Source organism: Mustelus asterias, chromosome 8 (assembly GCF_964213995.1).
Source record: "Mustelus asterias chromosome 8, sMusAst1.hap1.1, whole genome shotgun sequence".
Lineage (NCBI taxonomy): Eukaryota > Metazoa > Chordata > Chondrichthyes > Carcharhiniformes > Triakidae > Mustelus > Mustelus asterias.
In genome coordinates this window covers 63695758-63984115 of record NC_135808.1, presented here as the reverse complement: position 1 = coordinate 63984115, position 288358 = coordinate 63695758, and the positions used below count along the sequence as shown (strand labels likewise).

General features: G+C 43.4%; 2 protein-coding genes across 4 annotated transcripts; one reads left to right on the top strand and one right to left on the bottom strand.

Annotated features, from left to right (window-relative positions):
* Positions 1 to 56842: 56842 nt before the first annotated feature.
* Positions 56843 to 255936, bottom strand: LOC144497189 (ral guanine nucleotide dissociation stimulator-like 1). Of its 3 annotated transcripts, none has more exons than XM_078218062.1 (29): positions 255582 to 255936; positions 128362 to 128475; positions 116812 to 117020; positions 115193 to 115270; positions 113891 to 113968; positions 112737 to 112811; positions 112307 to 112384; positions 107838 to 107912; positions 107406 to 107483; positions 104643 to 104717; positions 104208 to 104285; positions 101529 to 101606; positions 100537 to 100614; positions 98458 to 98541; positions 97777 to 97854; positions 93339 to 93532; positions 89966 to 90099; positions 87171 to 87386; positions 81578 to 81681; positions 80496 to 80580; positions 76299 to 76388; positions 74891 to 74977; positions 73967 to 73999; positions 72540 to 72661; positions 70177 to 70266; positions 64614 to 64803; positions 62541 to 62798; positions 59235 to 59349; positions 56843 to 58524 (listed from the first exon to the last, which is right to left on the bottom strand). In XM_078218062.1, exons 1-29 carry the CDS (start codon positions 255600 to 255602, stop codon positions 58340 to 58342), a joined length of 3180 nt encoding a protein of 1059 aa, XP_078074188.1. In that variant the 5' UTR covers positions 255603 to 255936; the 3' UTR covers positions 56843 to 58339. The 3 variants fall into 3 exon arrangements, with proteins under 3 accessions (XP_078074188.1, XP_078074186.1, XP_078074187.1); XM_078218060.1 differs by lacking the exon at positions 255582 to 255936 and adding an exon at positions 170176 to 170493; XM_078218061.1 differs by lacking the exon at positions 255582 to 255936 and adding an exon at positions 129442 to 129855.
* A 19606-nt stretch (positions 255937 to 275542) lies between these two features.
* LOC144497736 (putative C->U-editing enzyme APOBEC-4) lies at positions 275543 to 276664 on the top strand. The gene has a single exon (XM_078219175.1). The coding sequence runs from the start codon at positions 275543 to 275545 to the stop codon at positions 276662 to 276664; it is 1122 nt and encodes a 373-aa protein (XP_078075301.1).
* The last annotated feature ends 11694 nt before the right edge of the window (positions 276665 to 288358 follow it).

Below are 288358 nucleotides of genomic sequence, written 5' to 3'. Positions count from 1 at the left end.
TGGATTTGTCCACAGCGTGCATCGCGGCCTTCGCGATGTCCGCTTTGATGTCGTCGAAGGCCCAACGGGCCTCCTCCGCCAGGGAAAAAGAGGTCGATTTTAGAAGCGGACGGGCTTTATCCGCGTAACGGGGAACCCACTGGGCATAGTAGGAGAAGAAGCCCAGGCATCTCCTCAGTGCTTTGAGGGTAGTAGGGAGGGGAAGCTGCATAAGGGGACGCATACGGGCTGGGTCGGGGCCAAGGACACCATTTTCTATCATGTACCCAAGGATGGCGAGGCGGCGTGTCCGGAAAACACACTTCGCCTCATTATATGTGAGGTTCAGGAGAGTGGCTGTATGAAGGAATTTTTGTAGGTTGGCATCATGATCCTGCAGATCATGGCCGCAGATGGTGACATTATCCAGATACGGGAAAGTGGCCATGGATCAAATGGTCTACCATTTGATCCATGGCCCGCTGGAAGACTGAGACCCCATTGGTGACACCAAAGGGGACTCGGAGGAACTGGTAGAGGCGGCCACCTGCCTCAAACGCAGTATATGGGCGATCCTCCGAGCGGATAGGGAGCTGGTGGTAAGCTGATTTCAAATCGATCATCGAGAAAACCCTATAGTGCGCGATGCGGTTGACTATGTCCGCGATACGGGGAAGAGGATACGCATCTAGTTGGGTATACCTGTTTATGGTCTGGCTGTAGTCAATCACCATGCGGTGTTTCTCCCCCGATTTAACTACGACTACTTGCGCCCTCCAGGGGCTGGTGCTGGCAGGGATAATCCCTTCTCGGAGCAGACATTGTACCTCGGACCGAATGAAGGCCCGGTCATCCGCACTATAGCGCCTACTCTTGGTGGCTATAGGCCTACAATCCGGGATGAGGTTATCAAATAAGTGGGGGGGGGGGTGATCTTGAGGGTCGAGAGACTGCAGGTGGTGCGCGAGGGGCGCTGCAGTGACGGCGCCTTGCAGACTGAGAGCGGGGGATAAGGGCCATCATACTGCAGGGTGACGCTCCTATGATGGCTGAGGAAATCTAACCCCAGCAGTACAGCTGCGCAGAGTCGCGGCAGCACTAGGAGCCAAAAACGCTCGTAGACTGTGCCCTGTACCGTCAGCGTCACCAAACAGCACCCGAGGACCTCCACTGAGTGGGAATTCGAGGCCATGGAGATGGTCTGGCTCCAGGGTCATGCAGGAAGGGCATATTGACCCACTGTGCGAGGGTGTATAAAACTTTCTGTGTTCCCACAGTCGAACAGGCAGTTTTCTCCATGACCATTTACCTTGATCTCCATTATTGACTTGGAGAGTTGATGAGGCTGCGACTGGTTCAGGCAAATCGATGCCACCATCGAATCCAAGAAGAATCCGTCTTCGTCCCCGTCTGATGACGTCACGGATAAAGCTTCCTGCTCAGCGCGTCTTGATGCCAGTCTCAAAGATGGCGATTCCCGCGTTTCCGGTGACCGCATCAAAGATGGCGATTCCCGCACTTCCGGTGACCGCATTAAAGATGGCGATTCGCGCGCAGCCGCCGCCTGCCTTAAGATGGCTGCGCCCGCGGACCACACGTGGCGCCACGAGGCTTCAGAAGCGGCTTTGCCCGGCAGACTTTAGCGAAGTGGCCTAGCTTACCGCATCCGGAGCAAATCGCGTCTTTCGCTGGGCAGCGATGCCAAGGGTGCTTGGGTAGGCCGCAAAAGTAACATTTGGGCCCCGCCGGAACAGCCGTCGCGGTGGAGCCGTCAATAGAATGGGATGCAGGGTAAGACCCGAGATTGTGAGAGGCCGCTTCTAGCGTTTCAGCCATCGTGGCTGTTCTTTGGAGGTCTAGGTCATCTTGTTCCAGCAGGCACTGCTGGATGTATGTAGACTCAATGCCCGCAACATAGGCGTCGCGGATCAGGTCCTCCGTGTTCTGAGCTGCTGTAACAGCCTTACAGTCACAAGCTCGAGCTAGGACCCGCAGGGCATGCAGAAATTGGGCGCACGATTCTCCTGGCTGCTGCTTGCGGGTAGTTAGAAGATGTCTGGTGTAAACCACGTTAGGGCTCTTTCGGAACTGCCCTTTTAGGAGTTCGATAGCGTCCGTGTATGTAGCAGCGTCCCGGAAGATTCCATAGACAGCTTCGCTTACCCGGGCGCAGAGCACGTGGAGTTTAGCAGCGTCGGTGTCGATGGCCGTAGCGGTGTCGACGAATGCTTCGAAGCAGTCCAGCCAATGATCGAATTTATCAGAGGCTCCAACCTCTTGAGGGTCTAATGCTAACTTGTCGGGTTTTAGAAACTGCTCCATGCTGGTCAACTGTTGTGAATAAAATTTATGCGCTATCAATAAGGCGAAAGACTACCGGTGTGCCAATACAAGTGTAGGCTTTTATTCACAACAGAATCAGGAGCAGATCCCAACAATTAACCGACCTGGACTGAACAAGGGGGAGGAGACAGCCACCTTTATACTAGGTGCCTAGGGGAGGAACCAAACTGGAAGGGGATGTGTCCAGGTATGACAAACACACACAACGGTGGTCCATATAGGACAAAGGCACAACTGAGGTCCACCACACTAAGTATCAGTAACGACCTTTGATAGGTGGTTGATGGGTCAGGCGCAGACACGTTTGTGTATTGTACAATTGGCCTGCCTGAGGTTTGACTGTGTTTGATTTTAATATGCCCAATTCTTTAATTTAGGATATCCAATTTTATCAGCCTTAAAACTAGGCCCTGTTTATATCACCACAGAAGTTAAGCATGACTTGCTGACCCAGGTAGAGTTTTCAACAATGGGAAATCAATGATATGTCCATTATTCTCCTTGTGAAGTTTCTTCATTCGTTTTGCGTTTCTAGCAAGGACTGAGTATAAATGCCATTTGTTTAATAACTAAACAAATTCCCTGCCACACCACTTCACAATGAAATGAATGCACATTGTTTTGCTTCTCAAGTCAAGTGGAGCAAAGAAACAAATACATTCCCACAGCCAAATAATAAATAGCACTGTCACTGATAAGCTACAGGATTTGTATAAGTTGCATCACTGCAGTGAGCAGCCAGTGGTGTGTGAGCATGGCTTAGCTATACTTCCAGTTATAATTCTGGGCAGACTGCACTAGCCAGTAACTGCTAACATTCTACAGTAACAGTTTAAAACTCAGAATGGAATGAGGCCCAGTTCCACTTATAATGTTTCTGCAGGCACTTGGAGAGAGTTGCCTCTGTCCGTCAGATGCCATTTGTATGATGGTCTTCCCTGCTTTGGAACTTCAAGGTGGTGATCTTCTTGCGTGACTGAGATACCTCAGCTTAGACAGTCTCCAAGCAACAAATTCAAAGTCCCAAGAAAAGAGATGGCACAAGGTTGAATCACAATCTGGTTCAGGCCACGAAGACTAACAACTCACCTTTCTGCTCAGTGAGACATTTGGAACTGTGACCCTGCCTGCTCACGGAAATCATAGCAAAGTGGAATGAGAGAAGTATGAGTCACAGCTCAGTGGATAAGAAACATAAAAACAGAAAATAGGAGGAAGAGAAAGCCATTCAGCCCTTTGAGCCTACTCCGCCATTCATTTTGATCATGACTAATTATCCACCTCAATAGCCTGATTCTGCCTTCCCCATATCTGATGATCCCCTTCACCCCAAGAGCTATATCTAACTACTTCTTGAAAACATGCAATGTTTTGGCCTTAAATACTTCCTGTTGTAATGAATTCCATAGACTGACCACTTTCTGGGAGAATAAATTTCTCCTCATCTCTGCCCTAAATGGCCCACTCTGTATCCTCAGACTGAGCCCTGGTTCTGGACACCCCCCACCATCAGGAACATCCTTCTTGCATCTACCCTGACTAGTCCTGTTAGAAATTTATAGGTTTCTATGAGATCCCTCCTCATTCTTTTAAACTCCCGCAAATATAATCCTCACTGACTTCATCTCTCCTTGTATGTCAGTCCCACCATCCCAGGAATCAGTCTGGTAAACCTTCTCTGCACTCCCTCTAGAGCAAGAACATCATTCCTCAAAAAAAAAAAGAGACCAAAACAGCACACAAGACTCTTACTTTTAGTCAGAAAGTTGTGGTTTAAATCTCTACTCAGAGACCTAAATATGAAACCTAGGCTGGCACTCCAGTACTGTACTGAGGGGATGCTGTACTGTTAGAAGTGCCATCTTTCAGGTAAGACTACGTTCCTGGTTTCCCACAGGTGGATCCCACGGTACTATTTGAAAGCAGAGCAGAGGAGCTCTGCCTATTGTCCTAGTCAACCCTTATCCCTTAACCAACACTTAAAATAAGTGATCGGGTTATTTAATGAATTGCTATTTGTGGGAGGTTGCTGTGTGGAATTTGGCTGCATACATTCCCACATTAAAACTTTGACTACTTTAAAAGTAGGTTCAAAAGTATGTAATTGGCTTTGAACCACTCTTGGACACCCTGAAGTGCATTAAAAAAGTGCAACTGCTTTCTTTTTCTTTTAAAAGAAACAACCTGACAGTAATATTAACTTTTCTTAATAGAATGACTTGCCAATGGTGATTGAGCTGTCTCATCCAAAGGACAGGAAGGAAGATCCATACTTCTTTCATTCTTGGGATGTGGGCATCGCTTGCCCATTTATTGCCCATTCCTGAGGGCAGTTAAGAGTCAACCGAATTGCTGTGGCTCTGGAGTCACATGTAGGCCAGACCAGGTAAGGACGGTAGATTTCCTTCCCTAAAAGGACATTAGTGAACCAGATGGATTTTTACGACAATTGACAATGGTTTCAGGGTCATCATTAGACATTTAATTCCAGATTTTTATTGAATTCAAGTTTCACCATCTGCCGTGGAAGGATTTGAACCCGGTTCCCCAGATCATTAATTTGGGTCTTCTGGATTAGTTGCCCAGTGACAATATTACTACACCACTGCCTCCCCTATATCTATGTCAACCTGGTTACTTTATAATTTTTATTTTAAATGGACAAAGGCCTGGCTAGCCATGATTCATACCTGAGGAATTTCTAACCTTCAGAAATCAGCATCAATCTCGTTATATTTAAAGAGGCACTAATGCACTACCACAGAAAGTAGCTGAACCCAAAATACTGTGTGATTGCAAGAAGAAATTAGATGTAGCTCTTGGGGCTAAAGGGATCAAGGGATTTGGGGGAAGACAGGACCAGGTACCAGCCATGATCAAAATGAACATTGGAACAGGCTCGAAGTGCCAATGGTCTACCCCTGCTTCTAGTTTCTATGTCATGCCTCCTGTGATTGCAGAAAATCAAATTCCAAAGGGATGTACCAACACCACTTACATTTCTAAAGCAGAGCTCTGGCCAAAGGAAATAATTTATCTGCATGGCCAAACCTTCCAAGATTTCAAACATGGAAGAATATATCCCGTATCCAAAACGCAGGAGAAGTGGTGGGAGGTATGTCACATGACCTCCCCCAAGCTGCTAGAATCTGTACTATTGCCATGTGGAACTGAACCCAGGCAGTCTATCATTTTACCACCTAACAGGTAGCTGCAGAAGGATCTCTGTCTGGGAAAAGTGCCTGAAGCTCATCTACACTGTGTATGACTGGAACATTGGAACTCCTGCATCGGTGTCTATTAGGCTAATTCACCTCCACGTGCCTTTTTCCACCATGGAAGTCCTCACATCTGGAAAGAAGGATCGCTCTGCAACAGTTTCAGCCTGTTAACCTCTGAAGGAATACGTCATTGATTCAGAGATCTGGACTCACATGAAACCATAACTTTTATTTTTATTATGGTCTTGGCCTGTGCCCTTTCTTTCCCTTATCCCTCTTTTATTGTAAGTACAAAAAGGGACAGAAGTTATAAAATTCCTTTTCATGTTTTGTGTGTGTGTGTGTGTGTGTATAAAATAAACCCTCTTATTTTACCTCATCTTTATTTATTAGTGTCACAAGTAGGCTTACATTAACACCGCAATTAAGTTACTGTGAAAATCTGGAGTTTGCTGTGGGGTTTTTAATAGAGGATTGGACCGTCCAAACTGAGGGGTTGGGGAAAATATGGCACCATTTATAAAGGGGGAAATCAAGAATCAGAAACATCTTTCTGTTTCTGGATGGGTAGCGAAGGAAGAAATCAGGGCTGTTTAAAATGAAACCCCCTTCGGTCTGTAACATTGCCAATGACCGAACGCAATAAGGAGCTGTTATCCCTGGCTGAGATACTCAGAGAATTGAGGTAATGAGAAGTGAACTTTGATCACTGTGGTGTGAGAAGTGCATTTTTATGAGTGAAGAAAAGCAGGAGGTGGAGTCCCTCTGCTCAATAAAACAGTTATTGTTGGCTGACTATCGGTATTAGTCATAAATACCAATCCTCTAAAACTCAAGCTGTAGGAATTATTTTCCAGCAGCGGATCTTCCAGTCCTGTCGATGTCAACGGGATTATGTGTACCCTGCATCCTCGTCCACCAGGGAACGGGCTGCGGTTGGTTGCCATCGGCAGGGCTGGAAGACCCCAATCGTGGGAAGGGCTGGAAATCTTTTGGCCTTAATCTTTGACTCTTGTATTAACAGGCCTCTTGGTTTCTTTCTCCAGAGATGCTGCCTGATTTGCTGATGCTTGTAGCACTCGCTGCTTTTATTCTATGGTCATATTGAAAGCTGGGCTATCGCACAGAATCACAACTCCGTATGCATTAGTTCTAATTATTATCTGATCATGCAGTTGCTCACCTGATAGTAATTAACACTGAATGGTATGCTGAAAGTATGGGTTTATCCACGGTGGCACAGCGGTTAGCATTGCTGATTCACAGCACCAGGGACCCGGGTTCGATTCCTGGTTTGGGTCACTGTGTGTGCGTAGTTTGCACATTCTCCCTGTGTCTGTGTGGGTTTCCTCCAGGTGCTCCAGTTTCCTCCCTCAGTCTAAAGATGTGCAGGTTAAGTGGATTGGCCATGCTAAATTGCCCCTTAGTGTCATGGGGACCAGCCAGGGTAAATGTATGGGGTTATGGGGATAGGACCTGGGTAAGATTGTGGTCGGTGCAGACTTGATGGGCCGAATGCCCTCCTTTTGCACTGTAAGGATTCTATGATCCTGTGTAAGTTAACAATCACGATCAGGAATGAAAAAAATTACTCACTCTGCCATCATGGTTGCTTTCAAATTTCTGACCATTTCCATTTGTTGTCATTGCACATGCTGGAATAGAACTTGCACAGTCAACAGGGATACAGGGATAGTGTCTAAAAACATTGTTCAGACAAGCAAAAAAAAAGCAACAAATTAATTTGTGCAGCATTTGTGTAAAGAGTATAATACAGAACAATAGCTGAACAATAACATAGATCAAATTGGTTGAAATCCCATTTGTGCAAAGCCTGTCTCTCTGCAATAACATTGGAGAAGGATGAATTACAGTCAAAGACAGGCATACTGTAAGATTAGGCACATATAGATTATTAAATAAATAAGCTAGATGGATACTATGGCACTAAAGCGTTGTTAGGAGTAAACCACTTAAATGTGGGTTCTTCATCAAAGCATGGGTAAGGTAAGACAAGAGATAACTGCAATATAATAAGGTAATGTGGTTTGGGGAATACAATGTAGGAAGTAACAGTCTTATGTGAAAAGATATGAAACCCCTTCATCACTGGCAATTTGCTCAAAAAGACTGGAAGGGCAGGTCATAAAACACAGCAGGAACTTTGCTTTGCTGGTCTTGACTACAGGGTTGGATAAGTTTTCTTGCAATTTCTTCCAAAAAGTTTCCTGCATGGATGGTTTTAGCTATACATGTGCACAGTTCTGCATGAAACGTTAAATGATAAATGTTTCGGTTGCCAGAATAAATGAAGCTAATTCTCAGATGTTTGCTATCTTTAGCTTTGCAAATCTGTTAAAAGGATAAGGAAGAAATTATCCTGACAATTTGTATTTGACAAAAATGAACCGTTAAATAAAACCAAAGATCAACAATTCTTTGTTGGTTCGGGTGGGCACGGTGGTTAGCACTGCTGCCTCACAGCATCAGGAACCCAACTTCAATTCCAGCCCTGGGTCATTGCCTGTGTGATGTTTGCACCTTCTCCCCGTGTCTGCGTGGGTTTCCTCCGGGTGCTCCGGTTTCCTCCCACAGTCCAAAGATGTGCGGGTTAGGATTGGTCACGCTAAAATGTCCCTTAATGTTAGGGGGATTAGCAGTGTAAATACGTGGGATTATGGAGATAGGGTCTGAGTGGGATTGTTGTTGGTGCAGGCTCGATGGGCCAAATGGCCTCCTTCTACACTGTAGGGATTCTATTCTATAATAATTCTACAATCATGCAGTTACTCTCAGAACCACAATGTACGTAATCACCATAGATAACTGTTCTTGCCCTTTACTGATCACAGGTGAAGGGTACCATGAACGTTGGAAGAAATTACACTATGAACTTTCTGGGAGGACATGTGCTGAACAAATATTATTCTGGCCCTATACTTGGTCCAAGGCCTAGAACTTAACAGCTGACTGAAACAGAACACTGGCACATTGTGTTGCCTTTTGACTCAGCAACAGGTAAACAGAACAAAGTATAACAATATTAAACCTTTCATTGCAAAAATGACAGTCATTAAAAGGAAAAGAAGTGGGGTGGGATATTCATCACTTCGTAACATTTGTCAAAGCTGGATCTTTGGAGGTTAATTTTGTCCTGACTCCACCTCCCCCACCACCCCAATTCCAATTCCTCTCATGTCGTACTGCTGTTGTGCCAGAAGTGGAAATGAAACTGCTACATTCATTCATATTGTGCGAAGCAGCATTTTATATCCTGTGGTCACGGAAATGAATTGACAGCTTTTCAAGACAGGAACAAAGGCTTTAGGGGAATGCTTTACCCCCGCCCAACTCCCAATAACTGAGAGATGGGAGATGAGGGTAGACGGTGAGACATGACTCCAATTCGCCACATAATTGTCTGCCGCCATTTTTACAGCAGTGGAGTTCATTGTGTCTGTGACTCTCCAGGATAGTTAAATCAGACTCCCAAAGTGCAACTGGGAGTCGGATTAAAATTTAAAGCTGGCTGGTTAGGTTTTCCTTGTCTTGGGAAAACCCAGCAACTAAAAGGTGACGGGAGCAGCACCTAAATGCTTTTCGTAGCACTGCTTATGGCCCAAGAGGAACTGGCCTTCTGTAATGATTGGCCGTCCACTTCATCTCCAAACCCTTGATATTACACATTGTGGCCTAAATCTTTCTTGATTGCCGGGCACTGTCCTTAGGTGCCCCTGACAGTGGCCTTCTACTGTAGGTTTGACTGCCCAGCCACCTGTCAAATCTGGCCGCCAGCCAAGCAGGAAATGAAATTAAAAGCTGAGAATGCAGACTGCATTAAACTCAGCAAGAGGTCTGTGTTCCTGCCTCACCTCCCATAAATGTGGGAGCCTTAAAGAATGATTTGGGGGACATCAGAAACTTGGCTCAAAGTGTTTGTGTCACTCACAATCACTGCCTCATCTCAGTGCTCTGCCCAAAGGCAGGTGCTTGGCTCAATGTCTGCTGATGCTTCACCCTGAGCCCCTCTTTTGGCAGTTTTTGTCAGTGACTGTTTGTCATTGCCTCCCATGCTCAGAGGCAGGACAGAGAGGCAGGTCCCACCAGTTATTTCAGCTGAAATGGGAGTCAAACCCACGTGGCTGGCATTATTCTGAATCACAGAGCAGCCAGGAGGTGATAACCTCACAGAATCATAGAATCCCTACAGTGCAGAAGGAGGCCATTTGGGCCATCGAGTCTGCACCGAACACAATCCCACCCAGGCCCTACCCCCATAACCCTGTACATTTACTCTAGCTAGTCCCCCTGACACTAAGGGGCAATTTAGCATGGCCATTCCACCTAACCGCACATCTTTCGACTGTGGGAGGAAACCAGAGCACCCGGAGGAAACTCTCACAGGCACGAGGAGAATGTGCAAACTCCACACAGACAGTGACCCAAGCCGGGAATCGAACACGGTCCCTGGCGCTATGAGGCAGCAGTGCTGACCACTATGCCAATGTGCCACTCCAAAGGACATTAGTGAACCAGATGGGTTTTTACGACAACTGACAATGGTTTCATGGTCATCAGTAGATTCTTAATTCCAGATTTTTATTGGATTCAAGTTCCACCATCCGCCGTGGCGGGATTCAAACCCAGGTCCCCAGAACATTCCCCAGGGTCTCTGGACAGTGACAATAACACTGCGTCACTGCCTCACCTTTAAAAGAATTTATTAGTCACCAGTAAGGCTTACATCAACACTGCAATGAAGTTACTGTGAAATTCCCCTAGTCGTCACACTCGGGCGCCTGTTCGGGTCAATGCACCTAACCAGCACGCCTTTCGGACTGTGGGAGGAAACGGGAGCACCCAGAGGGAACCCGCGTAGACACGGGGAGAACGTGCAGACTCCACACAGACAGTGACCCAAGCCGGGAATCGAACCTGGGACCCTGGCGCTGTGAGGCAGCAGTGCTAACCACTGTGCCGCCCCTTTAAACCTTGCCTAGTGGTACTGTCGCTAGAACCAGGGGTTCGAATCCCGACACAGTGGATGGCGGAATTTGAATTCAATAAAAAATATCTGGAATTAAGAATCTACTGATAACCATAAAACCATGTTGATTGTTGGAAAAAACCATCTGGTTCACTAATGTCTTTTAGGGAAGGGAATCTGCCATCCTTACCTGGTCTGGCCTACATGTGACTCCAGAGCCACAGCAATGTAATTGACTCTCAACTCCCCAAAGGCAACTAGAGATGGGCAATAGATGCTGGCCAGCCAGCGACGCCCATGTCCTATGATTGAATAAAAAAGACAAAAAACTGAGCCTACAGGTCCCATCGTTGGATAGCAACCTTTAAACAAGGGGCTTGATTTTCAGTTTTAGCTGGCTAGTCGACTGCCTGATGTGGCATCCCTAATTTCAAGGCCCTCGGACCACTTACATCCGAGTTGCAGGGTGTCAAACAGGCAGTTTACTGATCAGGACTTATTTGTCCACCAGATGTTTGATGCATCTTCACGAGATCTCTGGTTAAACAAAGAACAAAGAAAATTACAGCACAGGAACAGGCCCCTCCAAGCCTGCACCAACCATGCTGCACGACTGAACTAAAATCCATTACCCTTCCGGGGACCATATCCCCCTATTCTTATTAACTGGTGACCTATTTAATCCCCCACTCGCGCAAGAAAATTAACGAAATAGCAGCCTCCTCGTAGGGTAGTCTGTGTTTGTTGTTTTCAATTTAAAAAATTTTACTAATAGAACATAGAACATAGAACATTACAGCGCAGAACAGGCCCTTCGGCCCACGATGTTGCACCGACCAGTTAAAAAAAAAAACTGTGACCCTCCAACCTAAACCAATTTCTTTTCGTCCATGAACCTATCTACGGATCTCTTAAACGCCCCCAAACTAGGCGCATTTACTACTGATGCTGGCAGGGCATTCCAATCCCTCACCACCCTCTGGGTAAAGAACCTACCCCTGACATCGGTTCTATAACTACCCCCCCTCAATTTAAAGCCATGCCCCCTCGTGCTGGATTTCTCCATCAGAGGAAAAAGGCTATCACTATCCACCCTATCTAAACCTCTAATCATCTTATATGTTTCAATAAGATCCCCTCTTAGCCGCCGCCTTTCCAGCGAAAACAATCCCAAATCCCTCAGCCTCTCCTCATAGGATCTCCCCTCCATACCAGGCAACATCCTGGTAAACCTCCTCTGCACCCTCTCCAAAGCCTCCACATCCTTCCTGTAATGTGGGGACCAGAACTGCACACAGTACTCCAAGTGCGGCCGCACCAGAGTTGTGTACAGTTGCAACATAACGCTACGACTCCTAAATTCAATCCCCCTACCAATAAACGCCAAGACACCATATGCCTTCTTAACAACCTTATCTACTTGATTCCCAACTTTCAGGGATCTATGCACACATACACCTAGATCCCTCTGCTCCTCCACACTATTCAAAGTCCTCCCGTTAGCCCTATACTCAACACATCTGTTATTCCTACCAAAGTGAATTACCTCACACTTCTCCGCATTAAACTCCATCCGCCACCTCTCGGCCCAACTTTGCAACCTGTCTAAGTCTTCCTGCAAACTACGACACCCTTCCTCACTGTCTACCACACCACCGACTTTGGTGTCATCAGCAAATTTGCTAATCCACCCAACTATACCCTCATCCAGATCATTAATAAATATTACAAACAGCAGTGGCCCCAAAACAGATCCCTGAGGTACACCACTTGTAACCGCACTTGTAATGCGTGACATCTGTTGAAATATTTTACCATAAACTGCAGCTAATGTGAGAATTATAGAAACCAAGGGAAGCATAGGAATTTTCACCATGTGATACATCAATAAATTCCATTCAGTTCAATAATGGCTGTACAAGAGAACTTTTAAACATCTTGGTGCTTCCACGGACTTTAATCGGTTCATTGGAGACTTTGTAAAATTTTAGAAAATGAAAAAGAAAAATCACCAGAGATAAAATTGCCCAAAGTATTGTGGGCTTTCATTTGGAAATAAATACAGCACCAGCCTTTTCTTATTGCTCAATCAGGGGGACCATATTTCATTCAGCCAGAAAGCCTGATGTTATTTTGCATTTAAATTGCAGATTGCACAATAAACATGCATGCCATTATATTTCACTCAAATTCCCCCCGGTCCCCAGTTTATTGAATCAATACGAGAGAATGTAGAGGGTACTGGAGGTCACCAGTTTCTGTGATTCAGCATGTAACCTCAGTGAATTGCACTGATCTGCAGATTGAAAGAAAAGTGCTTGATTGGCATTGGCACAAAACGAACAGGACTTTGCCCCCACTCTGTTAAAAGAAATTAACTTTAATTACCATGTTTACTTACCGGTGAGCTCGTGACAGAGAGACACTCAGCAGCTCAAACATATTACAAAATATTCCCATCTTTCAGGGTCCTATTTCATCCATTTTTTGAGCATCAACACAGCAAGTCGACACTGATAACTCTCTTGGACGGCTCTCTGGAATGGCTATCAAGATAAACAGATCAAGTGAGAAAAGAACAAATCGGATTTTGTATACTTTTCATTCCGCATATTTTCACGGGTGAACCACGCTTGAAGTGCAGTTGGCAAAAGTGACAGGCAATTTGCCCACAGCAGTGAGCAGCTCTGTTGATGTTAGTTAGAGGATGAATATTTCCTCATTTTATATAAACAATAGCAATATCAGGTATAGCAATACCTGATACACACCCGACCACACCAGGGACCAATACAGAGCCCACAACAGCAGGGAACCAATGCACAGCCCATAATAGCAGGAACCCAACACAGAGCCCACAACAATAGGGAACCAATGCACAGCCCATAACACCAGAGACCCAAAACAGGGACCACAACAGCAGGGAACCTATGCATAGCCCATAACACCAGGGACCCAACCCAGAGCCCACAACAGGAGGGAACCAATGCACAGCCAATAACACCAAGAGTGCAACACAGAGTCCACAACAGCACGTATTCTATACACATCAGCATATAACATCAGGGCTCTAATATAAGGTATCCAACACCAGGGACCTGTAAAGCACCCGAGAACACCAGATACTCTTTCCGCTAACAAAAATATCTTGATGTGATGTGTTACGTGGATTGGCGGTGCTAAATTGGCCTTAAGTGCCCCAAGAGGTGTAAATTAGGGGGATTAGCGGAGTAAATATTGAGCGGCACGGTGGCACAATGGTGGTACACTTCTGCCTCACAGCGCCAGGGTCAATTCCGGCCTCGGGCCACTGTCTGTGTGGAGTTTGCACATTCTCCCCTTGTCTGCGTGAGTTTCCTCCGGGTGCTCTGGTTTCCTCCCACAGTCCAAAGATGTGCGGGTTAGGTTGATTGGCCAGGTTAAAAATGGACCCTTAGAGTCCTGAGATGCGTAGGTTAGAGGGATTAGCGGGTAAATATGTGGGGGTAGGTTATGGGGCGGCACGGTAGCACAGTGGTTAGCACTGCTGCTTCACAGCTCCAGGGTCCCGGGTTCAATTCCCGGCTCGGGTCACTGTCTGTGTGGAGTTTGCACATTCTCCTTGTGTCTGCGTGGGTTTCCTCCGGGTGCTCTGGTTTCCTCCCACAGTCCAAAGATGTGCGGGTTAGGTTGATTGGCCAGGTTAAAAACGGACCCTTAGAGTCCTGAGATGCGTAGGTTAGAGGGATTAGCGGGTAAATATGTGGGGGTAGGGCCTGGGTGGAACTGTGGTCGGTGCAGACTCGATGGGCTGAATGGCCTCCTTCTGCACTGTAGGGATTCTATGATTCTATGCTCTGGTTTCCTCTCACTGTCCAAAAATGTGCAGGTTAGGTTGATTGGCCATGCTAAATTGATCCTAGTGTCTGGTAAATGCGTGGGGTTGCGGGAATAGGGCCTGGGTGGGATTATGGTCGGTGCAGACTTGTTGGGCCGAATGGCCTCCTTCTGTACTGTAGGGATTCTATGATTAAATACGTGGGGTTACGGAGGTAGGGCCTGCTCTGTCAGAGAATCGGTGCAGACTCGATGAGCCTCATTGTCTCTTTCTGCACTGTAGGGATTCTATGGTTCTATTATTTGAAGTAATGATTTCTTTCCTTTAGTACATTGCAACTCCCATTCTCCCTCACCTATCCTCTGCCCAGTAGATTATACAAAAACAAATACTCAGACCCACGTCTACTAATTTCCCTGCTAGGGGTATATACCCTATTCCTCCACCATCCCCCCCCCCCCGCCCAGCCTCCACTCCTCCAGCATCCTCCCCACCCAGTCAACCATCTTCAAGAACCTGCTATGCCCCCAAAAGATGACGTGATAATGAGTGCAATATATTGAAAAGCAAAATGCCACCCACTCCTGTATTTACTGTTGTTACATTTACTTGCTGTAGAAATCAGTAGCTCACAGATATGCATAATGCAGCATCCTTACACAGGTGCACATTTTCCACTTGACATTTAGTCGTCGCTCTTATCCCAGTTGATGGCAATTTACTAACAAGTGCATAAGAAAGGTCAAGGACAAGTAAAGGCCATTCAACCCATCAAAGCTCATCCCTACGCTGCCTCAAGTCTCCCATTCCAGCACCAGCTCCATTTGGAAAGTCCCTAATTTAAAAAAAAAATCAGTTCCACCCAAGTGGCTGCTTTTTCCAAGCATTTATCATAATTTTACAGAGTTAAGCATTTTTGCAGCAGCCTAATACAATTATTCCCACTAATAAACAGTGCCATCTTATTTGTTGCTGCTTTCAAACGCTTTCTTTTCTCTGCAGTCAAAGAAAAAGCAAACTCGTGTTTACCAAAACACTGAGACATAATTACAGCATACCACAATGCATGTCCATGAGACAACATCAAAACACCTCTCTGCTGCTCTGTTCCGCCTCCTCAAACATAGCTGTTTAATTGGGCATGGCGCACTGGTCATGAGCCTAAAATCTATAACGTTAAACATTTGTGCAGGGCACGGGTTACAGAATCCACTATGTTGATCAGTTCGAGATTGCAACATTGTCTAGTGATAGTCGTATTTCTTTCTCCATCGACATTCCCCTGCATGACAGGGTGCTAAATGTACCATATATCTTACTAATGCCCTTCCCCGAAGCCCCGGCACAATCTATCGGAGGATTTTAAAGAATGGCTCGAGATTGTCTGACTTTCCAAGTCAATTCTGATATCAATAGAATTGTGCAACTGTGCAAATCCCACGCAAAAGTAAATTAAAGTCTTCTTGCAATTTCAAGGTGTCTGTTTATGAAATAATTTGTTCATCCCACTGCCCTCACAGGACAAAATAACTACAGCATGACTCACACTTAATGCACATGAAAGATGGAAGAGCATTTACTTGAAGCCAGAGTGAGTAGTTTATCTCAAATTCTTTTGAGTGGGAAATGGTTCTCAAAGGTATTGAATCCACACGTGTTCTTTTTTATCTAGCAAGCTTGGTTTATAATAAATATCACTGACATTTATTACATTTATTGTATATTTGAAAATATCTGTTCACTTTATCCCAGTTGTCCAGATTTAATTTAATTATTATCTAGGGTATAAATGCAAAATATTTAGTTGATATAACACTCACTTTTGCGGTTTTGAAAGGTTACGTTTAAACCCTCAATCAGTTTAAAATAATTAAAGATTCGACTACTATTTTTGCTTTATGTACAATGGCAGCTTGTTCCACAGCTGTTAATGAGATTCACACTGGGGACATACTCATGTAGGGGAGATAGGATGGAACACTCAAAAATGTCCCAAAAAGTGGCTAGATGATTTGACTAAAATAGCCACAGAGGGACTGAAGAAAGTAGTCAGAATCAAATATATTTTTTGAATTTTTTGTTGTTGTCTGCCAACACATACCTGATATAACGAGGGTGTTGAAGGCTCGAGGGTCTGGTGAAGTCTCCCTTTTCGTCTGATTTGCTGTAGTCAAACTTGTCAATTTGGGCTTCATAACATCGTCAGAAGAATTCAGCCAACTTTGTGTAAATGAGCATTATGATGTTGTAAATGTTTGGTCCAAACGTTGCTACTTGCAAGTGAAGTCACACAGTTTGCCAGTTAAAGGTCATAGCAGCCATTATGTAATGGTGGTTATTACAGCTCAACACACACTCTTCAGGTACCATGGCCTCAGAGGGCATTAGAGACGTGCGTCAGTCCATGGTTACGCCTGGCAAGGTACTGAAATGACTTGCCATTACCTTCTGCAAGTTCTGGCTGATCAGGAAACTCTCCCGTTCCTACCTCTTGCCATAGGTGTATCAGATGGATTTACAGATTGACACTCAGCTGCTTGGCCACGCCACAAAAGCATCTTCCACGTCATCAAGTTCTGGGGTGGGACTCAAACCCAGAGGTTTTGCCTTGGAGGTAGAGGCACTTACCCATTGAGCCACATGATCTCCAGAGCACAACTACTAATGGATCATTTTCCTTGGGAGCTAGTCAGCCTATCTGCCCAATTGGATGTAGTAGTCTTCTGAATTTCTAACTGCTATGGACATTTGGTTAGTTGGCTTTCTTGAAATGTTGCAGTTCTGGAGGTGTGGGTATGCCAGCAGTGATGTTAGGTAAGGAGCTTCAGGATTTTGACCTAGGATTGGAGAAGGAATGATAAGTCGAAGTCAGGATGGGGGTGGGGGAGGGGGGGGGGGGCGGAATCCCTCTACACATCAGAGCCTTTCCACAGCCCTTCCTTCTGTGACGTCTGCCCTCCAAAACTCTGCCTCCAACCCTCCCTGCCCTAAAGCCCAGAACGCACCTCTCTAGGGCAGCCATCCATCCTCTGGATGCTCCACTTGCAGCACCCGCAGTGCCCACTATGGATCTCTGGTGCTGTTGAGACTTCTGGAGATGCCAATCAGATTGCCTGGCAGCTCCCTACGGCGAAACTTCCTCACTGAGGGGTGGAAGTCTTAACCACTTTAGCCTGCCCACAGCATGCTTCAGGGGTGGCAAACAGTCAGCACGCTGCTCCCCACCCCCTTGTAAAATACAACCTATTGAGCGGACCATGATGGTGTTATGCATTTGTTACCTGGATCAATCATGGTCGTAGATGTTGTGGGTTTGAGAGGTGCTGCAGACAAAGCTTCGGTAAGCTGCTGCAGTGCATCCAGTAGATAGTACCTGCTGCAATGCGGGGAGTGAAGGCTCAATGTGCGATTGAAGCAGGCTGCTTTTCCCTGAATGGTGTTAAGCCCCTTGAGTATTGTTACAGCTGCAAACAGCTGGGCAAGTAGAGTGTATTCTATAACACCCCTGACTTGTGTGTTGTATTTGTTGAAGCTTAAAAACAGTGGCAGTGTTTCTTCGACACGCCAACGGTTAGCTCTATCACGTGTCATATGGCTGCAAGGCTCTCATTGTGTGCATATTACCTGCATGCACGAGTTGTGAATCAAAGTCATTTATACCCGGTTTCTGTTCTTTGGTTTTGCTACTAGCATCGTAGACTGTCACAGAATGAAGGCATCATTACTGTTGCCAGGATATTGGGCATCAACTTGTGTCATATTGCTGCACTCCAACTGGACACTGAGCGAGTGGAATTCTTTACAGGCTGCAACGATGTGAGGTGCCCCCAAAGTGATGGGTGTTCAGCTAATGGCATCCTGCATCATGGGGATGCCTCCAATCTGAGTAAAACTGTATGCTGATTCCATCTGGTTGACTCTGGCAAGATACAAAATGAATAAGGAGCATCAGTGACCTCTGCATTGCACCACTGGACTGCAACCTGCGAGATGTTGCAAATACCTTCAGTCTGGAAGGAGCCAGACACAAAAATAGTTAATCACCAGAGTCATCTTCACAGCCACAGGTAATGCTGTCCTTCCCCTGCTCTAAGGTTGCAGCTCTGCCTGGAGCAGGTGGCAGATTTCTGTATGGACATTGTGGCTGACTTGTGCACAGTCGGGGAGGCGATGGCCTAGTGGTATTATCGCTAGACAATTAACCCAGAAACTCAGCTAATGTTCTGGGGACCCGGGTTCGAATCTCGCCATGGCAGATGGTGGAATTTGGATTCAGTTTAAAAAAAAAATCCAGAATTAAGAATCTACTGATGGCCATGAAACCATTTCAGGAAAAACCCATCTGGTTCACTAACGTCCATTGGGAAAGAAATCTGCCATCCTTACCTGGTCTGGCCTACATGTAACTCCAGCGTCACAGCAAAGCGGTTGCTTCTCAATTGCCCTCCTAGGGCAACTAAGGATGGACAATAAATGCTGGCCAGCCATCGAATGAATTAAAAAAAGAGTAATCTCCCACATTGTTTCTTGCTGAGATTCAGGTAGGACAATTCATAGAAACTCTACAGTGCAGAAAGAGGCCATTTGGCCCATCGAGTCTGCAACGACCACAATCCCACCCAGGGCCTACCCCCATATCCCTACATATTTTACCCACTAATCTCTCTAATCTCCACATCTCAGGATACTAAGGGGCAATTTTAGCATGGCGAATCAACCTAACCCGCACATCTTTGGACTGTGGGAGGAAACCGGAGCACCCGGAGAAAACCCACGCAGACACGAGGAGAATGTGCAAACGCCACACATACAGTGTCGCCCTAACCACTGTGCTACCGTGCACAGTGCACGGTAGCTCCCTGCACACTCAGATATGGCCTCTTGCTGAAAATCCTTAACTTTTTTCTTCCCTCTTTAGCAGCATTGAGAGTTCTGCAATGCGTGACCTCTCACTTTCATGCTGTATTCCAAGGGGAATATCCTCCAGACCCCCCATGTCTGGGAACAATTGGTTTTATGCAGAGCACTGAAATCAACAAAAGGTCCATTAGTACCTGACTTCAGTGACTTGAAACAACAAATATTGAGAGCATCAACACTTGTAGGGCTGGAGCAACAACCAGTAGAAATTAATAAGCAGCTAACCTGTGAGTAGTTGATGGTTTTTTAAATAACACTGACGGGGGATCCTTCCTGCTGCTGAGTGCATATTCAGCTGTGTGAGGTTGAGAGAGGACATTAGCTGGAGCACTGAGCTCCAAAACGCACTGGTGAGCATTGTGGCCTGCCTGCTCTGCATACTTCCTACAGTTACTCACCACACATGTCCTAAGGTCAATATGAAGTCCAACACGACTTATCCCACTGGATGCTATTACTCAGCTCTCAAGGCATTTGTAGCACCCCAATAATTGGTGATCAAGTCCAATTTCTTTTATTTGAACACAGTGGATTTCCAGCATGATCCGTTTTCCCCTTGCTCTTGTATGTATTGAATCAGTACAACTGTCAGATGAATAAACTCAAGAGCAATCATTGCCCTCCTACCTATTTTCTATCTTTAACTGAAATATAAATGAGGCCATTCTCTCTCTGTCACTTTCCATTACTTGCATTCAACAACTCATTAATTCCCTTGCCTCCAGCAGCATCAAGCCAGCACTTAAACTGCAGCACACAACAAGAAGACTTGTGTTCACAGCAGATGGAACTTTATCATTTTTCTGACAGATACTGGAGGCACAATATTTTGTGCAGTATTGAACACAAACAGTGTAGAGGTGTACTCCAGAGGTCGGTGTTGGACGACTGCTTTTTGTGATATATATATATATATTAATGATATGGCTGGACTTGGGTATATGGGGTATCAGTTAAAAGTTTACAAATGAAATAAAAGTCTTTAAAAATGGCAGAATGACCCAAGAAGACTGTTAAAAAGCAATACATGATCTTTGGCTTTATAAAGAGAGGCATAGAGTATAAACTTTCGCTCCTCACAGATAATACCAGATCTGGTGAACTGTTTTAGCTTTTTTTTTAAAGTTAAGATTTCCAAATTAGGAGCAGGAGTAGGCCATTCGCCCCCTCCAGCCTGCTCCGCCACTCAATAATTTTGTGACTCTTTTGCTTGCAACTTCAACCCCACATTCCTGCCTAAAGCCAATAACCTTTCACCCCCTTGTTAATCAAGAATCTATCTAGCTCTACCTTAAAAATATTCATAGACTCTGCCTCCACTGCCTTTGGAGGAAGAGAATTCCAGAGACTTGACCCTTTGAGAGAAAAAAAGTTCTCCTCAGCTCTGTCTTAAATGAGCGACCCCTTATTTTTAAACATTGACCCCCTAGTTATAGATTCTCCGATATCAGAAACATCCTCTCCACCCCTTGGGATCTTAAAGTGTTCAATCGAGTTGCCTCTTAGTCTTCTAAGCATCCTTTTGCAACAGAAAGGAAGATATGCTAAACCTTCATAAAATACAGATGAGGCTACAGCTGGATAATAGTGGAAAATTCCAGGTTCTACATTCTATGAAAGAAATAAAGACCAACACAGAATGCAGCCAAGATTTGAGAACATAGGAGCTGGAGTAGGTCATAACACCTCACGAGCCATTCAATGCAATTATGACAGACCTTCTGTCTCAACTCCATTTTCTTGCAAGCTACCCCCATACACTCCGATTCCTTAAGAGATCACCAATCTCTCTATCCTAGCCTCGAATATATTCAATAATGGAGAATCTACAACCCTCTGGGGTAGAGAATTTACAATATCTCCCCATCTCAATCCTAAATGATTGCCCCCTTATTCTGAGACTCGTGCCCCATATTCTAGATTTCCTAGCCAGGGGAAATGACCTCTAGGTATGGTCTCTGTCAAGTTCCTTCCGAATCTTGTATGCTTCAGCTCTCTTTCTTGTGAACATCAGAGTATAGGCACTATTTATTCAGCCCCTCATAATTGAGCAACCTTCTCATTCCATTGGTCTCCCAATCCAGTGAACATTTGCTGTACGGCCTCCAAGGCAAATATTCTTTTTAAGTATCGAGTTTAGATCAGTTTGCATCAGTTGGCTGGACAGCCGTTTCATGCTGCAGAATGACACCAGCAGCGTGGGTTCAACTCTCGTACTGACAGATTAGATTCATTACTCTCAGTGTCTTCATCTAAGTCATTAATACCTGCCTCGGGACCAGAACTTCCCATCTAAAGTCAATGGATCTTTTGCTAGTAGGTTACATTTTCAATTCCGCCCAAGACAATTCCCATGGTAGGTGAAGAAGGGAAAGGGTTAATGTATTTTGTACCTAAAAGGTTGAACTTTGTACTTAGAATGTATCACAAACATAACCCTTCATTGTGGCTAAACTTCCCCTGTTTATACTACTCCTGACATTAATACAAGTTATTCATTCTTTAAACTCTTATTCTTATAACGATAGACAGTCAATGTGAACGTTAATTGTAAAGTCTTACCTTTTCTACAAGCGTGTGTGGGGTTTGAGTAAAGAAAGCAATTACATGATGTGGAGTGCGATACGGCCGTTTGACAGGAAGACTCCCTGCTGGGACAGCTGCAATTATAAGAAACATAAGAACATAAGAAATAGGAGCAGGAGTAGGCCATCTAGCCCCTCGAGCCTGCCCCGCCATTCAATAAGATCATGGCTGATCTGACGTGGATCAGTACCACTTACCCGCCTGATCCCCATAACCCTTAATTCCCTTACCGATCAGGAATCCATCCATCCGCGCTTTAAACATATTCAGCGAGGTAGCCTCCACCACCTCAGTGGGCAGAGAATTCCAGAGATTCACCACCCTCTGGGAGAAGAAGTTCCTCCTCAACTCTGTCTTAAACCGACCCCCCTTTATTTTGAGGCTGTGTCCTCTAGTTTTAACTTCCTTACTAAGTGGAAAGAATCTCTCCGCCTCCACCCTATCCAGCCCCCGCATTATCTTATAAGTCTCCATAAGATCCCCCCTCATCCTTCTAAACTCCAACGAGTACAAACCCAATCTCCTCAGCCTCTCCTCATAATCCAAACCCTTCATCTCCGGTATCAACCTGGTGAACCTTCTCTGCACTCCTCCAATGCCAATATATCCTTCCTCATATAAGGGGACCAATACTGCACACAGTATTCCAGCTGCGGCCTCACCAATGCCCTGTACAGGTGCATCAAGACATCCCTGCTTTTATATTCTATCCCCCTCGCAATATAGGCCAACATCCCATTTGCCTTCTTGATCACCTGTTGTACCTGCAGACTGGGCTTTTGCGTCTCATGCACAAGGACCCCCAGGTCCCTTTGCACGGTAGCATGTTTTAATTTGTTTCCATTGAGATAGTAATCCCATTTGTTATTATTTCCTCCAAAGTGTATAACCTCGCATTTCTCAACGTTATACTCCATTTGCCATATCCTCGCCCACTCACTCAGCCTGTCCAAATCTCTCTGCAGATCTTCTCCGTCCTCCACACGATTCACTTTTCCACTTATCTTTGTGTCGTCTGCAAACTTCGTTACCCTACACTCCGTCCCCTCCTCCAGATCATCTATATAAATGGTAAATAGTTGCGGCCCGAGTACCGATCCCTGCGGCACGCCACTAGTTACCTTCCTCCAACCGGAAAAACACCCATTTATTCCGACTCTTTGCTTCCTGTCGGATAGCCAGTCCCCAATCCACTTTAACACACTACCCCCAACTCCGTGTGCCCTAATCTTCTTCATGATGTGGAGATGCCGGCGTTGGACTGGGGTAAACACAGTAAGAAGTTTAACAACACCAGGTTAAAGTCCAACAGGTTTATTTGGTAGCAAAAGCCACACAAGCTTTCGAGGCTCTAAGCCCCTTCTTCAGGTGAGTGGGAATTCTGTTCACAAACAGAACTTATAAAGACGCAGACTCAATTTACATGAATAATGGTTGGAATGCGAATACCTGCGGATGAATGAACACCGCTCGACAATCACCAGGCAAGACTGTTCTCTTCCTGTTGGGGAGCACTTCAGCGGTCACGGGCATTCGGCCTCTGATATTCGGGTAAGCGTTCTCCAAGGCGGCCTTCGCGACACACGACAGCGCAGAGTCGCTGAGCAGAAACTGACAGCCAAGTTCCGCACACACGAGGACGGCCTCAACCGGGATATTGGGTTCACGTCACACTATTTGTAACTCCCACAGTTGCGTGGACCTGCAGAGTTTCACTGGCTGTCTTGTCTGGAGACAATACACATCTTTTTAGCCTGTCTTGATGCTCTCTCCACTCCCATTGTTTTGTTTCTTAAAGACTGGATTAGTTGTAAGTATTCGCATTCCAACCATTATAAACTTCTTACTAATCTTCTTCAGCAGCCTTTTATGGGGCACCTTATCAAACGCCTTTTGGAAATCCAAAAACACCGCATCCACCGGTTCTCCTCCATCAACCGCCCTAGTCACATCTTCATAAAAATCCAACATGTTCGTCAAGCACGACTTTCCCCTCATGAATCCATGCTGCGTCTGATTGATCGAACCATTTCTATCCAGATGCCCTGCTATCTCCTCTTTAATAATGGATTCCAGCATTTTCCCTACTACAGACGTTAAGCTGACCGGCCTATAGTTACCCGCCTTTTGTCTCCTTCCTTTTTTAAACAGCGGCGTAACATTAGCCGTTTTCCAATCAACCGGCACTACCCCAGAATGCAACGAGTTTTGATAAATACTCACTAACGCATCCACTATTACCTCTGACATTTCTTTCAATACCCTGGGATGCATTCCATCCGGACCCGGGGACTTGTCCACCTTCAGTCCCATTAGTCTACCCAGCACTGCCTCTCTGGTAACATTAATTGTATTAAGTATTTCTCCTGCTGCCAACCCTCTATCGTTAATATTTGGCAAACTATTTGTGTCCTCCACCGTGAAGACCGACACTAAAAACTTATTTAAAGACTCAGCCATATTCTCATTTCCCACTATTAGGGCGGCATGGTAGCACAGTGGCTAGCACTGCTGCTTCACAGCTCCAGGGTCCCGGGTTCGATTCTCAGCTCGGGTCACTGTCTGTGTGGAGTTTGCACATTCTCCTCGTGTCTGCGTGGGTTTCCTCCGGGTGCTCCGGTTTCCTCCCACAGTCCAAAGATGTGCGGGTTAGGTTGATTGGCCAGGTTTAAAAAATTGCCCCTTAGAGTCCTGGGATGCGTAGGTTAGAGGGATTAGTGGGTAAAATATGTGGGGGTAGGGCCTGGGTGGGATTGTGGTCGGTGCAGACTCGATGGGCCGAATGGCCTCCTTCTGCACTGTAGGGTTTTTATGTTTCTATTTCTATGTTTCTATATTAACTCCCCCCTCTCGTCCTCCAAGGGTCCAACATTCACTCTAGCCACTCTATTCCTTTTTATATATTTATAAAAACTTTTACTATCATTTTTTATATTAATTGCTAGCCTAGCTTCATAGTCTATCCTTCCTTTCTTTATCGCTTTCTTAGTCTCTCTTTGTTGTTTCTTAAATTTTTCCCAATCACTTGTTTCTCCACTATTTTTGGCCACTCTGTACGCAGCTGTTTTTATTTTAATACTCTCCTTTATTTCCTTCGTTATCCACGGCTGGTTCTCCCCTTTCTTACAATCCTTGTTTTTTGCTGGAATATATTTTTGCTGAGAACTGAAAAGGATCTCCTTAAAAATCCTCCACTGTTCCTCAGCTATCCTACCTGCCAGCCTGCTCTCCCAGTCTACCTTAGCCAATTCATCCCTCATCCTATCATATTTCCCTCTGTTCAAACAGAGGACACTGGTTTGGGACCAAACTTTCTCCTCTTCCATCGGAATCAGAAATTCGACCATATTGTGGCCACTAGACCCAAGAGGGTCCTTCACAATAAGATCCTTAATTCTACCTACCTCGTTACACAATACCAGATCCAAAATAGCTCGTTCCCTCGTCGGTTCCGTAACATGCTGTTCAAGGAAACTATCCCGACAGCATTCTAAGAACTCTTCCTCCATTCCACCCTTACCGACTTGAGTCTGCCAGTCAATGTGCATGTTGAATTGCGCCGGTAACTTCAAAGGGGAAACCGCGGAAGAGCAGGAAGCCGGTGTTTACTTCGTGACCAGAAGCTAGACATTGTAGTTTTGATTTGTAACTGGTCTGGAGTTTGCTTCGTGACCAGAGGCTGTAAATGTATTTTTGAGTCGTGACTGATCTGGTGTTTGAGTCGTGACTGGTATTAGAAGCTATGCTGTATAAATATCCCCACTTTTCCGTGTTCAGGGAGAACTTTGACTTCCGCTTTCAGGGGTCAGGTTCTCCCGCAAGCTTGTGAGAATAAAGCCTTAATGTATTTTGACTCAGATTGATTTCAGAGGTATTTTTTTTACCTACAACAGTAGGTGGGACCAAAAAACTTAGACCTAAATTGCTGAGGCCCCAACATCGATTTATGTGGTACCGCATTCATTATGGCCTTCCAACTTGAAAATGCTCCTTTTATCCGTACTGTTTCCTGGCCATTAACCAGTCCTCCATTCATGTTAATACATAATCCCAAACTCCATGGGCCATTACCTCATGCATTAATCTTCTATGCGATACCTTACTGAATCCTACTTGGAAATCCAAGTAAAATACACCTGTCAATTCCCTTTTATCCCTACTCCTCAAAACGGCTTATTAAATTTGTCAAATATCATTTCCCTTCTGTAAAAGGATGTTGACTCTGTCGGATGATACTATGATTTTCTAAGTGCATTGTTAAGACTTCCTTAATAATAGATTCCAGCACTTCCCAGATGACTGATGTCAGACTAATTGGCCTGAAGTTTCTCTCTCCCTCCTTTCTTGAACAACAGTTGCACTCACTAGAATGGTGTGATGGATGGAAGACTTGGAGATGAGAAAAACTGAAGTTTCTCTCCTTCGGACAGTGATGTCAAAGGGAGATTTGATAAAGATGTTCAAATTCATAAAGATGGATGAGAGAGTAAAGAAGGGGCGGGTGGGCGGGGGATGTTTCCATTGGGAGAAGTGTTGATAACCAGAAGTCTTAGATTTAAGATAACTGACAAAAGAACCTGGGGCAACATCAGGAAAAAGACACTTATGCAATGAGTTATGAGCTGAAAGGATGGTGGAAACAGATTCACTCATAGCTTTCAAAAGAAAATTGGATAAATGATTGAAGAGGAAGAATTTGCAAAGAACTTAAGGAATTTTGGAGTTTGGAGCAGGAGCTTGGGGCGCCATTGTGCAGACACCCCGATCTCCCAGTGAACTGGGAAACTTTTTGCTCTTCCCTGCTACCCCATCATCAGTGGCAGCATAAGCCCCTCCCCATGGCAACACAGGTAACCGCATCAGGACCTTCCCAATGAGTCCCCCATCGTGACCCCCTTCGCAACCCAGCTTGCATGTACCCACGTGGCCAGTCTCTTCACCCTCACCGTCAATCACCCCCCCTTGCATAGCCATCCCTGCCGATCACCCCCCCGCACATATCAACCCCCCTTGCATACCCACCCCTGCCAATCAACCCCCCCCGCCCGCCCGCCGCATGCCCCTGTTGATTACACCCCCCTGATCACCACCTTTGCATAACTCCTGCTGATCACCCTCCCCCCCCCCCCCCCCAAAAACAAAGAGCTCCCCCTTCCCCACTTGCCTCACCCCCTGCAGAGCTCCCTGGCACAGCCCAACCCCCCACTCAGATCCCACCCCTTTGGCACTGCCCCAGTTACGATGCTTGGTGGACAGTGCCAGGGTGCCACATTGGCAGGTTAGCTCTGCCCCATGGGCACTGCCCAGCCATGACACCAACCACCAGAGCTTCAATCGCCTACAATCTCCCAGCGAGGCCATCATGTCTGGTCTCCGCTAGTAGAAACCAGCTGTGGTTAAGCATGTCATTAATATGCAAATAGGCTTTGTGCCTTTTTTGGGGCGTGATGCCAATTCCCATCTGCAAAACAGTGCCAGTAACTGAGAGAGGCAAGAAACGGGACGCGAACCCGAATTTTCATTCCGCTTGCAATCTTACTGGCTCACGCGCCGATCGACCGGCATTTGATGTTCTGAAATTCGTGCTATGGACTCATGCTGGTGAGGAACTAAAGGAATCACTCGATTTAGTGCATAAGGGACCTGCACAATGATGTCTTAACTTGCTGTGTGTTTAAAGCAACCATCTAATTTGAGAAATAAAATGCAGAGCTGTCAGTTTAGATGGAACAAGTTGCACCACAAGGCTATGCAAACTCAGCAAAATGTAAAACAAACTGGACAAGCAGCAGCCATTTAGTTGCTTAGCAAAAGGCCTTAAGTGAGGAACACTCCCTCCTGACATTTTCTTTGGCTGTTACACCTATATTGAACAGAGAGGGTACGAGTTCAAAAATAATAATCTCATCCGGCGTTAAAGTTCTGAGGTTCTGGTTGTAATTATTTGTGTCAAATGATTTGCTGATTTCCTTTAACGGATTTGAGTTCTGTCTCTACTGCCAGTGTAGAATTACCCTGGGCCTCAGGAGCTGTGTAGGGAGAAAGGTCACGGTAAAGAAATAACTTAAAGACAAAACAGAAAGAACTTGCTTTTCAACAGCACCTTCAACATCCTCAAAACAAAGTGCTTTACAGCCAATTAATTACTTCTGAAATGTCGTCGCTGTTTAATAAGGCAACTTGCCATAAGAATACAGAATGAACTGCCATGTTAGTTTAGAAAGTTAATGTAACTGGCAAATGTAGTTCCCTGGCAAACAAAAGCTAGGGAACTACAGACCAGCGAGTCTGTGGTTGGGAAACTACTGGAGAAGATTCTGAAGGAGAGAATCTATCTCCATTTGGAGAAGCAAGGTTTGATCAGGGATAGTCAGCATGGTTTTGTCAGAGGGAGGTTATGCCTAACAAATTTGATTGAATTTATTTGAGCATGTAACCAAGTGTGTGGATGAGAGTAGTGTGGTTGATGTAGTTTTCCTTGATTTCAGAAAAGCCTTTGACAAAGTCCCACATGGGAGACTGATTAAGAAGGCAAATGCACATGGATCCAGGGTAATTGGATAAGGTGGATTCATAATTGGTTTGGTAGGAGACAGAGGGTGGTGACAGATGGCTGCTTTAGTGACTGGAGGCCAGTGGCGTACCACAGAGATCCATGCTGGGCCCCCTATTGTTCCTCATTTATATAAATGACATAGATGACTATGTGTGGGGTAGGATCAGTAAGTTTGCCGATGACACAAAGATTGGCCGGGTGGTCAGTGAGGCCGAGTGTCTTAGGTTACAGGAAGATATAGACTAGACGGTCAAATGTGCAGAAAAGTGGCAGATGGAATTTAACCCTGAAAAGTTAGAGGTGATAAACTTTGGAAGGAGTAATTTGACAAGGAAGTATACTATGAAAGATCTGACACTGGGAAGTTCCAAAGAAGAAAGGGACTTTGGCGTGTTTGTCCATAGATCTCTGAAAGTGGAAAAGCAGGTTAATAGGGTGATGAAAAAGGCATTTGACACATTTGCCTTTATCAATTGGGGTATAGATTACAAAAGCAGAGTGGTCATGACAGAGTTGTGTAGAAATTTGGTGAGGCCACAGCTGGAATACTGTGTGCAGTTCTGGTCACCACATTATAGGAAGGATGTGAACATACTGGAAGGGATGCAGAGGAGATTCACCAGGATGCTGCCTGGGATGGAACATTTAAGTTATGAAGAGAGGTCGGATAGGCTTGGGTTGTTTTCTCTGGAGCAGAGAAAATTGAGGGGCGACCTGATAGATTGAAATTTAGGATTAAAATATCACAGGAAGGGCAAAGTGGTAAACTTGACCAGTCCATCTTCCAAGACAACAGGAGACACTCAAATTCCTTGATGACATTAATGAAAAGAAAGGTGCATTACATTCCATTTCCACTGAATAATCATTGGGTAACTGTCAACCTTTAAGGTTTTTGTGTTGAAATCTAGAACACTGTAAAAATCTGCAACCACTGTTTCTGCAAACCCTCTCCAGCTATGTAACTTATTAGAAAAAAGATCCACCTATTAAATATAATGAATGAAACTTCTTTAATATGAGTACTATTCTTTCAAACATCTGATGTACTTTATTCAAATATCATGTTGGAGTCAGCTGACAGCTGCAATCAGCCATTTGGAATGACCTCTAACATCAACTTGAGGTTTTAATATTAAATATTGCTGAAAAAGTAGAATTTGGAGCTGTTGCATTTCCCATCTTGAAACAACTTTATACCTTTCTGCAGCCAAAAAATTACTTCATAATGACTATTTATTTTGGCCTCTGACTGGAACAGTTTAAAGAAATCAACAAATCAGTGAACTTAGGCGCACCCCACCCCCACAAACAACACTCGTGTGGATTGCACTTCTGTCCAAAAAAGTGACGGTGCCATAAGCTTGCATCTTCAAACTCGCCCAAAAAAAGTCTGAAACTCTTCCGTTTTCTCACTCGTTCGACACTTAGAATGTTTTTGTAACATCATGGCCAATGTTACTTCTTTCTCTCTCCCTTTATTATCCAGGATCAAACCATTCTCCTTATGGCCTAAGAATCACTGCCCAATCTAAATTATCAATTTCGTAAACCAGCCAACATTATGCTCTCTCAATTTAGCATCCAGCAAAATTACAGGCAGCTGTTAACCCCATGTCTAATAGTATGAAGGAGGCTGACTGTAAACTTGAATTTAGGATCTGGACAGCTTTCAGAAAGAGATCATCTAGCGTGAAACTCAGCTCCTAAATTGTCCTTTCTGTTTCCTGATCAGACAATGTTTCTTACATTAACTGTTGGATGACAAATCATCTTGTGGTGGGGTGTTTCTTTTCTTTGGCAGGGGGCAAAATTGATACAGCCAAGCACCAGTTATCACTCAGTGATAACATCCTTGCCCCCAAGTCAGAAGCTGATGGATTCAAACCCTGCTCCAATTCGAGAGCATGTAATCTAGGCTGACAGTGTAGAATTTGAGGGAGTGCAATGTTGTTTGTGTCATCTTTTAGATAAGCTATCAAACTGAAACTTCATCTGGCTGTTTGTATATCAAAGTAAAAGAGCTCGTGGCATGCATTTGAAAAATGTGCAGGGAATTCTCCCAACGTCCTACTCAACATCCCGGAATCAAAAACATTAACTAGTCATTTATTTTATTGCTGTTTTCGGCAACTTCTTGTAATCTGATTGCTGCGTTACTTTCCTTAACAGCCGTGACTACGCTTCAAGAGTATTTATTGGTGTACCTGAGAATGTGAAAATCTTTAAGAATGAAAGTTCTTTCATTATTTGACCCCATTCAACCCTGAGCTGACCTTCCGACTCGGTTTTCCCTCTGTCACCAACATCAACTTCTGACTCCATAACGTCGTCCATTTCTAACCCTCAGTTTACCCACGGCAGTAACCCTCATCCATGTCCTGGTTACCTCTCGACTGGATTATTTCAAAGCTCTTTTGGCTGCTTTCCACCTCCCCCCCCCCCTCCCTCATTAAAGTCGAGCTCATTGAAAATGCCTAACTGAATCCTAACTTACACCATGTCTAATTAATCCAATTGCTGCTGTGCTTCCTGATCTCTATTTATACCTGTGGTGAACCATCATTGGTTCCCACTGGATAGTACTGAGCCAGGGTCTGGCCAGTACTAAAAGGATGTACATATGTTACTGTTGGGTTGTGCTACTTGTTGCTGTTGGGGTTAGGGTGGGGTTGTTACACCTTTGTACTGTAGTGTTGTGGTACATCCCACTCGGGCTCCGCCTCCTGGGAGAGGTATAAAGGTCCCTGCTCTGGCTGGGACCCCTCAGTCTGGGATCGTGTATATAATTATTGGCTGCTTCATTACAGTAAATAAAAGCCTTTATTTCCCGAGCATCTAGCCTCGTGTTTGATAACGCGCATCAATACCCCAACTTGCAATGCCTCCGTTTTTCAAATCTCCCCATGTCTTTGTCCTTCCCTATATCTGTAAACTCCTTCAGCCCCCCCAACCCTCCAAGACAGCTGTACTCCTGGTTCTGGCCTCTTGCACATCCCTGACTTTGACTGCTTCATTAATGGTTGCCATTCCATCAGTTGCCTGGTCCCTAAACTCTGGAATCCCTCCATTCATCTCTCTATTTCTCTATCAGAGTCTCCTCCTCTAAGATGCCCCGGAAAACATATCCCTTTGCCTCTGATTTTTACATCTTCCAATATCTCGAGTGGTTCGGTGTTGACTATTGTTTGATTATGTTGCCTGAGTTACCCTGGGACATTTTATCCCTTTGGGTCGGTTCTGTAAATTCACGTTGCTGTTTATTGGGTTCCTATGCAAACTTTTTGCTTTGCTCAGGAACTGGTGGTTTTCATGAGCAGTAGTTCGCAGAGTTTTTGAGAAAAAGAAACGGATGGACAACGTTCAGGAAATGCAATTTCAGCCGATCAGCAGAAGTTTCACAAAGGACTGACTCACCCAGCCAAAGCAATAATTTCCATTCTGATTTCCTAATTATTCAAAGCTAGCTAAGAAAATATTAAAACATTCTCTGTTGTTGGTTAGTATTGTCATTTCATGTCACGGCGAGAAATTAATACAATATTGACTCTTGACAAACATTTTGCATCTATTTTTGACAATCAAAAGCAAAATTATGAAATGCAATGCTTTTTTGAGTTTCTCTCTCCAATATCTTCCTGCAGCTATCGGCAGGGTCAGTCATGATGGAGTCAGGTGCCAACCAATGCTGACAGTTCGAGTAAAACAATTAATCATAACATTGTTATAGACAATCATTAAGAATAAAAGAATTGCACACAATCAGGAACATGCAAGCTACCAAAGATTGCAGGAGGTCGATTGGCCACGCAAAATTGCCTCGGTGTCAGGGGGATTTAGCAGGGTAAATACGTGGGCCTGGGTGAGATTGTTGTCAGGGCATGCTTGATAGACTGAAAGGCTTCCTTCTGCACTGTAGGGGTTCTATAATAATTCTATGAATCTAAATTACAGTACATTGCAAAATGCACGTCTCCTACATAAAAAATGAATGGTCCACTGCACTGTTGTGTTAAAATTCTATTGAGCATCTTTTTAGGTTGACTTAAATATGATAATGATTGAGAATTTAATTATGAAATTTGTGAAATCACAGAATTGTTACAGTGCAGAAGGAGGCCATTCAGCCCATCGCGTCTGCAATAGCTCTCCAAATCAGCAGCATGACTTAGTGTCATTCCTCCGCCCACTCCACCCCCCCCCCCCCCCCAATAGCTCTGCATTTTATATCTTAAATGTAGAATGGTGCGTTTTCTCCTTAATTTTATGGCACATTCACTTTTGTATTGTGTGGCATGGGATAACGACAATGGGAGGTGGGATTCACAAATTTTCTAGCAAAGTCGACACAGAGCTTTTTCTGCCCGTCAGCAAGGGAAGACATGTCCCAATGTTTGACTGTAACAAATAGTTTTTGGTATAATTTACAAGGGGCAGTTTCAATGCTCGTTTATTACGTAGTGCCATCAGAGAGAAAACCCCTTTAGCTCAAGCAAGACTGAACATGAAGTTTCAAAATGACCAAGTCTCACACTAGTCCCTTCTAACGGTCATTGACCTTTGAGGATTTACCATTGGACAAGTTCAGAAACGATACGCGATGATTTAATTTCCTTCACTGCAAAGTAAAAGCGCTAGCCAGCTAAATTTGCACCCTAACTTCTGCATTTTCTTACTTAGCGATTCCAGAGAGGTGCATGCAGACAAACCACAACAGGCTGAACGAAACCATATGCTCTACAAAATTACATTTCAAAATGAGACAAACGTGGTGTGCGGACAGCCAGATGTGGGTATTGCCAAACAAATTTCAAAAACAACAGCAATATCTTCCTGGTTCCGCTACTCGGCCAGCCAAAATCTTCCACAAAAACCACGGCACGACTTTGATTTATTTGTCAGTTCTTTTAATAGATTGCCTTCAGAAATGGAAACTATTATCCCATAATGGGAGTTTTGAATGAAAAAAAGTGTCAGAAAATAGTTTAGTTTTTGTTTTTAAGGGGTTGTTGCCCCTCAGCGAGGCTTTCCAAGCCAAATAAAATCTGATTCTCTTCCAAAGCCAAATTGTGTTGAAGGACGAAAACCCACGGGACATTAGCAAGACTGAAAAAAAGAGTTAAACAAAGTACTTCAAGTGACAATCACATTTCAGTTTGAAAAGACTCAAGATTGAAAAGAGATGGACTAATGGAGATGAGGAGTTGTAAAGTTTTAAGATCATGAGTAATAAGATTAAATAAGAGAAAAGAAAAATAACGTGCAGGATTTTTCTCCCACTTCCCAAGGTGTTTCAAGGCGACGGGAGGCGGTACGCACTCTCTGGAGTTAGGATCTCATACTCCCAAAGGGCTATTGCTCAAAAGGACTTACTTCCCCTGGCCAATTGCCCTGCACTGGGAACCATCTGACAAAGCGATTTAAATCACTAACTTCTGATGGTTCTGCCAGTTTTACACCAATAGTTACTCAAGAGTTAGAAGAAATAAAAGCACTTCTAACTTCAATGCAATTATTTTAAATATCCAGACCAGGACCTGCACAAAACCACCCCCCCCCCGCCCCCACACACACGGGACTCCTATAATTACCCCCACCAGGGTATTCGCAACCCCTTTCTATACCATCCCCATGGGAATCTCCCTATCCCAACCACAAGGGACATCCCCATTCCCCTCTCCAACCCACAAGCCTGAATCTAACCGTCCCCCCTCCCACATCTGCCACACCCCAGCTTTAACACCCTCACCCCAACACTTCATCACCCAGGCAGACCTGAGCCCCCCGCCCTGCCCCCACCCAATCTGGTACTCTGACACACCCTCCCCCACCTCCCTTAATCCCCAACAACCAGAACACTTCCCACCCCGCATCCCGAAACCTATTCTGCCACCTCCAATCCAAATTGATCTGACCCTCTTCCCCCAACCTCCTGAAACCCTATCCTGACTCCATTCCCCCAACCCAACACCTTGACCGTGACCCACTAACCTGACCCAACCTCTCCCTCCCACCCCCTCACCGTCACAACTGTCCCAACTAGCCAAATCCCACTTACTTACCTTCCCCTGGCCTGTCAATTTCACTGGGCCCTTTGAACCTACCTACTTTATGGCTGCCAGTGCAGTAAAAGCTTGACGTTGCACTGCGCTTTGGCCTTTGAGGACTCTATGGCTGCAGGCTGGAAGTAGCTCCAGCCAGCAGAGGTTTGAATAAAGTTTTTCAGAGCAGGTCAGTGCACTTTAAACTCCTGTCATTCCATTGCCCATCACTTTCCAACAATAGTAGGAAATTATGTTCCAACGGTTTAGATGTGGGGACCAAATGTAATACTTCCAAGTCTATGGATGATACAACAGAGACCACTCCATCTGACGAAGGAGCATTGCTCCGAAAGCTTATGGTATTTGCTACCAAATAAACCTGTTGGACTTTAACCTGGTGTTGTGAGACTTCTTACGATACAAAGCTAGGCAGGAATGCGTGTTGGGAGGAAAATATAAAGCAGCTACAGGAGGATTTTGACAAACTTTGAGTGGGCAAGAATCAGCAGAGGGAATATATTGTAGAAAAGTGTGACGTACTCCACTTTGATGGAAGGCATTGATTTGCAGAGTATTTTTTAAATGGCAAGAGATTAGAAAGTGTAGCTGTACCAAGGGACCTGGGTGTTCTCATCAACAAATCACTGAAGGCTAACATGCAGGTACAGCAAGCTATTAGGAAGGTTAATTGAATGTTAGTCTTTATTTATTGCAAGAGGATTTGAGTACAGGAGTAACAAAATCTAGCTTCCGTTGTCTAGAAGCTTGGTTAGACCGCACCTGGAGCACTGTGTGCAGTTTTACTCTCCTCGCCTTAGGAAGGCTATGATTGCCAAAGGAGGAGTGAAACAAAAGTTCACCAGATTTGTTCCTGGGATGGTGGAACTGTCTTCAAGAGAGATTGGGGAAACTGGGCCTGTATTCTCTAGAGTGTCAAAGCATGAGATGCGATCTTATTGAAACCTACACAATATTTAAAGGGATAGATAGAGTTGATGCAGGCAAGATGTTTACCCTAGTTGGGGAATCTAGAACCAGGGAACTCAATTTCAAAATGAGAAATCTTGTGAATATTTGGAATTCTCTGTCCCAGAGAGCTGTGGAATCTCAGTCACTGAGTATTTTTAAAGCAGACATTGACATTTCTAAATACCAATGATATAAAGCGATATTGGGATAATGTGGGAAAAAAACATTGAAGTAGATGATCAGTCAAGGTCATATTGAATGGTGGGGCAGACTCAATGGCCTGAATGGCCTACTCCTGATTCTTTAGCAGTGGCAATGATATTGTTGCTGGACTAGCATTCCAGAGACCCAGGGTATTACCTTGGAGACACGGGTTCGAACCCCACCATGTCAGATGATGAAATTTGAATTCAACAAAAACCTGGAATTAAAAGTAGAATAATGACCATGAAAACATTGTTGATTGTTGTTTTTAAAAAAACAATCTTACTCACTAATATCCTTTAGGGGAGGAAATCTGCTGTCCATACCTGGTCTGACCTACATGTGACTGCAGAGCCACAGCAATGTGGTTGACTATTGAATGCCCTCTGAAATGACGTTGAAAACCACTCCGTTCATTGCCAATTAGGGATGGGCAATAAAATGTTGACCCAGCCAGCAACACCCACATACCATGAACAAATATTTTAAAAAGTTCCAAACTGTAACAATATCAGAAAGTTCGATAATACTGAACACAGTTGTAATGGAAAAACATATGATGGCGTGTCTTACATTAAAAAAGCTAGCGTCCAATCCAGTCAAAGATTTGGAGGTGTCCAAGACAATGAAAATGATTTACTGAAGTATTCAATAGCAGAGTTTCAGTTAGGCCACCTACAGTTAGACACTGTACCCCAACCACACAAGCTCACTTCAGAGGACCCACATGAACAATGACCAAGCTCACCATATTGAGGGAGGGAGGGAGATATACACTGCACCCCGCAGACATAACCATTAGGGTATGTCAAGTCACAACTGCATGAACAACAACAGTAACTGTTTAAGTCTGTGTCAAATGACCATGGTAAAAGCATACAGAGGCAGAGAGCCATTTTGGGATAAGGGTTGCATTATGCTACTGCTGAGGGGCAGTATGCAATTTTCATACAAGATACAGAACATTCATTTATTTGAAAATACTTAAAACATCATTGTAAAAATTACACCTATTGAAAACCCACCTGATTTTAATCCCCTTAATTTCAACAGGAAGAGAGCCAGGCATTGAGAGCCCTACATTGGGCTTCATCAGGTTAACAGCTAGGTTTGGAGTTCCATCAAAACTATCAGCTTGGATTCCTCAAGTGATTTTTGCACACAAAATTTCCAAAAACAAACAGGTACTTTTGTCAATTTCTATGTCTGTAAATCCTAACTTTAGCAAAATTATTCTTTCAAAACACATTGCTAATGTGAAGTTAATACCATAGATTGGAAAATGAAAGTAGGTTGTTTCAGTTTCCTCTACAAACCCCATTGTCAGTGTTTCCCTTTTGTGCTTTCTGAAATCTTATATTCCTGTAAGTGAAGACCAATCACTATTAATACCGGGAAGTTTGTAATGTCAAAGGCCAGAAATGCAATTCCCCTCCCTGTCCCAACACAATACCAACAGTACCTCTGATGCCCACTCCTATATTAAACAGATTAGCAATAGGCCAATTGCCATTAGCCTGATAGAATGCATTGACTGCCCAATATATAAAATGCCTTGCTTTCATTCTGTTTAAATCAAAGAGATTAAAATCAGGTGGTTTTACAATAAGTTGGTGCCCAGTCTCCCCTCTTCCCCGCCAACTTTGTGCCAGCGATACGAGCCATGAACTTGCTTGGGTCAGCTGACCCAAGTAGACTGAGCACTGGAGTAGAAACCGAATTCCCACCTTTGTTCCCCCCTCAACAATAAAAACAAAACGGACTGAGCAGGACTTTGTCTCTCCCAATAATTACCAATTTAGAAATAACCTGCTTGTGCCTCCAGCTGCAGATGTCGTCTGCTTGGGGGGGGGGGGGGGGGGCATGAATTTAAGGGGTTCCATGGAAGGGAAAACAGGCAGACAGCTGGAGTGACTGGGCAAATAGCAGCCAGCTAAAATAGCTTTAAGGCACCAATCAATGCCTTGATAAACTTAGAATGGATTTCTTTCGAATGTAGGTTTGATATTTATATACAAGGCTGAACACGACTTTTGTGAAATGGCATTGCTCAGAATATTGAATGACAAGGCAGTTCTTGTTGAAGGACAGGTTTCCTGTTACTGACAGTGATTGTAAGGGGTTGCCAAAAGCAATAGAAACTGCCAGAGAGCATCCTGGTTCCGATTTAAACAGGCTGCTGTATCAGACACTTCCGGCATGGAGTGCAATCAAAGCTGACAAGAAGATTCCCAGAACAACTGCTATTTTCAACGATAAATTCCTGTGATCATTTTGATCATAAGAAGCCGGAATGGTTTAGTGTAATTTCCCAATTTCAGCAGCACTGAAACAAAGATATGTGAAATCAAGAGACATATCACCCTTTTGGTCAAACCTCTTCATAAGTGTGTTTGCAACACATGCACTGGTGTAAGTTTAACAGGGCAATCAATGCTGCTCAGTAAAGAAATCTTGCAAAATCTTTGACATGGGGGCGAAAAGAAATGTGTACACTACATGTGATTATAACACTACATTACCCTAGCTTTTGCCCTCTGCCAGAAAGAAACAGCAATCACTGTTCTTCTGGCTGATAGCTGCCCAGGGAGCTCTCAGGTTTTGGGGGTGAAACTGCTCCCAACAAATGGAGGGTCCTAGCAAATCAGGTGTTTCACTGCTTTCAGTTTTTATTTTCCATCGACTTGGAAAATATTGCTAAGGTTTACAATTTCAAACCAATAAAAGCAATAGCGGAGTAAGAACCGAGTTTCCAAAGAAGCGTTTGAACTATTCACTTGTGAATGTGGAGTGGGGTAGTAGAAACAATTGGACATTAAACATTAATAGCTCTGAAGTAGTCAAATGTAGTCATGAGCATCAACAGTTTTAAAATAAGTTATTCGAGGCCTTTCTCAGCCACCTGGTGTGGGAAAGTAACAATCACAAATTGAATGACATTCACAGGATGGTTAAGTAAGAGTATGATAAGAAGCACAGACTTCAGCCTTCAGTTAGTTAAATTACAGCTGCAACCAGTATAATGCTGCTTATTGGGATTTTATCATGCACGTGAGATAACTAAAATATATAAATATATTACACAGTCTTTGTATAAGTGGACACCCTGTAGGAGCAGGTTGTGTCTCCCAAGCATGTTTGTGAATAAAGTCTCTGTTACTGCAATTTACAGACTTGAGTTTCCATCTTTCAATGTCATTAGAATAGACAGCAGGCACGTGAACAACTGGCTGCTGATTCCCCACAAACTTGTTTTTTTTTTTTACTGCTGGCGTATTCCAATTCCACTCCTTTATGGTCACCGGGTATCTTTGCCAGTGCAGTGCCAAGGGGAAAGTGGCAAATTGCTTATTGGGCTTAAGCTTTCAGAAAATAAAAAGGAAGTTGTCAATCCAGCTCATCTCATCCTGACAAGCTGCAGACAATAGTCATAGGATCCTGGCAAAGTCATTAGTGACAATGCACATTAGTGTTGCACAATGGTAACGTGGTACTTGTCTTACTAAGCTTACGATCAAAAGGTCTGAATCCCTGTCATTCCTTTTGGGAAGTAACTTATTGTCCTTACCCAGTCAGGTCTCTATACAACTCCAGGCCCATTCCAAAGTCTTAGCTGCCCTGTGAAATAATTGATCAATTGTACCTAATTCAGAGCAACTAGAGATGAGCAATAAATGCCAGAATTGCCAATGATGTTCACATTCCAAGAATATATATACATTTTTAAAAAGTCTACATTTATCCATATCAAGATCTGTCTGCCAATTTCTTAGCTCTGTTCCTTACCTTGTCTAGATTGTTTTGAATATTGGATATATTTAACCCCTATAGCTTGGATTGTGACCAGGTGTTTAAACAAGCATTCACAGGATATCGTCTGAGACGCCTGCTGTCCACACAACTCCAAACTATCATTTCGGAGGGTAACAGAGGCATTGTGAAATGTTCATGACCGTTCTCTATATCAGCAGAAATTAAAACTAGCTGTATTCTGACTTTCCCTCTCCAGGTTCACAAGAAATTTATCTAGCCAGTAATGTTTCCCTCAAGCAATTCCACCCCACCAAAAACATATTCCACTCTGTCTCGTTGGGGCCTTGGTGCAAACCATCAAAAGTTCTTGCCACATGACAGCAGTGATTATTGCACTCCGTAAGTAATTAATTAGCTGTAAAATGCTGTGGAACATCCCAAGGAGGTGAAAGGTATTCGTTAAATACAATTTTCTTTATCTTTCTTTCAATCAACTATTTTCAAGGTTATGACATAGCTGTGTTCCCTCCTGCCAATCCCACTGAATTGCTGGCTGTAACTGTGCGAGTGCGCTGCAATCCATTACATCTACCTGTGAAATTCAGTAACATGGTCTGACAGACTATAAAGTAATCCTTGAGGCTTTACTGACTAGACTTCTCGATCAGGGGAAACAATGGATATATTTGCCAGTGAAAATAATAATCACAGCAGCCGAGAAAACAATGGTGCACATCCCATCGCCCTTACTGTATTTGTAGAAAATCTCAACTTTTGGATTGAGAGCTTTAATACAGCTTGAGTACCGAGAATTATTAGCCACAGCACTTTAGGTAAATTTGTCTTCACTTGCTGTATATCTTTCTGATTGAATCATAGAATGAGACAACACAGATGGGGCCCATTCAACCTATTGTGGCTATGTCCGCCCTTTGAAGAGTTGTTCCAATTTATCCCATTCCAATACTCTTTCCCATAGCCCTGTAATTTTATATCTTCCAATTACCTTCGAAAGTTACTATTGAATCTGCTTCCACCAGTGTTTCAGGCAGTGAATTTCAGAACAAGGCAAATATGCAAAGATATTTCTCTTCATCTGATTGTTCAGCCAATTTCACTTTACTCCTGGGTTCTCTTGTTCCTGTCTCTCCTGCCTACTTCCCCTTATTTACTCTATCATAGTCGAACAATTGTAAGCCAACTAATAAAATTCAGAATACAGCCAGTGATCCTTGGGTTAGGCATAGATTAGCAATACGTACTTTTTGCTACAGTGTTAATTTGAATCAAATCCATGTGATACATTGCTTAACATTTTCTAATTTCAACATCTTGACAGGCTGCTCGAGTTGAAGTGAACACTATAGATCCTTTACAACATGGCAAAGGGTATTTCATAGTGTGCAGCACATTCAGATATTTTAAACATGATTGTGGGGTCTAAAAGGGGAAGTACTCTGCCTTTGGTAGTATTCTAGGATGACAAAGGAATCTCCTGTGTTCCGGCCAACATTATGTCCTCAACTTAAAATTTAGTGACATTGGGAATAAGCATTTTTATAATTTCAGCATGGAGGACATCAATACATCAACATGTCGTATAAACAAAATTGCAATAATATGGCATTAAAGTGTTAGCCTCAATTATATGCATAAGTCTTGACAATGGGACTTGAACCCACAACTCTCTGATTCAAGTTAACTGAATATAGGCTACGGCATGGTTACAAGGCTACAGTCACTATAGTGCGCCCTACGTGACATTACTTATGCTTAGACACAAAGCAGAGAATGACTCTTTTGTGGAAGCCCTTGCAGTAACATTCTGATTATTCCTTTAAACACATCTGTGGCTAGCTACGAGGTCTAAGATTTACAGTGGCTTTATAATAAAGCTTATATTTAGTCAATTTTGGTACTAAATCAACAGCCAGATTTCAGAATCCTTGTATTAAAAAAATGAATAAATATAGCCGAACATCACATTTAAATATTTAGTAAAATGCCTTCCACCCCCCCCATTGGTAATTTTCTCATTTCAGTTTCCATTGCTTTATAAATTGCCAAAAGTTCTCCTCCTATGAATGCAGGCCAGGAAGTGGATCCAGTTAATTGACAATGTTGGAATACTTATGGCCAGAACTTAGTTTGAATGGTTTGGCAATTTTGAAACTCATGCACTGGACTAGATCTGGCATATCACCTTAAGCCAATTTGCGAGGATTAAATCACATCACTAATGCAAAACCATTAGAAACTGGCACTTTTACAAACTCACATGCAATCCAAAAGGTGTCAAAATTCTTCAAATGTAAAGCAAATTCCTTTCAAAATTGAGACTTCAGCTATAGAAGCTGAAATTTGCTTTGTCAATGAGATAGCAAGATTACCACTCTTACCACAAGCACAGTGATATTCAAACTAGTTTTTGTTCAGAGCTTCCCCCCTGCCCCCTCAACAAATTGACTTTTAGTGACTGCCTGCTCCATTTTTCAGAGACTGTGGGGGCAATCTTACCAAAAAATTCTAAGTCCCAAACGAGGATGAAAACAGGAGTTTCTCAGATCTGTTTTTTCCAGCAAGGCCACAAGCCTGATCTTATCTTCAAACTGACCATGGTAAGTTTGCTCATTTCGTCCACAAAGGAAGCAAGAATCTCAAATCTGTTGGACAGTGACAAGGAGTGAGGCTCTTGCAGTGCTCTCCCTCTTTGATCCCTCCACCTGCCTCACTCGCAATCACACCATCGTCTCTGACAACTGACAGAATTTAAGGTTGTTAATCTAAGGGGGGTGACTGTCACCTGAAACACAGCATCCAGGTTCCTCTCCCCCTCCCTGATGTGTCACAATGTCTGTAGCTCAGACTCCAGCTGATTAACTCAGACGAAGTTCCTCTGACATTTGCTGAAGAGACGTGGTCGCTATGAATCACAATGGGGTCCACCAGCTCCCATATGTTGCAGCTACAACACATTGCCTGGCTCTGCATCCTTATTTTATTGTATTAGAACTTATTTAATTTAGAATGTCAATTTGATTAACTTATACCACTAATCTTGACTTTCTGCAATTTCTGCTTCCCTATCAATCTTCACTTCCAAAGTCAGAAAGGTAGGAGAGAGAAAGACTCACCTACTAGTCACTTACCTGTGATCACACAGATGTGTTCAGTCCTCCTTCCTTGGCCTGCAACTGCTCCCACTAACCTGGGACACAATAAAAGAAAAGCGTGACACAAATACCCGCACCCCCACCTTCACACCCAAGCTCAGAGCAAAATGGCACTCCCTGCAAAAGCACTGGCAAGCTTGTTTTTATAGTCTGTGCTTCCCCTGTTTAAAAAGAAATGCAATCTGAACTGGTTTACTAACTGCCCTAAATTAATCCTCTGCTAGTCCCCCAAAGGGATTTTGTTTTTACCTTCTTTAGGTCTGAAGGGTTTTCAAATTTCCACCTGCAATTTGTATATTGAAAATTTACCAGCAACTTGTGTTAGAATTTAAAAAAGTTTAATTCTCTTTAAATTTTCCTAATCTCCCAGTTATTTTAACTCCCAAGCACTCAGAGCAAAATTACACTCCCACTCTGCAGCCCATTTCCATGTTACTCCCACTCCCCGCATCACTCCACTGTCTGCATTCACTCTGATCTGGAAATTTGAGTTGTGTGTTGTTTCTAGGTCATCGAATCAGAGGCTGTTTTTTTCATAAGCCAGACTCTGATTGGAGAAGCAGCTTCATAACATTTTTTGAATTTTATATACAAATGTGGAACAGAGTTCAGGAAACCCTGCTTTAGAGAATACAGGCACAGTTTCCTTAATCTCTCCTCCTAAAACATTCCTGCTACCCCAGGGATTAGTCTGGCGAACATCCATTGTATTCCCTCTGGAGGCCAAAACTGCATACCATACTCCAAGTGCAGTCTCACTAAGACGCTTTACAACAGCTGCAAGATATTTATTTTTGTACTCCAATCCCTTGGTGATAAAGGCCAATGTACCTTCCTTATTGTTATGCCAGCATGCTAGCTTTTAGTGGCTTATGGACACCCTGGTCGCTTTGGACACAACTAGAAGCATTTGGCCCTTCAATTTCAATTCACTTTGATCATCGAATTCAATATTCTGATCCCATGTTTCACTTGAAGCCTCTTTGAATCCTCCTCACATTCTCACTTAGTTTTGTATTTGCAGCAAACTTGGAAATATGACATTTAGTCCCACATCCAAATCATTTATATAGATTGTGAACAGTTATGGCCCTGATACTAATCCTGGAGGTACCCCACTGGTAACAGCCTTTCATCCTGAGAATGATCTGTTTCCTCCCACTCTGTTTTCTGTGTTAACCAAATCTTAATCCATACAAATATATTTCCCCCAGTCCCACGTGCTCTAATTTTGTTACAAACCCCCTGGGTGGGATCTTGTTAAAAGTCTTGTGAAAATCCAAATACACCACATCCACTGGTTCTCCTTTATCCAAGCTATAGGTAACATCCTCAAAAAACTCCCAATGGGTTTGTCACAGGTTATGTCCTTTCATAACATGGACATGTTGCCTTTGTTCAGTTGTATCATTACTTTCTAAATATTTAATCATCACATCCTTTATCACAGAGTCAACATGTCCATGTTATGAAAGGGTATTGTGACAAACCCATTGGGAGGTTTTTTTTGAGGATGTTACCTGTAGCTTAGATTGAGAACCAGTGGATGTGATTTTCATGAGACTTAACAGGATCCTGCCCAGATCAAACTGGCATCCAAAGTCACCATCACAGTCACCAGATTGGCCTTCTTGAATGTTAACCCACCAAAAGTGACTGGCCCAGATGGGGCACTCGGAGGAGCATTCAGATCCTGCATGGACCAGCTGGTGGGGGTATTTGCAGATATCTTTAACCACTTCTTACATTGACTGAGGTCCCTATCTGCTTCAAGATGCCGACCATCATCCCGGTACCAAAGAAAAACCAGGCAGCATGCCTTAATGACTACCACCTGGTGGCTCTGACACCATGAAGTGCTTCAAAAGGTTAGCTATGTGTGGTGAACCATTGTTGGTTCCCACCAGGTAGTGCTGAGCCATGGTCTGGCCAGTACTATGAGTCTGTAGATATGTTACTGTTGGGGTTAGGGTTGGACTGTTCTACCTGTTAATATAGTCCTATGGTACACCCCAGTTGGCTCCGCCTCTTGAGAGAGGTATAAAGGTCACTGCTCTGCCTGGTGACCCTTTAGTCTGGGATCGTATACTGTATATAGTAGCTCTGTTATTGTTGGCAATAAAAGCCTTTATTTCCCGAGTACATCCTGCCTCTCGTGTGTTATATCGCGCATCACTATGGCACACCAACTCTGGCCTCCCAGATTGACTGGATCCACTACAATTGACCTATCGCCGCAACAGGTATATAACAGATGCCGTTTCCCTGGCCCTGCACTCAATCCTAGAATACCTGGACAACAAGGAGACTTATGTCAGATTCCTTTTAACTGACTATAGCTCAGCGGTCAACACCATCTCAGCAAAACTCATCTTCAAACTTTGTGGCCTAGGGCTCAGCTCCTTCCTCTGACTGGATCCTCCATTTCCTAACCCACAGACCACAATCAGTAAGGATAGGCAACAATACCACCTCCACAATCATCCTCAATGCTGTTGCCCCACAAGGCTGTGTCCTCAGCCCCTTGCTATACTCCTATGACTGTGGGGCCAAATTTCACTCCAACTCCATTTTCAAGTTTGCTGATGACATCACCGTAGTGGGTCAGATCTCAAACAATGAGGAGGAGTACAGGAAGGAGACAGAGAATCTAGTGAAATAGTGCTATGACAATAATCCCTCCTTCAACTGTCAGTAAAAACAAGGTAGTTATTGACTTCAGGAAGCGTAGTGGAGAACATGCCTCTGTCTACATCAATGGGGACAAAGCAGAAATGGTCAAGAATTTCAAGTTTTTCAGTGTTCAGATCACCAACAACCTGTCCTGGTCTCTCCACACCAACACTATAGTTAAGACAGACCACCAACACCTCTACTTTCTCAGAAGGAGGAGAAGGATATTCAGCACGTCAGCTACGACTCTGGCCAATTTTTACAGATGCACCATAAAAAACATCTTTTCCGGATGTATCAGTGTGGTATAGCTCCTGCTCTGATCAAGACCACTAAAAACTACAAAGGGTTGTGAACGTAGCCCAGACCATCACGCAAACCAGCCTCCCATCCATTGAATCCCCCTACACTTCCCACTGCCTTGGAAAAGCAGCCAGCATAATTAAGGACCCCACACACCCTGGAAATACACTCTTCCACCTTCTTCCGTCAGGGAAAAGATACAAAAGCCCGAAAACATGTACTAACCAACTCAAGAACATCTTCTCTGCTGCCATCAGACTTTTGCATGGACCAATCATATTAAGCTGATCTCTTTCACCCCTATCTAACTGCAACACCATATTTTGCACCCTCTCCTTTCCTTCTCCCCTATGTACTCTATGAACAATATATTTTAATCTGTGTAGCGTGCAAGAAACAATATTTTTCACTGTATCTTCTTGCGTGAAACCCAATATTTAGTTCCTCCGCCATTTCCCTCTTCTCCATTATAAAGTCTCTTGTTTCTAGGTGTAATGGCTCCACATTTGTCTCAACTCATCTTTTCCTTTTCACATACATCAAGACTGAATAAGAGGAAAAAGGAAAGTGTCCTTTGGGCCAGCATTTATTGCCCATCCTTAATTGTCCTTGAATGGAGTGGCTTGTTAGGCCATTTCAGAGACATTTAAGAGTCAGCCATATTGCTGTGGGTCTGGAGTCACATGTAGGCCAGACCAGGCAAGGATGGCAGATTTTTTTTTTGCTAAAGGACATTACTGAACTAGATTTTTTAAAAAAATGACAATTGTCAATGGTTTTTTGGTCATTATATCTTTAATTCTAGATTTTTATTGGATTTAAAAAATAAGCCTTAGTTTCTCAATTGGATTGCATTTACATTTGCTTCACCCCCTTCCATTAATCCATTTTCAAGGCACTGTAGTGCAGAGTTAGCACGTGGCCCTTTCATGTGCTTCCAAGGGTCTGATGTGGGGTGACTTTGGGATGTCTTAACCTGGCACTCATTCCTGTGAAACAATATGATTATTTCAGAGTTCAGCCAGAGGCCGCATTGGATGGCTGTTGGGGGAAGTTGAAAGGTCACAATTTGGGAGTTCAGAGATTAAGGCAACATGACAACATAGCACAAACTTCACACGGAATTCATTTAATACCCAATCGTTAGTTGCAACTGTGTTTCCCGAATTGGAAAACATTTCATTGATCACCACAGACTTTCCACATGATGAGCATAAGGAACAGACTAACATTCAACAGCAAGTATCTAGAAATGGCCTAAAGGCCTCAAAATGATTCTGGTTTACTTTTGCTCTGCCTGGATTCTCAAACACATGATTAATTTGCAACAGTGTGTTCAGCACTCAAAACACTTCTGAACTCCAGTTACTTCAAGGCCAGAGAGATGGATTTTCTGGTTCACAAGCCTGCTGACAGCACAACAATCCTCACATGACCAGTTTATAAATCTCAAGCAGGTGACGAACTTCAGGAGGCCATCCAGGACAGGAAATTTATCAGAACACACTGCTGAGTGGACTATTAGTCTTTACCACGCAGTGACAAGCAACCGTGGATTGGACAGATGCAAACCACATGGAAGCTGCCATAGGGTGCAGTGTGACTAATTTATATTTCAATACTTAATACTTGTGTTGCTCTCTGCTCCAGCTGTATTAGCCACCGTTCTGTAAAATGAACAATTGTATTTAATCTTCTTTCAGGCTATTTCTTGTCTTTAATTTTTCATTGTTTCACTGCACCTAAATGCTTCAGGCCAATTCACCGCTTTATGAATAGGTCACCCTGTGGTGAACCATCGTTGGTTCCCACTGGATAGTGCTGAGCCAGGGGCTGGCCAGGACTACAAGGATATACATATGTTACTGTTGGATTGTTCTATTGTTGCTGTTGGGTTAGGGTGGGGGTGTTACACCTGTGTATGATACTGTTGTGGCACATCCCAGTCGGGCTCCGCCTCCTGGGAGAGGTATAAGAGTCCCTGCTCTGGCCGGGACCCCTTCAGTCTGGGATAGTGTACATAAGTTCTGATAGCTTCATTAATAGTAAATAAAAGCCTTCATTTACTGAAGCCTCGAGCCTCGTGTCTAAATTGATGTGCATCAATTTTATTTACTATTATTAGAGTCTCAACGGAAAAAAAGAGAATGGAGCAAATTCTCAAGCCAGAACGTCTGACGCTAGATCCACGTGCGGTGGGCGCTTCTAACACCTTCGACCACTGGCTGAAGTGTTTCGAAGATTACCTAGCAGCCTCCGCAGCGGTCACTACAGATGATGACAGACTCTGGGCCCTCCATGCGAGGGTAAGCAACACAGTCTACCTTGCGATCCGTGCGGCCACTAATTACCCTAAGGCCCTCGTTACCTCCTAGCCACTCGACGACGGCAGTCTGGCGAAACGATGGAGGACTATGCCAATGAGCTCTTACAACTAGCCAGGGGCTGTGACTGCAAAGCTGTGTCGGCTGAGCAGAGCATGTACGACCTCGCCCGAGATGCGTTTGTGGCCGGGGTCGGATCGTCGTACATCCGTCTCAAACTGTTAGAAAAGGGTAACCTTAATCTTACCCAGGCCATCGAGTTAGCAGAAATGCTCGAGTCGGCTTCAAAGAGCTTAGTCTTATATCCAGAGGACCACGTGGAGACAACATGGCAGGAGCAGTCGCAAATCCCTCTTCGCCCCTCGGGTTCGAAATGCTGTGTAATGGCGTGCTCCCATTCGGGCCAGACGATGGCTGCAGCCCCGTGCGGCCCGCGGTGCTATTTCTGTGGAGGAGCAAAACATACCCGACAAAAGTGTCCCGCTAAAGCGGTATTGTGCACTGCATGTGGTAAAAAAGGGCATTATGCAAAGGTGTGCCGATCGAAACCCAGGAACGGCAGTGCGGCCTGCGATTCTTCGGAGCTTGGATCATCATCGTCGAAGTCATCGCAAGTCCACGTGCAAGTCCAGGACGACGCAATTACGGTCGACGGAGTCGGAGGAGTATGACCACCAGGGGTCGCTGAGTTTGGCGCCCTCACCCACGTGCGATTCATGGGGGCAGCCATGTTGGTCGACACTGACCACGAACGACCAGCAGGGGTCCTCCGCATCGATTTCAGCTGCCTGCAGTGGCGTTCATGAACCAACGGTGGCGTCGATCATCCTGGACCAGGCCAAGCCTCATAGACTCGATCGTTCAATGATAGATATCCAGGTAAACAATCATGTGCTTTATTGTCTGTTTGACAGCGGGAGCACTGAGAGCTTTATCCACCCAGACACTGAAGAGGTGTGGACTCCAGATTCAACGTGCCAAACAGAATCTCTATGGCATCAAGGTCCCGGTCTGTTGCCGTGCTAGGAAGTTGCGTGGTAACCTTGAAAGTACAAGGCACAGTTTACGAGCACTTCAAGCTCCTCGTGTTGCCGTATCTTTGCGCGCCAATACTTCTCGGACTAAACTTCATGGTCCACTTGAGGAGTGTAATCCTACAGTACGGTGGGCCACTCCCTTCACTGGCAGTGGGAAAACAGCAGCAGCCTCCAAATTGCCCAACGCCCAATTGCCTGCAACCTCTCGACGTTAAAGATCACCACACCCTCCTTATTTCAGAATCTGGTACCAGGCTGCAAGCCCATCGCTACTAAAAGTAGGCGTTACAGCACTGAGGATTGGATCTTCATTAGATCGGAGGTTCAGCGGCTCCTCAAAGAAGGGATCATACAACCCAGTGTTAGTCCGTGGAGAGCACAGGTTGTGGTGGTCAAGAGCGGGAACAAACCCCGGATGGTCATTGACTTCAGTCAGACCATTAACCGATATACGCAGCTGGATGCGTATCCTCTCCCACGCATATCTGATATGGTCAATCGGATTGCGCAGTACCGGGTGTTCTCCACCATAGACCTCAAGTCCGCCTACCACCAACTCCCCATTCGCCCAGAGGACCGACAATACACGACTTTTGAGGCGGATGGTCGCTTGTATCATTTTCTCAGGGTTCCCTTTGGTGTCACCAATGGGGTCTCGGTCTTCCAGCGTGCTATGGACCGAATGGTGGACCAGAACGGGCTACGGGCTACCTTCCCGTACCTGGATAATGTCACCATCTGCGGCCATGACCAGCAGGACCATGACACAAACCTCCTGAACTTCTTACGCACTACATCTCGCCTGAACTTGACCTACAACAGGGAGAAGTGTGTGTTCCGTACGCGCCGTTTAGCCATCCTAGGATACGTGGTGGAAAACGGGGTCATTGGTCCTGATCCAGACCGTATGCGCCCCCTTGCTGAACTTCCCTTGCCTGCTCGTGCAAAAGCACTGAGAAGATGCTTAGGCTTCTTCTCATATTATGCGCAGTGGGTTCCCAACTACGCGGACAAAGCCCGTCCGCTTATTAAGTCCACGACTTTTCCCCTAATGCCAGAGGCCCAATTGGCCTTCAAGAAATTGAAAGACGACATCGCGAAAGCCACGATGCACGCGGTAGACGAGTCCATCCCCTTTCAGGTGGAAAGCGATGCATCTGATTTCGCCCTGGCCGCCACACTTAACCAGGCGGGCAGGCCCGTCGCATTTTTTTCCCGCACCCTCCAAGGCCCCGAAATTTGGCATTCAGCGGTGGAAAAGGAGGTCCAGGCCATTGTGGAGGCCGTCAGACACTGGCGCCATTACTTGGTGGGAAAACGGTTCACCCTGATCCCGGACCAGCGGTCCGTGGCGTTCATGTTTAACAACACGCAGAGGGGCAAGATCAAGAATGACAAGATCTTGCGGTGGAGAATTGAACTCTCCACCTATAACTATGATATCATGTATCGTCCAGGGAAACTCAATGAGCCCTCGGATGCCCTCTCGCGTGGAACATGCGCTAGTATTCAGGAGGATCGTTTGAACGCCCTCCATAATGATCTGTGCCATCCTGGGGTCACTCGGCTCTACCACTTTGTAAAAGCCCGCAACCTGCCTTACTCGGTGGAGGACGTCAGGTCGGTAACAAGGAGCTGTCGGATTTGCGCGGAATGCAAACCGCACTTTTACTGACCTGACCGGGCACATTTGGTCAAGGCCACTCATCCCTTCGAGAGACTGAGTGTTGATTTTAAGGGCCCCCTTCCCTCAACAGATCGGAACGTGTACTTTCTAAACATCGATGAGTACTCCCGGTTCCCTTTTGTTGTTCCCTGCTCGGATACATCTGCTGCCACGGTGATCAAGGCATTCCGTGATCTTTTTACCCTGTTCGGGTACCCCAGCTATATCCATAGCGACAGGGGCTCGTCGTTCATGAGCGATGACTTGAGGCAATTCCTGCCCTCATACGGGATTGCCTCTAGTAGGACCACGAGTTACAACCCTAGGGGTAATGGACAGGTGGAACGAGAGAATGCTACAGTCTGGAAGGCTGTCTTACTGGCGTTGAAATCCAAAGGTCTTCCAGTCTCCCGTTGGCAAGAGGTCCTCCCTGATGCGCTTCACTCTATTCGCTCCCTCCTGTGTACGGCAACCAATGCTACTCCCCACGAGAGGATGTTCTCATTCCCTCGGAAGTCTTCCTCGGGGATTTCTTTACCGTCTTGGTTGACGTACTCAGGACCTGTCCTCCTGCGGCGACATTTAAGGGCCCGCAAGTCCGACCCCTTGGTCGAACAGGTCCATCTCCTCCACGCCAACCCTCAGTATGCCTATGTGGCATACCCTGACGGGCGAGAGGACACAGTTTCGATCCGAGATCTGGCGCCAGCAGGGGACGTAGCAACCCGTTGCTCCCATACCCCCAGTAACAAATCCATTATCTCTCATTTCTTCCCCGGACACGGCGCGGGCAGCATCGGGACCATTGCTTAACAATTTTACTCCCATGTACAGCTTGCCTGAGCCCAGAAGATGGTCACCACCGCAGGGCGTGTCAGGATCCCCTGCACTACCGTCACCTCAGGGTCAACCGGCCTGTGAGTCCGTGGAAGAACAGCTGGACGCCGTTTTGGGGAGAACGCCACCGCAAGTGCCTACTCCGGTGTCACCGCCGGTATTGAGGAGGTCACAACGACGGTGCGGTCCCCCTGACCGTCTGAACTTATAGACTGCTGACATTTTATTCTGGTTTTTTTGTACCCCGCTGGCCTTTGTTTTCAAAGGAGGGGTGAATGTGGTGAACCATCGTTGGTTCCCACTGGATAGTGCTGAGCCAGGGGCTGGCCAGGACTACAAGGATGTACATATGTTACTGTTGGATTGTTCTATTGTTGCTGTTGGGTTAGGGTGGGGTTGTTACACCTGTGTATGATACTGTTGTGGCACATCCCAGTCGGGCTCCGCCTCCTGGGAGAGGTATAAGAGTCCCTGCTCTGGCCGGGACCCCTTCAGTCTGGGATAGTGTACATAAGTTCTGATAGCTTCATTAATAGTAAATAAAAGCCTTCATTTACTGAAGCCTCGAGCCTCGTGTCCAAATTGATGTGCATCACACCCTCATTGCAATTGCATGCATTTTAACAAAATATTAAGGGCGTGATATCCAAGAGAATGGCTGTTTCAATAATTCTTCTTCTTCGGCAGTCCCTCAAATGACTTGCCTCCACACTAAAAACAAGAGTTCTTAAGTGACTGAGGAGTCTAAGACATGACCTACAGTCTGTCACAGGTGGGCAGAAAGTGGTTGGAGGAACGGGTGAGGTAATGAATGGCCTGCTGTTGAAAGGCAGATGTTTTCCAAGCCACTCAATCACCATGGTTTCAGAGAGAGGGCATTTCCAATTTTCATTGAGTCCTCAAGTCTTTTGCATGTCAACACATCAATTGCAATAAAAACAACAGTGCAGATTTTGGTAAACTTGAACTTAAAGTGCTAGGAATATTCAACAGGTCTGGAAGCATCCAGGAAGAGAGAAACAGAGTTAATGCTTTCGTTAGTCCAATATGACAGTTCTAAGAACTTCAAATTTCAACATAATTGGCTCAATATTTAATTCTATTTGTGAACTACTATTTGTCAAAATTTAAAATAATTTCTAGAAGACCAATTTCCAACACAATAGATTGGACAATATTAATACTTGAGAAATATACTGTACTTTAATTTGCAATCACCAAGTTCCACTGCAGAACAAGTTGTGTACGTTGTTCATCACTAATATACTTGAACACAGATTCAATAATACACAAAAAGGTAAAAAAACTGCAGATGCTGGAAATCAGACAAAAACTGAAAATGCTGGAAATACTCAGCAGATCAGGCAGCAGCAGCTGTGGAGAGAGAAAAACATTCACTGATTCAGGTTGTGACCTTTCGCCTTGCCTTGTCCTGGATATGTTCAAATAAAAGAATGCAATCACTTCAGAGCTAGCCATTTTTGAATAGCTAGGAATAGGCTGGTCAGGTTCCTTTCACGAGTAAAATTTAAACTGATGGATATGAATCATTTTAGCTTCTTTGATAAATATAATAGATCAAAACATCAAGTTCAAGGGTTTAGCCAATCCCCTAAATTATGTTCAAGTAGCACATGGAAGTTATATCAAGCGGAATCGTACTACTAACTTTTCTGAATACTTTATACTTTGCACAAAATATTGTTTCAGGCTACATAGATGCTGAGACATTCAGTAATAAGCAGGAACTAATGAGAAAACACAAAAGATAGCATTGACCATGAACGTATTGTGATAAACTCACTTGATGAATGCCCCAGTTCATCTCAAGGTGTCTGCCACTTGTACAAAAGAGCAAAGAAAAGTACAGCACAGGAATAGGCCCTTCGGCCTTCCAAGCCTGTGCCGATCGATGCCGTAAAAAAACCTTCTTCCCTTACTTGGTCCGTATCCCTTTATTTCCTCCCTATTTATGTTTTGAAACTCAATATTGATGACTGCTGTGCATATGTCAAGGGCATCACACTGGCAGCAGTTAAGAATAGACATGTTGGAAATGTCTAGAATGCACCTACATCAGTTGTCATGTATCACCTTCACAACTTAAATGAATTGTCTCATTTCTCTATAGAACAGGATGGGTTACATGAAGTGCCACTGCTGAGGATGGCAAGAGTTCAGATTTCTGCAAATATTTATTGTGCCATGAGAAACAAACATTGCCAAAAATGTTTGTTTTAGAATTGTAGAGTTTTCTGCTCATTCCAAACCTGAAGGACAGTGACCCAAGGTACTTAAGATTTGTAACTATACAATAGCCAGGGCAACAAACATCTTGCATTTAGTGTTGGCTGTTTTGAGATAATAGATCACAGATTAGGTTGCCTTTATGCAGATTGCCACTGATGGTAGGATCTTTGTCTCAGTTATAACGTGGGCTGACTGAGATAGTCCCAAAGCATTCCAGATGACCGTTGTGGGAGTACTCCATCATTGGAAGTGCTGTCTTTTGGTTAAGACAAGTAGATGCAAAGAGATTTCATGGTTCTAGGTGGAGAATGGCAGAGAATAAGATCCTGGCTAACATTTCACCATCAACAAATAGCTCCATCAACCAACACCATTAAAAATTGCTTTACCGTATGGTAGAATCTGTATGCAAATAGGCTGCCACATCTGCTTATAGTTCTGAAAGCAATCAATCCGTTATCATGTTGCAAGACAGACTTGATTTGTACATTCAGATTCAACTAACACAACAGATTTTTATTGAAGAGCACAGCATCAGAATACAAAATTGAAAGTTAAGCAGCAGCCTGAGTGCACATCCTAATGACATTACCATCAAATCATGCGATTGGTTCTGAAAGCAACCTTGCAATCCAACAAAAGTTATCTTGGCGATGCTGTGAAGTAAAATAAACCAATAATATAATTTTGTTCCTCATCATAAAACATAAAATCAGTTCCTTGAACTGTTGGGTACGACTACATACCATGGCAGGAACTCCACCACAGAAATTCATTATTACAGCACGTGAAAGGTTCCTGTTATGGTACCTGTGGGGATCCTTAAAGCAAATAAACCAAATTTACCAAACAACCCCAAATGAAAATAACTTATCAAGCACAATTTTACTCTAACTTTTAATAAAAATCAGAATCAATGCAAATTAAACTAACAGACAAATCAGTCGTACAAATTATACATGGAGTAGCAGATACGCAGGTCTATTTCCTCCAGCTATTCCCTTTCCTTTGTTATGTTGTCTGCCACATGGCCTGCTTATTTTAACTTTATTTCTGTTGGCACTATTTCCAGGTCAAGGGACCAGTATTTTGTATCCAAAGATTAAAATCAATCCCTGTACAATTGATACAAACTCTTCAAGGTTCCTTTCAAACAATTAATTCCCAAAACATCTGAAAGCAATTACAAATTTTTCTTACCTTGACTGCTTCAGGATCAAAGGCCATCACACATTGTAAATGCAGAGAAATCTAGACCAAAAGCACACAAATGTAAAGCTGAGAGATGGGCAGTATGCTGGCATAGTGGTTAGCACTGCTGCCTCACAGCGCCAGGGAGCCAGATTCAATTCCGGCCTTGGGTGACTGGTGGAGTTTGCACGGTCTGTGTGGGTTTCCTCTGGGTGCTCCGGTTTCCTGCCACATTCCAAAGATGGATTGGCCATGATATATGGGAATCGGGCCTGGGTAAGAGAGTTGGTGCAGACTTGATGGTTGAATGGCCTCTTTCTGCCCTGCTTTGGTCCAATGAGATACAAGTTAATGGCTGAAAATGCAAAGGAGGAGAATACAACGTCACCATAGATGGAAAGATGTCAATAGCAATGTAAAATGGAGACACAGCTAATCAAATTCCTTGGGAATGGAATAGCTTAGAGACCAAACCTTGGCAGACACATTCAGCCACAAGTGTCAAATACAAAAAGTGATCATGTCATGTGGGTTGCTTTTGGTGTTAACACCAGTTGCCAAGCCACTGCTCATCATGGTGGTACACACTGATGCATAGATGATGCTGGCATTTTCCTGTCATTTAGTGTTGCCTAGGTGTGAAAAAAACCCCAAACTTCAGATTTGCTTTGGGTGTCCTACTGGTTTTCTGATTTTGGATACCCTGCATGGGCACCCGACCGTCTTCCATCCTTTAAATGTACCCAAGCCAAAGTCACCACCGCCTGATGGGAAATTTGTCCTTCTGCATTTGTCATTTTGTCTTTCCATGAGCTGCCCAAAATCTGCCACAAATAGCAAAGATGAAAGTTATTGGGATCCTTTCATGATAACTGCAAGTTGCCCACTTTTCACTCATGTACAAGATCCAGAGAACACAGGCCTCAAACCAGCATCCAGGTTTCAAGTCAGATTGATGTTATTTCATGCACATTTCCTGAGTCAGCCAAAGGTAGCAACTGTTTTTCCAATGCAGGTCAGATTCTACATCGAGATAGATTTTCTATCATGGACACAACGTAGAAGAATTTACTCAACTTCCTGCAAGGTGTTATTTAGTATCATTGAGATGTAACATTCTGACCCAGAACCATCATTTCCTTGAGCTTGCTGTTGGTTTTAGCCCGGTGTTCTCAGCACTTTGTATGGCTTACAATAATGGAGAACAGATTATAGACATGGGAGACAACCCACACATATTTCTAGCTGAGTTTCCACATGGATGATTAGCACAGCATCCTCCACTTAGAATTCTTCAATTAAGACATGCTGTATTGTCTTCCCTTTCAGTCTATATTGATTGCAGAGCTTGCTATCTTACCTAGTATGTAGATAAACTCCTTCCACACAAGTCCAAGTAAACACTCAGCATAATCAACTTATCCACTTACTAATTATGCAAGTTTCTAAACACTTTCTTTCCAACATTTGGATAAAGATCACGCATGTGGATTAGTGGAAAGATTGCTTTAATCTTAAAAGAAACTATGTAGACCTTAAAGATTTGAATCATGGCAACCCACTTTGAATCTGAACTACCTAGCAGTGATAAGATGGAGCTGGGAAGGAGAGGTTGAGAATATACCAAAGGCAACAACAAAACAGCGAAAGATTTCAGCATGGGATGGGGCAAGATATTAGAAAAATGGGAAATGCCGAAGCTGGTTACTCAAAATGTTCACGCCACAACTTGTACATGAATAATGCAAAAGGTTAGCCATTTTGCTTTTCAAATCAACCACTGGATCATTGAAGAGCACATGGCTTTGTTATATTATTTGATCAGCTGTTGCAAAAACATGAGAACACTGCAGTTATCAGTCATTGGCCTTGGTTTCTAGAATAGGACTGTCCATAATGCCAGATGGCATGGTTTACATTAAGGTGAACTCTCAACTAAAGTAGACACATCATAACATATATGGTCATATCAGGTCCTGCCTTCCATTTCAAAAGAATGAAGCATGAATGTGTCGAAATTTTAGTAACATTTTATTTAAAACAAATTATATAATATACAAGGAATATGGAAAATATTTACAAAAGTGTACACTTAGAAAAGAAAATATACAAATAACTCAGATGATTTCCTCTAATACCTGTGCCCAAGTGTTGCTGGCATAGCCCAGATGTTGAACCTTTTTAGTGACGAGTGGTCTTGTGTAATTGTGCCCGATTAGTGAATCCTATTTCAGGGCACCAAGTGATTGATGGGAGGCAGCAAGAAAAATACATGGACCTCCCAAAATCAAGTGGCGAGCTCCCTAAAGCCCCTCCTCACCACAACTCATAAGCACATCAATTCATGTTGGGGGAAGGACACGAACAGAGTGTGTGGAAGACGCTAGAAATGTTAAAGTGCTTCAGCACTTGCTGTTTCTGGTGGTTAATTTATACATAGTGCAAATCTGAATTTGATAGAGACCCAAATACTGTTAAGACATTCTTGGCATTTGTTGCTACTTTAAAGGGATTTTTTTTTTTGGATAAATCTAATGAGTGAACATACATAGTTAGAGTGCTGTCCTACACCTGAGAAGTGATTGCATTAAAATGAAGAGGTCAATGAATTAGTGTCTGATTTACGCTCTTGGCTACTAAGATCTGTACTTTCACACAGAAAGGGTATTGCTTATTCTTTTAGTATTGTAGGCTAGCCCACGAAATAATGGCAGTTCTAAGTAATTGAACACAAGATAAATGAGGGACAAAAAAACAAGTATTAAAGTATTCATATCTCAGGTGATCTGGTCCCCTCTGCAGCTTTTAAAGATTTTTTTTCCAAAAAGGTTTACATTTACAAATATATATACAAAATAACAATTCAATATAAATTTAGTATAAAGCTGAACATCAATTCAAAACAAGTGCAACATCATTGGCAATAATAAACTATTCCATAATTTCTTGCAGTTGTCCTTCGTTGAAGGCAAGTTGATGCTGTATAATCCAGAAGGTGGTTAAACCGCTGGAAAAATAAAGAGGGAAGGCAGGAAAGGTGTGCTGAAGAGCTCAAGGGCCAATCCAAATACTTTCGTTGAAGTATTCATCATCCGGCCAGTTAACTAGATGGCAGCTGGTTCACTGGTTACAAAGCGATTGTGGAGGAACCCCAGGCCAGCTCATTTGCAAATAGTCACACAATTCACATATAACAAAATCATTTTCCTCTTCCACTGATTCCGACAAGCAAATGATCTTCATCAAGTCTGTAGCTCGCCAGCAGACTCTGGTGACAGGATCCAATCTGACAGCCTTCTTTCAAAAGGGCTGATGTGCAAAATGTTTCAACAGCAGACAAGCATTGCACTCAAGTTAAGTGTTCGGACAATGCTATCCATGGTGTCCAATAATTTAAGTAGAATACTGTCAAGGTGATTTATTCACATATATTGCAGGGCTTTTCAATACTGAGTGGTGTTTTGTTTAAGCTTCGACAGGTATAGCTGCATGAAAAGTGACACTCCTTACAGCGTAACCTTGCTTAGTCTGTGCGCTGATGTTCCTTTTTTGGCTGCTCTGGGTAGCGTCAAGCATGACCGGCTTCGTAGCTTAACCTGTTTGCTAGAGTTCCGCTTTCTCAGAATAAAGTCAAAATTCGCAGAAGTGTTCATAGCATAAAACACATTGGCATTGTCTGGAATCACAAACTCTGAAAAGCAAAGGAAATGTACAAGGTTATTTACACATGCATTTTGATAGTGCTGATTGGCTCAGTAGAAAACTAGCAGAGACCTCATTCAATTTTCTGGTTTCATTGCCAGATGGCCAAGAAAAGGCAGGTAAAAAGATTTTCAATTTCAAAATAATGATTCTTGCATCTTTTTTCCCCCCCAGAATACCCAGCTTGAATTAGAATAAAGAAACCAGAATAATGTTAACTATTTGCAACCAACTCCAGCTGTGCATCCTTCAACACAACATCGCTTTGGAAGAATTTGTTGATATTAGTTGCTTTCATTAGGTCCAGACAATAGTTACTTATTGAGGAATGTAAAGTCAAATTCCTCCAAGTTGGATAGAAAGCAAAATACTGCAGATGCTGCAAATCTGAAATAGAAAATGCTGGAAAAACTCAGCAGGTTCAACAGAATCTGTGGAGAAAGAAAAAGAGTTAACGTCAAGTCTGTATCACTTTAACGTTAACTCGTTTTTCTCTCTCTACAGATGCTGCCAGACCTGCTGAGTTTTTCAAGCACTATTATTATTTCTCCAAGTTGGATCCAGCTGAGTGCAACTGGATATGTTCAATAATAGGAATATGGATTTTCCAAGCTTTTTGGTGAAATATGAAGAAAACACCAATCTGCTGCCAGAAGATGACGACTTATCATAAATTGAGATACAATTCCCATCTCTCACCTCTATCTTCTGAGATGACCTGTACGAGCTGATAATCCTCTGCATGCTCCGTTTCAAGGTTGTGCTTGGACATGGCTCTCTGGATAACCACGGGTGCCTTATCTTGATTTGTCAGCTAAATAGAAAAAATATTTACTTTTCTTTAGGAATAATGAAAAAAGTGCAAGACCTTTCCAAAGGGCTTAAAAATGACTGTTTTCGCTCAGTAGATATATATATATATATATAGTGGCATTGTATTGAATGCTGTACAAATTACATCAGAGAAATAATATCCATCTATATAACTGTAATGTCCTAGGACTGGCATTGCAAAAACTTGCCTTCAATGCACCGAAATCCATTTGCTGTGAGCAGTGAGGGAACATGCTTAACTATCTGAGAGAAACAGAGCCCAGTGTTTCATCACAAGGATTCCTGAGCAACCTTACCTATATTTGTAGTTTAAAGCAAATAAATTTGTCCAAAACAAAATCAATTTAAATGCTCCATTTCCTTTCCCCTATACTATTTGCTTACTTCTGACATTTATTGTTCATAGAGCTAAAAGCTCAATTCTCAGGTGTAACATATCCTAATATTAGTTCATGTTTATATAAAAAGTGATTCATAAAAATGATCACGGCATTAAGCAACATTTAGTCCCTGAATGGAGTTGAGAAACTTAATATTCACCTCAAATTTTGAAACACTGGACTTGTGTAGGTAAACAGGATATTGAAGTGACCAAAATGTACTGCAGTGTTATTTTTTTAAAAAAAAACAACCTCCTTTTGGTTTTTGTTCAGTCCTGTTACATCTGGAGCTCATTTCTCCCAGCTCAAGTTTGAGCAGTCCAGCAAATGGCTAATCCCATGAGATGAAGCGCACTGGCAGATCTGGGTATTTGTTTGAGAGAATTGGGGAGTTTTCCCAGTTCAGAGACTGTGCATGCTTTTCTTCTTTTAAGCTGCAGTCCATGGTTTACGAATTCAGTTTTTCCAGCCACTCAGAAACAAAGCTCTTCGTAAATATACTGAAGAGTGACAATGTTATAGTACGAGATCCCATCAATTTGCAATTATCAATACCGAGGTTGATTTATCTGAGAATTACAACCTTTTGCATCTTGTATGGGCATATTCAGTGGAATCATATTTTGGACACGTTAAAGATCCTGCCATTCTAGGATGAATTGCAAGACATTCAAGATACTGTAAATCAACAAACATGCCACCTGATTAATGATAATATCCTCCAGCATAAGAAAGGGATGGTCTATTGTTCATAAGAATGAATTTTATGCTGTCATTTGGTAGCAGAACTCTTGGGGATGGTCAGTTGCCCAAGGACAACTCCAGTTACTGGGGGTGCAGACTTTGTTTGCAGTGATCTCACACACCACACTGATTAACCTGTCAGGATGCATGTCACCAGCGAAGATGTGCTTGGTCTCCTGAGTTTGCTCCACATTATGTAGAATGTACCTTAGCTCCACCCCCATGACAGGCTATCAATTTGAGCAGTCTGATTGTAAAGAGTTTACTTGTGCCAATTTCAAACATGGCAATGTTATGCTATGAATTCACAAGCTGGATCTCTGCCAGTTGGCATCACATTCACAGCATAGTCACCAGAATGTAATCTGGTGAAGACAGATAGTAAGAAGTTTAACAACACCAGGTTAAAGTCCAACAGGTTTATTTGGTAGCAAAAGCCAAATAACCTACCAAATTTATTTGCTACCAAATAAACCTGTTGGACTTTAACCTGGTGTTGTTAAACTTCTTACTGTGTTTACCCCAGTCCAACGCCGGCATCTCCACATCATGAAGACAGATAGAACAGAGAAACATACGTTTCATACATTCCATGTTTCCTGTTATTCTTGGTGAGATTGGTACCTTATGATACAAAAGTTTCTGCATACATCTTTGGCATCAGAAAAGCTGTCCCCCATTATGAAAGACTATCACGATATATTCCGAATGCTTGTGTAGAAAATGATTAAACTTGCGTGGATCTTTCTTAAAGGAAGTAGATTTTAACTAACCCAGTCTCTGCACATTGATGGCAATACTGATTACTTTACAAGTGCAACTCCAATCTATTAAACAATTCCTTTCAGCATTCATGAAGCATGCTACATTGAATAAAGTCAACAAATTAAAATATTGTTTTAAACTGAAAATTTGCAATCAAGTGAAAAATAATTTCTACAATATCTTAACCAAACTGGGTCAGGAAGACTGTCCTGAACAACAGCAGAATTTAAAAAGTTTCAACTTCTAATGGTAGTCTCGTCTCAGGTGCAATATCAGACACAAGGTACACCCACAACCAATATGTATAATTAATTGGTCGTACACACTCAAATGTCTCCGTCCAAATGGAGACGATAGGCTAAATTCCTCCAATCAGATCTGGAGATTGCAGATCTGTTTGATATAGTTAATCGCCATCTTGATTGTTCAGGGAAAAATGTGTCGAATGACAGCTGCATGAATCTGTTCGACTAACTTTACTGAATTATTTGATTGAGTGACTAGAGGATTAGTATAAAGATAGGTGAAGTACTTATGAATTTTCAAAAATATGTTTGATAAAGAACTGCTGAGTATAAGCAACATTGAAGCCAGTGGGATGAAAGGAACAGTGGCAACATGGATACAGAATTGGTTACGAGATAAAAGCAGTGTAATTAAACAATTACCATTGGTACTTAAACTGTACCCTTTCACCACCTCCATTTTTGATTTGCTCTCTTCTATTCTCTATCCTTTTAAATTCCATGCAAGCCCCAAGGAATGCCTGGCAAAAATTAGTCAATTAGCCAACAGAAGGACCAGGGCTGCCCATGGTTAGTCATGTGGTAATCAAGTGACTTAGATTCCAATTTGTAACTCTTAACTGCATTGTTGCATAAGGGGTGAGGAAATAGTACAAATTAATAAATAACAGCTCACCCCTTAAATAAGCATATTAAAAGTGCTACACTTTGTTGTGCTCTGTACAGTTAATGAGTAAGGACATTAAAAAAAAAGGCTCCAAACTCGAAGTGCTACAACATTCTATGAGAAAGTTGAAACGGTCAGATCACTCAGGAAACAGAAGACATCAAACGCTTCGGCGACATGGAAAGTAGACAGTGAAGTAGCACTGGTCACACAAGTCATCTAGAGTATGACTGCGTGATAACAAATGGTTCAGAGGCCAGTTTTTTCCCCTCAAAAATAAATGTCCTCTTGCATTTATGTCTATACTGGCAGAAATGAGCAACCTTTATACAACATGAATATGGATAAAGAAAACAATCCACGTACTTACCAAAATACTTTTGTACAGATTTCCATTGTCATCCTCTAGGCTGACCCGGATGATACAGCTATCTTCATTCTGGTGGTTGTACACAGGAAGTGCCGATGCTGCATTGCAGGAAGTGGCTGAGGCAGAACGCTTGTGAACCTTGGTATGGTGGGATAATGATGGCGATGATGACACAGCGCTGAACAAGGATGAAACTCCCGAGGAGGAGGTGGTGTCCACAGAGTGCATGGATGAAGACGAAGACAAGGATTCGGATGACTGCAGAATTATTTTAGAAAAAAAATTGCCAGTGATTATATTTCAGATAGGTCCTTCTTCCCAGTTACATTTATTTTGACAAACTCTCTGCCATTCCCTCAGAAGTGGAGCCATTGCGGACACAACAGTTTGGCCTCGAGGAATGCACAATTTCAAGATAGTTATACTGAAATCTTTACCTTGTGATTCTTCCCAGCCAAACATCAATGCTGATGAAATGATGCCATCTAATGTCTACTAGTCACCAAGCCAACATTGGCAGTTATCATTTAGCACATATGCATAAGTGCACAGTGGGCCATTACATTCAAATATTTAAGCTATGCTTAAATCGTCAAATAATCCCTTTGGGATTTTAGTTTACACGCTAAACGCTGTTGAACACTCCCATACTCATAGGAATGTTACCTGCCTGCCTCACCTGGTTACTCACTTGCAGCACCCACTGACACTGATTGAAATTAAATACATCCAGTGGTGATGCTTTGTGCAGGTGAGGCAAAGCACCAGAAAAGGAGACAAGAACAAGACACAGATAGAAGGAAATTAAGAGTCAAATCACTCTAATGCAGATCTTGAGATGCAGAGTATTGGCAATGCAGTATTATTGGAGAGATGGAATAAAAGGACTGAAAGAGGAGAATCTATAAAGAGGGAGGATAGTTTAAAACATCTGAATCACTGAAATTTCCAAGGAACAGGTCCTCAACATATTCTACTAAAAGCAACGATCCAAGTCATTGATAATCTCCCAAGAAACAACACCCGCCTTTGGAGAATATGCTGAACAACAACTAAAGGTCAAGTGTAGAAAAAAAACAAAGCAGAGAGTCAAGAGGGACTCTAATGAACAAGCAGAGGTGCATTGCTTTGTTGCTATTGGTGGAGTAGTTTGTTAGATTTTGATCCAAAATGCTGTTTTTGTGGACTATACACTTGAAGCTGCTATGGTCACAACAGCCCGTGTGTTGAATTTACCATAAAAAGCAGCCTGCACTATCAAAGATGTTTCAAATTTAAGATTCAAGATATTGGCTATTACTGTGACAATCACGTGAAGCTGCCTCTGTAAATATTTAATAAAATCTATACAAAACAAGCTCGTATTTCATATAAACAAATTCAGTTTGCGTTCCATGCAGTTAATTAGAACATAGAACAGTACAGCACAGAACAGGCCCTTCGGCCCACGATGTTGTGCCGACCTTTATCTGAAACCAAGATCAAGCTATCCCACTCCCTATCATCTTGGTGTGCTCCATGTGCCTATCCAATAACCGCTTAAATGTTCCTAAAGTGTCTGACTCCACTATCACTGCAGGCAGTCCATTCCACACCCCAACCACTCTCTGCATAAAGAACCTACCTCTGATATCCTTCCTATATCTCCCACCATGAACCCTATAGTTATAAATTTTCTGGCATCTGATGGCTTTGTAAGCAACATGGGTTGAATTTTGTTGAGACAGAAGTCTCACCTGCAGATCTGAAAACATGAGGCCACCCCCCCACTTTGACCAGTGGTGTAATCTGGGGTTGCATATTGCAGGCAGAAGCCAATTATGGGGCTGTCGCCTTTAATACATTCAAATTAAGGACGATAGCTTGTTTCCAAGAGGTGTGTCACTCCAATCAGATATTAAGTGGCCTTGAAGAAAGGCACAATGCATTTGGGCAGGCAGTACCAGTGATCAGGTTAGGTGTTGGTGAGCACCCTTGTAGCCCATTGACGGTCAAAGTACAGTGGTGGGTATGGGGGTGACAGGACTTGCTTTGAACTTCCACAATATGTTTTGTGACAAATGCCTCTGTCACCTTTTTCTGGGGTCCTTCTTGAGCGTAAGTGTGCGAAGTGCAGGGCTCTTCGATTTCCGAACTGCTGGAATCTGATGAAACGCTGACCGAGTCGATGCTCTCTGCTGAACTCCCACTCTCGGGGGATTTAGGCTGGTCAGAGCTCTTAGTCGGAGTGCTGTTCGCGTTAACATCTGCCCCTAGAAATAGGCTGCATGAGGGAAAGGGATTGGTCAGCAAAAATACTAAAAGACTATTAAAAGTCATTGCATTCTACAGAAAGTGTTTACTTTACAGTTGATTAAAGTGGCACTTGGTTACCCAACAATGGCCCGATACATGGACAAATCTTGAAGTAGTGGTACATACTCTATCCCACCCATAGTTGATTATGCAACTTATTGAAATAAAAACAAGAGTGGCATGTTGCAGTGGTCGCTGCTGCCTCAGCACTGTTGGCAGGGCATACATCAGAGAATTCTGGCCTTAGTTGTCCTTTGAAACCTGGAAAAATTCTTCCAAACAGGGTCGACTTGTACAGTGAAGGCAAAAGTGAACAGTGTGACCTCAGCAGTCGCCTTTGTCGTTAACTACATGGGGTCTACTACATCATAAACCCGCATAAATCTTCACAATACAGTCCATATTGCCTGTCTGATTTCTTGTGCAGCATTATATGTATCGGAGGAAAAAAATGCATTTGTTAGGTGAAACATTGAGGCCACTAATACAAGCATAGCATGACAGGACTGAAAGTACAAGCACTATGAAAAAAAACCATGACTTTTTGAAGCCAGAAAATAGGGTTGTCTTATATGCAACGTACAGCAAAGGGCTTGTTATGTCATATTTAAACAATAGATTTTGTATGGACAGCAAGACAGAATCCAGCCACTGAAGCCGACAATTTGCAGTGGAGAATACCCAGGAATTGCCCGTCACCCTACGTTCTCCATAGGTTCTGCAAGATTGCAATGTTATCCATATGCAAATTAGTGAACTACATACTATTAGTCTCTGCAAAAACTCTTGAAAAGCTTATTTGTTTAATGAGTTTTTATTTGAAATGACAATCTCAATAATTACTGCTAAATATCCTCAGACCCCAAAAAGCTAGTGATTTTTTGCAGAAGGTCTGGTTACGGGTGGGGGAAGAGACGAGTTTGCAGGGTGGATCTGATGCATAATTAATTCCGCACCGAGGTGGAGGTAGGAGAATTGCTCCCTGAAGACCCTGGGCAGTAATTGCTTCCTGCGGAGATCTTCCCCCTTTTGCTGGAAAAATCCATGAGGCTTTTTCTTTTGGGTGTTCAGATGACACGGGAGCCTAGACATTTCAGTGTATTATTCCAACCCTGCCATTAATCCCTTATAAATGTGAAAATCTGGTATTAAATATTTAGTGCACAAAATTTCCCGGTGTACTTAATAAAATTCAGCTTTCAGAAAAATTAAGGGCAAAACACTTATTTGATAGGAAACCGCACTCAAAAAAAAACTTTACAAGGATGTACACAGGAACTTGCATTTACGTCCCATCTTTATGATGATTAAATGTTTCAAAGCACTTCATTGTAGTCGAGCAGATGGCAGATAAGATTCCCGAAGGCTCATGGTGGGCACACATGGAACAATTTAGGATGAAGGATCTAACATGCCGAGGAGTCTTTTGCCAATTGTCATGTGGAGGGGAGGATGGAATTCAAAGATGATCAGAATCAAATCAGCAGAATCTCTGTACAGGCCCCCTAGGGCTGGAGAAAATTACAGAGTTAGGTATGGGCAAAGGCACAGAAGGATTCCAGGAAGTAGGATAGGGAATCAATGGAGGTTGATGAGGGTATGATTCAAAGGGAATCAGAAAACAAGCAACAGATTTTGAATGAGATAAAGTTCAGGGATAACATAGTACAAGGGGTTAGGGCATCTGAAAAAGTGACAAAAGCATGAATGAGGACTTCAGTGGTAGTGGAGGCACACTACATGTGATGTTGGTGAGGGTTGTAGTGATACACAAAATGTGGAAACATAAAACTTGGAACAGACTCAAGCCAAATGGTCTCCTTCTGTACCATAAGCGACTAACTCAAAATGAGCCTTAATATGATGCCTGGTGTCCTCATATTTGCAAATATTATAAAAAACAGGGCTATATTTCCTGGTATTTAGACAATCAAATGATTTGATCAAAGTTTAAGATATTAAGGGGAACTGATAGGTAGACAAAAGTAGTATTTTTGTTGGCTGAAGTTCAGACTGCCTAAAAATTAGAGTCAAATCTGTCAGGAGTGAAATTAGGAAACACTTCCATAGGGAAAGGATGACAAAATTTGGAAATCTCATTCAAACAGAAACATAGAAGATAGGAGCAGGAAGAGGCCATTTGGCCCTTCGTGCCTGCTCTGCCATTCACCACAATCATGGCTGATCGTCAAACTCAACCTAATCCTACTTTCCCCCCATAACCTTTGACCCCATTCATCTCAAAATGAGAGTTGATGCTGGATCAACTGTTAATTCTAAATCTGAGATTGATAAATTAAGGTTTATATGCCAAAGGTGAGGGGGGTGGGGGAGAAAAGAGTTTGACCACAAATCAGAAATGACCTTACTAAACAGCAGAACTCAGGCTCAAGTGGTTAATTGCTTCATCGTAGCTGATCCTATAGTTTAATGCCTAGAATAAGCCGAAACTGGGTTCTGTGGTATTGTGGACCTGAGTTCAACCCGAATTAGCAGTGGATCAGCATGATGGGAGTCACAGTTGAAGTGCAGGAGCTAAACAGTCGGATGTAGTCAAGCTTTAAGAGGCTCTCTCTCATCTGCGAACTAATGTCAAATAAGCAATTAGACTGTACAGCCACTGTCACACTGTAGAAAACATGACAGTGTACAGGATCCCAAGAACAGCAATTAAATGTAATTTATGTTGGAAGAAGGATATACGTTGATGAAAAATCCTCAGCACCATTAGATCCTTCACATTTGAGAGAGAGTAGATGGGGACCTCCTGTGTAAAAGTCTCATCTGAAACTGCAGTTCCGACAAAGCAGCACCTCGTCGAGCATTGCACTGAGAAAAATCAGCCTAGATTATATGCGTAAATCTTTTGAGTGAAATTTGAATTTAGTTTTCTGACTTGGATGAGTTAAGGCTAACAAATAGGCTACGTAACTGCGATTAATTTTAATAGGAATCAATGCCATCTGCCATTAGACAATCCGAGAAATAAAATTGTCACTATAAATAGCATGTTCTAACTAGAGCCAGATGAAGCTGAACAAAAATGAGATCCGTTCCCAAAAGGTTTCAAATGCAATATTGTGAAAAGCTCAACCACAACAGTTATGGCAATGTTCTGGCATGATAGGACCAAATAGGCAAAACATCTGACAGTTAATGCTGTTGCACAAAACTGTTGGCAAATGCAGTGGGCCATGTTCAGTATGTCATTAGTTACAGAAAGCAACAGCCAAAAATAGTTCAGAACTTCTGAACAGGCACTTACAGCATTAGCCAATGATTTGCTTCAAGGATCTGCAACAGTGGGAATAACTGATTATGCCCACTGGCTGCTCCAATTTTTCATTCCCTGCAGCTTGGTCCATGGAAATAAGCATAAATAGCAAAGCAGTTGTGTGGCACGGATGGCTGGATGCAAACAAAAATGATTTAGCACTAAAGGTCCCTGGTGTTGACATATTAGGCATTAAATGTTACAGGGGAAGCAAGAACAGACAGTTTACAACCTGTGACATCAAATAGAGTATTCATTGTGGTTCTTGGAGCGTGACAACAACTAAGCTACAGTAACTGACATAATACAGGCATCGAAGGCTCTATAGCCAAATTTGAAGATGACACAAAAATAGGTGGGACAGTAAGTTGCAATGAGGAAGTAAGAACCTTAAATGGCTATAGATAGGTTAGGGGAGTGGGCTAAAATGTGGCACATGGAGTTGAATGTGCACAAGTGTGAGGTCATGCATTTTGGTCAGAAAAACAGGAAGGCGACTTATTACCTAAATGGGGAGACACTTCGGGGTGCTCTGGTGCAGAAGGATCTGGGGTGTCCCTGTTCATGAGTCACAGAAAACTAGCATGCAGGTACAGCAGATAATAAAGAAAGCGAATGGAATGTTGCCATTTATAGCTAAAGGAATAGAATAAAGATAAGGAAGCGCTGTTGCAACTATACAAGGCATTGGAGAGACTGCACCTGGAGTATTGTGCACTGTTTTGGTCTCCTTATTGGGGAAAAGATGTAGTGGCATTGGAGGCAGTTCAGAGGTGGTTCACCAGATTGATTGCAGAGATGAGGGGCTTGTCGAATGGAGAGAGATTAAACAGTTTAGGCCTATACTCTCTGGAATTTAGAAGAATGAGGGGAGATCAAGAGGTATCCAAGATGATAAAAGGTTTGGATAAAGTAGACGTGGAAGAGATGCTCCCTCTCGTGGGGCATTCTGGGATGAGAGGTCATAGTCTTGGGATAAGAGGTAGCAAATTTAAAAGAGAGTTGAGGAGAAACTACTTCTCACAAAGGGTTGTGAATCTGTGGAATTCACTACCCCAAAGTGCAGTGAATGCTGGGACAGAGTAAATTTGAGGAGTTACAGATTTCTAATTGGCAATGGGTTGAAGGGTGATTGAATGGGGGAGCAGACTCAAATGGGCCAAAGAGTCTAATTCTGCTCCTATATCTTATGAACTTATAATATGCAACTAAAGCCAACCCAGTTATATAGAAAGATGATATACCAGGCAATGAATAAGTGTTTCTCTGCCTCGAGTTCAATATTCTATATGACCAAAACAATCACAATTTGCAACACAGACTACTGCAAGGTACAATACAGCAGTACCCTCTGAACCCCCACATTGTTTTGTCCTTGTCCATGTGGAAATAAATGAAAGATGGTGCTTTACTGCTACAAGAAAAATCTGAAAACAAAATGACTTTGTAGTCTTGATGCACACACACTTGCATGTTAATTTGTACATTTGATCTTCAAACATGAATCACCAGTGATAGAGTTATAGATAGATTTGTTTTGCTGTTCGCTGATCCACATGATAACAGAGTAAACTTGAGAAAATGGAATGTAGATTGGATTTGCATTCAAATAATCAACTCCATTCAGTTTTTATTATGTAGGCACACAACTATGCTCAAAGCCCTTTCATTTTAATCCATTTTTGAGATTCCTCCTCTTCTCAGTGCAAATTTGAAAAGGTCTAGCCATTTATACACTAGCTATCAGTTGATGCATAGGAACTGCTGGACAAGACTATCTGATCCAGTCAAATGATAATTGAGTCATTGATTAGTCATTAGCAATCAACCTCTATCAATTAGTCAACAACAGATATAGGCTCGAGGTGAGAACAACCCCAGTGGTTATCACGTAGTCTCAACCGACTCAATTTTATCAACCACCGAATCTTCACACTCCAGTAAAACAATTGGCCACAAATTAAAATGTGCATTCATGGTGGAACTGATGCACATCATGTCTGTCTATTGGTACTTATTACAAAGAAAGCAACCAGATGAGATACCTCCTCTGCTTATGATACTTACAGGCTCAGGCGTTTCACCACACTTTTTCTGGGTTTCGGTGATGTGGGACTAATATCAGGAGCTGCCTCTAGCTCACAGGACACATGATAGCTGCAGGATGGCAGATAAACATATTTCAGACAAGGTTCATTTAAAAATAAACAGATGTCTTTGCTTAATATTCCTGGCATTTTGAAGAACTCATTTGTACAAACAAAGAATTTGCATGAATGATTAATTTGCTTCCAAAAGGCACTTATTTACAGGCAGGAGAACACTGCGCTTTGATTAATGATTAACTGCTGGTCCTCACTACTGGAACTGCAATCTTTTGTACCGCATGAAATGCGGATGGAGATGATTCTAACTTCATGCATCAGACATTCTTAGAAGACAGCCACCATTACCATCGCAGCCTTGTAGTGGGACACACTGAAGGGAACAAAATCGTCCAACCTGAACATCAGGTACAGGAAAATAAAGCAGTAGTAAGTGCACTGGTTAGCATTAGGCTGCAAATTCACCAGTACTTCCTGGCCTTATCTGTATTTTTATATGAAGGTAAAGTCGACATAGTCCCAGATGACCAAAGACTACTCTCCCCTTGGATGGAGAGTACTGACTGGTGGTGATTTAACCAGAGGATCACCACACCTCAGGCAAGGGGCAAGATTGAGAAGGCAGGGACTTCATTACTGACCTCAGCTAATATTGGAATTGGACCTGATCTGTTGGCGTTGCTCTGCATCACTAATCAGCCATCTAGCCAACTGAGCTAAACTGACCCATGAGTGCACACAGCTGATGGTGGGCAGCTACTCATAACGAAAGAAAGGAGTAGGTGCATCATTCACTGAGTGACCAACACTCAATGTGCTAGGAGTACAGATACCAAAATGAGGGAGCAGATCCTGTTGACTGGCAATGAAGGGAGCAGACAAAACATTAAGGGCAAGAGTTTGTGCTGCCAATGTTTTCAGTACCATCTTCCCAAAATCAACCAAGCCAGTCCAAAAAAAAGGAAAATAATAAAGGCTTCCCCGACCCACAAAATGGCCATACTCCCAGCTCAAATGAATCATTCCAGGTACCGGCTCAACATGTCTGTCTGCAGCCTGTGGTGGTGTAAAAGGTGCAAGAATACTTAACAAGCTCATTTTTTTCATTTACTAAGAAGCCAACTGTTGCAATTCAATGCAACTATATAAAAGCTTTCTACAAGTCCATTTTAATTATTTCAAATCCCAGGTGGTGGACGAGATATTGATTAAACTTTGGGGTTTTTGAGATAATTAATAAAACAGCAGTACATCAAGGAATACGTTTTGAGGCAAACACTTTATATAAAATTTTTTAAAAATCACTTTCTAAAATGTTGACCAATTGTGTGCGTTAAAGGTCAGTGGTGTACAAACATGTTTGAGCAGAAACTTCAAAAAGTAGCACAATTTACATCTGGATCAGCAGATGTGTTCAAAGTAGAAACTCAAAACATGGTTTCTGAATCAGGGTCTCATTTTTTCCTATAACTATTGGCTCATTAGTTTGGTGCATGTTACTATGTACTAATATAAAGACATGTATATGATGGCAGTGTTTGTGCATCCACCCAAAATGATTTGGTTGAGCGAGTGGAAAAAGTGTCAAATGGAATTCAACCTGAAGTGCAAGTTGATGCAAGGGAATAGGAAATAAATGGGAGGGGTAGATGAAATGCAATACCTTGGAGCCCATTCCACGGGTCACTGAAGGTGGCAATACAGGTGGTTATGATACAGAAGGCATATGGAATGTTTCCGTTATTGGGCAAGATATAGATTGCAAAAGCAGGGATGTAATGCTGGAACCATATAAAACTCTATAGTTAGGCCACAACAGGAATTGTGTACCATTCTGGCCACCATGTTACAGGAACATAAGTCCTCTGGAGTGGAGGAGATTTACAAGAATGTTGTCAGAGCTTGAAAATTGAGGCTGAGGAAAGACCAGCTTCCCCTAGTGGAGAGGTCAATTACCAGGGGGCACAGATTTAAGGTGATTGGTAGATGGACTTCTCCACCCAGAGCATGGTGAGTGTCTGAATTCTTGTTGGTAGAGGCAGATAACTTCAGGTTATAATCCAGGTACCTTTTAAATTAGTTGAAGTGTTATAACTTGCAAGGCTACGGACCAGTTGCTAAAGTGTGGGATTAGAATAGGCGGCTAGTTTTAAAAAAAATCTTTGAGCAGGCGCAGACAAGATGGGCTGAATGAACTTTTTCCTGTGCTGTATGGTTCCCATCACAAAAAATATTTATAAGCAGGGAACTGTCAAGCTCACTAATGGTGGAAGATTACACAGCCCTTGATGGTTTGATCAGCACATGCTTGCAATATCCACTTACCTTTCTTCGTCAGTCAAGTATTGTTGACCATGAAACCATTTTAGAAACTTCTGGACTGGATTGATGCTGTAATTGTTGCAAGCAGACTGTAACAGTTTAATTTGCGCTATTACCTCAAATTCCTAAAAAGAACATGGAAAGAAAAGTTGGAAGTTAAGAGATTCAAAGCTGCTATAGTTGCTGCTGCTTTACCCGAGTCATTGATTTTTGAATAGTGCCAAAACTATTTTAAAACATTTTGTTTGCTAGATTTGATGCATAGTGACTCATGCCTCAAAATCTTTCATTGGGAATCAATGGCTCATGCGGTGTTTCAGCAATGAATTTCCATATAGATTATTCAACAATGATTTGTGGATAATGAGTAGCTAGAATATTCTGGAACCTAACCGCTGCAGAGTTTTCTTCTCATTGGCTGTGGCCGCTCTGTTTTATCTTGCATTCAGTGACAGTTTGACAGGTAAAAGGGGAAGACTTTATCCGAGTGAAAATTTGACAAAAGTATGGCACTGTTGGGTTGTAAAGTGCAAGACTGGTCAATTGATAAGAGTATAGCCCTATCCACCTAGCTGGGGATGTATGGATTTGGGACAGATGCCCATTTTGCATCCCACCTGATTTCATGAATCACTGGAATCAAACCAGGCAGGGTGCAAAGTGGATCAGATAGGAACCCATCTCATTCCTGGGTTAGACTAAAAAAAAAGGAGATCAGGTTGCAGTTTTAGGAATGAAGTGTCACTGCTTTCCACATGGTCAGGTTTCTATTGTGTTAGCATTTGCAGGTTCTCTGTGGCATAAAATGAAAATAGCACAAACATGCTCAACTGTAACCATAGCAATAAAGCATGTTTGAAAAGTTGATAGTAGCAAAGTCAGAAATAGGGAGTTAAAAACCCATCGCTGGTGATAAAACCAGGAGCTGCAATCCTGCTTCAATTTACTGACATGCCAGGATTGCTGCAGATGTTTCTCTTCTGGAAGAAAATGCTATCTGAATAGAGGAATTATTCAACCAGTCTCAGGGATTAAGGCAATACCTTGAGTCTTGCCAAAACACTAAATTATAAATTCATTCATGTAACACCACTAGGTACATGCTTTACCTAGCAGTGACTGCTGGTAGGCAAACTGCATCAAATTAACAGCACAGACACAGGCTATTTGGCCCAACTGGTTGTGCGCTGGTGTTTATACCTCTCCTGTCTTCATCAGACTCCAAATATTCTCATTCCTTTTTCATGCATCGAGCTTTCTCGGAAAGACAACCATGCCAAGTTTCTCCTTCATCCAATTTTTAGTGACTTTTACATTTCAGACCTGGAGTTTTGAATTCCCGCTTCCAAAGCCCAATAACAGAGGCATGCTCCCCAGCCCCCCCAAATACAACTGCCGAAGTTTTACTAGGTACAATAATTTATACTAACCCTCCGTCTCTTCTCAAAGTTGATCAAACCACTCTATAGGAGACAAACAAGAACAGCAAAAATTAATTTGACTTGTCGAAAGGTCAGATCACACTACAAGATTGTGAACTTGAAAGGGTAGGAGTGAAATCCAAGTCCCGGAAACCTGGTTCCAAATTAGAATGTAGCCAAAACTCAGTCATGTGTACAACACAAATAAATGCATTGCACTGACAGGTCATTATTTTGCAAAATTATACAGAGTCCTCTGCTGCAGTCAAATCTGTGAACACCAAGTTTATTATACAAGCAGGCAGCTAGGGGAGACAGTGGCAAGCACTGCTGTCTCACAGCACCAGGGATCCGGGTTTAATTCCCGGCTTGGGTCACCGTCTGTGGGGAGTCAGCACGTTCTCCCCCTGTCTGCATGCGTCTCCTCCAGGTGCTCTGGTTTTCTCCCACAGTCTGAAAGACATGCTGGTTAGGTGCTTTGGTCATGTTAAATTCTCCCTCTGTAACTGAACAGGCGCCAGAGTGTGGCGATTGGGGGATTTTCACAGTAACTTCATTGGTGTTCACGTAAGCCTACTTGTGACATTAATAAACTTAAAGTTTAGAATGCAATGGAAAAAGATGTCCAATTAACAGAATCTTACCCGTGCAAATACAAAGTGCGCAATTTACATAACATTTTCAGGCTACAAAAATAAATAGGGTTACACTCAACCGGCTGCTTTGTGAATAAGCTGCATGCAAATCACCAAGTGTTTGATCCATAGTACAAAACACCAAATCAAAGCCGTGCATGTACTCTCTTTAATGCGCTTCATTTATTAGTCTCATTAATTCTATTGTCACTTTGATTCCCATCTCCAAACTTGCACTACCACTGTAATCATAGCAATCAGCAAAGAAGAAATCTCAACATGTCGTAAATAGACTTACATCAACATAATCCGGAAGAGCAGTGTCCAACATAGTTAGATCAGTTAAAAAAGTCCCCAGGTAGGGCACAGTTCCCTGCATCACACCCTATAAAGGAGGAGCAAAATTGTTTAACCCATTTTAAATGCACTGTCACATTTCCTAAACATACTATCCATATTTAAACCCGCTCCCTTTAGTATGCGACTAAATCAATTTGCAGAACACTAGAGTCCATTTACATACAGATTATACCATGGGATAGAAAGCTGGAGCTAGATCTCCCATGTTGAGTTGATTATATCAATCACTTGAAGGTTGCGAATTCTCCCACACATCAGGGGTTATAAATAGATTACCCATTCTTGCTAATGGTGAACACTCAAGGTGATAACTAATTATGTACAAAACAATAATAAACGTAAACAGCATTGGTCAAATACAGCATTTGCCTCTACTAACCCCAACTACAGGCAGTTCACTTAATTGTAAGTGCAGGCAAAACATTATCCTCCATCACTTTATTTTCTTTTTCTCCTTTGTTACCAGAAATTCATGACTGGAACTTGTCTTCATATGGTGACCTAGAGGATGACCATTGGTACTTTATTCTATCAAAGGGCACTACAGCCGAGATCATTTGAGTTCTTAAATAATGATCAGATATGCAGCTTTCCAGCAGGAGCTAATGGTCAGCTATCAGGAGTGCCAACTAGTTGTGTTATTGTATAGCGCAGGAGGAGATTCAAAAGAACGAGTAACAACTGGAGTAGACCCTACTGCCCCCAGAAGACTTCCACCATTCAATAAGTTAATAAGTGACCTCTGTCTTCAACTCCACTTTTTGGCTCGATTCTCATCTCCCTTGATTTCCTGAGTTCAAAATCTATTGATCTTCAACCAAGTGTCCACAGCTCTTCAGTGTACAGATTTCCTGCCAAATCCTCAACCTTGCATTTCACTGAGATTCCATCTCATTCTTCAAATCCAGTGCATTGACCTGCACGATCTTTCATAGGATTATACACCCATCCCCAGAACGAATCCATTCAGCCTAACGCACTTGAGCTGGCTCTAATTACCTATTTCTGTATGGATTTTAGTTCTTCCTTCTCTATACTAAAATAAGTGACCAAACGTGAGCCCCAATTTCTGCCTAGCTTTGGATCATCTTAAATGTGGAACAATTTAGATCCAAAATGATACATTGATTGTCAATACATGATTACATTTATAAACATTAGCACAGTGCCAATATAATTATAGCTTTTTAAATGCAACCAGTCAAACAGCAACACTGGCATCCTTATTGGAAATAGAGAGAACTGGTTAATAGCTTAATTTAGAACAAAGCTAAAGCATTATATAAAGATGAATCACTATTTGAATTTTGAGAATTGTTAAGTCTTGGAATGGATGGATGACATACCATGTCCTTCTGCATCTGTAGCCGTTTCTGAGCCCGCTTTTGGTTTTCCTTCACGCAGCTGTCAAGGTTTGCAAACTTTGAAGTTCCTTCCTGAACATTTAGGAAGAAAATCAATTATTAACTCATGGTTAACTAGATCACCCATGACACCAAGTGAGATCTTAACCCCCAAAGCCTCATGTTTTTATAAATTACATAACAAATCTGAAGCCTTGGGCCAACATGTTGGGCAAATTTCAATTTCAACCTGTGATATTTTGAAGTGAAACCTCAATTTAACCCACATTGAGAACCAAAAGCTGATATTAATGCCAGTCTCAGATTAAAATACAATTAAGGACCTACACTTCCTGGGTGACACACTTGAGACTGGATCGCCTGTTGGCAGCAGAATTAATTGCTCTTGTAGTTTGCGGCGTGATGTAATTGAGGGCACTTGAATCTCATTCGGTTTGTGATCTTGTTAGAAAGATCTGTTTGTGGTCTGCTTCTGATTGCCCTCGAGGTGATGGCGAGCCATTCTCTTGACAACTGCTAGGCCATTTCAGAGGGCAGTTGAGTTAACTACATCGCTGTGGATCTGGAGTCACATGTAGGGCAGCAGACAAGGCAAGGGTAACCAATTTTCTACCCTCAAGGACATTTGTGAATAAGATGGGTTTTCACAACAATCTGGTAGTTTCGTGCTTATTGATTTGAATTTAAATCCCTAGTTTCTGTGGTAGGATTTGAACTCATTTATTATAATGCAGTAGGTGCCACAGGCAGAGAGTTGGAGGGAAAGAAAAGCCACACCCTCTTTTACAGTTCTAGCTGTCATAAAGCAGGCAAGTTTAAAAGGTCCAGCCACTTTGGGAAAACCAGGGAGAAGGTAAGTTTGTACGGCAAGTGGGTAGAATTGGGGAGCAGCAGGAAGGGGTTGGGTTGTCAATGGTGGAGGGGCTCAGAGTGAATATTGTACTTTACAGTTATCCAGAAGTTAGAAGTGGTTTTAATTCTGACCTCTTCTGGGTAACGATTATAAGACAGTTGGAATCAGTCAAAGTTTGCTATTTATATTGTACTTTTGGATGGTTCCCATTGCAGGGCAATTGTGGTTTGAAATTTTTATCTAGGGTTTCTGGGCAGGGGAGGGTTCCCCAGCAGACCGTTATGAATCTGTGGCATTCCCTGACAAGTGAAGCAGTTGGGGCTACCTTGTTGAATGTTTAAGGCAAGCATAGATAGATTTTTGAACAGTAAAGAAATAAGGATTATGGAGAGGTGGAGCTGAGCCCACAAAAACATCAACCATGATTTTATTGAATGGCAGCTCAGGCTCAAGGGGCAAAATGACCTACTGCTGCTCCTTCTCTAATGTGCTTATAAGGCCAGGGTGTCTGACAGACTAGGCCTAACAAAAATACTGCACAGTCCTCTTCGAATACAGAAGAATAATTATTTGACTACCTCCAAAATTGATTAGGAATTAAACAACATCCCATGCTTTGATTATTTTCTGCTCTGTACACAATGGTTTTCCTTGATATTTATAATGAACCAACATCGCAATTAACTAGTCACTTTATAAGTTGGAGAAATTAAGCAGATAAAAATGAATGGACCATGAGCACAAATGTTTTGAGAGTTCGCTGAAATTTTGGTTGAAAATAAGGCTTTTCAGAATATTCCTCAAGTTAGAGAGAAGGAGGGAGTAACAAGTCAAGGATGAGGTACAAAGTTTGTCTTAAGGCTAGTCAACAGGAGGGTGTTGGAAGCATCCCAACAATGTAAAGATTAAAGGTTGCAAGGACACTGGGACTAAGTTGGTGTGGGGCACAAGATGCTGAAAAGGCACAAGTGGTCTTGGTGATGGAGTGCATGTAGGATATAGGTCTAGATAAAACAGAAAGCCAAAGTTTTTCCACTGTCCAGTTCAGTCTGAGCAAAAGGAGGTAACTTATGGCAGTAGCGAGAAACAATGGCTTCTTGATACCCAAGTGATGATAAATATGCCAGATGTTCTATTGTATGTACAAGACGACATTGGAGTGCCTTTATATTTCCTAAAACAGCATAAGACAGACTGAACACTTGCTGCAACCCACAAATTATGAATTTTGGGATTGTACCTCATTCTTGACTACTGTGTTGACCATTCAGCCCAATTATTCAACTGAAAATATGCAGGAAAATTCCACTACAGGAGAAGCAAAATCAAATTTAGGCCTCCTGCATGTTGTTTACTAGGCCAATCAGCTTAATCAAGTAATAAAACAACTTTGGAAGCACTTCAAGATAAAATCTATATATAATTTGGGGGGGGGGGGGGGGGGGGGTACGGTCCCCCAGACATGGGCAAATGCTTTAGGAGATCACCATTTTCTTCAAAACACAAGTATCAGTGTTGATTGTTACAATATTAGCATAGATTTGCTGCCTCCCATCCTATTGGATACTAATTCAAATCAAAGATGATATGTTTGAAAGGGGGTGCCTGAAGGTGGGGAAATAAAAATGCTCCTCATGGAGCCAAGCACTAAAAACAGGCACGGTGGTGAAAAGGGTAGAAGCAGGAGAAGAATGTAGCTGCAATTCCTAGAAGTGCAATAACTTGCGCTCGAGCTGAATCATGTTCTTTTAGAAAAGGCAAAAAACAATTCAGATGAACTGAATTATTGTCATACTGCCAAAACCTAGCAAGTCAATAAATAGTCACATCAACTTTGTACAACCACAGCAGGACATTGCAAAATCATGTCAAACACATACTAAAACAGGCAATCCTTTCAAACCCCTCAATTTGATTGATTGCATTTTGGTCCTTCTCAGATACCGAGAGTTAGGTGTTGCAAGCCCTATCCAAAACACAGTGAGCGCACATTCCTAGTTGGGCTTGTTTTTTTTGGTGTAGGACTCTGGTATACTTGGCTGTCTTCCAGAACTTTCAAAAATATCCTGATAAAACCATCAACAATCATCCAATATTCTTGATAAGCACATTAGAGAAAAGGAGTTGTTATTCAACTGGTCTTAGCTCTCAGTGGGAGGCAGGCAAGGAAGAGATACCTAAAGTTTAGGTCAAAGATGTTCCCTCACAAAAAAAGTGGACTAACAAATCCAGAGCCCCTGGATGTCAAGAGGCTTAAGAAAAAAAAGGAAGCTTATGACAGATACCAAAGGCTCAGTGCTATGAAGAACCTATGAGTAAAAAAAAGTGTAGAGGTGACATTAAAAAGAAATTAGGAAAGCAAAGAGAGGGCATCAAGATACTGGCAAGTAAAATCAAAGAAACCCAAAGACTTTTTCAGAATACATTAAGAACTAGTGCGGAACCAAATAAAGAGCAGGGTTTACTAGGAACCACAAGGGTGTGGAATGGTGGGGGTGGATATTCCTATGGTTCTTAATAAGAGTGGCAGGGTTTGGGAACTCACTGGTAGTGACAAGAGATCCTCTAACTACTTGGATGTACACCTATCAAAATTACGGATCAAGAGCTGGAAAGTGGGATTAGGCTGACGACTACTAAACAGCCAGTATGGACACAATGGGCCAAGTGGCCCCTTCATCACTGTAAACTTCTATGTCATAATATTTCAGTAATTCAGTATTCCTGGAGTTTGTGGCTCTCTTAAAACAAAAAAAACAATGTTTCCAGATGCTGTGATTGGTGTCTGTTTTGGTACAAACTATATGAAATTAGATTGTTGCAGTCTGAAATATTCAACAAATAAAGTAATTGGATTATAAATATGTCCCAGTTCTCATGCAACAACTAATCCTTATTATAGAGGACAAACAAGAAAAAACAGGTGATAATTTAACAAATAAACACTTATGGGAACCAATCAAATCTGTAACTCTTCCACTTGGGGTTTTAATTACATGCCCTCAGTGCACAAAGCAAAAAATCATTGGCACAAGTCCCACTTTATACTTTGAGTTCAAATTTCTAAGATATACTAACTCAGGTTGTATTCTTGGCAGCATACCCACATTAGATGTTTATTCAAAAAGTTGGCATCCGACAGGCTTTGAATGCTTAAGCCAAGCCAGACCACCTAGTACACATTTTCCCTTATTGCTTTATTGGTTGACAACATTCACATGCAGTCAGCCACCAGTTTAACTCATTATAGATACTATTTATCGCTTATTTTAAAACATTGAACAGCTCACTAATATAGATCCATTGGGCCACGTGCAACATCTTACCCTCATTAGCAGCTCTCTACTTGTCAGATAGTTATTTTGATTGGAGAATATATCCGAAAGCTCTTGAAACATTGAAGTACTGTCCCTAGTCAAGAGAATGAGACAAATTACGCATGAGGGAATAGAAGATTAACTAATGGCTGCCAAGGATTCCGACATCTACAAGCAGGTAGCAAAGACAATGGAGGACGATGAGCATTTTGGGAGCTTTACAGAATTTAACGTTAATGAATCAGATTAGCGACCCTTTGGCAAATATCATTGGCAGCAAGAGGAACTTACAAGAAACCCAAAAATGCAAACAGGATCAAATTGTCTGCAGCACACAGATAAAATTACAGGTGTATGCACTCAAAGGCTTATTGCACTTCCTCAGGAGATAAAAGACTGTCTTTGCTGTACTTCCAGCATCCTACATGAAACAAAAAAAGGGAAAATGCTGGAAAATCTCAGGTCTGGCAGCATCTGTAAGAGGAGAAAAGAGCTGACGTTTTGAGTCCAGATGACCCTTTGAAATGTCAGCTCTTTTCAGATTCCAGCATCCACAGTAATTTGCTTTTATTCACCATCTTATATGACTGGCACAGCATAATTTTGGGAGAACTGTGGCAGGTTATATCCAAGAGCAGATCAGTTTGGGAGCACAATAATTTAAAGTTCAGGCTGAACAGCTTTATTAAGAATCAGAATCCCGACAGTGCAGGAGACCATTCAGCCCATCCAACCTGCACCAATAACAATCCAATCCAGGCCCGAACCCCATGGATTTACCCTGCGAGTCCCACCGACACCAAGGGGAAAAACCATGCAGACACAGATAGAACGTGCAAACTCCACAGTCACCCAAGGCCTAAATTGAACCTGGGTCCCTGGAGCTGTGAAGCAGCGCACTGCTCAAAAAGAAAATTACCTCTGCAACTCCTCATTCTCGAGCCAAAGGAAGAACGATTCTGACAATTAGCCAATTGTTAGGAGTGCACAGCAAGTGCGTCTGGTAGTCTTATCGACACACGGAGAACTTGCTATCCAGTACTGCATGCTTATCAGAAATATTTCACAGCTACCGTGGAAAAGGAACTTACTTTGATACGGACGCCCAAGTCTTCTTCAACTTGTATATTGGGATTGACTGCATTGCAGACACAATCGCACGCAGAGATGAAAAATTCTTCAAGATCCTACATTCCTGTTGGAAAACAAAGGAGTTCTGTGTAAGTAACAGTAGCTCCCATTTGCTGATAAGACAGAACCTGAGGTATCAACAGAAGTTCAGCTGTGAAAATAACAGCAACAAAAACAGATTATGGAGAAATGTTGTCAGACTTCACACTCGTTATTCCCTTATTTTTCCTTGACCACAATCTCTTCAGGTATGGTCAGCTGGTGTGTTTGGGAGAAGTGGGGGGGGGGGGGAACGAGATGAGGGGGGGGGAACGAGATGAGGGGGGGGGAACGAGATGAGGGGGGGGGAACGAGATGAGGGGGGGGGAACGAGATGAGGGGGGGGGAACGAGATGAGGGGGGGGGAACGAGATGAGGGGGGGGAACGAGATGAGGGGGGGGGAACGAGATGAGGGGGGGGGAACGAGATGAGGGGGGGGGAACGAGATGAGGGGGGGGGAACGAGATGAGGGGGGGGGAACGAGATGAGGGGGGGGGAACGAGATGAGGGGGGGGGAACGAGATGAGGGGGGGGAACGAGATGAGGGGGGGGGAACGAGATGAGGGGGGGGGAACGAGATGAGGGGGGGGGAACGAGATGAGGGGGGGGGAACGAGATGAGGGGGGGGGAACGAGATGAGGGGGGGGGAACGAGATGAGGGGGGGGGAACGAGATGAGGGGGGGGGAACGAGATGAGGGGGGGGGAACGAGATGAGGGGGGGGGAACGAGATGAGGGGGGGGGAACGAGATGAGGGGGGGGGAACGAGATGAGGGGGGGGGAACGAGATGAGGGGGGGGGAACGAGATGAGGGGGGGGGAACGAGATGAGGGGGGGGGAACGAGATGAGGGGGGGGGAACGAGATGAGGGGGGGGGAACGAGATGAGGGGGGGGGAACGAGATGAGGGGGGGGGAACGAGATGAGGGGGGGGGAACGAGATGAGGGGGGGGGAACGAGATGAGGGGGGGGGAACGAGATGAGGGGGGGGGAACGAGATGAGGGGGGGGGAACGAGATGAGGGGGGGGGAACGAGATGAGGGGGGGGGAACGAGATGAGGGGGGGGGAACGAGATGAGGGGGGGGGAACGAGATGAGGGGGGGGGAACGAGATGAGGGGGGGGGAACGAGATGAGGGGGGGGGGAACGAGATGAGGGGGGGGGAACGAGATGAGGGGGGGGGGAACGAGATGAGGGGGGGGGAACGAGATGAGGGGGGGGGAACGAGATGAGGGGGGGGGAACGAGATGAGGGGGGGGGAACGAGATGAGGGGGGGGGAACGAGATGAGGGGGGGGGAACGAGATGAGGGGGGGGGAACGAGATGAGGGGGGGGGAACGAGATGAGGGGGGGGGAACGAGATGAGGGGGGGGGAACGAGATGAGGGGGGGGGAACGAGATGAGGGGGGGGGAACGAGATGAGGGGGGGGGAACGAGATGAGGGGGGGGGAACGAGATGAGGGGGAGGGAACGAGATGAGGGGGGGGGAACGAGATGAGGGGGGGGGAACGAGATGAGGGGGGGGGAACGAGATGAGGGGGGGGGAACGAGATGAGGGGGGGGGAACGAGATGAGGGGGGGGGAACGAGATGAGGGGGGGGGAACGAGATGAGGGGGGGGGAACGAGATGAGGGGGGGGGAACGAGATGAGGGGGGGGGAACGAGATGAGGGGGGGGGAACGAGATGAGGGGGGGGGAACGAGATGAGGGGGGGGGAACGAGATGAGGGGGGGGGAACGAGATGAGGGGGGGGGAACGAGATGAGGGGGGGGGAACGAGATGAGGGGGGGGGAACGAGATGAGGGGGGGGGAACGAGATGAGGGGGGGGGAACGAGATGAGGGGGGGGGAACGAGATGAGGGGGGGGGAACGAGATGAGGGGGGGGGAACGAGATGAGGGGGGGGGAACGAGATGAGGGGGGGGGAACGAGATGAGGGGGGGGGAACGAGATGAGGGGGGGGGAACGAGATGAGGGGGGGGGAACGAGATGAGGGGGGGGGAACGAGATGAGGGGGGGGGAACGAGATGAGGGGGGGGGAACGAGATGAGGGGGGGGGAACGAGATGAGGGGGGGGGAACGAGATGAGGGGGGGGGAACGAGATGAGGGGGGGGGAACGAGATGAGGGGGGGGGAACGAGATGAGGGGGGGGGAACGAGATGAGGGGGGGGGAACGAGATGAGGGGGGGGGAACGAGATGAGGGGGGGGGAACGAGATGAGGGGGGGGGAACGAGATGAGGGGGGGGGAACGAGATGAGGGGGGGGGAACGAGATGAGGGGGGGGGAACGAGATGAGGGGGGGGGAACGAGATGAGGGGGGGGGAACGAGATGAGGGGGGGGGAACGAGATGAGGGGGGGGGAACGAGATGAGGGGGGGGGAACGAGATGAGGGGGGGGGAACGAGATGAGGGGGGGGGAACGAGATGAGGGGGGGGGAACGAGATGAGGGGGGGGAACGAGATGAGGGGGGGGGAACGAGATGAGGGGGGGGGAACGAGATGAGGGGGGGGGAACGAGATGAGGGGGGGGGAACGAGATGAGGGGGGGGGAACGAGATGAGGGGGGGGGAACGAGATGAGGGGGGGGGAACGAGATGAGGGGGGGGGAACGAGATGAGGGGGGGGGAACGAGATGAGGGGGGGGGAACGAGATGAGGGGGGGGGAACGAGATGAGGGGGGGGGAACGAGATGAGGGGGGGGGAACGAGATGAGGGGGGGGGAACGAGATGAGGGGGGGGGAACGAGATGAGGGGGGGGGAACGAGATGAGGGGGGGGGAACGAGATGAGGGGGGGGGAACGAGATGAGGGGGGGGGGAACGAGATGAGGGGGGGGGGAACGAGATGAGGGGGGGGGGAACGAGATGAGGGGGGGGGGAACGAGATGAGGGGGGGGGAACGAGATGAGGGGGGGGGAACGAGATGAGGGGGGGGGAACGAGATGAGGGGGGGGGAACGAGATGAGGGGGGGGGAACGAGATGAGGGGGGGGGAACGAGATGAGGGGGGGGGAACGAGATGAGGGGGGGGGAACGAGATGAGGGGGGGGGAACGAGATGAGGGGGGGGGAACGAGATGAGGGGGGGGGGAACGAGATGAGGGGGGGGGAACGAGATGAGGGGGGGGGAACGAGATGAGGGGGGGGGAACGAGATGAGGGGGGGGGAACGAGATGAGGGGGGGGAACGAGATGAGGGGGGGGAACGAGATGAGGGGGGGGGAACGAGATGAGGGGGGGGGAACGAGATGAGGGGGGGGGAACGAGATGAGGGGGGGGGAACGAGATGAGGGGGGGGGAACGAGATGAGGGGGGGGGAACGAGATGAGGGGGGGGGAACGAGATGAGGGGGGGGGAACGAGATGAGGGGGGGGGCGCGGAAATGAGGGGGGGGGCGCGGAAATGAGGGAATGAGAGGGGAAGCCTCTGCCCATTGTATTCGGCTGATGGATTGGTAACAAATAGTAACGTCTGTCAAAGAGCAAAAGGGTCATGCTAGCAGCTGAAGATAATCTTCTAAAGCACATAAATCAGAAAATTGAGTACATTTTTATTGGCTGCATTTTGACCTAAAATAAAAAACTGTTGATATCCAAGTTAGCTGATCTCAACTAGGATAGCAGCAGCAATGCCCACCATACACTTGGCCCTACGAAGGAAGCAGGAGAAATTAAAATCAGTCATAATTCCCACTCCCGAGGGCAGGAAACAGGATCTGGGACTGTTGCCAGGTTCCAAAACCACCCTGGTTGAGAGGCTGGGTGGGGGTGTGTTTGTAAAAAAAGTCACTCGTGCGATTTTTATGGAAGCACCCACTTGGAAAAGGCATGGAGACAGGATCCCAGGCAGGCTCTCAAACCTAGAGGGTTATCAGCCTTCCAGCCTGAGGGGAACAGCCAGCTGTTGCCAAGGATAAGTAATAGAGGGTGTTTCAAAATGAAAAACAAACTCAAAAAAATCTGATTTCATTCTCGATAAAGCAGCGAAGGCCACCAACAGGATGGGAGTGCCTCTGCAGGGTGGCCTTTGGTTGTGCCGGTACCTAGTTAGGCAGGGAGGACCTGTCAGCCTACCTGGAGTTCTGACACATGCGAGACTGCCACTAGGTGTCTGCCAGGCTGCAGCCAATTGAACTGCACCTGTCATGTTGTGAAACTGGAGACCAAGTGGAAAATCTCATTCAGCCTCTTGCCAATGCTCTTGAGCTCTTGACCCCCCCTCCTCTCTCAAAGAGCATAACCAAGGTGGGCACCCTTGCTGAGCCTCAAATCCACCTTCCCCAAAATGAGCAGGAAAACAGAACACCAAACCGGCACTGATAACTTTGGGCCCAGTCTGCCTCTATTGCTGACCTAAAAGAGAACCTGCCCCCAATCTCTCTCAATCACACCAATCCCCCCGTCCCCTGCCTTTGCATGTGATGAACAGCCAATGTGGCAAGATGCTGGAGGGAAGTCACTTGGGCATGGGATCGTTCACCAGCAAGAATTGACAGGAAGGAAGAATAAAATATAAACATTAATTAATGTACAGCAAAGTACAAAATGTAATACCCAACTTCATTGCAGAAATGCAATTAACAACCTGAAATCAGTTTGCATTGTTCCTCCACATGACTTGTTAATATTCAAATGCAAGCATTAGCAGAGGCATGACCTGTTAGCTACGTAACACCAACCTCTTCCTCTTCAGACATCCTGCAGCTTTATTAACTATTTGATTTCCTCGAGGAAAAATAAAGTCCAGGTTGAAGACTGAGCAGAGGTCTTGACCCAGGGCTCAACCAACAGTGGCTTTCGATCTTTAAAAACGCAGGGCATTCACTGAAGCACTGCAGTTAAAAACCAGTCACATGGCCGCCACACATTTCATATAATTAAATGATGCCAGACTGTGATATGACTACGGGATCTCTAATGCACAGGAGCTGGCAAAACAGCTTCTGTAATAGGCACTGCAAATTAAGAAGGGGCTACTTATTCAGCTTGCTCTGTTATTTGCGGCCAAAGGATACAATGTTTAGCACATACTGGGTTTTTGTTTACAAAAGCAAATTGTACTGATTTCAGCTTCCAAACTCACTGTGGAAATGATGATGATGTGGAGATGCCGGCGTTGGACTGGGGTAAACACAGTAAGAAGTTTAACAACACCAGGTTAAAGTCCAACAGGTTTATTTGGTAGCAAAAGCCACACAAGCTTTCGAGGCTCTGAGCCCCCACTCACCTGAAGAAGGGGCTCAGAGCCTCGAAAGCTTGTGTGGCTTTTGCTACCAAATAAACCTGTTGGACTTTAACCTGGTGTTGTTAAACTTCTTATTGAAATGATGATTGCCATGATTCAACATTCTACAGAAGCAATCAACTTTTCCTCCTCAGAAACCTACCTCACTGCTCCTCCCTCACCCACTATGAGGTTTTCTGTACTTGTTAACACCCAACCCAAGTTGCTTGCATGCTGCCTTCCACATCCTTATGGGATTTTGCCTTTCGCATAGAGATCAATAAACAATGTCATACCTGAGCAATGTCGATCCACTTCTCAATTATTTTAGCCCTCTGCTGTGGTTTCAACAGGAGATCCTTTAATATGGTACTGATGACACACTTCGTGACGAGATTGAATTGGGCGATGGTAGCCCGGATTGTAGGTGCTAGATGTTTGTTTTCCTTCTTGTCCCGTCGGGACCAGATGCATCCCAGGCAATGATGGGGGACCACCTTTTTGAACAGGTGCTGTTTAAATATAAAAATGAATACTAAAGATGTTTTCACTACCATGGACCTTTTGAACACTAAAGTACAAACAAAACTTGCCCAGGTAAGGGTCAACCAGCTTCACTGCTTTGTACATTTAAAACTAAAATACAAGGTTAGTCAGTGACAGTGTATAATTCTCAGATATAGGAGTACATTAGTGGAGTGAAACGTGCAGTATCTGTTCAGCTGTCTGCCAACATGGATGCTGTATATATAATGAGTGGCCAATCCAATACCACACGATTTGCACAACCACCTGAGACAAATTTCTACCCCATAAGTGAGTGACAGATTATTTTTGACCAGATCATCTACTTTACAAGAGCCTCTCATACACCAATTAAAATATTTGATAACACTTAACGAGAGCTTCAAATTAAAAAAGGAGAGTGAACCACAACAGCTACAACTGTATTACTTAATCATATGGAGATGGGATTCAAGACATAGCCAGAAACAAGGGTCAATAGTAGGAAGGTTGACCAAAATCTTAGTCAAAGATGCAGGTTTTAAGAAGGGCCATAGGAGGGAGGCGCAGAAAAGATTTGGGGAGGAAACTCAAGCATGGAATGTAGGCAGAAAATACCAGGGTTGGAGAAATGGTGAATTTGTGCCGATAGGATACAGCGTTAAGAGTTTTGGAGGAGCTCCTGAAGACTAAGCAGGAGAGTTTTGTAAGAATTGGATATGGAAATGAAAGGCATGAACAGTGGCTTCAGTGGAAGATTGGTTGTATTATGATCAAAAGCAGGCAGTATGAGAATTGAAGTGAATTCTTTTTGCAATGGGGTTAAAAGTGACACTTGTGCATGCTGTAGACAGTTTGGTTTTACCAGAGATGGCGATTGGGAAGGCATGCAGTTTCTAGTGCCAGCTGAAGATGGACTGTGCCTTCTTTCTCCTCCATGATCAATGCTGGGAAATTTATGGCTTGTTCATGCACAACTGAATGAACTACCAGTCTAACAATGCAAATGACAAGGCAAAGGTCAAGAAAAATGGCAGAGAGGTAGAGCTAGGCATCAAAGTACCTGGAGAAGCTAACTCCCATGTCTGCAGATCATATTGCCAAGGGGCAGCATGTAGTTGAGGTAGGTGAGTGGGTTCAGGGTGCTAAAGCAGCATGTACTTTATTACCTGGATCCAGTGATGTTTGGAGAGGAGGATAGCTGATCTGGGCTAAAGGAAGTCAATTTATAGAATGTTTTAATGTTAAAAAGCTGCCCTCTCCCAATATTCTAAAAAAAAATGTCCTGCATAGACTAGGCGTTTCAATTACACAGATTTCTAAAACATTTTATTTTGAGACAACCATAGGTTGCAATTTTAACTTAACTTGTCCAGATGGGATTGGGCGAAGGACTAATTTAACAGCCTATTTGTACCCTCCATTAGCATATGTTAAATTGGTCTCATCATAATGATAACATTGAATACAGGAGTTGGGATGTCATGAAGTTGTACAAGACATTGGTAAGGCCACACTTGGAATACTGTGTACAGTTCTGGTCACCCTATTATAGAAAGGATATTATTGAACTAGAAAAAGTGTGCAGAAAAGATTGACTAGGATGGTACTGGGACAATGTTTAAGTTACAAGGAGAGGCTGGAACTTTGTTTACCTGGAACATAGGAGGCTTAGGGTGATCTTAGAGGTCTATAAAATAGGGGGGCACAGATAAGGTAGATAGTCAACATCTTTTCCCAAAGTTGGGAAGTCTAAAACTAGAGGGCATAGGTTCAAGGTGAGAAGGGAGAGATACAAAAGGGTCTAGAGGGGCAATTTCCACCCTTCCACACACCCCCCACCACACAGGGTGGTGGGCATCTGGAACGAGCTGCCAGAGGTGGTAGTAGAGGCAGGTACAATTGTCTTGTTAAAAACATTTAGACAGTTACATGGGTAAGACTGGGAGAGGGGGATATGGGCCAAACATGGGCAATTGGGACTAGCTTAATTGTTAAAAACTGGGTGGCATGAACAAATTGGGCCAAAGGGCTTGTTTCCATGCTGTAACCCTCTACGACACTCAAGTGGACTGGTTGCACTTTGACTGCTATACACCATGAAAAGTTTGCCAAGCTCTTTCCATGCAAGCTAGACTTGCATCAGTCTTTATCTGAAAACTAAAAGGAAACTGCACTGGCCTGCTCATATTTATTACCATTTTTATGCCAGCTGTGAACATTGCAGCTTTAATCCTGCAATACTATTACACAATGTGCAGAAGCCTAACAGTAGATGTTAACAATAAAGGGGTTTTCAGTCACCCCCAAGGCTACTTGTTTCACATGACATTCACCTTCAGAGAAACAAAGGCAGCTGTTGAAGTTTTCATTGAAAGACATTCCAATCTTGTTACTGAAGTCACATGTCAAACATGTTCTGGTGTCTTAGAACACTGCATTGTGAAGTGAACTCAGTTATAGTGACTGCTAATGGCACTAATGATGTGAAGAGAGATTGGATCACTGACTGCAGACCGAAACATCATACGTAGAGTAATTGGGCAACTGGTCCCGACAGAACGGCCCCAAGTTCATGTTTACTCACAGCATCCATGTACGTCAGCTGCTCTGCAACAACGTCTGACGGGAAGGAGGGGATGTCCTGTTTTTCGTCAACTCCCTCTATCTCTACATCCCCTTCCTCTCCCAGTTGGAAAGTGATGTTTCCGTAGTTACTATCTGTACAATTGAAAGGAGACATTTATTTTGTGCCCAAAGTTCATGGCACTTAGCTAAAATTTCTAAAAACAACATACTTCTCAAATGTGTACAATTAGAAATCTAGCACTGGTCTAAAATGTTCTTACAGCTGTATTTTTTAAATCTAGATTCAGTGAAATTAATCTTGTACAACGTTACAGTCAAAGTCTCTTAATGGAGAGCATTCGAGTAGCAAGAAAACAATATTTATTGATGTGTTCCCATTAAACAAACCTGATAGATGGGAAGCTAATCTGTGTCTGGGCAAATCTTCCACCACACTTGGTATGTTCTTATTTCATAACTTTGTCATAGAGCAAGTCACAGAATGTAAAAGATACCATTGATAGCAACAGCTAGAAGAAATTGCCAATAGGTCACAATAAATGCTGCCAGGCAAAATCAGATTATAATGCGACCTTAAGAGGAAGATACACTATGTATATCTTGCACTTGTGTATTCTGTAATCATAACACCTCGAATTGGTAGTGCAAGGAGGGGGCAGGAAAAGATTGGGGTTAGAGAAGGAAAGGGAAACATTTCACAAGTCCTTTCCAGAAACACTGACAAAGTTCTGGAAAAGTCTTTCCAATACTTTGACAGATATAGGCTTTACAAAAGATCAAGACTGAAATGGAAAATAAGTATCTGGCACCACAACAAAAAAAAAGACCCTCTTCCAATCAACGCCAGCACAACACTCAACTCTGATTCATTTTTAAACAAGCTCAGTTGAATTATAAATTCATAATTCAGAAGCAATTTTTTAAAAAATGCGAAAGGAAACCCAAATGAACTTCAAAACCACTGGGCATAACTCTGCATGAACCTGTGGTCTGTGGATGTTCTGAATTAGTTTACTCAAGAATGCCAGTAAAATGAAAAACTTCACACAATACACATAAATAAACTAATTCACAACACACCATTCGGAAAGGATTCTTCCAACCTGGCAGAATACTCAATTTGAGTATATGTGGTTAAAATGGTGTTGCTGTAGCAACATGTATTGCATGTTGGTGATTACAATTTGTCAATAGTGTTTTTTTTTAAAAAAAGATCTCTGGTAATCTTTAAAATATCATTGTACCAATTTCATTAATTCCATTACAATCCATTGCATAATTAAACCATTTTATCTTTCATTGAGACTCAAAACCTTTATCTTTTGAGTTACCATTGAGCTGAGAGAGTTTAACTGGCAGTTGTCAAAATGTGTTTATGAAGATGTTTCAAAGTGAAACACAGGTCAACCATTCGGCCAAAGGTGACAATGCTGGTTCCAACTCTCAAATGGATCCATCTGCTGCAATCTCATTTCTCGGCACTTCTCCACCCACCAAATTGAAGTAATCCATGCACCAATGGTTTTCTAACTTCTCCAGTGTTTAAACGTTGCACAAAAAGCTGACTGGAGGATTTCCAATACAGCAAATAAAATTGATTCTGTTGAATGGAGGTTCGAAGTGAAACTGGCTCTGGCGCCAATGTTAAAAAACAAATGCTAGAAATGCTCAGCAGGACTGGCAGTGTGGGGAGAGAGACTGCTTCAGGTCAATGACTTATCATCGGAATTAAGATTTTTATGGTATTCAAAGGGAGAACTAAAAGGAAAGGGTGGAGAGGAGAAATAAACAAAAGATTTTGATGCAATAGCTAGAGTGGTAACGTGTACAGTAAAGAAACAATAGCTGTGTCCAAGTGAGGGACGAATGATATAGCAGCCATCCGAACGCAACACGATAAACAAAAACAATTCAGCAAAACAAAAAGAGTCACAGGTTATTATCCAAGTTGTGTGCTGAGTCTAGAGTGCTGTAAAGTGTGGAGATGAAAGATCAGGTGTTGTTCCTCAACCTGCATCAATGTTCATTGAAAGACCACAGCAGGCCATGGACAGAAAGGTGGGAGCAAGGTAGTGAATTGACAGGAAACTCGGGGTCATGTTTCTGCAAAGTTAGCACCCAGTTTGGCTCTCTCTAGTGAGCAGTAAACAGTATACTAAATCCAGAGTAAAAGTAAAAATCGCTCTTTCACCTGGGAGGAATGGCTGGGGCCTTGGATGTAGAGAAAGGAAAAGGTGAAAGTACAGGTGCTGCATCTCCTGTGAATACACAAAGGTGCTGGACAGGCATTAGTGGTGACCGGAATACTGAAAGGGGAGGGCAGGGGAAGATGTGCTTGGTGGTGGTATCAAGCTGGAGCTGGCAAAAAAAAATACGAGGATGATCTGGTGAAAGGCAAGGGACAAGGTGACCCTATCAGTATTCTGGGAGGAGGGGAAGGGGTGAGAACAAAAAAGTGTGAAGTAGACTGGGCACAGTGGAGTGGTCCATCAACCACTCTGGATGGCAATCCTGATTTATGTCAGAAGCACTGATGTGGAAGGTTGCATCATCAGAACAGATGTGACAGAGCCAATGAAACTGGGAGAATGGAATGAGTTCTTACAGAAAGTAATGCAAGAAGTGGTCAAGGTAGTTGTGGCAAATATTAATTGACAGGCTGAATCCAGAAACTGAGAAAAATCAAGGGAGGGAAGAATCAGAGATGGGCCTGGTGCAGGTGAGGGAAGGGTGGAATTCAAAAACAAGGTCAATTAAATTTCCCAGATCATGGCGAGAGCAGTCATCAAGGTATTGGAAAAAATGAGATGAGGGAGGGGCCCCACGTAGGACTGGAAAAATGAATGTTCCACTTGGACCTGCAAAAAAAATGCAGGCATAGTAATTATATGTAATCCACGCAGGTAATTATTTGGAGAAAGTGAATGGAGTTGAAGGAGAAGTTGCTCAGAATGAGGACAGGCTCGCTCAGGTATGGTAAGGTGGTGGATGGGTCTCCATTCAAGGAAGGAGCAGACAGCTCAGATACTGTTCTGATTTTGGGACAGCGGGAAGGAAGGAAGGAAAAAAGGGTTGTAGAGGGATTGGAGGTCCATAATTTTGATGTTATTCCATGTGCGTGGCATAAATAAGCTTTGAAAGATGAAATTAAAATAAGCTTCAGAGTAGTATTTGCAAACACGATTAAAAAAAAAAGCCCACCATCCACCACCGCCCCCACCCACCCACCATCCACCAGAATTTTCTGGCCTCACTGAAGCAAATGGACTTTTGAACAGTTCGTCCTATTTTCTGGTCCCCAAAATGCCACTCCACCTCCCTTGCTTTGACAAGCAGTTTTTAGCTTTGCAATGCAAGAATTAATATCTTACTGTCAAGCTCCTGTTCTCCTAATTCTTCCTTCTGAAGCTGATCAAGGAGGTTCTGTGCCCGTTGCTCAGGGTCAGATCCTGGCATCGTCTGCCTCAAGTAGGCAAGAACCTTCCGGAGGCATGTGTAATTTGGAACTTGGCGGAAGTCTTCTGAGCACTGGTCTAGCCAGGCTCGTAGAATTGAGGCTATAGCACTGGAAATAATTATACAAGTGAAGGGTTAGTAACTGTCCATCAAGCAAAAAAAAGAGTTAGTAATCTGCAACTTTAAATTCTGTCACTTTAAAGATCAAGGCTGTTTATTTTGAATGTATTCTTCAGATATGGGTCACATCAGCATTTCTTTGTACTTCCCTCGTTAGCTGAGAGCAAGTGGTGGTGAGCCACCTTCTTGAACTGCTGCTGTGTGCCTGCTGATGGTACTCCCACTGTATCATCAGGCAGCAAGCTGCTGAATTTTAACCCAGTGACACTCCAGGATTGAAGATACATCAGGATGTGGCATGTCTTTGAACGGAACTGTGAGGGTCGTGGTGTTCAAGGTATTTCTTCTTTGGGGAATTTCGCTGATGTGCCTCAGGAGGTTGAATCAAACAAAGCCAGACAAACCAAAGGAGGAGACAATTTTTCCATGGGCTTCTTAAAAAGAGAAAGATGGAGATGTTTAAAGGGGAAGGATTTATACAGCGGAGATACACAACAGACCAGACTTAGTGGAACATGGAGCTCCAGGAGAATTTTTGGGATTCACAGGGATGAGAGACAGGAGGTCATGGCGGAATCAGAATTATTCAAAAAAATCAAGTTCAGGCATCGGTGAACCAGGAAACATTTCGATCAGCAAATAGAGATGGACTGAATTCCAGATGAGATTAAGTTTAAGGAGGTGAGTTTAAAGGAGGAATTGTTTTTTTGTAAAGACTAAATTGAAACATTCTTAAAATAGCATACAATTTGTACTGAAGTAGTCAGGTTTTTCATCAGGAAACTCTTCTACAAATCTGCACTGCTTACTACATCTGACTGGAGGTTGGTTTAGCTCAGTTAGCTGGACAGCTGCTTCATGATGCAGAGCAATGCCAACAGCATGGGTTCAATTCCCATACTGGCTGAGATTATGCACGAAAGCTCCGTCTTCTCAACCTTGTCCCTTGCCTTGGGATCCTCAGGTTAAGTGTTTGCGAGGGAGAGCAGCCTATAGTCATTTGGGACTATGACGACTTTACTTTTGCTACATTTAAGTGGAACAGAACATGCCTTTAAAAGTTGCACACATCTGCTCTCAGTAATTCCATATTGTGGGGATTACACACATGCACAGACTCTACTGAGACTAACCAATTTCATTCCTATTAAAATGGGGGTGGATGGGGGAGGTGGCAGTAGTTTGCTGTGTCACATGCAGTAATAGTCTTATGCTGTTCGATAATGAGATGCCTCATTCTTGAGATATTTTGCACTGCAGGAACGATTTTTACTTCATCAGCATCCAGTATGCCAGCGTTCAGGTCACAGATTAAATCAGTTCCAAAACCGGTGGCCTACATGTTTAAGGATACTGAATCAATTTAAAATGAAGTACTGGAATTTTTGGAAATATCAGTAGATTACGTGTCAGTGAAGTCAGCTGCATTACCTGAAGCTTGGTAAATGACAGTTTTTAAACAATTGCATGGGAATTCCAGAATTTAGGGTCAAAACAGCTGAAAGCACAGCTGTCAATGGCAAGACAAAGGAAATCCAAGATGCACAAGAGGATCAGAAATCTCAGTATTAGGTCCAAGAAAAATAGCAGAGATAGAGAGGGGGAAAAAAGCCATGGAAATGTTACATATATTTCAGGTAGTTTGCTTCGCTAGAGGAAACAGTGGCTCTACAACTGAAATAAGACTACAGGAAGAAACCAGGGTGATTTGTTGCACCAAGAAATCCTTGCTTGGTACTACTCAAATCATAGAGTGTAGGCATTAAAAACACCCAACCAGTAATACTCAAAAAAAAAGATATAAAGAAAGAAACTCAAAAGATTACAACCACAAAATTTTATTCCATCAACAACATGCCCAGTTGGGAATAAGTTATTGAGCTAAAGAGGCTCTACCCTGCTGACTCACTATGATAGAATTTAATCAGTACCTGCAGCCGAGAAAATTTGGCCCAAAGCACTAATCTGTGATCCCACTGGAATAAAACCCCTGTTCCCAACACATAATTAACGAGTGAGTGTATCGCCACTGAGTTATCTGAAACTTCCGTTAGATTTAATTATTCAACAGCATTCCTTTTAGTCCCCAGAATGGTCACTTCCGAAAGCTAACATTGAAAATACTTAAGACTGTGGTGACACTGGAGAAAAATGCAAGGACATGATAGGACTGGAAAAAATTGTAATCTCAGGTAATATTCCAAATAATTATACACAATCACAGAACCCTGCATATTTTTCTATTCAAGAAATCATCCAATGCCCTCTTGAATGCCTAGATTGAATCTGCCTCCACCACACTGCCAGGCAATGCATCCCAGACCCAAATCACTGAAGGTGTTTTCTTCCTCACATCACATGCTTCACTTGCAAATCAAAGTCTGTGGACTTTGTGCACTTTCCTCCAGTTGTGCGCCTTGAGGCATCGGAGTTTTATTGCACCTTCAATGTCAACTCCATCATAAACCTCTCTGCCCCTCCCTCCTCCCAAAAGACCTTCCTTAAAACACCTGTTTTCAACCATGCTTTTGGCCATTTTCGCAACTTTGTTCAATAGTGTTCCTATGAAGCATCTTGGATGTTTCATCACATTAATGACATTTAAAAACAAATTGTTCTTGGCATTTCCTTAACTAAACACAATGCTGACAGTTCAAAAATGATACTGTGGAAAAAACAACAAGAGTTTCATACTGCCCTCGCTCTACCCAAAAAGAGTTGTGGAGATCAACTTGCTAAGTAACTGGCCAATGAGCACATTATCTTAATGTGAATTATGCTTTCCTCAATGAGGAATCAGCAACATTTTGGCCCCTTCGTGTTTCATTACTGTATGTACACATCCTGGTACAATAAATAGGAACCACGTAACATTCATTCATAACAGATGTAGTCTCCTGTATTAGTTTCCCCAATCTAAAATGAGTCAGTTAGGGGGTTGGAGGATTTCTCCCCCACTCACGGCTCAAGTTTTGATAAACTTTTTTTTGCTTATTCCAAGAGGTCACAGATCTCTGGGAGGGTTGGCATGGTAAGTACTGCAACAGTTGGATTGAGCAGAGGGTTTTCTCGTGCGTGCCATTTTCAAGCAAGTTCAGAGATTGTTGAGTGGTTTCTTTTGTATCAATGCATTCCTGTTGGAATTGCTTGCTATTTCATCGCAAGAGAAAGCATTCCCAGAAAACTGCCTTTCCTCCAAACTGACCATTTCTCTTTACAATACAACACAAACATGCCTTCCAATTTGATCACAAACAGATTTGTTTTTTTGCTCTTTGGTCTTTCAGGTCATTCTCTCACTAACCAAGGTGACAAAAGACAATATCTCTGCTCAAAAAAAAAAACAAATTAGTGAGCAAACCACAAACAAAAAGGAGAAAAAGAACCACTGCCCAAGTGCAGAAACCAAACTCCAAGTCCAACACTCCATCTTTTTTGATGCCTTTTCTTTCTTTCCTGTTAAATAGCTCAGTTTAATTGAAAAGTTGTATTGACCAGAAGACTCTTGGGTTTAATCCCAGGTCTCAACTCAGTTAACAGACGACTTGGTCCACGGCCATAAAATGGCCTCAGCAAAATCAGTATAGGTCAAAAATTTAACAGGGTTCCCACCAATCGCCAATGTATTCTGCAGCAAATTGTATGTGATGCTGCCTACAGTCAAATACCCTTGGCGGCACTCAACTAACATGATTCAAACAATTGGGAAAAGTACTTGACAGCATTAATTTAGAAACCAGCTGGACAAATGAGAACTTAGTGAGAAGTCTACCAAGGTCAGGATACCAGGAACAAGTCACAGTTCAGATGAATGATTTCACCAGATGGACGATTTATTTTCTATTCGAACATTCACAGGAAGCTTGAAGGATATTGTAGAGAAGCCAAGGTGAAAAAGGAGGGAAACCAACTTAATTATATCCTTAATGCAAGGTCCAGAAATGTCAACCCGAGATAAAGTAACTCAAGACCTTGATATTGTCAGCCAATCAACCCAACTTGAGAGTTTCAGATATTTTGTGCTGATGCATATATATTTTAAACTCTCTCCACCAGTTTCGCTAATGTGATTGCTATGGTGTGGAATGGTGCTCACTTCACTGCAATGGGATGTCCACATGGGAGAAGTTTCCACATAATCTTACAGAAACTGCTGGCTCTCCAGTAATTTCACTTCACATCATCGCACTCTGAATGAGGCATTTGGTGCTTCCACGTTAGATCAAAACTTACTTTTTGATCACTGCTTTCGTTTCTGGAGAACTTGTCTGGCCGTTTTTCTCACAGTTTGAAGCGCCAAAGTTTCCGCATCTGCAATTGGTCACAAAAATCAATCTTTAAAACATTGCACGCATCTACAATGGTGGTCAGTTGTTCAAAGCAACCCAAACACTCGGAATTAGGCATTTTGGGACTTGGATCAGCTCATTCTGTTGACCAGGTTGCACTGCAGATGTATGGCTGCAATGGATGGTGATTTCTTTTCTCCCCTTCAACCTTTCACAGGAAGTTGAGAGAGCACTGCCACAAGGTTGGAGGGCCAAGGCAGTTGGGAGAGGGGATGGGTGCAGTGGGGAGAGAGGGGGAGAGAAGCGGGGGGGGGGGGGGGGGGGGGGGTCAATTTCTCCAATATTTCATCCTTGCTGCATAGTCCATGAAATGTTAAACTGAGGCAAACTCAAGACTTTGGTAATTAAAATTGCTTGCTATTTAATAAACACGTTTTGCACTGATAGTTTTCTCACATCTCTCGGAATGGTGCAAGTATTATGTGATTACTGTTGTCAGTTAATACACTGCAATGGAATGTCTTCGAGGAAATTCCTACATTGTCTTACAGGAATCGTCAGCAATTCCCCTTCACATTACATTCCGGATGAAGTAGAATTGAGTCACACATCAAATCCAACTTACTTCCTGATTATTTTGCTCATTCCTGGTGGACTTAGATTTCCATCTTCCTCACAGTTCGGACTGTCATAGTTTCCGTAGCTGCAACTGGTTTTAAAGCACAAAATGAACAAGCACTTTCATTCACAATTAAATCCAAAACTGAAGATTCAGTATTTCAAGCTTGGCTCAGTGGACTTTAAATAGGTCACACTCCAAATGTATAATTAAACTAAAATGGTGATAAAATCTTAATTGTTCAAAATTAAACCACATTTCTCTAAGTGACTGTTACTTTTAGCCCAGAATATATCATTTCCAAGTGCTTTCCCACTAACTAGGTTTATCTTCACACCTAACAAGGTTGTAACTTCTGCAATTCTCAAGTGCTCTGGCATTACTGCTGTAATTAGGATTGGACTGTTATGGACAGTCCCATTGCAGCTTCCACTTGCACTTTAAGTATCCTTGGATGTGTGGTAAATCATGAAGACCAGATCAATGTTAAATAGTCAGTCTTTCTAATACTTCTACCAAACTCAGTCCACTTAGTGCCTCAATTACCTCCTCTTTCATTTGGACAGCATCTTCTTTGGTATAGACTAATGCAAAGTGCTCATTTAACTGCCGTGTCCTTTGCCTCCATGTATAGATTCCCCATTTGATCCCTAAACCACCCTTTTACTATTCACATGCCTGTCAAGGACCGAGTCCTCTATGTTTGTCACCAATTTCTCATACTCTCTCATTTGCTTTAATCAAAGAAAACTGAGAGAACGAGACAACGTCCCATTCTCTCAACTCTAACAAAAAAAAACTCAAGCGCTTAACGAACCATTCCCAATTCAACCCTCAAACATATGCTTCCAACTCAAAGTTTGACCTAGAGCTTCAGTGTATATAGTATTGCCCATGATGCACACTGCTCACATTCAAAGCTTAATTCCACATTATTGCTTATGGGCCGTTTTGAAGCTTTTGCTAATAAACTTTGTTTTCTGCTGTATCATGAGTTTAGAGCTTAGGTAAAGAGCTACATAGATCAGAATAATCCTGGGTTTAGGTCTCCAATGAGTTAATTGACCTGATCCAGGGAATTTAAATGACCCCAGCAATCTTGAAAGGGAAAAAAATAGGTACCTACGGTTTTTATTAATCTATGAATTATTCATAATTGCATGAGGGATACAATCTGTAAATAAATGATGACATTTGAAAATGTTTTTTCTTAATTCAAAGAAGAATCAGTTTGGACCATTAAGGCTTCCCTACCTGCAATTTGCCATAAAGCCCAAATCAAGTCATTTTAAGCATCTGTGCACCATTGGCTGCTCACCATGAAAACAAAACTGAAGGTTCACTATTTAAAATTTTGATCAGTTGGCTTCGTTAAAGGCCACTCTCCAGGTGCATGACTGCATTAGATGGCGGTTTTTGAAACTTTCACTAGTGTGGCCGGGGAAGGGGGTTAGAAATAGTTGAGGTAAACAGAATTCTGGATATTTTATGTTGATGCAATTTTATTGTGCACACATCATTGAACATCTTCATTGTTGGACTGTTCTCCTTGGTGAGGCGGTGGCTAAGGGGAGATCGGATAGTTATGTCCAAAATCATGAGGTTGCTGGATAGATTAGATAAGAAACTGTTTGTTCATAAAGGGATCAAGAATGAGGGGGCAAGAATTTAAAAGTGATTTGCAAAAGAAACAAATATGATGCGAGAAGAAATACCACACAATGGGTGGTTTGGGTCTGGAATTGTGATGGAGGCAGGTTCAAACAAGGCATTCAATGATTACTTTAATATAAACAATGTTCAGGGGTATAGGGAAAAGGCAAAGACAATGGCACCAAGTCATAATGTTCATTTGGAGGGTCAGTGCAGTCACAATGGGCTTCTGCTGCAATAACAATTTTGAGGCAATCCAGCAGTTTCTTAACATGATTGATATGGTCTGGAATGGCGTTTGCTGCACTGCTATGGGAGGTCCCCATGAGAAAGTTTCTATACAATATTTTTTTGTAAAATACAGGGATGGCAACATTTCACAATCTTGTATTCCAAATGAAGCAGAATTTAATCACATCAAATTAAACTTACTCTCTGATTAGTGCACTTGGTTCTGGTAACCTTAGATTCCCGTCTTCCTCACAGTGTGGTCCATCAAATTTTCCATAGCTACAATTGATTATAAAGCACATGTTAAGTCATTTCAAACAAAGAATTTGCAGCCACATCAAATGATTTGAAACAAAAAGATGCAAAGTTCAATATTTCCTTGGTTAGGTAGTTTCATAAACAAGACATACAACTGAACTAGATATTCTTCCTGACCCAACAATTTCCACAGGCTGGACACTGTACTGAGGCCAAGGTGGGGAGTGCCTGCATAGAGAAAGGATCCTCAAATCTTTCAATATTAAACTCGTGCTGTATTGTCCAGAAATGTCACAGGCAACTCAAACATCGATATTGAACACGGCTGAGGAAATAGTGCAAGAGGGAGGGTGTCAGCTTCTGGGGATTGGTTCTGGGGGCGAAGGAACTGGTACAGGGATGATTTATTGCATCTGAGCAGAGACAGAATCCAGAGTTTGGCTACACAATTTGCTCATACTATGGGAGGGGTTTAAGATAACTTAGCTGATGGAGAGATAAGCAAGGTGCACAAAGGGTTGAGAGAGACCAATAGCACTACAGCAGGTAGCAGTATGGTATTAGTTGGGGTCAAGAGGAAGACAGAACAAAGTAAGTTTGTGCAGAGGGTGGTAAATAAGATTTGCGAGCTCCCTGGATAATGACAATGATGGAGAGCAAGATAAAGCTGATAAAGCATGCATATGGCAGATGTCAGGTGGATAATACAATATAGAAAGTTCAGAGGGGCAGTGAAAACAGAAATGAGAAAGAAAAAGAGACTGGTAGCTTCTTTAATGTGATTGCTTTTGGTCAAGAATGGTGTTCATTGATCTACTACATGCCTTCATAAAGGAAGCTCATACATAAATTTTATAGAAACTGCCAACACTCCAGTAATTCCCATTCCAAATCCAAAAGAAACATAATTCAGTCACATGTCAGATGAAACTTACTTGCCGATTACTGCACTCGTTTCTGACAAACTTAGATTTCCATCTACCTCAGGGTATGGAATGTTAAAGTTTTCATAGCTGCAATTGGTCAGAAAGCACAAAATTAATTTTAAACAAGCAAATGCATCCACAAGTGGATTACAGACTAAAGAATCGCTGAAGACGCTGGATTATTTCAAGACTGGATCAACTGGTTTTGTAAAACATGTCATGCTCCAGATGCATGGCTGCATCTTTGAGGGGAGGAGGGGGGGGGGGGGGGGGTTGTGGATAAACCAACTCACAACCTAACAGGAATCAATTTTTCCATTGAAGTATTTTGGTTACAACCACAGCTTGCCTCCTGGACTTGCGGGCTATCCTGTCTGGAGACAATACACATCTCTTTAACCTGTGCTTAATGCTCCCTCCACCCATATTGTCTGTATCTTTAAGATCTGGTTGGCTATAGGGATTCGCATTCTAATCAGTATTCTGTAACTTGATTTTGTGTCTCTGTGCCCTGTTTGAGAGCACATTTCCACTCCATCTGACGAAGGAGCAGCGCTCCGAAAGCTAATGGCATTTGCTACCAAATAAACCGGTTGGACTTTAACCTGGTGTTGTTAAAACTCTTGCTGTGTTTACCCCAGTCCAACGCCAGCATCTCCACATCACAAAAAGCAGCCCAGCAAATCACTGTCCCATCAGTTTACTTCCAATGACGTGGTGCAAGGGGTCATCAACAGTGCTATCACACAGCATAACCTGCGCACAAGTGTTTAGTTTGGATTCAGTCAGGGTCACTTAGCTCCTGGCCACATCACAACTTTAGTTCAAACAGGCACAAAGAGTTGAAATCAAGAGGCAAGGTCAGAGTGACTGCCATCGACATCAAGGAACCCAGGCAATACTGGAGTCAATGGGAAATCAGGGGGAAAACGCTCCACTGGCTGGACTTGTACCTAGCAGAAAGGAAGATGGTGGTGCTTGTTAGGAGGTCTGTCAATTCAGTCCCAGGACATCACTGCGTGAGTTCCTCAGGAGTGTCTCCTCGGCCCAGCCATCTTCAACTGCTTCATTCAATGACCTTCCCTCCATAAGGTCAGAAGTGGGCATGTTAGCTGATGACTGTACAGCACCATTCGTGACTTGATTCCAGCCATCTCCCCATGAAATTCAATTGCATTATCATTGCTGATTCCCCAACTACCTCTACACTGGAGGTTACAATTCATCAGAAACTAAACTGGACCAGCCTTATAGATATTGCAGCTACAAGAGCAGGTCAGAGACTGGGAATGCTGCAGCAGGTAACTTGCCTCCTAACTCTCCAAAACCTGTTCAGTATCTACAAGTCACAAATCAGGAGTGGTATGGAATACTCTTCTCCCCTTTGATGATTGCAGTTCCAACAACACAAGAAGCTCGACACCATCCAAGACAAAACAGCCTGCTTGATTGGTACCATATCTATCACCTTCAATATTCACTTCCTCCATCAGTGACAGCAGTGTACATCAGCTGCAAGATGCACTGCAGGAACTCACCAAGGCCCACTTCAACAATATTAGCCCATGACCTCTACCACCTAGAAGGGCAAAGAGCAAACACATGGAACAGCACCACCTCCCAAGTTTCCTCCAGGTCATTCACCATCCTGACTTGGAAATATATCACCATTCCTTCACTGTTGCTGGGTCAAAGTCCTGGAATTCCCTCCCTAACAACACCATTGATGTACCTACACTTCAGGGACAATAGCAATTCAAGAAGGCAGCTCACCACCATCTTGGAGGGCAAATAGGGACGGGCAATAAATGCTGGCCTAGCCAGTGGCATCCACATCCCATGTATGGATTAAAAAGTAGCTCATTACTTGCTACTTCCACAGGCATTTTGCCCATGCCAACCATGCCCACCACTTGGGGAAAATCACCAGGTAAATCCTGGCCTATTCTGGGGGCAACCTCAGCAATGGCCACCAGTAGCACTGAAGAGGTGGTTATCGAGGTGACATCCTGGTGATTGGACAGGCAGCTCTGGAGACCAGGCAACACCATTTATTGGGTCAGGTCCATTGCAGTAGGCCACCACCAGCAACACGCTGCCCTGGGTCCAACGCCACTTCAGAACCAGCAGCAGGGCTTTGCTATCATTCAAAACCTCCCCCTCTTCTCTCGTTCCTCCTCCCACCCCCCCCCCCCACCGCCAAACACCCACAAAAAGTTAACTACCTCTAGGAGTAATGCAAATATTAGACAAAAATAAATATTAGTCACAAGTAAAGCTTACATCAACACTGCAATTAAGTTAGTATGAAGTTCCCCTAGTCACCATAGTCCGTTACCTGTTCGGGTCAATGCACCTAACCAGTACATCTTTCAGAATGTGGGAGGAAACCCACGCAGACACAGGGAGAAGGTGCAAACTCCACACAGACAGTTACCCATGCCAGGAATCAAACCAGGTCCCTGGCACTGTGAAGCAGCGGTGCTAACCAGCGTGCTACCGTGCCAGGACCCGAGTCAGTTCCTTTCATGTGATTGCTGTGGTCTAGATGCTGTTTGCTGCACTATTACATGCCTTTATGAGCAAGTTCCTACATTATCTACAGGAGCTGCTAGCTCCTCAGCCATTCACATTTACATTGTGTTCTGAATGAAATGGAATTGTTGTCACACATCAGATTAAACTTACTTTCTGATTACTGCAATGGTTCCTGGAGAAACACGATTTCCATTTTCCTCACCATTTGGTCTGCCGCAGTTTCTGCAGCTGCAATTGGTCACAAAGAAAAGTGATTATAAACAAACGCTTGCATCCACAAGTGGCCATCATTTAAAAAACAGGAGACTCTGGGATTCAATATTTCAACCTTTGATCAGCTGGTTTGCATTAATGCATCATCTTTTGTTCTGTACTAATGTATTTTTCATTTAGAAATGTCGAGGAATAAGGCAAATGCAGAGAGGCGCAGTAATGTGATTGTTGTTGTCTGGAATGGTTTTCACTGCACTATTAGATGGAGCTGTTCCTACATGATTCTTACAGGAAGCGCCAGCACCCCAGCAATTCCCTTTTACACTGATTCTGAATGAAGCAGAGTTTAGTCAGACATTGGATCAAACTTACTTCTTGACTGAGTTGGTTTCTGAAGAACATGGCTTACTATCTTCCTTGCAGTTTGGACTGTCAAAGTTTTCATAGCTGTGGTCATAAAGCATATCATTTTAAGCAAGTATTTGCATTCAAAATTAAACCCATTAAATGCACCCCCCACCCTTAAACTGAAGATGCAGTATTTCAAGCCTTGATCACCTGGGTTTGTCGAACACCCTTCATGGTCTGGCAAATTCCTCACTATTATAATCAAGCTGGGGAATCAACCCTAGTTGAATGATGTGTACAAGAGGACAAGCCAGGAGGAACACCAGACTGACCTAAAAATGTGGCGTGAGCCTGGTGAAACTGCAACACAGGGCTATTTGCTGCCGAACAGTATAAACAGCAAGTGATAGACTGTGGATCAGAGCCAAGCTCTGCAGTCCTGCCACATCTAATCGTGAATGGTAGTGGACAATTGAACAGGTGGAGGTGGGTCCACAATTCTCCCCACTCCCAGTACATCTGTGCAAAGCTGAAGAAGCATTTGCAATAACCTTTGCCCAGAAGTGCCGAGTGGATGATCCATTTTGGTCTCCCCGGTGACCCAAACATCATCGATGCCAGTCTTCAGCAAATTTGATTCACTTCATGTAATAAAGAAACATCTGAAGTCACTGGATACCTCAAAAGGCAAGGACCCCAACAACATTACACCAATAATACAGAGGATTTGTGCTCGAGAATTTGCTGTGCCCCTACCCAAGCTGTTCCAGTCCAACTACAACACTGGAATCCACCCAACAATGTGGAAATATTGGGTAGATTTCAACACAAGCAGCAGCCCAGCAAATCACACAGCATAACCTGCACACAAGTGTTCAGTTTGGATTCAGTCATGATCACTTAACTCCTGGCCTCATTACAGCGTTAGTTCAAACAGGCACAAAAAGAATTGAAATCAAGAGGCAAGGTCAGAGTGACTGCCATCGACATCAAGGAACGCAGGCAATACTGGAGTCAATGGGAAATCAGGGGGAAAACTCTCCTCTGGCTGGAGTTGTACCCAGCAGAAAGGAAGATGGTTGTGCTTGTTAGAGGTCAATTCAGTGTCAGGACATCACTACACAAGTTCCTCAGGAGAGTGTGTGTGTCTTCGACCCAGCCATCTTCAACTGCTTCATTCAACGACCTTCCCTCCATAAGGTCAGAAGTGGGCATGTTAGCTGATGACCGTACATGATTCAGCACCATTCGTAACTTGAATTCAACCATCGTCCCTTGAAATTCAATTGCATCATCATTGCTGATTCCCAACTATCTCCACCCTGGGGGTTACGAGTCATCAGAAACTAAACTGGACCAGCCTTATAGATATTGCAGCTACAACAGCAGGTCGGAGGCTGGGAATTCCGCAGCAGGTAACTTGCCTCCTGACTCTCCAAAACCTGTTCAGTATCTACAAATCACAAGTCAGGTGTGGTATGGAATACTCTTCTCCCCATTGATGACTGCAGTTCCAACAACACAAGAAGCTCGACACCATCCAAGACCAAGCAGCCCGCTTGATTGGCACCATATCCATCACCTTCAATATTCACTTCCTCCATCAGTGACAGCAGTGTACATCAGCTGCAAGATGCACTGCAGGAACTCACCAAGGCCCACTTCAACAATATTAGCCCATGACCTCTACCACCGAGAAGGACAAAGAGCAAACACATGGAACACCACGACCTCCCAAGTTTCCTCCAGGTCATTCACCATCTTGACTTGGAAATATATCACCATTCCTTCACTGTTGCTGGGTCAAAGTCCTGGAATTCCCTCTCTAACAGCACCAATGATGTACCAACACTTCAGGGACAATAGCAATTCAAGGCGACAGCTCACCACCATCTTAGAGGGAAAATAGGGATGGGCAATAAATGTTGGCCTAGCCAGTGACACCCACATCACATGTATGGATAAAAAAGTAGCCCATTACTCGCTACCTCCACAGGCATTTTGCCCATGCCAAACACTTGGGGAAATCACCGGGTAAATCCTGGCCTATTCTGGAAGCAACCTCAGCAATGGCCACTAATAGCACTGTAGATGTAGTTACCAAGGTGACATGGATTGGACAGACAGCTCTGGAGACCAGGGAACACCATTTATTGGATCAGGTTCATGGCAGCAGGCCACCCCCAGCAACACGCTGCCCTGGGTCCAATGCCACTTCAGAACCAGCAACAGGGCTTTGCCATCACCCACAAAACCTCCCCCTCTTTCTCTGTCTCCTCCTATCTTTTTCTGCCCCCCCACCCTCCAAAAACAAAAGACACATACAAAGTTAAAAACTACCTCTAGGAATAATGCAAATATTAGACAAAAAAATTATTAGTCACAAGCTTACATTAACACTGCAATTAAGTTACTGCGAAGTTCCCCTCGTCACCATAGTCCGGTACCTATTCGGGTCAATGCACCTAACCAGTACATCTTTCAGAATGTGGGAGGAAACCCATGCAGAGACAAGGAGAACGTACAAACTCCACAGAGTTACCCAAGCCAGGAATTGAACCGAGTCCCTGGCACTGTGAAGCAGCAGTGCTAACCAGCGTGCTACCATGCCAGGACCTCAGTCAGTTCCTTTCATGTGATTGCTGTGGTCTAGATGCTGCTGCACTATTACATGCCTTTATGAGCAAGTTCCTACATTATCTACAGGAGCTGCTAGCTCCTCAGCCATTCACATTGACTGTGTTCTGAATGAAATGGAATTGTTGTCACACATCAGATTAAACTTACTTTCTGATTACTGCAATGGTTCCTGGAGAAACACGATTTCCATTTTCCTCACCGTTTGGACTGTCACAGTTTCTGCAGCTGCAATTGGTCACAAAGAAAAGTGATTTTAAACAAATGCTTGCATCCACAAGTGGCCATCATTTAAAAAACAGGAGACTCTGGGATTCAATATTCCAACCTTTGATCAGCTGGTTTGCACTAGCGCATCATCTTTTATTCTGTACTAATGTATTTTTCATTTAGAAATGTCGAGGAATAAGGCAAATGCAGAGAGGCGCAGTAATGTGATTGTTGTCTGGAATGGTTTTCACTGCACTATTATTTGAAGCTGTTCCTACATGATTCTTACAGGAAGCGCCAGCACCCCAGCAATTCCCTTTTACACTGATTCTGAATGAAGCAGAGTTTAGTCAGACATTGGATCAAACTTACTTCTTGACCGAGTTGGTTTCTGAAGAATATGGCTTTCTATCTTCCTCGCAGTTTGGACCGTCAAGGTTTTCATAGCTGTGGTCATAAAGCATATTTTAAGCAAGTATTTGCATTCATAATTAAACCCATTAAACACACCCCCCCACTTCCTCCGAAAACTGAAGATGCAGTATTTCAAACCTTGATCAACTGGGTTTGTCGAACAGGTGGTACCCTTCATGGCCTGGCAAATTCTTCGCTATTATAATCAAGCTGGGGGGATCAACCCTAGCTGAGTGAAGTATGTATGAGGACAAGCCAGGACCAACACCAGGTTTACTTAAAAATGTGGCATCAACCTGGTGAAACTACAACCCAGGGCTATTTGCTGCCCAACAGTATAAATAGCACGTGTTACACGGTGGATCAGAGCCAAGCTCGGCAGTCTTGCCATATCTAAATAGTGAATGGTGGACAATTAAATAACTCACTGGAGGAGGTGGGTCCACAATTCTCCCCACTCCCAGTACATCTGTGCAAAAGACAAAGCTGAAGCAGGATTTGCAATAACCTTTGCCCAGAAATGCCACGTGTATGATCCATTTTGGCCTCCCCGGTGACCCAAGCATCATCGATGCCAGTCTTCAGCAAATTTGATTCACTTCATGTAATAAAGAAACATCTGAAATCACTGGATACCTCAAAAGGCAAGGACCCCAACAACATTACACCAATAATACTGAAGATTTGTGCTCGAGGATTTGCTATGCCCCTACCCAAGTGTTCCAGTCCAACTACAACACTGGAATCTACCCAACAATGTGGAGATGTGCCCAGGTAGGTTCTGCATACAAAAAGCAGCCCAGCAAATCACTGCCCCGCCAGTTTACTTCCAATGAAGTGGTGCAAGGGGTCATCAACAGTGTTATCACACAGCATAACCTGTGCACAAGTGTTCAGTTTGGATTCAGTCAGGGTCACTTAGCTCCTGGCCACATTACAACTTTAGTTCAAACAGGCACAAAGAGTTGAAATCAAGAGGCAATTTCAGAGTGACTGCCATCTACATCAAGGAACCCAGGCAATACTGGAGTCAATGGGAAATCAGGGGGAAAACTCTCCTCTGGCTGGGCTTGTACCTAGCAGAAAGGAAGATGGTTGTGCTTGTTAGACATCTGTCAATTCAGTCCCAGGACATCACTGCATCAGTTCCTCAGGAGTGTGTGTCCTCGGCCCAGCCATCTTCAACTGCTTCATTCAGTGACCTTCCCTCCAACCCAACCATCTCCCCTTGAAATTCAATTGCATCATCATTGCTGATTCCCAACTCTCTCTACCCTGGGGGGTTACGATTCATCAGAAACTAAATTGGACCAGTCTTATAGACATTGCATCTATAAGAGCAGGTCAGAGACTGGAAATTCTGACTCTCCAAAACCTGTTCAGTATCTACAAGTCATAAATCAGGAGTGGTATGGAATACTCTTCTCCCCATTGATGACTGCAGTTCCAACAACACAAGAAGCTCGACACCATCCAAGACAAAACAGCCTGCTTGATTGGTACCATATCCATCACCTTCAATATTCACTTCCTCCATCAGTGACAGCAGTGTACATCAGCTGCAAGATGCACTGCAGGAACTCACCAAGGCCCACTTCAACAATATTAGCCCATGACCTCTACCACCTAGAAGGGCAAAGAGTAAACACATGGAACACCACCACCTCCCAGGTTTCCTCCAGGTCATTCACCATCCTGACTTGGAAATATATCACCATTCCTTCAGTGTTGCTGGGTCAAAATCCTGGAATTCTCTCCCTAACAGCACCATGGACGTACCTATGCAGCGACAATAGCAATTCACGGTGGCAGCTCACCACCATTTTCTCAAGGGTAATTAGGGACGGGCAATAAATGCTGGCCTAGCCAGTGACACCCACATCCCATGTATGGATAAAAAAGTAGCCCATTACTTACTACCTCCGCAGACATTTTGCCCATGCCAACCACTTGGGGAAATCACCAGGTAAATCCTGGGGGCAACTTCAGCAATGGCCACCAGTAGTGCTGAAGAGGTGGTTACCGAGGTGACATCCCAGTGGTTGGACAGGCACTTCTGGAGGCTAGGCAACACCATTTATTGGATCAGGTTCATGGCAGCAGGCCACCACCAGCAACATGCTGCCCTGGGTCCAATGCCACTTCAAAACCAGCAGCAGGGCTTTGCCATCACCCATAAAACCTCCCGCCCCCGCAACATCCACAAAAAGTAAAAACTACCTCTAGGAATAATGCAAACATTAAACAAAAAAAGTCACAAGTAAAGCTTACATTAACACTGCAATTAAGTTACTGTGAAGGATAAGAAATGTAGGATTCGACTGCCGTGGATAACCAGTTAAATTGTGGGTCTAATCAAAAAGAAAAAAGAGGCATACATGAGGTCCAGGCAGCTAAAAACAGATGGAGGACTGGAGGAATACAGAAAGTAGAAAAGAACTCAAACAGGGACTTAGAAGGGCAAAAAGAGGTCACGAAATGTCCTTGGCAGACAGGATTAAGGAGAATCCCAAGGCATTTTATACATAGGTTAGGAACAAGAGGGTTGTTAGGGAAAGAATCGGAACGCTCAGGGACAAAGGAGGGGAATTATGCTTGGAACCAAAGGAAGTAGGTGAGATCCTAAATGAATACTTTGCATCAGTATTCACAAAGGAGGGGGACATGTTGACTGGTATTGTCTCAGAGGGGTGTGTTGACCCGTTAGAAAAGAATCTCAATTACAAGGGAGGAAGTGTTAGGTTTTTTAGGAAACATTAAGACAGACAAATCCCCAGGGCCGGATGGCATCTATCCTGGACTCCTCAGGGAGGCGAGAGATGCAATTGCTGGGCCTCTAACAGAAATCTTTGTCTCTTCACTGGACACAGGTGAGGTCCCAGAGGATTGGAGGAGAGCAAATGTGGTCCCGTTATTTAAGAAGGATAGCAAGGATAACCCGGGTAATTATAGGCCGGTGAGCTTGACGCCCGTGGTAGGGAAGTTGTTGGAGAAGATTCTTAGAGAGATAGGATATATGCGCATTTAGAACGGAATAATCTCATTAGCGATAGACAGCATGGTTTTGTATAAGGGCGGTCATGCCTCAAATTTGGTTGAGTTTTTTGAGGTGACGACAAAAATGATTGACGAGGGAAGGGTTGTGGATGTCATCTATATGGATTTTAGTAAAGCGTTTGACAAGGTCCCTCATGGCAGGCTGGTGCAAAAGGTTAAATCTCACGGGATAAATGGTGAGCTAGCAAGATGGGTGGAGAAATGGCAGATGGAATTTAATCCAGATAAATGCGAAGTGATGCATTTAGATCCAATGTAAGGGGGAACTATAAAATAAATGGCAGAACCATCAGGAGTATAGACACACAGAGGGACCTGGGTGTACAAGTCCACAGATCCTTAAAGGTGGCAGCACAGGTGGAGAGGGTGGTGAAGACAGCATATGGCATGCTTGCCTTTATTGGACAGGGCATAGAATATAAAAGTTGGCATATGATGTTGCAGCTGTATAGAACGATGGTTAGGCCACATTTGGAATACTGCGTCCAGTTCTGGTCGCCACATTACCAGAAGGACGTGGAGGCTTTGGAGAGAGTATAGACAAGGTTTACCAGGATGTTGCCTGGTATGGAGGGTCTTAGCTATGAGGAGAGATTGGGTAAACTGGGGTTGTTCTCCCTGGAAAGATGGAGGATGAGGGGCAACCTAATAGAGGTGGTGCATAAAATTATGAAGAGCATAGATAGGGTGAACAGTGGGAAGCTTTTTCCCAGGTTGGAGGTGACGAACACAAGGGGTCACGCATTCAAGGTGAGGGGGGCAAGGTTCAACACAGATGTCAGGGGGATGTATTTTACACGGAGGGTTGCGAGGGCCTGGAATGCACTGCCAAGCAAGGTGATTGAGGCGGACACGTTGGGATCGTTTAAGACTTATCTAGATAGCCACATGAACAGACTGGGAATAGAGGGATACAAAAGAATGGTCTAGTGGGCACATGAGCGACGCAGGCTTGGAGGGCCGAAGGGCCTGTTCCTGTGCTGTATTGTTCTTTGAAATTCCCCTAGCCACCATAGTCTGGCACCTGTTCGGGTCAATGCACCTAAACAGCACATCTTTCAGACTGTGGGAGGAAACCTATGCAGAGACAAGGAGAACGTACAGACTCCACACAGTGACCCAAGCTGGGAATCAAACCAGGTCCCTGGCACTGTGAAGCAGCAGTGCTAACCAGCGTGCTACCGTGCCAGGACCCGAGTCAGTTCCTTTCATGTGATTGCTGTGGTCTAGATGCTGTTTGCTGCACTATTACATGCCTTTATGAGCAAGTTCCTACATTATCTACAGGAGCTGCTAGCTCCTCAGCCATTCACATTTACATTGTGTTCTGAATGAAATGGAATTGTAGTCACACATCAGATTAAACTTACTTTCTGATTACTGCAATGGTTCCTGGAGAAACACGATTTCCATTTTCCTCACCGTTTGGACTGTCACAGTTTCTGCAGCTGCAATTGGTCACAAAGAAAAGTGATTATAAACAAACGCTTGCATCCACAAGTGGCCATCATTTAAAAAACAGGAGACTCTGGGATTCAATATTTCAACCTTTGATCAGCTGGAGTGCACTAGCGCATCATCTTTTGTTCTGTACTAATGTATTTTTCATTTAGAAATGCCGAGGAATAAGACAAATGCAGAGAGGCAGTAATGTGATTGTTGTGGTCTGGAATGGTTTTTAACTACATTATATGAAGATGTTCCTACAGAATCTTACAGGAACTGCCAGCACCCCAGCAATTCCCTTTTACACCGATTCTGAATGAAGCAGAGTTTAGTCAGACATTGGATCAAACTTACTTCTTGACTGAGTTGGTTTCTGAAGAACATGGCTTACTATCTTCCTTGCAGTTTGGACTGTCAAAGTTTTCATAGCTGTGGTCATAAAGCATATCATTTTAAGCAAGTATTTGCATTCAAAATTAAACCCATTAAAACACCTCTTCTCCCCTCCACATGCCCCTTTAAACTGAAGATGCAGTATTTCAAATCTTGATCAGCTGGGTTTGATAAAACAGATCACACTCAAGATACTCATCATTGCATGAGATGGTGATTTTGTTTTTTTTAAATCTTCAAAATTTCAATGGAAGTTTGTGGGACAACCAGAGGCTGGAAGTGAACAATGCCTGAAGGGCAAGTCATTTTCCAATTACTCATTGAAGAGTTTTGATGCTGTGTCGATACAGGGTTGCACTTTCCTGGACAATTGGTGGTGGGCCAGGTTGTATAAATTTTGGCAAAAAAGCAGGGAGTAATCAGGAGGCTAGCCTAATCCTTGCCCACTGCCATGCCATATTTGCCAAAAGTGCGGAACTTGGACAGCTTGGCAAAACCACTGGGCAGCCAATTACCATACCAACTGTGGACCACTTCCCACCTTGAGGGGCTGTTGGCACCAGTTTCTGTTGTCATGTAAATAGTGCCACCAGTGTTCCGCGCAGCCTCCAAACCCCACCAATCTCTCAAGTTGCTGGCACCACCCGACCCATCATTGAGATGCCCTATCCTCAGCAGCCACTGGAGGAGAGGCTGTTGATCTGCCATCCATCTGGTTGGACCAGAAGGTCTTGGGACTAGGCTGCATCCTAAATTGGATAGTGGCCCCAGCAGCAGTCTCTTAACTGGTCACCACTGGCAGCATGCAGCCTTGGGTCCCACTGCCTGCTGAAGGAAGATCAGCTCCCACTTAACAGTCTCCATAAGACTTGACCAGATGTTCATAAAATTTCAATCACAAATTACAGATTTTTTTCCTGTTTACAAAAAACACTAATCTCTAGGAACAATGCAAATAGGGGGTGTCAAGCAGTCTCTAATTCGATTGCTATGGTTCAGAATGGCACTCCCATGAGATGCATTCAGAAAGTTGCTGCCACATAATCCTACAAGAATTTCTGTCTCTCCAGCAAGTCTGATTCGCATTGTTTGGGATGAAGCAGAATTTAACTTACTTTCTGATCACTGCAATTGTTCCTGGAGAACTAAGATTTCCATCTGCAATACAGTTGGGGCTGTGGAGGTTTCCATACCTGCAATTCATCAAAATGCACAAATTAAATCATTTCCAACAAGCATTTGCATCTGGCCATTTAAAATAAACCCTTGCAGACTGAGGATTTGGTATTTAAATCCTTGATAAGCTTAGCTGTCACACTCCAGATGGATAACTGCACCTGGGAAGTGGCAGGGTGTGCAGAGGAGATGTGGAAGGTGGCGGCAAACCCATTTCTTTAATATTTTAATAATTTCTGAATGCGGTTACACACTGGATTGAACTTGCCTTCTGATTACTGCAAGTACTCCCAGAAAACGATTTCGATTTTCCTCTCAGTTTGAACTGTCAAAGTTTCTGCACCAGCAATTGGTCAGGAAAATTAAAACAGTTGCATCTACATTTGGCTGTTATTAAAAAAAAGTGTCAGAGTAAACACATGGGGGCTACAGGGATAGTTCTTAGTGCAGGCCTGATGGGCCAAATGGCCTCCTTCTGCACTGCAGGGATTCTATGATTGTAAGTCACTCTAGATGTATGACTGCAATGAATGATTTCCTTCAAAACCTTCATAGGAAGTTTACAGGACACTAAAAATGAGGCTGGAGTGGGTGCAGCAGAGATGATCCATTTCTTGAATATATTTACCCTCGTTTCATTGTCCAACAGTATCAGATCAACCTCAACTCCAAGACCTAAATAATAGTTCCATTGACAACATTGTGACGATGCAATTTTTAAAATAGAAGCTTTCAAATCTCTAGAAATGATACAAATATTAAAGGCAGCTAACAGCTTTAATGTGACTGCTATGGTCAGGAAAAGTGTCCGCTTTTGATGATTTAAAACACATTTTTAAAAATTCATTTTACAGGATGTGAGCATTGCTGGGCCAGTATTTATTGCCCAGACCCAACTGCCCTCCATTTCAGAGGCCATTTGAGAGTCAACCACAATCGCTATGGATCTGGAGTCATGTAGGGCATATCATGTAAAGACAGAAGATTTCCTTCCCTAAAGGACATTGATGACCATGAAACCACTGTTGTAAAACCCACCTGGTTCACTCGAGCATTAATTCCAGATTTTTACTGAATTCAAATTTCACCATCTGCTGTGGTGGGATTTAAACCGGGATCCCCAGATTTTGCTCTGGCTCTCTGGATTACTAACCAGTGATATCCACTGTGCCACTAACTCTCAAATGATCTGCCACTTCCCCTGCATTCTGATTGAAGCAGACTTGTTAAATTGAACTTACTCTCCATTTACTGCATTCGTTTCTGAAGAATTTAGAATTCCATTTGCCTCACAGTTTGAAGTGTCAAAGTTTCCGTATCTGCAATTGGTTACAAAGCATAAATCAAGTCATTTTAAACAAGCACTTGCATCTAGGATCGTCTTCCAACCATTGAAAAACCCTGAAGACTCAGGATTCAAAGATTCAAACCTTGATCTAGCTCATTGAAGCTCTTTCCATTAATTCCTATTTAACATTTTATAGCTTAGTGTTGAAATATTATCTTTGCTCAATATTCACATGATATATGCCTTCACTGCATTCACCTGTTTAACAGTGCATAAATATTCATGAAAACATGTTTGGGGAAACTGAGGGAAGAGATGCGAAATGTCACCATTTTTAGTATGGTGACATTTTCTATCTTAAAATCATAGACTCCACAGGTTAAGGACATTCAGGCCACTATAGACCTGTGCAAGCTCTTGAAACCGCTATACGTTAGCCCCACTCCTTCTACATGGCCATGCAATACTTTCCTTTTCAAGCATATTGCTATTGAATACTTCAAACACCCCTACAGGCAGTGCAAACTGGATCACAAGCTCGTAGCTTTCAAGAAAAATCACATCTTTTGTGGCTGTTTTGCCAATTTTAAGCTTTTCCCAATCATAGCACATTTGGTAAACTCTTCTTCCCTGAATGCAGTTTGTCCCTCTAAAGCCAGAACACAAAGGTCATCAACTCAGTCAGGGCACACCGGTTAGCACCACTGCTGAGTTGTGCAGTGACCCCAATTAACCACTTGTGAAGCACAGTAAGTGTGGGGAACAGGACAAGGAGAAACCAAAGTCTTATCTCTGATGGCATTTAAAAAGTATTTTATGTGCCATTGCTGCAGAATGATTGTGCTATCTTGCAAGTTTCAGTAATAAACAGATTTATTTGACCAACATCTCAGACTTTCTAAACAGGCTTAGTTTTAAACATTCAATTTAGAAACTTTGATTGTTGTTGCACCCAATTTAAGGTTTTAGTTTTAAAAATCCTCCAACCCCTCCAGACATTTACACATTCAGAATATTACCTGTTGCAGGTAGCTATAACCTACAAACAACAAGTCTCAGCAATGGTAATAAACTTTTAATACAGGTGCCTGGTCATCATGGCAAACCGCTGACTGCACTTTCAAACTTTGTACGAATTGTACTTGATTGGCTCGAGAGCAAGATGGCTGTGGATGTGTGTTTTGTGGCTATGCTTTATTCAGTTCTATACCAAACCTCTAGATGCGGTGCCTCATTATGCTGAACGTGGTGCATCTATGAAATCCGTTGCCACAGAAGACCATGAAGGCCAGGTCATGAGTGTATTTAAAGTGGAGAATGATAGGTTCTGGATTGGTAAGGAGATCAAAGGAGAAACGTGGTTGAGAAAAATATATGCCATGATTGAAATGTGGGGCAGATTCGATGGACTGAATGGTCTAATTCTGCTCCCATATCTCATGGTCAGGATGATCAGTCCATGACCAGTGACTGTTGGTATTTCCGGAAGATGAGCTTCAGATTAACAACCTGACCAAAAAAATCCTTTCTGCCACTGCCATTAAACAAGAGATGCCACTTATTTGTTCTCACCTGTCCAGCAAGAGATCCAACACACGATCAGGAGAAGCAAAAGCTCTGTATGTTGAGAGGAATATGCTGATATAGGTGAAATCATTGTCACCAAAAGCTGTTAATAAATTTTCTACAAGCTTCTCTAAGGTCCCAGCCTTAATTGTACGGATTTTGCACGTTTCAAACTGACTGATGGTGAGACCTGGAGGCACCTCGTCTCCTTCCACCTGCAGGGTGCAAAGATAAAAAGCTCAGTGCAATGCAAAGATACAGCAACAAGAACATTCATTTCCATAGCATTTTACATGGTAGAGACATTCCAAGATGCCTCACAGAAGCATTATTAAATGAAATTGAGACCAAGTTGACAGATCCAAAAATTTGATCAGAAATATGCATTTTTAAAAGGAGTCTTTTAGCAATAGAGGCAAGGAAAACAGGAGTTTTAGGGAGGAATTCCAGAGTTTAAGGATTAGGCATTTGAAGGCATGGCCAATCACAGAATGAAACAAAAATCAGGGATAAACAATAGGAGTGCATGCATTGCAAGATTGGAGGTGGTTACAATGAAAGGGAGGCTGATTATGTTCAATCTTATTTGACGTTAACTGGTCATTTCATGTACTATGAAAACCATTTCATAAAAACATAGTTAAAGCCGAAACATTATGTACACATGACTAGTTCACTGATGACTGGAAGAGTTAGTGTACTGGAGCATGAAGAAATGCAGAGGGTAACCCCCAGAAGATGACAAAAGAGAAAGCTCCCCAATGGAGCCAAACAAGAATGTTCCAGGTTCCAATGCTGCCCAGTTGGAGCAGGACCAGGGGGTACCACAATTAAACTCGAGTCGGGAGGAGAAGAAAAAAGCCTCTGTTGGGCAAGTACATGATTGGACCTGCTGCGATGCCCCTGCACCCCCACCTAGTAAAATGGCCTGCTGGAACTCTATTTAAGCTCACACTTGTATGAGCTACCCATAGATATCTGGCTTGCTGTACCACATCCAGGAAGGGGAAATTTAAATTAAAACAAACTTTGCCATGATTTACAATCTCCAGAATCCTTTTAACTTATTACGTTTTCTTCATAAACCTCAAGGAAATTAGTTTGGAGGGGTGTGATTGAAGTGATGAGATGGAATGGAACAACAGGTCATCCAACTAACTAGCCACCTGGAAGTTTCAACATTAAATGTTCTTGGTTAGTTCAGCTCTCCATTGTCTATCAACTCTTCCTGGCTAGTTCTCAATTCAGCAATTAACAAAAATAGAACAATTCTAAATTTGAGATTTATTCTATATTTACTGTGCAGTCCAAGAGGAGCTAGTACTGAAAGCCCTTTGCGGTTGTTGTACATGCAGCGAGCAGTACTGCTAACTTTCCTCATGGTCAAAACCAACTTTAGCCAGAATTGCACCAATTTCTTCAATTAATAAATACTTTGCACCACCAGGTTAACCACAGACCAATTAGCCAATAGTCAGCACATGTTCATTTCTGTAATGTGCACTATTCTGTTGTAAATCAGTCTTGTACTTCATGGTGGACCTGCAATCAGTCACCGTCTCACCACTTGGGCCCCTCAGAAATGCAGGATCATACAACTTTTATTCCAATGAGCCACTTAGCTCCCAGCTGGTATTTATCCCACAAATGGATGTCAACTTGGAATGTCCTAATCCATCCTTCTTTAGCAAATGTGAATTCCCAGTGTCTGGTGAGTGCGCTGACAGCAATGGGCTTCCCAGACCTTTCTCCCGCCACTAAACGTGTTTATGCAGCTGCATACCTGGTTGAAATGGAGTTTCGACCCAGAACAGAAAATGCTGCAAACAGAGGACAATCAACATCTGTTAAGATGATGAATCCATACCCCAAGATATGACCATTCTTTCCCTGGGTGCTCCCAAGCCTGCTTGGGTCTATTACTGGCATTTGTTGTTTCCTGCACAGTCCAGAATCCTGACTGACAGAACACACCAGAGGGTAATATCGTAAAAACTGTACATGCTATTAGTATTTTGCTGCAAATGGAGCTGAAATAGGAAGCACTGGAAAAACTCAGCGGGTCTGGCAGCGTCTGAGAAGAGGGAGAAACACGTTTCTGAAGAGTCATATTGAGCTCAAACTTGTTTCCCTTTCCAAAGACACTGCCAGACATGCTGAGTTCTTTCGGCATTTTCTGTTAATATTAGCACAGCTATCAGATCAGTCGGTGAAAAAAATTCACGCGTGTGGGAAGTATAAATGATAAGTTCAAACAAAAAGGTAATGAAAGCTAAATTAATACTAAAGCACAAATTTGAAACTTGAAGTTATTTTTGGATACAGGGCAACATTATCAAGCCATAATCCTAAATAAACAAAAAACTTTCAGTATTAAATTCATTATCTGCCCACCCACTGGTTTACAATTTCTACTTCAATCCAGTCACCAGAAAAAAAAAACGACCAGCAAGGTCTTTGGCAGAAAACAGCTTCTAAAGCAGTCCAGCGAGTTTCCACAGGCATTGTGGAATTATATGTTCTACAGCCCCGGGCCACAGCACGCAACAGGAAGCGAGTCAGTCTGGCTTCAATCATGTCTGAATCCTCCACTACATTATCATAGGCCTCACATTTCCCAACAATATTGTTTTTAGAAAATCTAATTACTCTTGAAAGCAAGCTTGCCTTGGCTGGAAGCAAGGTTGAAATGCAAAACGTTTGCTGAGCTGACAGGAAATGTAAAAAAAAAGAGGGAGGGTGGATAAAAAAAGCAGCAAAGCTCCGATTTTACTTTATGCAAGGTCTCTTCCACATGCTGCCTAAGTGATTATTCAGTCAGGCCGTGTAGTGTGCAGAGATCAAGGACTGAACACAAAGGGCTTCAGGATCCCATAGCTATAATGGCAACAAGCATCCTGGTATTAAATTTGGTCTCCTTCACAGCAACAAGTGCCCAGCTGGAATAGGAATCATCTTTGATAATGGGGGTGGGGGGGGGGGGGGGGGGTGGTGGAATTTTACCTCTTTGGGCAGCCTGGTTTGAACTTTGATGTAAAGTTTGAACCTCTGAACTTTGCTAGCCAAGCTGTGTGTCTGCTTCTCAACTGTGCCAGAGTCATGAATCGCCTATAACCACAGGAAATGTATTTTCCAAGACTTGTTCCAAATCAACAGAAAACAAAGTTTACAAAGCATATTTCAATTAAATTTAGAGCACTGTTTAATCTTTGAACCATTCCAGTACAAATGAAGAGTCGAAAAGACAAATATTGCACCACTACACCACGGCTATTACTGTACAATTCTAGTCTACTTTTAAAATCGATCTTGAAAAACAGAATTCTAAGAGTGAGAGCTAACAGGAGAAAGCCACAGCTGGATTATGGAAAACAGATCAAGTGTCATGTCCAATCAATCAACTTTTCTCAATCTCCCCTGACCTTGGCAGGGGATGCATTTCACTCCAAGGAAGACAGGGTCTCCCATGTGTTGATCAAGTTTCAAAATTGACAGCTGGATCCAACTGCAGCTAACACACCAGTTTATTGCACTTTCCTGCCAACACAAAAAACAGCATTCTGCCACCAACATGTTGAAACCCAGCCAATTTGGAGGCTTCCTTTGTTGCAACTTCTAAAAAGCAACAGTGACAATGGTTTCAACAAAAGGCACAGCTAAAGTAGAAATCCCTGCCTTGCTGGGGAAGTTTGCTTGGTGCTTTGAGGGAATGAATAGTAAGCAGGATAAATATTAAGCTGTAAATTACATGACAAAACCAAAGACCAAGCTATGAGAAGCACTGTGCTATTGTGAGAAGAGTTTGCATGTTACCTCTCAATTATAGCTTATGCATTTCAGCTGGATAGTGCAAGTCTGTATGGGTGATTGCTGCTGCAGGCACATTTTTACTCCTTAAAACTTGCACATCTGTTTTACATTTCACGAATTGGATACGCAACAAATAATTCAGTGTGGCGGGAAGGGAGCGGTGAAAGAGAAGCGAAGTTATGGACTATTATACACGATTTCCAACAACAATTAGAACTCAGCCTTCCTAATAATGAGCGAATGCAAAGCATACATTCAAGAATTGCATTCTACAGTTGTATGCAGACTTTGAACTAGCATAAACCCAATATTTGTTATTCTGTCCCCGCAATGCATACCAGAGGGACATGGTTGGAAAATTCATCAAGTGCTGAACACAATTTTGCATCCTGCCCAAGTCACAGGCTATAATCTGAACTATTTAAAAGACAAATGCTCGACTTAAAGCACTTAGAAGCATTAATTCAAATCTAATGGAGAACTCACTTCATTTAACATATCTTTTCCTTCTGCTGATTGCTACCTTGTAAAACAAGTGACTACCTGCAGCATTGGGCTCCTGTTATCAATGCCCCTCCCCCTTAAGAAATTCTTCAAAAAGCTGTGGATGCACGAACAATTGCAGCTTCCAAGACAGATCAATTTTGTTAGGCAAGAGCATCAAGGGAATGAGATGGGAATCGAGATGCAGATCAGCCATGATTTAACTGAATTGCAGAGCAGGCAGGACAGAGACAGATGGGCTGAATGACAAGTCCGAGGTAAAAACTATTTCCTGTGGAATGGGACAAGTGCTTCCAGTAGAATTGTGATTGTGGTGGAAGAGAATGAGAATGGAGGGGGGAAAATAATTAATAAAAGCAAAATAACATTGAATCAAACATAACTTCAGTTGAGATATTTGAAGCTAAATCAACAACTTTATCCTCATTTCCAAACACAAAAATGGGACACAGGTTTTTCCATGTTTAGCTGATTTAGAGTTTTTAAAATCAGATAACGATCTAATGGTATAGATAAAGAGTAATTATTTTCTCTGGTGAGGGATTCTAAAATAAAATGAACTCACACAGGAATCAAGCGCAGAGAGATGATTCCTACATAAGGTAGCAGCAACCTGGAACACTCTACCCAAAACGTGGAACTGAAAATTTCCAAGACAGGAATTCCTGCCCATATTCTCATCATATGCAACCAGAGCAGTTTCCCCATCTGTCAAAATTAGGCAAAGGCATCAAGGGATAGGGAGCAATGGCTGGTGCAAAAGAATGATAACAACTGGCTGACAAAACTAGAGAACTTGTAGAGCCTGTCCCCGTTTGTTTTCCTACAAGGCATCTCTAAGCTCTTAGCCATTTCATCCAGGGAGTAGCTGAACCCTAAAGGCTAAAACAGCACCAAGTCTATTTGGACTAAGGGTAGGGCCGCAGCCATTGGCTTCTGTGCTTCGCAGATCAGAAGGAAGAGTGGGACTGTTTGCTATCCAGAACCCCTGGAAGGTCCATAGGTATGGAGGCTTTACCGCTCTGGGCAGACTGGCTTAAGCCATCACGATACAAAACAGCAACTATTAGCTTCACAAACTCATCCTGTGATAATGCTTAGTGAACCAGAGTCGAGAAGTGTGTTAACATCCAAATGTCGGAAGGCAAAAATCACGTGACTATAAACTTTAGAATTGGGTCATCCTTGGCTGAAATCACCCTTTACAGTCTCACCCTTGAGGGCTCACTCAAATCAAATGAGTACTCGAATAAACCTTTGATACCCATCCATCTGTGGAATCATATCCCAACAAGTGGCTTGGATGCAAGGAAAGAAACTGGTAAGCAGGAAAAAAAGGATAATCATGGCCAAGATTGTCCAGGCAGTTTAAAGTGGGGAAGGGGTGCAGGCTCTACTGACCTGTGCCAGAACAGGTCATTACTTAAATAATTGTTCTAGTATCGAGCAATTGGCCCAAGTTTCTGACACCAAGGTCAGTGTCAGAGCATTTTCAGAGAAGCGCAGGTAGTGCAGAAGTGCCCACTGGAAATTTAACTTCCCAGGCAAATACCACGCATATAGTCAGGCCAGGATTTTAGCAAGGTCCCAACGCACAATAACAGCTAACATCTCAACACTCACTGCTGCCGACATGGAAAATCTGGGTCAATACTTTTGTTCCATCCAATTTCAATTGCTGAGGTGCAACTTGATTAGCCCAGCAAACAAATTAATACCCAGCTGAGCTATTACACCGGGTTTTGGGATCGTCCGGATGAAGGAAAGCAGATGCAATGTGTCAGATCCTCAAGTCACAGGCTTGTCTACCAGAGTACTTATTGTTGCCACACAAAAGCAAGAGGTAAAATAAATGACTGTGTATTCAGATAAAGCAAAGGACCTGAAAAACAATTAAATTCAGGCGATTGGTATCTAAACCACTTCATAGATGATCCTTAGCTCCTCTCATGGGAGCAGACTTATCTTTCAGACACTGTCCAAAATGCTGCTGTCCCACTCCATCATGTGTTTTCCATTTCTCAAGCAGAAATACCAAGTGGTCTCATTTTAGAGTTTACCAAAGTAGAGAAAAAGGATGACAATAACAGCAGAAAAAAAGCCTCTATGATCCCATGGTGCTCGTGGAATAAAAGCAGTGTACAACTCTTTACTTTGGTTTTCAAAGTTGCCTGTATTACTACTTTGTTCAGATCTACATGTCAGAAGCATAAACACGTGTTCAACATTAAAACAGAAAAGCACACATTCAGGCAGCACAAGATAAAAATTCTGCAATAACAGTGGAAAAACACCCCAAGTGGGATTGACGTCACTGAGGATTGCAGCTGTAAAAGCAGAGGCCTCCACTGAAATAAGCAAAAAGTCACTGACTTGAGTCAAAATTTAGATATCATACTCCAGGGCCAGTTATTTCTTATTGGCTGCTGAGAGAACTGGGGTACAACTGGTCACGAGGGTCCCCGATGGTTCTGTCAAACAGATGACATTATTAAAATGTTTAAGGGGACATGATCAAGCTCAACTGTAATGCTGACTATGGTCAGACAGCTTATTGACAGTGACTGGCTAGGTTGCAACATGGTCCTGTAAACTATTGGACCTGATGGAGCCTGTGGAACAGACACTATCTTCCCACAAATTATACCAGCTAAGTGTGAGACTTTTATAGTGAGACCTTATTGCATTTCTTAAGAGGCAAACAAGACCAGCAACCAAGTTAACACTTGTACAAACAGCACAATTTAAGGCACAAATCGACTGGATGAGAGTGGCCTTCTGGACACTTTTACAATACAAGCCTGGTCTGTGGCCCTGGCTGGATTTCACCCCTGGTTGTTACAATACAAGCCATCTCCTCTCCAAGCTGTGAACAAATGTTCATTTGAATCTGTTAACATGCAACTAAATATCACTCCTTTTCCTCAAGTCTGCCACACTTAAAGGACACCAACCAAATGAAATAACTTTTGCAGGAGTGATCGTTAGGACACTACAATTAAAACAATTAGTGAGGAGTTAGCTGGAGGTGATGAATGTGTATGCTTTTCAGCCAAGCGTATCCCTAACTCCAAGTGTTCTTTAAAAAGTTAACTATTTGATTCATTTCTCAGATAAAACCAATCTAACCCAAGGTTCATTGGAGGGGCCTCCTCACTTCCACTATCAACCTGCTGGACATAGAATCTTATTTTCAATGGTGTTCATGTATATTCATCCTTCAACTGCCATTCTCCTGCATTAAATGCATTACTTCTGACCAATTTTAGGCTCAATTCATTGCAGAGACAGCAATTCAGTAAAATACTCAACATCCTTTCCGAACAGCAAATTTTGCCACAGGAAGACAGTTTGATGAATAGTGATTACCAAGATAACCCACAAATTAATAGTAAAATCAAAAAAAGAGAGGGACGATTGCTCAGTTAGCAAGTGTGACCTATAAAGGAGTAAATCCTAATCACAGCACTGCCTCGGGTTAGCCCATTATGGACTGAACCGACCAATTGTCATCTTGCTTATCCCAAGAATCATTGTGTAAAAGGATAGCTGCAATGTGGTTCAAAGTCAAGGTATTGCGCTCTCCCCAGCTATTTAAACAGGAGTCATTTGTGGCAACAGTCACAAACCAAGTTATCAACCACAGATCCTAACAAGGGGTTGTTTACAAATAACATGCACTACTGAATTTTTAATCAAAATGACAACCATGGTGATTACATGGCTATTCTCTTGTAAACTTAAGCAAATTATGAAAATAAGGGGGCCATAATTAATTTACATACACAGAATCAACAGCATAGACAAGCCATTTGGTCCAAATGGTCTACGCTGGTGTTAACACTCAAAGTCAGCTTCTTCCTACCTTACTGCATTTCATCCCATCAGTACATCTTTCCATCCCTTTCTCCCTGATGCACACTTAGCTTTCTTTTAAATATTTATGTAAACATTTGGCATATTTAAGAGGAACTGCTACACCTCGGAGTTAAACTTTCCAGCTATGAATTACTGTACCATTATATGACAGCTTGACACACAAGTATGTTTCAAGAACAGAAAAAACAGATTGCCTTTACAGGCTCGAGACCTTAGACACTGTTGTCACATTTTATGTTCAGCAAAAATGCAAAGAAAGAAATGCAAAGAAAATACATTAAGGGAAACAGTTGTTACTATTTTGCCATTACATGCAATTGGAAATGAGCTATGCTACTGGCTACCATCGCCTAATTACAACCCAAAGAAACAGAGTCCAAGGTCAGGAATTGTCACTTCTTTACTAAGTAGGGAATAAATAAATGGACTGACTATGCAAGAGTGACACATGGGGAAGGCCCAAATGGTGCACATGGTATATTTGAAGGAAAGGAAAAATAGCTTATATCCCTTGTACCCTGCTGGAGGCCTCAGCTGCCAGCTCCTAGCTAATGGGAGCCGTGTTGCTTCTTTTTAGGAAGGGCAGCTACATCTGGTTTCATTCAGGAACTTGACAGGCCAGTTGCCACTCTTTGCCCTGGGACTAAGGACCTTGGGAGTAGAAGAAGTCCCATTCAGAGAAGTGTTGTCCAGAACAGCAGCCTCACAGGACAGGCAGTGGATGCTGCTGGTAGGATATCCTCCCAAAGTCCAGTTCTGCTGATGGATCACATCGTCTGAACTTTCTCCTTTGAGTACAAAGGACCGGAAAATATTACAGGAAACGAGTGAGATTGTTGCATGTATGTATTTATTTACAAAATCCATTGCTATTCCCCCTTGCAACAACACAATATTGATTATGTTTAGACCTGGAAGCAAAATCATACATTGTTCAGAGATGGCAAGGAACAACTTGCTGCCTAGCATCCCGCATAGCTTTGTTCCCACTTGCCTGAGCTACTGATTCTGCTCCTTACACGCACACAATGAGAATTTGACAGTGAAGCTACCAACACATTTGCTGTCAACGACTTGGCAAATTTCCTATTGCTGAATCCTTGACAATTTTAAACAAGAGATTACCTATACCTGTTCTATCCCTTTATTGCAATTTGTACTGCTATTTCAGCAAATAATGAAACAGAGCCGTGTCGCTCAGCATTCTGGGCTAGGCAAGGATATTCAAAGTTATAGAATCAAGGTAGATAGAGGTTAGATAGATGAACTATGAGCTGTCTAAAAAGAGCCTACTCCTGTTGCTATTCAATTCCTATTTCACATTAGCTAGTGACAACAAGCATCACACACCCTGCTATTAAATCACTTTCAAAAGTAAAATCAAAATCAATACACCACTTCTCAAAGAAGCACTAATAAGCAGCATCTCCTTACATATCTATCCAGAGCAACTTGGTGTTCTCAGACTTTGGCTCAAAATCGACCAGAATAAAAAAAGTTTTAGGTAAGGGGGCTCTTGAAACCAAAAGGGTGGTCAGTGGAATAACAGAGGGATTTGGGAGAAGACATTAGAGTGAAACCTAGACAGTGGTGTGCTTGCCAATAGTCAACAAGGGGACAAAAGAGGATAGTGTCAGAGAAAACGCATGTGCTGGAAGTGTTCAAGACCATGGCAAAAAGTTTAAAATGTGACATCTACTGTGTAAATCATTGATAATGCAGAGATAGGTGAGTGGGACTTGGTGAGACAGCATTCAAGTATCAAAGTTTGAGGAGGATGGGAGAACTGAAGATTTTTGACTGGTTAAGTCTGGAGGAGAAAACAACATGGGTTAGGTAGGCAATTATGATGCCAAGTATGGAATTAAATGGAACTCCAAGATTGTCAATGATTAAGACAAAGTCACTACCCCAAAGAAGTTCAGAGTTGGGGATAAAGTGACAAGACCTGGTGACTGTGGATTCAGTCTTCTCAATGTTAAGCTGGGATATATTACACGACCTGGAGGACTACACATCAGGCAAGCAGTCAGACAGAACTCAGTGGAGGACTAGAGACAATGGTGATTAACAGTCTAACATGGAAAAAGAAACTGTAATTGAAGAGGACGTTCCGGTCAACGGTGTCAAAGGGTTAAAGATGGGTCAAGAAACAAACTGTGGCAGGGAGAACGAGTGCAATGTCACAGCAGTGTAGAAGCATCACCCATTTTAAGTACATTCTAACACATGCATTTGAGTGAGTCAAATTAGAGGATGTTCCCCAATTGCGCAGCTATTTTCATTTTAACAGGCATTCAGAGTTTATTGCTAGGCATCTCCCTTTGTGACTGTCCTGCTTGCCACCTCCCATCCTGACTTTCCCCATGTGCCTTGACACTTGCAGCTCATTTTGCTCCCTTGCTTTCGCCATCCAGGTCCCAAGCCCTAGCTCACAGCAGCAGAGGGAAGCATTGAACAGGAGAATCAGGAGTGGCAGTGAGCCGAATGTGGGAAGCAGCAAGGAGGTCAACTGAATTGTATTGAGAGTCAAGAGTTGAGGATCTTTGAGCCAGTTAGGTTCAAGGCAGCCAATAGGCTCTTGAATGTACATATTCCAGGTCAGGAACATAACCCACCCTTATTACACGTTTTCTTTTGGGGGGTGGGGGATGTGAAGAGAGGAGGCGGGAATGATGGCAGTGTCAATGTTATTGGATTACTAATCCAGAGGCCCAGACTAATGCTCTAATGAACATGGGTTCCAATCCCATCCACAATTGCAATCAGCCATCAAATGTGCAAGCTACTTGTGGGGGGAAAACCCCTCATGGAACACCAGAGTTATCAGTTTCAGGTCAAACTAGGGAGGTAACAAAAAAAAAAGTATTTTCTTGGTAAAAAAGGGTGAGCATCTCTAGTCCCTGTAAATGCTCAAGTAGTTTTTCCACAGCGGTACAGGAATATTTCATGCACGCCCATAGAATCACTTGGCCGAGCACAAGCACTCACTGGATATACCTGAAGGTTGCTTTAGAAGATTAACTAGGAAAGCACATGGCGAAACATGACCAAGTACTGGGAACAACCAGATTAATCTAGATGAAGCACATTTGCCAAAGATTTAATTTCAACAAATTTAATTGCTAACATTTGATACTATATCGCTTCATTTTTGTTTCCCCTTCCTTAGTGCTTGATCAGCTATTAACCTCGATACACAGGATTTTAGATAAATGTATTCCTGATATAATGAATGGACAATTTCCATCCAACCTTTTGAGCATGTAACAAAGCCAGAGTTTAACCCTGATATAAGCATTTACATGTACACACGTTGTAAAAAAAGAGGAAAGGTAGAAGGGTAGATTAAGCTGTACTCACCCCCAGCCATCTTGCACCCTTGCTGGCCGCTTGTTGTATTTGGACTTTCTTCAAGGTCACATTATAAACAGCCCCTTCTTCTATCTCTTCGCCCCAGTCTTGAATTGGATTGTGCTGTGGAAAAATCAAACCGAAAATAGAGTAAATCCCTCTGGAGAAGCTACTGAAATTTTGCATCCAGAATGCAGACAGTATTATATCTAATTATAGACTCCTGTAGAGTGGAGGAAACTTTGTCTACTTCACATATTGCTCTCAAAATGACATTAAAATATTCGCAACAATGCTCACGGGACTTCCTGAGCACTTTAGCTAGACTTTCCAACATTAATTAAATTGACAAGAAATGCAAATTACCCCCGTTTCAAAGTCTATACTAAAAATCATTCACACACTTGCCATTCCCCATTGTGCTGATATTTTCCTGACATCCACATTGCAGAATGCCTTCACACAGTATAATAGGGGTTTAAAAAGCAGCTTCCAATTTCAGTACAACTCTGCAGTTTCTAAACTAATAATCACAATATTGTGTTAATTTTGCCCATTGATTCATGAACATTGTACACAGTGCAATGTACAACTTGCAAATGAGGAAAAAAAACCCTCTCTATACCTCTCCCCACTCGTGCCCCAGCATTTTCCCAGCAATATCCTGGGAAAATCTGGGGCACCAATCTTAATGTAATTTTGGTACCAAACAGATGATACCGAAACAGCAGCATTTCACTGAGCGAACATGTTGCAAATCCTTTGCTTTAGTTTCCCCTTTGGCCATAATCAAATTAAGCCTAATTGATGTTGGCACAGTCGGAATCAATTAAAAAATGAAACCCACACTTTAGCAAGGATCCCACGGGATCACAATGGATTTTTACACAAGCTCAAGCATGAAAAGACCTTGTGGAATATCAAATCGCATTTATGTTTACTAGGCAGCAGAAAAGGACAACATAATATGTTTCAGACACTGCATTACAAGACCAATATATTCAGTGACAAGGAAAAACTAACTATAAGAGCTTTGGCTCTGGTCCTCAGATCCATTTAAAGGGAACACAGAAACATAGCCAACTGTACCATTTTATACTTCCAAGGTAACCACATTCGTTTTTTTCTCTTCATGACGACTACTCCAGAGATCCTTGAGCACTTTGAACTGAAGTTTTAGAAATCCTGTCACATACTCCACTGAGTTCCAAAGCTAAGCAGCACAGTAATAAGTCCATTTCTGGCACAGAGTTCAGCTGCAACTCCTCCCAGTGTGTGTGTGTGTGACGCAACAATTTCCTGTTTGGATCCCTGGACTTAAACCTTTACTTCCAATGTCTCTTTCCCTCCCTCCCCCCAAAAAAAGATTCCAGCCGCAGTCCTGGCCGCACAATAGCCCATCTCCTTCTCAGGCTCTGTCTGCACAAAACTGCAGCAGCAGCAAGATTGGACCCCCTACTCATGAACCAGGTGCTGAAAAGAGAAAAAGACAGTTTTGTCTGTGTTAGAACAAAGTGAGGAGTGGCGAAGGGAGGCGGGTTTTCAAGCAACATGATCGGCCTGTATGGGCTTGTATGAATAATTAAAATCAGGCCAACTCAATTGAGACATCTGCACTGCACAACCTGGTTGTCTATTAACAAATAACATCGACAGACAAGTACAATATACACTTTCAGTAACTAAGTGCAAAACACTCAAAACAATGAAATGCAAACTCTGTTTGCAACCCCTTTCTTTCTGCACACTTGCATGAACTAAAAGTGTCATTGATAAGATGCCAACAGTTCAAACAGGATTCAAATCAGGAACACAAAGATATGGACAAGTCCTTTTGGATTACATTAGATTTCCCCTCATTTCTCCCCCTACCCACCATGACAATAAGTTTAAAAACACTAAAGATCAACATTTGCACAATATACAAAAGAGTCATATTAGTAAAAGTTTCACAGCAGGATAAATATTTACAAGTGGTATACAAAAAAACGCCGTTCAGCTGCCAAGTACTTGCATGCAACCTTCCCCATTACTACAGCAGAAACACCAAACCAGCGTTAGGGCAGGGGATGTGAGGACTATGGAGCCAAACAATATGACTGCACTTTGTAATGGAGATGGCAATAATCAATTAAGTGCTCTCATTTTTTGACACATCTCCTGGTAGGCTCATCCCAATCAAGAGGAGGTTTCTGTGACTAGATTTTGCACATTTATAAGCCAATAAATGCTAAAAGATAGCCTGTCACATACAACTCCAGTACTTGCTGAGCCATCAGTTACTTCAAAACAAAAATTCTGGTGATGGAATTAAATCTGGCTGTTGTCCAAAAATATTCTCCCTACCTTCAGTACAAATGTTAATATTTAAACCCGCAGTACTTTTTAATGTTAAATCACAAATTCCCTATAAGGATTAGAAGCCCATAAAAAGATAACCGTATAAACTCAACTCCATTGGTAAGGTCAGACCCTTTCCTTGCACTCAGACTCTTTTGTAAATCTCCCAAGCAGCATATCATCACCATACAATGCTCTGTTCCCATGGAAACACCAGATAATCGGTATGTGTGTAAAAGCACCAAGAGACATTGAGATGCACAGCCTTCTCTCGGGTATAGAAGGCAAGACAGATGCCGAGATAGACATTTGATAAATTGTCACCACTGCTTTGAGGATCTTGTTTATCTCTTCTCTCGAGCACAGGCCCCAGTGAAATAAAAAGGAGCACAAAGCTCCACATGTTTCTAGAGCCACTAATTTGGCTCAGAGTACCAAAATGTTATAACTAAAACAAGAACCTGAAGTGAATGCATCTGTACTCACCAGCAACTACATGCAAACTTTTGTTTCACACTATCCTCAAGGACATATAATTTTGGTACAGCCACAGACAGTTGTTCAGTATTTGGAAGTTAAAACAAATACTGTTCTGCAAACACCAGCTTCCAAGTGCTGACTGAGGCGGACCTTAAATGTATGCTTACTTGCCATAATTGAATAATTACTTCAATTCTCAAGCACATTTCAGTTACACAGGTGAATAATTTGATTTGAAAACTGAGATTAAGACTACTAGAAAATGCAATATAAAATTTCAGTCTTGTAACCTGTCTTGTAGGCTAACCAATTTAGCCTGGCTAACCAGATGCAAAATTTCACCATCCTCAAAAAAGAATGCTGCAATGAATTGATCAAACCCATCAGCTGGCAAAAGACAATTGTCCTTTTTAAAAAAAAATTTGCTGCTTGTAAATGAAATTTTGCATTCAAAAATAAACTTCCTGAATGTGATAAGTTTCTCAAATCTGTGCCTGTGTTTCCTGTAAATCTATGTTAGAACCTCTACAATCAGATTTCCGGTGTTGTAACAGTACTGAGATTACCCCTAAAGTCTTAAGTTACTGCAGTCACATAGATGTAAACCATCATCCTCATTTTTCCTCCAGATCTCTGCAGCCTTGACACAGTTGACCATACACCCCTCCAAAGCCTTATGGCTGAAGTCACTCACCTGAACAGTCTCACCTATCCAGTCATAGCCAGAAAAATCTCAATGGCAAGAATGTTTTGCATGGTAGAGAGTTTCTGCCATCTGGAGTCAGACAAGGAACACGCTCCTGCCAACTCTACCTGCCCCACAGTTATTTCATGCTTGAATGTGTGTTAATTGGTAACAGGTAGGACTTGTGCCCATCACTTGGAAGGAAGGCCCACTTTAGAAAGCTGGCAGATCTCTAGATCCTGCAGCGGACTGAAGAGGAAGTGCATGACGATGACTAGTCTAAGTCTCAGGACTGGATGGAAAGGTTTTCAGGGTCAAAAGAGCAGCACCAAACCAATTTAGAAGGGGGCTTCTGATGGAGGTGCCCCATCCTCCTCATCCTTCCCACCAAAGGCCTAAGCCCAATTTATCAGGCTCCCCCAACACCCAAGAAATTAAGGCTGGACAGGAAACAGGCCTCATGGGGCAAGAGAGGGTGATCCAGCTGAGGCCTTGTTTGTACTTTTACTCGAGATCGGGATGGGCAGGAAGCCAGTTCCTTCTATTTTGTGACCCACCAATCGGGAACATGAAATTCAGACCAATATCTTCTATTCCAGCTCTTGCACCATTATCCCTGAAGTTTTCCAAAGATCTATACATGGCCCCCTCCTATTTCTCACCTACACTTAAGCACATCATAATCAGGATCGTGTAGGTTTACAACACCTAATTTTACCTCTTCATCACCACTTTCCTCACTGTCCATTCCTCAGCTTGTTTATCTCAGTATCAAATTTCAGATGAACTGCAGCCAATCAGCAAGACCAAAACCATTTTCTTTGAATCCCTATAAACTACCCCCTTACTATTGCTTCCTCTCCCTCTTCGCCTCTGGCTGAACCAGTAATTTGCATCCTATTTGGATTTCAAAGGGAGCTTCTGAATCATAGCCCCTTGATCAGGAATATTTTGATTTGATTTATTGTCACATGTATTAGTATACAGTGAAAAGTATTGTTTATGCACTATACAGAGCATACTGTAGGGAAGGAAAGGAGAGGGTGCACAATGTAGTATTATAGTCATAGCTAGGGTGTAAAGATCAACTTGGCACAAGGTAGGTCCATTCAAAAGTCTGATGGTAGCACGGAAGGAGCTGTTCGAGTCGGTTGGTACATAACCTCAGACTTTTGTATCTTTTCCCCGACGGAAATAATGTCTACATCCGCAACATCTCAAACCTGGATGGCACACTGGGCAGTGACTAATGCTCTAAATTAAGACGATCAAATCTTATGCCCTCACCGCTTGCCATCTTTCTCCTCCTCCAGCCCTACAACCTTTCAGGAATTCTGCATTTCTTTAGCCATCCACTTACACATCCTCCAATTCCTTTGGCCATCATTGGCAGCATGCCATCAGCCTTTCAAGCCTGAAAATGTAACACTCTCCCGTTTCACCATACTCAAGGCCACTTTGACTAAGCTTTCAGTTACCTACCCAAAATCAGTGGTTCAGTGTCGATTTATTTCTGAACGGCCTCAGGACATTTTCTAATGTTTAAAAAGGTGCTATATGATGCGCGATTAATCCACTCGGGAGGCTAGATCGTACCCGGGAATAAAGGCTTTTATTCGCAACAAGAATAGAGCATACTGCTTAACAATACTATCCCAGACTAAGGGCCACTAGGAAGTAGCAGTGACCTTTATACTCCTATAGGAAGGCGGAGCCAAACGGAGTGTACCACAGAACAATGCTAACAGGTGGAACACCCCAACCCTAACCCCAACAGTAACAAGAGTAACATATATACAAGTACCCATAGTGGTAACCATCTATGGTTCACCACACTATAGAAAAATGAAAGTGGTTACCTAACATGGAAGCCCATCATTATGTGCTATAGCTTTATACAATTACCATTTACAATTGGTATATTAGACACAGTAGACAAAGCCCACAAGTGCACAACCCATTTAATTAACTCACTTTTTTCTTGTAAGCAGTAGCTAAGGGGTATGTAGCTTGAAAAAAGATACACTTGAATATGTTACTCTGTCCTCACCACAAGGTTTCCTCAAACAGTACACTGTGGCTATTTCTGGTCTTCAAATGGCTTAAACCATGGCCCTGATGTCTCAATGTTGCTGTTGTCCCAACTCTCTGATGTAGAAAGGTAACAAAAAGGTAGGGAATGCTCTTCCAACTGTTGGAGTTTGTAATATCAGGATAGTCATAATATCTGATCTCAATGAATAGCAGATCCCTGACCCAAAAATATTCAAGTAGATACTCCAATTTGAAAAATGAAACTCCCAATTTAATTGCTTCATTTATGAAGTGTTATGAACATAACTAGTCATCAATCCATTAGAGTTCAACAATTGACAAATTTAAGAATCAGCCAATCAATCATAGCTGTCATATTTGAGGCCCAAACGTTAAAACATTTCAAATGCAGAACCAAAGTTTATGGTACAGATGCTGGCAATGGGAAACAGCAGAAAATGCTGGAAATATACTCGGGTCAAGCAGCATCTGTGGAGAGAGAAACCAAGTTAGCATTTCAGGTTGAAACAAAGTTCTGATGAAAGTCATTGTGACCTGTTAATTCTGTTTCGTGCTTCAGATACTGCCAAAACCCGAATACTTCCAGCATTTAAAAAATATAGTACAGGAGATACTTGTGCAGCCAGAATGATCCAACACTAATCCCCAGGCTTTGCCCCCACTCCCCCATGTTTTTGATACAAAGATTTATTTTTACTCTCAAATGTAGTGATCACTCCCTCTGAGCAGAACACCAGCTTATTCTCCAACACAGCCTCAATTCATCTCTCACTAACCTCGAAGGGATTAATTAACAAAATCTTTTACTATCCCTTCCCTATAGTAATTTATCCCTCATTAAATAAAAATTACATCTTCATGTTACAAAAGGCCGATGATTGATTCTAATTCCGATTCAAATCTCCTAACTGAATCTTTATAGATGGGATGGGATGTACCCCAGGTTACTGTGGGAGACGAGGGAAGAGATTGCAGAGCCTCTGGCGATGATCTTTGCATAGTCGATGGAGACGGGAGGAGAGGTGCCGGAGGATTGCAGATGTGGTTCCTATTTTCAAGAAGGGGAATAGGGATAGCCCAGGAAATTACCAACCGGTGAGTCTAACCTCAGTGGTTGGTAAGCTGATGGAGAAGATCCTGAGGGACAGGACTTGAGCATTTAGAGAGGTTTAGTATGCTCAAGAATACTCAGCATGGCTTTGTCAAAGGCAGGTCGTGCCTTACGAGCCTGGTGGAGTTCTTCGAAAATGTGACTAAACACATTGACGAAGGGAAAGCAGTAGATGTGGTTTATATGGATTTTAGCAAGGCGTTCGATAAGGTCCCCCATGCAAGACTTCCAGAAAAAGAGAGAGGGCATGGGATCCAAGGTGCTGCTGCCCTGTGGACCCAGAACTGGCTTGCCCAAAGGAGGCAGTGAGTGTGTATATATTGGGTCTTTTTCTAAATGGAGGTCGGTCACCAGTGGTGTGCCCCAGGGATCTGTTCTGGGACCCTTACTGTTTGTCATTTCATAAATGACCTGGGTGAGGAAGTGGAGGGATGGGTTGGTAAGTTTGCCGACGACACGAAGGTTGGTGGGGTTATGGATAGTCTGGAGGGATGTCAGAAGTTACAGAGGGACATAGATAGGATGCAAGACTGAGCGGACAAGTGGCAGATGGACTTCAACCCAGATAAATGCGTAGTGGTCCATTTTGGCAGGTCAAATGGGATGAAGGAGTACAATATAAAGGGAAAGACTCTCAGTACTGTAGAGGATCAGAAGGACCTTGGGGTCCGGGTCCACAGGACTCAGAAAACGGCCCTGCAGGTGGAGGTGGTGGTTAAGGCAGTGTATGGTGTGCTGGCCTTCATCAATCGAGGGATTGAGTTTAGGAGTCCGGGGATAATGATGCAGCTAAATAAGACCCTCGTCTGACCCCACTTGGAGTACTGTGCTCAGTTCTGGTCGCCTCATTACAGGAAAGATGTGGAAATGATTGAAAGGGTGCAGAGGAGATTTACAAGGATGTTGCCTGGACTGAGTGGAATGCCTTATGAGGATAGGCTGAGGGAGCTGAGTCTTTTCTCCTTGGAGAGACGTAGGAAGAGATGAGACCTAATAGGGGTGTACAAGATGTTGAGAGGTATAGATCAGGTAGATTCTCTGAGGTTTTTTCCCAGGGGTGAAATGGCTGCTACGAGAGGACACAGGTTTAAGGTGCTGGGGAGTGGGTACAGGGGAAATGTTAGGGGGACGTTTGTCAGACAGAGGGTGGTGGGCGAGTGGAATCGGCTGCCGTCAGTGGTGGTGGAGGCAAACTCAATAGGGTCTTTTAAGAGACTCCTGGATGAGTACATGGGACTTAATAGGATGGAGGGTTATAGGTAGGTCTAGAAGGTAGGGATATGTTCGGCACAACTTGTGGGGCAGAAGGGCCTGTTTGTGCTGTAGTTTTTCTATGTTTCTATGAAATTAAGTGTTTCTCAAACGGTACAGACTCCACAAAGAGGTCAGTTTCACAGCAACTCATCCTCATCCAAGGCTCTTGTACCCAACCACCTGGAGGAGTTTCAAAAAAAAAGACACTGCAGTTCTCACAAAAGTGGAAAACACCCATTTTTTGGCCACTCCCACACAAATCAGTTTTCAGGAGAAACAGGCAAAACAAAATAGAGACAGGAAGGCCACAAACTGGTAAAGCTTTTTTAAAAAATGAATCATCTGGCTGTAAAACTGCACACTTTCAGACGGTGGTTAATCAACTTGCCATTTCAGGAACCAGGTCAATGAATCACTACTTCGATCCAGGTTAATTTATTTCAAGAGGGAAAAAAATATTGCCGACAACCTTCAGAAACATTTAGAGCAAAGCTTCCATTTAAAATGACTGACTGCTTTTTTGGGGGGTGGGAGAGAGAGAGAGAGAAAGAAAGGCACAGAATCAGCTCAGTATCGTGCAAAAGAACAAAGAACATTGCAGCACTGGAACAGGCCCTGCGGCCCTCCAAGCCTGCACTGACCTCCTGCCCGACTGAACTAAAACCCCCTACCCTTCTTAGGGCCATATGCCTTATTCCCAACAAAGTGGAGAATTTGGGAATTCCTACTATATTCCATGATGTCCCAGAAACAGTAACTTCTGCAGCATCTGTGAAAAATTTTTTACTTCCAACTATGCCACCTAAACCATTACTCTTCCCACATTATAGTGAAATGATTTATTTGATATCATATTGGTTCCAAAGCAACGACTAGCAACCATCAAAAATATATGGTTGCAGTATTTAGATCCTTCGGGTGGAGCCCAAAATCACTTAGAAATTATTGAATTATAGGATGTTATTGTTGATTCTGTGGTGAGCAAGGTCTGACAGTGATTAAACACTACAAATGAAACAAAAGTTTGCATTTGTATATCATGTCTTTCATCAACGTGAGGAATCCCAAAAGCAGTTTCCAGTCAATTAGTTACTTCAAAAGTGTGTAATCACAGTTGTAAATGCAGGAAAAACAAGAGCACAATTTTGCAAACATGATTTCACAAGCAATGACGTACTGACCAGATCATTTAGATATGTTGGTTGAAGGATAAACATTGACCAATAGGTCACGGTATAGCTCCCATTTTGAAGATTTATTGGAGCTTCAAAAAAGGTCAACTTCTACGCAGAGTAGAAAATGTGAACTCAGTGTAGGAGGACCCATTTGTGTTCACAAGTCGCCACATGTGGGCTACTCTGCGCATCTTAAACCCCGATGTGGAGATGCTGGCGTTGGACTGGGGTGAACACAGTAAGAAGTCTCACAACACCAGGTTACAGTCCAACAGGTTTATTTGGTAGCAAACGCCACTAGCTTTCGGAGCGTTGCTCCTTTGTCAGTTGAGTGGGAGATCTGTTCACAAACAGGGCATATAAAGGCACAAACTCAATTTACAGAATAATGATTGGAATGAGAGTCATTGTAGCTAATCAAGTCTTAAAGGTACAGACAATGTGTGAGTGGAGAGAGCATTAAGCACATGTTAAAGAGATGTGTATTGTCTCCAGACAGGATGGTTAGTGAGATTTTGCAAGTCCAGGCAAGTCATGTGGGTTACAGATAGTGTGACATGAACCCAAGATCCCGGTTGAGGCCGTCATCATGTGTGCAGAACTTGGCTATCAGTCTCTGCGTTGTCGTGTCGTGAAGGCCACCTTGGAGAACGCTTACCCGAAGATCAGAGGCCGAATGTCCATGACCGCTGAAGTGTTCCCCAACAGGAGAACAGTCTTGCCTGGTGATTGTTGAGCGGTGTTCATTCATCTGTTGTCGTAGCGTCTGCATGGTTTCTCCAATGTACCATGCCTTGGGACATCCTTTCCTGTAGCGTATCAGGTAGACAACGTTGGCAGAGTTGCAAGTGTATGTACTGTGTACCTGGTGGATGGTGTTCTCACGTGAGATGATGGTTGCTGCGGACAATGGTCTGTTTGAAGGCAAGTAGTGGAGGTGTGGGGGATGACCTTGGCGAGATGTTAGTCTTCAATGACATGAAGGCTCCGGAGATGTCGTAGCTTCTCCGCTCCGGGGAAGTACTGGACGACGAAGGATACTCTGTCCACCGTGTCCCGTGTTTGTCTTGAGGTCAGTGCAGTTTATCGCTGTGGCACATCGGAACTGTCGATTCATGAGTCGAGCACCATATCCTGTTCTTATGAGGGCATCTTTCAGCGTCTGGAGGTGTCTGTTGCGATCCTCCTCATCCAAGCAGATCCTGTGTAGGGCATGTCTGCAGGGGATGGCTTCTTTAACGTGTTTAGGGTGGAAGCTGGAGAAGGAGCATTGTGAGGTTATCCGTGGGCTTGCGGTACAGTGAAGTGCTGAGGTGACCATCCTTAATGGAGATGAGTGTGTCCAAGAATGCAACCGATTCCGGAGAGTAGTCCATGGTGAGTCTGATGGTGGGATGGAACTGGTTGATGTCATCATATAGTTGTTTCAGTGATTATTCACCATGAGTCCAAAAGGAAGAAAATGTCAGATGTATCTAGTGTATAGCATTGGTTGAAGGTCCTGTGCGGTGAAGAAGTCTTGTTTGAACCTGTGCATGAAGATGTTGGCATATTGAGGTGCAAATTTGGTCCCCATGGCTGTTCCATGTGTCTGGATGAAAAACTGGTTGTTGAAGGTGAAGACATTGTGGTCCAGGATGAAGCGGATGAGTTGTAAAATTGCATCTGGAAACTGACAGTTGTTGGCATTGAGTACTGAGGCCGTTGCAGCAATGCCATCATTGTGGGGGATGCTGGTCTAGAGTGCCGAGACATCCATTGTGACGAGGAGTGCTCCTGGTTCAACTGCTCCATGTGTGCTGAGTTTCTGTAGGAAGTCCCAAGTGTCGCAGCAAAAGCTGGGAGTTCTTTGTACAATGGATTTCAGGATGCCCTCGACAGAGCTAGAGAAGTTCTCGCACAGGGTCCCATTGCCCGATATGATGGGACGGCCAGGTGTTTGCTTTGTGTGTCTTCAGGAGGCAGTAGAGATCTCCAACGCGGCAAGTACGTGGGATGAGAGTATGGAGGGTGCTCTGAAGGTCCGGATCAAAGGTCTTGATCAGTCTGTTGAGTTGATGGCTGTGTTCTTTGGTCGGATCTGCGGGTAACTGTCTGTAGTGTTCCTTGTTGTCCAGTTGTCGGTACACTTCTTTGCAGTAATCCATTCTGTTCAGTCTGGATCATCATTGCCATTCTGTTCATCTTAAACCCCAGCATATCTTCCTGGCAACAGGCCTGTATCACCCAATTGATCACATACCAACAAAAGGGAGAGTATAACCCTTAACACGCAACTCAGCCAAAAGTTTCAGGCCCACTCCTAACGAGGGTTATAGCCTAAACACAAGTTGAACTCCATTTTTCAACTCAAATGCAAGTGCCAAGTATAGGCCCAAACATGCATTTTGGCAAACAAATTGGTTAGTTTATGCCATGATCTACTGTAACTGCTCCACTAGATCCTGAACGTTGGAATTTCCCCCCCCCACCTTCTTTCAAGATATTACTTAAAACGGACCTCTTTCACCAAGCTTTCGACCATCGATTAGAATACTGCTTTATGGGGCATGGTGCCCAACCTTGCATCTGCAAAGCAGCTTACGATATTTTACTCTACTAAAGGCACTATACAAGTGGTTGTTGCTTTGAAATATTATGCAATCTTTAACATGGAGTTAAATCTTTGCAAAAATAAACATCCACAATTCTGGGTTTAGATTTTGGAATTTGGATGTGGTGGTGGATAAAGCCAACTAGTTGTCAAATTCGTTGTGCTATCTGCGTACAAGTGGGAAATAATCATCATTAAACAATTCCAAAGATGCTGATTGCAGAATTTATCATCCAGTGAAACCATCTATTACAGGTGCCCAATATTCAGTGCCAACATAAAAGAGCTGGAAAGAAAGATTGCTTGAAATATCTAGCCAGGGAATTGTCGATGCAAAGCACGCCCACTCTTGGGTTTAAAACCAGTTGCTTTCAAATTCTTATGCATGTGCCTGAGACTTGCACAACTGGATTTGAAAATTTGAAATTTGAAAATTGACAACATTATCTTCTGTAGGGATTGTATTTTCAGACAGTTATTTTTAAGGACTAAACTGGAACACTGTGACAAATTGTACAAGCAGACTGAATGAACCTGGTTCTAGGAAGCTAACGCCCAAATATCGACAAGTTAAAAGGGAGTGTTGTGCAATAGAACTTGGCGTCATTTCAGCTTTAAAACTTACTCCATAATCGACTCCCAAAACCTTTTGATCTATCTTGGTTATCAAAGCTTGCATTCCAACTCCAATAATCATTGGATGGACCATGCATTTTAATGGTTTTCAAGTCTTTGGCCCTTAAGCTAGTTTGTTTTTCTCTTTTCAATTTTTAAAAATCTGATAATTTAAGTAGAAGTCACACATTGTCCCTCTGTTTAAAAATTGTTGATTTCTATCAAAATTGCTCACTAGATTGTTTTTATCAACTATTACTCAAACCTTATTTGCCTCAATTGTTCCACCAAGAATAGACATTTCATTTCTACAGCAATTCATGCAGTCTTCATGGGTCTAAAAATTAAGAAAATTACTCCACGACTGACTGCAAAAGAGACATCATAAATGAGTTTGAGTAAGACATTCATTAAATTTTCAAATCCAGTTGTGCAAGTCTCAGGCACATGCATAAGAATTTGAAAGCAACTGGTTTTAAACCCAAGAGTGGGAATGCTTTGCATTGACAATTCCCTGGCTAGATATTTCAAGCAATCTTTCTTTCCAGCTCTTTTGTGTTGGCACTGAATATTGGGCACCTGTAATAGATGGTTTCACTGGATGATAAATTCTGCAATCAGCATCTTTGGAATTGTTTAATGATTATTTCCCACTTGTACGCAGATAGCACAACGAATTTGACAACTAGTTGGCTTTTTCCACCACCATATCCCAATTCCAAAATCTAAACCCAGAATTGTGGATGTTTATTTTTGCAAAGATTTCAGAGCAATTGAGCTGAAAATGCACTAGTGGCAACGCCATTTTAAGGGAAGGCTTTCTTAAATGGGCAGTGCAAGTACAGCACAAAATAAACAATATTGTTAACATTAGAAAAGTTAGGGGATGGATGAATTACAGGCAACCTTTTTCAGAGAAGTAGCCACTGGCTTGGTTTCCACTTTAGAGGAGTGTGGCTATTAGGGGTTGGGTGTAGAAGGGAAAGGGGTGCTTTATTTGCTTTGCTTTCTTGAGTGGTCTTGCCTGTTGGAGTAGGAGAGGCTACAATGGAGATCGCCAATTGGTAAGTAGTGGACAAGTTTGGGTATTGTTTGTCTGTAAGCGTTTTTTTGATTTATACTTTGCGAGGACTGTAGTAACAAGGACCAGGGAAGAAGGGCTCCAGAGTAATTTGCATCAGTTGATTTTTTAGGAGCAGGGATGTCTTGCTGCAATTATACAGGGCCTTGGTAAGGCCATACCTGAATATACTTGCATTTAGGGGGGTGTGCAGCAGAGGTTTATCAGACCGAATCCTAGGATAGCAGGACTGACATGAGGAGAGACAGTCGGTTATTATATTCGCTGGAGTCCTGAGGAATATGGGGGTGAATCTTAGAAGTCTATAATATTCTAAGACTAGATGCAGGAAGGATGCTCCCAATGGTGGGTGTGTCTAGAACCAAGAGGTCATAGTCAAAGGATACAGAATAGACCATTTAGGACTGAGATGAGAATAAATTAATTCACCCAGAGTGGCAAGCCTGTGGAATTCTCTACCACAAAGCAGTTAAGGCCGAAACATTGTATGCTTTCAAGAAGGAGGAGTTAGATATAGCTCTTGGGGCTAAAGGGATCAAAGGATAATGGGGAGGGAGGGGGGGCAGGAAGGATCAGGTTATCGAGTTGGATGATCAGCCATGATCATAATGCATGGCAGAGCAGGCTCAAAGAGCCAAATGGCATAGTCCTGCTTCTATTTTCAATGTTTATGTAAATTGTGTCACTGATGTTAGTTGTGGCATCTCAGTAATATCCCATAAGATAGCTAACACCACAAAATGGGGAATTACTCAATCTCCTTCTACAAACTTTGGTAGCAAAAAGTTCATTCTATTAACATTTCAAGAGTAGCAAAGAATGCAAAATATCCGATTACAACTTTCAGCATGTACAAAACATACAGAAAAGACAAGGCAAATTGTTAGACTTTGTTTACTCTGGCATCTGTGAATGTAATAAGTTGGTATAATACATTAAACAAATCACATTTCACTCCATGATCATTTCCATTTAGCAACTTGCACTGCCTTCTGCAAACTGAATGCTCTCACACAACTTCACTGAGTCCTAAACTGCATTGCCAAATGTTAAAAAAATGCAGTGGGTGGATATAATGGTCAATTTTTTTTTTAAAGTAGCATAGTTTAATTAAATACCTACTGCCAGGTGCTATGTTCAAATTAATAGAACCCCTGGCATTCAAAAGGACCAATGACTCAACTTAAATGAGAGTTTATTCATAGCATCTGCTGACTTTAGAATAAGGAAACACTAACAGAGGGAGAAGGATTTACAAGAACATACAGAACCACTCAGATCCTGTCAGCTCTCAGTTTGAAAGTTATGAGCCTGACGCGCAACTTTTTTTCCCCCCGGATGTTAGCTTCTTGGCAAGATGACCGGCCTTTAACAAAATCAAAATATCTGCATGGATTACCCATCTTGACTCCACAGGGAACTATACTGTACTCTGCAATTCCTGTTCAACTTTGCAGGCAAGATCCTGGGGAAAAAACAACAGAGACCATGTCTTCATTGCCATTCAGATGCTGAACCACAAGTCAACTACACAAAATCAATCAGTGTGATGTTTATATTCACTCAAAGCTCAAACTGAATCAAGACATTCGCACCAGCAAGAAACCCTTATCAAGCACTGTCTGGTTTAGCTATCTCTGAAAATGCATCCAGCAGGACAACTGTCTGAGAGGTCTGAGCACCCCTCTAATTTCAGGCCTCTTGAGCATTCATGTTTTAATTACTCCAATAACGAAGGCCATGCCTTGTCTGCAAGGTCTGGAATACCTCCCTAAACTGCTTCATTTTGCTTCCCTCCTTTAACACAGGTTTTGATCATCAGCCCTAATATCTCCTTACATGGCTTGTTGTCATGTCTGGTTTTATAATTCCTCCATAACAAGATTTTGGATGGCCCATTACATTGAAGCCACCACAGAAATACCAAGTTGTTATTTAATTACTGCAGATCTGCTACTGTTTCTCGAATTACAGACCGAATAACTAAACCTTTGAAACAAGGGCGGCAAGATTTTAGATTTGGTCAGTTTTCTGTTCATGCACAAATGTGAACATTACTATCCTCTGTCCCTTTCAATCTTGTACATCCAGATATCAATGAACAGGCACTTGTTGCTGGTCACCAAGTGGGACTCACACATGACAGGAGAACTGAGAGCTCTCAGTTGGTAAATGTGAACCGACAACTGCCAAATCAAACAGGCTCCACTGTTTGAAACAGGTGTTATAATAATTCTACTGACAAATCAAGACATTATGGCAAACGAAACTCTCCTGGGAAGATAAAGTATTTCAATGCTGCGAAGGTGGAAAGGTCTCAAACCAACTTACTTGGACTTGCCACCTGTCCAAAGAATGCCTTCAAGGCAACATTAATGTGCAGGCCCATTCAAAACATTCCAATGATCAGACTGTACACCACAGGGAGTGGAGTGTCTAGGGCTCTCATTTGCCTTTCAATTTACTTGAAGTCAGTCCCCAAGGTTTGGTTGAACAATCCCCTCTGGTTAAGTTACAATTTAAGAAGCAGCTAAATTTAAGGAGCATCAAAAAAGTATTGTCTAAACACAAGGGTTGGCTTAAAAAAAACAGCCATGATAATGATACAGTCACTGTTCAAAGTTGCCGATGATCTGAGGAAGGGGCCAGTTAGTCAGATTCTGAATGTCAAAAGCAGGGGTTCAATTCCCATTCTGGTGGAAGTCGAGTAGGGACCTGCCTCCTCACCTGCCCCCAAGAGCGGAATGCAGTGGCAAACCAAACCTGATAAAAATCAGGTCAAGAAAACAGCTCAGGATGAAGCATCAGCAGACATCGAATCAAAGGCCTATCAGGCAATGCTGTCACTATTGTTGGCAGTACCTTTACCTGCCAAAGCCTAAAACTCTCAAACTCCCTCTCTAAATCTGCCTCCTTGTCCCTCTCCTCCCAAATCTTTTGATCATCTATCCTAATATCTCTGCAGCCCAGTGTCAAATTCTGTTTTTAACATTCCTGTGAACCACTATGGATGGAATATGTAAGAAGAATGTAAAAATAGGTAAAAATGAATAGTTGGTTTTATCTTCATTCTCGCCATATATCATGGGTTATTTTCTAACCCGAGGGGAACAAATGTTTGTTCAATCATCTGGCAGTTTAGTGCAAGGAGATGAGAGACCAACCACTTGAATGACTCACTACTGATTTCATCTTTGTCTGGGGAAAATCTTGAGCCAGTGTTTGTTCTCTGCACTGATGTGCAAGGAAGATTAAAAAGTTTGACTTCTGGAAAACTGTCAGCCATAACTGCTGTCCCAACACATCGCAGGGCAACATGTTCGCACATGAACATGCTGTGCTAACAGAAAGCAATGATATTGTCTGTCTAGTTATATTTCAATATTCTACCTTTGTTACACGAGCCTGCAAGCAGCAGTTCTGGTCTTTGATAAAGAGCCTTGAAGTGCTAGGGTAGTCCAAAAGTGTGGATGTACAATAAAGCTGTTAAAATTCGATTAATTTAACAAACCAACTTTGATGAATGCCTGGCAAATGCAAGAAAAACATTCATATAATCTGCATCGAAATCCATTGACATGGCTTATATACACAACATGACTAACTGCATTTATTTCCAATCAAGATAAAGCTTTCTACTGAAGTCAAAACTGCTCAATTGTTCTGGAACAGTAATGCAATAAAATAGATCATATCCGACCCAACTGTTCACCAAGAAACAGATAAATTGGTCACTTTATTCCACACTTATTTTTCAAATGTTGCTGTTTCAATAGTCATTTGTTTCATGCTGGTTGAAAACAGTCCAACAGTGTCCTCATAAAAAAGTTACATTTTTTGTGACTGCATTACCTATTGAAGACTCTGAAAGAGAATGTTAAATATTTACACTGAACCTAAGCACACAACTCAAAAGTAATCACTCAAACATATAACACATGCAACTTCATCTTCAAGAACCATGTCCTCCACTGCCCAGAAGGTCAAAGACAGCATAAAGCATCACTTCCATTTTCAACTCCAAGTCACAGCTTGGAATATATCAACATTCCTTTATAGTCAACTGTCTCAAATTCTGGAAACAACTACACAAACACCACTCGACTACTTTTACCACACATTAATTTTTCAAGGTGCTGGCACATCAACATTCTCAAGTACAGCCAGGGATGGGCAATAAATGCCCTAGGGCTTAGAGAGATAATTAAAGTATATAAACAATGTATTTAAAATAGCCATCAGGCATCCAGCAAGAGGGTTGACACTTAAGGAAATTTCAAAGAATTCAGTGTTGGTCATCTTCCTCAAACCACCAATAATTTAATATTGTATTACTATATCACACCCGAATTGAACCACTGCTGGAATGAAGATCAGCAGAGACAAATGAACAATGACGCAACTTTACAAAACGACAATGGTAATAGTTTGCACAAAATTCTGTCTTAGACTACAATGACACTGCATGATGGAGGCCTTACAAAAACCTCTCTACATTCATATTACTTCTATTTTAATAGAAAAATGTGTAAAGGCAGCTCTCAAATTACTATAGCAGGACAGGTACGTGGCCATGTTGGGTCTCAGTGTTCACCTGGCCAGAATTAGTGTGTAGTGGCGCAAATAATTAAGCACCATGATTGACAAATAAGGTGAAAATTAAGTGCTTTTTCCCCCTCACATTGCACAACATTAATCTCAGGTTCTGGATTGGCAAAATACTTCCTGCTCCTCAATAAAAACAGTTACCAGTTCACAGTTACCTATCCAAGGGTTTAGCTCAAAACCTAGTTTACTCAGTCGCTCGAGTCTGATCTGCTCTTAATAAGTGGAACACTGTACAGAAACAAGGGATAACAAAACAAATTAACTTCTCATTACACTGGAACCATGCCCCATGCTAACCTTGCAACATAAATGGGGATGGAGACTTGTGATTCCAACTGGAGACAGAGCGACTAGTGACCAAAAAGTGTCACAGAAAAATTAACAAGGGTTATAAACAACTCTCCACTGTAGAAATCAATAAATTTACTGTCTGTTCAGAAAACTTGACAAGTGAAAGGTTGAGGTGTATGGAAATCAATCCATTAAAAATGGGCATAATCACATTATGACTGAAAATGCATTTAAAAGGCTGTATTTAAGATTGTGACCATTCTGCAAATGCAAAATAAACTAATACCGAAGAAACAACCAAGCAAATATATCAGAACTATTAGATCCAACTACAGCAAAAAGCAGTGATCAAGTAATTTCAAGGGCATCTTTTTTGGCACTGAAGCATGCAAACTCAAATTCTAAAATCAAATTGTAGATTGTTTTCCGAAAAACTGCATTAATGAACACATTTTGAGAATGGGATGTAATTGCCAGCATCATCAGTCCATAAAATGAATTGGGGTGGGTTGTTTGTGGGGGTGGGGGGACCTCACCATAAGTGGCATTGAGTCAATAATCAAAGTCAACGGTCAGTTGCAGACAATGCTCTTTTCCATAGTAATGCCCAGGAACCAGAAAAGAAACTGAGCTTTTGTATAAAGGTTGCCCATTTCAGCTCTTCAGAAAAAAGTAACAGACTTGTTCATTTCGTTCATTGGCAGTGGAAAAGGTGACACAGCACACAGTCAGCTGAATACCTGAAAACAAACCTGTCACTTCAAGGTATGCAATCATTCAGATCTAAGCTGATGGAGAAGATCCTGAGGGACAGAATTTATGAGCATGTTGAGATGCTTGGTATGCTCAAGAATACTCAGCATGGCTTTGTCAAGGGCAGATCGTGCCTTACGAGCCTGGTGGAGTTCTTTGAAAATGTGACTAAACACATTGACGAAGGGAAAGCGGTAGATGTGGTTTATATGGATTTTAGCAAGGCGTTCGATAAGGTCCCCCATGCAAGGCTTCTAGAAAAAGAGAGAGGGCATGGGATCCAAGGGGCTGCTGCCCTGTGGATCCAGAACTGGCTTGCCCAAAGGAGGCAGAGAGTGGGTATAGATGGGTCTTTTTCTAAATGGAGTTCGGTCACCAGTGGTGTGCCCCAGGGATCTGTTCTGGGACCCTTGCTGTTTGTCATTTTCATAAATGACCTGGATGAGGAAGTGGAGGGATGGGTTGGTAAGTTTGCCGACGACACGAAGGTTGGTGGGGTTGTGGATAGCCTGGAGGGATGTCAGAAGTTACAGAGGGACATAGATAGGATGAAAGACTGGGCGGCCAAGTGGCAGATGGACTTCAACCCAGATAAATGCGTAGCGGTCCATTTTGGCAGGTCAAATGGGATGAAGGAGTACAATATATTCATTGATCCACTGGAGCAAGCTGAGAGGGGTGATTGAAGGCAGCAGTGCTGGTGAGAGATTAATTGAATTGTTTATTTATTTAATTAGTCAGCTAGTGTGTGTATTTTTTTGGCCTTTACTTTAACAGCAGTTTTTCAAGTTTAAAGTGAAAACTAGAAGTGGGCAGCAAAGGAGTCTGGGAAGGGTTTTTTAAGCGCGTGAAGTATAAAAGGTAGGCTGCAGTATACAGCGGGCAGCGTCAGGAGCGGGCAGTGTAGTGTGTGGGAAGCAGAGTGTGAGCTATAAGACTTTGGCTCACATGGCTTAGGCTGAAAGGGCGAGCAGGGGTGAGTTGAATTCATTTTTGCACATTCTACCCGGTACTGGCAAGGTATCTAGAGGGGATGGGTGTGCAGGCAGTGCAATGTTCCTCTTGCACTATGTTTGAGGTGAGGGACGACGACAGTTTCCCTACTGATTACACCTGTGGGAAGTGCACCCATCTGCAGCTCCTCCAAAACCGTGTTAGGGAACTGGAGCTGGATGAACTTAGGATCATCAGGGACGCAGAGATGGCCATAGACACAAGCTTTAGGAATACAGTTACTCCGAGAATTGAAAACAGATGGGTGACGGTGAGAGGGGCTGGGAGGAAGCAGTCCGTGCAGGGATCCCCGGTGGTCGTTCCCCTTAGCAACAAGTATTCCGCTTTGGATACGGTTGAGGGGGATGACATACCAGTGGGGAGCCGCAGTGAGAGGATCTCCAGCACTGTGTCCGTCTCTGTGGCTCGGGAGGGAAAGGGGGAGAGCGGGAGGGCGATAGTTATTGGGGACTCGTTAGTTAGAGGGATAGATAGGAGGTTCTGTGGCAGCAAAAGAGACTCACGGATGGTATGTTGCCTACCGGATGCCAAGGTCCGTGATGTCTCAGACCGTGTTTTCCAGATTCTGAAAGGGGAGGGGAAACAGTCACAAGTCGTGGTGCACATTGGTACCAATGACATAGGTAAGAGAAGGGACGGGGATTTAAAGCAGGAATTTCTGGAGCTGGGCTGGAAGCTGAGAGCCAAGACGAAACATGTGGTCATCTCTGGTACGTTGCCGGTACCATGTGATAGCGAGTTGAGGAACAGGGAGAGAGTGCAGTTAAATATGTGGTTGCAGGGATGGTGTAGGAGGGAGGGTTTCAGATACATGGATAATTGGAACACGTTCTGGGGAAGGTGGGACCTGTACAAACAGGACGGGGTGCACCTGAACCAGAGGGGCACCAATATCCTCGGAGGGAAATTTGTTACGGCTCTTCAGGGGGGTTTAAACTAATTTGTCAGGGGAGTGGGAAAGGGAGTTGTAGTCCAGAAGTCAGTGAGGGTGGTGAGGTATTGGGGAAGGTATCAGGGTCAAGGGTGGGTACTGGTAGACAGGAAGGTGGGTTGAAGTGTGTCTACTTCAATGCAAGGAGCATCCAGAACAAGGTAGATGAACTTGGGGCGTGGATTGGTACTTGGGACTACGATGTTGTGGCCATTACGGAGACGTGGGTAGAACAAGGACAGGAATGGTTGTTGGACGTTCCGGGGTATAGATGTTTCACTAAGTGTAGGGAAGCTGGTAAAAGAGGTGGAGGAGTGGCATTGTTAATCAAGGATAGTTTAACGGCTGCGGAAAGGCACTTCGTGGGGGATCTGCACACTGAGGTAATATGGGCTGAAGTTAGAAATAGGAAAGGAGCGGTCACGTTGCTAGGAGTTTACTATAGGCCCCCAAATAGTAATAGAGATGTGGAGGAAGAAATTGCTAAGCAGATTATGGATATGTGTGGGGGTCACAGGGTAGTTGTCATGGGGGACTTTAACTTTCCAAATATTGATTGGAACCTTTGTAGGTCAAATAGTTTGGATGGGGCAGTTTTTGTGCAGTGTGCGCGGGAGGGTTTCCTGACACAATATGTGGATGGGCCGACTAGAGGTGAGGCCACATTGGATTTGGTACTGGGAAATGAACCGGGCCAAGTGTTAGATTTGGTTGTGGGAGAGCAATTTGGAGATAGTGACCACAATTCGGTGTCTTTTGTTATTGCAATGGAGAGGGATAGGGCCGTACGGCAGGGCAAGGTTTACAATTGGGGGAGGGGTAATTATGATGCGATTAGGCAAGAATTAGGGGGCATAAGTTGGGAACAGAAACTGTCAGAGAAAGGAACTAATGAAAAGTGGAACTTTTTCAAGGAACAAATACTGGATGTCCTTGATAGGTATGTTCCTGTCAGGCAGGGAGGAAATGGCCGAGTGAGGGAACCATGGTTCACAAAAGAGGTGGAATGTCTTGTGAAAAGGAAGAGGGAAGCTTATGTAGGGATGAGGAAACAAGGTTCAGATGGCTCGATTGAGGGTTACAAGTTAGCAAGGAATGAGCTGAAAAAGGGGCTTAGGAGAGCTAGGAGGGGACATGAGAAGTCCTTGGCGGGTCGGATCAAGGAAAACCCCAAGGCTTTTTACTCTTATGTGAGGAATAAAAGAATGACCAGGGTGAGGTTAGGGCCGGTCAAGGACAGTAGTGGGAACTTGTGTATGGAGTCAGTAGAGATAGGCGAGGTGATGAATGAATACTTTTCTTCAGTGTTCACCAAGGAGAGGGGCCATGTTTTTGAGGAAGAGAAGGTGTTACAGGCTAATAGGCTGGAGGAAATAGATGTTCGGAGGGAGGATGTCCTGGCAGTTTTGAATAAACTGAAGGTCGATAAGTCCCCTGGGCCTGATGAAATGTATCCTAGGATTCTTTGGGAGGCAAGGGATGAGATTGCAGAGCCTTTGGCTTTGATCTTTGGGTCCTCGCTGTCCACGGGGATGGTGCCAGAGGACTGGAGAATGGCGAATGTTGTTCCTCTGTTTAAGAAAGGGAATAGAAATGACCCTGGTAATTATAGACCGGTTAGTCTTACTTCGGTGGTTGGTAAATTGATGGAAAGGGTCCTTAGGGATGGGATTTACGACCATTTAGAAAGATGCGGATTAATCCGAGATAGTCAGCACGGATTCGTGAAGGGCAAGTCGTGCCTCACAAATTTGATTGAATTTTTTGAGGAGGTAACTAAGTGTGTTGATGAAGGTAGGGCAGTTGATGTCATATACATGGATTTTAGTAAGGCGTTTGATAAGGTCCCCCATGGTCGGCTTATGATGAAAGTGAGGAGGTGTGGGATAGAGGGAAAGTTGGCCGATTGGATAGGTAACTGGCCGTCTGATCGAAGACAGAGGGTGGTGGTCGATGGAAAATTTTCTGATTGGAGGCAGGTTGCTAGCGGTGTGCCGCAGGGATCAGTGCTTGGTCCTCTGCTCTTTGTGATTTTTATTAATGACTTAGAGGAGGGGGCTGAAGGGTGGATCAGTAAATTTGCTGATGACACCAAGATTGGTGGAGTAGTGGATGAGGTGGAGGGCTGTTGTAGGCTGCAAAGAGACATAGATAGGATGCAAAGCTGGGCTGAAAAATGGCAAATGGAGTTTAACCCTGATAAACGTGAGGTGATTCATTTTGGTAGGACAAATTTAAATGTGGATTACAGGGTCAAAGGTAGGGTTCTGAAGACTGTGGAGGAACAGAGAGATCTTGGGGTCCATATCCACAGATCTCTAAAGGTTGCCAGTCAAGTGGATAGAGCTGTGAAGAAGGCCTATAGTGTGTTAGCTTTTATTAACAGGGGGTTGGAGTTTAAGAGCCGTGGGGTTATGCTGCAACTGTACAGGACCTTGGTGAGACCACATTTGGAATATTGTGTGCAGTTCTGGTCACCTCACTATAGGAAGGATGTGGAAGCGCTGGAAGGAGTGCAGAGGAGATTTACCAGGATGCTGCCTGGTTTGGAGGGTAGGTCATATGAGGAAAGGTTGAGGGAGCTAGGGCTGTTCTCTCTGGAGCGGAGGAGGCTGAGGGGAGACTTAATAGAGGTGTATAAAATGATGAAGGGGATAGATAGAGTGAACGTTCAAAGACTATTTCCTCGGGTGGATGGAGCTATTACAAGGGGGCATAACTATAGGGTTCGTGGTGGGAGATACAGGACGGATATCAGAGGTAGGTTCTTTACGCAGAGAGTGTTTGGGGTGTGGAATGGACTGCCTGCAGTGATAGTGGAGTCAGACACTTTAGAAACATTTAAGCGGTTATTGGATAGGCACATGGAGCACACCAGGATGATAGGGAGTGGGATAGCTTGATCTTGGTTTCAGATAAAGCTCGGCACAACATCGTGGGCCGAAGGGCCTGTTCTGTGCTGTACTGTTCTATGTTCTAATATAAAGGGAAAGACTCTCAGTACTGTAGAGGATCAGAAGGACCTTGGGGTCCGGGTCCATAGGACTCTAAAATCAGCCCCGCAGGTGGAGGAGGTGGTTAAGTATGGTGTGCTGGCCTTCAATCAATCGAGGGATTGAGTTTAGGAGTCCGGGGATAATGATGCAGCTATACAAGACCCTCGTCAGACCCCACTTGGAGTACTGTGCTCAGTTCTGGTCGCCTCATTACAGGAAAGATGTGAAAAAGATTGAAAGAGTGCAGAGGCGATTTACAAGGATGTTGCCTGGATTGAGTGGCATGCCTTATGAGGATAGGCTGAGGGAGCTCGGTCTTTTCTCCTTGGAGAGACGTAGGATGAGAGGAGACCTAATAGAGGTATATAAGATGTTGAGAGGCATAGATCGGATGGACTCTCGGAGGCTTTTTCCCAGGGTGGAAATGGCTGCTACGAGAGGACACAGGTTTAAGGTGCTGGGGTGTAAGTACAGGGGAAATGTTAGGGGGAAGTTTTTCCACACAGAGTGGTGGGCGAGTGGAATCGGCTGCCGTCAGTGCTGGTGAAGGCAAACTCAATAGGGTCTTTTAAGAGACCCCTGGATGAGTACATGGGACTTAATAGGATGGAGGGTTAGAGGTAGGCCTAAATGGTAGGGATATGTTCAGCACAACTTGTGGGGCCGAAGGGCCTGTTTTGTGTTGTGGTTTTCTATGTTTTCTATCTTACAGCTTGTACACGACAAAGACACATCATACTGACATATTGAGAGCTCCTCCTTCAGCAAGATCAATAATTGTACTCAGCTCCCAAACAAGCTCAAGATAATAAATACAAGAGTCTCTCAACTGAACCAGCTTTTGACGTGCTCTGGAAAACCTAAACAAACGGAAGACTTTCCAATTTTCTAGAACTGTTTACTTTCATTTCCACTGTTGGATGTGCCACACGTAAACAAATCACTCCTCCATTAGCCACACTGTTTATTTAAGTTAGAAGCTGAACAACAGTCTATAATTGTTTTTATATATTACTTTTTCTTTCAAAATTCCTGGTTGCCAACTTTATCACATTTAGATAAACAGAAGAATTCAGAGCCCTTAACAAATTATTTGCAAACATTTCACTGCCTCCATGTAAATAATCCTGTCAGTAAATAGTCAATAAAGATGCACAAAAATAAATTGCAATTTAATCTTTACAAGAATGGGGTTTTCTTGATTGGTCAGTTAGTTGCATGGGACTGAGCCGGATTTGGAAAATTCTAAGTTAGTTACCAGAGTTGTGTCAGGTGGTTGTGTCAGGTGAACAGGTTTCAACTGGACAGGAGTACAAACATGTGAACTTGCTTAAGAATTTGCGCGAGAAAAAAAAAAGAATGAGTACACCAAGATCATAGAATCTCTAGGCCATTCGGCCCATTGAGTCTGCACCACCTCTTATCCAGCCTTACCACATAGTTTTACATGTTTATCCTGCTAATCCCCTTAACCTATAATATCTTGCAGCATTAAGAGGCAATTTTGCATGGCCAATCCACCTAACCTACACTCCTTTGGCGAGTTGGAAGGAAACCAGAGTACCCAGAGAAGGTGCAAACTCCACACAGACAAGGCTGGAATGGAATCCGGATCCCTGGCACTGTAAGGCAGCAGTGCTAATCACTGTGCCACCCACTATCCCTCACTGCCATGAGGCAATTCTTGCCTTTGTGTACACTGGATGATGACAGGATTGTTCAGCTGTGACACTGACAAGCGTGTGTGAACTGAGCACTTCAGATCCCAATCAGATGAGGAATCAAACCATCCTAGCATGTCACCAGATGGAAGGAAGGAACTCGGCAGAACTGAAAATCTGCAGGTCATCCCGCAAATGTTAAAAACTTATTGCTGTTGGTGCTTTGAGGATACAACTCTGCTGTTTTGTTAAAAAGCACTCTCAATGGCTGGCCAAGAGGACATTTAATGCCAGATCGTAAGAATTTAAATTTCAGGTATTGCAAAATATGCACTTTCAGATCACACAAGGAGTTCCTGTAATGTGGAAATCCAAAGACAGGAGTAAGAATAAAGATAATTAAACAAAGTAGTAAATTAGCATTTCCCCAAACCCACCAAGGATGTTTTGTATTCACTCAGTGGAGCCATAACATGAACGTAATGTGAACAATATACACAGGCACAGACATGTTTATAGTTATAGCAGATGAAGGAGAAAAGTTGAAGGTTAAATTCCAGTATGTTTGTAATGATGAAGGCTCATGAGAACAGGGATAGCAGGAGACTATTCAGTCTCTCAAGCCTGTCCCAATTTAAATCTGTACCCCAACTCAATTTAGCCACCATTATGTTCCAGATCTCCACTACTGTGTGTGTGAAAAGTGCATTCTTAATGGCCTAGCTTTAAGATCAGGCCTCCCTGTTTTGGAGTCCCCCAGCAGAGAAAAGGCCTCAATTTTGAAGTCAGCAACCAAGTAACTTTGTTTTACTCCGACCTTAAAGAAAGCTGCTGACAAAAGATTTAGTGACCACTTTGATGCGGATTTCACCATTTTCAATCTCATTCCAACACAAAGTATAAAAGTAAAGGATTCGATTTTTTGGCACCCAGCAGCAATGCCATCAAGCAGGCGAAGCAGCCAACCACATTCTCGTAGAAAACCTACAAGTATAATAAACCAGCTACCTTTCACTTTTTAGACAGGAGTGCAAAAATGTTTGCAGCATGCACATAGAAGCTGAACTATCAAAAGGCAACGGAATCAGGATGATAGAGTAGTTAAAAAGGGACTGCATTCATGTTGCAGTCTCCTCTGAAAGCATGGATTCAAATCCCACTTCTGACATTTAGTATTTGTCATAGCATAGTATGTGCATAGCAGAAGTTGTCAAGCCCAACATTCTAATGGCAGAAAATGCCGACAGTTCCACCATTACAACTATAAAATCTGGGCAATGGTTTCAATATGTTTAGCCCAATTAAATTGCTTAAATCATACTAAATATCTCAATTAAGTCGAGCTTTACCCTACTAAAAGATGCAAGGGAACACAAACCAAGTTTTGCAACCACACTCTTAATTTAACCCTTTAAAATCTGCTATGATTTGCAGCTCTAGCCCCCCAGCATTAACATTCTGACTTGTCTCAGATACATCCAAGTGGATGACCTCAAGTTCCCTATTACATCATCCAAGTTATTAAATATTATAGCAAAAAGCTGTGACCACAGTGGAAGAACAGTCCAAACAAATCACTTATCCCTACTGTCTACTATGCAATTATTGAATTATGACGCAAAGCTACCTCTAATTTCAGGTACTGCTAACCTCATGTGAAATTGATTTGATTGGCTATACCAATAACATCCATAGACAACCCTCCTTACCCACATACGCTCATGATCTCTTCAAATAATTCAATTAAATTAGATTTGATTGTCCCTTAAAATTATGCTAACTGATTAATTGGATGTCCAAGTGCTCAGTCACTGTGAATGTTAGATTCTATTAACTTGACTACAATTGGTATCAAACTGACAGAACTGCAAATATCTGAATTTCTTCTATTAAGGAATGGAATGACATTTGCGATTTAACAAGCCATTAACCCAAGAACTTTGGAATATGATCTCCTCACCTGTAATGCCAGGGTGGAGATCAGGCTTTGGAGATTCAGTTTATTTTTTCCTCAATTGTCTATTTTTCTCCCCAACCATTAAAGCCACTAGTCTTCGCCCCTTGATCTAATTTTGCGATTTTAAAAAAAAAACACTGGTATTTATAGCTCCCTTCCTCTACTGTGAAAACAGGTACCAAGCACCAGAGTTGTTTAACAAAGCTGCCTTGTCCATTTAGTTTTGCCTACACTTGTTTAATGAATCCATATTCTTGTTTAATAATTTTTCTCCAACATTTAGTGCTAGCTTTCCAATTTTTTTTGTACATCCTTCTAGCATATTCGGCTACATTCTTTTTGTTGCTTTTTATGGCCATTGTTGGATTTCTACATTTTATTGCAGTTGTGCAAGCCTTTTCTTTTAGCTTGATATTGTCACTTAGCTCATTTGTTGAGCGCGGTTTCTAAATCACACAAGTGGAACAGTTGCCTTTTAAGGGTATAGTTGCGATCAAGTGAGTAAAGGTTGGATGGGCACCCTCCTTTTACATCCTCTCCTTGTTTAACCATAATAGATACTTTCGTTAAAATGGATATTTTGCCAATTGAGTATTTAACTGTATATGTGCTATGATAACAGACACAACCAGACAAGTTTTCATGAAGAAAACAGGACAGACCAGCTTAAGTACACATACACATGGATTGCACACCCACACAATGTGGGGAGGTGTGGATTCAGCAAGAGAGTTCCGGTAGAGTCCAGAGAAGTAAAAGGGACATACAGAATCTGAAGTTTGGTGCTTGGCTAACTTCACTTGCTGTTTTCCCTTGCCGAGCCAATTTAAATAAAGATCTGAATGGACAATTTGCTTGTTTTTCTGGAGATAGAAGTGTGGGGTTAAGTTCCTTTAGGGTAGTCAACCCGCAAATAGGGTCAAAAGCTTGCAAGTTGGTGTGCGCCCTGGGGAAGGAGAACCCCCCACCCCCTCAAAATCAGAGTCATCTTCCTTCGGCATCTTGTCTGCCTGTTCTGTATGGCAGAGAAAGTAGATACTTAAGGGTAGGTTTGTCACATAACTGTCACCCAGTGATGCAAACATGGTTGTGCTGTTGGATTCAATTGTAACTTTAGTTCATTTCTGAGAATCCCCCTCTCAACCAGGCTCCCGATGTCCAAGTGTTTAGATTTGATGGTTTGTCTCCACCCAGTTAAGTATCCCAGATGACAGTCTGTGCTTCACTAATGAGACAGGATATGTCATTCACATATTCCCACATCATTGCCTTTGATGTGACTGTGCAGACCTGGGGTCTTCATTTCAACAGGTAGAAAAGGTACGCTGATGCAAATTGTGTAGCCATCTTTGGTTGTGAGCTCAAGTCACACCAGTCTTATTTTTAAAAAGTTCAATTCTCTAGGATTTGAAATCATAATTTGATATAAAGCATGTTTTCATGCTTCAGAGTTCAGTGATATTCTTGCTTTGAATAACCTTGATCCCTATATAAACTCTACTTGTACTTACAGCACCCTGTCAGCCATTTAGACAACCAAGTTTGGCGCACCTACTTAAGTACCAAAAGCTACAAGGCTACAGACCAAGAGCTGGCAAATGGGATTGGACTAGATGACTTTGACTGGCAGATTTTCATTGGACATAATTTATTAGGAGATGTGTTTACTTGCCTTTCCACTCAATATTTTCACATCCTTGCAAAAGTTTGCTCTCCTGCAAATCAAAGCCCAGGTTTGTGACACTCCCTTGGCTGCCTCAAAACGAGTAGCAATTTTTAATTATGGTCACAAGATGCTCAACTCAACATTAAATCCAGTATGATCTGTTCCCTTGTCAGTTCCTACACCAATGAAACTGGCTGTTTTCTTATCTTTACTTATAAATAAATGTTTTATTGGAGATATAAAATGATAGTATGGGTGAAAGGGAATTAAAAACTCTTTTCCCATGATGACAGGGAAATAGTCACCCACCTTTCACAAGGCCTCATTCGTCACACAATCTTGGCCAGCAAGTGCCAATTAGTAATTTGACCATGAGGGAAAGGGACAAGGTGCACCACCTTCAGTTATCTCCAAATGCATATTACTGAGCAAGATGGCTGGAAGAGGCTGGGGGTGGGAAGGAAGGTAGATATCAAATCGAAGTCCAGGCCAATTGCTCTGTTCCAACTTGGGGGAAGGCACATTTTGCTCATTCTTGATGCCAATGAGATGCTGCCCAGCATTAACAATGCTGCAAGAATTCCTTCACATTTCCTCAGGCCTTCTAATACCAGTCCAAAAATTATCCAGTTAATGGATATTACTGTTCATAAATCTCAATTTATACCCATGACTTGCACCTAAAGTGCATACAAAGCCATCTCCATGTTACCACATGGATATTTTGCTGCATAGCTTGAATCCATGAGGGATTTTGTTTAAATGGAGGCTGTCCATATAAACTTTGTTGCAAATGAACCCATCTGGCTTGATAAGTATCAGCACACATTCTCTGGATATCAAAACAGTACATTGCCTTCACAGAGAGAATGGTACACAATAAAATAAGACATTCCAGAGCCTTGTAACATCTGGAAAGCTGGTCAGTGCAACATCTCCCAAAAAACAGATTAGCAATAGCAAGAGGACCATCATCTCAACAACTCTCCCTTCACATACATTTGTATCTCAGTATTTAACAAACTTTATGCTAGAGTTTTATAACCATGCACACCAAACTGGCATAAAAGAGTTTAACCAGTTTATATTGACATGAGAAATAGAAACATTTTATGTCAAATAAAGCTCCCAATAGTTTGATGGCTTACTGTGATAGCAGGTGGCATGGGCCAAGATGGAAAACCAGGGAAGACCAGCTTCAATCTCCCCCATCAATGCCAAGTTAGTAAATCAAAACCTGGAGGCACTAGAATTGGCTTCAGTCTCCACAGGAGACCAGAAGCCTTTTAGCTTGAAAGCAGCAGTAACCTGCCATGAAGGACAAGCAAGGAGGGTGCACTTCAAAAATCAAGCCACTCTCACCAACTTTCATAAAGCATTTTTTTTTTAAAAAAGGATCTCGCAGTCATGTCTTCAGCCTGGAGACAACCACTCTAAGGTAGCCCGTGACTGCTTTTCACCCAGGCAAGCAGCCAGGGGAGCCTCCTGCCAGAGCACTGCTGCCCTTGGTCCATTGGGAGGCCTCCTCCAGGCAATCAAACTTGCCCCTGTTGGCTGTGGGTACATGGAGGTGGCTTGCTGGAAGATCCCCATCAACCGTGATAAACTCTTAATCTCTGGGCTATCAGTTGTGCACATTGTGTGGGGAGGGTGGCACTGCTTTCCCTCCCTCATCCACCTCTCCCCCTGTACAAAACAGCCCAGGGGCATGGTGAAGTTGAAGTGGAGTTGGAAATCAAACACAGGCCGGACTATTTTTAGCACCCCCTCACTGACGGGGAATCCAATTCAATAGTTAACAGGAAGTAGTTAGTTCATTCAAAAGTCATTAGGGCAGAGTGTCATTGTGCTTAGCCCTGCTGCCTTAGCACCAGGGACCAGGGTTCAATTCTGGCCTTGGATATCTGAGGAGTTTGCACATTTTCTCAGTGTTCTGCGTGGATTTCCTCTGAGTGCTCCAGTTTCCTCCCACAGTCCAAAGATATGGAGCTTAGGTTGGCCATGCTGAATTGCTACTTGATGTCCCAGAATGTGTAAATTAGAGGAATTATGGGGTAAAAGTGGGGTTACGGGAATAGGGTCTGGGTGGGATGCTCTGTCAGAGTTGATACAGACTCGATGGGCCAAATGGCCTTGTTCTGCACTGCAGAGATTCTAGAATCATTGTAACCTAGCAGATAAGTAGTTCTATTGCCAGCAATTGGGTAACCAGCAAGATCTTGGAAACCAGGGTTTGCTTTTCTGCTTGGAGGGTTGGAGAGAGATTGAAGTTATAATTAGGACATTGAATCTATGCCTACCCCTTCACACAGATAGTGTCAAACATAATCCAGAATTCTCTTCAGGGTTACAATTCCAGAAATTAATTTTATCCCCTCAACTGCAATTCAAAGACTGCTCCTTAACATCCTCACCTTCCAAAGGGCTGTACAAACACCCTGCGCTAAATAATCACTGCAACATGAAACATATCTCCCAAACAATTTTTCTGATCAACTGATGATAATAAAGTACCATTCGAGAAGCACCTCAAACAAGCTTTTGCACAAAAATTATTGGATTGGAATTCTTTAACAGCATCAAGTGTTCCCATTTGTCACAGAAATGTCACATTAATTAGCTCAATTCATTGTCTGTATGGAAGAGTGGATAACAGAAATTTTATTAACCTTACCCCACTGGCACAGCTCTTAGTGTTACTGCCTCACCTTGTGTCCAAACTCAATTATGAGTGAACTGTGTCATAGGTCATTCAGAGAGAGTAATGAAAAAAAAAAACCAACATGTTAATATGTATGATATCCATGGGATGCCTCGGAACGAATGCTGTACTTATTCTCAATTTCCATTAAATTGCTGTTATGCATTAATTATTCATGACCTGCTCATAATTAGTGAACACTGGGCTCTCTTCTTTTCCTCGATCCCGCGCAGAAGATATATAATGGATTTTGGATATAAATCAAATACAGACAAAAATAGAATGCGCCATTTAATGAAGTTCCAAGTGGAATCTAACAAATCCTGGTGCTGGCAAAACGCCTCCTCCACCATCAAGAGTATGCATGTGTGTCCTGTACTATGCACCATGTCCAGGTGCAATGCCATGAAAGGTTAACTAAAGAGCAGTGGCGGAAGAGAAAACAGCAGAAAGATTTTAAAATGCTCATCATTGTCTTTAAAAAGACAGCTAAAAAGACAGCTTAGCATTCCCTTTGATGCAATTGTTTTACTTGATGTCTGAAATTGACTAGACAATAAAATCATGTGCAGACATGTATACAGTGCCACCTACAGTCAAAAAATGTTGGCTCAGCCATAGGTTACCAACAGGTATTGATAACTTACAACCAGTGTGAGAGATGTTAGAACTGGCCTTTATGAAATTGTGACCCAAAACTAAGTGATCCAGTCAGATTTGTGTCATTAATTACAACAAAACCTTTATTCCATCAGGGGATTGAAATCTGCTCAAAACTCAGGCATTAGCCTGGATTGGAGAGGCTTGTAGAGTTTATCCAGATGAACAGACCGTGTGGCAGTCACGATTTAGCCTCTCCTTAGGAAGGCGCAACTAATTCTAGTCAATATCCCCCATAATTTGGATTACCAACACATGACTTGGATTTGAACAACTCTTTGAAATAACTGAAGTAAAGCATTTATAAAACCAAAGTATTGCTACTAATCTACTTTGCCTCCTAAAATCTGAAGCCACGGCATGCAGGCAACTAGAAGTGCATTAAAGAGACATTTTTATTCTGGCACAGCAAGTCCCTTTACCTTATCTTCCAGTAGAGACATGGGTAAAAATGATATAACAACACCATCTAAGAAGTCCCCCTCAAGTACAACAGTGTAAGAACTTCAATTGAAAAATATAGCAAGTAGCTTTGCCAACAGCGGACATGGTCATGTTACTCAGGTTAAAAACACAAACTGCATCCCAACCCCACACCCCAGAACCTTTTCCTACTGGCATGATAATCCTTCAGATTCACGTATCAATCCACTGTTTTAGTTAAAGTTTCTTTATTAGTGTCACAAGTAGGCTTAAATTAACACTGCAATGAAGTTACTGTGAAAATCCCCTAATCGCCACACTTCAACACCTGTTTGGGTAGACAGGGAGAATTTAGCATGGCCAATGCACTAGCCAGCACATCTTTGGACTGTGGGAGGAAACCCGTGCAGACACAGGTAGAATGTGCAAACTCTGCAGATAGTGACCCAAGCCGAGAATTGAACCCGGGTCCCTGGCACTGTGAGGCAGCAGAGAAATCAAAGGGATGACATGCAAAATAGTTTTATTTATACCTACAAAATTCTCAAAAAACAATGGAAAAAAAGCAGCAAATTTCCCCAAACCCAATTTCATATACACATTCTATGTCACCCATGCATGACTGGATTAGAGGCTTGGGACATCACAGCGGTGTAACAGCAAATCCCTTGGTATCTGCAGTCATTACTCCACTGAAACTAAGCCAGACTTCAGGAGTTCACACACAAGCAGAATAATGCGAAAATGCAAAAATTGCTGTTAGTGATTCTACATTCACCTTCTGGGACAACCTCCCATTCTCTGCCCAGAGTGCAAAGCTCAGTGTAATAGTACACTGACAAATTGCACATCTCACTTAAACCATAGAAAAAAAAAATTACAACTTATTGAATGGTTTTAGATGGCAGATTAACTCAATTCTGTTGAACACCGACATTTTTCCTGAAAAGCTAATTTTGAGGAGTTAAATCTATCCATTATAACAATTATCAAAAGACTTTTCCCCTCCCAAGTTTGAGTCCAATCATAATTTTATTCATTTTGCTTTGACAATTGAAATTTATACGGTGAAGAAATCCAGTGCTTTATCATCTTGGTTTGCGGCCTCTTGAGAATACTTAAACTTGATTGGCTGCCTCCCCTGCTGCTGCATGCCTCGAGATCCCCTTGGAAGTGGTGGTGGATTGAAACTGCTGCCAGGAAAGGGGAAATCCATACTACAGAAATTGCTAAGTCCTGACAGCTTTATTCAAGGTCAGCAGTTAGTTAGCTCTGACCACATTGTATTCAACAGGCCAAAGTGACTGGCTACAAAATATGCACAACTCTCACTTACCCTTTAACTGCTGTCATTCTTTTTCACACTGACACTGAACTACAGTGACACATTCTAATTCTATCTGCAGAATGAATTGTACATCCTACAGGACTTCAAGATAGGAACTGGCAGCCCTTCAGTACACCTTCAACGTACTGCATGTTCACTGTCTTTTTGGACAATATGGTTGTTGTTTCAAGCAAGGTCAATTGTTAAACAAAAAAAAATGTACTACTGCAATAACATGGCACTCCAGTTTAACATACCAATGCCTTGAGTGTACAGCACCTTGCTTTGCAATTTCTCCCTCTGATCAGTTTCTTGCGCAATTTCAGCTACTACGTACTGTGGATGTTTAACTTCAACTTTTAACATTTTACTGGGGGCTCCAGCTTTATTCAAAAGGACCAACCATGTTCATTCCATCCCAAGTGAGACTGGTCCAAACTCTGCCATCAAAACAGTGAGGCAAATGGTGCTCATTGTTATTGGAATACTAAGCTTTGAGGCAAAAGGCAGACACATAGTCAAACCAAAACATTCAGAAGTTGCTGCCAGCAGTTAAGCCACTTTACCATTGGCCTTGCAAACCAGCAACTGCATCTGCTGAAAGTGCAAGGTAGTTTCAAACTAAACTTGGTTATGGATTGTCCATTCACATAACAATAGCAATGAACAAACTCAGGTCCTTGATGCAGTTTCCTTTACTGCATTAGCAGTACTTTTTCCATATCCATTATTGAACGGAAGAAGTGCAACAGTACTCTATATTGAGGCAACACCATACAGCTATAGATCAAAAGCATTTTTAAAATATTCAATGTCCTAAAAAAAACTATTTACCACATGGAATGTACTGCAGAGCCTGACATTTTTCTTTTAATACATTGCTCCCACATCAGCAGTTCTGAACATCCCTGCAAGGATGTTATCAATAATTTGATATTATGCTTGCCTGCCAGCTTTTGCTGGGTCAACTAGGCTAATTTGCTACTGTTGCTGCCGAGAGTCTAACAACTGCACTAAGTGGGCCGTAATCTCGGGTCATGGTTAACTGCTGGCTGACTACGGTAGCAGTTTACACTCTTATCAGACAACACAAGGAGGAGTTTTTATTCCTTCTTATCACAGATTTGTGAATATACTCGACTCAAGGATCCAAATCATAAACCAATGTTCAACATCAGATATCATCCATGGGGAGTTAAGACCTCTGGAGATGGGTGTCACCCATTAAAACTAGCAATCCTGTGTTTGAGCACTCAAGTCAAATAGAGACCATAGCTCTGCATCTCATTTATCCTGAAGAGGCCAGCAGCAACAAGTTTTACTCGAGAGTTCCAGCAACATTCAGAATGAGGTTTTCGAAACAAATTTTGTTTTTGAAAAAGGTTTAGCAAGATATTTTGCTTTTCTTTCTGGATAACTTCAGTTGATTCAAATGCCACCCACCATGGACACTTCTTAGAAAGTCAGCACCATTAGAAATACAAACCTTGAAGCTACATGAAAACAACAGATCTCAGACCCAAATAGAAATTTAAAGTAGATAATGCAAAATAGAAAATTCAAAAGACTGAACTTTGACATTCTCACTGATTGCAATCCATATGAAAAAGCAAACGCCATTTCCTTTCATTCATCATCCAGGGGATAGGACAAGTAACCTGTTCCCTGGCTGTTGTGCTTTGCAATTTACCACTGTTTATGTAATCAGTCTACAATAACTTGGTTTATGCCTCTCTGCAGAAAGTGCTGACCCCTCTTCTCTGATGTCATTAACGACATAACAGGAGTCCTACCACTTGATGTATAGATTAAGGCGACTGCTGTCAACTTGTGCTCACATTCACATGGATTTGAAAGGGAAACGTAATTTGGACCACTGATGAGAATTACTTACAAGTGCAGCTATGCACCCCAAAGCAAATTGCAGACAGATTATCCTGATGTTCAGAGATAGCAGATCACCCAAAGTTGCCTTTCAGAAATCCCACTGACTCATTTTCCTACCTGGCTATGCTAATGCATTGTACTGAGGGGGATATCACCACTCTGCTCAGCCACAAGCATTCCTGTAGCTTTAAAACAAGGCAGCCAAATTTCAATTCTTACTTCAAGGCTTCATTGTGAGCCCTTGCACTTTGAAAGTAGTCTGGATAGATCATCAGTCTGATCACATCTCCAGAACATTTGGGTCTGTTGCATCCTAACAGACTATGGGATAAATATTTACTACAATATTTGATTTTCTATCTAGATAACTTTACTAAATGACACAGGAGGAGAGTTCTCAAATCAATTTACCCAGTCAGGTTAAATTTAGAAGGATTTCTCATGAGTGGACAGATGGGTTTTTCAGAGTTTTGAATAAATGTTAAAGAATCCATGAGACAATGCGTATCTGCAGTTTCTTCACAAAGCCCTACTGAAAACATATAACCTTTGGCCTAGATACAGTAAACAAACCAAACATTCCATTTTTTTTCCCTTAAAGTGGATAAAATGGCAGAGCTTTCAGCATCAACTAATACAAGCAGTGCACGTACCACTTCCCAACATTGTCCTAAAAATATTTAGGGTGCAGAAATGAGAGTTGACCAGTGCAATACCAAACTGCAAAACGTATCGAAATAAAACCAAAATAATCTCTGCATTTATACGTTGCAGACTTAAACACATTTTATTTCAAAGGAATGCAACCAACATATGGGAAGCGGTCAACTCTTTGGCACATCTCATGTTTGAATATCTTCTTATTGATTTAGTTTCTATAAATCTAGAACCAAGTCTTGAATTTATATAGCACCTTTTACGACTTCAATGAAACGTCAAAAACAATACACAATGAATTGTAGTCATTGCTGCAATGCAAGAAATGTGGCAAACAATTTTGTGCACAACATGGGCCAACAGTAGGGAGATAATAACCAGAACTATTTTAGTGATATTGGTTTTGGGATAAATATTGGCCAGAGCAGAGATGAACTTGACTGCTTTCCTTCAAATAGTGTCATGGGATCTTGTGTCCTTTTTGATTTATTTACAGGATGTAGAAAATCTCTGTCTTGGCCAGGATTTATTATCCATCTCTATTTGACCTCAAGAAGGTGGTGGTGAGCTGCCACCTTGAATCACTGTAGTCCCAGAGATGCAGGTATAGCCAGAATGCTGTTAGGAAGTTCCAGGATTTTGACCCAGCAAGAGTGATGGAATAGTAACATACTTCAAGTCAGGATGGTGTAAGACTTGGAGGAAAACTTTCAGGTGGTGTTTCCATGCGTTTGCTGCTCCTGGTCCTTCTAGATGTTAATGGACACCCAGTTTTCGGTCAATAATCAATCCCCAGTGGGAGATTCAGTGATGGTAATACCACAGAATGTTAATGTCAAGAATGCAACAGTTAGATTATCTTGCTGTTAATGGCCATTGTCTGGTGCTTGTGTGGCATGAATGAATGTTGCCGCCTGCAAGCCAAAGCCTAGATATTGCCCAGGTCTTGCTGCATTTGGATATGAACTGCTTCAGTACAAAGTCACAAATGGTGAACATCAGCAAACTGTGCAGTCATCAGTCACAATCTTCACTTCGGACCTTTGGGTGGAAGGATGGTCATTGATGAAGCAGCTGAAGATTGTTGCACCGAAGACACTATCCTGAGGAATGCCACCAATGACGACCTGGAAGAGAGCTGACTGATCTCCAATATGCTTGATATCACATGGAGCGAATTGATTTGGCTGACAACTGGCATCTGTGATGCTGGGTACATAGAAACCAGAAGCAGAGTAGACCATTAGGCCCTTCGAGCCTGCTCTGCCATTCATTTTGGTCATGGCTGATCATAGAATTCAATATCCCAAATTCTCATTCATATTCTCTCTCTCTCTACATCTCTAGCTCCAAAAGCTATATCTATTTTTGTTTCTTGAAATGTTCCAAAGATGTGTGGGTTAGGTTGATTGACCCATGCTAAATTACCCTTTAGTATCACGGGGACAAGCAGAGCAAATATGTAGGGTTATGGAGATAGGGCCTGGCTGCGATTGTTGCTGGTGCAGGCTCGATGGGCCAAATGGCCTCTTTCCGCACTGTCGGGATTCGATGATTCTATGAAATCAGACAATGTTTTGGCCTCAAATACTTTGTGGTAGTGAATTCTACACATTCACCACCCTCTCGGTGAAGAAATTTCTCCTCACCTCAGTTCTAAAAGGTTTAGCCCTCATCCTCAAACTATGATCCCTAGTTGTAGAAAAGTACCGCAAGAGGAAGCCTGTATGAGAGAAAGACAGCCTCAGTTTCACGTCTCATCTGAAAGACTGTGCCTCCTCAGCATTGTACAATTGTGGAAATCTAGATTATGTGCAAATCTTTGGCATGGTTAAAGCAAAATACTGCAGATGCAGGGATCAGAAACAAAAACAGAAAATGCTGGAAAACCTCAGCAGGTCTGACAGCATACGTAGAGAGAAAATAGAGCCAGGATGACCCTTTGTGGCGTCAAGTAATGATCCGGACTCAAAACATTGGCTCTATTCTCTCTCCACAGATGTTGTCAGACCTGCTGAGATTTTCCAGCATTTTCTGTTTTTGTCCCTGGAATGAGAGGAGATCGCATTATTAAAAACTCTTCAAAACAAAATTTATGCAAATGTACAGCAAGTCCTGATGACATCCAAGACCCCTGATGGACATAATTGAGCCCAATTGGAAGTGAGCCAAGTCAGGCAAGGAGACACACAATCAAAAGCTCTTGTAATAGTACCCCAGCCAGGACAAGTGAAGCACATTAAATATTATGCTTACTGCACAATGTTAAGTCACCTCAAATTTGAGGCAATCATCCCATGCAGAAATGCATTGCCCATCACCTCAGAAGATTGAGACTTACACCAATGTGATTATATAGATTACTGGCATGAAACATGCCTTGGCAATCAACTCAAATTGAAAGATTATTCAGCATCAGCAACACGTTAATTTCTTACCTCTGACGAGGGAAAATAGCAACAAGCTCTCATGGTTGTACACTTCATATAACTTGTGCTCACTGCTCAACCCTTTTATTTTTAAAAAATCCCTTGAATGAAGAAAATGCTTTTAATCAACGGCATGCTAAATGGAAAAAAGGAAAGCTTTCCATCAACACTGAAGTAGCCAGGGACAGAAGAGAAGTCAAAAACAACTCACTTCAGATGTGTCATTTCTTGGAAACAAAGATGGGTTTAAAGGAATTGACCACCCCCCTCTTCCCCTCCTTCACTAATTTGTCATGATACCTTTGTCGGAGATGATCATTGAATAATGTGCAAGATTAGTTCCAGAGCAACATGCGAAAGTTACAACACTTATACAGCCTTCATAGATCATGTTTACTTGTAGCAAATTCCAATTAATCACTGATATAGGCACCAAGTTAATTGGATTGGATAGATTGCATAATATCTGCTGTAAAAACTAATAATCTCATGGAATTCATTTTGGGAAAAATCAAAGAGTGAAATGAAATTACATCTTATTCTCTTTTGAAAAGGAATATTAACCTTCCAAAATAATACTTAGCATCAGAATATTCAACTTTATAATGAAACGCGCAAACGAATTCCTCTGCAAGGTCAGGTCTCTGATGCATCACTGCAGTTGTGCGATATACACTACCCAGGAAGCTCCACTACTCCCATCACAAACCCCTTTCTGAACGGTTCTCCCCCGCTTCTTCCCCCCCCCCCCCCCCACCCACCCACCCACCCACCCACACACACAAGACAGAACATGATTTTCACCCGACAGCGAAGTCAATTACCTGAAGCAGCTCACTATCTCCCTGGATATTACCCTCCCTGAATGCAAAATAAAAAAGGAAGCTAGCTGCAGCTTGGCTTCAGCTGAGCTTGTGCACAATAGCCGCAGACGAACAATGACAGTGCTTCCCAATCCCCCGTTACCTTTAGGTTGGGGAAAATACAAATATTTTAGAAAATCCCACACTGTAGCAGAGCTCCGAGGCCACGACTCCCGCAGTTAATTTAACGTGCCTTTGTTTATAGTGTGTGGATTGACGATTGATTTTTTAAAAAGAATACCACAACTAAAATCCTTCAACAATCGGGAACCTTTGTTAACAGTCAACATCTCATGTTTGGAGCACAGGTTTACCACACTACACCTCCAGGAACTGATGTGTATCAAGATAGAACCTGAAACTTCATTATTCTAATAGTGGATGTACATTTCCCCCCCTACCCCCTCCCGTCCCCAGTACAAGATTATTCAGATTTTGTCCCTTATCAGTAGCTAATATTTTGCAACCGGGCGATTCTATAGGCTGCGATACGCTTTTCTAATAAAACAATTAACAGCATCCAAAGTGCAAGGGCTAGGAGCTATAGATTGCATTGTTGAGGAGTCACTTGGGAGCAGTTTCAAGACAGCCAAACATTGAATTTCACCGCCCCCCGCCCCCCTCTCCCTCCCTTTTCCCAACAGTAACACCGAAACAAGAACTCAAGACTTCACCTGGACCAGAATTTTGCTGTGTAACATTTTGCGATCTGTGCGCAGCCGGGCCCCTTTGTGAACACATTTGATTTGATGGAATGAAGGATGAAGCTATTTGGTCATACAGGCACGTTAAAATACTACTTAAACTTCTCATTCAGTGAAATTAAACCAATTGCTGTTTTCAAATGTTATGCTGCGTTTGCCCTGCCCAGCAAGCACACACAAATCCCAAATTGCCGAATTTACATTATGGTGATTAAAAAGCTAATACAACAGCCCCCTCAGCGGTTGCACGCCAGAACTGTTCCAATAAAAAACTCGCACTCAAGTATGCGAAAGACCTTCTCTGCGAGAGGCAAAAGCCGAGAGGCTGGAGCAGTGAGTGATGACTGCTGTGTAGACTCTCCCATCAGTAATGCTATGGCGAATATCCATCCACCAGCCATCTCACTGGGGAAGACAGTAACAGCCTCTTCCAAAGGGGCCCTCCAGAAATGGTCCATTAAAACGAAGTGACTTTTCTAGCTTAAAATTAATAAGTGGTCAATTAAAACTGGCTTTTCTGGCTTAATAAATTAAAGTGGCCAACTAAAACAAAGTGGCGTTTCTAATTTGACTGATGAATAAAACACACCAAATGGTTGTTAGTTCAACCAAAACCAGTTATTACTTAAAGCTGGACGAACGAGTAAAATATACAGCACACAAATCATTATGCAGTCCTAGGTATAATTCACACAGATGCCATTCAAATATAATCCTTCTCCCCTCCAACCACTGATGCAGAGTCAGGATTTGCCGCGAAATAACCTCATTATGGAAAAAAAATAAACTTGGTATTTGGAATGTGTAACTGTACAGCGAGTCCAGCGACAACTATCTGCTCAATACAGCCATCAGTAACCAATCCCCCACACAGTGAGAATCAAGCCTTGCCTCTCAGACACATACCGAGGAGTTGTTTTCCTCCGGACACCGGGCTTGATAGCTCTGCAGGGCCACATTGGGCTCGTCCAGCAGTTCCAGGACCAAGCTCTGCTGGATGTTCCGCACTGCCGAGCGCTTGCGGTCGAACATGCCGTGAGTGCCCACATCGGGGCTCCAGGTCGGGGCTTGCAAGAGTTCCACAGGAGACGGAGAAATCATTGGAGAGAAGGAGAAAAAAAAAACCCCACACAATCCACCCGCTCAAAAAGTCATGTTTCGTTCCCAGCACCAAAAGCTGGACTGCAAAGAGGTCGCCTTTTCTTGTCTCCCTCCCTGCTGTTGCCTGGCAGCCTCGCGGAAGCTTGCCCCAGCTCTCTGCCTAATGAGCAACAGCTGCTGGCCAGCGCCGCCTTCTCCCCTCCCACTCCACAGTCATCAAACCCCGCTCCGCATCCAGCTCCAGCTCCCTCCCACTCCGGATCGTGCCGCCGCAGATTACCTCCCACCCTCTCGCCCATTCGCACTGATCTCATTCCCCCCACCCCATTCAAATGAGCGTCTTGTATGTCTGAGAGAGAGAGAACTCCTGGCAGAAGCCCAGACTCACACAACCTGGCCTGGAATAGGTAGGCAGGGTGAGAATTTGGAAAAGCTGACATCTCTCGCTCTGCACCAATCTTTTTGGCCAACCAAATAAACCAAATCAAATTAACTCTCGCTCTGCACCAAGACACGCTGAGTTTTTTTTTACAAAAACAACACATTTCCTCACATTAAGTGTTCATTATAGTTCATTAGAATGATGATAATTGGAGTCTTCAGTTATGATAAAGGCTGACTTCCGTGCCCGCTGGGCATCGCAGGGACTGGGGTGCATTATTGACCCCTTTAATCACATTTTGATTTGATGTTTTAAGTTTCCTTTGTACTTCTGTTCTGTTCGGGCTGTTCCCCCTCCTTTTGGGGAGCTGCCCCTTTTATTTTGTCCCTGAGTTAATTTGAGTTAAGTTTGTTTGGTTTGCCCTAAAAGATACCCCTTATAGCAGAGGGGGAGGGGATTGAGGTGCACAAAATTATGGCTATCTACATAGCTGGATAGATAGGAGGGAACGTTTTTCCCCTTAGTAGAGAAGTCATAAACCTGAGGGCATAGATTTAAAGCAAGGGGCAGGAGATTTAGAGGAGATTTGAGGATTTATTTTCATTTACAGGGTGGTGGGGATCATGAACTCACAGCCTGAAGGGGGGTAGAGGCAGGAATCCTTAGAACATTTAAGAAGCATTTAGATAAGCACTTAAAATACCATGGCATACAAGGCTACCGACCAAGTGCTGGAAAATGGGATTCGATTTGATAGGTGCTTGACGACCAGCACAGATACAATGGACCGAAGGGCTCTTTAGGCTATGCCAAAAAGTTCTATTATTTTTATCAACGATTTAGGCATGATTTAGGCTTGAATGTAGGAGGGTTGATCAGTAAGTTTATGGATGATATAAAAATTGGTGGGGTGACAAATAGTCTTAGATTACAGGAGAATATAGATGGGCTGGTCAGATGGGCTAATAAGTGGCAAATGGAATTCAATCCAGACAAGTATGAGATGATACACTTGGGAAGGACAAACCAGACAAGGGAATACATGATGAACAGCTGGACCCTGGGAATCACTTAGGATCAGAGGGACCTTGGTGTGCATATACACCAGTCCCTTAAGGAAAGAAGGACAGGTGGATAAAGTGATTAAGAAGGCATATGGTATACTTGATGTTATTAGTCTAGGCATAGAATTTAAGAACAGGGAGGTTATGCTGGAACTACATAAAATGTTGGTTAGGCCACAGATAGAGTATTGTGCGCAGTTCTGGAATTCATGATATAGGATAGATGTGATCGCATTGGAAAAGGTGCAGAGGAGATTTACCAGGATATTGCCTGGGCTGGAGAGTTTTAGTTATGAAGAGAGATTGGATAGACTGGGGTCATTTTCCTTGGAACAGAGGAGACTGAGGGGGCATGACTGAGATGTATAAAATTATGAGGGACATAGATAGAGTAGATTGGAAGAAACCTTTCCCCTTGGTGGAGGGATCAATGACAAGTATTTTCCCCCCAGCATTTTCTGTTTTTACTTCCCATTTCCACCATCTGCAGTATTTTATTTTAAGGTTCACGTGAGATTGAAAAGTGGTGGTCCAAAAGTGGGTTATGACAGAGGATAGTGTGCAGAATTGTTTGCATTGACAAGGACAGTCAATCATCAAAAGTGGCAGATTAAAAATGTGGCAAGAAAAAAACACCATGTGGAGTTGGAGGGATAAAAACATTTTTTTTAAATATATAAACTCAGCAAGTTTTGATGATTTGGAGTTCACTACCCAAAAGGGTGGTGGAAGCAGATTTGGGAATCAAAGGAAATAGTGCCGAGCTAGGAGGAAAGAGCAGCAGGGGATGGGACCAATTGGGACTCTTTGCGAGGCGGTACAGGCACAATGGGGCGAAAAGCCTTTGTCCATCATGTAAAATTCTATGATAATGCTCAGCAGTGAACTAATAAAGACACATTCTCATAGAGTCATAGAGCAATACAACATGGAAACAGGCCCTTCGACCCAACTGGTCCATGCCAACCATGTGCCCTCCCAGCTAGTCCCAATTGCCCGAATTTGGCCCCTATGCCTCTAATCCTTTCCAATGGGAAGAACGAGTCAGTCCAGCTCGCCCATGCAAAATGCAGCAATCCAACCTCACCATCTGATGCAGAGACAGGTTATGAGCTTATTGGGAGAGATATGCAGAGAGATCATGTGCTCAGTATAGTACTGGCTCTCTTGATACTTTTGAGGCTATCATTCTGAGAGAAATTCTGCCACCTTTCCTACTGCTATCTATATCTATGAAATAATAGATTTAATATAAATCATATTGCGTGATACAAATATATCATATGATTTGGTAAATGATGCCAATTATTTATAGAAACCTGGAAGTAAAACCCAAACTTAATTTAGCAACATCATTCTTATAGTGTTAACTGATCTTTCCTAACTGGCAGATCGAACTTGAAGTCCATTTATAGAACTCCTTACATAATCCCAAGACATCCTAAAATGTTTCCAGCCAATTAAATACCTTTTAAGTGTAATGACGGTAAGGGAACATTGTTGCCAATGTGTACCTAGTAAGGTACCACAGACAGCAGAGAGAATGACCAGATCATCTGTTTAAGTTATGCTGGTTGAGGAGAGAATTCATGTTTTTTTGTAGCGTAGTGATATGGGATCTTTTATTGATTTAGCATGCAGTGACATGGGATCTTTTATTTCTACTTAGGAAGGCAGACAGGGGCTTGGTTTAACATATCTTAAAAATTACACTTGCAACAATGCAGCATTCCTTCAGTGCTGCACAGGAGTATAAACCTCAAAGTCTCGGTCGTGGGACTCAAATCCACTATCCCCCAGAGCCATGGCTGACCCCAGAAGGTTGACACTTCATATACCATATACATGAATATAGGTGACTGTTTAAATATGGCAACAGACAATAAAAGCAATTCTGTGTGAGTACTGCCTGTATAAAATGTATGGTTAAGTAATAAGTGTAATGGATGAGTGACAAGGAGCTGTACAATTTGATGGTGTGTGAATTGCATATTCAAACTAAGAAGGAGACACCAGACTCTGGCAATTTTAACATGAATGAAACTGGCAAACCTTAGCGTACACACAGGAAATTAATCTTTTTTCAGCTGACTTACTGAAGGTAAAACTCCCCAAGGGATAAAGAGGCCGAGGAGTACAGGTGAGAGAACATATCCCACTATAATTGATCACAGTTAATACTGGAATTCATAAAGAATCCCTCTTTTTAAAATGTCGGTCTCTCCACATTTCTAATTAACCCCTTTTTTATTGCTGCACAATAGAGTTTTTGCCTTGATTCATGTTAAATAGTGACATTCTGTTAAAAGACTTAAACAAGTATTGTATCTTATGGGTTTTCAGCAATTTAATTCTTCACAACTGACCAGCACCTGTTATTTAAGAAACAAAATACTTAATCAGCGTATAATTCTGGATCATTTCCAAACCATATCATGTGACAAGTTAAAAACTCATAGTGAAACAGACGGTCTACAGAGTTCTGTCTTCTCTCTCGCTGCTGCCAGATTTAAAAAAAGAATCTGTATTAAGATCTGTCTACCCAGAAACCTACAGGGAATTTCAGAGTTAGAGTCATTGTGAATTTCCCCGAGTAGATTTCCCAATGAAGAGAAGTTTTGGAGTTTCCATTGCAACATTTTCAAGCTTGATTTTCTGCCTCTCCATATTAATCGCTGGTGGAGATGGAAAGCCCCAACTTCTGGTTCCTTTGTGAAAGATCTCGGAAAGTGTAGCAGCAGGTGGGCTCGAAGATAACAGGGTAAGGGATGGGGTAGGTGGGACTGGATGCAATAAATATCCCATTATAACTCATCACAGTTGGCCTTGTAACGTACACAAAGATTCTCTTTTTAAAAAACAATGTTGGTCCCTGCACCTTTCTAACAAACACAGTGTTCATTCTCAAAAGTGATGTTATCCTGCCATTGAGACTCGGGCTGGGAAATACATGCATGCGGACATTGATGTTCTCTCTGATTCAAAAGTCCAACACTGGTTGTCTAGGCTAAGGGTTCCCAATCAGCGTGTCTTGGCACACTGGTGTCCCATGAAGACCCCCCTCCAAGTGTGCTGCAAAGAAGGATACAACATTTTAAAAATTTCATGTAATTAAACTAAAACTAACTTTTGTCTTCAGCTCTGTGGCTAACCCCTCCAAGACCCAATGAATCTTGGGCCTCCCGTGCATGCACTGTCTGGGAAAGAGACGCACATGCGCAGTTTAGATTTTTTATGTTCGTCATGCCCATGTGCATAACCAATGGGACTTGGAGCTGAAGACAAAGGTCCTATGTGCCTGCATAAAAAGCAAAAACTCAAAAAGGATACCAAAACCCTGGGAGAAGTGAGCAAGAGACAGGAAGAGGTTAAAAAAAACACAGGCAAGAGAGAACAGGGAAAAGTTAAAAACGAAGTTCCCAGTAAGGGAAGAAGACAGAGAAAATAGGAGGCCTCAAAATTATTTTAGTCTGTTAGCCTCAGAGGAGGAGTGGGAAGGAATGGAGGCCATTTCTAGACTAAAACCTAAGACCTCTGGCCTACATTGGTGGCCTTATTTGATGTTTTACCAAAAAGACAACACTCAGATAGCACTGCACTCCCTCAGTACTGTGCTAAAGTGTTGGCTAGATTGTATGTTCAAGTCTCTGGAGTGGGGTTTAAACCCACAACCTTCTGCCTCAGGCAGGTGTTCCGCTGAGTCACAGTGGAGTGATGTATGCGTAAGGAAGGGCTCACAATCAGTTAAAATATGCAAGTTGTTATTCACCAACTTCCATGTCAACCAATTAACCAACCACTTGTATGGGACTGAATTCTTCCAACTGCAGGGAGGAAATGGCCGAGTGAGGGAACCATGGTTCACGAAAGAGGTGGAATGTCTTGTGAAAAGGAAGAGGGAAGCTTATGTAGGGATGAGGAAACAAGGTTCAGATGGCTCGATTGAGGGTTACAAGTTAGCAAGGAATGAGCTGAAAAAGGGGCTTAGGAGAGCTAGGAGGGGACACGAGAAGTCCTTGGCGGGTCGGATCAAGGAAAACCCCAAGGCTTTTTACTCTTATGTGAGGAATAAAAGAATGACCAGGGTGAGGTTAGGGCCGGTCAAGGACAGTAGTGGGAACTTGTGTATGGAGTCAGTAGAGATAGGCGAGGTGATGAATGAATACTTTTCTTCAGTGTTCACCAAGGAGAGGGGCCATGTTTTTGAGGAAGAGAAGGTGTTACAGGCTAATAGGCTGGAGGAAATAGATGTTCGGAGGGAGGATGTCCTGGCAGTTTTGAATAAACTGAAGGTCGATAAGTCCCCTGGGCCTGATGAAATGTATCCTAGGATTCTTTGGGAGGCAAGGGATGAGATTGCAGAGCCTTTGGCTTTGATCTTTGGGTCCTCGCTGTCCACGGGGATGGTGCCAGAAGACTGGAGAATGGTGAATGTTGTTCCTCTGTTTAAGAAAGGGAATAGAAATGACCCTGGTAATTATAGACCGGTTAGTCTTACTTCGGTGGTTGGTAAATTGATGGAAAAGGTCCTTCGGGATGGGATTTACGACCATTTAGAAAGATGCGGATTAATCCGGGATAGTCAGCACGGATTCGTGAAGGGCAAGTCGTGCCTCACAAATTTGATAGAATTTTTTGAGGAGGTAACTAAGTGTGTTGATGAAGGTAGGGCAGTTGATGTCATATACATGGATTTTAGTAAGGCGTTTGATAAGGTCCCCCATGGTCGGCTTATGATGAAAGTGAGGAGGTGTGGGATAGAGGGAAAGTTGGCCGATTGGATAGGTAACTGGCTGTCTGATCGAAGACAGAGGGTGGTGGTGGATGGAAAATTTTCGGATTGGAGGCAGGTTGCTAGTGGAGTGCCGCAGGGATCAGTGCTTGGTCCTCTGCTTTTTGTGATTTTTATTAATGACTTAGAGGAGGGGGCTGAAGGGTGGATCAGTAAATTTGCTGATGACACCAAGATTGGTGGAGTAGTGGATGAGGTGGAGGGCTGTTGTAGGCTGCAAAGAGACATAGATAGGATGCAAAGCTGGGCTGAAAAATGGCAAATGGAGTTTAACCCTCATAAATGTGAGGTGATTCATTTTGGTAGGACTAATTTAAATGTGGATTACAGGGTCAAAGGTAGGGTTCTGAAGACTGTGGAGGAACAGAGAGATCTTGGGGTTCATATCCACAGATCTCTAAAGGTTGCCACTCAAGTGGATAGAGCTGTGAAGAAGGCCTATAGTGTGTTAGCTTTTATTAACAGGGGGTTGGAGTTTAAGAGCCGTGGGGTTATGCTGCAACTGTACAGGACCTTGGTGAGACTACATTTGGAATATTGTGTGCAGTTCTGGTCACCTCACTATAAGAAGGATGTGGAAGCGCTGGAAAGAGTGCAGAGGAGATTTACCAGGATGCTGCCTGGTTTGGAGGATAGGTCTTATGAGGAAAGGTTGAGGGAGCTAGGGCTGTTCTCTCTGGAGTGGAGGAGGCTGAGGGGAGACTTAGTAGAGGTTTATAAAATGATGAAGGGGATAGATAGAGCGAACGTTCAAAGACTATTTCCTCGGGTAGATGGAGCTATTACAAGGGGGCATAACTATAGGGTTCGTGGTGGGAGATACAGGAAGGATATCAGAGGTAGGTTCTTTACGCAGAGAGTGGTTGGGGTGTGGAATGGACTGCCTGCAGTGATAGTGGAGTCAGACACCTTAGGAACATTTAAGCGGTTATTGGATAGGCACATGGAGCACACCAGGATGATAGGGAGTGGGATAGCTTGATCTTGGTTTCAGATAAAGCTCAGCACAACATCGTGGGCCGAAGGGCCTGTTCTGTGCTGTACTGTTCTATGTTCTATGCACTTTGAGCCAGTTGTTTTGGGGCCATTTCATACCGTGGAAGCTCCTCTCACGGTGGTGACAATACAACCATGAGTGTTGGCATGTCTTCACCAACGCAGCTTTAGTTGTTGGATTCCTAGCTAGTTCAAGGATGAATTTCAGTTTTTCATGTGCTATTTCAGGGATTGAAGTTTTGGAAAAATGCACAGATTTGCAATTCGATGTATATTTGAAAGGAAACCAGAATGTTGGCAAGAGGTCAAAGGGACATGAACTGAGGCATCACAATGCATAACAGTCTCAATTCATTACGGACAGTCATTTTCCCCTTTGTTTCCATTCACTGCATTTCAGATGCTTGATAACTTCCATGGAAATTGAGTTCTTAATGACAGAGGAAAAATCGTCACAGGACAAGCACAAAATACGAACAATCCCTGGAGTTCGAACATACTCCAACAAAGTAAGAAAGTAGGAAGAGGCCATTCAGGCACTGAAGCTTTTTACTTGCGAATTATCCCATTTAAAATCTTGGTTCCCAAGACTCGTCTAAAATTACAACATTAAGAATACTTTTATATAGCACCTTTCACAACCTCAAGATGCCCTGAAGCTCTTTACAAACAAGTAAATATCTTTGAAGTGTCATCACTGTTGCAATGCAGGAAATGTAACAACTAACCTGCACATATCACATTCCCACAACACCATAATGACCTGATAATGAATATAATGTTGGTTGAGGGATAAATATTGGTCACAATTTTAGGAAGTACTCCAATGCATTTTGAAATGGGTTATTGTACATCCACCCGAGGAGACAAGGCCTTATTTAATGTTTCACCAAAAAGACAGCACTTAGATGGTGCAGTACTCCCTCAGACTGCACCAAAATATTAACCTAGATTATGTGCTCAAGTCTCTGGAGTGGGACTTGAACTCACAATCTTCTGTCTCAGAGGTGGGTGTTCCTGGTGAGTCATAGCTGAGTGGTACATGCATAAGGAAGAGCTCACATTCAATGAAAAAAGCCGGTCATTATTCACCAACCTCCATACTGGGGGAAGATGAAACCTGTTCAAGCTAGATGGGTTGCACCCCAGCACGACTGATTATTTCCTATTGCTGTTGGGAACGGTCTAAGCTGGAGTGGCAATGGGATAGGAACCTCAGTGTGGTGACACATAAGAACATAAGAAATAGGAGCAGAAGTAGGCCATCTAGCCCCTCGAGCCTGCCCCGCCATTCAATAAGATCATGGCTGATCTGACGTGGATCAGTACCACTTACCCGCCTGATCCCCATAACCCTTAATTCCCTTACCGATCAGGAATCCATCCATCCGCGCTTTAAACATATTCAGCGAGGTAGCCTCCACCACCTCAGTGGGCAGAGAATTCCAGAGATTCACCACCCTCTGGGAGAAGAAGTTCCTCCTCAACTCTGTCTTAAACCGACCCTCCTTTATTTTGAGGCTGTGTCCTCTAGTTTTAACTTCCTTACTAAGTGGAAAGAATCTCTCCGCCTCCACCCTATCCAGCCCCCGCATTATCTTATAAGTCTCCATAAGATCCCCCCTCATCCTTCTAAACTCCAACGAGTACAAACCCAATCTCCTCAGCCTCTCCTCATAATCCAAACCCCTCATCTCCGGTCTCAACTTGGTGAACCTTCTCTGCACTCCCTCCAATGCCAATATATCCTTCCTCATATAAGGGGACCAATACTGCACACAGTATTCCAGCTGCGGCCTCACCAATGCCCTGTACAGGTGCATCAAGACATCCCTGCTTTTATATTCTATCCCCCTCACGATATAGGCCAACATCCCATTTGCCTTCTTGATCACCTGTTGTACCTGCAGACTGGGCTTTTGCGTCTCATGCACAAGGACCCCCAGGTCCCTTTGCACGGTAGCATGTTTTAATTTGTTTCCATTGAGATAGTAATCCCATTTGTTATTATTTCCTCCAAAGTGTATAACCTCGCATTTATCAACGTTGTACTCCATTTGCCATATCCTCGCCCACTCACTCAGCCTGTCCAAATCTCTCTGCAGATCTTCTCCGTCCTCCACACGATTCACTTTTCCACTTATCTTTGTGTCGTCTGCAAATTTCGTTACCCTACACTCCGTCCCCTCCTCCAGATCATCTATATAAATGGTAAATAGTTGCGGCCCGAGTACCGATCCCTGCGGCACGCCACTAGTTACCTTCCTCCAACCGGAAAAACACCCATTTATTCCGACTCTTTGCTTCCTGTCGGATAGTCAGTCCCCAATCCACTTTAACACACTACCCCCAACTCCGTGTGCCCTAATCTTCTTCAGCAGCCTTTTATGGGGCACCTTATCAAACGCCTTTTGGAAATCCAAAAACACCACATCCACCGGTTCTCCTCCATCAACCGCCCTAGTCACATCTTCATAAAAATCCAACATGTTCGTCAAGCACGACTTTCCCCTCATGAATCCATGCTGCGTCTGATTGATCGAACCATTTCTATCCAGATGCCCTGCTATCTCCTCTTTAATAATGGATTCCAGCATTTTCCCTACTACAGACGTTAAGCTGACCGGCCTATAGTTACCCGCCTTTTGTCTCCTTCCTTTTTTAAACAGCGACGTAACATTAGCCATTTTCCAATCAACCGGCACTACCCCAGAATGCAACGAGTTTTGATAAATACTCACTAACACATCCACTATTACCTCTGACATTTCTTTCAATACCCTGGGATGCATTCCATCCGGACCCGGGGACTTGTCCACCTTCAGTCCCATTAGTCTACCCAGCACTGCCTCTCTGGTAACATTAATTGTATTAAGTATTTCTCCTGCTGCCAACCCTCTATCGTTAATATTTGGCAAACTATTTGTGTCCTCCACCGTGAAGACCGACACAAAAAACTTATTTAAAGACTCAGCCATATCCTCATTTCCCACTATTAACTCCCCCCTCTCATCCTCCAAGGGTCCAACATTCACTCGAGCCACTCTATTCCTTTTTATATATTTATAAAAACTTTTACTATCATTTTTTATACTAATTGCTAGCCTAGCTTCATAGTCTATCCTTCCTTTCTTTATCGCTTTCTTAGTCTCTCTTTGTTGTTTCTTAAATTTTTCCCAATCACTTGTTTCTCCACTATTTTTGGCCACTCTGTACGCAGCTGTTTTTATTTTAATACTCTCCTTTATTTCCTTCGTTATCCACGGCTGGTTCTCCCCTTTCTTACAATCCTTGTTTTTTGCTGGAATATATTTTTGCTGAGAACTGAAAAGGATCTCCTTAAAAATCCTCCACTGTTCCTCAGCTATCCTACCTGCCAGCCTGCTCTCCCAGTCTACCTTAGCCAATTCATCCCTCATCCTATCATATTTCCCTCTGTTCAAACATCTGAATCAGAAATTCGACCATATTGTGGTCACTAGACCCAAGAGGGTCCTTCACAATAAGATCCTTAATTCTACCTACCTCGTTACACAATACCAGATCCAAAATAGCTCGTTCCCTCGTCGGTTCCGTAACATGCTGTTCAAGGAAACTATCCCGACAGCATTCTAAGAACTCTTCCTCCATTCCACCCTTACCGACTTGAGTCTGCCAGTCAATGTGCATGTTGAAGTCCCCCATGATTATTGCCGTTCCGTTTTTACACGCATCCCTTATCTGCTTGTTTATAGCCCTCCCTACCTCAACATTATTATTTGGGGGCCTATATACCACACCTACTAGTGTCTTTCTCCCTCTACTATTCCTCATCTCTACCCATAATGATTCCACGTTTTGTTCCTCAGAGCCTATGTCATCCCTCAGTACTACCCTGATATTATCTCTTATTAATAGCGCGACCCTACCACCTTTTCCTTCCTGTCTATTCTTCCTAAACGCCTGATACCCCTGGATATTCATCTCCCAGTCCTGGTCACCTTTCAGCCACGTTTCTGTAATGGCCACTAGATCGTACCCACTTGTGCTGATTTGCACCATCAACTCATTTACCTTGTTCCGAATGCTTCGTGCATTCAGGCAAAGTGTCCTTATTCCAGCTTTTATCTGGACCCGCTTTGATGAGTCGCGAACACCCTCTCCCTCTACTCCCTTATCTAAATTACCGCCTTCATTCACTTGCACCCTCTCCTCTACCATTATTTTTGTAATTCCCCTTACCCCTGCATCCTCCCCCCCATCAATTAGTTCCTTGATCCTAGTCAACTCTTCTAGCTCCCCTCCCCCCAACCTATCTAGTTTAAATTCTCCCCAGTAGCCTTAGCCAACCTACCGGCCAGGATATTGGTCCCCCTGTGATTCAAGTTCCACCCGTTTTTTGTATACAGATCACCCCTGCCCCTATCCACACGAGTGGGAAACAGATAAAAATGAAAGACAAATAGAAAGCAAAAGTTGAAGGGCAGAGGAAACAAGGGCTAGCAGCAAATAGGGCTATAGTACCAATGATCTTGCGTAAAAATGTTAAAAAAGACTAGTTTTAAGGCACTGTGTCTGAATGCACAGAGCATTCACAATAAGGTTGGTGAATTAATTGATATATAGGATAATATGGTTTCGATTATGGAGACATAGTTGCAGGGAACTGAACATCAAGGGTATGTGATATTTCGGAAAGACAGACAAAAAGGGAAAGGAGGTGAGATGATGTTGTTAGTTCAGAAGGGAATCAGTGCAAGAGGATATTGGTTTAGAAAATATAGATGTAGAATCAGTTTGGATGGAGCTAAGAAGCAATAAGGAGTGAAAACATTAATAGGAGAAGTCTATAGGCCTCCAAACAGTAGTGGCAAGGTAACAGATAGCATTCAACAGGAAATTCGAGATGCATGTAATGAGGGTGCTACAGTAATTATGGGTGACTTCAATCTACATATAGACTGGGCAAATCAAATTAGCAACAATACTGTGACAGATGAATTGCTGGAATGTGTACAAGATGTTTTTTTCAGACCAGTATGTTAAGGAACCAACTAGGGAACATGCTATCCTTGATTTGGTATTATGCAATGAGAAGGGGTTGATAAATAATCGTGTTGTGTGGGTCCTTTCGGAAACAGTGACTCTAATATGATAGAATTCTTCATTAGGCTGGAAAGTGAAGGAGTCCAATCTGAAACTAGGTTCTTAAATCTAAACAAAGGGAAGCAATGAAGATATGAGGTGTGAATTCGCTAAGATAGACTGGAGAACGTCATTGAAAGGCATGGTGATGGATAGGCAATGGCAAATATTTGAGGAATTAATGTACACATTGCAACAGCTATACATTCCTTTCTGATGCATAAACAAAACAAGAAATGCGGCCCAACCATGGCTTACAAAAATAAATTAAGGATAGTATTAAATCCAAAGAGGAATCCTATAAAGTTGCTAGAAAAAGTAGCAAGCTTGAGGATTGGGAGAAGTTCAGTATTCAGCAAAGGAGGACAAAGAGGTTGATTAAAAGGAAAAAAAAGAGTATTAGAGTAAACTTGCAAGTAACATAAGAGCAGGCTGCAAAAGCTTCTGTAATTACATAAACGGAAAAAAAATCAGTGAAGACAATCATTGGTCCCTTATAGTCCAAAACAGAATAATTTATAAGAGATCAAGGAAATGGCAGAGCAATTCAACAATGACTTTAATTCTGTCTTCATGAAGGAAGACACAAATAACTTTCCAGGAATGCTAATAAATCAAGAGTCTAATGAGAAGGAGGAATTGAAGGAAATTAGTATTACCTGAAAAATAATGTTGGAGAAATTAATGGGACTAAAAGCCTAAAAAAACCCAGGGCCTGATAATCTACATTCCAGGGTACTAAAGGAAGTGGCTACGGAAATAGTGGATGTGTTAGTTCTCAATTTCCAAAATTCTGTGGATTCTGGAACAGTCCTAGCAGACTGGAGGGTGGCAAATATAACCCTACTATTTGAAAAAGAGGAAGGGAGAAAACAGGAAATGACAGACCGGTTAGTCTAATGTCAGTAGTAGGAAAGATGTCTGAGTCTATAGTAAAGGATGCACTAACAGTACACTTAGAAAATCTCAACAGGATTAGACAAAGTCAATATAGATTTATAAAAGGAAACTCATGTTTGACAAACCTACTGGAGTTTTTTGAGGATGTAACTGGTAGAACAGATAAGAGTGAACCAATGGATATGGTGTATTTGGATTTAGTCCCACATAGGAGAATACATATGGGATTGGGGATAGTATATTGGCATGGACTGAGAATTAGTTAACAAACAGGAAACAAAGAGTAGGAATAAATGGGTCTCTTTTGAAGTAATAGGTGGTGCCCACTCGGATCCCGTAGGGATCAGTGATTAGACCCCATCCATACACAATATACATCAATGATTTGGATGAGGGAACCAAAAGTAATATTTCTAGGTTTGCTGATGACACAAAAATTGGTGGGAAGGTGAATAGTGAGGTCAATGTTAAGAAGCTTCAGGGTGATTTAGACAAGTTGAGTGAGTGGGCAAGTATGTGGCAGATGCAATGTAATGTGAATAAATGTGAAGTTATCCACTTGGGATGGAGAAACAGAATGGAAGAGTATTATTTAAATGGTGATAGATTGAGAAATATTGACATACAAAGGGACCTGGGTGCCTAGCACAACAATCACTGAAAGCTAGCATGCAGGTACAGCAAGCAGTTAGGAAGGCCAATGGTTTGTTGGCCTTCATTACAAGAGGACCTGAGTACAGGAGCAAGGATGTCTTACTGCAGCTGTACGTGGCCTTAGCGAAGCCACATCTGGAGTAATGTGTGCATTTTTGGTCTCCTTATCTGAGAAAGGATATACTTGCCATTGAGGGAGTGCAGCAGAGGCTCACCAGACTGATTCCAGGGATGGCAAGATGGTCGTGTGAGGAGAGATTGGGTTGGGAGAGCTTGTATTTACTGGAATTTAAAAGAATGAAAGGAGATTTCATTGAAACATACAAAATTCTGACAGGGCTGAATGGACTGGATGCAGGGACATTGTTTCCTCTGGTTGGAGAGTCAAGAACAAATGGTCACAGTCTCAGGATATGGAGTAGGCCATTTAGGAATGATGTGAGGAGAAATTTCTTCACTCAGAGCGTGACGAACCTGTGGAATTCTCTGCCATAGAAGGATGTGGAGGCCAAATCACTGCATATATTTAAGAAGGAAATAGATTTCTTGGCTCTAAAGGTATCAAGGGCGATGGGAAGAGCGCTGGAGTATGGCATTGAGATAAAAGATCAACCATCATTATGTTGAATGGCGGAGCAGGCTTGAAGTGTCGAATGGCCTATCCCGCTTCTATTTTTTGTTTCTATGCCAACCAACTAATTGTATGAGGCTGAATCATGCAGCTCATCTGCTGCTATTCTTCCACAGGAAACAGGTGCCAAAACACTACAAATTGGACTAGTTCAGCACATGGAAATCCCCTAACACAGCACTTCATTCAGCATCTTGTTGCAGAACAAATTAGCTATAACAAATATGAAAAATTCTAAATATGTCTGTAGTGCTTAATAGTGTAAAAGGTCCGCTTGGGAGGAGATGAGGAAAATGATGAAAAGTGTACAAAATGTGAAATGAAAGCAGAATAAAACCCAGCCAGTGCGCATAACTTGAAAAAATGCTATTGCTTTAAATTAAACAAATGACTGAATTAAAACCCATTAATTAAGTAATACATTCAAATTTTCGATTGGCCTTACTTAATTGATGTCAGAGAATGTACTGACTGACTTTTAAACATGATTAATTGCCAAATTTTGTAATGCTATAACGTCGCTGTTATTCTTAATGTTGACAATTGCAAACTGACAGCGAAACAAGGTAATGGATTGGAGGAGCTGACAGCAATTATGCCAAGCAAGTTTCCTCATTGCACTGTCACCCTGCTCAATTGTGTTGTAGGTATTTGTGCAAGTGATGGATTTAATTTGTAGCTACGATGAGCATTTAACTTCATGGTGGATGCTTTGTTTTCCCTGCAGCTTTCAACATTATCAAGGTCCAAATTAAGCGCCAATTCAAAACAAATTTGGACCAATCCACAAATGACTATCTTACACTCAATCAAGTCTGGCAACATGCAAAACTCAGGGTAAATATGCAAGCACTAATTTCACACGTGTTGACGAGATTTTACAAAGTAGCCATTTATGCTTACAGATCGAAGCACAAAGCTATTGATTTTTTTTTTGTCCACACTTTGTTCATGCTGTCTTACCCTGACTCTTCATCTAAAAAGCATTTCAAATTGGTTGTCCCATTTCCAACTTAGTGTTTGATTTTCTGCCTCCTGTGTTAAGTGCATTGGGAAGTCTTGTTACATTAAGGTATAATTGAAGTGCAAATTTCTTTTTGTGATTTCTGATTGTACATTTGAATTAATAACATTTCAGATTACAGTTTTTCATTCCCTCGATCACCATCTGCTTTGCATTTCTGACGCTTGGATTATAAACTTGGTTTGGTGCAGACTGATGAGTTCAACTCAAGCTTCAGCTGATGGGTTGCACTCCCCTATTTTCTGGCTCACTGGGGTCCTATGTGGAAGGAGCTTTCAGCAATCTTAGTTCATAATGCAGTCCTTCCCAAACATGTGTACTGGAGGCTCAGCACCAATCCTAGGACTGTCCTGTTTAGGACTGAGATGAGGAGAAATTTATTCACCCAGAGTAGTCAGCCTATGGAATTTGCTACCATAGAAGGTATTGAGGCCAAAACATTGAATGTTTTCAAGGAGCAGTTAGATATAGCTCTTGAGGTGAAAGGGATCAAGGGATATGATGGGAAGGTGGGATCAGGCTCCTGAGTTGGATGATCAGCCATGATTATAATGAATGGTGGAGCAAGCTCGAAGAGACAAATGTCCTCCACCTCCTATATTCTATGTTTCTATTTGTCACAGGGCTAATTGCAGACCGGATGATCGTGGGAATGTAGGGATGACGTGGACACGGGACATATTGGCAGCATTGGAGTTCTCCTTCAGCACAGGTGGCCACACAGCATAGAAGAGCTGCTAAGATTGTTGAATAAACCCTTCTGCTTGTTAGTCCCTTGTCGTCAAGTCTATACAACCCAGCAACTTCGACAACCGTTCAAAGTGTGTCCTGCATAATGAGTGTGTCCAAGGATGCCCCCAGTTAACCAATCGGAGCACTGAATTGAACGGTTAGTCAGGGTACTATAAGATTGATTAATTGGGGCAGTGAAATGCTGTCCCACTGATGAACCATTTGGGCAAAAACACTGACCTCCTGGTCAGAGTCTTCCCTCGACAGTTGCCATTGCTGCCGCAGTACTGACTCAGAAATGATCAGCCAGTAACCCCATTGGGGCTCGCCACCCAGGTTTTGGGAACCTCAGACTTAGTGGACAGGGGCCACAGCACAAAACAAAAGTCCACAGGAAAGCTGGGGTTAATATTCTAACAATGGTATACCAATGACATTTTTGAAACTTGAACAGAAAATGTCACACTGATGCAACTGATATACTCTAGAGGTTGGTAGATTGCTACGGTAGATTGCTGGGTCAGAGTTAAGGGAGTTTGACTCTCTTTCCAACCCATGCACTTTCCTGCCTTGAGATTGCTTGATGCTAACCTCCATCTGAAAACAGAAAATGGTCAAGTCTCCACTAACATCCCTCATCTTTACAAAAGCAAAAAAAAGATCCAATTTATCCCTTGAATGCTTGACTATGACATTAGTCACTTTAGAGATTTCATCAGCAAATCAGTAGACTTTTGTCTAGCAATGAGACTTCTAACTTTGATGTGAAAGGGCATTCAATGTGGATAAATCACTGTGCATTACATCCCTCCAAGAAAAGCTTCACCTGGCCCAGCATAACTGAGACAACTATGTAAAGCATAAAACCAGCTGACTACCTACAAGATGTACTGCGATGAATTATCAAAGCTTCATCAACAACATCTATAAAACCTGTAACCTCAACCACATAAAAAGACAAGGAGCCACCATCACTTCCAAGTTTCCCATGGAGTCACACCATTCTGATTTTGACATATATACTTTGTTTTCTCAGAGATAAAAGATACAAAAGGTCATGTACCAACCGACTCAAAAACGGCTTCTTCCCTGCTGCCATCAGACTTTTGAGTGGCCCTACCTCATATTAAGTTGACTTTTCTCTACACCTTATCTATGACTGTAACATTTTTGCACCATTTCCTTTCCTTCTCTATTTACAGTGTGCCTTGTCTGTATAGTGTGCAAGAAACAATACTTTTCACTATATACTAATACATGTGACAATAATAAATCAAATCATCAAAAGTCCTCAGACCTCCTAACAGCATTGAGTACCTCCACCTCACGGACTGCAGCAGTTCAAGATGGCCACCCACCACCACATCAGGGGCAAGTAGAGGTGGGCAATACAACGACCAAATCCTATGAATGACTTATTTTTAAAAAGCAGGCTTGAAAAGACTGTTACCTCCCAAAATATACTCAAGGGACATCACATCCTGCTTCAAATTATCATGAGCCATCGCAAGCTCCACAGCATTTCAATATAATTTCCTAAGGATTTGCTGCGAGCTTAACCCTCAGATACCTATTCTGGGTCTTTGAAATGAGTTGTCATAATTGTCCCATCCCCTGCACCTTCTGCATAGCCCTGCAAATTCTCACTTCAGATATTCATTGAATTCCTGAAGTTGTTGAATGTGCTTCCACCACCCTTGTATTCCAGTGAATTCCAGATCATAAGTCACTGCCTAATAATAGCTCGTGTCTTCACATTAGAAAGGAGCCTCATTAGGTGCGGCATGGTGGCACAATGGTTAGCACTGTTGTCTCAGAGTGCCAGGGCCAGGGACCTGGGTTCCATTACGGCCTTGGGTGACTGTGTGGTGTTTGCACATTCTCCCCTGTCAGCGTGAGTTTCCTCCAGATGCTCCGATTTCCTCCCACAGTCCAAAGATGTGCAGGTTAGATGGATTGGCTATGCTAAATTGCCTCTTAGTGTCCCGAGATGTGTAAGTTAGAGGGATTAGTGGAGTAAATGAATGGAGTTGCGCAGATAGGGCAAGGGGTGGTGGGCCTTGGTAAGATGCTCTGTCAGAGTCGCTGCAGACTCAATGGTCTGAATGGCCTCTTCTGCACTGTAGGCGGTCTCTGAATCTATGATTCTATGAGTTAAAAAAAGCACTGCCATAAAACTACCAGACCTATTCTCAGCCACTAAGGTAGTCAGCTGTATATGTTGACCGTTGTCAATGGTTTGGAACATGGTTCCATGCTATTTTTCCTATCTGTACATCAAATATCTTGCTTTAGTTAAATTAGACTGGGCTGCTCACACTGAATTATTGTGCATCATTTACCTCCTGTCTGGAAAGGCTCAACTTACTGTTTGAAAAGTCAGGGTCACTTCTGAAGACTAAAGCCTTGCAAAATGGGTCAGCGATTAGCATTCATTTGTGCAAAAAGCCAAACTACAGGTTTGTTTTCACTTTCAATTATTCAAAGTTACCTGTTTGAAATTGTACGCAAAGTAGTTGGTGCTGCACGCAATGTCACAGAATGAAGAGCTTAGCAGCTGCCAACTAAATATCTGACAGCTTTGATGTCGAGAATACATTTCAATGTAAAATTTCAAAGCCTTATTTGATTTAAAGTGAAGTGTCCCTTTATGGTGGCCACTGTTCAGAAACAATTTGATTTAAACCTAAATGATACGTAAACAAGCCAGAAGATATGTTGCAGACATTAAATCACATTTGTAAACAACACAAACTCTAGTCCCAATTAAGCTAAGATGACTGTAGATTTTGGGTAACACACAATCGTAGAAAGGGAATAATCCTAGCATAGACTCCATAAAACTCCAACTGAAAAGGAAGACCTAAGCATTAGCAGACCAATCAAAAAAACAGTGGATCATTCATTTCATTGATGTTTTGCAAGAGCTTACTGTACACAAGATGGCTGCCATGTTTGTTTACATACCTTACTGCACTTCAAAATAATTGATTGCATGGTAACTTGACAATTCAAGAATTTTACAGCACAAGAAGAGACCACTGACCACTGACAGCGATGTCCCAGATAGCTGCCTGCAGTAAATCATGTTTCATGACAGCTCTCTGACAGAGCTATCAACACAATCCTTTCCCCTACCCTTTTAGCTATTATGGATCCTGCATCCGCTATAGTAGGGGCTATTCCAAGTGCAATCAACACTTTGTATTTTTAAAAAAATCTTGTAACCATCACTGTTGTTCATTTGATGACCGTAAATTTACGCCCCCTTATTGCTGACTCAGATCAGATGCAGCTTTTCTCCTTTACATAGAAGCATAGAAAATAGAAACCGGCCATTCATTTTGATCATGGCTGATCATTAAAATGCAATATCCTCATCCTGCCTTCCCTTTAGCCCCCAAGAGCTACATCTAATTTCTTCTTGAAATCTTTACTGAAATCTTAATTTACAATAAGGTCTTCCCATGTCCTTCTGCTCCTAGTTTTCCAGTTAAGTGAATCATTTCCGTGATTGTTCCATGTCCTTAATATTCTTCATAAAGTTTGTATACCATGTTCCAACAGTGATCTAACTAATGATCTGTGTAGATTTAGCATTTGACCACTTTGGTGCTCTGCACCCCTATGTGGATCTCATATGATTGCGAGATGCAGGGTCCAGGGAAGCACCACCAACCCCTCAAAAAAGAGGGACATCCTCCCCGTAATCACTCAAATCACTGGTCAGGCCCGCACACCCCCCCCTCCCCTACCCCACCCATACACATGCAGGCATGAGGGTGACCTGACCCGAACCAGTCCTTGGCCCCCCTCCCCTCCTTAGATCCCTGACTCAGGCCACTCCCCCTCAGATCCCCACTCAACCATGTTCCCCCTTATTCTGATCTACCAATTTCAAAGTTCAGCGCTGTGAGAGAGCCCTCCATTGACATCTGTGTTTATTCTCATTTCTCTTCATGCTTGAATACACCTCGAGTACCCCATTGATCATAACCACAATGTTGACAAAGACTCTAAGCATGATTGACAGCCTCTGATTTCTTCAAAACTATTGTGGTTTGCAAAAGAGAAAGGTAAACCACAGGTTGTCAGTCACAAGGTGATGCTGAGTGGGGTGTTCTGAGGCGGAAGTGGGACTGAGTGGGTGGGGGGGTGTTTGAAGGAGAAGTGGGGCTGAGTGGGGGGTTTGAGAGGGATATGGGGCTGAGTGGGGGGTTTGAGGGGGATGTGGGGCTGAGTGGGGGGTTTGAGGGGGATGTGGGGCTGAGTGGGGGGTTTGAGTGGGAAGTGAAGCTGAGTGGGGGGGGGAAGGGGGTGAATGGGGATGTGAGGGAGGGGGTTTGGCTCGGGTCAGCCTCATGCCTTATAGGTTGGGAGGGAGTTACCCATTATTTGTGGGTGGGGAGGATGCCCGTCTTTGGCGAGGGGTTGGAGGTGCTCCCTGGTCAGTGGGGGAAGGGAGGGGGGGCTTTTTTTTCAATTTTTTGGGGAGGAGGCGGGGCTGCCTCTGAGTGCAGAAATCGGAGTGTTCTGTAAAATTAGTGGCCCAGTCTCTGAACACTGGGGTCTGGCTGGTGAATTCCCCAAATTGAGCTTATTAGCATCTTTCAGGTGGGTAGTTCTTACTGTACAGATGCTGCCAATGACAGCAGGAGACACTCCTGTTTTCCCACCAGCATGGATGTGAACTGAAAAATAAAAAGTTGTAACAAACATTTTCCTCCTCCTTCTTCACGTACTATGTACTAAGATGCCATTGATAATCATGGATTTTTATTAGCTTGGTTTTGGCAAAGTACTGCAGTGGTTTGCCATTACCTCCTGCAGCGTGCTTGACCAAGAGAGTCTTACCTGCTGCCATCAGAAATACTGGAAGGATTTACAGGCTATCAATCAACCTTGGAGGTGGCACGGTGGCACAGTGGTTAGCAATGCTGCCTCACAGCGCCAGGAACCCGTGTTCAATTCCGGCCTTGGGTCACTGTCTGTATGAGTCCGCACATTCTCCTCATGTCTGCATGGCTATTCTCCAGGTGCTCCGGTTTCCTCCCACAGTCCAAAGATATGCGGGTTAGGTTGATTGGCCATGGTAAATTGCCCCATTGTGCCAGGGGAAATAGCAGGGTAAATATGCGGCATTAAGGGGATAGGGCCTGGGTGGGACTGCGGTCGGTGCAGACTTGATGGGCCAAATGGCCTCCTTCTGCACAGGAGGGATTTTATGATTTCTGGCCACATAATGAAATACATGGCAATCACCCGGAACTTCTGACCTAGAGGAAGGGATGCTAGCCACTGCAACAAAGCTTTCAGGAAAATGTGAAAAGTTTTGAACTAATCCAACAAAAAGCCTCTGAGAGTATACACTCAAGTGCAAAGGACCAAGGCACCCTTCTAAGTTTAGATAGTGTTCAAAAGAGATACTAGACAGACGTTCGACTCTTCTGAATCTGTATTCCACCATGAGTCATCACCTAAATAGGAGGAGAAGAGGTGAAAAATAAAAGGAACAGCTTGTGGTTTGAACATAGGGGGCTCCAGGCAGTCTGAGCAGGTACTTTGTGGATACATGTACCAGAGGCCAAGGAAGAAGGGCTGTGCTTAAAGATTTGGTAATGATTACAATTGAGCTGCCAGAGTTCTGGACAGTCTGCCTTGGCTACATCTCAATAAATAACTCCTTTTACAAAAATGTTTTCTTCAGGAGAGCCGCAGTGCTGTGCCTGGTGACTGGAACAGTCAGCACGTATTCAGCACCACTTGTGTCTGGGAGATGATGTATTTTATATTAAGACATGCTTCACACGCTTGTTTTGGACGATACGAAGAAGCTGAACATAAAACAAAATCAGCTTTAGATATGACATTGTAAATGGATGGAAAGTACGTAAAACCTTTTAAAAATATATTTCAATTTTAATGGAAGTTTCGACTGCCAGCAAGCACCAGAGAGATAGCTGAAGTTATAGTCCCTGCAGTAACTGCAACGTAATGCAGTTTGTTATCAATCATAAAAGATGTTCCAATAGATCAGCACTCAAATACCAGCTCTGCAGTTTTTGAATCCTGCCTTTAAGTTATTTTAAAATATATGTGAACCATAATTTAAGTAATGATCCAGGTTTCCCAGAATGAGAATGGAAGTTGTATAGATTACTGCAACATAATTCAGGCCTCAATAAGTTTGAACCAGATGTGACACCAGATCTGTTTAATATTTAATAAGCTTATCTGAAAGAAGTTCTAAGTCTTACTTCATATTGCAGAGTTAATTGCCTTTTACATGTAGGATAACAGATTTGCCAAGAGTGAGTTGATGGGGTTTTTTTGGACAGTGTATAAGGGTCACTGGTTTGAAAGTATAACTCCTGAACTGCTACCTAGCATTGCTTGGCTGAATCCTTCTGCTAGATCACAGAACGTCAATCAATATGGATTTCACTGTACAATCAGTGTTTGGGATTCAATATATAGGACAACATCGAGGACTGTCATGGTATGAAAACGATGCTCCAGCACACATCCTGAGTGCTCATTAGTTTCAATGAAGGGACTAAGATATCATTGAATGCTGTATCAAAACTGACTGGGCCACGTCTCGCTCAGATGACAAGGCCATGCAGGACGTAAACTTGGCAGGCTTCCGACGAATGCAGGGTAATGAGTGTTTGTCGATGATCACATGATTGTCCTGCTGATCCACCTCTGTGAGGACAATGCTAACATAACTCGCAGGTTTGCATTCATGTTGTCATGTAACATCTCTGCATTCTGATGTCCAATGGCATCTTGAGGCTCAGTATCAAGATGTGACCTTGGCATTAATCATGCATGAGGAATGGCATATAGAGAGCTGGCATTTGGAGAGCTGGCATTTGGAGATCTGGCATTTGGAGAGCTGGTATTTGGAGAGCTGGTATTTGAAGAGCTGTTGCTGTCCAGGTGAAACTCCATCTTTAAATGGTGAAACGACACAATTAATGGATGTTTTCCCTCTTGGAGTTGCCTTGCCAAGTTCCTGTTGTCACACTGGCACACTGGCTGATGTGTGCAACAGCCTCTTGAAGGCTGCTATAGCCACTGACTTTTTCTGCACAATGGTTGAAAGAATTGCACTATCTGTAGTTGCTGAAGAATGAGCACTGGTGGACTACTTATCCCATTGCACAGTGCCACAAGCTCCCTAAGTTACTGCACCATGCAAGGGCGATCTTATCATTATGGTTTAAGTTAACTAGTGCTTCCACCATTATCTTGAGATTGACAACCTTTCCTGAGATGATAAGATGACAATGAAAGTCTTATTGCCTCCCCTGCATTGAAGCGTCAGGAGAATTGCGCTCATATCAGCTAGGCTTCACCTTATTCCTCCTGCCATTACATTTGACCCTGTCATTGTGCACATGAATATCCACCCCACCCCCCTCCCCCCCAATCCCCTCAATGTTGATGTGCTCATGTCCTTTGTTGATCTGACCCTACTCCTTCTCGAGGCTACCTGCACACTTACTTTCTGGGAGTTACACCATGAGACCACCCAATACCCCCCATGTCCTTTGTTGATCTGACCCTACTCCTTCTCGAGGCTACCTGCACACTTACTTTCTGGGAGTTACACCATGAGACCACCCAATACCCCCCATGACTTTGCAATTGTCAACTTACCAAATCCTGATGCCTTCCCTGAATGCCACAGTGCTCTCTGACTCCAACCCAAAGGATCAAATGCCTTAGTTGACTGACCACACCTTCCATACCATTCTACCCAGCGATGCCTTTTCTCATCCAAGATCGGGACCAAGACATTTGTGCCATGTGGAGCAATAAAACATGGCCCACACAGACCTGGGACAGTCTCTTCAATATGCCCCCAACAACACAGCCTCAGCCCCAGAACAGTCTGTTCAATATCCCGCTGACAGTGTGGTCTCATCCCCAGAATAATCTCTTCAATATGCCCCAGGACAGTCTGCTCAATATCCCCCTGACAGCATCGCCTCAGCCTCCTTGGACAGTCTTATAACACTTGTCCCAGGACTGTTTTTCATTTCTCCACTTTGTTCCTTGATCAGCCCATCACCCATCCCATCCCCAGTCCTGCTTCTCTCTTCACCTTTCCCTCCTGTGTTCCAACACTCCCTGCCGAGTCCTGCCTCCATCCGTCCCATCCTCACTGGCCATTCCTCCCATGATGTGGAGATGCCGGCGTCGGACTGGGGTGAACACAGTAAGAGTTTTAACAACACCAGATTAAAGTCCAACAGGTTTATTTGGTAGCAAATACCATTAGCTTTCGGAGCGCTGCTCCTTCGTCAGATGGAGTGGAAATGTGCTCCATCTGACAAAGGGGCAGCACTCCGAAAGCTAATGGTATTTGCTACCAAATAAACCTGTAGGACTTTAACCTGGTGTTGTTAAAACTCTTACTGTGTTCCTCCCATACCCAGCCTTGGTGCAGCTTGTGATATAGGCATCTGAAATCTTGCAGCAATGCTCTTTGAGGTAGGCAAAGCAACAACTGTGCCCCTCAAAATCATTGATGAACTGAAGCTCGCATCCCACATATATACAATCAGGAAACAGACCATCCTAATTATCCGCTGGCATGGTGCTTAATTTGGAGGAGTTGGCCATTTAATGAGCATTCATGAGATACAAATAGATGCAAATGTGGTTCCCAACATAGATAAGCAGGAAACTCAGTCTGCCTTTAATCCACCATCAAAGCCGGGAGAACAAAATATCAACCTCATCTCCCACCGACATGAAACTGAACAGGTCATTCCAGATTTTATGCCTCAGCCCGCCATGTTTCCCATTGTTGGTGGGAGTGGAGAATTCTGCCTACTGGGGGCCATTTTGCACCTGCACTCACTGTGAGCGCAAATGGCGATGTGGGCACACAATGTCATGAGAATTGGAAAGTTAGATTCTCACTGGTGCGATCTCGTTTCCCAATTTTTCTCACCCCTTGCATGTGAGCAGGAACCTTATTTCAATATATTTCAATAAATTTTAATATGATTAGCAGACTTCCCCGCCATTTGGACGCCCTCATATTTTGAATTACCCCACGTCACGTTGGCGAGGTTTAAAAATGCTTTAAAAAAATATGAAGCAGTCGAAGGGAACTAGCCAGGGGCTTGTAAGTATAGTCCCCAGGGAAAAGGGTCATGCCTGGGCAGTGCATGTTCCCTGGCACCCTGGCGCTGCCTCCTGGCACTACCCTCTGGCACTGCCAGCTCTGTCAGTCCCCAGCCCACCATCATCTAGAACATAGAACATAGAACATGGAACATTACAGCGCAGTACAGGCCCTTCGGCCCTCGATGTTGCGCCAACCAGTGAAATCAATCTAAAGCCCCTCTAATCTACACGATTCCACAATCTGGAACACACCTCCAGATTTTTGTGCACAGAGTGCTGGATTATCGGGGGAGAAAACTCGGCTGTGCAGCTGGAGAGCTGCATGGCAGCTTTATTGTCTCAGCCAGCACTCTGTGCATAGAGTGGAAAATTGCCTCCATTGTCTCTGTTTTTGGGCCTTGCACTGGCCCTGACCCTATACTGAGCAAACACATTGTACAAGGAAAATTATTTCTGTATGTGTTGATGCTGGTTTGGGAGAAGGGGTAGGCGTGAAAGCATTTCAAAATTAGAGCAAAGGGAAGAAACTTTGTCTCAAATTTCAACTTCATGCATCCAAATGCTGCCACATTTCACCCATGGGAAACAACATGCAAAGCAAAAAGTAATTTTAAGATTTTAAAATGTTATCATGATTTAAAACTAAAATAAAATAATTTGAATGTTTGCCTCCAAAGTGAAGAAGGCAACAACCTTTTCTTATCTACTGATTTCCTGATCAGATTTGTATTACTCAGACATTGTGTACCAAGACTGTTTCATTTCAGCCCAGGACATTAATGCACTAACTATACAAATTGACTAAGTAAATCATACAGTGGTGAATGTCACATGTGATGATACTGTGCTATTTTGCTATATTTTAAGGTGGAGCCACTTTAAGAGGCAGTGCTTTGTTACAAGTGCCAATTTGTCTAGTAAACATGCGGCAGATGTTACAAATGTTACTAATAACTGACTTTAGCTGGCAATGTGTTACTTTACAGAGTTAAGGCTCCTTTTGTTTATTTAGGTTCTCCTGAGATTTTAGACTAGGTATGTAGAGCCATGTAAGTTATGATTAGGTTGATTAACAGCGACACAGTCATGTGGTTAATGGGAGGCACTAAGCTTGCAGGAACAAAACAGTTTCATTTTCATTTTAAAATACAAGCAGTTGCTGTCTGGACCTGCTAGAAGAAACAGGTGTCTCTCTCTCTCTCCCCCTCCAGAGGTTTTCTGAAAACTCCAGGACTGTTAACCTAAGTCACAAGCAGGTATGCATGATTTTGATAACCAATTATAAAGAGGGGTTTAAGTCTGTCAGGGTAATGTTGCTGGATTGGAACTCATAGTGATAGGTTAGCAGTTAAGAATTGTATCTTGTCATGTTCAATTGTATCTTGTATTATTCAAGTGTCAAAGGTTAAGCTAATTCATTTGTTATTGTTAAACTGTGTTATTAAATAAAGTTCATTTTGGTTAAAAGCTCACTGGTTTGTCAGTACAATTGCAACTGGAGTGAAACATCCTCTCCTCACATTAATGCCAAAATAGAAAATTGTTGGGGTCTGGTCTGGCTTCAGAATATACATTAGAGTTTCTGATCGGTGTCCAAGCACATAGATGCATTTAACAGGAAGCTGAGTAAGTACATGAGGGCGAAAGGAATAAAAGGGTGTAATAGTAGGATGAAATGAAGCTGGTGGGGAGGAAGTTCATGTGCAGCACAAACACAGACATCGACCAGTCACCTGGCCTGTTTCTGTGCTGTCCATTCTCAAATTCTCCATAACTTGCTGATTCAAATGTACACACCGACTGACATCTCGGTGATGTGTTCACATGAAGCTGACTTAACATTGGCTCATTCAGCTCAAATGAATTAAAACCAAAGGCCAATATCTACTCTACTGTTTCAAAAATGTCTGCTTCACCGGGTATCTCCTGAAACTATATAATGGCCACTTTGGATGACTCAATGAAACAATTATTAAAATTTTTGACATCCAGCTTGCATAAAGAGAGTTGCAACAAGGGTACAGATGAACTGCAAGAGTAAAAATGCAAGCAGCATATTAATTGAATTCAAACATAGCTACAAAAACTTGGAGAACTGCAGTCAGGTACAATTCTCATTTTAGTCCTGTTTGAGGTGAGAATTTGACACCCTCCCTGATTAGTCCCTGGTTCATGGCACGGGTCTGACAACAGCAGATAAATGGGTATATTACATTAAATGGGTTTCATTTTGGCTGTTGCCATATTAGTAGGCATTGCTGATAAATAAAATATGAATGGTTTCAATCGTTTGGATTTTGCTGAACAAGAAATTTCCTCAACTAAATTACGCGGTACATTGCAAACTACCATAGTAAATCGGCTGTACATTTCACATGGGCGTAACATGTGCAGTACATGTGTTGCATTGGAAAGGGGCCACATGGAGATGAGAGCTGAACTGCACAATCCACTCATTGCAGTCATTAGTGACTTACATCAATCAAGGTAATATCCTTAATATCCTGATTTTATCTGCATTGTAACAGCATCAGAAGAGCAATGCTAGTCCCTGATTTTAGTTGATGCAGACTTAAAACATTCTGCACTTTCAAGATGAAAATGGTGCAGAAGTGGGTGTATCGGAAAGCGCATGCATTGTGGAGGCTGTTGAGCACATTTAGAAATATGTCTGTAACTTGGGGCTTGAGAACTTAAATCACTTATCAACCTGTGTTCCACTACAGTTTCAAAGTCTTCTGAAATCACAACAGAAAGCGCTGGGGCAGAAATTAATGCCCCCACCCCAACTGGCAGTTACTGAAGTGGGGGATGGGCAGCATGAAATTGTATGGACAGGATTCCCTCTGGGTTCCTGCCTACCGCGCTCTGGTGGTGATTTATGTTGAGGCAGGCAGGGCCTTGGATAGGAAGCCCACCCTTGTCCCAATTAAGGCCCTCAATAGTAGCCACTAAAGGGTCATCTCCTGCCCAGGTGGAATGCAGCTGAAGGGGCAGCTGCGGGGGGCGGGAGTGGGGGGTGGAATTGTGTAAATCAGAATAGTTGGAACTTGGGCAGGAAGTCAGGGCCTCCTTCAGAAGGCTGATTAGGGACATCTTCCCCATAAGGCTCAGTAAACTCTGAATTCCCCTTCCTCTCCCTGGCCTATCCCCTCTAAGACCCCGATTGCCCCTCCTCATGATCACTAAGGCCTTCCACACCTCCACCAGGATCCCTGCCAATTGCCTTGCCCTCTGTTTCCTGGAACTTAGTGCCTGGAAACTCTCTGCAATTCCTCTTCCTGTCACTGCAGCGCTGTGCCTGGAGGGACTGGATATCCTCCTGAGTGAGGGTGGAAGTGCCGTCTTATGCCAATTAATATTTATCTCCTGAATTCATTGCCTTCCTCATTATATTCTTAACCTTGCTACCTCAATCTCTCCCATTGTGTTAATTATAGACAACTGACTGTGATCATTTAAGGGTGCCATTTGTCCCATCATGTCTGCCCCGGCTCTCCAACGGAGCATCTTACCCAGACCCACCCCCTTGCCCTATTCCAATAATTCCATTTATTAGCCCTGCTAATCCCCCTAACCTACACATCTTGGGAACACTAAGGGGTGGTTTATAATGACCAACCCACCTAACCTGCACATGTTTGGACTGTGGGAAGAAACCCACACAGGCACTGGGAGAACGTGCAAACTCCACACAGTCACCCAAGTCTGGAATCGAATCACGGTCCCTGGTGCTGTGAGGCAGCAGTGCTAATCACTGTGCCACCGTGCCACCCATAAAATCCCACTTCCTTCTGTATCCACTCTGAAAAAAAAACCTGTGCCCCAGGTCACTGGGAATTGCAATTTTAAATTTCCAACCTCTAAGCCTTTGCCATTTACTACCATACTTCTGCAGTTGTTGATCTATGCAACCACCTCCAAGTTATACACTGTCTTGATGTTGCAATATAACACCATTCCTTCAATGTCGTTAGGTGTAATTAAGCAGCAACTTACAGTTCTATGGCATTTTCAAGTATTAAAATGCCCCAAGGCACTTCACAAGAGCATTAGAAAGCAATATATCACACTGAGACACACAGGGAATTGTTAGGACTGATGACCAAAAGCTTGGTAAAAGAGGTAGATTTTAAGAAGTACCTGAAGAAGGAAAGTGAGGTAGAGAGACAGAGCAGTGTACAGAGGGAATTCCAGAACATAGGGCCCAATAATGGACCAATTAAAATCAACGATTCTCGAGAAGCCAGAAAACTAGGATGAGAATCTTAAAATCAAACTGTTTATTTGACTGGGTGTCAGTGTAGTTCAGCAAGCATGGGGGTGACAGGACAATGGCATTTGGCATGGGTTAAGACATGGGCAGAAGAGTTTTGGATGGCCTCACGTTTATGAAGGGTAGAATTTGGGAACTCCCAATTTAACCTTCACTACATGGACTGCAGTGGTTGAGTCGACAGCTTGCCATCGCCTTCTCAAAGGCAGTTGGGGTTGAGCAATAAATACTGGCGTTGCCAGTGACATCCACATCCTGGGAACAAAAAAAGACTCCACAGGGTGAAATTCCTCTGACATGAGTTCTGAGGCACTGAAAGTGTGGCCAACAGCTGTCCTCAGCCACATGTTGCTTTTTTGACAAATGATGGTAGATACTGTATGCAGCGCCTGTTACACTGGTATACATGACTGCATACCAAACATTCCAGAGCACGGAAACAGATGCCAAAGATTACCAGCCACCGTACAGACAAGCCGATCTGCACACTTACTTCAGGAGTTGTTAATATCAAAGTCTCCCCTTACTTCAGACAAAACGCAAAACATTTTTAGAGAAAAAAAGATCAATTTCAAATTCCATTCTGTTGTGGATTATTTTGCTGAATCATCGAATGCAACGAGGATCATGAATTCTGTCATCACCTAATTTTGACACTTGTTAAATAGTCTTTAACAAGATTGATAGACAACAGGGTAGGAAAACAAACCCCAAATTCACCGGTTGCGTAAAGTTACTCTGATGAAATATTTGAGTCAATACAACAACATGAAAGTCCTTGAAGGTGCTACAGAATTTGAAAGGAGAAAATATCTGTCGGGGTAGAGAAGAAGAAGAGAGAATTGAAGGTGTGAAGAGACCTAACTGGGGTGGTATTATAAAGTCATCCCATGCAAACATTATGAGAGAAAATTCAGTACCTTGAATAATAATGCCAAGAGTAGTCAAGTTGATCCGATATGTTGTCAGATAAATGATGATCCATGCCAAATGCCATTGTCCTATCACCCCTGTGCTTGCTGATCTACATTGGCACCCAGTCAAACAACAGTGTGAGTTTAAGATTCTCATCCTTGTCTTCTGGCTTCTCGAAAATCATTGATTTTAATTAGTCCATTACTGGTGGTTGTTCTCACTCAGTTATTGAAAGAGAACAACTCTTTCAATAACTGGGTGAGAACAACCACCAGGTTGTACTTGTAACAAAATATCGCTTTGTGAGAAAAACAGCACATGTAAAAAGAAATGGGACAGAGAGAACTGGTGGGACAATGGAATGGGGAGAAATTGAGTGGGGAAGTAGATCAACATAACTAAGAAAAGTTGCCACACTTCACTCAGCATTATGTAGTTTTGCTAATGTACACCCTATTGTGCTATATTTACTACCATTTTCAAAAGTTATATTCAATGGGTCAGAATTTGCTGGCAGAATAATGAGTGTTTAATGACATGCACCATTCTTCGTGTGTAAAATGTTCAGCAATTTGTGGCGAGGAAGATATACCTGTGAGCTGCAAAGATGGTGAGATTTATGTTCTTGCAATGCTATTCAGTCTCACCAGCCTGGAAAGGGAACAATTTAAACTGCAGAGTCTCATTCCTGTAGGTAATGCATTATTACTGGCTCGCTTACATTTTAATTTTGTCTTTTTTATCAAATCTTTAATTTTCTTTCTGTACCCAAATTGACTCTAATTATCCTGATTTTTTTCTTAGTCCTTCCCCTGGTTGTTTTTGCAATCTGGAGATAAGCTATAAGTCTTGTCCTTCACTAAGGTCCCAAATGCCCCATTGCCCTTACTGTGTTATTATCAGCTCGCACTGCTGGCAATTTGCAGCATGCAAAAATTCAGCTCAACGACAAGGTGAAGAATAATCCACCTACAAATTCCAGATCTTTTTTTTGGCAATTATCAATCTCACCATTCTCTCCCCAAGGCCAGATCTCCCAGCACAAACAGATAGCTTGATTGGCCAATGCAGCTCAACAGATCTTTTTGCACAACCACTTGATATCAGACGACATGACAGCTGCTGCTGACACATCTCAGCATGTGACACTGCAGTACTTACCCTGTATAACAAGCACACCGAGTGAGAGGCTTCCTGCTGCACTCAGTAATATTTTTCTCAGTACAAGTAGGAGCTTAATACAAGTGGCTCCAGGCCAAGCTGAATGAAATTTCTTCATTCCCAACAATCAATACATGTCATTAAAAAAGCTGGAAGGCACAGATAAGGCAAATACAAATCTTGTAAATTCAAAGTGCATTAAAATTAGCCTGCACTCTGAAGCAATATGAAGCAGAATAGTGGTTCTCTTTTCTTCAGATAATTGATATGATTCACACACAGACACACACACATACACACACACACACAAACACACACATAAACACACAAAGACACATAGATACACATACAAATACACACACACACACACAGGTACACATAGATACACACACTCACACACATACAAAGACACACAGACACTGACACACAGATACACACACAAACACACATACAGGCACACATAGATACACACACAAACACACATACAGGCACACATAGATGCACACACTCACACACAAACACACATAGATACGCACATACACAAAGACACACAGACACTGACACACATAGATACGCACACAAATATACACACACACACACAGGCACACATACATACATACGCACACTCACACACACACATAGATACACACACATACACACACACACACACAAAGACAAACAAATACACACACACTTGTACCACACAAATTCCAGGAAATGACCATCACCAATAAGGGACACTTTAACGACCGACCCTTGACACTCAATTGTGTTCCATCATTGAATTCCCCCACTGTCAACATCCTTGGGGTTACCTTTGTAGACTGAAGTCTCTGGGCCCACTAGGGTCTCTGCACCTCCCTCCCCCGAGCGCTCCGAAAACTAGTGGCGTTTGCTACCAAATAAACCTGTTGGACTCTAACCTGATGTTGTTAGACTCCTTACTGTGCCCCTCCCCCTGCCAGGAGTGGTTCACTCCAGCGGGGTTTAAAACTGCTCCCCACTAACGGGGGTCCGGTGCTCGGGGCTGGCCGGGGAAGGAGATATCAGAGCTGGCCTGGAGACGTAAAATGAAAATGTAAAGATTCGCATTCGAATCAGTATTCTGTAACTTGAGTTTGTGTCTCTGTGTGCCTTGTTTGTGAGCAGATATCCACTCCATCTGACGAAAGAGCAGTGCTCCGAAAGCTAATGGCATTTGCTACCAAATAAACTTGTTGGACTTTAACCTGGTGTTGTTAAAACTCTTACGACGTCCAGTAGGCCAGCAATCGGGGGTTGGGTAGGTCAGCAAGTGCAGCGATACAGGGTTGAGGAGCTGGCCAGCGATCGGGAGGTCGGCAGTGCTGGGCCTCGGCGCTGACAGATCAGCGCATGCGCAGTGGCTCGCTCAGCGCTATGCTGCCAGCTTCTCCAGCGGGAATAGGCCCCGCCCACTGATTATCCCGCTAGGGCACTCTGCAGTGCTCAGAGTGTGGGAGATTCATTCTGAAAATCACAGTAAAAACAAATTGATGGGAGTTACTCCAGTTTTCACGCGAATTCGGCATTTAGAATTTTTTGGGGTCAATCGCTCCCATTATTTTTAATGCCTGTATTTTAAGGACAAGGCCAGGATTTTCCATTCCCATTGGAGTTGGGCTGGTTCAGCGGTGGGAGTGAAAAGTATCGCTAGAAGGCCAAAGTCATGTTTTACGTCAGCATGACAGCTTACCGCGATTATCCCCTCATTCATTAGTGGGGGGAGGGGGCGTGTTTCCCACCATTCAACGTCAGGAACTTCATTTGAATATATTTGAATCTCGTTATTAGGCCCATACACCAGAATCATACCCATCCCATCAAAAATTCCATCCTCGGTGGCGTGATGTCAGAAAGGCGCGAATCACGACTGGCTTCAATAGCCATTCACCTGGCAAGCATCCCTCCAAGGGGAGGGTACAGCGGGGGAGAGCAGTGTTGGATCCTCACTTAGTTTATCAGCACCGACTTCATCATCAGCACAGGAGCGGTCAGCATCCTCCTTGACCAGCTGGGTGGCTCTGGCCTCGAAGTCCATCAAGATCTTCAGCACTGGCAACCACCCACCCATCTGCAAAGTCTCCCTCTTGTGAGCCTGCTTGGCCTGCAAGAAAGCGGATGGAGAGAATGGAAGCAGGACACGTGCTAGGGCAGATGATGAGGATGCCTGGCATGTGTGGATGGTGAAAGGGAGCAGTGAGGTGATGAGGAGATGGCCCACAGGGCAGATGAAGGTGGGTGTGGGAGAGTGAGTGGTGGTGTCTCTTGAGCTGGCAGTGAGTGAGCTCCCTGTGGATGCGGAACAGACGTGTGTGAGTGAGTGGGTTGAGTGATAAGAAGAGTGGCTTACACTGGAGGAGATAATTCATTCTCTTCCTGCACTGGATGTCTGTCCTCTTCAGCGGGGCGTTGGCACTCATGGCTGCTGGCACTGCCTCACATGCTAGGTTGGTGACCTTAGGCTGGTTTTCTTCTTGAGTGCGGGGAGGGCACCATAACATCTAGCAGTCTCTCCAGGGAGGCGTCTGAAAACTTGGGGGAAGATCTCCCAGCAGCCAGTACTTATCAATGACCTATGGGCAGCAAGGTGTCACAGTGGTTAGCACTGCTGCCTCATAGCTCCAGGGACCTGGGTTCGATTCCCAGCTTGGTTCACAATCTGTGTGGAGTTTGCACATTCTCCCTGTGTCTATGTGGGTTTCCTCTGGGCGCTCCAGTTTCATCCCACAGTCTAAAGATGTGCAGATTAAGTGGATTGGCCTTGCTAAATTGCCCCTAGTGTCCCGGGATGCATAGGTTAGAGGGATTAGTGGGGTAAATATATGGGGTTACGGGGATATGGCCGAGGTGGCATTGCTGTCAGTGCAGACTCGATGGGCCAAATGGCCTCCTTCTGCACTGAAGGGATTCTATTTTATTCTATTCTAAGTGAGGCTGATATGTGCTGGAGCAGCCTTTAAATGTGGCACCCTGCTGATTGTAGCGCTGAGGTGATTTCGAGATGGGCTAATCAGAGGCTTCCCCATCAGAGATACGATGTGAAACTTGTGGATGAAAATTTTTGGTACTAAGTGCCATGCAAGATAGTGGATAAAACCAGCATTGCCATTGGCAAGCTCAACGATGCCTTTGCTGATTTCCAGGAAAATCTCACCCAGTGCTTTCATCATTTTTACTGAAGACTAGAATATGTAACAGCATTACACTCAATGTTTAAAAATGATTATTTGATGCCAATTTAGTATATGAATCAGAAAACTCTGAACAAGGTACATGCATGGAATCTTTTCTTTTAATGCGAAGTGGGTATCATTGACTGGGTGACATGCGATGGGTGACATTGACATGCGAAGTGGGTATCATTATCTGTACCTTTAAGAGCTGGCTGGCTATAGAGATTTGCATTCTAATTAGTATTCTGTAACTTGATTTCTGTGTCTGTGCACTGTTGGAGAACAGATATTCACTCCATCTGATGAAGGAGCTGTGCTCCGAAAGCTTATGGTATTTGCTACTAAATAAACCTGTTGGACTTTAACCTGGTGTTGTGAGACTTCTTACCATCATTGACTGGGCCAGCGTTTATTACCCATCCCTAATTGCCCTAAACTGAGTGGCTTCCTAGGCTATTTCAGAGGGCATTTGAGAGTCAACTACATTGCAGTGGGTCTGGAATCACATGTAGACTGGACCAGGTACGGATGGCAGATTTCCTTCCCTAAAGGGCTTTGGTGGGATCCAAACCCAGGTCCCCAGAGAATGACTCTGGGCCTCTGGATTACGAGTGCAGTGACAATACCATTACGCCACCACCTCCCCTTTGGTGATATTTGTAAGTGTACAGCAGTTGAATAATTAACAGCAGCATTTTTCCAACGAAAAGCATGGATGTGACTTGGCTTCAGGTGCATACTACCACCTGCTCTGCTTTTAGGTTTAAAAAAAACCTGAATGAACTTGATGTTTTCCACTTTTATAGATTATGTTCAGAGAAGTACATACAATCAATACAAAACTGCAGGAGTTGCAGGGAGAGAGGAGGAGAGCCTTTGAGGAAAGGGCTCAACACTGCCTGGTACTTGGTGTTGCTGGTGGAACTTACACATGCAGATGGACAGCACTAATATGGCAAAGATATAAAAAAGCACAATTGAACAGTGCTGTTTGGTCAGAGCAACAACAAACTGTAATTTGATATACATTCATTTGCTTAGTATTCGTTCAAATTGATGGATGTTCTCTTTTCCTCCCTTGTATGATCTTCAACATTTAAGCACTCAAAAAGGTCGAGGAAATGCCCTTTTATTCTGTCTCAGCACCTGAGTTGCTGCCTTTTCTAACCTTCCTCTGCTTTTGCTAATTCCAACAATGGCAAACCTATGGCCACACTCAGAATCCTCCTTCTTTGCTTGAGAGCAATCAAAGGAGACTTTTGATCCATCAACCCATTGACTGTGAGAAGACCTGAATACAGAATCTGTGCCTTTTATACATCGCTATTTACACGTGGTATACTTATCACAGAGTAGAGCTTCTGAATAAATTGACCCTGACATAAGGAATGATCTACATTTAAATATTGCACAAAAATACAAAGCAGGAAATATCTTGACTCACATGAAAATGCCAGACAGGAAAAGACTTACTTGTCCACCCAGCCGATCTCTATAATTGTGGTGTGTTATGTTTCACAGTACACACTTCTCTTGGCAAAAACACACTAAAAACCCAGGCCAAATAGAGAGAACAAAAAAGGCAGAAAATTCCTCGCTGATCACCTCAGACAATGTAAACTAGGCCGGGATATCACAGTAACCCGATCGAGAAGAAGAGTAAGAGGTGACTTGATTGAAGCCATTAAGATCCTGAGGGGTATTGACAGGGCGGATGTAGAGAGGATGTTTTGTCCTATCAGAAAATCTTGAACTAGAGGTCAGTGTTTAAAGATAAGCGGTTGCTCATTTAAGACAGAGATCAAGAGAAATTGTTTCTTGCAGAGGGTTGTGATTCTCTGGAACTTTCTTCCTCAAAAAGCAGTGGACGCAGAGGGCAGAATTTTCCCATCCCACCCACCATGGGAATCGTAGCAGATGGGACATGAACCATGCAAAGGTCCTTCACCTTGGGCGGGATTTTCCAGCCTTAGAGTGAGCACGGCTGGAAAATCCCGCCCAGAGAGTTTGAATATTTTTAAGGCAGGGGTGAATAGATTCTTGATTAATAAGGGGGTGAAAGATTATTGGAAGTAGGCAGGTATGTGGGGTTGAAGTTACAATCAGCCATGATCTTATTGAATGGTGGAGCAGACTTGAGGGGCCGAGTGGTCTACTCTTGCTCCTAATTTGCATATTTGCATGTACCTTTGGACAAGATGATCTGAGTCCCAGCAAGAACATGTCCAAATCATGATGCAATATAGCAAAGTGACATTCATGATATGAATTGGCAACCTGCCCCTCTGGCTTGCTATTCTTGGGGAAATTACAACCCTTTAACATCTAATCCAGTTGCAGCATTATATAACATCTGGTCCTCCAACCTATTAAGATAAATAGTTGTCCCAAATAAACACAATCTAATTTGGTCCTTTCATTATGAAAGAACGAGCTGGTTGGCCTGAATGGCCTGTTCCTGTGCTGTATTACCTGTGTAACTATTTTGTTCCATTTGGTTATGGAAAAGGCTGTCTTAAGGAGCATTTCAATTTATGTAGGCTGCAGATTTAGCATATTGGTAACTTGGCAAACGAGCGGTATCTAAAATGGATCACGGGGGGGGGAGACCAGCATACTTTTGTTCTTTAGTGTAAACTCTCTGATATGTTTGCTTTTCTGTTGGAATTCATTCCATCACCACCTACATTTAAATCGACAGTTCAGACAGGAGTTTACCTTAATAATCTATAAACAGGTTTGTGAGAGTGACCTCAAAATTCCTTTCCTCATTAAACAATTGATCAAGTGAGTATGCTATTTTAACAGGCGTTGACGTATGAAGATAAATGGTTTATTTGGGTGAAGGCCTGTGCCATGGAAATAAAAATGTACAAAAAGCTGCAGGATTTAATCCAAACTGGTTGTTTCGTTTGGAATTTAGAGATGGAACATATAATTTTAGAATGGGAAAAGGTGACATAGACTTCACTGACCAAAAGTGGCAATGGCAAGAACTGTTGGACTATAAACTCTCAATAGGAGTTCAATATACATCCTGAGATCCACTGTATCAGAACAGGATATTTTATTGAGCAAATCTGGGTGTGTGGCCACGTTTCAAAGGACAGTGACTAATTAAGCTGCACAGGTAAGTGAGGTAATGGAGAGTAAAAAGACTAGCCTTTATACGATGTGTTCACAGCTTCCAGATGCTCCAGTGCAGCCAATGAAGTACATTTTGAAATGTGGTGATGTTTCTAATGTAGGAAAGGCCTCAGCCACCAAGTTGCCAGGCCTCACAGCAGCAATGAGTGAATCAGTTTCAGTAATAAAGTGCGTAGGGTTATTTTAAATGCTTGTAGGAGGTAGATGGAAGGGAAGACTGGGGGATTTCAGATCCAGAGCTTAGAGGCCTGTCAGGTAATGAGTTTGAGTAGGAGATAAGACTAGGGGCGGAATTCTCCCATCTGGGGACTAAGAGCCGTGACCGGGGGGTGGGAACGTGGAGTGTTTCCCGCTAAGGAGGTCGGCAGGAAATCACACCAAATCTTCCCGGCCCCAACCTCTTATCCGACTGGGTGCTTTGTGCCGTATTCCATGGCAGGGCAGGCCTGATGGCATGTAGTCTGCCGTCCTATCCAAGCGCCATCTTGAAAAGGTGCACAATATCAATGACTCAGTATTGGAAGTTAGAAGATGGGCCTGCTGAGAATGAAAATGGATCTCCAGGAACATTCTAAGGCTGGAAGATGGGCCTCATCCAGGACATCGAATCTGGACGGTCCACCAACAGATGCTCCCCACCCCCCACTGCTGTGCTATTCCAGGCTCCAGGGTTGCTGGTAGCCTTATCCTGAACTCTGGAGGCAGCCCCAGGCATTGTCCAGGTGAGTGCCGACATCTGCAAGTCACATTGTTCCAAATATGTTTTATGCGGGCATGTTTTCCTGCAGGCACCACAGAGAATCTGGCATGGGTGATTGGACCCTCACCTGCATCTCGTTAGCAGAATGCTTACGAGGTTTATGCCGGACTCCAATGGGTTTCCGATCCATCATGGCGAGCACCAATGGAAAATCCCGTTGTAAATCCACGCTGCCGTAGAGCTGATTTCTGGGCCTCCTGCTGAATTCTGCCCTGCCCCCCTCCATGCCACCCCCCGCATCCCCCCCCCCCCTCACCTCCATCCCCCCGGTTGCAGTGATGGGGCGGTTGCAGTGATGGGACAGGGCCTAGGTGGGATGCTCTGTCAGAGAGTCAGTGCAGACTCGATGGGCTGAGTGGCCCTCTTCTGCACTGTGTGGATTCTGTGTGTCTATAAACTCTAAGCATGAGTGACATGCACTCCGATAGGAAACCTTTCTTTTGTAAAAGTATTGCATTGCAATGGCAGTTTGGTCAACTTGATCATTTGCCGTTTGCATTTTGTACAGCGTTGCCCTGATGGAATGATTCTTCTGATCAGTACTTAACATGAAAATATTCCCGTCGATTCCAGTTTTACTAGGAGCTCATTAGTACCAAACTTGGTCAAAGATGTGTGGGTTAGGTTGATTGCCATGGTAAATTGCCCCTTAGTGTCAGGGAGATCAGTACGATAAATACGTGGGGTGACAGGGATAGGATTGTTGTCGATGCAGGCTTGATGGGCTGGATGGCCTCCTCCTGCACTGTAGGGATTCTATGGGTGAGAGAGAGGGCAAGATAGGCGGGGAGAGAGAGCAAATGGAGAGGAAAAAAATAAAAACAGTTTTCTCTGCAGTGAGCACACCTCGGAATTCAAACTGGCTCTTCAAGAATTGGATTTTTCTTGTGGTTAATGTGTTTGAATGCAGGAGCCGGGTCAGAATATCTAGAGAGAAGGCATTTTGGTCACAGCCAGTTTAACAATTCTCCATTGTGGAGGGGTGAAATTGATGGGACTTGTTTGGGTTCTGCAATGTGTAGTGTATAACACTGAACTGGCCTTTGTGCATTTTGTGCTTATGATGTGCCTCTGTGCCTCTTGCCTTAGGTCTTAAATTCTGGATCTTTTACTGTTGAAATTCACTGCCGTCCAAATACAATCATCTGAGACCAGGAGTTCCTAAGATTTTTTTTTTGCTGACATATGCCCCAATTGGGGCGGCACAGTGGCACAGTGGTTAGCATTGCTGTCTCACAGTGCCAGGGACATGGGTTCGATTCCTGGCCTGGGCCACTGTCTGTATGGAGTCTGCACGTTCTCCCTGTGCCTGCGTGGGTGTCCTCCGGGTGCTCCAGTTTCCTCCCACAGTCCAAAGATGTATGGGTAAAGTGGATTGGCCATGCTAAATTGCCCCATAATGTCAGGTGAACTTGCTAGGGTAAATGCATGGGGTTATGGGGATAGGGCCTGGGTGGGACTGTGGTCGGTGCAGACTCAATTGGCCGAATAGCCTCCTTCTGCACTGTAGGATTCTGTGATTTTATGAATCCTTCCAACTCAGAGATTCATGGACTCTCCCCCTTCTCTCAGAAACAGTATTTTTTGAATAATTAAACTCTGCATTGATAAAGCTGGTCACCTAGGATACTTCAGCAGCATCATCACTTGCCAATGAAGTGGGAAATGACCTGAGGAATTATATGTATGGTAAGTAACTTCACTGGAAGCAAGCAAAAAGTACCATTACCCCTGACAGGGCCTGAATACCCTTGGGACAAATGTCTCTGGGAACTGGCCAATATACCAAACTTGGAAGATGGTCAACAGGCTGTGGCAGGGATCGAGCTCGAGATTTGGCTGATACTCCAGGAAGGAAACCAAGCTGGTAAGTGGCAAATGCCAATATACCTGGTACAGAGACTGAGGGGGGAACTACACAAACCTGCGGCTGAACCAAGTATCATAGAAACCCTACAGTGCAGAAGGAGGCCATTCGGCCCATCGAGTGTGCACCGACCACAATCCCACCCAGGCCCTACCCCCACATATTTTACCCGCTAATCCCTCTAACCTACGCATCCCAGGACTCTAAGGGGCAATCACTGGAAGCTGGTACAAAGTAGCCAGTGGGTTCCTGTGAATGAAGTGAAGGTGGCCCAGCAAGGCCATTGTGATAGATCAGCCTCAATGTTTGAGGTAAGAGGGAATTGTGACAATACCCAACCCTCAAAAAACTATAGCGTGGACTTATTGATTATTTTAAATCGTCTGGTGGAGTCAACCTTTGATAAGGCACAGATACAGACAGCTGGTTGGAATGCTGTATTAAATTGGAGATAGCTGCACATTGCTTAGAAGCAGGGGAAGATGATGACATTGTGGCATTTTCACTGGACTAGTAATCCAGTGATCCAGGGTAATGCTCTGGGGACCCGGGTTCAAATCCCACCATGGTAGATGGTGAAATTTGAATTCAATTTTTAAAAAAATCTGGAATTAAAAGTCTAAAGTGACCATGAAACCATTATTGATTGTCATAGAAACCCATCTGGTTCACTAAAGTCCTTTAGGGAAGGAAATCTGCCGCCCTTATCTGGTCTGGCCTACACGTGACTCCAGATCTACAGCAATGTGATTGATTCTGAAGTGCCCTCTGAAAGTCACTCAGTGCAAGGGCTGAATGAAAAATGCTGGCCATTCCCACGATGCCCACATCCCGTGAATAAATAAAGAAAAAACAAATAGATGGGAAGAGAAGACGACAACTGGAGTAATTGGTAAATGGCAAATGCCAATATACCCTGAGAAGGAAACCACACAAACTCAGGCGCCGAAATATGTAGCAAGTGGATGCCTGCGAGTGAAGTGATCGAGTCCTGGCAGCAGTTGCAGGGGTGGTGGAGGAAGGATGGTGAGTGGGGGATGGGGGTGCACTGCTCAGGTACCAGTGACACTGGGACAAGAGTTGTTGGTGCTGAAGTGAGTGGATCTTTTGTGTGTCCACAACACAGGAATGGTCCTGGGCTTTATTGAGGGCGCATCTTAAGGGACCAATTATACTGAGAAGGGACAGATTTGAGATTTAGCAGAACCATGTCTTATAAACTAGAGGAGTTGAACTAGTGTGGTTTCTGGAAGTACTGTTGTAAGATCTTGGGGTGTGGCACAGCTGAGTGGAAAGTATTGTATGGCAGTTCTTTACAGTGGGATCACATTGGTTGGTTATGGGTGGGAATGCATGCTTCAGCATGAGTAGCTTAGTGGGTGAGAGGCAAGACTCCAGGATTTGAAAGCATTTGGGAGGGCTCTAGGCGTGAATATGTTAGGAAGGCCAGTCTCAAGGTTTCAAAATATTAGGAAAGATGTCCTGGGATGTGAAGTTAATTTTACCATTTAGTTGAAAAAAAAATCAACCCAAATACATGTCCGCATCCATGGACCCCAGGGTCTGATTTGACACAAATACTTGCTCTCTGATGCTGCCCTCGCCACATTGTCTCACCCTCCCATATAAAGAGGAAAAAAAGCAACACTGACATTGGGGTGGGGGAGTAAGTCTGTTCTGGGTTAAGAAGAATGTCAGTCAGGTCACAGGGAGAACTTTGTGCAGTTGTTGGAATATTTGTGGAAAATCTTTACATGGCCTTGGATTTATATCCCATCAAAAAGTGGCACATCTGGCCATGCAACATCCCCTCAGTGCTGCACTGATGTGCGACCTTAAGTTCACTCTCACGGACTGGTCAAGCATCTTGAACCTGCAATTCTTGACTCAAAAACTGAGAATGCTACCAACTCAACCAGGTTGACACATAAGTTGTTAACGTGGAATACAAAACCAGTTACATAATCAAACCAATTATAATTAACTTGTGCAGGCTATTGCTTCCCAAAAAATCCAGTGTTTTGTGGTGTTGCCCTAATAAATAATTACATCAAAGATTACATTTTCCATCAACTTACCCTCAAGGGAATGGACTGTTTTCACTGTCAAACTCTTGTAAAGATATTGGCCAAATTTTCCCATCCCGCCTGCCATGAGAATTGGAGTAGGCGAGGGGTGGACCATGGAAAGGTCCATCGACCTCGGGCAAGATTTTACAGTTTCGGGATGAGTGAGGTCGTAAAATCCCACCCATCGTGTATCAATTCAGTTCTTAAGAGACTGCACCAAGTGCATTATTTTATGACAATCAATAATGGTTTCATGGTCATCATTAGACTTTTAATTCTCGATTTTTAAAAATTGAATTAAAATTTCACCATCTACCATGGTGGGATTTGAACTGGGTCCCTACCCTGGGTCTCTGAATTACTAATCCAGTGTCAATACCACAACTGGTTGTTGCGCCAAACAAATAAATCCAGAGTACAGAATATTGGATGCCATATAAGACTGCCTCAGTGCTACCAATATACAAATGCTTAAATTTTCTCCACTTCGATGAATTGTGATGGGATTCTTATTTAACTTCACCAGGTCTTCTTGAGCTATGAGCCACAATCTGCATGCTGAAGAGCAGCATTATGGGTAACTAGCCATGCAAACATGAGAGAACATGACAAAAGGCCTGAGCAGATTTACCAGAACTGATGGGATAGCAAACAAAAATCAAGAGAAGTAGGGGGGTGACTGAAAGGAAGGTAAAAGGTTTCCAGAAGAAAGAATTTTGAGGGAGAAAAAGGTGGCAAGGAGGTTTGAGAAAGGGACTGGCAACCAGTGGATGTCCACAAGAACCAGTGCTTGGTTGCCACACTTGCACTGACAAGTGTACAATGTTTCTTAAACTTGCTATGCTGCAGGATGATACCTATAATGATTGAACAGGCTGGGGGCTCCTTTCTTCAGAAAATAGAAGGCTGCTAAGTGATCTGGAGGCCCAAGATTTTGGAGGAATTTGATAGTATTGGTTCCTTCCACAAGTGGAAAGATCTTCTCTATATCTACTCTTCATGCAATAATTATAAAATAGTCACTAATATATCCAATAGGTGACTCGGGAGAAACTTCTTTATCAGAGGGAGTGGTTAAAATGGGAAATGAGTATTAATTTATTAGTGTCACAAGTAGGCTTACATTAATATTGCAATGAAGTTACTGTGAAAATCCCCTAGTCACCACACGCTGGTGCCTGTTCAGGTACATTGAGGGAAAATTTAGCATGGCCAATGCACCTAACCAGCACGTCTTTCAGACTGTGAGAGGAAACCAGAACACACAGAGGAAACGGGGAGAATGTGTAGACTCCGCACAGTGACCCAAGCCAGGAATCAAACTCGGGTCCCTGGCATTGTGAGGCAGCAGTGCTAACCACTGTGCCATCATGCTGCCCATATGGGATTGGGAAAGCAGTTAAAGCAAGTAACAAACAGTTGAGAAGTTGGATGAGGGGGAAAAGAAGAGAAAGTTATTCCAATAGGGTTAGATGAAGAGGCATGAGTGGAGATTTTTGCGGAGCGGTAACACTGGAAGAGGTTAGTGGAGCCATGTGGCTTGTTTCTGTTCTACAAATTAATGTAATTTATCTTTGTTTGCAACCACTGACATTCTTGCCACCAGAGCAGATTCTATGCTGTACAGAGGGATAACACTTAGACTGTTTGAGATAGCTGGAGAAGATCTGTGTAGGACCACAATGTTACAATTATAATGCACCACCCTCTCCCTCCACCAAAACAAAATAGGAGCTTAGAGTAGTTTGTTTTGAGGGGCAGGGGCACTCAGTAGCCACTGGGGTCACCGGTAAACGGACGATCAGGACAGCAGGTCAATGCTGCAGAATGGTAAACAACATTTCTGATGAAGTGTGCAGTCACAATAGTTGCTGACTTTTCAAGAGGGAAGTGGGAATTTGTCAACACTATTCAATTTAATGACTTTTGCTAGAATAAACTGTTGAAAGCCAAGGGAACACTTGCACCAGTGAGGGAAGGGACTAAATGGCAAATCAGCTGCTCAAGTCATAATTTGACAGAAGGAAATGTTTTTCTTTGTTGTTTTGCTGCACCAGAAAGTTGACTTTTTAGTGACGCTTTAACTCATTTTGTATTTTGCTGAGGAAAGCCATTAAGAGCGAGAGAGAGAGAGAGGATGGTCATGTTAGAGTCTGGCGTCTTGCACAGAAATCAAAGGGTAAAACCCTGGAGCTGCAGAATCTGCATAATTCAACCACAGCTCAGCACTTTTGCTTTAAATTTCAGCCCACAGCACTTTCCAACAGAGATACTGATGACTCATGTTGACTGTGACCACTGCTAACAGTCCAATAGATAGAAACATCCTTCATGGCTTTCCCCAGTACAAATTCTCACCGATAATGTGTAAACTAAATGGAATTTCAATCCTTTACACACATGAAGTATTACTTGTACCTCTGGTGTACGGTTCCAGAGGCATCCGCTGGGCGATTGGGAACTTCTGTGCCTATTTCATTAGGCACTGCTGCTGGTATTTTCAGCTGCCTCATCAAACTCCTTCACGGTATATTACTACATCCCCAGGATATCACCCATACAGAGATAGGTTGCAGCATATCGAGTGGAGGAGGCACAGTGAGCATGAAGAAGGGCGACTCCGGACAATTACACACAACGAGAGTTTGGAAGGCTGATGGAAAGCAGGCCTGAAGGAATTCCAAAATGTAAATGATAAAGCAGCGGGTAGGTAGTTGGACAGACAGAATCTGCTCTCTGTGGATTCAGAGCAGCATATGGTTTTGACCAGAAAAAAAAAGTCCCCCGCTTTACTCACTAACTATGCTGGAGAGACAAAGAGAGATAATGAGCACAGCAGGGAAAGTAGAAGAGGGAAAGAAAGGGAGAGACTAGAAGTCGAATAAAGCAGGGCTGTATCGTCACTTCAAAAGAAAGCAAATGGAAAATACCATTTGTTGCCCAGAATTGAATCCTTGGAAATTATAGGTCAACAATATTTTTTAAATCAAGAAATAAAGTTCCTTGGTGTATGATTCCCAATGTCTGGCAGGCATTTAAGTTACGAGAAAATGAAAAGGAACCATGCACACGACACAAGTCTCCACACAACTGGTACTATTCCAAAACGTGTCATTACTGTAACAAATGCCTGCCCCCAGAAAGAGTTCACCAAGATCATTTTACACGATGCTCACTGTAACTTCATAGAAACGATTTAAGAGACGCCGCACTGTCAGCATCTCAAATATGATTGCTTGCTGCAATGCAGTGCACCGTTAAAAATGCAAGTAATTCTCCACAGTCCCGTAAAGTTATTACACACACACACACACAAACCTTGATGGAAATATAACATTTGGACTAGCTGGACCAGAATTTAGTGCATGATGAGGTGTCAAACTGATTTATTTAGTCAGATAACTTATTTTTGCTTTTTTGCCCATATTGCCTTTCTGTAGGTGGTCTCGTAAGTTAAAAGTCAAATTACTTTCTCATCCAGCATTGATCATCGAAACAAGCAAATAGGCATCTTGTCAAAGCAATATATACAGCACGCATTGGCCACATTCCCAGATAAGTGTGGCCACCATTTGACCCATTTTGGCAGTGCAAGTTCTTTTAAAGAGTTATCCAATTGGTCCAACTTTCCAACTCTGTTATTCCATTTTTAACTAAAGATGCAGTTCCCTTTTAAAAGTTACTACTGAATCTGCCTCGTTCATGCTTTAGTTCAAAAAGCATTCCAGAACATAAAACTCAGTAAATGAAAAAAAATAATCTCATCCCACCCCTGTGCGATGTATGACAAATCTACCCAAAGCAAAAAAGGAACTGCATTCGGGGGCTCCTCTGTTGGCACGAGATGGCATTTGTTCTGAGCCAAGTTCAGTCCCTGATATGGTGCTAGGCTGCAACAAGAGACAGCATATCTGTTCACGGGTTGCCATCACTTTCTAGAAATGTTGAAAGTGAACAAGATTAGGAAACAAAGGGTAAAATCTTGAGCCCGTGTTCGCCGTCTGCGAGGTCACCAGTGGGAGTTCAAGATCCGGAAATCGCAATTCTCGACAGCATTCTCGAGAATGCTGTGACATTATGGTGTGATGTCACGTTATTGTGGTTTACAACAGCCCCCCACGGCCATGGTGAAACAGCCTGCCAGCAATCAACTTTCTATTCTCAAACTGAAAAATGTAATCACTTAGAATCCCTATAGTACAGAAGGAGGTTGTTCGGCCCATCAAGTCTGTACCGACCACATCCCATCCTAGGCCCTATTTCCATAGCCCCAGACATTTACCCTGCTAATTTCCTGACACTAGGGTCAATTTAGCATGGCCAATCAATCAACCTCACCTGCACATCTTTGGACTGTGGGAGGAAACCGGAGCACCCAGAGGAAACCCATGCAGACACGGGGAGAAAGTGCAAACTCCACACAGACAGTGACCCGAGGCTGGATTTGAACCTGGATCCCTGGCGCTGTGAGGCAGCAGTGCTACCCACTGTGCCACCGTGCCGCCCACTTGGACTAGGCTCTGCCAGTCCTCCTGGAACCTTGCCCCAAACAAGAGAGAAACTGGAAACAGACTTAGAACACTCCATCACACATATAGAAGTTAGGTGATTCCATGATTCAGATGAGAGCTCCTAAACTGAAAATCATAGTATTTCACAACAAAATTAAGACTGCTGTCCTGCCCATTGAACTCATGCCAGTCCTCTGAAAGAGCTACCCAAATAGTTTTGTTCCCAGCTCTTAATGTTGGTGCACAATAAGTCCCTTGATGGTACCACAACTCTTGCAGTCATTCCTACCTATTCATCCTTAACAACAAACATACATGTAAAGTGTCATTTTCATGATTTAGGAGCATCTTAAGTGGGTTTTGATGGCCACATTCATGGTGTTGGCAGACCATTCTGCTGCAAGTGGAATGCCAGTAATGAACTATGAAAGGAATACTCACTCAACACCATGCTAAGGCAATTGTATTTTTTCGCATCCCTTACAGGAATCAGAACTTAACAGTATTGTGACCAGTTCGAAGTGTGTGTCATGAGCAATAATACTTTTGAAGAATATACTCTTCTTCCATCGGATACTTGAGAAGCCATCTCTCTTAGTAACTTTACGACATAAAAGGCAGTGATCCTTTACCGAAGTGCAACAGACTTTTAACTGATATGAAATTAATGGAAGATAGAAATACTTAACAGATCGGACGGTAGTTGTGGAGAAACAGAGTTAACGAGTGAGATTTTCTGACCCACCTCTGCCCCCCACCCCCTGCCTCCCCCCCTGCCCCCCACCCCACGCCGCCCCCCCGCCCCCCCCGCCCCCCCCACCCCCCCCCCCCCCCCCCCCCCACGCCGCCCCCCCGCCCCCCCCGCCCCCCCCACCCCCCCCCCCCCCCCCCACCCCCCACCCCCCCGGTGACAATTGGGCAAGACAAGAAAATCCCACCCAACTTTTCAGGTCAACGACTTTTTGCCAGAACTGGAAAAAAGTTTGAGCGGTAACAGGTTTTAAGCAAGTACAGAGACAGGGAAAGGGGAATATATATGAACATAAGCATTAGGAGCAGGAGTTGGCCCCTTGAACCTGCTCCTCCATTCAATAAGATCATGGGTGATCTGCTTGTAACTTTACCACCTGCTATATCTGCGTGCTTACTTTGAACGGCTGATGCACGAGGACACCAAGTTCTCACTGAGTATCCCACCTCTTTCAATTTACACCCATTCAAATAATAATCTGCCTTCCTATTTGTGTTGCTGAAGTGGATAACCTCACATTTATCCACGTTTACTGCATCTGCCATGCATATGCCCACTCACTCAACCTGTCCAAGTCACGCTGAAGCATCTCTGCATCCTCCTCACAGCTCACCCTCCCACCCAACTTTGTATCATCTGCAAATCTGGAGATAATACATTTAGTTCTGTGGCCAAAGAGCATGCTGGGATAATTGGACAAGCACTGAAACAGACAGGCTGCAGCCTCAAAAGAAATTGGATAGAGATAAACAGGCTGCAGCTGCAGGAGCTGGAATACTCAGGATATGAGCCATCTCCAGGACACAGGACACTTTCTGGTCGAACTGGGTTGTTTACCAGACATAGGAGTGCCTTAACCCCTTATTAAGGAGGGAGGTATGTGACCTACTGCCTCCAGCACTTACAGACATGGCCGATGGGTACGCACCCAGAGATCAGTGTGGCAGCACCTGATTGGAACTTATCGTTCAGGGTGATCAAGTCCTGATTGATTGATTGGCAATGGTCAAAAGGGCACGAAAGCCAATGAGGTATAAAGGGTGCTACGCAACCAAGAATCTGTCTCTCTCTCTCCCAACAAACGGACGACAACAATGGTGACCATCACCAGCAACAACCAGCACAAGGAGAGCCACCATATCCAAGAAGGAAGGAAGACCAGAGTCAGAGTATCAGACCCACGTGACGGCCAGGATTTCAAGTAAATCGAAGGGGGTGGAAGGTCTATATTGAACGATTATTTAAAACTCAGAGCCAACAGGTGTAAACTCCTTATTGGACAAATAACTGCTTTCAGGGAATTGTTTATTGTGCATGCATTGTTACTAACAAGAAGCATAGGATAAACTCCGTAGGTTTACATTAGAATCTGGAGGGAGTAGGATGAGAACATAGCCCAAAGCCGTACCCGCAGTCCGATCAACTCCCTACCCCTTGTCGTCAAATATAGAATGGCAGGAAACAGCACAGAGACAGAGAAGTGTCCCATATGGGAAACAAAATGCCAGCGAGAAATTTCACGGCTGGAATCCCTATTATCGGTTCAAAATGGATTTATGTGAACCTTCGGGACAGTAGAGAAAGAGGAGATAGAGAATGCAGATTGGGGAGAGTTAAAAGAGAATGTTAAACTGTACGTTACGCAAACCGGAGATTGGGGTCCACCAACATCTTTCCCAGGGGAAGTCATAACCACCACGCCCCCAGATTCACCTCCAGTACCAATGCACCCAGTGACGACTGAACATCGGGCAGGAGCGTCTCAGGACCCAGCAGTTATCTACACGACCCCATTTACGGTGGCACAATTGGCCGAAATTGCAAATAAAATCCCAACTTTTGAGCAATCGACTCAACAGTTTCTTTGAGGAGGTTAGGCAGCAGAAGATAATGCACGGGCTAAATGAAAGGGAAGAAGTAAAGGTAATAGTCATGTGCTTAAGCAATTCTGTATGCTCTGCCCTGCCAGCCCCTCAAAATGTCGTGGAAGGAGCCTTAAGTGAGACCAAGGAAGCGATATTGACTGCAGTAGGATTTAGTAAAGGGGATCCTGTAGATGGGTTAAATAAATGTAGACAGAGGAAAGGGGAACATCCGACTGCCTTTGCCGGTCATTTATGGATCCACTTCACGAGAGTATATGGGGAATTAGATCGGGCTAGATTAAATAAAGCCGATTCATCCAAATGGGCTAGGACATTAGTGTCGCACACCACAGGGGAAGACAAGAAAGCCTGCGCTAATTTTGACCACGCACAACGAAGCATGGGCTCTCCGACGGTTAGCTCGAGTCTGGGAACAGGAAGTTCAGGGACTCTCAACTTCACGGTCAGATAGGGAAGCGAGAACGCTTCCGATGAGGGCTAACCAGGGTCCGGTATGAAGGAACAAGGGTAGAGGGGATCGCCAATACCATAGAGGTGCAGCTCCACCTTACACAGCAGCCCTGGGGAGAGATAGAGGGAAATGTTTTAATTGTGGGCAGCTAGGACACTTCACCCGAGAGTGTAGGAGACCCCCCACCACCCATACACAGTCCCCGATACAAGCGGGACACCGGCTCCACCAGTTAGCCCAGCTCCTAGATACGAGCGAGAACACCGCCCGCCACCGATAGAAAGTCCTGGTCACCCCTTGCATACCATGAGCGCTAACCCATCACTATATCCAACTGTCCCCGCCTATGGAATACTAGTTTGACGGTATCCAGCCTCTCCAGCCTGGGTCTGTAGCACCAGGTGGGATAGCGTAGGGAGACCCCTAGTTAATGGCGAGGTAAGAGGCCACCTTGTAGAATTCCTTTGGGATACCGGAGGCTCCTGAACTACCCTGAATATATCAAAATTAAAGATAGACATCCCTTGGCCAACTATGGGTACAATCACATTCAGTGGATTCACAGGACACATGCAGAAGGGACATATTACAACCCCTGTACAAGTCCGCCTCAGCAACATGGGCATGTGACCATCTGGTGGTGTTAGTTGACCTTCCCCCAAACGCTGAACACATTCTTGGGTCCGATTACATGAACAAATGTAATCTTTCATTTGATCCAGCTAATCGATGCATTTGGCAGATGGCTACGATTAGCAGAGCGCCATCAGTCATTCCAGTCGGGACATATGCTAATAGGATTAGCACAAAAGGGGAATTCTGGTTTGATCCCTTAACGATTAGTAGTGATCCAGCCGTCAGGGAGGTGCTTCAAAGAAACAATGGGGTGTTTGCGCAGCGTAAACATGATTGTGGCCAGATACCTGGGGAGGTATTAATTGAAGGGCCAGACCTGAAACCGCAGAGGCAATATGGTTTCCCCAGACAGGCAGAGGGGGAGGTGGCCAAAGTAATCGATAGTCTATTACAGCAGGGGGTGTTGAAACGGGTGGCATCAACAAACAATGCAACGATATGGCCTGTAAAAAAGGCAGACGGATCATGGAGATTAACCATCAATTATCGGGAATTAAATAAGATTACCCCATTCACGGCCCCCATCGTAGCTACAAGCCCCGTCATCATGATGAGACAGGGAACCAAGGCAAAGTTTTACTGGATATCAGTAATGGTTGCTGGTCCATCCAGTACAAGTTCGCCTTTACCTTCCAGGGACAGCAATACACTTGGACATGCCTACCACAGGGTTTTCATAATTCCCCGTCCATCTTCCACAGACGACTAGCTACTGGGCTAGGAAAAGTTTCCCGACCTGAGTGCCTGGTCCAATATGTAGATGATTTATTGTTATAACACCAAAGAGGAGCATATAACATTGCTAGATGAATTACTCGCACTGCTCCACTCATTAGGCTGCAAAGTCAACCCAAAAAAGACCCAAATTTTGCAACCCAAGGTCAGATGCCTAGTGATTACCCATGGGAAGAGGGACTTCGAACAAAAAAGAATAGACTCCATAGTGCACCTCCCACTGCCCCGAGATGTGAGTGTCCCCCGATCTTTCCTGGGTCTAGTAGGGTACTGTTGGAACCATATAGACGGCTCCGCCACCAAAGCAGCCCCACTGTCCGAATTGCTAAAGAAAAAAGCGGCCTGGAAGTGGACTGCACAGCACACAGCTGCAGTAACCGATTTAAAGCGCGCCATCGCCACAGCGCCAGCCTTACTATTCCCCAACCCAGATCTACCACACGCCTTAGAGGTTGCAGCCACTGACCACACACTTTTGGCAGTATTATTACAGGAACAACCTGGTAGACCAGGCCCAGTAGCCTATGCCTCACGAGTATTAGACCCAGTCGAACTGGGCTTCTCCGGGTGTGAACGACACCTGCTCACAGTATTTTGGGCTGTGCAGCATTTCGCAAATATTATCAGATTGAGCCCAATCACCGTTCTTACTCAACACACCCCGACCCAGCTTCTGCTGGACGGCCGCCTTAAAGACGGCTCAGTAAGCCAGGTCCGTGTTGCCCATCAGACACTACTACTCCAGGGTAGGGACATCACCATAAAGTGAACCAAAGTGCCCACGTTCTTGGTAGATAATTTAAATTATGGGGGAGATCCACATGAGTGTCAGGTTATAGCCACAAAGGACCCCACAGGTCCGTTTATCCCGAAACAACAGGAGAGACGATCAGGGACAAAACAAACAGCCACCCAACGGACAGACTCAGCCATGAGAATTTATGTAGGCGGTTCATCCACCATAGAGAATGGGACCAGAATCACAGGATGTGGCATTTGTGTAGAAAATCAACAGGGACAGCCACTAATAGAACTCGCCCTCAAACTACCCAGCCATTTGAGTGCTCAAGCTGCCGAACTAGCAGCAGTCGCATACACAGTGAGTCACCCAGATTTATTTCCAACCTCTGCCAACATACACTCCGATAGTATGTACGTGTACAACAGCCCGACTGAGTTCCTACCGTTATGGGAGGACAGAGGTTTCATCTCTGCGGACGGAAAGCCCCTACCATCAGCCTCCTCATTAAAATATGTTCTGCAGGTCACTGAAGGGCGCCCTTATGGAATTATTAACGTTAGAAGCCGCCACAGGACCTCCCCACCTGGCAACTGTAAGGCCGATGCATTAGCCAAAGCAGGTGCCCGTATGGGACAATTTTGGCAGCCACCTATAGGAGAGCAAGTAAACGCTGTGGCCATCTGCAAAACTAATATAGCCGACCTGGTCCAGGCACAGCGCACTGACGATTCCCTAAAACAAACCTTAGAAGGAGTCTACCCAGCCCCAGACGAGAAATGGAAGGACAAAATACAGATTCAGGATGGTTTAATATTAAAGGCAGTCACGTATATAGTCCCTACCCAAGACAGAAATCAGCTCATGGACATCAGGTCTTAGAGACAATAACTGAGCAATTAAAAGAATTATGTTGAATTATGCCTGAACTACACGATGACCTCACCTATTATATCGAAAATTGCTAAATTTGTGCTCTAAACAACCCTGATAGGTATGCCAGGAAAGCAGAGCTAAGGCACACACGCCCAGTAGAAGGCCCCTGGACAAACCTCCAAATTGATTTTATCAACCCATTACCGCCATACAACAATGGATTTAACTACGTCCTGGTAATAATAGACACTTTCACCAAATGGGTGGAGGCATTCCCCACTAGATCCAACACAGCTAAGGCCACTGCAAAGTTATTAGCCCAGCAGGTGTTTACACGATGGGGTCTTCCCTGCAGCTTAGAGTCCAACCAAGGGACACATTTCACTGGGCGGGTGATGCAGAACGTTATGGCTATGTTCGGCATCAAGCAGAAATTCCATATCGCCTACTATCCACAATCCATCCATAATCCAGTGGAATTGTAGAGCGCATGAACTGAAAGCTACTAAAAGGGATCATTAGGAAAACTGTGCAGCAAAGCAGCTTGACATGGGATACAGTACTTCCCTTTGCCCTCATGATGGTACACAACACCGTTCCCAGCTCTACTGGGTTCACCCCCACACACATTAATGACTGGCCGACCTATATGGGGAGCTGAATACTTATTGGGGTTTGACTTAACTGAGCCTGCTATCACAGTGCTCACCCATGAGAAAGCCATCCAGCAGATAACCGAAAACATGAAAGCAGCCCAGTTAGCCACGACTGTCCGATTAGGAGTTAAAAAGAAACAGAGCAAGGCATATTTCGATAAAGGGGTACACCCGGTAGAATATACAGTTGGCCAGCAGGTAATGATTACCCTCTACAACCCCAGTTCTTTCTTGTCCCCGAGATATGCAGGTCCGCACACCATCACTGACAAAATAAGCCCCTCAGTGTATAAGGTCCTGATCAGCAACGGGAAAACTGGTTGGTTCCACGTCAATCAACTGAAAGCTTACGGGACTCAGAATAATTACTTCCACCATCTCACATTGGAGATAGGGGAGGATGACACTCGGCAACCGGAACGGCCTCACCCAGGAAATGTATTTCCCCGGACACCTTCTCATCCACTTTCAGGTTCAGACCACACCCTTACCCCTATCATGCTACAACCCAGAGCCTCGTCCACATCTGATGTGCCCCTAGAGGTACTGATCGACCCGGACATAACAGGAGACTTGCGCACCCTAAAGGACTAGCGTGACTCGCTAGATATCGGCCCTCACAGCATTATGGATTCTCCCATAGACATAAGCCTTACTAGCCCCAGACCCAACAGTGAGGCCCTGACTAAACGACACCGGGTTATTTTGATGGGTACACCCGATGCTGCATCCCCCACCTGGGTAAGGGACCAGACACACAGATTGATTAGAATGGGAGATGAGGATAAAGGACCCCCGAACCCAGATCCAAACGCAGACCTCACAGTGCAGTCCAACGAACAGACACGGGTATGGAGGCCAGGTGAGGAGGTAATGATGGAGCCCCAGGAGACAAACGATTCAGAGGATGAGTCTCTGTGGGGCAATTTGTTAATGGAAATGCTGAATGACAAAATCTAAGATGCTCCAAATGATGAAATTCAGCCTACAATGCAGACCAATGCAAGGTACAAGAATATCTGATGGAAACACCCACTTAAAACCCCACAACCCGCAGGTCCACCGTGACCGACCGACAGTAAAATGTCCACAGTTAAATACAACCAACTCATTCCCATACCATTTGTATACTGCTAGTACGATTAACTGGGTTACCTACACAGTCTACCGCCATGCTCTTTGGCCACCTTCCTCTAGTTAAGACAGGACTTCTAGGCGACTGTACTAAATTTAAAAATCATTAAGGCAACTATGCTACATTTTAAACTCACGGAGGCACTTGTGCTAAATTTTAAATTCGTTCTGCCTTCAAAACCCACAAGGCACTCATGGAACGGACACTTTATCTAACCCATGTCCAGCGGGACGTACCGATGCCAACTTCTTCAGGCCACGACAGACCGACTCCAGTGCTATTTGAATCCCTAGGGCCAATGGTGACTGCTGCTAAAGTAAAACAGGCCGCCTTGATTTTGCTGGCCAGTTTAAACAAGCTCTTTTCCAACCACCCCACGACTCGTACACTTCTTGATCTGAACAAAGATTTGCTTCGCAATTGGGAAAAAAACAACAAACGCAAGTGAAAATTGATACACTCGGGTCCTCCTGACCACACCACTGTCGATAGTGTTCAAAAAAAACTGGGGGGGTGGGGGGGGGGGGTGCGCATGGACAGTTTAAATACATGTATATACATCAAATATTAGACGTGATAACAACAGAAATTATGTTGATCTCCTCAGAACAACGGCGGACAATGACAAAGATGCAACTTAGGATCAACCTCATCAGAATCATCATCAAGATCAATATGCAGAGTGAATTTTTTTTGCACCCCAGCTATTTGTGGTTTCACATAATGACAAGACGTAGGGTCCGCGCTCAAATCGCGGTCCCCTCTAATTCAGTAGAGCAATTTTTACAGAAAACCCCTGGATTGCTATTTGCACTAATGGACAGTTGAAAATCTTAATATCGGAATGTACCCCGGATTCATGAATACTTAGACCATAAGACATAGAATTAGGCCACTCGGCCCATCGAGTCTGCTCCGCCATTCAATCATGGCTGATATTTTTCTCATCTCCATTCTCCAGCCTTTTCCCCATAACCCCTGATCCCCTTATTGATCAAGCCTCTTTCTTTCTATCTGTCTGTCTGTCTATCTATCTATCTGTCTGTCTGTCTATTTATTTATCTATCTTTCCATCTATCTATCTATCTACCTATCTATCTACCTATCTATCTATCTACTTCATTGCAATGTTTTGCTTTGAATGTTTTGGTTGTTTGTAATAGGCTTATTGTAATAATTTTGCTTTAGAATGTGTGGTTGTTTGTAATAGTAGAATGTTTGTTGTCTGTAGCTTCTAAAATGTAAATATGTTGTAGGGATTTTGTTTTTACTGTACATGCCAATACTTGGGCCTTGCTTGACTGTTGAGTGATTGAGGAATTCCTGACTGATATTGGTCCTGAGTCTGTGATCCATCACGCTTCACGTTCAGAATCAACAGGAGGGACTGTGGCCAAACGGGCCACCTAAGATGGTGGTTTGCAAGAGCACGCTGGGATAATTGGACAAGCACTGAAACAGACAGGCTGCAGCCTCAAAAGAAATCGGATAGAGATAAACGGGCTGCAGCTGCAAGAGCTGGAATACACTGGATATAGGCCATCTCCAGGACAAAGGACACTTTCTGGTCAAAGTGGGTTGTTGTTTACCAGACGTAGGGGCGGCTTAACCCCTTATTTGGGAGGGAGGTATGTGACCTATGTGCCTCCAGCACCTACAGGCTTGGCCGTTGGGTACACACCCAGAGATCAATGTGGCAGCACCTAATTGGATCTTATCGATCAGGGTGATCAAGTCCTGATCGATTGATTGGCAATGGCCAAAAAGGGCACGAAAACCAACAAGGTATAAAGGGTGCTGTGCAACAGAAGAATCTCCCTCTCTCTCCCAACGAACAAACGACAACAGTGGTGACCATCACCAGCAATGACCAGCACGAGGAGAGCCACCACATCCAAGAAGGAAGACCAGAGCCAGAGTATCAGGCCAGATCAAAGGACCAGGCTACGCAGAGGACTTTGGAGACCAACACGTGGATAAAGGCCAATATCTGCCTGGGGTACTTGCCAGTCACGCAAAAGTTAAGTCAAGGTCTAGTATTGGATTTGAACTTTAGTATTCTGTAAGATAATTTTTGTTGGTTGGGTGGGTGATTAATAATGGTGTGTAAATAAATATTATTGTACGAACAAGAAGTCTACTTGCAATTCTTTGTCCACCGTATAAGGGTTAAAACAGGCAGGCACAGCAACAGTTCCCTCGTCCAAATCATTAATATGTAATGTGAACAGTTGGGGTCCGAGCATAGATCTCTGTGGTATCACATTAGTCACTGCCTGCTAATTGGAAAAAGACCCATTTATTCCAACTCTTTGCTTCCTGTTTCTATCCATCTCAAGACACAAGCTGCAATCCCAAAAAGCTTTAGCTTTGCATTGTAATCTGCTATGTGAGGCTTTGTTGAAAGCCTTCTGAAAGTCAAGCATGATTTCCCTTTCGAAGATCCATGCTGACTTTTGTCTGATTACTGCTTTCCAAATGCTGTGCTATGAAATCCTTGATAATGGACTCTAGCAACTTCCCTAGAACCGATGTTAGGCTCACTGGTCTATAGTTCCCTGTTTTCTCTCTACCTCCCTTTTCGAATAGCAGGCTTACATTCACTACCCTCCAATCTGTAGGAACCATTCCAGAGTCCAAAGAATTTTGGAAAATGACCACCAGTAGATCTACTATTTCCAGGGCCACTTCCTTAAGTACTTTGGGTTGCAGATTATTAGGCCCTAGAGATTTATCCACCTTCAATCCCAATTTTCCCAAAACTATTTCTCTATTAATACTGATTTCCTTCAGGTCCTCACTAAAACTTGTGTTTCTCAGAACTTCCAGTACATTATTCATTTCTTTCTTTGTGAAGATAGAAGCAAAGTACGAATTTAGTTCCTCAGCTATTTCTTTGATCGCCGGTATGAATTCCCCCGTTTCTGACTCTAAAGGACCTACATTTGTTTTTGTTTATCCTTTTCTCTTTACATACCTATAGAAACTTTTACAGTCAGATTTTATGTTCCCCATTGCTCACTTTCATACTCTATTTTCCCCATCTTAATCAATCCCTTGGTCTGCCTTTGTTGAATTGTAAACTGCTCCCAATCCTCAGGTCTATTGCTTTTTCTTACCAGTTTGTATGCTACATCTTTGAATCTAATACTATTTTTAATTTCCTTATAAACCACAGTTTGGCTATAGTTCCCATTGCACTCTTAGGTATTTTTGGACTTTTGGAGTTCACCTATTCATTCTTTGAATGCCTGCCATTGCCTGTCCACTATTCTTCCTTTCAGTAATGTTTCCCAGTCCATTGTAGCCAACTCATACCATATCTAAATACAATATCTAAGGAATATATAATATAATATGTAATATCTAATGCAATATCTTGGACTGGAGGCAATCTAGAGAAGGTTCACTTGGTTGATCCTGGGAAGGGATTTTCTTATGAGGAGAGGTTGAGTAGGTTAAGTCTGTACTTGCTGGAGTTTAGAGGAATGAGAGGCAGCCTTATTGAGACATATAGGACTCTCAGGGGGCTTGACAGGTTAGATGTTGTTTCCCTTCATGGGAGAGTCTAGGACCAGAGGGCCTATCTCAGAGTAAGGGGTTGACCATTTAAGACAGAGATGAGGAAGAATTTCTTCTTTCAGAGTGTAATGAATCTGTGGAATTCTTTACCACAGAGGGCTGTTGAGGTTGGGTTGTTCAAGGCTGAGATAGACAGATTTTAAATGGGTAAGGGAATCACGGGTTATGAAGATCAATTGGGAAAGTGAAGTTGAGGATTATCATATCAGATTAGTCATGATCTCACTGAATGGTGGAGCAGACTCGATGGGCTGAATAGCCTACTCCTGCTCCTAAGTCTTGTGGTCTTACAGTTTTACAAGGTGTTTTTCTTCTAGCTCGCATTGAGCTTCATTGGAACAATGTCAGAGACTGAAGACAGAGAGGTCAGAGCGGGAGCGGGGAATTAAAATGACAGGATTTTAACTGAACATTGTTTTGGTCCAAAATGCAATTTAAAAGAAGGGAAACAGAGCATCACAGCGCTAATGATTTCCAGCTGTGGCATTCATTCAGATAGCACTGTGTGTAACACAGTGCAGATGACAACCAATGCTGATTTAACTATTTGGACAATTTGCTTCCTCTGTAATACATGCAATCATTGTTTAAGATATAAAAACATTATACAACAAAACCACAATACAACTTGATTTCCTTGGGTTCCATCTTAGGCCACATTCTCACAAATAGAGGAAATCGAATTCCAACAAGACCAGTCAAGCTTCCCCACTGTTTATAACAATGTTGGATTATACTCTGGGTCATTATTTAATGAATTCAGAGTTATTGGGCCAAAGAATCCAAAAATGTCTATGTGGCACATTAAAGCTTAACATAGCAGATCCACATACTGTTGCAAATCTGCGAGAGTTACGGCATTATGAAACATTAAATGAAAACCATCTGCTGAAATTTGGCACACAACCTCATCTGCTTTGAGCAGCACAAAACAATCGCAGAGTAGGCGAATGTGACACTCTCACATCATGGTGCTTGTTCAAAGCTTAGAGGGTTCCACACACTGGACAATCAGATCAATGCCAACGATGCCCACATCCCATGACAGAATGAAAAATAATTGGCACTATCGGTCTGCATATGAACTGCAGTCACAACCCAGGATCTAACAATCACGCAATTCAGTCATAACGTTCTGAGTGTCAGATTCGTTTTGTAACTAAATATTAATTTTCTCCACTTCCAAAGGCTCAACCTGAACTTTAAACGTTTAAAGATTATAATATGTTAAGTAACTGCAACATCATAAGGCAGATGACTTATATTAACTGAAGCGGTATCACCTGATTAAAACTACCATCACAAATTTATTGGTTGTATCACTATAACATTTTAGAGTTTAAGCTATTGGATTATGAGCATTAAGAGATGTCAACCACCACGTTTAGTAACTAAATAAACTATCTATTGTAACAAATAATCTATGCACAAGAAATGCGCTACTGACTACTTCAACTCCAGTTTTAGATTGCCTGGAAAAGCCCGCTCTCAGCCCCAGGATTCACGCACTTCAGCCCGATTGTCCGATCGAGTCACATAACAACCCCACCCTCCCCTTACTCCACGAAACCTGGCCCCTAAAAGCGGCTCACAACTAGCGGGCACAACATTTTAGCTGGCATCTCCTGTGGCTCCTCATCTCTGCCCTAGACGGACTAAGCCCCCTTCCCCAGCATGTAGTACAGTGCAGGATGGGATGGACCTTATTGCTGTAATCATGGGAACATTGCTAATATTTACCTGTCTGCCTGATCAAATTAAGAAGGCTCTGGCCAAAGGAATGAATCTATATATGTTTCCTTCAGGAGATGCTATAGCAAACATTTTTGTAACTTATACATAGAAGTTTCAAGTTAATACAAAGCTTCACAGTGCAAAAATACTGACAACTGACTTGTTAGGTATCCAGTAATCTTGTAACAGGGGTTGCCTAGTGTTGGGATGGTGTTGTTCACAGAATGTGTCTGTTGGAAATGTCTTTGTAATCTTCTGTATGTTAACAGCAAGTCTTAATTAACTGCTTGAAACTATATATAGGTATGCAGGAAGGGGTACAGGCAAGGAGATATCTCCACCTTTATGTGTGAACACATCACAGGCCGACATCACACTGACCCTTGGTCTAGATCACATGCCTTCTTACAGCACTGTGTGCGCAGTACTGTACTCATTTGCAAATCTACTGGACCCATATGCCACATCTAAGTTTAAGTTTATTTATTATTGTCACAAGTAGGCTTGCATTAACACTGTAATGAAGTTACTGTGAAAATCTCCTTGTCGCCACACTCCGATGCCTGTTCGGGTACACTGAGGGAGAATTTAGCATGGCCAATGCGCCTAACCAGCACATCTTTTGGACTGTGGGAGGGAACCAGAGCACCTGGAGGAAACCCATGTAGACACAGGGAGAACGTACAGACACCGCACAGACAGTGACCAAAGCCGAAATTGAACCTGGGTCCCTGCAGCTATGAGGCAGCAGTGCTAACCATTGTGCTACCGTCCTGCCCTAGCTCCTAGCTTTAAGAGAATAGGTACAGTGTGTTAAATTTAACAGAAAGACAGAGTGGCAAGCATGAACTCTCTCCCTACAATTAAAGATCAGAATGAGTCTGGAGCTTCTCATCTTTGGTTACTGTGCAGACTGACAAGTGCCAGATTCTATCCTTGTGGCCTAAGCTGAGTTAGTTTATCTCAGTCAGGGTACAGGTCACAGAGCTACAAATTGTCCAAGGAAACCCTGAACTACAAGAAGAAAACAACTTGCATCAATAAAGCACCTTTAATGTATAAAACTATTCCAAAGAGCAGGCTGTAATCAGACAAAAATGGACATCAAGCCAAAGGATGAGATTTGGAAAGGAGGTCAATATGGTGGGTTCGAAAGGAAGGTATTAAAGGAGGGAAAGGGATGAGGAGAGGCAAAGAGATTGAATGGGGCAACTTCAGAGCAAAAGTCCTAGATAGCTGACAGCATAGCTGTCAATAATGTGGCAAAGGGCAGAGATTGCAAGTAAAAAATAAGCCTTGGCTCTTGTTCTCTATTGTCATCCGTCTAATTGTACTTATACTGCATGTGGGTGGATCTTGGTTGAGAACAAGATCAGGCTCAACTCCTCCAAGCCAAATAGCTTGCCAGCACCATCAGGAATCAAATGTGGTTAAGGATAAAGTAACAAGAGAACAACCAAAGTCCATGGAATCTTACCTTTAGGAGCTTTCAAGAGGAAAATATGTGACATTATACCAAGCTGGAGTTGCGCACTACCCTTGGTGTGATGTGCGACTTCTTTTGATTGTTTTGTGCACTGCAAGTATATTTTGGCCGGAATCTTACCACCGTTCACGCCGGTGGGATTTTCCCATCACGCCGCAGTGAACAGAGATTTAGTTGGCTGCCAAATTCTCCGACTTCATTGCAGCAGGAGCGTGGCGTGAATGGCAGGTAATATCGCGCCTATGTTGGACAGATGACTTGGTCAAAACCAAAATGGTGGCTATTAATGAAAAGTTGAAAATCTGATATTAAAACATTTCAGGAATCTCAGGATATCTCATGGCCAGTGAAGCACTTTTGAAGTACAGCATAGGGAACACGGCAATCACTGTGCACACAGCACAGTTCCCCTCACAGCAAAGAAATAAATGACCAGGTCACCTGTTTTTTTGTGACATTTGTTGAGTGATAAATATTGACAAGTAGAAATAGTATAGTTCCCCTGCTCTTTGAATAGCTCTGTGGAATCTTGCATATTCACTAGGGAAGGCAAACAGACCTCAATTTATTGTCTCATCAGGTGGACAGTAACCCATCCCCACCCATGCCTCCACCTCCCACCCCCTCTTCCCCGTAGTAAAACATTTTTCCAATAATCATAGAATCATAGAATCTACAGCATGGAGACAGGCCCTTTGGCCCAAACTGGTCCATGCCGACCAAAAAGCCCACCTAAGCTAACCCCATTTGGTCCATATCCCTCTAAACCTTTCCAATCCATGTATCTGTCCGAATGCCTTTTAAATGTTGTCAATGTCCCTGCCTCAACTACTTTCTCCGGCAGCTCATTCCACATACATACCACCCTCTGTGTAAAAAAGTTGTGCCTCAGGTTCCTATTAATTCTTTCCCCTCTTAACTGCTGGATTTCGGTATGACTGGACCAAGACTGGCACAATCTATAGTTGCCAGGCAACTTAGACAAGTCAGGAGAAATGAGCTCATGTGTAGCAAATGTAAATAAATTCAGATCACAGAGTTAGGGGTTAGGGGACGCTAGGCTATGTGCCATACTGTAGCATGCATCATGATCAGATAACAGATGAGAAAAGAATCGCTGGGAGGAATAAGAAATATTTTGTTTCGGTAATCGCTACCATTTTTAATCTGGAACATAAACACAGAATATATCTGTTGGCTGCCTATTATTCTGCTGTAAACACTCTACATAACCTACATGTACCTTCTTATGGAGGGGCACTAATCCCAAAAGAGAGCTTTCAAGTATCATTTGAAAATGTGCACACTCCATCCATTCTACAGAAACATTAAAGGGACAATCAATTTTCTTGTTCCTTTTCAGTATTAATGCATACATCAAGAAACCAAAATTCCAACTGGTGCTTGAATAATCTTTTACTGAAGCTCTTTGAAGGAAAAATCTATTCGTCCTGACACCCTACTCTTTTCCCTACAGATCTGCAAATGTTGCTTTCTCATGTGCATTTTGAAACTTGCTATTGAATTTAAAGTTCTTTAGCTTTATTTGCCTTAAATCTCATCCAGCACACTAAAGTAAGTTTTGCTCTTTCGATGTGGGTGGCTTAAGTGGAAAATGAACTGGAATGCTGAGCACTACTCCAAGATTTACTGGTGTTTGCACATGTTACACCTGGGACTTACTTTTTTCCCTTAAATGCAGCTGTACACAAATTATCAGTTGCCTAATCTACCCACAGACCTCCACAAAACCTTGGCTTCGAACTAGTCTTGCTCTCAAGTATCACTTGGGATCAAAGGAAGCGGATTGCCCAATAGTGAATATTTAAGCCACATTCCCTCACTATGCTAAGAGGCTTATTAAATATGCACAGGCAGTATGGCAAGCTCATTTTTAAAAACCGTACTTGGCATCACAAGGCTGAACATGGCTCAAAGGTACCACGCCTTTCCTCCAGCGCACATCAGATCTTACTGTGCTCCACACAAACCAATACTGCCAACAAACAATAGCTTGAAACAGCAACAGTGTTGAATATTAGCCTATGATGTGTGTAAACAATAAATTACACAGCAAGTGCCGTTGGACCTTGCCTTGTAACCGATATTCCCTTTACTCTTATCAGAGGAAATAAAACACCACGTACTTGTGAACCTGACTTGAAAGCACAAGATTTTTCCAGTCTTTTCTGGGACAAGCCTTCACTCAAATCTGACACTATTGAGTTTAAAAAAAAGTTAGATTTTCCCCAAATAACCAAATTACACAAATACCAAAAAATTTCTACAGTTTAATCACAGTTGGTATTTCACCTAACAGGTAAATCACACGTCAGGAGCATATTCAAAATGAACGAGGGTTAGGACTTTACTCTATGCCTGGCCTGTGCTATAGAGTCACAAAGCAGAAGAAGCTCTTTGGCCCATTGTGCTGATGCCAGCTCTTAATAATGTAGACAAAAGGCGGGTAACTACAGGCCGGTTAGCTTAATGTCTGTAGTTGGGAAAATGCTGGAATCCATCATTAAAGAAGAAATAGCAGGCCATCTGGATAAGAATGGTTCGATCAAGCAGATGCAGCATGGATTCATGAGAGGAAAGTCGTGTTTGACGAACTTACTGGATTTTTATGAAGATGTGACTAGTGCAGTTGACGGAGGGGAACCGGTAGATGTGGTGTTTTTGGATTTCCAAAAGGCATTCGATAAGGTGCCTCACAAAAGGTTGCTGCAGAAGTTTGGAGCACACGGAGTTGGGGGTAGGGTGTTAGCGTGGATTGGGGATTGGCTATCCAACAGGAAGCAGAGAGTTGGAATAAATGGGTGCTTTTCTGGTTGGCAGATGGTGACTAGTGGCGTGCCGCAGGGATCGGTACTGGGCCTCAACTGTTTACTATTTACATAGATAATCTGGAGGAGGGGACTGAGTGTAGGGTATCAAAGTTTGCTGACGACACGAAGATAAGTGGGAAAATGAATTGCGTGGAGGAAGCGGAAGGTCTGCAGAGAGATTTGAATAGGCTGAGTGAGTGGGCGAGGATCTGGCAGATGGAGTATAACGTTGGCAAATGCGAGGTTATTCACTTTGGAAGAAATAATAGCAAATTGGATTATTATTTAAATGGAAAAAAATTACAACATGCTACTGTGCAAAGGGACCTGGGGGTCCTTGTGCATGAGTCGCAAAAACTCAGTCTGCAAGTACAACAGGTGATCAAGAAGGCAAATGGGATGTTGGCATTTATCGCAAAGGGGATAGAATATAAAAGCAGAGAAGTCTTGCTGCATCTGTACAAGGCATTGGTGAGGCCGCAGCTGGAATACTGTGTGCAGTTTTGGTCCCCTTACTTGCGAAAGGATATATTGGCCTTGGAGGGAGTGCAGAGAAGATTCACCAGGTTGATACCGGAGATGAGGGGTGTAGATTATGAGAGATTGAGCAGATTAGGTTTGTACTCGTTGGAGTTTAGAAGGCTGAGGGGTGATCTTATAGAGGCATATAAGATAATGAAGGGGCTGGATAGGGTAGAAGTGGAGAGATTCTTTCCACTTAGAAAGGAAACCAGAACTAGAGGGCACAGCCTCAAAATAAAGGGGGGTCAGTTTAGGACAGAGTTGAGGAAGAACTTCTTCTCTCAGAGGGTGGTGAATCTCTGGAATTCTCTGCCCACTGAAGTGGTGGAGGCTACCTCGTTGAATATGTTTAAGTCACGGATAGATGGATTCCTGATCGGTAGGGGAATTAAGGGTTATGGGGAACAGGCGGGTAAGTGGAACTGATTCACTTCAGATCAGCCATGATCTTATTGAATGGTGGGGCAGGCTCGAGGGGCTAGATGGCCTACTCCTGCTCCTATTTCTTATGTTCTTATTTCTTACGTTCTTAATGGGAAAATCCATTAGTACCACTGCCCTGCTCCAGAACTTTCCAACTGTTCGCGCCGGCGGGATCTTCTGATTCTGCCAATGGCGCCACACCGCCACAGGCTTCCCAGCGACATGGGGTCGCGTCAATCGGAAATCCCATCGAACATGTCGTGGCCGGAGAATCCCACCCATTGCCCTTTTACACAACCGCACACACACACCTTTTGAATGTTATTATTGCATTTAAAGTTCTTTAGTTGATGCTAGGTGATAAAAGTTGTTCCTTTACATCAAAAGGACATACGTAAATTAGCAAAAGAAAATTTCACCTTCATTTCATTTACTCTTCTTACACAATACCATTATAGATTTAAAATCTAGCAACAGCAAGATCCGGTTACCTGGATTTTCTAATCACCTTGTATTTTCCTCTCCTAATGGCATGCCCTCCCACCCCATTCCCATCAGCCATGAATTGGGTGAGTAACCACACTCGGTGGAAAGTTATAGGTGAAAAACTATGTTCCAGTATTTTGTTGGAAATCCCAACAGTCCATTCAGGTCAATACCCTGATTTGATCTCGTTCTCATGATCTCATTGAACGGCAGACGGACTCAATGGGGCAAATGGCCTATTTCTCCTACGTCCTAAGGTCTGGTCTTGCTTCTTAACCTCCCAGTCGTCCGACTGTAATTCCCCTAATTAATATTCATTGGTGCCCAGCCTGCGAATGTGAAGCACAGGGATACAGTGGGTTCCAGAAGTGTCTATAGAATATTCCAATAGGATCAAGTCTCCATCCCACACACATATGATGCCATGACAGACGATTCTTAGGGCGGAATTTTAATGCCCCGTCCGCCGCGGGAACTGTAGTGGCCAGGATATGGACCATGCAAAGGTCCTTTGATCACAGGAGGGATTTTCCGGTCTTGGGCAAGCAAGGCCAGAAAATCCCACCCTCGTGTGGTTTTCACAAAACAAGGACCATGAGAAAAGTATTTTTTGGATATGATATCATTGCAAAGTGCATCAGTTGTGTGAAAACATCTGCACAGCTGAGTTAAGTTAACTAGCTGTCACCTATATTGATGATCACCATCTGATCTGGGTGTCTCACGGGTTCAGATAAGCCTCTCCGGCTCTGCTGAATTTTTCACAGTACATATTTCAATGTACCTGTTCTTTCAGACCGCCAAAGACACCGGTGACAATGGATATTTTTACAACATTTAAAACTACACTGCAGAATAGAGGTCATCATAATCATTTCAACGATACTTTGGAGGAAGAGGCTGGTAATAAAAGAAATGCTGAAATCCATCAAAATGTGGCCAGTTGTTGTAGGATTGTGAGAGGTTGATATTAATGCTGACAGTATTTTTTTATTCTTCATTCGTGGGATATGGCCATCGCTGGTTGGCCAGCATTTATTGCCCATCCCTAGTTACCCGAGGGCAGTTGAGAGTCAACCACATTGCTGTGGCTCTGGAGTCACATATAGGCCAGACCAGGTAAGAACAGCAGATTTCCTTCCCTAAAGGACCACTGAGCCAGATGGGGTTTTCTGACAATCAACAATGGTTTCATGGTCATCAGTAGATTTTTAATTCCAGATGTTTTTTACTGATTTCAAATTCCACCATCTGCCATGGTGGGATTTGAACTTGGGTCCCCAGAACATTAGCTGAGTTTCTGAATTAATAGTCTCGTGATAATACCATTAGGCCATCGCCACCCCAATATGATAGTGGCAGCCATAAAGGGGTTGCCTCTCTGATCAACATGAGTTCTATGCACCCAAAAGAGAAAACGCTGGAAAATCTCAGCAGGTCTGGCAGCGTCTGTAAGGAGAGAAATGAGCTGACGTTTTGAGTCCAGATGACCCTCGAAATGAGATTTTACAGCCTTGCTCAGGCGAGACCAGAAATTCCCACCCGAGGCCAATGGAGACTTCCGTTGTCAGACCCCCGCCTGTGTCGATTCCATGGAGGGCGAGGTGGTAGAGTTCCGGCCATAGAGTCAAACAGTGCAGAAAAGTCCCTCGGCCCATCAAGTCTGCGTCGACAATAACTCTCACTAAAAAGACACGCTAATCTTATTTTCCTGCACTTGTCCCATATCCTTGAATGTTTTGATATTTCGAGTGCTCATTCAAATTTTTTTAAAGATTGTAAGGTTTCCGGCCTCCACTACCTTCACAGGCAGTGCATTCCAGATTCCCACCACCCTTTTAGTGAACATTTCATAGAAATCATAGAAACCCTACAGTGCAGAAGGAGGCCATTCGGCCCATCGAGTCTGCACCGACCACAATCCCACCCAGGCCCTACCCCCACATATTTACCCGCTAATCCCTCTAACCTACGCATCTCAGGGGCAATTTTAACCTGGCCAATCAACCTAACCCGCACATCTTTGGACTGTGGGAGGAAACCGGAGCACCCGGAGGAAACCCACGCAAACACGAGGAGAATGTGCAAACTCCACACAGACAGTGACCCAAGCCGGGAATCGAACTCGGGACCCTGGAGCTGTGAAGCAGCAGTGCTAACCACTGTGCTACCGTGCCGTTTTCCTCAAATCCCCTCTGAACCTCCTGCCCCTTACCCTATAACTATGCCCCTTCGAGATTGACCCCTGCTCCTTATTCACCTTTCCAGACCCCTCATAACCTTATATACCTCATATCCAATACTGCATTTGCAGAGATTCCATGTACCAGATGAGATGGAAACCAAGGCCCACTTCAGGTGGACTGGAAAGTAGGCCTGGCACTAATTAGAAGAGTAGGGAGTTCTCCCCGATGTCCTGGACAATATTTATCCTGAATCAAGTCATGATAGCTGCTGTGTAAAAATACATGCCCATGCAAATTTCTTTTTCCCATCAACGTGCTGAGGTCACTGTTCCTCTGAACTTTCTTCCTTTTGTTTTAAACTCTAAGTACATCATCCTACACTTCCTTCCTTTTCCTTGTAGTGTCACTTTTGAAAACTGGATATTCGTCACACCATCTCTTAGCTCCAACATTCTCAAAATTATGGGATTCCTTTCCCAAGAGTTTAGACATTTATGTTTTAAAAAAGCTAACTCTGACATTAGGTAACCAGTGCCTGATTCCAACCATACCGCCCCCCCCCCCCCCCCCCCCACCTCTCCAACTCCCCCTCCTCCACATCTTCTCCTGCTCTTTTCAACCTTGGCTGTGTCCTGCACTCCAGACTTTTGGCTAATAACCCTGATATTTATTTAAAAAGTAACTTCCCCAGAGCAGCACAACTGGCCAGAACCGCTTTTCCTTATAGTTACTGGCATTAAAAATATTTTGAATGCAGTTTAACAAATCAAAATATGAGTTCAGCTTCATCACATTCTCAGACACATGTGGCGGATGAATTGTTTGCTTGTACTAAGTCTAGCTGGGCTATGATAATGCCAAATGAAGGATTCCAGAGGAATAGAGAACACATTACTGACAAGATGCATTGTGGTAATCATTGCTATCTGAATATTAAACTTTCCAAATATCCGAAAATGTGTGCAAAGAGCCAAGATACAATGCATTTAATATAGGGCTTTTGATTTAGTTTGTGAAGTAAATTGGAACAACAGGTTGCATCTGTGAAGGCTGATGACATTTGCCACTGACATTCCCTGGCACCCTGGTACTGCCCACTGGGCACTGGCAAGGGGGTGGACCTGAGGGAGGTGGGGCCTGAGGGGCGGGGTCTGATTGGCAGCCGATCTGACTGGAGGTGGAGCCTGACAGTGGAGGGAGGGGGGGAAGTCTGTAGGAAGGGATTAAAGGGGGAACTCTGCATCAGGGGTGCAGGGGGTCGGGGGGGGGGGGGTGGCAATCGGGAGGTTGGTGAGCAGAGCAACGGTGATCAGGGGCCGGTGATCTGAGGGCTGGCGATCATGTTTTGGGATGGCGATTGAGGGGGGGTGTTGATGTCCTGTGCACTGGCACTCCTAGCCGGCTTCCTGGCATGAATAGGCTCCACCCACTCCCCCTGCTGGCGGGAATTGCATTACAGTCTCTGTATTGCACAAAGTGCCATAAATTACCACCATTTACCTCGCTGGAGAAAAAGGCGAGAAACTGTTCGACACCCAGAATTTCTCTGAGAAAATTCCACTCCTGTTGTTATATGGCAGTGCTGTTTGGGAGGCAATTCTAGGGTTTTGACCCAGAGACAGTGAAGGAATGGTGATATATTTCCAAGTCAGGATGGTGTGTGACTTGGAAGGGAACTTGCGGTGTCCCCATCTGCTGCCCCTCTGGTGGCAGGGGTCGCAGGGTTGGATGGTGATTTCTCTTCTTGCTTTGTTAAGCTTTCAAATTCTGGAACAGGAAATCCTAACCATCCTGTTTGACTGATGAAGTATGTTAGAATTGTAACAGATCTGATAACCCATGAATCCCAATTTTTCCTTCCAAATATGAACTAAATTTAATAGAAATTAAAAATATCATCCAAAGTATTACTCAGGTCATTGTACATTCTTTACTCAAAAGATTAAATCATCTCACAGGATTTCATCGAGAGCCCGCAATGTATCTTTCACAGCTCAGCCTAAGAACTATTTCATCTCACATCTTCCCTTTTGATTTTTTTCCCACATCCCCATCCCTCCACAGCCTTACACTTGCTCACACCTGTTGCATTTCCAAAGTTTCCCAGTTCTGGTGACAGGCAACAGATCTGAAGCATTGGGTGGGATTTTTCGGCCCTTCCCGCCATTGAGGTCAGACGGTGACCGCTTGTGGTGGGTTCCCCGGCGGCAGGATGGGTGAGCCACACAAAAACACTGCAGACATCAGCGGGGCCATAAGATCCTACCAGCCGCAAATGGCGAGCTGCCTCTGCTGCTGAAAAACACTCCACAAGTGGACCAGAAAATCCCATCCATTAACTCTGTGGCCGGAATCTTATCACCGTTCACGCTGACAGGATTTTCCCATCTCGCTGTAGTGAACGGAGATTTGGCTGGACATCAAATTCTCCGACCTCGCTGCAGCGGGAACGTGGCGTGAATGGCAGGGAAGAGCGCACCCTGCTTCTCTCTCCACACATGCTGCCAGACCTGCCGAGCATTTCCAACATTTTCTGTTTTTATTTCAGTTCGCCAGCATTCACAATATTTTGGCGTTTGCAAGAAATATTCTTACTCGGAGGTGTATAATCTCATGGGCAAAACTAGTCAAATAAATACCGGCAATTTAATAGAATTGTTCTATTTAGTTTCAAATAAATTCCCATCGCTTGATAAGAAATTTGAGTTTATTTTGCCAGCCAGAGTTTACAGTGCTCTTTATGCAAACAAAAGATACTCACTAGTTCCTTAACATTGGAGTCATTACAATTGCATTGCAACTGCATCTCTTCCAGTCGTGACGGTTTTTGGACACAGGTCTCCCCAGCTGTTGGTGGAATGTATGTGCAGCCCGGCAATGGACTTTTGCCATTGCTGTCTTACACTTATGCACTGATAGCTCGGGTGTCAGCAGCAGCCGCCATTCTCTGTCGCTGCTGAGGACATTTTACTGGTAGATGCAGAACCACGTAGAGTTCAAGAGCAGGGAGGTTATGTTGAAACTATGCAAAACGTAGAGTATTGTGTGCAGTTCTGGAATCCAAAATATATCATAGAATCCTACAGTGCAGAAGGAGGCCATTTGGTCCATTGAGTCTGCACCGACCACAATCCCACCCAGGCCCTATCCCCATAACCCCATGCATTTACCCTAGCTGGTCCCCCTGACACTAAGGGGCAACTTAGCATGGCCAATCCACATAAGTCCAAAGTTCCTCACATCTTTGGACTGTGGGAGGAAACCGGCAGATACGGGGAGAATGTGCAAACTCCACACAGACAGTGACCCAAGCCGGGAAGCAAACCCGGGTCACTGGCGCTATGAGGCAGCATTGCTAACCACTGTGCCACCGGGCTGCCCTAGGAGGGATGTGATAGCATTGGAAAGGGTGCAGAGGAGATTACCAGGATATTATCTGGCCTGGAGAGTTTTAGCTATGAAAAGAGATTGGATAGGCTGGGATTGTTTTCCTTGGAGCAGAGGGAACTGAGCGGGGACTTGATTAAGATGTATAAGATTATGAGGGGCATAGATAAAGTGGACAGGAAGAAACTTTTCTATTCGGTGGAGGGATCAATGACCAAGGGGCACAGATTTAAGGTAAGGGCCAGGAGAGGGGATGTGAGGAAAAACATCTTCACCCAGAGGGTGGTCGGAGTCTGAAACTCACTGCCTGAAAGGGTGGTGGTGGCAGAGACCCTCATAACATTTAAGAAGCATTTAGATGTGCACTTGTGATACCAAGGCATGCAAGGTTATGGACCAAGAGCTGGAAAATGGGATTAGAAAAATTGGATGGTTTGCCTTTAACCAGCACAGACTCGATGGGCTGAAGGGCATTTTTCTGTGCTGTAGACCTCCATGACTTCATGACATCCTCACACTCATGCTTTGTTGTTCATATTGTCAGATCCAACTGCAGTAGAGGAGCATCGGTAGACTGCTTGGAAACAGATCCAGGCAACAAATCCAAGCGGGACAGAAAACTACACAATTTGGGACAGGTGAAAATAGATGGGTGGAGCTAGAAAACAGATAGTGAGGAGAAAAGGTGATTTTAATGGTCTAAGTACAACACATACCCAGAAAGCATTTCTGCTTAATCATTCATAGAAATCATAGAAACCCTACAGTGCAGAAGGAGGCCATTCGGTCCATCGAGTCTATACCGACAACAATCCCACCCCAAGCCCTATCCTCACAACCCCACACAATGACCCCACTAATCCCTCTAACCTACACATCCCAAGACACTATGGACAATTTAGTATGGCCAATCAACCTAACCCACACATCTTTGGAGTGTGGGAGGAAACAGGAGCACCCGGAGAAAACCCATGCAGACACAGGGAGAAGGTGTAAATTTCACACAGTCACCCAAGCTGGGAATCGAACTCAGGTCCCTGGAGCTGTGAGGCAGCAGTGCTAACCACTGTGCCACCATGCCGCCCACTGCCCATTAACACATTGTTCTCAAATAATGGATCATTTTACTTTCTTTTGTCTGACTAAATTTAAGTACACCCAATCTGAAGTCACTTACATTTTAATAATATCTGAAAGTGGGAAACATGAAACAGCTTAAATTCTAGATTTAGGCAAGCCTGACTTCAATTTAATGAGACTGTCCACTGTAAATTGGACAGATCTGTTAATGAGTAAAAAATCATAAGGTCAGAAGAAAGTATTCACAAAATAATTTGGTGTAATATAAATTGTTGCCCAAGGCACAAGACTACTTGCCAAAAAAAGAACTATATATGATTAAGCAGGGGAGGCACTAGGAGGCGCTAGCGTAGTGGTATTGTCACTGGACTAGTAATCCAGAGGTCCAGGCCTCGTAATCGAATCCCACCATGATGGTGAGATGATGGTGGCATTAGGATTCAATAAAAATAAAATCTGGAATTAAAAGTCTAATGGTGACCATGAAACCATTGTCGATTATCGTAAAAACCCATTTCGTTCACTGAAGTCCATAGGGAACAAAATCCTTACTTGGTCTGATCTATATGTGACTCCAGATCATGTGGTTAACTCTTAAATGTCCTCTGAAATGGCCACCAATCACATAGTTCAAGGGCAATTATCCATTGGGCAATAACCCTTCTTCTGTCAGGAAAAAGATACAAAAGTCTGAGGTCACGTACCAACTGACTCAAGAACAGCTTCTTCCCTGCTGCTGTCAGACTTTTGAATGGACCTACTATATATGAAGCTAATCATTCTCTACACCCTAGCTATGACTGTGATACAACATTCTGCGCCCTCTCCTTTCCTTCTGCCCTATGTATTCAATGAACAGTATGCTTTGTCTGTATAGCGCGCAAGAAATAATACTTTTCACTGTATCCCAATACATGTGACAATAATAAATCAAATCAAAAATGCTGGCCCAGTCAGTGACGTCCGCATTCTGTAAACACATTTTTTAAAAAGAGGGAAGTGGGGAACACAAAATTGAAAGGAAAAGCAAGCTGTACAAAAACACAAAATCTAGTAGGAAAAGACAGATCTGAGAGGGGTGCAAAAACCGGCAAAAAGGTGATAAAACAGAAAGTAAGAGCTACAAAAGAAGACAATGAAAAAATTTGCAAAGGGCATCAAAACGTTTTTTGAATTCAGAAAACATTTTTACAATTGTTAGGAAAAAAAACAATTGATATGGAACAAGGAAGGATCCTTTCATTAATAGTGGTGACATTGTCAGTGAAAATAAGGGAACAACAGTTAGGAAGAAGAAGAGAGCATTTCAGACGTACCGAGGAAACAAAATTGAATCAGGGAGGGGGGGCTCACCAAGATTAATGTAAACAAAATAACAGGAATGATGAAAATATTGGCACTAAAAGCTAGCAAATCCCCTGGACCAGATGTTTTTGATCCCAGGGTATTTGAAAACGAAGTCGAAGAGAACACTACAAATGGCCTAACTATAATCTTCCCAAATTCTCTCCATTTGGGAACCATTCTAGATTGGCAAGTGTGCACATTGCTCTGCTATTTGAGAAAGCTAAGAAAGAGAAACCAGCAAATTTTAGACCAGTTAGCCCAACATCTGTTGGTTAAAAAAAATGCTAGATTCTATAATTATCCGATAGAGTGACTGAAAGTCTTAAAAACTTTCAGCTGATCAGAGAGAGCCAGTTTGGATTTGCAAAGGCTCAGTCATGATTGCAATTTTTCAAGAAATGACTAAAAGTAGTGGACAGGGGATATCGATGGATGGCACGATGGACGTTCAAAGCCATTTGTTAAATTACCTCATAAAAGATTTTTTGGGTAAAGTTGAAGCTCATGGAATTGAAGAAAAAGTATTGAGCTGGTTGGAAAACTGGCTGAGTGGAAGGACAATAAGAAGTTTAACAACACCAAGTTAAAGTCCAACAGGTTTATTTGGTAGCAAAAGCCACACAAGCTTTCGGAGCTCCAAGCCCCTTCTTCAGGTGAGTGAGTTCCCACTCATCTGAAGAAGGGGCTTGGAGCTCCGAAAGCTTGTGTGGCTTTTGTACCAAATAAACCTGTTGGACTTTAACCTGGTGTTGTTAAACGTCTTACTGTGTTTACCCCAGTCCAACGCCGGCATCTCCACACCATGAGCGGAAGGAGACAGATAGGGGACAGATAATGGGCAGGTCCTACAAGTGGAAGATGTGATTTGTGTGTTAGGCCCTCAACTATCCACTGCCTTTATTTAACTGTTTGGATGATGGGATAGAAATTCACACACCTAAGTTTGCCAATGACAAAAATATAGGTGGCATTGTTACCAATATAGATGGAAGCACAAAATTAAGAGACATTACTGGATTAAGTGAATTGGGCAAAGTAGTTGAAAATGTATTTCAATTTAGAAAAATGTGAGGTTCATCCACTTTGGACCTGAGAAGGACAGAATCAAGTACAAAGTGGTGAAATGCCAGAAACGGTGGAAGGAAAAGAGACTTGGGGGGTGCAAACAAATGTCACAAACAGGTACCAAAGATAATCAAAAAGGATAATGGAAAGTTGGCTTTAACATCTAGAGGATTAAAATACAAGGGGATAGATGTTATGCCACAGCTATACAAAACTCTGGCTAGACTACTCCTGGAACAATGTGAACAGTTTTGGGCCCCACACCTTAGGAAGGATGTATTGGACTGCAAAATAGATTTACTAGAATTTACTTCATGGGTTAAATCACAAGTAAGAGTTTTAACAACACCAGGTTAAAGTCCAACAGGTTTATTTGGTAGCAAATGCCATTAGCTTTCGGAGCGCTGCTCCTTCGTCAGATGGAGTGGAAATCTGCTCACAAATAAGGCACAGAGACACAAACTCAAGTTACAGAATACTGATTAGAATGCGAATCCCTTGGATGGCAGGGAGAAGGGTTTCATGGGTATCAGGGGTAGATAGGAATGTGGAATTTGAAACACAAACAGATCATGACCTTACTGAATGGTTGAGCATGCTCGAATGGCCTTTGTCTGCTCATGTTTTGTATGCTTGCAATAGGCTTGAGGGACTAATTGGTCTACTCGTGTCCTGTGTTCTCCAAGTAAATACTTGGAGAGTGAAATACTAGAACTTCCATGCACACAGTCAAAAATAGAACAAAGAACAAAGAACAGTACAGCACAGGAACAGGCCCTTCGGCCCTCCAAGCCTGCGCCGATCATGATGCCATCCTAAACTAAAACCGTGTGCACTTACAGAGTCCATATCCTTCCATTCCCATCCTATTCATGTATTCATCTAGATGCCCCTTAAATACCTCTATCGTACCTGCTCCCACCACCTCCCCGGCAGCACGTTCCAGACATTCACCAACCCTTGTGTAAAAACCTTGCCTCCTACATCTCCTCTGAACTTTTCCCCACACATCTTAAACCTATGCACCCTAGTACTTGACTTTTCAACCCTAGGAAAGAACATCTGACTATCCACTCTGTCCATGCCACTCATAATCTTGTAAACCTCTATCAGATCGCCCCCCCCCTTACTGGACCTCCGTCGTTCCAGTAAGAACAAACTGAGTTTATCCAACCTGTCCTCGTAGATTAATTTAAATAGATCAATTTCAAAATAGCACGACTGGAATAAATTCTTGTGCATTGCATTTTGAAATCTTATTTGAAAGTTCCCAAGGTGCTGGGAATGACTCTCCTTTTCCTAAGTTCCCATCACTGTTAGATTTCCGAGCAGAGGCTACAGCCATTCCCTGACGGAGGAAAGGGGAATGAGAGGGAGATTCCAGAGCTGCTTATACACACCATCTTGCTGTTGTGCTCACAGCAGTGTTAGCAGAAGCCTGGGAAAGTTATCAGCCAGCTGAATCAGTAATAAATGCCATGTGGCATTCAACTGTGGAAAGGGGAGTACGCACGTTTAGGGAATGTTTCACGAAAAGATAAAGGGCTCCTGATAACAAGACTCACTTTTAAAGGCAGAATTCAGGTCACCTTTTTTATTTTGCATTATCAGAAAGCTTATCAAGGCATTTCCCAGACAGGGGAAGGGGAAATTCTAACAGAAAGAGAGGGAAAGGCAATCAAGTACAGTTTAATTAATATCAAGAGACACAATAAAAACATAGGGCAGAATTCAATGCTCCCACTCCATGAAGTGAGTTCCGAGACACGCTGTGTGATCAAGTGGAACAGTGCAGAGGAAAGATCCCACTGCCTTCCCTCCTCCCAGCGATTAAGTCTGGGAGAGAAAGGCTTGTAGGTGGCCTTCTCATCCTGGTATCAATTAAAGCCCTTGTGAGGCACTTAATGGCCACTTAAGGGCCTCATCCCGTCGCTGCTGGTATTCAACCAGCGCTAGGCGGAAGATCCACCATGCGGGAGACTGACAAGCAAATCCTAGCAGCATACAAGTTGTGAGAGGAGCTTCCCTTGTTCAAAGGCACTTAGTGCCTGGGCAAGGGACCCGGGATTGGGAATGTGGGGCAGGTGGGGAGGGGGAGGGGTGGTGGGGGGGGGGGGGGGGGGGGGGGGGGGGCGGGGGTGGTAGGTGTGCCTGCAGAGAGGCAACCCCTCCCTTTCCTCCATTACATCTCCCCCACCCATCACTGGCACCTTTCATCACATATCTTTCTCCAGGGGTCCAACAATGAATCCTGCTGAAGGCCCAAGTCAGCAGCCATTTCTCCCAGTGGCACTGTGGATTATGGGCTGCTCTCGTGGTGGAAGTTCTGCCCTACTGGTGGAAGTTCTGGAATTAACTGCCCCACCACCCCCCACACAGCGTGGTTCCCACTGCCAATTATGGACTTAATTCCCTCAGGGCGCCTGGAGATCGGGTTGGTAAAGGTGCTTGGTTTTGGTGGTGGGCATGGGGCCCCCTGCCACCCTCATTGATTTCCATCCACATCAAGGACTTTGCTGAAGCACTTTTAAAAATTGGACAAGAAGCTGCAAGCACAACCGTGAAGCAAATGATATTGCATCAGATTCTTCTGGGAGGAATTATACAGGGTGTCAATTCAGACAGAGCTCCCCTGCTGGTCTGTCATTGTTTGGAAAGAGCACCACTTGCAGCCTAGAAAAAGAATTACGTTCTCTGTCGAGGCAAAGTTGTCTGCGAACAACTTACATATTGCTTAAAGGCACTGACTTGTGGCCCAATGAAGACTCATGGAATAATTAACCAAACGGTTCAATTCACAGTTACCATGGCACAGATCTCAGTGTACAAGCAATGCCATATTCAGGGTTCGGTCTAATGAGCATGGTAAACCCATAGTTCATGAATGCTATGTCTATATTTTCACTGACTCACAAAACCCACACCATTTCTATTGCACTCGTGGACAAGAAACTTCATGTAAAACAGGGAGACCCCCAGCAGGAGAGAAAATAGAAAAGGTAATGGAGAAAGACAGAAGGGGAGGGAGTGAAAGACATAAAGAAAATGAGGCCATTGTCAAAACCATGGGCTCTCAGGGGATTCCTGAAAGTAGGATCGGTGGTTACATGGCAGGAAGTCCCAAAGGGCCAGAGTGAAGTAGCTGAACAAATGGTAGAGCAAGCAAGAACAAGGCAGAGGAACCCTCAAGAGTGTGGACAGGGAGATGACACAGAGGGAGTCACTAACGTACTGAAGAGATAGTTGGAATTGTGAATACGTATAACAAGAATAGACCATTTAGCTTTTCCACCATTCAGTTGGACAGTGGCAAATTTACTTTTGAACTTCATTTGCTCACATTTGAACCACACTCATTTCAAGTGTATCGGGGTCAGGCAGAAAGCCACGGGCAATTTTGATGCTCTGGTGTATGTCCTCCAATTCTGTCTATTTAGCAAATACTAGGGTCAGCTTCAAAAGACGTCAGGCTCCTTCTTGCTCTGTTAGCTCCAACTGCCACTTTAACAGGAGGAAAAAAAAACCTTTCCAACATAGTGGGTGGCATGGTGGTGCAGTGGTTAGCACTGCTGCCGCACAGCACGAGGGACCCTGGGTTCAATTCCGGCCTTGGGTGTTTGTCTGCGTGGATTGTGCACATTCTCCCTGGTGTTTGCATGTGTTTGCTGTGGGTGATCTGGTTTCCTCCCACACTCCAAAGATGTGCAGCTTAGGTGGATTGACCATGCTAAATCGCCCCTTAATGTCCCCAGATGTGTAGGTTGGATTAGCCATGGTAAATGTGCGGGGTTATAGGGATACAGTGGTGGTGCGGGCCTGGATAAGACACTCTGTCAGAGAATTGGTGCATACTCAATGGGCCACTGTGGGGATTCTATGATTCATGTGAATACTTCAAACTGCTGCCTACAGGGCTGGAATCTACTCCTTTACACTGAGCAAGAAAATATTGCAATCAAAATGCTGATAGAATAAACAAACAGATTTGTTTGGATGTATAGAATCAATTCGTTTTTCACCAACAGTTAAAGCAGTCCTCAGATTAGACCAGACAATTTGATAATCGGGTTGATAAAAGATAGATAAAAATGTTGAAATACTTAAAACCACTTCTCTATGGCATGAAAGTCTCCCCTTTCATAGTTTATAGATTGAAACATTTGATATCCTCAGTTATAAGCTATTTCCAAAAAGGTTATTCATAAATGAGAAAATTAATCAAGGGGTCGGAAGAACTATTAGCAGTGATTATGTTTGCATGTCTGCAGCTTGATTAATGATGTGCTTAGTCAGTGGACGTACTCACTAGAAGAACTGAAAGCCCAGTTCCCCCACTCCCCTCACCCCCAACCATCCAATTTCTTGACAATTTTCCTTTATATTCTCCCCTGAGAACCACTGACTCCTGCTGGGTCCACCCAGTTTTGCAGTTGACAGTGTTTGCGTGCCAGCCTTACAATTGAGTGTCAACACAATCTTCAACCAAATACTCAACCTCGTTCCACATTTGCAGGCAGATTTCCAACAGTAACAGGGACCCCCCAGTAAAAAAAACTTCCCCTTCCTAGTTTTGGACAATGGAACCGAACTCCGAGTGCAGCAGCAGCTGAAAGTAACTAAACACAGACTGGGGATTGAGTGCTTCCTGGCCCTGTGACACTCATTAACCTTAGCCTTGTGGAGGGAGGAATGGGAAACATTATTAAATCCCATCTCCCACCTCCCCATCTCGCTGAATACCATCAACTCTTGTTAACTCTTGCACCTTGTACCCCCGAAAATCAATCAACTCCGTCTTTAGCTGAACAAACTACCGGGAAACAAGTATAGCAAATGTAATCAGATTTTAAAATCAGGAGTCAAAAGGCGTTAGCTGCTAAACATTCATCAAAAGCAGTTTGGGGGGGTTTCGTTTGGCAGGCTGAATTTATATGCTTAAGTTAGTTCCTTACATGTACATTGAATGCGAACATGCTAAATCTACTCATTACACCAGTGACGATGAGCAATCTATCCCAATTATTATGACGAGTCAAAGGTTGCCAACTGTGATGAAATATATTCCTGGAGGTTTCATCACATCACTTGCTCCATGCCCCATGTTCCAGCCAACATAAGAAGTAGGAGCAGGAGCGGGCAATTCAGCCCCTCGAGCCTGCTCTGCCATCATGGCTGATCTCATCTCGGCCTCAACTCCACTTTCCTGCCCATTCTCCATAACCCTCCAACCCATTACTAATTAAAAATTTGTCCATCTCATCCTTAAATTTACTCAATGCCCCAGCATCCACTGCACTCTGGGGCAATAAATTCCGCCGCTGATTCATGACCCTTTCAGAGAAAGTAGTTTCTCTTCATCTCTGTTTCAAATTTGCTACCCCTTATCCTTAAACTGTGATGTCTTATTCTAGATTGTTCCACAAGAGGAAGCATCTGCTTCTGTTTTGTCAATACCGTTTATCATCTTATATTCCTCAATTAGATCTCCTCTCATTCTTCTGGACTCTAGAGAGTTTTGGACTAAATGGCCCAATCTCTTTTCATAAGACAAGCCCCTCATCTCTGGAATCAATCGAGTGAACCTCCTCTGAACTGCCTCTAATGCCGCTACATCTTCCCTCAAGTAAGGAGACTAGAACTGTACATAGTATTTCAAGTGCGGTCTCAGCAATGCCTTGTATAGTTGCAGCAATACTTCCTTACTTTTATACTCCATTCATTTAGCTATAAATGCCAAAATTCCATTTGCATTCCTTATTACCTCTATGCCTGCATATCTATCCTTGTGATTTATTAGCTTCCTACACCAACTGGAAAGAAAATAGAGTCATTACCCATGCTTGACTGTCAGACAGCCTCTCCTGCAGTCCATTTTTGATACTTTTATTTCTGCTAAAAAGGTCAAAGAAAATGGCAAAAATATACAATTAGCATTTGATTGCCACTCTGTATGCACTTACCTGAGCCAAATTTCTTCTGTGCCTGACTTGGCCAATCTTCTTGACTCAGTGTGGGCAAGATCCAGACAGTACAGCGATCACTGAGACCCAGCGTCGAAATCTAACAGAGCAGGAGTGAAGGAGGACATGCCTCTTTTTTTTATCGTACTGCCATAAAGCATTGAAAATGACAAGCCAGGGAGAAGGTAAATGTCTAAGGTAAGTGGATGACATTTGAGGGGTGGCGGGGAACTGGACATTGGAAGGGGGAGGTCGAACATGGTGGGAGGTGAGATATCAGGGGCTTGGGGGTCAGAGGGTCAGGTGGGGGTTGTGTTGGATCGAGGGTGGAGATTCAGGTCAGGTCAGGGAAGGGGTGGGGTAGGTTAGGTCTGGGATACACAGGGTGGGGGGGGTCCAGCTGGGTCGGATTGGTCGGGTGGTCGGGGGTTCAGGTTGGGGCAGACCTATCCAGGTCGGGAGTCAGGTTGTGTCACGGTTGTGGTGGGGGGAGTTGTGGAATCCTGTGCAGGTAGTGAGTTGGGGGTGGGGAATACCGTGGGGGTGGTTTGTCAGGGAGTTGTGGGGGAGTGAGTCCCCAGTGCAGGCGGGAGTGTGGGTGAGCCCCGGGCGGGGATCAGCCTGGGTCTTTAAAATTAACGCAGAAGTTAGAAGTGGTTTTAATTCTTCTAACTTTTTCTGTGTAACTATTAGTGTAACACTGGCAGAACTATCTAGAGCTAATAATTGAAATCACTTTGTCCGATGGTTCCCAGCACAGTGCAATTGTCCAAGGGAAATTATGCTTCAATTACTGGGTAAACCCTTAGCTGGGAACCACCAAGAGGAATTTCCCAGCACATCTTGGGGGTAGCTCCCAAATCGGACATTGGGGAGCCCAGCAGTTAAGGCACAATATTTCTTAATGTCCTAATGATTTTGCTCCAGAGTTTCACATAGCCAGTGCACTGGAGATTGATCTTCAATCCCTGGAGCCTGCAGGCCAATCCTGGAGGGTTGACAACCTGAATCAAAGGCCCTCCATTGTATTTCCTGCTCCACATGACAAGGTCTTGTAAGGATTGCAAATATTTTGCTGCAAACATGCCCTCCCTCAGCCTCGATGCAACCCAACCTCTTTTTGCAGACACGCAGATGTTTACTGGTACTTGAGGCTCCAGGATGAAAGATCAGCTTAAAAGCAGCTGAACCCCAGATACTCGAAATCTGAAACTTGAGACCTTACCCGTCACAGGTAGAATCCAAAATCAAACTGACGGAGTGGATAGTTCAGATTTGCATCTCATCAGCCGTTTACAAATCTGCTGTCACATGGAGCCGGAATGCTAGGAAGCGTGCATAGTTCTTTGCGTCACAGGTCGGCCTCTAGGGTTCAAGAGCTGCATTATTAAGAGTTTATTCCCCACTGATTAGATGGCTTTCGGAAATGGTGCCAAGTTGGAACAGTTTGTGACTTATTCACACACGAGAAGGCTGAATGTGAAATTCTATACACAAGCACCCGTCAGAAATATCCGACTGATTCGGTACTTTAAAGGAGTACGCGATTAACTTTTACATTTAAGACCTGCAAGAGACATTTCACAGGAAGCACTGCAACAGAGTCAGCACAAACCAGGTCATGGTTCGGCACACAAGACACAAGCCCTTTTCCATAATTTCCTGAAATAGCAAACTGTGCACTATTTCAGGTTGATCCTCTCTCCCCTGCCCCCGTGAACCATCTGGTAGAGTACTTTCCAAATTAAAAACTCCTTCAATTCTTTGGCAGTCTGAAGAATGATAGTGCGGCAGGAAATCTTTGTGCGCCTGGTTCACAGACAACAAGCCTACAAAGCCTTCCAACTCCAGCCTCCAGAAAGGAACCCAATAAATAGTGATATCATCATGGCCGCAAGCCTAAAACAAAGTCAGATTAACCAAAACAAAACAGTAGATAAAATACTGGGTTCATTTTATTCCATCATTTTTCAACATGCCTCTCATACATGCAGAACTATTGCTTAACATTAGTGGAAATTCTTAAACAATGCCCCATATTAAATGTACACATCATCGATATCATCCCCTCCCTGAGGGAGGGTGTCTCCAACAGTTATGTCCATTGCTGCACATTTACACACAAGCTTGGAGCCACCAAAGAAGTAAATACCTCCATGAAGCTGCAAAACTGGAGTAAGTGCAGGCAAGTCGGCCCTTGAGCCTGCTTGGTCTTTCAACAAGATCATGACCGCTCTGCTTGTGTTTGCAGTTCTACATTCCCATCTACCTCTCGGTAACCTTTGATTCCCTTGCCGAACAAGAATCTATCTACCTCTGCCTTAAACATTTATAACAGTTTGGTATACCAGATACTAGTTCCAGGTCGACCCCCATTTGAGATATTTGAACCCAATGGTGGGTTCAAATATACTGCCAGCTGATTTTTTGTGTGTTGTGTTTGTTAATCTAGATATATATATATATATATATATCGAGAGAGAGAGGTATGCAGCATGGAAACAGGCCCTTTGGATCAACTCGTTCATGCTGACTGACCTTGTCCTATTTGCTTGTGTTTAGCCCATATCCCTTTAAAACTTTTTTATCCATGTACCTGTCCAAATGTGTTTTAAATGTTGTAATTGTACCTGTCTCTACCACTCCTCTGGCAGCTCATTCCACAGTAAGAGTTTTAACAACACCAGGTTAAAGTCCAACAGGTTTATTTGGTAGCAAATGCCATTAGCTTTCGGAGCACTGCTCCTTCCTCAGATGGAGTGGATATCTGCTCATGGTGAGCAGATATCCACTCCATCTGAAGAAGGAGCAGCGCTCCAAAAGCTAATGGCATTTGCTACCAGATAAATCTGTTGGACTTTAACCTGGTGTTGTTAAAACTCTTACTGTGTTCACCCCAGTCCAACGCCGGCATCTCCACGTCAGGACAGCTCATTCCACATACATTCCACCCTCTATGTGAAAAAGTTGCCCCTCAGGTCCCTTTTAAATCTTTCCTCTCGCACTTTAAACCTATGCCCTCTAGTTTTGGACCCCCCTGCCCTGGGGAAAAGACCATAGCTATATATATATAAGGTCAAGTCACAGTGATTCTTTGCTAGTAAAAGATGTTAGTAATTCAACAGTGGCCCGTTAAACATTTACTGTGCAGGTGAATGAAATGAGGGGATTGCCTCCAACAGGATTTCCCTGATTTCAGTGAGGACTGTCTACACACCCAGAACACATCTGGGTGGCATGGATATGCAGCAACCTGAGCGGTGCATGAATGCGAATACACTGGTCTAACCAGCCTGTAAAAAAAGCCGACTGTCAGGAGCTCTGCTGCAAAACACACCAACCAGCCCATACCGACGTGAACTTGCTTTACGAGTCATTGAAAACCTTGCCGTGCGGGTCACAGGGTAACAGGTTAATCACTTGCCACCGAATGAGAAGTCAAAGCATGCCCAGTCCCCTGATGAAGCAGGGAATCTGCGCCCCTGACCCACCCAGTGGTTTCACCTCGCAAGTTTGGGTCTAACGCAGAACCTGACCTGGCTCCAGTGCAAGTCAGCGGAAACATGCCTCCTCTGGGGAATCAGCCCTCAGCCCAACGCTGATTTTTAACATTACCTGTACCTTCTTGATGACACATTGAAGGAACCGCGCAGGGCGAAATATTTTGCTTTACTTTATATGCGACATTCCCAATTTAAATAAGGAAAAATGCGGATGCATGTGTTCAAATATCTCAAAAAGCAGCAGTTCTGTTTATACAAAGCCTCATTATATATTTCCACTTTTAAAATGCACAGTCCATTTCAAGTTTTGTATATAAAAATAGCTGCTAGAAAAACACTCAGAACGCACTCTTCTCCAACTACTTTTCCCTCTCTCCCATTCCATTTAAGCCAACATATACTAACCAACAAAGGAAAATAAGCCATTCTTCTGGACCATATTTTGCATTTGCCTCAAGGTGAACCATGGTGAGAAGCAGATACAGTGGCTCTTGGGAAAGTCATCCTCCAGGTCACAGCTGAGATCCAGCAGGTTACTCCACTCCGAGTTCAGACCTTCCACTCTCCCCGCTGAAGGTCGAAATCTGCGCAGACCTAGGACCAAATTGCAGAGTGCTCGCACGATGCCCGTCCTTGGATGAGGGGGAAGATGAATTCCCTTGCCCGATGTTAACGAAGGAGATGTTCAGCAACAATTGACGGAAGTGAGCTGCTGAGCTGGTTTAATCTGCATCATGCTCCCACACAGACTGTGTGACTCCTGCTCTGGAGGAGGGGGGGGGGGGGGTGCAGTGGAGAGAGAGAGAGAAAAGCAGCTAACTTGGCTGTGCCAAGAAACTACTCCAGATTTGCAGCAGCCTTTTCAGATTTGACACAAGCACTTCTTTGTTGTTCTAGCTTTTGTCTTGATACATCCAAGTAACCCTTAAGCCAAAAAGTCCACATTCGACAGATTAAAAAGATATCTATCAAGTTATTCAATTGTAAACAAAATTGAATTCTCAACAGCTCGTCACAGACTTCACTGGAAAAGAAAAGAGGCAATTTCAAAATAGCAAAACATTCCTAAGCGTTGCTGTCATTTCCCAAGTGTAAAAAACAAAGTTTGGGGACTTGCTATGCTTCCAGAGAAAGTTGAGTCGATAATGAGGACTTTAATGTCTTTCTTTCAAAGTTGGGTTAATCAGTGTACCTGCAGATTTTGGCAATGGGCAAATCTCATTCAGACTCAATGTAAATGAACAATTATAACTCAATTATAAACACACACATCCTAGGCAGCCAAATAACTCTCTCTCTAATGAAATGAATAACTTAAAAACAGACTATTTTGTTCAATCTGAAGGCATTGCAGGATCTAAACCATGCCTGGACTCTGCATGGATGTGCTTTTTCCTCACAGTTGCTACTGCACTGGTTTATGTCAGTAATTCTTTTTTCTTTTTCCACCCCACCCACAACCAATAAGGTCAAGCTTACGATCAAGCTACAAAAACACTGAACAGATATCATTCCATGAAAGCAACATTCAAAGCTCTGCCCCACTTCATATCTAGGATTCCTTGAATATTGCACATCTAGTCTGCCAACATTTGAATATATTATGACAAATAAAGCACACACTTTTAAACTGGAATTGGATATATTCTTGAAAATGGAAAAAAAAAACAGAGTTATGGGGAAGTTGCAAAGGATTGGGACGATTTGGATAGTTCTTTTAGGAAGGTACTACAATAACCATGACCTACTTCAGTGCGGTGTGATTCTACGAACACTTTTAAGAAGAGCCAGAATACAACAACCTTAAAGGAGCTTGACAATCTGAAAATTTGTGATGTCCCACCAAGGCACTGTAATTTAAAACAGATATTGAGCTTGACATTCATTCTTTTCACCAAATAAATGATATCCCTAATTTATTCTGCTAGGAACAGGAATTAATTTATAAAGTTTATTTATTAGTCACAAGGTTTACATTAACACTACAATGATGTTACTGTGAAAATCCCCAAGTTGCCACACTCCGGCGCCTGTTCGGGTACACAGAGAGAATTTAGCATGGTCAATGCACCTAACCAGCATGTCTTTCAGACTGTGGATGGAAACCGGAGCGCCCGGAGGAAACCCATGCAGACACATGGAGAACGTGCAGACTCCACACAGACAGTGACCCAAACCGGAAATCAAACCCAGGTCCCTGGCGCTGTGAGGCAGCCATACTAACCACTGTGCTGCTGTGCCACCCCGAATGCATAAAAATGCATTCAAAAGAATCAAGTACCAGGTAATAGAGTCATAGGGCGGAGGTTTTCTGTCCCTCCCGCCATGGGGAGGGAGGGACACGGACCATGTAAAGTTCCATTGACCTCAGATGGGATTTTCCGGCCTTGGGGCAAGCGTGCCCGGAAAATCTCGCCTCACTTTTTCTGAAACCTTAAAATCCCGCCGAGGTCAACAGACCTTCCCATGCTCCGCCCCTCTCCCACTCCAACTCCCGTGGCAGGTGGGCTGGTAAAATTCTGGCTATAGAGTTTTCATGTGGAGATGCCGGCCTTGGACTGGGGTAAACACAGTAAGAAGTCTGACAACACCAGGTTAAAGTCCAACAGGTTTATTTGGTAGCAAACGCCACTAGCTTTCGGAGCGCTGCTTCTTCGTCAGGTGGAGTGGGAGATCAGACGAGGGAGCAGCACGCTCCGAACGCTAGTAGCGTTTGCTACCAAATAAACCTGTTGGACTTTAGCCTGGTGTTGTTAGACTTCTTACTGTATAGAGTTTTACAGCACAGAAAGATCTCTGACCCATCGTGTCTGTGCCGGCCATTAAGCACCTATATGTTCTAATCCCATTTTCCAGCATCAGGCCCAAAACCTTGTATACTTTGGCATTTCTAAATGCTTCATCAATATTGTGAGGGTTCTGCCTCTGTCACCCTTTCAGGCAGTGAGTTCCAGATTCCCACCACCCTCTGGGTGAAAGTTTTTTACCTCAAATCCCCTCCAAATCTCTTGCCCTTTACCTGAAATCTATGCCCCCTGGTTATTGACCCCTCGACTAAGAGGTAAAGTTTCTTCCTATCTACCCTATTAATGCCCCTCATAATGCAGTATACCTCACTTGCACTGACTTCAAACGCTGCACCAAAGCAGTTAGGATCTGAGTCACAAAAAGTCCCAAACATTTAAGTGTTTAATACAAAGCCACTGTGTTGCCATTTCTACCGGAGCCAATTTTGGGGATTTACTCAATTTGGAAATAGAGTTTAAAAATGGGTGGCATGGTGGCACAATAGTTAGCATTGCTGCCTCACAGTGGTAGGGACCCGGGTTCAATTCTGGCCTCGGGTCACTGTGCGGAGTTTGCACATTCTCCCCGTGTCTGCGTGTGTTTCCTCCAGGTGCTCCAGTTTCCTCCCACAGTCCAAAGATGTGTGGATTGGACATGATAAATTGATCCTAGTGTCAGGCGATTAACAGGGTAAATATGTGGGGTTGCTGGAATAGGGCCTAGGTGGGTTTGTGGTCAGTGCAGTCTCGATGGGCTGAATGGCCTCCTTCTGCACTATAGGGATCCTATGATTCTATGAGTATCTGGAAATGTCACAATAGGACATGCCCCAAAACCAATTGGCTCTTAAATCAGAACAATGCTCGGTGATACAGGGTCTAGTCAAATTTTCATAGAATCCCTACAGTACAGAAGGAGGCCATTCGGCCCATCGACTTTGCACTGATCACAATCCCACCAGGTCATAACCCCGTAACCCCACATATTTACCCTGCTAATCCCCTGACACTAGAATGAATTTAGTATGGTCAATCAACCGAACCTGCACATCTTTAGACTTTTACTTTAAGCAATATTACTGCTCATTCACATTTGCCCAATTTGGTCGAATGTCAATTCTTTTCCCACACCAAGTCGCACACTAAAGCAGACTGTTGTCAGTTTCCCTTGTTAGTTATTCCTGGAACAGGTTGCTAGTCCATCACCAAAACTTGGGCAGGCCACTCCATATCAAGTATGGCTGACCAGGAGTTTGTCCCACTCTTACTGCCAGCATTGGTGCATTTGGAAGGATTTGCAAGTTGACATTCAAATGGTTTGGTTGTATAATGAACGTATCTTCCATGGCCATCAAGTCCTGGGGTGGGACTTGAACCCAGAACTTCTAGCTGAGAGGCAGTGACACTAACCCCTGTGTCAAAAGACCTTCCACCTTGGTCGCTAAGTAGAAATCAATTGTTAACATTTCAAAACTTTAAATGAACTAGATTAACAAATGCACAAGACCGTGGATAACAGTTTATAGCACAAAACTAACATCAACTGAATTAAACAGCATTTAAAGTAAACTTTATAGTTCTTGTACAAAAACAAACCAAAATATTTAGAAAGACAAGCGGCTCCCAACTTTACCACTCTCGTGAGTGAAAAAAGAAAAGACAAGGGATGGCAGGGGAAGGGAGAGGAACAACTGCAGAAAGACCAGATTTGCACTGATGAAAGCCACACACCAGATCGTGATGAGGTTTTCATTCCACAGATGCTGCCAGACCTGCTCTGAGCATTTTAAGCATTTTCGGCTTTATTGTCCAATTTGCAACACCCGCAGTATTTTATTTTTGTAATGTTTGTGGCCATGTATGATCTTGCCCGTCACCTTTAGATTTGCCAAAAGATGAAAACCAGCAGTAAAGTTGAAATTGAGCATTTCAGTTTGGGGGAAAAATACACACACACACTAGATGACTTATCCACATTCATTTCCTAAATGGCAGTTAGCCACACTCCAGGCACTAAAACATGGCTTTTGCTGTATCATTTAGAGCTGAACTCAGTAAAACTCAAGCACCTCCCCCCCGCCCCCCAGTGTATCAACTCAACTTTAATTCCAAGAAATCTCAGTGACTTAATCCCACAGATCAGAAATAGCTGGAAGTATAAGATTACGGAAGTGTATTTTTCTCCTGTTGTTCACAGCCATACACCAGCCCAACTGTCTCCTATTGCTCCAAATGGACTCTGCCATTATGTGCTAGCTGGAACACTTAGTTCTCTGCCGCATCACAAGAGGCTGCTCCAGCTGAGGCACTTCCTGTGCATGTGTTGCCTAATGCGTTCAGCACATCATTTGAGGCAATCCAGCTCCCTAGGAGCCAGTAAGACCCAGAATCAGATGAACAGATCTTATTTTTATTTTAATGAGCAAACTGGAGTATGAAATGCGAATGACACACACAAATGCCTCTGACAATGGCATTCAACAAATCGAACTTTACTGTTCCGGTTAGCTGCAATTGAAAACAAATGATTTTTACATCTACGATTGCTCAACTTCCCAGCACTTCCCTACACAACAAGCTACTTTGCAGTAAATGTAACTCGTCCCTTGATGATGAGACAACGATGGGATTTAAAATTAATACTTAGTTATTATAAGTCAGCAAAACAGCAGGCTGAAATACTGTACTCTGTTGTAACCCCAAATGAAATTTCCAACAGCGCACAAATTGAAGTACTTTACAACACAGAGGTTGTTGATGAGTGCCTATTCTACCAGCTTCAGACAGCAAAGCCTAGAAACATCCGACTCTTGAAAACTTAGTTACTCATAACTTCAGGGAACAGATGTTTCCCCACATAAGCTTGAGTGCTGTAAATACACCCATTAACCAACTAAGATATACCAAAATATACATACCTCCCACTCAGACCAACAGAGTATGAACTCATCTCTTAGTGGCTAAACATTAGTTATTCCCTTCCTCTTTCATAAAGAAAACTTTCCATTGTTCTAGCAAAAGGCTCCACCGAGAAAATATTTGCAAACAACCACAAAAGCCAAGAAAAATGCTGCTTTATTATCCATTCATACTTGCAAACTAAAACTAAGAAAGCCTTTTCCACAGGACAGATACACATTTTTAATAAGTCCAAAGGGGCAAAGTATGTGTCCACCCACATTATACTTAGTGTTTTCTACAGTAATGATGAAATGAGGACAACAAGACAACTCTAAAGAATATACCAAATAATTATAGCCATTTTAAATAATTTTGGTTGTATTTCTAATGTGAGCCATATATTCCCACATTAGGTTAAGGCATGTATAAGATCAGAGTGCTGGGAGCATTATTATGCATCTGATCACAACTATATAACTTGACCATTTTTCCACATCAACAGAATTAAGCTCCCAGAATTTACAGCCATTTTATACCATGGACATAGTGAAAATGGATGAGTGTAAATTAGCGATTTATAAGAAGAAGAACAAGGATGATGCTTTGCACTGGACTGTCGATGAACAAATGGGCGCAGGTGAAGCTATTGGAGGTGATATTCCACAAATATCAAGGGAGGACCAAGACGCAGGATGATGTTTGTATTTAAAAACAAAATCAATGTCCATTGGTAAAGTTTATTTATGAGTATCACAAGTAGGTTCACATCAACACTGCAATGAAGTTACTGTGAAAATCCCCCAGTTGCCATATTCCGGCACCTGTTCGGGTACACTGAGGGAGAATTTAGCATGGCCAATGCACCTAACCAGCATGTCTTGCTGGTTACAGGAGGAAACAGGAGCACCTGGAGGAAACCGACACAGACACGGGGAGAATGTGTAGACTCTGCACAAACCGTGACCCAGCCAGGAATTGAACCTGGGTCCCTGGTGCTCTGAGGCAGCAGTGCTCACCAAATCTGCCATCCTTACATGGTCTGGCCTACATATCCCTGCAGACCCACAGCAGCAATGTGATTCTAAATGTGATTGACTCCTAACTGCCTTTTGAAACGGCCTAGTAAGTCACTTCGTTCAAGAGCAATGAGCGATGAGCAACAAATGCTGGTCTTCCAGCCACTGCCACTTCCTATCAAAGAATTTTTGAAAAGATAAGGGTAGAAATAAAGAACTGGAGGATCTTGGACAAGGAATGACTCCATCACATTAAGAATCACATTGCTGCTGTAGGTCTGGAGGAAGATGTAGGCCAGATCAAGTAAGGATAGCAGATTTCCTTCCCTATAGGACACCAAAGTGTAACTCGGAAGCACTATTGCAGAAGTTTGGAAAGGAGTGAAAGATTGAGGGTTCTAGAATAATGATCTTGAGGGCGTTAGAGTAAATGTGATGATAGCATTTTTGAAAGGGATCATGCCATAATAAAAATGGATTGTGAGAAGTCAAGATTTTGAGTCGAACAGATATTAAGGAAACACATAGTGAGGTGTCTAGAGCATTACTGAAACTGAGAGCAGGAGGAAAATGTAGGAAACCATTAAGGAATAGGAAGCAGCTTTGGTCAGGAACAGAGAAATTTAAGGAGTGTGCTTAAAAAATCAGTGGTTGGGATTTTCTGGTCCTTCCCACTGACTGAATCTTCCAGACCTGGCAAAGTGCTGGGAAACTCACAACGGGTTTCCCAGCACTGAGGGGACGAGCCATACAAAACAGCAATCCTCGGTGGGATTGAATAATCCTGCCAGCGGCCAATAGCAAGCCGCCTCCAGCGTCGGAAAACATGCTACAAGGTAGCCAGACAATCCCAGCCATTGTTCCTTCTTTTGTTTATACATTCGTGGGGCATGGGCGTCGCTGGCTGACCACCATTTATTGTCCATCCCTAGTTGCCCTTGAGAAGGTGGTGGTGAGCTGCCTTCTGGAATCGCTGCAGTCCACGTGCTGTGGGTTGAACCACAATGCTGTAAGGGAGGGAATTCCAGGATTCTGACCCAGCGACTGCGAAGGGATGGCGATATATCTCCAAATCAGGATGGTGAATGGCTTGGAGGGGAATTTGCAGGTGGTGGTGTTCCCGTGTACCTGCTGCCCTTGTCCTTCTAGATGGAAGTGTTTGTGGGTTTTGTCTAGGAGAAGGACGGAATGGGAGGTCAGAGCAGTCAGCTGGTTGAGAAGGTGGATCTTACAGTTGAGCCTTCTTACAGGACAAGTTTTAATGATGAAGGTTTAACCATCTCTAGGTACAATGGCAGAGTCTGAGGTGCTCAGATCATAATCGTCAATGCAGTGCAAGGCTGTAATTATGCCTGTTCACTAGTTAGGTAAATAACAACTGCAACGTTGGTTTACATATAACTGTAATGCAGAGGCTTGCAGCCTCATGGCTACCACTCAGCTCCTAGGATCAAACTGCTACAGAAGCCCATGTTTGCTAGGGGGGATCCCTCATTCTGGTCCCTGACTGATTATCTAGGTCACGTGACCCTCTTGGTAGATTGCTCCATGATGGGGACAAACATCACATCCCTCCCCCTCTAGGTTTTTTAAAACATCGATAAGAATTAAGTTACTCAGTTTCTAATAACATTAACACATGCATTCAGTCCATGATAAATTGAGTCTTTCAGACTTGAACTGCTCTTTCAGTTCCTAGTGGAGCGGTATAATTTCTCTGTTTGGGCTGCTTCCACTGGGGTGTTTTCTGCAGAAACCACTACACCATGCATCTCCTCATTTACTCGTAACGCAGCTTCATCCATTTCCATGGGAATGACAGACTCACCTGTCACAGGCTGACTTGGTACTTCATGGCTGGGATAGTCAACAATATTTCCTGCTGGCAACATGGTTTCAGATGGCAGCACTGGATGCTGAGACAACTCTTGTCCTCATAAATTGTCCATATGCTTCCGGACGATGCTTCCTTGTACGTCCACTTCATATGACAAAGGTCCTGTTTTTGATACAACCTTTCCTGTGACCCAACACGAGCTGTTTCCAAAATTTCTGGCATACACAACTCCCTCCACTGAAAACAGCCTTGTTGATTTCCCTGATACATAAACTACCTTATTAAATTATTTATGTATTTCGTTATTGAGGCTTATAAGGTCACACAACAGAACCTAAAATAAATTACTTTTCCTAATTCACTATTGAGGCATGTAAGGATTAACATAAACTACAGCACTTGAATTAGAATGTTTTCAAACATACCAACCTCAAAACTACCCCAAGAGAGACCTTCTGCTTCGCTGCTCATTGATTCTAGATCAAAAAAAAACTTGTACATTTTTTAATGTAACGCCTGATGTAACATCTGGACAAGCAGACCACGTTCGCGCTGTCTCGTTAAAGTATATTGTGCTGCTTCAGTGCAGCGCTGAACCATCATATGAGCGGCACGGTGGCACAGCAGTTAGCACTGCTGCCTCACAGCTCCAGGGACCTGGGTTTGATTCCCGCCTTGGGTCACTGTCTGTGAAGAGTTTGCACATTCTACCTGTGTCTGCGTGGGTTTCCTTCCACACTCCAAAAGATGTGTGGGTTAAGTGCATTGGCCATGCTAACTTGCCCCTTAGTGTTCCAGGATGCGTAGGTTAGAGGGATTACCAGGGTAAATATGTGGGGTTACGGTGATAGGGCCTAGCTGGGATTGTTATTGGTGCAGACTCAATGGGCTGAATGGCCTCCTTCTGCACTGCAGGGTTTCTATCAGGCCCCGCATTGGGGGTTTTAGAAATTCGCGCTCTGAGCGCACATGCGCAAGTGCCGGGACTTCCATGACATACCACACGCATGTCCGACGCTCAATCAGTGGAACTCGGCATTTTGGGCCTCAAGTTACATCCCATGATTTTTTTTTCTGACTGCATGACCGGCCACTACCCTCCCCGACAAATTCAGAAACAACAGACTTAGTCTGGTCCTAAGATGCTGGCCCATCAACAACTCTGCTAGTGGCACTCCCGTTTTAGAGTATGGAGTAGTTCTGTAGCCCAGAAGGAATCGTGAGATTCTGGTCTCCGGGGTTGCCCCTGACTGCTTCTTAAGGCTCGCCTTGAAGGTTTGGACTGCTCGTTCAGCCAATCCATTGGTTGCATGCTGGTAAGGCACAGTACTGATGTGCTTGATACCATTTAAGGAGGTGAAATTTTGAAATTCAGCACTTGTGAAGGCTGTTCCATTATCCGACACTATGAAGATCAAAAAGCACTGACGCAATTTCTCAATTGTAAAGTGTGACGCCGTATACTTCATTTCAAACACTTCTGTCCACTTTTAATGGGCATTAACAAAAAGCAAAAACATTGTGCCCAAGAATGGTCCCACATAATCACCATGAACCCGTACCCATGGCCGGCCAAGCCATTCCCAAAGGTGCAGTGGGACTGTAACAGGCAACCTTTGTTGCGACTGGCACGGTTCACAGTGCCTGATTAGGCTCTCAATGTCGGCATTGATGCCAGGCCACCATACATTTCTCCTGCCTTAGATATACCCGGATGGGCACTGCAATTTGGCTAGGAGCAACTCCCTTCCTGGTACACAGACGACTGCTCTGGCTTCCCAAAGTATGAAGACATATTCGCAACTTAATTCATCCTTCCAAATATAATATGGTTTCATTTTTTCAAACTGTGGTTCACTAGCTCAATCTATTAGCGTCCTGTGCCTGACTTTGGGCAAAAGTGGATACCTGTTGGTCTAATAATTGATTTTCTGCACCAAAACTGGCAACACTTTCAAGAAGCTCTATGACATTAACAATTTCTTGCGAGACTGGAGGAAGTGCCACACTCTTTGGTAAGGGCAGGTGGCTAAGTGCATCCGTATTCGCAATGTGTGTTCCAGGCTGCTGCTTGAATATATATTCATGGACGGACAGAATTAATGCCCAACGCTAAATTCTCGCTGATATGATTAGCAAAATAGCCTTGTCTTCTTTAAAGAGACCCAAGAGTGGTTTGTGGTCCATAACAATGGTAAAGTGCCTCCCATACATATACTGCTGGAACTTCTTTACCCATATACTATTGACAAGCAAAAACAGAAAATGCTGGAAAAACTCAGCAGGTCTGACAGCATCTGTGGAGAGAGAATAGAGCTAACGTTTTGGGTCAGAAAGCCGTATTTGGGAGATCTCCTCCAGGTTAACTTGAGTACATTGAGCCAATCACAGCCCAAAAGACTTGGTCCTTGGCCTGATACTATTACTGGGAACTGCTGCCGAAAGCTTACAGGTACTGTGGTAGTACCATTTATGTTGATGGTTTCTCCTTCTAATTTGCTAGTTTTGCTGTGGTACACCTCAAACTCAATGACTGGATTCCTTCTTGTAAATATCTAAATGTGTGTTCTCCTATCACTTTGGCAGAGACTTCCGTATCAATTCACATCCTTAAGGGTCTACCATTTACCAAAAGCATCACAGTGATGGGGCTACCTTGCCCGCTTTTACATTGGACAATGAGTGAACATTTAAATGATTAGTACTGGACTCTTCATAGTATGCACTTGTGATGTATTACTGGGTAGACTTGACTTACTTTCACATTGGTGCCTTAAGTGACCTTTCCTGTGGCAGAAAAAACATTTAACCTCTTTATATTGGCATGTTTCAGGGGATTACTCCCATACCGGTAACACTCTTCTTTAATCCTAGGCGATTGATTGGCTCTTTTAACTCTTCTCACTCTATTCATGGCTACATTTGCTTTCCATTTTAAAATTACCCTAAGTGGTGAACCACATCATTTTGAATGCTCTGAAGTTCCTGTGCACCCTTCTCAGCACTCTCCATCGCCATTGCAATCTCCAGTGCCTTCTTAAAATCTATATCTGTCTCTGCTAATAGTTTCTTTGGATGAATTAATTATTTAACCCGCAGACTAAACAGTCCCGCAACATATTGTTGAGAGTGGCTCCAAAGTTGCAGTGCTCGGAGATTTGTCTTAACTTAGTAATATAAGGTGCAATAATTTTGCCAGGAGCTCTCCCGATTGAGTTTAAACTTAAATTGCTACAATATTACTGATTGCTTCAGGTGGTCGTGTATTTTCACCAATTCAACTATCTCGGTGAACGGGTTGGAGTCGGGCGTGCTTGGGGATGTGAGGCTGCGTATTAAATTGTAGGTCTGGGTCCCACAAACCCTCAGAGGGATTGCCCTTCTCTTCCCCTCCTCCTCTATTCTGTTATTCTGAAAATAGTCGCCCAAATGTTCAAAGTATTTTGTCCAATTCTGCAGAGGGGCATCAAAAGGATTTATCCATTCACTTGGAGAATATTTACAAATATTCATCTGTTTCCCAACTTGAACTATACTTCAGTGCAACTTTATACCCATGATCTTGGGACTGTTGTTTTTATTTTATCCTCATTGCCAATGTAATAATTCCTGTTCCCCAGTTAGGCAAATAAAAGCTGCATTGTTTATTTACATATAACCATAATACAGAGGTTTGCAGCCTCATGGCTGCCAGTCAGCTTCCAGGATTGAATTTATACAGAAGCCCACGCTTGCTAGGATGAACCCCCATCCTGGTCCCTGATTGGTTACCTGGGTCCTGTGGCCCTCTCGGCAGATCGCTCCATAGAGGGGACAAACACCACAAGGGCCTAATGTGTTCTAGCTTGCAGTGTGCAGGTTTGAGGAGAGGGCAAGTTCTAGGAACTTCAATTGAAAGAAGGGGAGAAAGAGAAAGGAATTACAACATTTTCCAATAAAGTTTATCGAAGCAATAAATCTTGACTCCTTTTTTTTCTTGTTTTGATTTTCATTTCTGGCTCATTCTTAAGTTACCTCTTCCCTCCTTCACAACTCAGAAAGCACAATATTAATCTTATCCAAAAATGTGAAGGAATCTGGACAGTCTTTGTACTGTTTTTTGGCAAGTACATTATTGTAAAAGAACTCACAAATGTTCTGCAGCTTTGTATTGAGTACTTTGCAGCAGTGCCAATTGATGTGTAGGTATCAGCAGAACAATTATCTAGGTCATTCATCATCAGTTACAAATAACATTGGCAGCACAGACTAATGAGGAATTTTGTTTGCTGCTCCGCGTCATTAGGAGTCTGTTTGCCAGATGGTAAATAGAAAATTAACTACTACCAGCATTTTGGCTGCAATGTATTTCGTATGAAATGCTTAACAGCTTAGTTAATCCTGACTGGGATTGAAATAATTTTAAACTGCATATTTGAGAGAAAGAGACTTATTTAAAGCCAAAATGATCACACCCTGGCACATTCATAAAACAATCCATCTTTCTTACTTCACCCACTCATCCTATTTTAGAAAGGCCAGGTCTGCACGCTTTCCTTTTTCCAGTGGTTAGGTTCGGAGTGTTCAAATAAATGCCAAGCTGCACATGGAATAAATATGATTCTGGGCTTTGTCAATCACTGACTATTGCACAGCAAACTCAAACTTACACATGAAATGAGGCGAGATGGCACAGCCCAGGTTCCTGAAATGACAGATTAGCTAGCAAAACAAGTCAAAGGTCAATTGTTGGAAATCTTCAAATTGGAGATATAAATACGTTCCTATAAAGGTTAAAAAGTGGCATATTAAACAATAGCGTTCCATGAATGAATAGTGAGAGATTAAAGGTAATCAACAGAAGATAAAGTGAAGGCTCCCAATACAGAAAATAACCAAGATATTAAAAGTAAAGGATAGTGATAACATTGTGGTTATGTTACTAGACTAGTAATCCAGAGGCCGGGACATATAATTTAGAGACAAAATGCATCATCGCAATTGAGAAATTAAATAAATCTGGAATTTAAAAATAACTAGTCTTAGCAAGATGATCATGAGCCTACTGGATTGTGAAAAATTCATCTATTCTTATTTATTAGTGTCATAAGTAGGTTTACGTTAACACTGCGATCAAGTTATTGTGAAAATCCCCGAGTTGCCACAGTCCGTTGCCTGTTCAGGTTCACTGAGGGAGAATTTAGCATGGCCAATGCACCTAACCAGCATATCTTTCAGACTGTGGGAGGAAGCCGGAGCACACGGAGGAAACCCATGCCGACATGAGGAGAACATGCAGACTCTACACAGATCTAGTTCGCTGATATCCTTCTGGGCACAGTAAGAAGTCTCACAACACAAGGTTAGAGTCCAACAGGTTTATTTGGAATCACGAGCTTTTGGAGCGCTTCTCCTTCATCAGGTGAGTCCAAATAAACCTGTTGGACTTTAACCTGGTGTTGTGAGACTTCTTACTGTGCCCACCCTAGTCCAATGCCGGCATCTCCAAATCATGATGTCCTTTTGGGAAGAAAATCTGCCATCCTCACTTGTTCTGGCCTACATATGAATCTAGGCCAACAGCAATGTGGTTGATTCTTAACTGCCCTCTGAAATGGCCTAACCAGCCACTCATTTGTACCCAAGGAGAAGGTTCATCACCAACTTCTCAAGATTAAATGGAATTGCACAATAAATACTGGCTTTAACCACGCTGGTACATTCCTATTAATGAATTAAAAAACATTAGAGAAGGCAGAATCACTCGCTAATGGAGGGGATGATGGAGGGATGAAGGTATGGCAAGAGATATTAAATATTTTTGCACTTTCATTTAAACAATGGTGACAGGAAGATAGCACCTTCCAAATCCACAACCTCTACTATTACTTAGAAGAACAGGGGCAGCAGATGGAAGGGAAAGTTCTTCTCCAAGTCACCCATAATCATGACTTCAAAATATATGGTGTTCTTTCATTGTTGCTGGGTCAAAGTCCTGGAGCTCCCTATCTAACAGCACTGTGGATGTCCCTACACCACATGGACTGCAGTGATTCTCAAGGGCAATTAGGGATGGATGATAAACGCTGGGCTTCACCAAAATGAATAGAAATAAAGTGCAATTTAATGGGGTGAGTGCGAAAGATGCTGAAGGGGATGAATGAATAGTGATTGATACTGAGGGGTTCAATTTCAGAATCCCCCTGAAAGTGCGAATCAGAGTAGAAAAATAATCTGTCATAAAGCTTGTAGGATTTTGTACTCTATGCCCCATTTGTAAATACTTTGATAAACTTGTAAAAAATATTGACTAGGTTATAGGCAAATATTGACTTAAGAGTATTGTTTGTAGTTTCAGCTGTTTTATAAGTACATTACAACCATGGAGAATATTTATCATTATTGGCAACAGTCCTTTGAGAGAGACAATGGACTGTGCTTAATAGTGTATGTCATTTCTGGATTGAATACTGTCTTGTGGCTATAGAGACTTTTTTGTGACTGGCACTCCCTTCTACAACTGGCACAGCTGAATGGTGTTGGCTGAACTCAACTAATGTTTTGTCTTTCCAGCGGGCTCTTTCTTTTCCACCATCTGGTCATCTATTTTGACCTCTGCTACTTTCATACCCTTCCTGCTTGTCTCTCGGCACTGGGGTCAGAAGAGAGGTCTCCCCATTATATCATGTCTGATCTCAGTTAACTTGAAGTCTCGAATGCAGAAATCCTTGCATCACAAATGTGGGCAACCTGTTGATCTTGTGTCAATAGTGAGCTCACCATTGAACATGTCTTTGAGGATGTGGCCAACATCCATCCAGCTCACATGACTCAGCCAATGGATTTGCCACTGGGTCAAGAGACAAACATGCTGGGGATCCCTGCACTGGTGTACTTCCATTCTTGGCACTCTTGCCATGCCAGGACATGTCCAATGTTCATTTGAGGCAGCGGAGGTAGAAGCTTTTCTTGGCTTGCATAAGTTGTCCACGCCTCCCTTTCTGAAGGGAAAATGCTAAGAGCACAAACTTGGTGCACACGGAGCTTTACATTTTCGGTTTGTTTGCTGTTGGTCCACACTTGGCTTCTTAACTTTGACTTGACAGCTCTGACCTTGTCAGTCCTGGTGCTGATTTCAGCAACAAGGGATAGATTGCTGGTAATTGTTGATCTAAGGTATGTGAAGCTCTCAAAGACCTCCACAGTGAGGTTGTTAGGGTTGATAAAAGATGGAGTCTCTACATTCGGGCCCTTTGGTCATTCTAAGACTGCTTGTCAGTGCAGACTCCTTGCAGGCCTAGGAGAACTGATCTACAAGCTGCTGCCAAGTACGTCATGCCAGCATCAGCGCACAGGAACTCACAACCCACAGCTTGGTATTTTCTTGGCAAATCTACATGTGTGAATATTTACAAGAGGAAGACTGGGGATACTGGGACCATGAACCCTGAAGAAGAGAAAACGAAGAGGAGAGTTGATAAAGAAATTTAAAACTATGAGGGGCTTCCATAAGAACGAATGGGAAAAGAACATGTCCTTTGGTTGTGGAGTCACTGAGGAAAGGAAAAATGTAAACAATTAAAAAAGCCAGGAAAGGGATTAGGCAAATTTTCTTTGAACTGCTGGAGCCTAACATACCTTCCCACAGGGAAAGGTTGAAGCACACACTATTGCATCTTTTAAAGGAAATTTAAATATTTGAAACAGAGAGCTTTAGGCAAAGCAGTGGAATTATTTTGATTGCTTGGACAGAGAACCAGCATAGATTTAGACTGAATACAGGCTCTTCTTGTGTTGTAATCAATTTTGGAATAAGTATTGTATGACTAGAAACAAACAAATGATTAATTTCACTTCCACATGTCAGTCAGGTCATAAATAGACATTCTACTATTTCACTAATAGAAGAATTGAGATGTATAAATCAAAAGTATACAATTTTGATATTCTACAGGTCACAGGTCAGACTGCACCTGGTGTATTATCACATGGCAGGTGATGTAGTGGCTGTGGAAAAGGTCCCGAGGAGAACTGTAAGGATGGTCCTTAGGTTAATGAACCTCAGCTACTCAGACAGACCAAAATTCTGGACCCTATTTACTATGTAGCAGCTTACACATAGAAGTGGCCTGATCGGGAGATACAAAATAATTGAAGGGTTAAATAGCATTCCTATCGGTAGATTATTTCAGTTTATTGGACTGGGAAGGAACAGGGATGTGTGTTTAAGCTGCATAAGAGCAGGAATAAACTGGATGTACTTTTCCCCCAGTGAACATTTAAAATATATTGCCGGTGATGTAGTAGTGGGTGCTGACTCTCTGCTTGCCTTCAGGAGGTTTCTAGACTAGTTATTGACTAGGACGGAGATCACATAACCAAGAAGACATGTGTTTTTGATAGCTGGTACTTGGCCCGTGTGGTTTCATGGACTGGTTTTGATCAACTGCGGGTCAGGGAAGAATTTTCCAGATTATTTTGTTTCCCTACTGGCCATGTTTTCTTTTGACTCCTCTTGTAAATTACATGCCCATAAAAGGTGGTAGGTAAAGGAGGAAATGTATAGTCATGATGTTCCAGCCATCATGGAGGCTATGGCATAGCCACTAAGACTCTCACTAATTTTTACAGATGTACCATAGAAAGCATCCTTTCCAGATGTATCACAGCTTGATATGGCTCCTGCTCTGACCAAGACCACGAAAAACTACAAAGAGTTGTGAATGTAACTGAGTCAATCACGAAAACGAGCCACCCATCCACTGATTCTGTCTACACTTCCCGCTGCCTCAGGAAAGCAGCCAGCATAATCAAGAACCACACGCACCCCAGGCATACTTTCTTCCACCTTCTTCCATCAGGAAAAAGTTGCAAAAGTCTGAAAACATGTACCAACAGACTCAAAAACAGCTTCTTCCCTGCTGCCATCAGACTTTTGAATGGCCCTATGATATATTAAGTTGATCTTTCTCCTCACCCTATTGGGAACAGCAACACTATATTCTGTACCCCCTCCTTTCCTTCTCCCCTATGTACTTTATGAATAGTATGTTTTGGCTGTAGAGCTCGCAAAAAACAACATTTTTCACTGTATCTCAATTCATGTGACAATAATAAATCAAATCAAATCATGGTGTAGGGCAGACTTGATGGACCAGGTTGTCTTTTCCTGTACTTTTTTTCTGTGGTTGTAAGGATCCCACCTGGATTATATGTGGAAATAAATCTGAATATGCGTACATAAAATCACTCTGTAGTCTGTAACTTCCATGCAGAATTACCAGAATCCACTTTGCCTGATAATGTGCATCACCAAGTCCAACACTGCTCATTACTTTACTAATTACACTTCCAAGTGATTGAGCAATAGCACCAAAAAGCTACATACAGCCAGCACCACTAACCAATTTAAAACTAGCTTTAGTAATGATTTATCAGTAATAAAATTCTTGTACATGGCACAAGTCTCTTGGAAGCACACCACTTGCTGTCACACTTTAACAAATCCTCTGACTCACCCTGAGCGACAGCAGATCGGTTGCCGTATTTGAATAGCAAAACCGAATGACCCAGCAGGGAAACAATGGAGGAATTGAAATCTTCAAGCTCAAGATGAAACCCACTCAAACCTTTGTTCTCATTATTTCTCACAATCCCTTAATTTGCGCAATCCTTCGTAACTGGCAGTCAGCCAGCCATCCATAACATTTAAATACACACATATCATTCAGTGAACCTTGTCGCGTACAATGTGGCATTTTGTCTTATCATTACAGTTTTGAAATACTCAATGATGCAAGCAGTGGCAACACTGTGGTCTTATGATGATGACTTAATTAGGTTAAGGAAACCTGCCAGAAATGTACAAACCCTCTACGCGAGGAACTGTAACCTAGCACAAAGTCTCATTGCCATGGAGTTCATTATCCATTCCCTTCGCTCATAAACAAAAGCTGCCCCACCCTCGCTAACAACTCACTAACAAAACAACTTCCCCGGCAAATGGACAGAAGCAGAGGTGAAAGAAAAACACGTTCGCAAGATCTACTGTAGGGTTACACCAAGAGAAGTCCAACATTTGGAATACACTTCATATTTCAGATAAATCGAAAAGACAACAAGTGCCAGGAAAACAGGTTAATGAAGCTTAGCTGGGTCTCCAGGTTACAGGTAAACACTTAAAACATACACGCTGGATAATTTACATTTCCACCTTCAGGCCTAAGCCTATCATTCTAACTCTGTATTCGACAGCTTCATATTCAGATCATGATAGATTCACAGGAATTTATTTATAATGACTCTAGGCTTTAGTGCTGCACTTGAGATTCAACACATTGAGTGATATTTATGCAGCACAGCTGAAATGATTTATTTCTAGCTAGAAGCCTAGCTAGATTTTACTCCAGCAATAAAACATATGTTTGCATTAGTTTTGCTACCAATTTGTTTTTCTCATTTTGCATTTCGCTGCTGGAACATGGCATTAGAAACTCCGGTTGATGAAACTAATTCTTCTTGCTACAGCTCACATTTGTGGATGCAAGTCTCCATTTAAAAATAACATGGCCATCGATCGCTCATTAAATTTCTCTCAACAGAGGTGAACCTAAAGGTTGCCAACTCTGATTGCAAGTATTCCTGAAGGTTTCACCACACTACCTCCAATCATCACACCCAGTCAAACAGCTTCTCATCCCCTTCAGTGCCCTTTGTGCCTTGGAGAGAAGAGGAGAAATCAGACTAAGTTAGGACATCTAAAAATGGGTTAATTATCTCCTGACGTTTAACGTGAAGCCTCACAGGTGAATGAATACAAAGGTCACTTGGGCAACATACCGAGTGTAACTGGCACTCATACAAGCTAAACCTAGTGAAAGGGGCTAAAATATTCAAACGGCAGAGAGGAAGGGAAAAATGTCCATTCAAAAAATAAAATTCCAACTCACCGAAATAGGTAGATTGAAAAATCATGGAGACATTTTATCCCAATGTCATCATGTGTGAATGCACATGATGTTATTTTCATTTGGTGTTGTTAGTACTTAATAAATTTGCTACAATAATAGTCTCATCTCTGGACAGGTTCTGTCCCGGGCTCCCTATTACAGCACAGAAACAGGCCATTCAGCCCAACTAATTTTTTGTACTATTAATAATCTCCTCCAATTCCATCTAATATATCTTTGTATTCTTTTCCTCTCTTCTTGCTCCATTGTGAAAGCATCCAAGCTCTTTGCATAAACCACTTCCTGTGGAAGTAAGTCCCACATTATAATCACTAAGTAAAGAAATTTCTAATTTCCCTATTGAAATTATTAATAACTATCTGTTATTTATGGCCAATACAAAAAGAAATATTGCAAATGCTGGAAATCTGAAACAGAAAGATTCAAAACCTGAAATAATTTTAAAAGAAGGCATTCTGACAGAAGGGCCAGAATCCTCTTGCCGTTCATGCCGGCAGGATTCTCCGGTCCTGCCGGCAGCGCACTCCTGCCCGTGGTTTCCCACCGGCGTGGGGGTGGTGTCAAGGGGAATTTCCACTGATAGCGGCAGGACCAGAGAATCCTGCCACTAGCAAACAACGCACCACCTCCTGCTGGGCGGGAAACACGTGGTTGGGAGGCCGGAGAATCCTGCCGAAGGTTTGAGTTTCCATTGTCTACTTTTATTCTAAATTTGGAACATTGACTGTTTTTCCTTCTTACATGGTCCCTGTAAAACCACCTTTCTGTAAATAATCAGCACCCATTTTAACTTCTCTTTCAGGAATACATTATCCTTAAAGGATTATGATGGTGCAATGAAATTATACTCTCCAAATGTGGAGATGAACCAGCCATCATGACTGCCGTTTATGAAGAATATATTGCTCCTCAGGGCACACTGGTGAAACCTTACTACTGGCTGTATTTCACTGAAAGCTGTCCAAAATGTCCTTATCACATCAAGACAGGGGAAGAAGCACGTGTTTCCTACATTGAATTTTATGAAAGCTTTGGGTTTCCCTATGCTCAACTACAGAGTGGCAGGCATCTGGTCTTCTATGAGCTCAAGTTATCATCTGGTACCTTAGTGCAGAAAGGACAAGTAACTAACTGTACTTCATATCATCTTCATCCAGAAGCTATCTTCTTTGATATAGATGGCTATCTAGAGACACTTTTGTACTCCTATGAAAATATTGCTTACATAACCATCTATTCCAATTACACCCCGTGCAATGAAAGACCCCACTACTGTATAAACAAAATGTGTGATTTCTTGGTAAACTATCCCAGCACGAGGTTGGACATTTATTTCTCTGCGCTCTATCATACTGATGATCATTTTTCTGAATCTGGATGGAATAGAGAAGCTCTCCACAGCTTGGCTTCACTTTGGCCAAGGGTTACCCTCAATCCCATCAGCAGTGAGACATGGCTGACAATCCTTCATAAGTTTGTGAACGGTGTGCCTCGGACAACGCTTTACAACCCAGTTCTGCCTGAGCGAGCTTTTGCAGACCTGAGCAATGCCCATCAGATAGCTGCCATCACTGGAGTTAACCCTTCTTACATAGATGTCGCACCCCGAGCAAAGAAACATCAAAAGCGATACCTTAAGCCAAGGGATGTGGACTTGTATCCTATTTCGCAAGCACCACTGCCAATTGTGAATAGAATGGCGTTAATAGCTCCACCCCAACCGTACCAACCTTACATCGATCTTCCAAACAAGTTGGCTTTGCCTTTGTACATGCACCCACTTCAACAACAGAACATGAAACCGAAGAATGTGGTGAGACATCTGAACATGCCCAACACATCCAATTGGAAACCACCAGCAACCCCATTACCACACAACATTCAATTAACTGAAACCGTCGAAATTTTAGAAGCTCCGGTGAAGAGAAGAGGAAAAGCAAACAATTCAAGGCAACAGAGGGAGACAGGAAAAAGGGAAAAATCCAAGAGAAGGAATTAGCTGACAAAATCAGCTGTTTCAAACTAGCAGAATCAAAACTAGATCCCTTTCAGATAGCACGAAGGAAAACTAACTAGAATCATAGAATCCCTATAATGCAGATAGAACATCGAACATAGAACAGTACAGCACAGAACAGGCCCTTCGGCCCACGATGTTGTGCCGAGCTTTGTCTGAAACCCAGATCAAGCTATTTCCTCCCTATCATCCCGAAGTACTCCATGTGCCTATCCAATAGCTTCTTAAATGTTCCTAAAGTTTCTGACTCCACTATCCCTGCAGGCAGTCCATTCCACACCCCAACCACTCTCTGAGTAAAAAACCTACCTCGGACATCCTTCCTGTATCTCCCACCATGAACCCTATAGTTATGCCCCCTAGTTACCGCTCCATTCACCCGAGGAAATAGTCTTTGAATGTTCACTCTATCTATCCCCCTCATCATCTTATAAACCTCTATCAAGTCTCCTCTCAACCTCCTCCGCTCCAAAGAGAAAAGGCCAAGTTCCCTCAACCTTTCCTCATAAGACCTACCCTCCAAACCAGGCAGCATCCTGGTAAATCTCCTTTGCACTTTTTCCAGTGTCTCCATTCGGCCCATCCAATCTGCACCGACCACAATCCCACCCAGGCCCTATTCCCTATTACTTGGCTCAAAAAAATTCCACACACTGCTTTTTCAGAAACTTTGCACAGGAGGTACTATGGAATATGCCATCAAATTCGTCAGCCCTATTGAACCATTGTTGTTAGTTTCCATTTTTAAATCCCAGTTTCTTCCTATTTCTCCCCATTTATAATACTCTCATTTCTCAAGTGTAAGTTTAGTTATTAGTGTTACAAGTCGGCTAACAGTAACACTGCAATGAAATTACTGTGAAAATCCCCTAGTCACCACACCCTGGCACCTGTTCAGGTACACTGAGGGAGAATTTAGCATGACCGATGTACCAAACCAGCACGTCTTTCAGACTGTGGGAGGAAACCGGAGCGCACGGAGGAAACCCACACAGACACAGGGAGAATGTGGCAGACTCCACATAGACAGTGACCCATACCAGGAATTGAACGCCGGTCCCTGGCGCTGTGAGGCAGCAGTGCTAACCACTGTGCCACCGTGCCACCTTGGGTCTCCAAAGCAGCTCAATTCAATTTGTGTCTGTGGTCTCCTGAAGCTGCAGGTGCATTCCACATTCTGAAATCCCAAACATGGAAGCTTTTCCTGGGGCCACTTTTGATGAACTTTGCTTGAATTCCAAGAGCCTCGGCACTTATTCGGGATTCTCGCACTAAAATTGCTACTTAACCTCTAGGAAAAACATCCCAAACTTATCATAAATTCATCGGTATTGTATGCTGGTGAATTGTTACAAGCCAGTATCATTTTCCTGAGCTGAAGCACCCAAAATTAAATGCAATATTCCAGGTCACTCAATTGCTGTGTAAAATTGCAGTAATGCCTTCTTACTTTTACATTCTATATTTGTGTTGGAGTCAATCTCATTTGTCTTTTTGATGAATTGTGCACTTAATCTGCCAACTCAGCACTCCCTCATCTGTCATTCTCACATATAGGGTGGAATTTTCCTGTCCCAGTTGCCATAGGAATCGTAGCAGGCAGGACACGGACCATGCAAAGTGGCTGGTAACCATGTCGAACCCATTGGACAATTCTGTAATGAGAATCCCTACAGTGCAGAAGGAGGCCATTCGGTCCATCAAGTCTGTACTAACTCTCTGACAGAGTATCTTACCGAGGCCCTCTGCCTTGCCCTAGCAACGTAATGTTGTGAATTTACTATAGCAAATCCATCTAACCTACGTAGACCTCGGGTGGGACTTTCTGGTTTTGAGGTGAATGTGGCTGGAAAATCCCACCCATATTGTGTAGCACCTTACACTATGCTAAACTGCCTCTACCACCATTGTGTACATTGTGTTTAACTGTTCATTGTTCTTCTGCAATTTTCAATCTCCTTTCACAATTCGTTACAGCCAGTAGTCAATTATCATGAGCATGACCTTTGAGGGATATCGTATACCTTTCAGGAAGAATCTCTTGCGTTCGTTAGTGGTTAGCACTGCTGCCTCACAGCGCCTGGATCCTGGGTTCAATTCCCAGCTTGGGTCGCTGTTTGTGCTTAGCGTGTACGTTCTCCCCTTTTCTGCGTGGGTTTCCTCCGGGTGTTCCGGCTTCCTCCCACAGTCCAAAAGACGTACTGGTTATATGCATTGGCCATGCTAATCTCTCTCTCAGTGTACCCGAACAGGCGACGGAGTGTGGCGACTGGGGGATTTTCACAGTAACTTCATTGCAGTGTTAATGTAAGCCTATTTGTGACAATAATAAATAAAGTTAAACTATATCGAAAAGTCTTGCTTTCTATCTCAGCTTTGTGTCATGGGTACGAAATTGGTTATCACCAATGCCACAGGTTTCAGTTTTAGCTAGCAATCCATTATGTGGAACCATAACAAATCAGCTTTGAACATCCATGTACATGACATCCATTCGTCTTCCGTCCAACGCCTCAATGATTGTTGAAGATCTCTATTAGGTTAGCTAGACAAAACCTTCATAAAACCATCCCACCTCTCTCTAATCAGTCCAAACCTTTTCAACTCTTTAATTCGTCTCTCTGATGATGGATTGCAGCAATTTCTCCATAACTGACAAAACTCACCAGCCTATAAGAATTGAGTTGTCTCTTCCGCCACTTGATTAATAGTTTTAAATTGTAGCATCTTCCAATCCTCTGGTCTTATCCACAAATCCAATAATCTTTGGAAGACTCATTGCCAAATACTTTGCTTTTTAAGTTGCAATTCAGGATAAAATATATTCTGCAAAAACTAATGTAAGTACTAATTGCTCAGGGAAGAGTCAACAGCATAAGGGAAGGGGTCGAATTGGGAAAACCATTATTGTGTCTGAGTCATTAATCAACTGCATTAATAATAATTCAGATTCTCTACAGTGTAATACCTGGCAACTTGTCAATCTATGGTTAACATTGACAATGAAGATCCAAAAGGCTATATATAACGGTAGCGACAACTATTGAAACCTGATGATTTTAGGGATTTGTCATTTAGTGCAAATAAAACAATGAAAGTTAAGGCCCACCTTGGGTAAGACAAGATTTCATAGCTTCTCAAGGTGAAGTTCATAAGAGATGGTGGCGCAAGGGTAATGTCACTGGACTAGTAATCCAGAGGCCCGAGCTTCTGAGGGACATTGGTTTGAAACCCACCATGGCAGCTGGTTAGCAGGCACTCAGTTCAAGGGCAATTAGGGATGGACAACAAATGCTGCCCTTGTCAGTGTCCGTGATGCCCACATCCCATGAAAGAATAAATGAAACTGTTCTAAAATCTCCACTTATCAAAACTTGTTTCCTCAAAGTTTAAATTGAGGATAGCGCACCACAATTTCAAACAGGATTGAACAAATTACCACCCAACCAATTTCAAGAGTTTTGCTCCTGACTCAAGCATGTTTTAGTTAATACTGGCAATTCCTCTGTCAATCAGATTGGACTTAGATTGTGAAAATGTTCAATTTAGCAAGCTTCACGTATCAATCTCGAAATCAAAAGTTAATCTTTCTTCATTGCAACAAATGCAGTTGAATTTTGTAACTTAAGTTTTCAAGTTGAGAGGAATACAGGCAGTATTAAAAATAAATCATGTGGGAATGTAAAAATAAAGAAAGACGCTAACCAATGCTGCAGTGTTTACTTTAGATAGAGCGGGAGTATAATGAAATGCAGATTCCTGATACAGATACGAGATAAGAGAAGAGGGGGTAAAAACAATAAAGTATGCAAAATAAGTGAACTACAGCTCTATTGAAAAAGATTTGCTCTACATGTCTGCTAGCTCAGACTATAACACATCTTCAGACTGTTATCTAAAAGTCAAAAGGATGTCTAAACATTAAAAGATAATAGCTAAACTTACACATCAACAATTGCAGTCATCCATCAACCTAAGAACAAGCTCTATCAAAGTACCCAGATCATCAATGGTCAATTACGTACAGTCATTTGAATTACTGGGGTAAAATGCAACACAATTACTCAACATCATTTGACACAGCTCTGTTGGGTTTGCCTGTTTATATGGAAAGCAATTGGCGACAGTCAGAGTGAGGTCATAAAAACACAATTTACAAACTAAACCAAAGCATTCCTGACTGGATGTGGAATACTGCAATTAAATGTCACAAAGAGCCAGAATTCACGGTCAGTTGTGAACGATGGCACTTGCCGTTCATTACAATGACATTTGGCCACTGACTATCGGCTTTTGCACTGGAACTGGCAGTGAAGTGAAAGCCATTTTGGTACAATGCCCTCTACGAGGAATCTGGGACTCGTGGGGCAAGTAACTGTGGCCGAAAATCTCCCGTCTCGCCCATCGTGAGAATTATAGCGGGCGAAACAGAAAATTCAGTGACCATGTAAAGGTCTGTTGAGCTCGAACAGGAATTTCCAGATCTTCGGGTGCGTGCAGCCAGGAAATCCTGACCGTAGCTCCTTAACCAATCAAATAAAAAACTGTTGCCAATGGAATATTTAATTCAACACCAAGGTAGAAAAAAAAGCTAAATAAAGAGAGGGAAGATGGGATGGGGAGACCAAGACAGCAGAGATAGCAAGTTATAAAGTATCTAAATTTATTTTTAACTCTCTAGTAATCATAATCTGAAGGAATGAGATTCCATATTGGTGAAAGTTAATTTTCAGTGCCGAAAATGTCGATCGGCAGTAATTAAAATATGTATGTACACTGGAATGCACAAAGTAACATTCTCTGGTGATTTGAGTGGACATCACACATGTACAGAAACCTCATTCCCCTTATGTGTTTCAATGCCAGGCTGTTTGGCTTTATTCTGGAGTCAGGTTTGATGTCAACTTCGGTTGTATTTACATAATATCAAGAGCATCCTTCACATCAACAATTCATAGAATCATAGAATCCCTACAGTGCAGAAGGAGGCCATTCACCCATCAAGCCTGCACTGACAAAAATCCAACCCAGGCCCCTATCCCCACATATTTACCCTGCTAACCCTTCTCACACTCAGGGGCAATTTAACATGGCCAATCTACCTAGCCCCGCTCAGCTTTTGGAGTGCATATTAATCCAATGACTGATGATCAGACTTTGCTGATTATTTAACTGCTATACTGTGGATTAATTTGATAGCCCATCTGGTTATAAGCAAATTCATGCATCGTGTATGCATTTTGGTTTCCAGATCCAAGTATTTTCACGTAAACAAGTTTCAAGGTGCAGTACATTTGATTTATGGATGAAAGTGCTGGTGCTAAATCTTGAGGCTCACATGTCAATAAATGTTGCCTAGAGCGATGCACAAGCTGTGCCCAAGCAGGGAATCAGGAGCATGAGGAGATGTGGTAGAAGTTGATACAAGCCATAAAAAGATTAATTTATAGATTTCAAATCTGTGGGTGTTCGTATTCTTTATATATAACTTGCTTTGTGTTTTTTATTTCAGAAATATACTTTATTTGTAAAACATCTAAAGAAAACATTACGAAACATTTCAAATTGTCACAACAGAAAAGTGTAAGGATATTCAAATTATCTACATAGATCATATTGCACCCTAAGTTTCTTCAATACAGTTGCATTTACACGGTGGCAGAGTGGTTAGCACAGCACCAGACACCTGGGTTCAATTCTGGCTTGGGTGACTGCTGTGTGGAGTTTGCACGTTCTCCCCGTGTCTGTGTCGGTTAGATGGATTTGCCATAGTAAATTCACAACATTACTGGGCTAGGGCAAGGCAGAGGGCCTGTCAGAGATACTCTGTCAGAGAGTTGGTACAGACTTGATGGGCCGAATGGCCTCCTTCTGCACTGTAGGGATTCTATATACAGAATTGTCCAAGGGGTTCGACATGGTTACCAGCCACTCTGTACACATTGGTTGTAAGGCTGCCCCAAGTTTGAGTGCATCCTCCCTCAGCACATAGTCCTTGACCTTGGAATGTGCCACTCAGGGTGGGATTTTCCAGTCCATCTCGCCAGCAGGATCTTCCAGTCCTGCCGAGGTTGACCCCGTCCCCATGGCAGGTTTCCAGGCAGCAGGATGGGCAAGCCTTGCCAAATGCCATAGACATTGGCAGGACTGGAAGATTTTGATGATAGCCAACCGTGAGTCACCTTCACCACTGGAAATCACAGCACAAGGGGGCTGGAAATAACGGCCCTCGATCTTTTGTACAGGAAAACCAACAGGTTTCGGGCACACCAAAGAATGTCGGTCACTGAGTTGATGATTATTCAGCAGCAGTTGATGTTTATCTCAGTGTGTGTCCCTAGGAGCAGTCCGCAGAGTAGAATTCTGCGTCACAGAACTGCTTGGGGTGAACCTCTACAAAAACCACTGCATGTCTCTCCAGACTTTCTTTCCGAAGACCCGACTACCGCACACCCCTCCCCCACCCCCCCAACCCTCCACTGTGCTGTGGCCTAGAGACTTCCAGTGTGCATGAAAGATCTGAAAGGGAGGGACCCTTCTCATCACCAGCCAAGTTCGGTCTTGGTGCTTGCCTGGTGATAAGGCATTCTGTTAAATGATTCTAAGAGTCTGCTCAGGGAACCATCTGACAGGATCCACCATCTCCTTTTCCCTCAGGGCCTCGAGGAGGTTGCGTGTAGACCACTGCCTGACGGACTTGTGGTCAAAGGTGTTTTTCTGAACAAACCTTTCCACGGCGGGGATGGGGGAAGTGGGGGAACTGATATGGCACAGTCTAATTACTAGCTTTGTTTGCAAAGTCAACATCATTGACAATAACATTGGTATTGGTGGAAACTCCTTGCAGAATGCTAGCAAAACATCATAGTGCATGTATTTGACGATAAAAATGTCACTTCAAGACCCAGTTTCAACAAATGTAAACTGCAACACATGATTACAGGATGATCCTTTACAGTAAAAACCCTTTATTTCTGTTTATCTTTGTAAAACAAATGAGCCAGTGTTTTCAGCCTATTTGGCCTTCCCTTTGATTTCTGGAGCCGTTGTGTTTTATTTGTACCGTACACTTATTGTCAGTTTACAGCTCTAACACAGCAGATTCACCAAGTGTAAATATTATAATGTTATGCAGCCAAGAGGCCCCAGCAAATGGACTTGATTTGTGCTACAGAGCTAACCTTGTAGTGTTTTTGTTCACTCGATAGAAATTCAGTGAGCTGAAATCACAGAAAATTACGAGTCGTTTAGTTGACGGTTACTAGTTTGAAAGTGTGATTGGAAGTGGCTGGAGACAGAATGTCGAGAGACTGAGGGAAACCAGCCTTGACAAGCAGGCGTGTTGGAGGTAGAGAAATAATGAAGTTTAAAGTTTATTTATTAGTGTCACATGTTGATTTACTGCACTGCAATGAAAATCCCCTGGTCGTCACACTCCAGCGCCTTTTCGGGTACACTCAGGGAGAATTTAGCATGGTCAATGCAGCTAACCAGTGATGGTTTTGTGAAGGTTTTGTCTAGCTAACCTAATAGAGATCTTCAACAGTCATTGTGGCATTGGGCAGAAGATAAATGGATGTCATGTGCATTGATGTTCAACGCTGATTTGTTATGGTTCCACATAATGGATTGCTAGTTAAAACTGAAACCTGTGGCATTGGTGATAATCAATTTCCTACCCATGACACAAAGTTGAGGTAGAAAGCAGGACTTTCGATATAGTTAAAGTTTAAGTTTATTTATTAGTGTCACAAGTAGGCTTACATTAACACTGCAATGAAGATACTGTGAAAATCCCCTAGTCGCCACACTCCACTGAGGGAGAATTTAGCATGGCCAATGTACCTAACCAGCACATCTTTTGGACTGTGGGAGGAAACCGGAGGAAACCCACACAGACATGGGGAGGAAGTGCAGACTCCGCACACGCACAGACAGTGACCCAAGTCAGGAACCCAGGTCTCTGGTGCTGTGAGGCAACAGTGCTAATCATTGTGCCACTGCACCACATGGTCATCGGAAGGGTTGGCGGTTGGGATTTGGGGGCCTGGAGAAATGAAAGAAAGCATGAATAGGGAACTGGCTGGTAAGGACAGATGGGTTTAAGAGGTAATGCAAGAGGGTGATGGAGAAGCAAAAGTAAAAAAGGAGATATTAATAATAAAAAATGCATGAAAATAGACACCAAGGAAATTTAGGTTATTGATATCACAATTGAAGCTCAAGCTTTATCTCCTGTACAAAATTTAGTTGTGAACAAGGGCTTCTTTAAAAAAAATTGCTCACAGTAAAAGGCTCAGAAATGCAGTAGTGCAATGGGGGGCAGCCTAGGTTAGTGAGTGGGCCGCATGAGCGGGCCCTCCTTCATCTCAGTGGGCCGCAAGATTAAAATCGGTCACATGCACCGACCATGACACCATGAATGAGATTAAATACATTTAACAACATTTCAAAATGAGTTATAACAATCCTCTGGTAATCATTCATATATTAATAGAACAGTCGTCATCGCAAGGGGAATTTTCGAATATCTTTTCAAAGTATTGGCCCCGATGAGAAAACCAGCGCTGTCGGTGGGGAAAGTCACTGTCTATTCAGCCTCTTGAAACAATTTTTTTCCATGTGTTTTACACCGTGCCCAAGGTGGCCTGCCTTCGATTCGCACACCCTGTCACAGCTTAATGGCTGCAATCAGTGGGGCTCATCACTTAAACGCCTCCCCAGCCTTTTTCCCAAACCCAGTCAGGGGTGGGGGTGGCTGTCAGGAAGACTGGACCGGGCTTCGCCGAGGGATGGGGTCTAGTGGCAGAAGGCCCTCTACCCTCATTTAGGAAGACATCCAGCTAGCAAAGTCACCAAGCCCTCCTGAGTAGCTGTAGCCATGGTTGAGAATGCCAACTCACTCCAAAAGGGGATGGGACTACAGTGCCAAATGAAGATGAATGACCTTCTTCCTGCAGTCAAGGTAAGTCTGCCTTCTCATGTCTCCCTCATGTCACCCTCTGACATACCCCTCCACAGACATCTCATTCCCACCCACCTTGCAGGGCCAGAGCACTTGCCATGCCAACCCCCACATCCTTCACCCCATTATGCCCCCAGTATCTCCTTTGCTCCTCACATCCTTGCTCCCTCTCACTCCCCACACATGCCACACAATACTACCATCTAACCTGGCACAACTCCTGCTTACACTCTCCCCATCTGTCTCAGTACAGGACAAACTCGAAGTGTGAGCAGGCACAGCCAGTCAGACTGATGCCCAAGCTGGAAAGCCTCACCCCATTCGAGGAACGAGCCCTCCAGAGGGGAGCAGGACCGCACCTCTGCAAATGGCGAGGTAGGGGCTAATGACACAAGTAAGGACCATCAACACATCCAGCCATGGCGCAAGTCTCACGTTGGTGACCTTTCTCCAATCTGTGTTCCCCTGTCCCGCACTAATGCCATCTCCCATCCATTGCAGGTCAATCAGCAGACCAGCCTAGACCCTCCTCATACCCTCTAGTCACCACAGAACTGGGCAGCTCTGAGGGAGACATCTCAGAGACCAGCACTGATGAGGCATCACAGCTGTTACCCACACCCTTCCCATCAGCACAGATAGTCGCTTGGTGGGTTCGCTAAGTAGGCAGGCTTCTGGATCACTCAGTGGTGAGTACCTCACATCTGAAGATCCACACAGCAGGTGGAGGCAGGAACATCCCAGGAATCCAATACTCAGAAGGATGCCAGGGCCCAGGACTCTGCTGAGTCCGAGGCTGATGACATGCCCCTGGATCCGGTCATCCCAGAGCTGCTAGATCTATAAAGGCAGAGTCGTGAACATCAGGAAGGGAATGTCAGTGTTATATATTTTACTTGTTGCATTATTGCTTTAAGAGCTGGTCAGATGCTTTGATAATGATGTCATTTGGGGTGTTACATAGGATGTTGCTTTACTTTCAGTTTGCAATCTGTGAGAGAACATCTTTTTGAATAAACCTGTTGTGTGTTACTTTGAATCTACGTGTGCCAACTTCATCTTTTCTTTTTTTTTAAACCCACAACCCCAAACATAGTTAGGACATTACGCACAGCATCTCTCTTTGGACTGGAGGCTGGAGTCCCAATGCCTTTTGTCCAAGGAGATGTGGCTGTCACTCTGATGCAATGAGGCCAACACTTCAAGGGTGGTATCTGCAGTGGAGATTTTGGTACAGGACATGCACTCTATGGAAGGGGATATTCGGTTCATGGTTTAGACATGATCTCTATGGCTGAAGGCATGATCTCCATGGTGCAAGGCTTCAATTGCATGGTGCAGCCACTAGTGGGAATCCACGAATGTCAACACTAGAGGATGATGGGGTTCTGGATCTCACTCTCTCAATCCATGGAGGAGACTAGGGGCTTCAGGCACTCGAAGGAAGAGGATCGGTGGGAGCACATAGAATCATAGAAACCCTACAGTACAGAAAGCGGCCATTCGGCCCATCAAGTCTGCACTGACCACAATCCCACCCAGGCCCTACCCCCATATCCTTACATATTTTACCCACTAATCCCCCTAACCTATGCATCTCAGGATACTAAGGGGCAATTTTAGCATGGCCAATCAACCTAACCCGCACATCTTTGGACTGTGGGAGGAAACCGGAGCACCCGGAGGAAACCCACGCAGACACGAGGAGAATGTGCAAACTCCACACAGACAGTGACCCAAGCCGGGAATCAAACCCAGGTCCCTGGAGCTGTGAAGCAGCAGTGCTAACCACTGTGCTACCGTGCCACTGTGCTACATCCTAGGGCCTTCCTCACAGGAGACCCAGGATGTATCCAACCCATCTTGCTCTAAGCGACACATCTCCAGCCCCACCACCCGGGAAGGCAGCACTGTTCTCTACACAGATTACTGGAAGTAAAACAGCAGCCTGTGTAATCATCTGTGCTCCTCAAAAGCATGCACTGACACTCAAGGTCCCAGCCCTCCTGGGGACACCCACCAATATCATCTTACGCAACAAGATTTGAGGCTGCCTCAACCTCAGCTGTGGATCCTGGGGATATACATGGACGTAGTGGGATGGTGAGGAAGTCTAAACAATGATAGGCACCTAGTGGGGATGGGTGGCACAGTGGTGTGCACTTCAGTCTCACAGTGTCAGGGACCTGGGTTCAATTCTGGCCTTGGGTGACTGTCTATGCAGAGTTTGCATATTCTCCTTGTGTCTACGTGGGTTTCCTCCGGGTGCTCCAGTTTCCTCCTACAGTCCGAAGATGTACAGGTTAGGTGGATTGGCTATGCTAAATTCTCCCTCAGTGTACCCAAACAAGTGCCTGAGTGTGGCGACTAGAGGATTTTCACAGTAACTTAATTGCAGTGTTTATGTAAACCTACTTGTGACACTAATAAATAAGCATTAAAAACACTAGTACCACCTAAAACTAAAGGTTCTACGTTTCTTAGTTACACAGGTATGTGTTTTAAGCATTTATTTATTTGCTTGTTTTAATTAGTAAACCTTACTGCTCCCAATAATCTTTACTACAGCTATTATAAAAACTTTATTTTGAATAAAACCTTACAGTTACTATGAAATTGCACTAGTATTTGAATGGCTAATGAGGGAAGCAAGACAAATATTCACCAATCAATCCTCCACTCTCGCTCATCCCAACGCTTTTTTTTACTTC

Coding starts and splice junctions, on each gene's coding strand:
- LOC144497189 (XM_078218060.1), bottom strand. CDS start 170,370: ATGATTTCTCCGTCTCCTGTGGAACTCTTGCAAGCCCCGACCTGGAGC. Junction 101,607..104,207: donor ACCATTGCAGTAATCAGAAA/GTAAGTTTAATC, acceptor GACCAATTGCAG/CTATGAAAACTTTAACATTC. Junction 76,389..80,495: donor GTAGAGAGCTGCTAATGAGG/GTAAGATGTTGC, acceptor CTAAATGTTCAG/GAAGGAACTTCAAAGTTTGC.
- LOC144497736 (XM_078219175.1), top strand. CDS start 275,543: ATGACTGCCGTTTATGAAGAATATATTGCTCCTCAGGGCACACTGGTG.